Source organism: Xyrauchen texanus, chromosome 8, assembly GCF_025860055.1.
Source record: "Xyrauchen texanus isolate HMW12.3.18 chromosome 8, RBS_HiC_50CHRs, whole genome shotgun sequence".
In the NCBI taxonomy this organism is placed as follows: domain Eukaryota; kingdom Metazoa; phylum Chordata; class Actinopteri; order Cypriniformes; family Catostomidae; genus Xyrauchen; species Xyrauchen texanus.
Window position 1 is genome coordinate 19,565,566 of NC_068283.1, and position 222,508 is coordinate 19,788,073.

Below are 222,508 nucleotides of genomic sequence, written 5' to 3' on the forward strand. Positions count from 1 at the left end.
ACCCTGGAGGGGGGAACAAGGTGCTGGCCGCCAACCTGGGAACGGGCCAAGCCTGGCCGGGCCTCTTTTCTCTCTATGTTTCTCGCATAGAGCAACTAAGGCCGGGGCCCTTACACGCTTTGAGGGAAGGGGGTCTTAGCCCTTATTCAGGGCGGAGAAGACCCTGCGGAGGCCACGCCTACCCGAGAGGGGAGGCAAGTTTAAGTGGCAAAACCATCAGAGGCCTGCTTAGGGCCTATGTGGAAAAGTCGGTGCGGTGGTGGATCCAGCCTCATAGAGGGGGGAACATACAGCACGGCAACCGAGGCAGCCATGACTGCCTAAGGGAAACACGGAGTCAGCTCAGCCAGAGGGACAGAACCGTGGTGTTACACACAGGGGGAGTCCGAAGGAGTCCTTACCTGTGGAGCACCTATACCAGTACAGGGTAGCTTGCGGTACCCGCAGTGGCTTGGGTCAGCGAGTTCCTCCGCTGAACTGCGACCCACGAGGGCTAGGGAGGAATCGACCAGTGTCCCAAACCTGAGATCTCCTGGGAATGAAGGCGCACTCTTTCCCCTGGTTAGGGGAAGGGCGCTAGGTGCAAGCGATTCACCCGGTCAGATCGTGGGCGTGCCACCGAGTTCTACAGGCTCGGTACCTGAGAAAACACGGGACGATACTGACTCAACTCGGAGATTGTAGAATCTCGCAAAAGTGTTAGGTGATGCCCAGCCCGCTGCTCTACAAATGTCTGCTAGGGCAGTGCCCCTAGCCAGTACCCATGAGGACGCAACACTCCTGGTGGAGTGAGCTCGGACCCGCAAAGGGGGGGCATGGCCTGGGTGTGGGATTCAATTGGCATGTATTCAAATTGGATTCAAAATGCATGTACCCACATGCTCTTTGCACAGAGTGTTGCTGCTTGGTCTTTTGCAATATCTCCGTCAGAGAATCATGGTCACTGTGCACTATGGTTGCCAATGGTGACTGAAGCTTCATCTGAGGCATGAGCTGGGCTTTCATCAGGGGGTCCCACCATAGAAACAGAATAAGCTTCTGTGCATTGGGTACCAGTCCCAGTGCTGAGACTTGAGTCACATGGTACCAATATGACCAACCCCCCTTCCTGACCCTTACAATCCATATGATTGGGGGAAGGGAAGGAAGGAGGGAAGTAGAGAGAGAAAGAGGGAGGGTAGAGTTGGAAGTATTGGTCTGTAGAAACCCTTCTTCGTTTCGGTTGGTGGGACAGGCTCTATCGCATCCTTTAATAGAAGGGAGGCGATTTCTTCGCGCAGAGAGTGGGCATGTTGGCCGTGTACTGCGGAAAAATGTACGCCCATGAAGGGGGGCGGAGACCTGGCAAATTGAATTGCGTAACCGAGTCGAATGGTCCGGTGCAGTCAGCGTGATGGGTTGGGCAGTGCAAGCCACGCCTCTAAACTCCGTGCTAGGGGCACCAAGGGGACAGGTTTTTTGGACGTACCCGGCGGGGCTTCGCAGCGGTGCGGAACAGGTAACGCGGCGTCGGGAGGCAACGTGGTGTCCCGAGGCTCTGGTGCTGAGAATAAACTCAAAGCACTTACCTTGCTCCGCGCATCCGGCGGGGGGCGGGTTCGTGACTGCGGAGGAGTTCTGATGCTGGCGTCCTCTGGACTCGTCTGAACCGGCCGGCCGGGGAACAGTCGTGGCGCTGAAGGCGGGGACACCGCGTCCATGGAGAACGGCATTTGCGGGCCATGTGCCCCAGAGACAAAGGAAATAGCTCTTTTATTGAGAATTTGGGTACCGCAGCCCTTGTTAGGGGGTGCGGCAAATGAAAAAACAAAGGATTCTCCTCCCGGCCCTCCACCGGGGGACGGTGCGGTCTTACCACCTCCGGAGCTAACATCTTGGGCTCTGGGTGTGTTGTCTCAGGAGCGCCTGGGAGCCTTCCGGGTCCTCGAGGGGGTCCGTGAGACAGGGAGCGTGCGCTTCCTGCGGTTTGCTCGACGCTGGGGCTGAGAGCTGGGCCCGGGTTGAGGCGGAGCAGGAGCTTGCCTTCTGGCCACGGGAGGACGCCCTCGGCGAGCAGACGGGGCATGGGCTGTGGCGGCAGGCTTGCGGCGAGGCATGATGTGAGAGATGGCCTCCGTCTGCTTCTTCACCGTGGAGAACTGCTGGGCAAAGTCCTCGACGGTGTCGCCGAAGAGGCCGAACTGGGAGACAGGGGCGTTGAGGAAGCGAGTCTTGTCGGCTTCACGCATCTCGACCATGTTCAGCCACAGCTGACATTCCTGGACCACTAGCGTGGCCATCGCCTACCCGAGCGCTTGCGCTGTGACTTTCGTCGCTCTCAGGGCGAGGTCGGTCGCTGAGCGCAGTTCCTGCAGCGTGTCGGGATCAGGGCCACCCTCGTGCATGTCATGTAGTGCCTTGGCTTGGTGGACCTGCAGGAGAGCCATGGCATGCAGGGCGGAAGCGGCACGTCCGGTGGCGCTCTAGGCCTTCGCTGTCAGCGAGGAGGTTGCTCTACAGGTCTGGGAAGGGAGTACGGGGCGACCTCGCCAGGTGGTAGGGGTACCGGGGCATAGATGGATCGCAACCGCCCTATCCACCTGGGGAATCACCTCGTACCCATGGCGCGCTCCGCCGTCGAGGGTGGCGAGGGCGGACGAGCCTGTGGCGATGTGACGAGTGGAGAGGGGTGCTCTCCACGAAGACGTCAGCTCGTCATGCACTTCCGGGAAAAACGGGACGGGGGAGGCGAGGCTGTGAGCGGCGCCCAGACCCCAGGAACCAGTCGTCCAGCCGTGATGGTTGTGGGGAGGATGGAGGGTTCTAATCCAAGCCCACGCTGTTGGCTGCCCGGGAAAGCATGTCAGTCATCTGTGCGTCAGCCTCAGCCTGGGCGTGCAGGCCTGAAAGCGGCAGCCCAGGGGAGTCCTCAGCATTAGATAACACGCCCTCTGAGCTCATCTGCTTCCATCGCAAGAGGGTCGGCAGACTGGCTGTGAGGCGAGTCACCACTGCCTCGAGCACGGACGGGAATCAACGAGTGTGTCGGGGTGCGGGTGGTCCGAGGGGGCGTACCCGGCGGAGCTGCACCCGCTGCCATCCCCAAATCGCCTCCATCGCCAGCTGCATCGTCCTCAATCCCGTGGGAAGAAGGAGCGACACGGGGGGTGGCTGGAGTGGCTTGCTCATGGTTGTAAGCAAGCCGCGACCGCAACGTTGTCATGGTCATGTTCTATCAGTGAGAACATGAACCATCCACAAACGCAGCCTCGGTGTGATCGCTACCCAGACACACGAGACAGCGCTTGTGGCCGTCGGAAGCGGAGAGCACTCTACCGCATCCAGAAACAACACAGGGGCGGAAAGGCATCTTTATAAAGACGTGTCCTTAAAAGGACGTTCAACGCCGCTGTATTTGCTCTTTTAGAGGAAATTACTCTTTTAAATAAAATCACTCTTTTAGGGAAAAAACTCGTGAGAGTTTTTGAATCTGCACTGACGATGCGCCCAGGGGCAGGAATGCACAGCCGTGCAAACAGGAGAAAGCCGCTGTTGTGCGCCATAGAATCCAACAGCATGCAGCAGAGGGATAGCAGGAACTCGGTGTGTACACGCAGCAGTTGCAGACACAACCATCGGCTCCGAAGAAATTTTCTGAATGAACTCCCGTATTTGCGCCGCTTAAATACCCGTATGTCCGGGGGCGGGACATGCAAATACTGGTTGCCAACTCTCATTGGCCTTTTTTCATAGTCCAGAGGTGAATATCGGCGCTCAAGAGAGACCCCTAGTGTCGCTTCTCTGACACAACGTGTAGAGAGCGACAGAAGGGGAACTATTTTATTTGACTATAGTATGTCTAATTTGGTGTATTCCTGCTAAAAATCTGATTTCAGTAACCATACACTCTGCTTTGGATTACCACCCCTGGACAAATATACATCATATGCAATAACTTCATGGATTCAGTAAAGGTTACCTGAATTTTGCGTCAGAGGTATTTACCCGATTTATCTGAAAGTGTTTGCTGTTCAGCTGTATCTTGTTATGCACAGTGACACCAAAGAGAAACAAGGATGCTGATACACTTGGTTGAATTTGCTGTCTGAGCATTATGTCACTCTGTTATATGTATGCAATAGTCTTTCCCCTTAAGGGCAGCACTGTGTGAGAGAGCTAAGGACACCATGACTATGCAATTTTTGTTTTTTGTTTATGTGCGAGAATGGGCATTTGTGTGTGGATGTGAGCTATGTTTGAATACTAGCTTCAATTAAAATGCTAATTTCCTAAACAGTCCTTCTCTCGCATTAAGCGGGTTGCATGCTGTTTTTCCTGCTCTCCATTGGAGCACTGTCTAACACAGCCAGTTATATGTAGTTTTTAATTATGAAAAGTGAACCTGCCTGGGAAGAATTATGCCTTTTCCATTTATTAAGAATAGGCCTACTATGATGCAGGCAGTGACAGAGATTATTTTTTTTTAGACTTTAATGAGATTTTATCATTTGAAATTCTATCTATTGTGATATTTAGGCTCATAGCTCACTATGCACTTTATTATCTGAGATTGTATTTGATGTATCCATGGCAATAAACGTTCTTTATTCCAGAGTCCCGACAAATAACACAATAACCATTTGTGAAAGGCTGACATTTATAATAGGTCTCTCAAAATTAACAAATCATTGATTTATATCTCTGGGCCCTTTGGTTTTAGAGGCCCCTGGGTAGCAGCCCAATTGTCTCGGTGGTTAATCTGTCCCTGAATATGTGATTGGAGTCTTTGGTCAAGGCCGCCATGCCCTTTAGAAAACACAAATATTTTGATCGGCACAGTATGTGAAAAATGGAGGCACCATCAGAACACTCCAAAAATATTTCTTTAATATTACTTTATTTTTATAAAGGATTTTTTTTTTTTTGTAAATAAGCATATCTCTTGAATAACTTTTATGTTCATTTCATACTCAAAAACATCTTTAGGGGAAAAAAAAACAACAAAAACAGAGTGAATATTTGCACTAGGAGTAAATAGCACCTGCCACACAACATGGCTTTTTGCACTCTTGTTGCTTCAATGGCGTGGTGTTTAAAGACACTTTGTTTGTGCTTTTCGCATATGGATGACCAAGGTTCGATTTCCCCTTTTGCCCCAGTTTTTTCCATCCTGTTACCTATCTCCATTCTAAATATTTCCTTTAATAATACCAATAATACATTTAAATTATATAAAGTTTGATTTCTTGACAGTGATTTTCTCACTGTGAAGGTTGGTTGCTGAGAGAAAGGTTTGATCTGGGTAAATTTATGTTTTCACTATAGTAATTTTGTAGTAACCATGTGTAACTTACCATTAAAACTAACCATAGTTTTAATGCAATTTACCAAAGTGTTACTTCAGTAATAATGTGTTACTATTGTAACCATGTTTTACTACAAAATACCATGGTGATATTATGATTACTGTAGTAAAAGCATGGTTAAAAGCATGGGAATTCAGGGGTTAGGTTTAGGGAAAAGGGGTTGGTGTAGGGTGTATTTGGGAGTCTAAATAAACAAAATAAAACACTCTTTTTTTTAGTATTTTAGTATTACATTAGGGGTGAAAATATTATCTGCCACCATTTGCACATTTGCAAAGAAGATGCTTTTGATTGCTGTTTATACTTATTGAAAATAGCATGTATCACTATTTGCACTTCCAAACTTTTTTTGCACAAAATTCTCTGCTGTAAATATCTTATTTTTCTGATGTTAGCTCATATCGCGTTGTAAACCGGTTGCCATTTACAACGTGATATGTGTTTCCACCCTTCTTTATGAGGCAAAGACACGGACACTGTACAGACATACTCTTGGAGGGATTCCGTGTTCGTTGTCTCCAAAAAATACTTGATCTCTCTTGGGAGGATCGGACGCCCCACACAGAGATCCTTGCTAAAACTAACTCCCTCATTGTGGAAACAATGCTGACCAAGCATCATCTTCATTGACTTAGGCATGTCATCCGCAGAACATTGCTTACCACGGCAAGTCCTCTATGGTCAAATGGTGGGCAGAAGAGGCACTTTACGGACTGTACCAAAATCATTCTAAAATACTGTGGTATTGACCACACTCAGGTTGAGACTCTAGATCATGACAGGCCAGTCTGGCATGCCTCCTGTGCCAAAGGGTTTGAAGAACTGCATCACAACATTAAGCAGTTGTGGAACGAAAAACACGATCAGCGTCACCGGAGGGCAGCAGGCATTGCTTCAGCATCAGGGCTCTCCAGCTGCATTTGCAATAGAGTGTGTGGCACTAGGAACTTTACCCAAATCACTTCCTACTCCTTAGAAGCAAGCATCATCATTGGACATGATTGACAAGAGAGAGAGAGAGAGAGAGAGAGAGAGAGAGACACACACAGAGAGAGAGAGAGAGGGAGAGAGAGACTGTGTGTGTGTGTGTGTGTGTGTGTGTGTGTGTGTGTGTGAGCAGGTTGATGGCAGCGGCAGGCTAAATACATACAAATTGTGCCGTTGTGATTTAATGTCGTGAGTAGCGTAATTTTTCCTACTGTGTCCAATATTAAAATCAGTGCGATACATGGTTTGGGCATTGTTGATATGGCTTCGAGGAGATATGAAATTAAATTATTCTGTTCAGCTGTTATTACATTTGCACTTTATTCAATTTCGCCGGAGCACCACCTGAGTCTTCTCCTCCCATCTACCAGTGATACTTGATTCTACTACCTGCGCAGATATCAACAGTGTTGCCAACTATTTTTAATGGAAAGTAGCTAAAGCCTGCTCGAAATGTAGCTAATGGCGCTTTTCCACTACACAGTACCAGTTCGCCTCGGCTCAACTCGACTCGACTTTGTTTGGTTTTCCACTGTGTAAAAGTTGTACCTGTACCTGCTTTCGGGTACTTTTTTTCGTACCACCTCCGGCGAGGTTCTGAGCGGGCTGAGGCGATACTAAAATGTGACGTAAAAACAATGCCGACTGCTGATTGGTCAGAGAGAATCGTCACTATTCACTGCGTCATCATCGCGCGCGCCAGACGGAGTATCCAGAATAACTCCGCCATTTTTAAATAGTTTGCACAGATATAGCCTACAAAACTATTATTATGGCACAGCGGGAGCGCCATTTACAGATGGCACTCGATGATGCAGCACATGCCCAAGAACTCGAAGCGGCTTTAAGGAGATTGCTGCAATGTCGTCCTTCAACCAGGCCTTTCTGGGAACCCTGAGCCAGCTTGTCCAGGCACTGAACCGGCGGGATGCTGTTCCACCGCCCCTGGACTGAAACCCCTTTGTTTATTTTAATTAAATGTTTGCACTACATGTAACATATGTATATAGTTGGATGTGTGAATTTATATTAATATTATATTTTTTCTATTTGTATGCGTGTTTAAATAAAACCTTTTTGAAACTTATTACAAACAGTGTCTTTTTTTGATGGTTTGCTTTTTTACAAGGGTTTGAACAAGTATTTTCAGATTGTATACTGTGATAACCTTTAATGAAAAACAGCAGAGACAACATATTTAATGATAATGTATTTATTTAGCAAATAAATAACGCATCAGACCCTCTCGTACATCTCTGCCCTCCTCCTCAACACCCTGTGCCACTGCCACCACAGGCTCTGCTGCTGCAGGTGCATCGCAGTCATTGTCATAGTCCTCTCCGTGACTCTCACAAAGGTTATGCAAAGCACAGCAAGTAAGAATCATAGATTTCACAATTGTAACATCACAGTCATTTCTTTTCATGAGGCAACGCCACCTTCCCTTCAGTCTACCAAAAGCGTTTTCAACCACTATCCATGCTCGACATATTTTCTTGTTGTAGATCTGCTGTTCTACTGTCAGCCGTCCAGTGTCAGTGAATCGGTAGCTCGGTTGAAAGCCCAAACAGACGGTCTGCCGCGGCGACTTTGCAAAGCTAAACAGATCTGAAACACATAAACCATGCACATTTTAGTACGTAATACTGGTAGCTATAAAGTTGATTAAATACTTTGCATATAGTATAGTATTTACACATATGCAAACGTTAGCTATGTTAGCATAACTTAACCTCTTAGCGTCGGCTGTGAACAACCGGATTCGTCTCGTAGTCTGAACTCTGTAGTAATTCCCAAACTCTCCTGTTTTTTTCAGCAGTGTTTCGTTTTGCTGCCCTCAGCCTCTCATGAAACAACGTTTGTCTACTTGCTGTGAGAAACAGCCACATCCCGAGGATCAAAAACAGCATACACTCGATTTCCTCCATTGTCCTGTGTGTGTGGGTAGCGGATGTGTGTCGCGTATAAGATTACGTCACGGCAGTTTCCTGCGGTGTCGCTATGACGACCGGGTATTATTTGTGGCGGTACTCTCTGCAATGGAAAACGGAGCGAAAAGCGAGCCGAGTCGAGGCAAGCCGAGGCGAGGCAAGCCGAGGCGAGCTGGTACTGGTAATGGAAAAGCGCCATAAATGTCGCCAGATGACGTCATGCGTCATTAGCATATTAATGACGTCATCGCGTCGTATTTGCATTCTGCCTAATTTGTCGGTACTGTAGCCTACTTTAGTTTATAATAACGGTTATCTCCCCTAAACCGTGCTCATTCTGTTTTTATATAAGTATATAGCCGAAGGCAGCTGCTATGTGATCACTGATTGGTTCCTGCTAACACAGCGTGCACATGCGCAGCTCATTCATGTCTATGTCCGCTGGCGTGCAGTCAACGGAATGTGCTGCTGCTATCAGCCGCTCACTGAACAGAGCAGACGCAGTGGGGAAGTAAGACCTCACGCTTGCAGTACTGGCGATATTTGGAAAGTTGCTAAGGTTTGTCCAAAAAGTCGCTAGATTTGTCGCTAGTCGCTTTTTTGAAAAAATGTCGCTAAAGGGGTCTGAAAAGTCGCTAAAAATAGCGACAAAGTCGCTAAGTTGGCAACAATGGATATCAACAGCACTACTCTGTTATAGGTTGCCAGGTTGAGGTTACAAATTGGTTGAAATTTGAATGATTGTGTCGATTGTGTGAGTAGGATGCGTTTCATACAAGATCTGGCAACTGGACAACCGAGATCTGGGCCATACAAATTACGGGAGTTTCCCGGGAGAAAAAACAAAACGGGAGGGGGGGGCGGGAGATGGGTGTGAAATACGGGAGACTCCCGGGGAAAAACGGGAGTGTTGACAGGTATGCTAATAGTAGCTGATTCTGTGAGCTCATTGCAAACCAACTAAAAATAACAGCTGCTTTCGTGCTACTATATTGTAAAGAGTAGTAACATGTAATTGTTTCTTCATGTAGCTATTTCAACCTGATCTACCTGATTTGGTGTAATGTATTGTATTCAGGTTGATTCAGTGATGTAAAATAATATTTTTTTTTACTTAAATCAAACCAATTAATTTAGATGTTACCACATGTCACCCATGCATAAATCCACCACTGAATGGTAACATCAGACACCATTCACTTTCATTGCATCTTTTTTCTGTACAATAAAAGTGAATGGTAACAGAGGCTTAAATTCATCTCCTTTTGTGTTCCACAGAAGAAAGAATGTTATTCTGGATTGAAATAACATTAGGGTGATTAAAAGATGAAAGTATTTTGATTTTGGGTGGACTATCCCTTTAAACAGTATCCCTCTTTGTCCAACCTATCACATCCATCACCTCTTTTGCCCTGCCCCTTTCATCTCTTTCCCTCTAATCTTTCTCTTGTGGCCGTATTGTGATATTTTAGTTTTCGCCATCACGCTGGTTAGATTACATGGATTATGGATTATATTTGGAGCGAAATTCACACCAGCCTGTAGTTAGTGGGCAGATGGCTGTGGGTTTGATCTTAGCAAAGCAGATGTTTCTCTACTTACAACAATTTTCTCATCTGTTCATGTTTCCTTAGTGTCATATTAACCAAATAACTTCTAAACATTATTGACAGATTTATAATGCATACATTGTTATCGTAGTTTTAGTAAATTATAAGGGAGGTGATGGGGCAAATGATCTTGTGTGTAAATAGAGCATGGACTGGCTGGTTTTGAAGTGACTGGCATGCACTCCAGAGATATGTTTAACAGATTGAGTTCTTTCCTGATCTTAATTTATTTAACAGAGTAAGCTCACTTTAAAGTGATTCCTGAATAATTCTGAGTGAAGGTTGAAGAAGATATTAGGTTATTGCATGAAAATCCCAGGACATCAGCAGTTACAGAAATACTCAAACCAGCCCGTCTGGCACCAACAATCATCCATGTGATTATCATTATCATCGGCATGATTGTTGGTGTCAGATGGGCTGGTTTGAGTATTTCTGCAACTGCTGATCTCCTGGGATTTTCACACACAACTGTCTCTAGAATTTACTCTGAATGCTTCCAAAAACAAAAAACATCCAATGAGCGGCAGTTCTGTGGATAGAAACGCCTTGTTGATGAGAAAGGTCAAAAGAGAATGGCCAGACTGGTTCGAACTGACAAAGTCTACGGTAAATCTGATAACTGCTCTGTACAATTGTAGTGAGAAGAATATAATCTCAGAATGCTAATCTGAGATGTGGGTCAGAGCTGTTTTGGTGGCTCGAGGGGGACACAATATTAGGTAGGAGGTTTTAATGTTGTGGCTGATCGGTGTGTATATATATATATATATGTATATATATAGTATATATGCAGAAAAATATAATACTATACCAGTATTTATCTATTTATTAGCATGTCCCCTTTTTGGGACATTCCAATAAATAGATAAATACTGGTTTAGTATGATATTTTTCATTTTCTTTCTTCAGTTTAGTCATGTGTAAAACAGATTAGTCTTCCATTTAGCATAATGTTGCATGGCCCACAGATTGAATAGAGTGAACAGTGTAGATTTATGACAGGTTTGTAGCCACAGAAGACATGGAATCACAAACTCTGTGATCTTTCCCCACTTCTACTCCAGACATTAACATCCATGTGGACCCATCTATTCATACTGTGCAGCTTTATAGTTACAGTACAGTATTAGAACATAACACACACACACATCTTTCCTGATGGAGTGTATGAAATGATAATGGAGTATGCAGTAGCTCCAGGACTGTATTATGCGCACTGGGTGGATTTAATGAGACAAGCACATGGGAAAGACTCTGAGCAGCGCTGGAGCCACATACACGCTTGATTTAACAAATGTTTTGGTACAGTGAAAATTCTGATTTGAGAAAAAATGTGATTTTATCTCCATTTGTAAGCCATCAAGAAAAGATTTAGTTCACTATATTTTCCCTTCCAGTCATGAGAAACTGTCCAAGATGGGATGTTTGATTGAGAGAAAAAGCAGAGCTCAAAGGCAGGATGGTATGAGGTGCAAGTAGCATGAGAGAAACACATGTGGCTGTTTCTTGATCCTGACTAAGTCTTGGAATAGAATCTCTTCTTATCTTGTGGACTGCAGTGGTTATTAGGATAATTTGGTCTGGTTTGGTGGTAAGAGTGTGGACAATGGGTGCTGGAGGGTAGTAAGAGTAATCTGAGATAAACCTCTCTCACACATACATGAACACACATCATGGATAGAAGTTAACAGTTAATTCAAGTAAACTTGCAAAGGCATTGCCATAGGCTTGAAATAGTACAACAACAATAATAATCAAATGTAAAATGTGGCATGTAAATCTCAATTTGCATAAATGTAGTTATAACATTCATTCTAAGATTCAAATGATAATAATAATAATTAATTTTATTTTAATTGCACCTTTCATACATCAAGTGCTGCTCAAAGTGCATCACATGTAAGAAATTAAATATCACCGGAAGTGACTGCATTCAAATGCATAAAAATAATAAAATATTAAAAGAAATGTATTTTAAATGAAAATTATATTTTGCATTTTTATATTTTTGTTTTATAAAAATAATTGTAAAATGTGAAAGATTAAGTACACTTCATTTAGTTTTAATTTAATTTCTATTTTATTTGTATTATTTAGTTTAGCTTTTTATTATTTTCCACTGTTATTACTATTATAGTCCTCAAAACACATACAGACAAAATCAGTATATCATCACCTGCTATGTTTGAATTAAGTTAAAGAAACATACAAAAAAGGGTTTTGTAAAAGAGTATTGCTAAAGGCTCTCCCTGTTTCTTTCTGTTTCCCTAATGACAGCCACATGGGCAGAGGCATTGATTCAGCAGTATGGCCGAATGCCACGTTCTCTGTATTTCTGTACAGCACCAGTGGTGTGTTAATGTCAGTGCCCTGAGGATGGGGAAATTTAAGGAACTCTCTGATGGGCTACAGCTTTCCAGAGGTCTGCAGTTAAAAAAACATCTTCTGTGCTCCCAAATTTCAGTTCAGTACGGTTCAGTTTAATAAACAAGACAACATTTTTTACAAAAATAAAAGTCTGTTTTTTCTTTATTCTGTTTTGTCCTAATGGACTCTGTTGTTGGGTTTGTTATCTTGATCTATGTTAGCAAAGACCTGAGGTCGCTGTCAGATTGTTGTCGTGTCTCCTTGAGCAGATTTGTAAATGTGTCACCGGTTGGCCAATAACAATGAGCTAGCTTGAGCTGACTTCCTACTGTATATTTACTTTCCCAAAGGTGTTGTAGTGTCAGAAGAGGTGAGCATACTGTGAATGTATGAAAGCCCCCCAAAATTTTTTTACTAAGATATATAAATTGAAATTATTTATATCAGGAGAAAAAGGTACTGCGGACAGCAGTAAAAGGCACAAAAGAAGAAAAAAAGAGATCATCAAAAACTAGCAGGGGTACAATAAGATGAAGTATTTTCACAAAGTTTAATTGCATAAGTTATATATATATCTATATATATATATATATATATATATATATATATATATATATATATATATATATATATATGTAAATATATGTATATATATGTAAATTGATTTCCCTGCTAAGCGTGTATACTGTATATATATATATATATATATATATATATATATATATATATATATATATATATATATATATATATGTTTAGCAGGGAAATCAATTTACAGTACAGATTATGGTTACTCCATGAAACAGAAAATATGATTGGTTAGCAAATATCCAATTACGTCTGAAATGCAGGTTCTGATTGGTGGTTCAGCTTAGTCGGACTGTCTGACATGTTGCACTCCAGTAGCTCTGTGCACGTTTAGAGAGAATCTCGGTACACTTAATTAAAAAAAATAATAAAAATAATATATATATATATATATATATATATATATATATATATATATATATATATATATATACACAGACAGACAGACACACAATTCACTCAATGTTGCAGCAGCATCACGTTAGTAGACTGAATTACTCGTTGTTCTGGCAGCCATACATGTCATCACTTATTGTAGAAGGGCATACAGAGAATCCTAACTGCGTATGCTCTAGACTACACTACTGGCCTTCCCGCAAATCATGAAACATAGGCTACCAGAAAAAGTGAACTATTTGCAAATGTAAAAGGTTTTGAGAGCTATTTGTATTCATTGTTTCTTTAAATCAATACTGCTTTTGAGCATCTGTTTCCCTGCATCAGATTGATTGATCTGTCATAAACACAGCATGACCTGTAGAGCTCTTGACTGAAGCGCCTGCATGTTTAATATCCTGATTCTGCTGTTTGCATTGACTATAAATCCCAAACTGCAACCTCTGACCTCCACAGCTCCCATCTCCTTGCCAGTAACACCCAATGTTGTGTCACTCTTTCAGCCCTTTTTTTTGTTTGTTTGTTTCTTTAATGATCTTTTATTACTATTTTGCCACAGTATGAGTCAGGATACAGACTGGACTTTAACAAAAAAATACCAAAAGTACCATGGTATTTATTTACTATATATTTTTAAATATACCATGGTAATAGCATATGTTTTGGAAATATAGCACGGTAATACCGGGATTTTTTTTGGACATATTCCATAGTAATAACATATTTTTTGGACATACTATGGTAATACCAGTGGTGTAGTAGTGACTGAAGAGGAAACCGCCAGAGGGAGCTCCGCGCCCCTGTTGTCAAAACACAGATTTATACAACGTAACTGGTTGTTCTTCAGTGGAACACGCCGGTGGAGGAACGGGACGGGTTTGCATCGGGGCGAGGGAAGAGGGAGGGCACTGCGGACAGCCCAAACAACGATAAAGAGACGAATTGACTGAAGAAAACAAGATAGATGCAAGATAAATCGCTCGTATAATTTTTAATAGCCAACTTTTTAAAAACAACGTAGCTATTTACAACAGCTTCACCTCCACATCCATATCACCCTGCAAAACAAGTTAAGCTGCCCAATGAATGGAGTTGCATTTTGCCTTGTTGGAATACCACCGTATCCAGAAAACGACGTAAGTGTAAGACTTTTTCTCACTAAAGCCAACCGCTTAGTTTAAAAGATTGAGTATACGATGTTTTGCATATGTGTTTGTTAAATATTGTCGGAAGAATTGGTCAGAGAGCATGATTTGCTAAGAGGATTAAATAGCATGCATGGATGGCTACAATGTGTACAACCCAACATAACAGATGAAACTGCTATTCCTCTAGAAATTCATTTCAACCTCCAGCTTGGATTAATAATGGAATTTTAAACTTTACTAGTTTATAAAACTTGCCTTCACTTTTATAAACGACTGAAATTGTCAGAATTCAGCTGCACACGCTGTCAATCAATCACCCATAGGCTACGTCATTTATTCAAATATCTGAACATTTGAATTAAAAACAAAATCATGTGAAAAGGCGGTAAATGTGCAAATAGTTATAAACAAATAAAGTAATAATTTATTTCTGCCAAAATGGTTCAAACCTTATTTGGGGTAAATGCTGACAAAATGTATGCTTGCTTACTGTTAAATGTAAATCAAGATTATATCTAGCAGGCTATTATGTTTCCATCATAATATCACTTAATATGTCACATGTCATGATCTATTCTATTGTTATATTATACATGCACCGATCAGCCACAACATTAAAACCACCTGCCTAATATTGTGTAGGTCCCCCTCAAGCCACCAAAACAGCTCTGACCCGCATCTCAGATTAGCATTTAGAGATGATATTCTTTTCACCACAATTGTACAGAGCAGTTATATGAGTTACTGTAGACTTTGTCAGTTTAAACCAGTCTGGCCATTCTTTTTTGACCTCTCTCATCAACAAGGCGTTTCCATCCGCAGAACTGCCGCTCACTGGGTGTTTTTTGTTTTTGGCACCATTCTGAGTAAATTCTAGAGAATGTTGTGTGTGAAAATCACAGGAGATCAGCAGTTACAGAAATACTCAAACCAGCCCATCTGACACCAACAATCATCCATGTGATTATCAAATCAGCCAATCATATGGCAGCAGTGCATAAAATCAGGCAGACACGGGTCAGGACAGGAGCTTCAGTTAATGTTCACATCAACCATCAGAATGGAGAAAAAATATGCTCTCAGTGATTTGGACCGTGGCATGATTGTTGATGCCAGATGGGCTGGTTTGAGTATTTCTGCAACTGCTGATGGGATTTTCACACACAACTGTCTCTAGAATTTACTCTGAATGCTTCCAGAAACAAAAAACATCCAGTGAGCGGCAGTTCTGCTGATGGAAACGCCTTGTTGAGGAGAGAGGTCAAAAGAGAATGGCCAGACTGGTTCGAACTGACAAAGTCTACGGTAAATCTGATAACTGCTCTGTACAATTGTAGTGAGAAGAATATAATCTCAGAATGCTAATCTGAGATGCGGTTTGGCATTGTTTTGGAGGCACGAGGGGGACCTACACAATATTAGGCAGGTGGTTTTAATTTTGTGGTTGATCTGAGTTTCTGTCTGTCTGTCTGTCTGTCTGTCTGTCTATCTGTCTATCTATTGAGACAACCGATACATAATATATAACATAATATTACATTCGAAATTGAGATATAATTATTTGTAAGCAGGTTCCTTGGAGTTGCATGCTCTTTGAACTGCTGAATTTCTGACAGTTTTAAAATATGAAACTAATTTTCTATCTGGTGTTCCCACTTTTCTTTTTCCAAGAAGGCTAGGCCCCCTTCCTCTGTGTGTAAAATGAGTGTGAGATCTGTGGTCTGTTTTTATTTAGGAGGAGGATTGTTGGAACAAAGAGGAACCATATATTTGTGAACCACTATATAGTTGAGTGCATGTGTGTGTACTGTATATGTGTCATCCATGTGAATGGGTGCATACCAGCATATTGCATTTTGTCTGAATGATGAGTAAATAGCTAAAAAATATTTTCATGACTTAATTCTTAATGTCCAACCACAGCATATGCAGCAGCTACATAGAGAAAAGGAACACAGGAATAGATGGCTTTTGTGCATTATTAACAATAGATCATATTACATCAGTACACTTATTGTGGATTTGCCGCAGAGTTAAGTCAACTGAGTCAGCATGCCTGTTCATGTCTGTTGTATAACCTATGTCCTTATCTGAAGGTTGAATGGACCTGTATCTGTAACTGTATAGCAAAATGTATCACAGCATCTGACCACTTCTCCTTCTTTTTGCGCTATTATTTTAAAGCAAGGACTCTATCTTGCAGCTAGACAAACAGTATGTGTTAACAGATCTATTGGTTCCATAACAGCTCTATTCTGCATCCAAAATTAAAAATGTTTTAGTTTCATGCACCAGTATGGCAATGCTATAATATTCGACGCCCTCAGAACTCTGCAAAAAGCTCCACAGATTTTGGTTTCAGGTACCATTACCAATCTGTTAAACACATTTTTACCATGTTTAAATGCATTGAACGGAACTGAGAATTCTGCAAATTTCCCTCTCAAATCAATGTAGATATTGTCTGAGTCTAGATAGCCTTTATCTTATTGTTGCCAGTGTTAAGAAAATCGTCTTGTAGACTGGAGTTTTTTAATAAAGTAATAATGTAGAGACATGTGAGGAAGTGAGATTTGTGTGACTGCTTTGTTCCTTTAAATCTTACATGAGCCTAACTTAGGACATCTTTCACCATTCACATAGAAAGTGGGAGTAAAAAAGATACTTGAAAGCAAGAAAAGATTAAGGAAGGAAGATGAGAGAGAGTTATAAGATATTCAGTATATATATCTTCTGGCATAAAGAATTATATAGTGCAGTGTAGTTGACCTCCCCTAAGGGTGTGGTTGGTGTTTGTGTGTGAGAGCCAGAACGTGTTTGAAAGTGTGTTGTCAACAGTGGTACTCTTTGCCTCTTCCAGACATGCCTAATAGAACCCTGATTCAATTATCACAAAGTGGTTAGGCAAAGAGAGGGAATTGGGAGAGAGAGAGAGAGAGAGAGAGAGAGAGAGAGAGAGAGAGAGAGAGAGATAACATGAGAACACACTTCATTTCATTTAGAAAGACCAGCAGACTGCATTAGGTGTGTTCACAAACATCAGATCAGAGCATTGACTGATTAGAGCAGAAATTCACATGCTTATAGAGTTGTACATTCAGCAGTTTGGTGTTTTAGAGCTGCCCCTGTCATTCAAGCAAAACCAATGATATGCTACGAGGATTAAAGTGATTTATTTAGTTGTAAATCTCTACTCAAACATAAATTATTAATTCTGTTTTTCGTAATAAGCTGATGCAGGTTGACCTGGCAGAGGACTTGAGTGGAGAACAGCAAAGGGAAGTGTGAGATGGATAAAAGAAAAGTGTTTTTGATGTGTACTAGCCACTAGCACCACTGAACTGCATTGCAAAAATAAAGATTGTTTTCTAAACAGCTTTCTAAATACAGAGGTCCATTAACACTCAGATGCAACCAACATAGACAGACAGACAGATAGACAGATGGATAGATAGATAGATGACTATCTGACACTATCTGAAAAACTGACACAGAGGAGAGTGTTTTATATATGCTCTTTTCCCAGTCTCATACCAGTTCTGCATAGTACGGGAGTCCAAGAAATTGATCCAGGATGCTACAAACCCAAATTTAGAAAGGCTTCCTTTCTGAGCAGTCTGATGGTCTGAGCGGGCCAAGTACATACACACCCTCCACGACTGACAAAAGGCAAATAAAAATGCAGATAAAAGGCAGAGAAAATCAAATAAAAAAACTATTTGGATGGAATGATGTTTGGACGACAGTTCCTAACATAGGATGTCTGTCATTTAATGTACTGAATTGGACTGGGATATCCTTATGGTGTCTATATGTCCGAATAACATAAACAATATTGTATGACTGATTATCCAAGATGCACAAGGATAAAGAGGCATTTATTAAACATATACAAAATAAACAGTGCATTTATGAATGTGCAACATATATTTCTAAAATGCAAACGTTATGATTTTAAATCGGATGGGCGCGGTCTTGACTCCGCTTGCGGTCTCTGTTAATTGTGCGCATCTGGAGCTTATCAAGTATATAATTAAGATACGACATCATATACACTTTCCACTTCTTGAAATGTATGTTAATGTATCACACGATTCACACGTGATTCTCATGTGTTTTTTTGTTGCCTAAACCTGAGTGTGATGTTAAATTCCTGACCTGAATAGATGATTTCACGTCCGAGTCTGTCTATCCATCTTTTAAAGATGACCAAAAAGATTTCGCCCCAATTTGGAATGCCCAATTCCCAATGCGCTCTAAGTCCTCGTGGTGGCGTAGTGGCTCACCTCAATCGGGATTGCAGAGGACTAATCTCAGTTGCCTTCGTGTCTGAGACCATCAATCCACGCATCTTATCACGTGGCTTGATGAGTTTGTTACCGTGGAGACAAAGCGCATGTGGAGGCTTCACGTTATTCTTTGTAGCACCCGACGTACGATTCACCATGCACCTCACCGAGAGTGAGAACTGCATTATAGCAACAATGACAAGGTTACCACAGGTGACTCTATCCTCCCTAGCAACCGGGCCAATTTGGTTGCTTTGGAGACCTGGCTGGAGTCACTCATCACACCCTGGTTTCGAATTTGTGACTTCAGGGGTGGTAGTCAGCATCTTTACTCGCTGAGCTGCCCAGGCCCCCAAAGGTGAGCACATTTAAGTCCATATCAGCAATTAAGGAAATTATCTGGTTAAGACTTTATTCTGAAAAAAAATATATATATATATAATTTAATTGCTCCGTAAAGGTTTAAATGCTCCATAGGAAAATTCCTCCTTATGTAAAACGAAGAAACTGAAGCATGCTCCGTCTTATTTTTTCTTCTTCTTTAAACTGTGCTACCTCTGGTAAGGTGCTATATAATATAACATTATTATTATTATCATTAGTATTTTTTAACTAAATAATGGTGTCTTATCATACAAATTCCTGATAGATTTACAGGACTTTCACCTGTTTGTAGGCTATATTGATTTTATTTTCATTTCTTTTATTTTTTGAATTTGTATGTATTATTCACTGCAAAATGTGTGCTTGACATTTTGCTTGACATCTTCCTTCAGAATAATGTTGTTATACATGAACAGATGAATGAAAATTCAGTTTCATGCAGATATTAATTTTCCACAGTAAATGTAGCCTACAAATTCAGCTTCATCTGGCAAGGAAACGAAAAAAAACATTAATATAATATAATTTTTATAATAATTTTATAATAATAATAATAATTATTATTATTATAAGGCTATTATTTAGAAAAGGCATATACAAGGCATATTTTATTCATAGAAACTATAAATGTAAGAGTAAATCTTAAAATTAAAATAAACAAAAAATGGGCATTTCATTTCGGTTTACTCACTTCCGGTTTAAGCCCCGCCCACACATGACCCCTACCTGACAAATTAGGTTACACAAAGAATGCAATTTTAATGGGTTAGATCAAGTAGAAATATATCCATCATTGCAGGTTATTACACTTTTTTTCAGTGAATCCACAAAGTACGTCTGTGAAAAACTAGTCCTGTCCAAATAGGGCTCAAGAGACTATTTTGACATCTAGTCTGAATAATTTTGGGAACCGGTGTTCTCAATAGCACAATAGTAGCTTTCTAAGACACATGTTGATAAAGCTCTGAACTGCTGTTATTAAGCGCTGGATTAATTTTAAAATAGTGCCTCACCCATAAAAATATTGCTGACTCAACCTATTGAAATGCAGGTGTAAAAATATGTGAGCAGCAGTATGTGTGTATGTGAGTGCTGGGCCAGTAATGTTGGAGCTGAGTTTGAAGAATGATTGCTGTAGCCTTTAGATGTTGAGCCCCAGATGGGCATTGGCCTTCACCGCTACTCCCATTGGATGACAACATGCATAATGGCTGCTTATTGATCTCCATGCTCCCTCTCTCTCACACTCTCTCCATCCTTTCCTCTCTCTGTCTGTCTCTATTATCTAATGTTAACCTGATGAACCATTGCAGACATTCTTATTAGTCATTTCACTTTCTCTTTAGCCTGCAGTCACTCCAGTGACCTGTGTGATATGTGGTAATAGCCAAGACAGTAACAGTGACCCAGTGACCCTACCCACCCACTTTATCTCTACCAGATAGTCATGTGACTAACACAGTCGCCTTCAGCTTGCTCACTGGGGTTATAAATACAAATATTATTTTATTTCTTTACTCAATTTGCAATCATATTTAATCAAACTACACAATGATCACTATAAGGCTTTATTGATATTACAGTTTTATTTTTTGTTAATGCATGATTTTCTGTAAATCTCCTTTGAAATTATTTGTGCTGTGAAAAGCGCTATACAAATAAAAATGACTTGACTTGAAATCTGATATATCGGTCGACCTCTAGTCTCAATATCTGTTATAGCTTTGAAATTTTGGTTGAAACTGTGCAGGTATTTCTGTAATTTCATGCAATATTTCTTTGTCAGTCCAGAAAATTGTTTGCACGTTTGATTGGAATATTGGAGCAAGATCCAAAACTTTCCATTTTTGTCAGCAAAGAGTGGGCAGAGGGTAATTTTAGGGTGAGCGTGATCAGAATGCCTCAACTCCCACTGCAGGGACATTCCTCTGTGCCCTGCAGAAACAGAGAGAGAGAGAGTGGAAACCATTGCAGATTTAAAGGACTGACAGGGCAGTTGGGCAGGGCACAGGACTGTTGTGGTACATGAAGGGGAGTTGTAAGGAGGATCACACTATGACTCTCTCTTTCAAATGGAACACAGAGGCCACAACCACTAATGCATTTCAGCTTGTTGATGGTACACAGCTGGTGTGTGGGTGTGTGTGTATGAGAGAGAAGGAGGGGGTGAGAGAGGAAGGAAGAGAAGGAGAGGTAGACAGATCACACAGTATATTTAGCTATAGCCTATTGACCGTGATGTCATTTTCCACAGTGCATTGTAATGTCATAGTGAGAGTAAAGCTGGCTCTACACTAGCAGACTCAGAACAACTCGCTCTGGGTGGGGGGTGTCACACTTAGTGACTGTTTTCACAGATTTTGCCCTCCTAGTTGGTGAGCCTGTCACACTTTGCTAATGAGATGCTAATGTGCGCTCTGTCTCCCAATGCCTGGCCGGTGATTATGTTAATTAAGCTAACACCTGAATATCATTGGAAAATCGGCTAGTGAGATGCCACCTTAAGGTTTGTGTACACCAGTGTTTATTTGGAGTCTGTACCTGTACTCTCAGTATTCTGTTTGAGTGTGTGGAGCATTTGTGTTATGTTTACCTGTGTTCTAAAAATTCAAAAAAATTCAGAGGTGCTGCTAACTTGTTGCAAACTTGCCGCAAATAAACCACTCAATAATTTTCATATGAAAATGAGCTTTGCAGCAAACACTTCATTGTTGCCAAAGGTTTACTGAAGGTTCACCACTACCCGTGAAGAGCTGCAAACGTCTGGCAAACATTTGCGGCGTATAGCAAGCTCATTTGCACAAGAAAATAATGAGCTTGGCAAATTTGCTGCAAGTTTGCCAGAACTCTAGGTTTTTTGTAAGGGACTGGAATATTTTGCAATATTTAACTAATTTATGCAGACAAAAAGGGTCAAAAACACATACTTTAATAGAGTCTCAAACTGTACCCCACAAACACAAACTTGCCTCTTGCTTTCTCTCCGTCTGTGTTATGGGATGAGATTCCCCAGTTTTTCTCTGGGGAAGCGTGTCCAGGCAGGCTGCGATTGGAGCCTTGGACTTGCCTGACTGGAGCATCTGATGTAGATACAAGCTGATCGTAGGTTAAAAAAGCAGTGGCCGGAGGGCAGGGAGGACAGTTCTCCTAACTTATTTTTGTTATTCCCTAACTATACATGTTTATCCTCTCCTGTTCTATATTCTTCTTCAGTAATCCATTGGAATTCATTTTTTAATTCTGGAAAATTTCCAAAGAAGCCACATTCTGCACTTCAGTCAGGACCACTTTGATTATATGAAAACTAACTTGAATAGGCCTACTTTATTGATTGTACACAATTTAAGCATCTGTAGGTGGTGGCAGTATGGTTGGCAGAACTCTATGCATAGATGGAGCAGGGAGAGCAGTGAACAAAACCCATCGTAGAGCATTGTTTACCCACCACAATTTAGATGCTAGGCTCAACTTTGTTTATAATCAAACACCTGCAAGGCAAACTGTTGTTTTCACATCTAAGGCCCTGTTAACACCTAGGATGATGGCACTTTTCCACCTTATTTAGCAGCGAAAATCTAGCAGAATTTTTTATATTTGCAATTTTTTATTATTTAGTGTAAACTTATAACATTACACATTGTATTATATAACCCTGGAATTATTTTTAAAAACAAGTCATCGAAGATGCAGTGAAGTTTCTAATACAGCTGCAGAGAGAGTGACGGTAAATTTGTCATCTTCTCTCTTCTTTATGTTGTAATACATCATTCTCTATTTTTTCTTCATTTGGAAAATTGTGGATATGTAACAGTTGTGTTTTTCTTTTAATTTGGAGCAAATGTGTAAGCAAAAACTACATTTGGTGTGGTCTCCCATTCACTCATCATTATCAAAGTTTACCCTGCAATCGTTTACTACCGCATTCCAAAACCCTGAAGTGTGAAAAAGGTCCAATAAGATGCATTTTGGGCAATACGTTTGAAACGGGACAATGCTAAAGACAGGTGTAAAGTAAACAGCAATCAAAACCTTTTGAGATTTGCCCACTACAACCACATTTGGAGGTGGCTGAATGTTTTCAAAAATGCATGTGACCACATTGGGCTCGTAGTGTAAATGCTCATCCATTCAAATGCGTTCGAACAGCAGCAAAGCACCACCTAATCACCTGTCAATCAACCACTGCACTAATACAAGAGGTATAAACTTTGCCGGTTACGTGTGGATTCAAAAGGAAATTATCATCTGATCTAACATTTTTAAAAATTGCATTCTTACAGTATACAGTATATAATGTACATGCACAAGAACTTCACAGAACTACTGCAGTTTGTCTGATATCAACATGCATTACATAAATGAGAAGCAAACTCCTCTGAAGCTATTACAGGTACTATACTAAAATAAACGAGATTTCTGCTCTAAACATCATGTTTGTGCTTACATAGAATAAAACCAAGTTTTATTAAGGGAAACAGTGTGGAGTTTTCTTTTTTATTTTACTCTTTAGCAGATCAGAGAATCAGAGACCCTCCCCTCGAAATCCAATAGGGGAGGGAAATCTGACCCAAAAAGTTGTTTGTGTCGCTGTCCTTTTCTGCATATCACTGCCCCCTTCGGTATATCGCGGCACAGCTTTGTGGCCCATTCTGCATAATGCGGCGGCACATTTCAGCTTATCGTGGCCCATTCGGTCCTGTTTCGTGGCCGGCCCTTCAGGAAAAGTCCCGGATCTTCCGATGGCCAGTCTGCCCCTGACCATACATCTATCTGCTCTGTCAATCTCTTCTGCTACTTTCTTTCTCACACTCTTTCTCAAGATCTCTCTCTCTCTCCTTTGACTTACTGCCTTATTTGGTTATCTGTCTGCAGAAATCTATGAATACACATTTCTCTCTCTAGCTCTTTCACCTTCCAGTCTCTCTCTGAGCTGTTAGTGTAGGTCTGTCAGAGTGTAGCTGAGGGGTTATAGTATGGACATGTCTGCAGCCCCATTACTTAATGTCAGCTCAGATCTGTAGAGCATGATGCATCTTATGTGTTATAGTAAACAGTTGTAAACAGTAACTGGACCTTAAAGAGATAGTTCATTCAAAAATGAATCATTTACGTTCCCTCATGCTGTTCCAAACCCAAGATACTTTCTTTCTTTTGTGAAATGCAAAAGAAGATGTTAGGAAAAATTACAGTCTCAGACAAATGAGTAACTGACATATGGCTTCCAGCTAACTGTGAATTCCTGGTCAGTCATAAGAAAAAGAGAGAGGTGAGGAAGTGCTGCCCACATCTGTAATCAACATTTGCGTGACTCCACTTCACACAGCCAGCCTGGGTCTGCTAACATGAATCTCACATGGTAACATCAAGAGGCCAGGAGGACAAAGCAATCTATCCAAGCATTCATAAACACACACAGTAAACCAAATTTATCTGTAGATGAGTACCAGTATGCATATTTAAATCTTGAGTATTATTCAGTAAGGATAATGAGAAAAAAAAAAAACAGGTATCTGTATCGGTGAGTACCAAAACCAAAGTATGGGTACTCATACTCAAAAAAAATGGTATTGGGACATCCCTAATCTAAAATAAATTTAAGGGCGTTTTAGACATAACTAAGTGAATATGAATGCTGATTTCTCAGGAGACATTGATTCATATGTTGAAAAAAGTAAACAAAATGTACATGTATGAATTGTTATTCCATTTTCAATGGCTACGTCAGACTCTTTATGCAGATGCTTTAAAACAGTATATGTATTATCCATCCATTTCTTGTGGCTGCTTGTCCTCTGTACACTGACATTTTGTTTAAGATGGATTTACTTAGAATATATACGTAGCATTTTTGCATCACACTTTTTAAGCAGATTAAGGCCATTTTAAGTCAACTTAGCTGGAAAAAATAAATGCAACGGTTAGCACTGTCGCCTCACAGCAAGAAGGTCGTGGGTTCAAACCCTGGTTGCCCTGGCCTTTCTGTGTGGAGTTTGCATGTTCTCCCCGTGTCTGCGTGGGTTCTCTCCGGGTACTGCGGCTTCCTCCCACCATCCAAAAGACATGCAGGCTAGGTTAATTGGTGTCTCCAAAAAAAAATTGCCCTAGGTGTGGATGTGGATGTGGAGGTGAGTGTGAGTGTATGTCTGTCTATGTGTGGCCCTGCGATGGACTGGCGACCTGTCCAGGGTGTCCCCCGCCTTTCGCCCAATGTTAGCTGGGATAGGCTCCAGCCCCCCGTGACCCTGTACACAGGATAAGCGGTTGACGGATGGATGGATGGATGGATGGATATACACTGGTGACCAGAAGTTTGGAATAATGTCTCTGTGGAGCGGGACTGTCATGTGTCTGTCACTTGGGAGAGAGGAAGCGGTAAGGGCCCATCACCTGGTGATTGTTAACATTATACACCTGTCTCATTTCAGTGATGAAAGAGACAGGCTTTAAAAGGCAGCCGGAGTGACAGACCAGCTCTGAAAAGCCAATATTTTGTTGTGAAGCTGAAAAGCAATTGTATTAAAAGTTGACTCACATGGACTGTGAAACTGGCTCCCATGTCCTTCCTACACGAACCCCTCTACAGTCTCGTTCCCTTTGTCTCTGAGAACCAATGTTACATACGTAAACGAGTCGATGCGTTAGTCTCAACAGTGACGGTGAATGAATTCCACCGTGGCGGTTTATATATATGCCACATCTGTCATGTTGTCTGACCGAACCAGGACATGACAGCTCGGTATTTTTGACTGAAAAGCCTTTAAGGCTAGAAATACAGCTGATAGCTCTAGGTGATTGATGTGCCACACTTTCTTCGCCACTGTCCAGCTGCGAAGTCGGGCATCCATCGCACACTGCCCCCAACATATGTTGGAAGCATCCGCGGTCACCACTTTCCACCTGACAACTTGCCCCAGAGCAACACCTCGCTGGTAAAACATAAGAGCTGTCCATGGTGCTAAAGCAGCTATACAGCAGCGGGATATAGTGATGAGCATGCTCGCTTGGCGCAAAGCATGTTGTGGCACATAGCACTTCAGCCAGCACTGCATAGGTCTCATGTGTAAGATGCTGCCACCATAAATCCCAATGCTTTCTGAAATAGCTTCAGTGGAAGTGTTCTCCTTAGCTTGAACTGAGACAGACACTGTAGAATGGCCTGAATGTGCTCACATATGAGGTTCACGCACCCGCTCGTGGAGTCAAGGCAGACTCCCAGTAAATTGATTTGTTGGCTGGGGGAGAGCATGCTCTTCACCCAGTTCACATTGAGGCCCAAGATGTTTAGATGCTGAAGCAGTAAGTCTCTCTGCTGGCATAACTGAGCCTCTAATTGCGCCAGTATCCGCCAACCATCGAGGTAGTTCAAGGTGCGTACGCCACTTAGTCTCAGAGTGACAAGAACTGCATCGATGCACTTTGTGAATGTGCAAGGAGCCAAAGACAGTCCGAAGGGCAGGGCTTTGAACTGATACGCTGTTCCCTTAAACGTGAATCTAAAAAACATCCTGTTATGTTGTACAATTTGGATATGAAAATATGCATCCTTCAGCTCTATCAACGCAAACCAATCGTGTGGACGTATATGCGATAAGATCCGTTTCAGAGTAATAATTTTGAATGGCCGCTTTATGAGTGTACAATTTAAATGTCTCAGATCCAGTCCTCTGTCTTTCTTTGGAACAAGAAAATAACGGATGAAAAACCCATTTTGTGCTTGACAATTTGGCTCAATCTCTATTGCGTTTTTCATGATGAGCTTGTGTATTCCGGCGCATAACACTGGCGCGTCTTCGGGTGAAACTGTGGAAACAGGGTGGCCAGCATGCAAATTGGATCGTATAACCATGTTCGATTTTTTTGCACCCATTCTGAAATACCTGTTAGGGTTTGCCACGTATCCACGTAATGGTACAGAGGGCAGTTTTGTTTACTCACTGCATGATATGATGCAATGCTCACTATAGGGAAGTGGTTGCATGTAATGTGAGTGCTTTGAAGAGGAAAATGGCTCTTTTTTAAGGATGTGTGAGCATCTCGTACATTTGCAATGAGTGCTGTATACATTTTGCTCTTATTGCATTTATTTGAGTTCAAGACACAGAAACAACATTTAAACAATATTTTGAACAATATTCCTTTCCTGACAACCAGTAATGGGGAGTTGGGGAACAGTGTTTTGCGTCTCCAGTCGAGCCTTTTTTGAAGCAGACCCGGAGGGAACTGCAGGCTCTGCTATCCGTAACGCAAACAGTTAAGTGACACTTTTAGATATATAAATATATAAATTAATATATATTTATATTTATATCACACAATATACAATACACAGTATACAATTGCTTTGTAAGGATACACAAACCCTGCCGAATTGCTTTGGGGAACACGTTCACCAGCGAAGTGTCAAATGGCGAGGCAGTGTGACGTTTGCCGGAGCACTGCAGGTGTGCGGAAAGTCTTCCTGCAAAGATTCCGCCTGTTGACTCATGTATATCGACAGCGAAGGTAAAGGGCTTCTAGACAAGAAATGATCATTGTCTTGAAGGAAGAAATTGTGAGGAAATGGTGTTTGTGCACCTGTTTATATAGCAGAGAGTTTTGTGACAAAACAGGCAGGGCTCAAACCCCATAGCCAATATTAGAATATTGGAGTTATGGTACAGAGGTTTCAATTAGGTAGTATAAGAAGGTATTCCCCATATGCGTTGCTATGCAATGTCAAATGTACGGAGATGTATGGGTACTAAGGGTTTGAGTAAAAAGTCAATTGTCACAAACGTGTACCTTTTTTTCTAATAAAGGTTGAAGTGTTCAATATATTGTTTTTGGAAACCTATGCAGGAGCTGACTTAAAAAAAAAATTACCCTGAAAAATATTCACTTTTAAATATTTTAATATTTTAATATTCTTTCTTCGGCTCATCTTGACGCACAGAAATCCCCAAATACACTAGCAGTCAGACAGTGCTCACCCTTTCAGTCACAGCGCTTGTTCAAATAGGGAGCAGTGCTTTCCTGAGGTGATGACAGAAAAACAGCATCTGGAGTTATTCACACCAAGTAATGACAAACCTTGACATGAAATGTATTATAATGGGCTTGTGTGACCATTTTTACAGGCTTATTTAAATTCAGGTGTTAAAACATTGATAATGATCTTTAATCCTCGTTAATAAATGATACCCTTATGAAAACTACCCATGGATTTACTGTAGTAATATTGTATTAACCATGACTAGTAAACACGGCTGTAGTAAAAATATTTTTTATTTTTTTGGCAGTAACCAAGATTTTGATTCAATTGACCATGGTTTTACTACAGCATTGGAGTAGTATCCATATTGTAACTTGGTTTTAGTAATAGTAGCCATATAATTATATCTATGATTAATTTAGTGGTTTTATATGTTGCTTATTGTCACGAATCCCGCTCCCTCGCTCCGCCCCCTCGAGCTTCCTCGCTCGTTTTGCTCCCTCGGGCTACCACGCCGTTTTGCTCGCTCGAGCTTGCACGCTCGTTTTTGCTCCTACGAGCTCACACGCTCGTACACTATCTCCCCCCTCGGGCTCACATGCACGCTCCTATGGCCAGAACATTATGACCACCTGCACTCGTCTCAATCACCCCTTTATTCGTTACACCTGTACTAGTCCCATCACCTGTCATTCCTTTCACCTGCACCACTCGTTTGTTTCTCTATAAATATCACAGCACATTTGTCTCCCGCTTGTTGGTTATTGTATTTAGTTTCCCGTGTCTTTGCCCCCCGCTAGTCTCGTCTAGTTCTGAAACTCCTCTCGTTTACCCCTTAGCTTGCCAGCTCCCCTTGTTCCCCTGTCTTTTGCTCCCTCTAGTCCCGTCTCGCTGATTCTGATTACCCCGGCTTTGACCCTACGCTTTCCACGACCTCTCTCTTTGGATTTGCCCCTTTTATATTCTCCGATTCCCCGGCTTCGACCTCACGCTCCCCTTGACTACTCTTCACTGGATTTGCCCTTGTTTTGTACTGTTGCCTGCTTTTATTTAATAAAGCAGTTTTTCCCCGACATTGTGACTGTCTCAACTTGTGTTCGCTACACTTATACTAACATATTTTTAAAAGGTAAACAAAGCAGCATAATAATTTTCTGTTTAGGCCTATAAATATATAACAAATGTAATAATTTAAGTTACTAATTTTATCCAAATTATTCGCATTTGTTATTTATTTATTAGAGGTATCGATATTGGCGATAGTGGCGATACTGGCCTAAAAGTACTTGGTTTCGGATTGAAAAGATTATAAGTGGTATCGCCCATCCCTATCACGCAGACGCATATGGGAAAATGGCTTGCGGGAATTTGAAAATCAATGCACAGGTTCACACGCTTGCCAGCAACCCCATGGATGCACTTAGAAAATACTCGCGCATTGTCACTCGATGGATGATCATGCACTTTTGTAATACACGGAGCATGCACATAGCCTATACTTAAGAAAACTGGATTGACGCACATATATTAAATTAAGAAATGCCTGTGCATTCGTGAAGCTCGATGTATGCGCACACATTTCTAAAATATTCGCGCATATATGCAACTCGATGGATGTGCTACCTGTAAAACACTCAGGCTTACAGTACGTGTCAACACAGTGCATGCACATACCTTAAACTTAAGAGTAACTCGAACTTACTTGCAGAGTCGATGGATGTACACATGCATTTTTCGTGCATATGTGAAAAGTTGATGCACATTATTAAACGCATGCAAACCCGATGCACGGAAACACTCAAAAAATACATGCAAACTTACTGCACTTTTGTAATACTGAGACATGGTGAATGCCGTAGCAGAGGATGGAAGACCCGCTGCCTCCCCATCGAGGTTGGCTGCTGAGGGTTTACTGGCCAGTCGCTCTAAAGGGCCCTCAAGCTCCTGGGAGTAAGGGGACTGCACATTAAGAAAGCCATCAGGAACATCACGGATGCTGCTGAAAAGGCATCTAGATGGCTTTGGATCAAAAGGGGTGATCCGTGGATCACACATGCTACCTAGTCACAAGTCAGGGACTGATCACCCCTGGCTGGGTTGCCTGGGCGAGGGTGTATGATGTTGAAAGACCCGAAACACCTGATGACTCCAGGTTACATCGCTGATGATGTGTCTAGGTCGCACCTGCAAGGTGTATGTTAAATCAGACAGGCAAACTTGATATTCACACTTGTTCAAAAGACAAATTTCAATATTTTCCATAATTTATTTAAAACAGCTTACCTGAAAAAGATCCTGCCATCATCACCGAACTTTTTGTAATGGCATTTCGATCGTTTTTTTGTGTGTCATGTGGTTTGTAGTAAAATACAAAAAAATGTATGGAAGGTTTGCTTAATTTTAACTGACAGTTGACATATCTCATAGTTGTTCATTCATCGTTTGTACCACTCAGAGTTCATGAAATAACTTTTTTTGTGGTGCACACATTAATGCATTTTAAGTCAAACTAAAAATGTAGGCAGTTATTTGAGAAAAAAATATATTTATCTTAAAACGTTGTTGTTGTTAAGCCAACAAATAATGTAATTTAATAAAAAATAATAGTGTAGGGTTAAAAGGGAAGGCAGGGAAACACATTGGACAGGAGGCCAGTCCATCTCAGAGTCAAGTATGTATTATGAAAAGTGAAATACAAACAAAACTGACTTGACTTCCAAAATCGACCAGATAGTGGTATCTTAGTAGTCTTGATAACATTGAATGTATACTGTCTGAAAAGGAAGAATTTTCAGGTTTTCGGACACAAATTTATCTGTGAACAGTCACTGCAAAAACACGCATAGGATTGTGTTTTAGTGCTGCCATCTGTTGGTGGATACACTACAGTCACTACAACTCTGGGTTTGCTTCAGGATCTCTGGAGGTCAATGAGCTTTGCTTGGGATTAAAGCTAAAATTAACCAGTTTAAAGCAGAGTAAATTTTTTTTACACACACAAACCTACACTCACACACGTGCGTGCACACACACACACACACACACACACACACACACACAAAGAAGCCAGATTGCAGTCGGTCTAGACTGTTCTGCTATCTAATGCTCTTGGGACTAAATGGTGTCAGATCCATCATCTCCTGTCTCTGTGTCACCCTGTGGTCACTGAGGCCTCATATAAATGGCTGATGCTGAATATCACCAAAGTTTCTAAATACCAAACTATATTGTCTTTCCTTTTATTTTGTGGTGTTCAAAATTATTTTTATCTTTGCCCTTTTAAAGCGTCAACATTTTAGCGTCATTTATTAGCCCTATAATGACTTTTTCTTAATTTCTTATGGAACGCAAAGGAGGTATTTATAACAGAATGTCTAGGTTACTCTTTTCCATACACTGAAAGTAAATGGTGACCATGGCTAATATCAAGCAATATTTTCAGTGTATAATGTCTGACAATTCAGTTTGTCAACCACACTAAGCGATCATATGACATGTTGTATGGACTACTTTTGTAATGCTTTTATGGTACTTTTTGTCCTGCATTTAGGGCTCTTTTTTGGAGATTGACTTCCCTTGGTCCTTCTGCTAAACTTCTCCTTTGGTGTTCCACAAAATAAAAAGTGTCATATAAATACATTTTCATTCTATTTTTATTTTTGGGTGAACAATCTTTTAAAAGATATTCTCATTCATTCATAAATTAAGTCGTTGTATGTGAATGTGGATTGCTTCCTCTCATGTGTCCCGTGTGTCCAGCAGGGGACAGCCAACCTTTTCAAAGAAAAAGGAGTGTGCAGGAACGAATGCGCACGTGTGTGTTTGCAAAAATACAGGCTTAGAGTATTTGTCCCATCAGCATGTGTTGATAAGAATCAGTGAAGTGATTCAGCTGTGTTTTGTGTGTGAGGATGAGGGAGATTTACTCATACCAGTGTGTTCAGGTCAAATGTCTGCTGATCACATATCTCTCACAGCTTGAGTGTATTTAGACAATCATGCGCAATAGTTTTGTGAAGTGCCCAAGAGATTTAATGGAGTTCTCAGTATATGTTTCATCAGATGTTTCTCCCATAATTCCTTTTGAGAAATCAAAACAGATAATCCCAAAGGAAAGAAGAATAACTAATGAGAGCGTTTTAATATCTCAGTTATTTCTCCTAGACAACAATGAGTTTAAATAAATACTTTTTTCTCAAGTCACCTTTTCATGAGATCAGTTTCATAGCTTTAAACTCCTTGTGTATATCAATAACTTTCATTTGTGCCTTTTTAATTTTTCTAAGGAATTGTTAGAGAAAGGTCTGAGACATAGTTAAGTTACACTACTAAGATTCAGTAAGTCTCCTAAGCTTTGAAAGTGCAACTGCTGAGCAATACATATTTTTTATTGGGTATGTTAACATACATTAAGAGTAAAGAGCTATAATATTTATATGGATCGCATAGCTTATATAACGTTGTGTAACAAATATTTGCTTAAAAGTTTTAAAAAGGGCAAGTCTGAGCACAGTTTGAGACAGTTGAGATCTCTTCTGAAGCTCTGGTGACATGTCAGATTACTGGGGTCTTTTTCTTAGGAGATAAACTTAAAAAGCACGAAACTAATTCTCAGTTTATCGAGAGCGCAAAACGCAAGTGGCCATAAGTGGGAGTGTTTGTGCTATCTATGTGTGTATGCACGCAAACCGTGGGTGTATCGAATGTTACAGTAATAAAGTGGCACAAAGCACATTTTGATATTTTCGGAGAAATAGGTCATTGCGCTAAGACATTAGAGAAGCATGTCTAATCTTGCTGCAAAGTCTAAAATCAGTTTCTGCTTTTGCAGTTTGGAGATTCCACCAGCATATCAAAGAGCTATCAATCACTTTTTAATGCTAGCCATGACTTGTGTATCAGTAGATACATATGATTAATAATACTACTAATAATAACACATTTATTTTGTATAGCACCTTTCCAGAGCTCAAGGATGCTGTACAGAAATTAAACATAAAACATTTAACAAAGAAACAAATAACAAATAAGCATTACAAAACAATGAACAATGGGAGAGAATAAAGCTTATTTCAAGCAGGTGAGAGATGGGTGAGCATGATGAGGGCCAACAGTCCTATAGAGGCCAATAGAGAACCATACATCGTGGTATAGTCCAGAGCAGATGACAAAAGAGTAACAGAGCAGGGTGTGCTTTAAATACAGACTGTTTACCAAATTCTAATGAATGGTCTGTCTTAATTTATATCCATGTTGCTTGACATGAAGTGCAATATATAATAGTATGCTGACTGTGCAATAACCAGAGAAGAACCTCATTATTTGATTGCAGTTGACCCAGCCCATTAGCGCTTTGTGCTTGCGTTTCTCCTACCAACTTGCACCTAGAATAAAGGATGTTTCCTCTGGCGAGTGGTGATCGAAGGTGAGCGAGCATTTTCAATGAATTGCTATAGAAGTCAAGTGGCACACTCGCAAGGTGGATGGTGTGATTGACAACTGTGCGAAGCATGCAGTGGCTCAGAGTGTCCAAAAAGTTGACAAATCTTCAGCTTTATGCAAATGAGAATCCAAAAACACTGTGTGGCAGCTAATCACTGTAAATTGAAAGCCATGAAGTCTGTCATAAGGCTATTAACATATAAAGGTAATGCAGAGTTTCTGCTGGGTTCAAGTGCTTTAATCATAAACAGACTTCAAATAAGTCAAGTAATTTTTATTTGTATAGCGCTTTTAACAACACACAATTGTTTCTTTTTAACAACACACAATTGTTTCAAAGCAGCTTTACAAGTAATCATGCATTAACAAAAAAAAATATATATATAGATTTAAGCAGCAATTGTCATGGTTCAAGCCTTTAAAAACTTTCAAATTATGCAAAAAAGGTATGTATTTGTATATGTACTTTGTAAGTTGCTGAATTTGCAAACTGGTGTTAAATATGACTCTGATGTCTTGTGTTCAACAATTCTGAAACATGATAATTGTTATGTGGTCATTTAATTTTATTTTTTTACTTTTTAACTGCTATAAATCAACAAAGCACCCAATCTCCAAAACGGTTTTAGAAATTTGAATTTTTATTTTAGGAATTAGAAGCCTGTGGGTACACTTGGTCAAACACGCATGATAAATGCAACCCTTAAATAACAAAATTAATAACTAAAGTTCAACTTGATAATTATTGACCTAGGGAGTCCTAGATGCAGTTCACAATAGCAAGTATCATTGGATAATATACAATAATGTTACACACATTTATATAGCCATTTTGCTGAAATTTGATTGGCTGCTGGCAGCCATGTTTTTTCATATTGTCATATTGTAGAATATGTTAGCATTTGGCCCCTACAAGAAGCATACAAATCTTCAACTTCATTGATACAGTTGTGGAGTTATGAGCATTTTTTAGATGTAGCGCCGCCTATAGGTACTTTTTTCCGACCGCAATTTTGCATGCAGACTCAAAATGTGCTGTTGAATATGTGTATCAAGTTTTTTTGAATTATGCAAATTTGCGCAAATATTTTATTGACGGAAATTAAATCGGAGATATACGTTTTGTTCGTCTTGAGCCAAGGAATCCAATGAAGATACTTGAGTGCGACAAACGGTTTAGGAGTTATGGGCCAAAACTTAAACATGATCAGTATAGCAGTATAGCACCACCTTGAGAACGATCTGGGAGAAACCAGGCTCACTGTGGGGGCCAGTTCTGGGTAAACAGCATGAATATAATGCCAATATTACTTATTTATGTGCAGTGGAAGTCATGGTTTTAAATTTGTAAATTAAGGAAGCGTTAAGGTCCAGTGTTTTAAAAATAAAATAAAATATTTTTTTCATATCTTCAAAATATCAAATCTGCATGACCATGCACACTGGCTTTGCTCATATGACATATCACATAGCGCTGTGCTTAAGGCATAGAGAACTTGAGATCTTGTTTGTAAATGTTCTCCCTAGCAAGCCTTTGATGTATTTGTTTAGTTCATGTGTCTCTGAGGCGAGGATGAGGTTAACATTACGCTACAGGAATTCTTGATATGCATTTAATTACTATTACTATACATCTGTCATAATTACCCAAAACACACATCAAGCCTTTACTTCCAGTGTGTGAGTGTGTGTGTCTGGATTTATATTCCATTAAACTTTGTATGCATACTCTTTTATAATAATATAATAATAACACAAATTAATTATTGTTGTTTTTGTGTATGTCTTTGTGTTTATATATAAAATATGAGCCATATATGTGATTCAGAGTGACTGTACATAATCTTACATTTGAGTAATTAATAGTTTTAGTGTTTTAGTGTTCGCTTCCTTATAGGTTTTTGTGTGTGTTCACGAATTGTAGTGTGTACATGTTCTGGCTGTAGGTTTTCGTGCTGGTACATGTCTAACTGTTGAGCAGGTGAAACCTGTCTGTCCTCATTTGTAATGAATTTCAGGTATGTGTGTGTGTTTTTGTCTTACACACACAGAAGACTTGCGTGTTTGGTGAGATTTTCATCACGTGTGTGCAGGGTCCAAAACAAAAGTTTAGTCACTGATTCAGATTTGCATCAGTAAAAGTAAGAAAATCAAGTCACACTCATAGCACACTGGAGCATAAGCACAAAAATAGTTGTAAGCATCCTTGTCAGTTGTTGTACACATAAGAACATTTTCACGTCAGTTTCTGCCTTTATAAATACCGTTCCCTTTACAAAAAGCTTCACTATGATGCTGCACTTTTGCTAAGCGCTTTTGGGAACAATACTGCATTGAGACGTCAATGAACATTGACCGGAATTTATAGCCTCGGCTGGTAATGATCATTAGATGCACCTGTGGCCAAGCTATAAAATAGAGGTGTCACCAGCGTGTCGTCAGATATTTTTCATTCAGAGCATTCTGTGCTGTGTGTCTCTCAAACCTGCTAAAAAATGTCTTCCCTTTGTTAGGAGTTAGAGATTGTTAGGCAGTGCGCAGAACTTTCTTTCCTTTCTCTCTCTGCTCTGAAAAAGATTATATATATATATATATAGCCCGGAAGTCCTTTCCGGGCTTCCGGCACCAGTGTGAAGTGATCAATGGAAAGGAGGAGGCGAGAACATGTACGCGCGAGGTACAAGGAAACCTTATACCTTGCGCGTTCATGTGCCCTCGACGTCGTTATATTCGACTATCGTGGGTGCTGAGGCGTGAGGGTATTCATTGATGCCGCCGGTAGAAGAGACACTTGCGGGTTATCTCTCGTCGGGTTCGGCATCATCTTTGAAAAAACCTGCTCTCCCCTCTAAGCCATGCAGAACTACCTCCATGCTAGTGGGGAGGGCTTATCAAGCGGCAGGTCAGGCTGGTGCTGCGCTGCACACCATGGCTGTGTTACAGGCATACCAGGCTGACCTGCTAAAAGACCTGAGTGCGGGTGAAACTCTCGACGAAGAAGCTTTTTCAGAACTTCATAGAGTTACAGATTTGTCTCGTCCGTGCGACCAAGCAGTCAGCCAGTGCCATTGGCCGGTCTATGTCTGCTTTAGTCAGTACGGAGAGGCATTTATGGCTTAACCTTTCAGGCATCAGAGATAAAGACAGAGTTTTCTTACTCAATGCCCCGGTTTCGCCTTCTGGTCTCTTCGGAGATGCCATGAATACAGTTATCTCCAGATTCCAGGTGGCAAAAAGCCACGGGGAAGCCTTTTGGCAGTTTCTTCCTCGCCACACTCAGGGGGTAGGGCCGTCGGCCACCCAGTCTCGCCCCGATTCTGCTAGGAGGGAGGCTCAAAGAGCTCAAGAGCGTGGCAAGTCGTGCTCCCCCTCGTAGGGACTGGGGACAGGCTCGTCGCCCTCAGCAGCCTCCCAAGCAAGACCTCAGGGCTGTGATGTCTAAAAGAAAGAAACCCTGATGGTCTTGTACCCAACCTTGTGAGGGTAGTTCCCTTCAGGATGGGGTGCGTGTATCATCCACTTCGGCCCTCCTGATACCCTCACGAAACCTCTTCACTCCCGCCGCCTTTGGTGTTTCGGGTGATAGAGGCTTCCAACCAAGTGTTGGGTGCACCGTTGCTTCCTGCCTTAATCCAGGACACAGAACACTCAACACTTCCTGAGAACCTGGTAGCGTGGAAACGTCTGCCAGGTATTTCTATCTGGGTTCTAAAGACAGTAGAAAGAGGCTACAGAATTAAATTTGCTTGCCGCCCTCCACGTTTCAACGGCGTGGTTCCCACTACCATAAGACCGGAGCAGGCATGTCTACTGTGGTAAGAACTGCAAAATCTCTTGGTAAAAGGGGCCATAGAACATGTTCCCCTTCCAGAGAAAGAGTCAGGCTATTACAGCAGATACTTCCTGGTTCCCAAGAAGGGTGGGGGGTTGCGTCCGATTCTAGATGTTCGAGGCTCGAACCGCTCGGTCAGGATGTTCAAGTTCAAGATGCTAACTGTCAAGTCGGTCGTGTCTCAGATCCAACATCACAATTGGCCTGTCACGATCGATCTGATGGAGGCATATTTCGATATTGGAATTGTGCCACAGCACAGGAAGCTCCTGAGGTTCGCTTTCGGGGACGAAGCCTTCCAATATCGGGTTCTTCCATTCGGCCCAGCCCTATCACCCTGCACATTCACGAAATGCATGGATGCAGCACTGGCTCCTTTTTCGACTCCAGGGCATCCGCATTCTGAATTATCTAGACGACTGGCTGATACTAGCACAGTCTCAAGAACTGGCAGTTCAGCACAGAGATATCGGCTTGGCTCATCTAGGTTCTCTGGGTCTGAGACTCAACGTCAAAAAGAGCGTTCTTTCTCTGACCCAGGAAATTACCTATCTAGGGATTATATGGAACTCGATCACGATGCGGGCACAGTTGTCTCCCGCTCATGTCAGGTCCATCCAGAACTCCCTGAGCAATCTCAGGCTAGGTCAAGGTTGCACTGTTCGTCAGTATTAACGAATACTGGGTCTCATGGCATCTGCGTCCATGGTGATTCCTTTGGGCCTTCTCCATATAAGACAGTTTCAGCTGTGGCTAAAAGCCAGGGGATTTCATCCAAGGGCCAGTCCCCTAAGGCAAATAAGGGTTACACGCCGAGCGCTTCGTTCCCTTTCTATGTGGTTCAGACCCCGGTTTCTTACCTTGGGTCCAACTCTCGGTGTGTCATGTCGTCGCAGGATGCTAATGACAGACGCCTCTCTGATGGGTTGGGTTGTGGTCTTAAGTGGTCGCCCAGCCCAAGGGGAATGGGAGGGTCATCAGCTCGATTGGCACATCAACTGCCTCGAGCTGATGGCAGTATTTCTGGCCCTGAAATACTTCCTCCGACATCTGAGAGGCTGCCATTTCCTTGTGCGTGTGGACAACACAGCAGCAGTCTCCTACATAAACCATCAAGGATGTCTACGTTCTCACCACCTGAATTTGCTGGCACGTCGGATTCTCCTTTGGGCCAAGGGCAAGCTCCTGTCACTCAGGGCAGTTTATATCCCTGGACGCCTAAATGTGGGAGCAGATTTTCTGTCCAGACAAAACATACTGAGGGGCGAGAGGAAACTCCACCCCGAGGTAGTACAAGAAATTTGGGAGAGATTTTACAGAGCAGAAGTGGACCTCTTCGCCTCTCAAGAGACTGCGCAATGTCCCCTCTACTTCTCTCTGAGTCACCCAGCCCCCCTGGGTCTGGACGCTGATAGGCATACATGGCCCAGAATGTGTCTGTATGCGTTTCCCCAGTTTCTCTGCTCCCGGGAGTCTTGGCCAGAGTTCGCCAGCAAGGGTCTTGCCTCTTACTGATAGCGCCTCGCTGGCCGAACAGGATTTGGTTCTCAGAGATGATATCTCTCCTCGACGGCTCGCCTTGGGCGATTCCGGACAGGAGGGACCTTCTGTCTCAGGCTCGGGACGATATTTGGAAACCGAATTGTGGAAACTTCATGTTTGGCCCCTGAAGGGTACCAACTGAGGGACACAGGACTGTCGCCTGAGGTTATCGAGACCATTCTTAGTGCTAGGGCTCCCTCCACCAGAAGAATCTACACCAATAAATGGGGTGTCTTCGAAAAGTGGTGCAGTTTACATGGTGCAGATCCAGTTAATTGCCAAATTGTTTCAGTTCTGTACTTTCTGCAGGAAAAACTTTCAGCAGGCATATGCCCTGCTACTCTCAGGGTTTATGTGGCGGCCATTTCGGCTTGTCAAGCCTTGATGGACGGGGGTGCCTTTGGGGAGGCATCCTCTACTCGCTCGCTTCATTTGTGGAGCCAGGCGACTGAGGCCTCCTGTTAGGACCAGAACTCCCTTATGGGACTTAGCAATAGTCCTGGAGGGTCTGGTTTAGACTCCCTTTGAACCTCTAGAGTCAGCGTCTGACAGACTTCTGACTCTCAAGATGGTTTTTCTTATGGCGATTACCTCTCTTAAGAGGATCGGGGATCTACAGGCTCTGTCTATTTTGCCAGCCTGTTTAGAATTTGCCCCAGGTATGGCCAAAGCTATTCTGAATCCTCATCCTGACTACCTTCCTAAGGTGCCCTTTTCGACACTACATCCTGTCACTCTGGAAGCCTTCTGCTCCCTGCCGTTTTTAATGCCGGAGCAAGAAAGACTTCACGGACTCTGCCCAGTCCGTGCCCTTCAGACTTATGTCCACCGCACTAGCCAGTGGCATAAGTCAGGGCAATTATTTGTCTGCTATGGGGGCCGCAACAGGGGGGCGGCTGCTACCAAGCAGACTATGTCACACTGGGTGAGGGATGCTATTGCCCTGGCCTATGAGGCGCACGGTCAAGCTTCGGCAGTAGGTGTCAGGGCTCACTCCACCAGAGGGCCCACCTCCTCTAAAGCCTTGGCTAGAGGGGTCCCTCTGCAGCAGGTTTGTGATGCGGCAGGTTGGTCCTCTTCGCACACATTCATCAGATTTTATAGTTTGAATGTTCATGCTACTCCTGGCTCTTACGTCCTTGAGTCAACATCTCAAGCTCATGCCTAAACAAGTTTGTGACACGGCAGGCTGGTCCTCTCCGTGCACATTCATCAGTTTTTATGGCAGGCTCATGCCTGAACAAGTTCGTGATTCGGCAGGCTGGTCCTCTCCGCACACGTTCATCGAACTTTATGGGTTAGATATTTCTGCTACTCCGGACTCTTACGTCCTTGAGTCGACATCTCAAGCTCATGTCTGAACAATTTTGTGATGCGGCCGGCTGGTCCTCTCCACACACATTCATCAGATTTTATGGTTTAGATGTTTATGCTACTCCGGGCTCTTATGTCCTTGAGTCGACATCTCAAGCTCATGTCTGAGACCTCTCGCGTTTTTGTGAGCACACTTCACAAAAGGGGTCTGGACAGCCCCAGTAGTGCGGCTGGGGTATTGCGTTCCCAAAAGCGCTTAGCAAAAGCGCAGCATCATAGTGAAGCTATGGGTTACATGTGTAACCCTTGTTCCCTGAAAAAAGCGGAACGAGATGCTGCGCTTCTTTGCCACACTGGGACGTCCCAGGACTGCTCTTCATAAAAAGATATCTGACGACACGCTGGTGACACATCTATTTTATAGCCTGGCCACGGGTGCATCTAATGATCATCACCAGCCGAGGCTATACAGTGAGGAAAATAAGTATTTGAACACCCTGCTATTTTGCAAGTTCTCCCACTTAGAAATCATGGAGGGGTCTGAAATTGTCATCGTAGGTGCATGTCCACTGTGAGAGATATAATCTAAAAAAAAAAATCCAGCAATCACAATGTATGATTTTTTAACTATTTATTTGTATGATACAGCTGCAAATAAGTATTTGAACACCTGTCTATCAGCTAGAATTCTGACCCTCAAAGACCTTTTAGTCTGCCTTTAAAATGTCCACCTCCACTCCATTTATTATCCTAAATTAGATGCACCTGTTTGAGGTCGTTAGCTGCATAAAGACACCTGTCCACCCCATACAATCAGTAAGAATCCAACTACTAACATGGCCAAGACCAAAGAGCTGTCCAAAGACACTAGAGACAAAATTGTACACCTCCACAAGGCTGGAAAGGGCTATGGGGAAATTGCCAAGCAGCTTGGTGAAAAAAGGTCCACTGTTGGAGCAATCATTAGAAAATGGAAGAAGCTAAACATGACTGTCAATCTCCCTCGGACTGGGGCTCCATGCAAGATCTCACCTCGTGGGGTCTCAATGATCCTAAGAAAGGTGAGAAATCAGCCCAGAACTACACGGGAGGAGCTGGTCAATGACCTGAAAAGAGCTGGGACCACCGCTTCCAAGGTTACTGTTGGTAATACACTAAGACGTCATGGTTTGAAATCATGCATGGCACGGAAGTTTCCCCTGCTTAAACCAGCACATGTCAAGGCCCGTCTTAAGTTTGCCAATGACCATTTGGATGATCCAGAGGAGTCATGGGAGAAAGTCATGTGGTCAGATGAGACCAAAATAGAACTTTTTGGTCATAATTCCACTAACCGTGTTTGGAGGAAGAAGAATGATGAGTACCATCCCAAGAACACCATCCCTACTGTGAAGCATGGGGGTGGTAGCATCATGCTTTGGGGGTGTTTTTCTGCACATGGTACAGGGCGACTGCACTGTATTAAGGAGAGGATGACCGGGGCCATGTATTGTGAGATTTTGGGGAACAACCTCCTTCCCTCAGTTAGAGCATTGAAGATGGGTCGAGGCTGGGTCTTCCAACATGACAATGACCCGAAGCACACAGCCAGGATAACCAAGGAGTGGCTCTATAAGAAGCATATCAAGGTTCTGGCGTGGCCTAGCCAGTCTCCAGACCTAAACCCAATAGAGAATCTTTGGAGGGAGCTCAAACTCCGTGTTTCTCAGCGACAGCCCAGAAACCTGACTGATCTAGAGAAGATCTGTGTGGAGGAGTGGGCCAAAATCCCTCCTGCAGTGTGTGCAAACCTGGTGAAAAACTACAGGAAACGTTTGACCTCTGTAATTGCAAACAAAGGCTACTGTATCAAATATTAACATTGATTTTCTCAGGTGTTCAAATACTTATTTGCAGCTGTATCATACAAATAAATAGTTAAAATATCATACATTGTGATTTCTGGATTTTTTTTTTTTAGATTATGTCTCTCACAGTGGACATGCACCTACGATGACAATTTCAGACCCCTCCATGATTTCTAAGTGGGAGAACTTGCAAAATAGCAGGGTGTTCAAATACTTATTTTCCTCACTGTAAATTCCGGTCAATGTTCATTGACGTGTTACACACATATTCACAGCTGGTCTCAATGCAGGATTGTTCCCAAAAGCGCTTATCAAAAGCGCAGCATCTCGATCCGCTTTTTTCAGGGAACAAGGGTTACACATGTAATCCGAGACGATTTGTTCCACACTTCTGACGTAGGATAAAATCCATGGAATTTAGGATCAAATCTGATCAGGCTTACAATTGAAGTTACATACACCTTAGCCAAATACATTTAAACTCAGTTTTTCACAATTTCTAGAAGACATTCCCTGTCTTAGGTAAATTAGGATCACAACTTTATTTAAAAAATGTGAAATGTCAGAAAAATAGTAGAGAGAATTATTTATTTCAGCTTTTATTTCTTTCATCACATTCACAGTGGGTCAGAAGTTTACATACACTTTGTTAGTATTTGGTAGCATTACCGTTAAATTGTTTTACTTGGGTCAAATGTTTTGGGTAGCTTCTACAAGCTTCACAAAATAAGTTGCTGGAATGTTGGCCCATTCCTCCAGACAGAACTGGTGTATCTGAGTCAGGTTTGTAGGCCTCCTTGCTTGCACATGATTTTTCGGTTCTGTCTTTGTGATGGCAGCTCCTGTACCTTGACTTTGTTTTCCTTAAGCCATTTTGCCACAACTTTGGAGGTATGCTTGTGGTCATTGTCCATTTGGAAGACCCATTTGCGACCAAGCTTTAACTTTTAAAATTTTGACCAAACTTTCAAATCAGACTAGAGCACATTCTCTAAAAAGTAATATCTTTGTCCCCATGTGCACTTGCAAACTTTTTGGAGCATTGGCTTCTTCCTTGCTGAGCAGTCTTTTTTTAGGTTGTGTCGATATAAGACTGTGTGGATATAGATACTTGTCTACCTGTTTCATCCAGCATCTTCACAAGGTCCTTTACTGTTGTTTTGGAATTGATTTGCATGTTTCGCACCAAACTACGTTCATCTCTATAAGACAGAATGTGTCTTCTTCCTGAGCGGTATGATGGCTGTGTAGTCCCATGGTGTTTCTACTTGACTACTATTGTTTGTACAGATCAACGTGGTACCTTCAGGCATTTGGAAATTTCTCCCATGGATGAACCAGACTTGTGGAGGTCCACAATTGTTTTTTTCTGAGGTCTTGGCATCATGCATCATGGTGGGCCGCTATAGCGGCAACATATACCTTTAAGGTGGAGGGGGGCGGCCGTCCCTCCAGCTTTCCCTGTAGGAATGAGAGCACTTACCCGACTGTGCATCTCTGCGGGTCTTCAGATCAGTTAGAACACCAATTTGCGGGACATGCAAATTCTGTTCACCAATTTGGCATTGGCCCTTTGCATATTAAGAGGTATCCGAGGCTCCTGAAGGAAGCCCCTTGTGTCACTTCAATCAACACAACTTTGAGTGAGTGACAGAAGGGGAACTATAGATTGGTAACATTGTTTCATATACTCTCCATCGTGATTTTTACTTGCATTTGGCGCTTGGCATGTGTAAAGTTTGGACCCTGCGTGTGTGTGTTATTGTCAAAATGTGTAATTTGACCTGATAGATTTACAGTTTATTACTGTACATGTAAAAACTTTAATTTAGTCTGCATGTCTTCTGTTGATGTGGTGGTATGTGTGGGGTGTTATTTCTGTAAATGTATTACATTTAACGTATACAATTACATACCATATTACAAAGCTCTCTGGAATACTTTTGTCATGTACATTTGAATCTTGATAGGTCAAAAACAACATTCTGTGATCAAATATTTTTGTAAACAACTGATAAACTGTATATTTCACACTGTCCTAGGCAACCGATCTCATGCACTATGGTAGTTTTATGTCTCTTGTAGCACTCTGTGCTTGCTTTCTTTTCGCATAATAAAATAATATCAATATTTAATGTGCGTTTATTTACTTTTTGGTAAGTAGCCGTGTAATAAGTGGGGTTATGTACAGTCAACTGGTCTATATTGCATATAATAAACCCCTTCAGGATGAAATAAGAACGATTAGCATTGGGGAACTTATTACCCTGTGGTTATTTTGCAATAATGACCAGATGACTGTGCTTTATCCCTTACTGTATATATCAAAACTTTTATTTTGTGTCCATGTGTTGTGGGTACATGTGTGTGTTATTTTAATGCAGCTGTTTGAGCCTGGCCACTGAGAGCAGCTGCAGTGAGGTTTCTGGCACTCTGTGGTTTTGGCTACCATCCATATATATATATATACACTGGCGGCTAAAAGTTTGGAATAATGTACAGATTTTGCTCTTATGGAAAGAAATTGGAACTTTTATTCACCAAAGTGGTATTCAACTGATCACAATGTATAGTCATGACAGTAATAACGTGTGTAACACAGTTAAAGGATGGGCAAGGAGGAGGCGAGAACCGGCTTGTCAACATAAATAATAGTTTAATGATAAACTTAAAAGAAGACACAAACACATGACTGACATGTCCGCTAACGATCTCTCTCTCCCGCACGGCCCTCTGCAGTCAGCCTTTAAACCTCACGGAGGCATAATTAGCCTAATACGGGACCGGTTGTGTAGGATTACGACCCGGCCCTGCCCTCCGCCCTGCCACATTCCTCCCTCGTTCTCTCGGGAGGGCGCGCCTTCCGCGCTGTCTGCCGGCAGGTCATCCCCATCTACCTGGACGAGGGAGGGGACAAGGGGAGGGAAACAGAAATAATTAAAATGGGGGTACTTCCTGTAACAGTGTAGTACCCCCCAAAAAACTCAAATTTAAAAGAGGATAAAGGCCAACGCAGAGCGACAGTAAGAGAGAGAGGGAGGAGAGAGAGATGAAAAAAAAACCTCTTACTCGCCAGTTCTCCGATACACCGCATCTCGTTCCTCGGCCACTCCTCCACCCTCTATCGGACGACAGCCGCACCTCTCCGGGCGGATCAGAAGCAGTCCTCCAGCCCCTGGCGGACGGAACACCCCACCACATTCTCGGGGAACAGAAGGGGTCTCCCCCCGCCCCTGGCAGCGGTTCTCGCTCCAGGCGGTCGCCAGTGAGCCCCTCCCCGCTCGCGGTCGGCGGTCTTAAACCCCTGGCAGCGGCCCTGACCGCTCCAGGCGGTTGGCTAGGAGCCCCTTCTCCCCTCGCGGTCGCCGGCCATCGTCTTCTTTCAGGCGGCTGGGCTCCTCGTCCCCCGGCAGATGGCCGCGGCTGCTCCGTTGGGGTGGACGGTAGTGGCGAGAACTCTACTACGGCATATCCTTCCTCCTTCCCGGGCTTCGGCACCAGTGTAACACAGTTAAAGGATGGGCAAGGAGGAGGCGAGAACCGGCTTGTCAACATAAATAATAGTTTAATGATAAACTTAAAAGAAGACACAAACACATGACGGACATGTCCGCTAACGATCTCTCTCTCCCGCACGGCCCTCTGCAGTCAGCCTTTAAACCTCACAGAGGCATAATTAGCATAATACGGGACCGGGTGTGTAGGATCACGACCCGGCCCCGCCCTCCGCCCTGCCACAACGTGAAAGATTACTATTACAATTTGAAAAAAATATTCTTAAACTTAAACTACTTCAAAGAGTTCTCATTAAAAAAAAACTCCACGTGCAGCAATGACAGCTTTGTAGAATTCTAGCTGTCAGTTTGTCTCAGATGATACTCAGATTACATTTCACCCCACACTTTCTGTAGCACTTGCCATAGATGTGGCTGTCTTTTCAGGCATTTCTCACGAACCTTACAGTCTAGCTGATCCCACAAAAACTCAATGTGGTTAAGATCCATAACACTATTTTCCAAGTATCTGTTGTCCATTGTCTGTTTCTTTGCCCACTCTAACCTTTTCTTTTTGTTCTTCTGTTTCATTAGTGGCTTTTTCTTTGCATTTCTTCCCATAAGGCCTGAACCCCTGAGTCTACTTTTTACTGTTGTACATGAAACTGAAGTTGAGCAGGTAGAATTCAATGAAGCTATCAGCTGAGGACATGTGAGGCATCTATTTCTCAAACTAGAGACTCTGATGTACTTATCCTCTTGTTTAATTGTGCATGTGGCCTTCCACATCTCTTTCTGTCCTTGTTAGAGCTAGTTGTCATTTGTCTTTGAAGACTGTAGTGTACACCTTTGTATGAAATTAATTTTTTGCCAGTTTCAAGCATTTTATATCCTTCATTCCTCAAAACAATGATTGACTGACGAGTTTCTAGAGAAAGCTGTTTCTTTCTTTGCTATTTTTGACCTAATATTGAGCTTAAGGCATGTCAGTCTATTGCATACTGTGGCAACTCAAAAACAAACACAAAGACAATGTTAAGCTTAATTTAACAAACCAAATAGCTTTCAACTGTGTTTGATATAATGGCAAGTGATTTTATAGTACCAAATTATCAATTTAGCATGATTACTCAAGGATATGTATTGGAGTGATGCCTGCCGGAAATAGGGCCTGTTCAGATTTGATAAAAAATAACTTTTTTTTTAAAAGTGACGGTGCTGTTTTATATCAGTAATGTCCTGATTTTACTTTGTGATCAGCTGAATACCACTTTGGTGAATTAATGCACCAATTTCCTTCCGAAACAGCAAAATCTGTACATTGTTCCAAACTTGTGGATGCCAGTGTATATAAATTTTCTCTCTCGCTGTGCCCATTGCTCCATTTGTTTATTTAGTTAGAAATATGTACATGTGTTTTTGTTTTTTTAGTTTTCAGACTTTCAGAGTGAAAAGAGGCAGTGGATTAACTTTTTATTTTTTTTTTATTTTTTTTAATTTAACCTTTGTTTAACCAGGAAGTCCCTTGAGACTAAAGTCTCTTTTTCGAGGGAGACCTGGCCAAGACGGCACACCAGTTACAATTTAAGTACAAAATACAACATGGTCAACAAACAAACAAGCATCACACATAGAAAAGAACAGGTCACATATGGCAGTTACATTTTTTAGTTATATGGCATTTTAACATGGTCTTAAAATCATTTAATGGGACTAGATCAGTTAGATGTAGCAAATTTTGCAAGTTATTCCAAGACCATGGCGCAAAGTAAGAGAAGGCTTTTTCCCCAGCTCAGTAAAAACCCTTGGAACCTGGTAAGAAAGCCACCTCGTGGATCGGAGATGAAAACTGCTGGAATTTTTCATCAGGAGATTACATAGATATGCCGGCAATTTACCCAACATGGCCTTGTATAGGAAAATATGCAAATGAAATTGTCTACGTAGACTTAATGACGACCAGCCTACCAGTTCATACAGCGTACAATGATGAGTACGGAAACCAGAGTTAGTTAAAAAACGTAGAGCACTATGATACACAGAATCTAAAGCGTGGAGAGTATTAGAGGCAGTATGCATGTAGACAACATCACCATAGTCCAAAACAAAAAAGTAGCCTGCACGAGTTTTTTTCTAGCTAACAGATAAAACAAGCCTTATTCCTAAAGTAAAACCCCAGCCTTAGTTTCAGCTTTTTTACAAGCTTTTCAACATGAACTTTAAAAGAAAGTTTGTTGTCCAGCAAAAAACCTAAATACTTATATGATGAGACATTTTCGATTAAGTCCCCAGTTAGTGTATTAATATTTATATTATCTTAAAATTTAAAATTTAAAATTTAACATAACAAATCACAACTTACATAAGGTTGTGATTCACATCAAATGTCTTTAACATGCACTAAGAGATCACAATAACACAACTCTTCGTCAAGGAAGCCATGAGAGTGGGGACTCCTGGATCCATGACTCAGGAGACTCAAATACAGCGCCAAACACTCTCGTCACCAATCAGGTCACTCGTTTGCAGCTCCACCTGTGAATCATTACAGTGAGAGAGAAAAGAGAGAGAACACACCAAGGAAAACTACACCAATACACTGTTTTCCCCAACAACACAAAACAAATACACTCCCACGTAACACCTCCCCACCAAAAAGATGCTAACAGGAAGTTTGTATCTACTACACACTGCACAACAGCAATTATCTTACTCTTCAGCACCATAGATTCGGGACAACGCATCCGCAACAGTATTCTGCGAGCCCTTTTGATGTCGAATATCCAAATTAAACTCCTGAATTATCAATGCCCAACGCATTAAACGTTGATTCGAATTGGACATACGAGCCAAAAAAACAAGTGGGTTGTGGTCGGTATACACCACAATTGGAAATGAACTTCCACCTAAATACACCTCGAAATGTTGCAACGCTAATAGCAACGCAAGGGCCTCTTTTTCGATGGTACTATACCTGCATTGACATAACGTGAACTTTTTCGAGAAGTAACAAACTGGGTGATCAACAACCAACTCGCTCTCTTGGAGTAAAACTGCACCAGCCCCAGTAGCAGACGCATCCACTTCCAGCTTGAAAGAGCGCGTAAACTCTGGCGCTGCCAAAACAGGAGCATTACATAGCAAATCTTTAGCTGCACAAAAGCTTGCTCACAAGCAGGAGACCACACAAATACTCTAGCAGTGCTGAGGAGATCGGTTAATGGTGATACAACACTGGCAAAGTTACGACAGAACCCTCTGTAGTATCCTGCCATTCCCAAAAATCGACGTAGTTCTCTCTTATTCAGTGGTACTGGAAACTTCACAACTGATGCAATCTTCGCATCAACCGGGCATACTTGACCCTGACCCACTCTTTTCCCCAAGTAAACCACTGTTGCCTTGGCGAACTCACATTTGGCTAGGTTTACCGTCAGAGATGCATCACAAAAACGTGAAAACACTTCACGCAAAGAACTCAAATGGTCTTCCCAACTAGAAGAATATATTATAATATCGTCTAGATAGGCATCACACTTCTGTACTCCACTTAGTACAATACGCATTAAGCGCTGAAATGTGGACGGTGCGTTTCGCATTCCAAATGCCATAACAGAGTACTGCATAAAATCGTCAGGGGTCACAAACGCTGAAATCTCTGAGCCCCGAGGAGTAAGAGGAACCTGCCAATATCCCTTAAGAAGATCTAATTTCGTAACAAACTTTGCGGGACCAACACGATCGATACAGTCTTCCATACATGGAAGTGGGAAAGCGTCAGGTTTAGTTACTGCATTGACTTTTCGATAGTCAGTGCAGAACCGAACTGACGAATCAGCCTTGGGAACTAACAAACAAGGCGAACTCCACGCACTCAGACTGGGACTCGCAAAGTTATTCTGATGTAAATACTCGACCTCAGCTTTCATTAACTCACGCTTTTTCGGATTAAGCCGGAAAGGATGCTGTTTTATGGGCTGCGCATTTCCCACATCGATATCATGCTGAATTACTGTAGTCTGCGAAGGAATGTCACAAAAGAGTGAATAATGACTTTCAATTAACTCGACGATATCTTTCCTTTGATCCGGAGCTAGATAATTTAAGTGAGACTCCAACTCACTTAAAATTACGGAATTCGCCAAGCGACCACAAGGTACAGAAAAATCCTGTTCCACCTCATTTACTACAGACGATACGACGGCACTCGACTTGACAACAAGGGTAGATTCGTCTGTCACATAAGACTTTAACATGTTAACATGAACCATCCGCGACTTCCTCCGACGTTCAGGCGTGCAAATCAGATAATTCGTATCACTCAACTTTTTAATCACCTTATAGGGACCTGAAAATCTTGGTTGCAGAGCAGACCCTGGCACTGACATTAACAACAAAACAGATTCACCAGGCTGAAAAGTACGAGCGACACTTTTACGGTCGTAACGCTCCTTCATCTCAGTCTGTGTTTCATCCAAATTTTTCTTTGCCATCTCACAAGCCCTGCGAACACGTTCACGAATAGAACTAACATACTCGGATACAAGAACAAGCGGTGTTTTATCAATAACAAGTTGCTCGCGTAATAGCTTTAAAGGGCCCCGAACCGTATGTCCAAAAATGAGCTCCGCAGGACTAAACCCCAATGATTCTTGAACGGTTTCCCTTATCGCAAATAAAAGCAAAGGGAGATCATCAGCCCAGTCCTTACCGGCTTCTACACAGTGCGCCCGCATCATTGATTTGAGCGTCTGGTGAAATCTCTCTAGAGCTCCCTACGACTGCGGATGATACACACTCGACACTACGTGATTAACGGAAATTCCCTTTAACACTTGCTCAAACATTTTAGATTTAAAATTTGTTCCCTGATCAGTCTGGATCACACGAGGTAACCCAAACGTTGAACAAAATTTAATCAGCTCTTTTACAATGGTTTTCGCTTTGATATTACGCAATGGTATTGCCTCTGGAAAACGAGTCGTCGCACACATTAGTGTCAAAATATACTGATAACCCGCTTTCGATTTCGGAAGGGGGCCGACACAGTCTAGAATGAGTCGCTCAAATGGTTCTCCCATCATTGGAATCGGCTGCAAAGGAGCCGGACGAATTATTTGATTAGGTTTACCAGCGAGTTGACACACGTGACATGAACGACAATGCTTTGACACAGCAGATCTTAAACCAGGCCAATAAAAATATTTCGCCACTCGCATAAATGTTTTAGTACTGCCTAAATGACCAGACAATGGGTGGTCATGAGCAAGTTTAAGCACAGCTTTTCGATAACCAGAGGGTAATACAATCTGATAGTCTGGACTTAACCCAGCCTCTTTCGCATTACAAGACAGCCACTCACGCATTAAGACGCCTCGGTCCCAGAAATACTGTACTCCATCAACATTACCTCCTTTCACTTTATCCTCCACGGCCTCAACACAGCGCGTTAGAGAAGGGTCAGACTTCTGGGCTTTACCAAGTTGTTCTCTCCCCATCGTCAGGGAAGCTTCTTGATCAGGTTGCTCATCTGTGTTACCCACACTGGAATCCACAGATAACCTTAGCTCAGACAGAGAATCTGGAGAAACCATAAAAGTGTCAGATAGATCAATCACATCCTCATTTTTGCGTACTTGTGCACGAGTGACAGCACAAGCTGAAAATGTTGAAGGGAATCGACTGGCAAGCTCCCCATCACAAAGCGGATTCTTCGCTACAATTGGGTGAGAAAAAACTTTAGCACCGGCCAGGTCATTTCCCAAGATTAAACTTACGCCCTCTACAGGCAGTCTTGAGCGTACCCCCACTTTTACAGGACCTGAAACAAGATCACAGGTCAAAAACACAATATGAAGAGGAACTTTAACACAATTCAATTCGATTCCACGAACCAACACATCAGTCCCAGTGTACGTCACATCTGAAAATGGTAATGCACTTTCCAATATAAACGATTGAGCTGACCCCGTATCCCTCAAAATCGTGATTGAATTCACAGTACCATCCAGAGAAACTGACACACTACCTTTAAACACAAAGGGAGTAAATACAGAACTGTCTGAAAAATTCTCAGCACCAGACATTGACTCAAGAACAACATTAGCTACACTTTTAGGCTTTACAATCAACAATACGATGATTTGGGTCCAAGCAATAAAAGCAAACTCTTTTATTCTCAACACTCTTGCTCTCTTCCTTACCCTGGGCTGTAGAACGCACCATAGGTTTCATTGAGCGAGTGTACATCAAGGGTTTCTGCACACATGGAAACATCGAAGTACCAGGATTCGAACTAGCAACAGAAGAAAAAACAGTTTTATGTGTCAGGATATATTCATCCGCCAACACTGCAGCAGCTGAGAGGGACTTAACCTTTTGTTCATTTAAGTAAACCACTAAATTATCTGGAAAACAATTTTTAAAATCCTCCAACAGAATCAGATCTTGAAATTGCTCAAACGTAGTAGTTTTAGAAGCGGCGCACCACTTCTCTAACAGAACTCTCTTATCACGTGCAAACTGCACAAACGTTTGTTTAGCCGATTTATTATAGTTACTGAAACTTCTGCCTGTACGCTTCAGGCACAAGCTCAGTAAACTTCGCAAAACAGCAGCTTTCACCAAATCATAATCAAGCGACTCCTCGATGGGCAAAGCAGAACATACTTCTTGAGCTTTACCTACTAAACTACATTGTAAAATTAACCCCCACATATCTTTAGGCCAGTTTAGTTTAGCAGCAATGCGCTCAAATGCGATAAAATATGCATCGGCCTCTGACTCTCGAAAAGGAGGAACGAGCTTAATGTATCTACTTGGATCAAACAAGTTACCAGCAGCAGGCTGAACAGATGAAGGGACTGGAGTCACAACAGGTGAAACAGCATTAAACGCACGCTCCCTTTCCTTTTCCTCATGCACCAACTCTAGCTCACATAAATGTACCAAACGATTTTCATGTTCCTGTCGTTTTATTTGTAACTCCACTTCTTTTACTTTCAACAAGAGCAAAGGATCTGATTGAGATGTCAAATCAGTTTTAGCAGTATCTAAAATATCACTCTTCCCAATTTCGCTCTCCATATCAACAGAAAAAAAACCTTGTTCAACCAGTTTAGCATAAACTTCAGCTTTAACTACCTGTTTAGGTGCAGAGCTCAATACAGAAACCTCTAAAATTTCAGCTATCTGTAATAGATCTTTCTTTCGAAATGCATCAAACTGCTGTATAGTAGGTTTTGATATAAAAGATCTGACATCTAACTCCATTACTAATGATCGTTACTGCTTTACACTTTATATCAGCAAGACAAAAATAGGAGTACATTTTACCACGTGTTCATTACTCATACAGTTGACAAGCGGCCACTTCCACTTGTTAAATCAAAACATGAAACATTCGTTAAATCAATACAAAAAACTAGCGGACGAGCCCCCATTTGTTATTATACTTCCATTGTGTTTGCTAGCAGAGCCATTATTTGTCTCTTTCTCTAAGTGGACTTTTAGAGAGCAGGGAAATTTCTAGTGGTCGGTTTGACACTAACACTCTGTTGGACTTCATGGGCTTTAGAAAAACAGAACTTTTGGTCACTGTGGTTACAGTGTTGCTAGATTTGCCTCAGAAAGTGTTTCTTTTCATGTCGGAATTTGATTCTTTTCATATTTTGTTTTTAGAACTAACAGATTGGAAATATGATTATTGAAATTCAAAGATTAGATAGTAGTATTGGAGGGGAGACAGTGATAAGGGCTGATATGAGAGACTGCACGAGATGACAGTGATAAAGGAAGAGAAAGAGCTGGAGAGATACAGATGTCAAGAAGAAAACAACGCTTTAAAAGCTGGATAAATTGTGATATGAGAGTCTGAGAGATAGAGCGAAAAGCCAGAAAGCAGCAAGAAGATTAAAAAAGGAGTGATGAAAAAAAGATTATTGAATGAATAAGAGCAAGAGAGAGAGAGAAGGAGACAGCAAGTAAGAGAAAAGGGGGAGGTGCCGGCCCACTCATAGTGACACAGAGAGCTGGAGTTCGGAGTCTGTCTGGAGATGACAGAGGGGAATGAAAGAGAGAGAGAGAAAGAGGAGGTGAACAGTTTAGAAAGTGAAGGACAGAAGGAAAAAAGAGTGAAGCACAGCTAGAGGGGAAAACTGTTAGGACTAAAAATCCAGATTGAATACATTTTCCATCCTGCAACCGGTTTCCCTGGATATACATCTTGCCAGCAGTGCCACGTGCTCGCCACACACACTAGCACACACACACACTGCTAGACAGGGATTTGCTCCTGCATCCTGGAATCGATCTCATCTCTGGAGGTGCCACTGCAGTCGTAATGTTCTCGTTGCTCATGTGTGAACATGGATGGTCTGGAGTTCGCCGTTGTGATATGGAACTTATCAGTTTAACAGTGGAATCCATGAAGAAAGTCACCAGCATGGATTAAGGATATATGAGGAGATTTAGGCATGTTGCACAGAAGCATTGTCTGGAATTTTTCCGGTTTTTGGGAGAGAATGGACACATCTTCATCTTGACTTTTAGCATTGAACTCTTTATCTCTAGTGATCTGATTCTTAATTTTCCGAATTGAAATGTCTAAATGGATGGATCTTTTGTGATTCTGATGAGCAGTTTGCTTTGGCAAGTTTGCTTTTGTATGTGAGCTCTTACACACTCCCGTGCCTGTTTATGTGTGATGTGGTCAGGGAGTCAGTTGCCGTTGGTGATGCCCGCAGTGTGCCCTCGTCTAGGGGTTAAGGAATGGTGCTTTCAGGATGTGGTAGGGGTGGACTGCAGCTCACCAGAACCTCGTTGTATCTGGGTGGCTGTGCTCCATGGGGAAACACCACAAATAAAAGTTTCGATCCTCCAAACTGACACTTCTGAAATCACAAACAGCACTATCGGTGGGAAAGTCCTCCCGTTAACCTCACAGACCTGCAGGGTAAGATCTATCTATCTATCTATCTATCTATCTATCTATCTATCTATCTGTCTGTCTGTCTGTCTGTCTGTCTGTCTGTCTGTCTTTCCGTCCGTCCATCCGTCCGTCCGTCATGTTTTTTCTGTATACTCATCCTCTGTCAACTGATTATGTGAATGATATCGGACTGCTCTAAATATTGAAATCAACTTTGGAAAGATCTAATTTTGTGTTTTACTCACACTTCTTAGATATGACTCAAACCACATGGCTAGTGGTGGGGTGTCAAAAGCACTAACTAGAAAGTAAAGGCACTACATAAGGGATCATAAAGACCCTTTGGTGACTGTGAGTGTTTGTTGAAACTGACTGATTAGTGTGGTTTTGCTTCAAGCACATAGATTATAGGATATATTTAGGGAATGTCTAGATTTGTTGTGCATACAGTCTGAGTGTTGTTGATTTGTTCTGTCATACTGTATGTATACACTATAGATCCTCTTCGTAGTAGCAGCATATTTCATTTTTGACGGGAATAAAAACAAGGCTGTGAGGGATAGACTTACCTTCTTTTACATGACATGAACTGTATATAGGTACTAGATCACTTTTAATTTTCACAACTCATGTTCTCTGCCATTTTTGCTCTTCTGAAAGCTGTTTTTTCAATGTTTCATCAGCTGAACTATCAACACCATTTTAAACAAAAGTGCAACCACTGAAGAGACTTTAAATCTATTCCTCACAGACTTGTTTTATTTTCTGTCGAAAATTAAACATGGTATTACTCTAAATAATGTCTTTAAGATAATTTAAAGGCTTAATCTCTTAGAATGCAGGATAGAATATTCTTTTTTTTTTTGTACAGGCAGACAGCTGTTGGCCAGACATACACACATAAGACTACATCAGACGCTAACCCAAACCAAACTCAACCACTTTTAAATATGCTTGGTTGGATTGCCCCTCCAGTTGGGCCAACTATTCCATGTTTTCCTAAAAAGGCAAATTCTTCATCACCATGTTTGAAAACCATCAAAACCTATTCATAAATTAACCTGCCAATTCTTCCTCTTTGCAAAAAAACTGTAGTCTTCCAATGAAGGCGAGGAGACAAGATGTGTTAATTAATGTATTTAATTAAACAGCTTGAGTTCATTCACTCACTGTAACTAAGACTTTTAACTATATTTTCCTTATGGCTTATTAGGCTGAAACAAAAGGTTGCCAGCTGTTGTTCTTGTTGTAATAACTTTGTTAAAACACACTAGCATACTGTACTATATGCCTTCACTGCACTGGTACCAACACTGTGGTCCCTGCTCTGTTATTGGTTTTTGTTGTGTGGTCAGGTTTTCAAAATAGTGAGTAAACAAGTTGTCATTTAGCAGATGCTTTTATCCAAAGTAAATTGTCATACACATACATTCAGGGGTTAAGTAACTTGCTCAAGGGCACAATGTTATTAGCTCATGGATTTGGATTTGAACCTTCAACTTTTAGCTCATGGATTTGGACCTAAACATTTTCAGTTACCACCACACAGAAACACCAAAATGATCATTGTCTGGGGTTTAACTGACTCTATTGGTTTTAAACATTTTTATTATAGCACTTGACTTGTAAAGCGATACATTTGAACTTTTGCATTAAATAACCAACTTCATTTTCAAGCTTGTTCAAGTGCAATCAAGTTGCACATTACCTCAACTGATAGAATGTTGCACTTGCAACATGAAAAATTGGAGCACTAGTTCCAAAGAGTCAAAACATGAATTGAAATTGCTTAAGGAATTGCGATTTTCACGTCACATTTGTTTTAATGACACTATCAGGTTTAGGGTAGGGAGGTAGTTTTTGTTTATTTAATCAAATTGATACAGCATCAACTTTAAAAACTTGATCTGTTTGGGAAAACATTTAACTCGCATTTAGGTCCACAAAGTGAACATTTTACAGCAGAATTGCAATGATTGTGTAATTAACCATCCAATGATGACGGATAGGAATACATTCATTCAAATTCCCTGCAATTCAGTTTTTTCGTTATTCCTGGATTCTAACATTGTTGTAAAGGTGGAAAACCCTGTTTAACAGAGCACCAGCGGAATTGAAAGAGCTGAAAGACAGGTTTTAAAAACACACACACACACACACCCACACACACACACCCCCACCTCTGTTCAATCATTTGTTTTATGATGTGTATGTTGCAGTCATAGGGCAGGGTGTCAGGGATTAAACACTCAATATTAATTACGCTCAACTTTTCAGGCAGGATCACCCACTCAGCTGTTTAGAGAATATTGTATCTGGCAACTGTCTGTGAGTGTGTGTGGGTGAATAGCAGTATAGCCTGCCAAGATTAAGGACTGAAAACATACTCAACTACTCACAATATGGGGTATATTGAGGATAATTTGCAATGTATATTTATAGGTCAACATAAAGTCTACATTATATTTCAAGTTCCCTGATTTATGAGCAAATTGCCCTTAATCAACTCCAGAAATACTTCACCCCCAGAGAAAAGGGTGTCTGGTCTTTCTTAACCCATCATCAGCTGGTCATAAACTGTGGCCTAAACCAACAATGCTGGACTGAAGGAATGTAGGACATTGGTTTGTTTTTAGTCTGCTACACTTGCATGGTCTCAACAGGTAAAACTCTGTATCAGTCACATTGGATATTTACATTTATTCATTAAGAAGATACTTTTATTCAAAGAGGATTAAAAGTGAGGAAAAGACAAGCAAAGAATACATTTAGATCACAGGCTGGAAAAGTGTGAAATAGGATGCAATATACTTCCAAATCATACACACACACACACACACACACACACACACACACACACACACACTACAGTGGGATTCAATTACAATGTTGATATGAGTATTCAAAATGTTTAATAGGGGATATATGTATTATTGACCTTTAGATTTTCTCTCCACATGTGAAGGGATTACCATCGTGTTTTTGGACACGTCTTTTAGGATTTCACAACAAACATTTGATTGTAGCAGTCAACTCCCAACTCGTGTTCTCCTTCGCCATCCCATCATTCATTTTCACTATATGCCAGTTGACATAAGAATAAAGAGATGAGACACAAGCATGTAGTTAAGTCAAGCTTTACTGCAAACTTAACTCAATAATAGGGAGCGTGAAAACAGAAAGCAAATGTAACCTTTGCGCTGGATGTCGAATATTACCAAGTGCCGCTAGATTTTAAATTAGTATTTTTTTATCACATTCTTTCTTTTAATATCAGAAATTCCATCTTTCCTTCATGCCAATAGTGTTTAACACTGCTTAACACATGGTGAATTATTGCATTAATGGACAGCATTGGAGGTCTCAGTGATATCAAAGAGATTTCTTGCTTTTGTTTAATGCACATTGCCTTAGGTTTCTTGGGAGAATCATGTCTCCTATCAGTTTGATTAATGAAAGGTACAACCCAGTTCTGAAAAAGTTAGGACTAGGGGTTGACCAATATGTTTTTTTCAGGGCCTATAATGATTATTATCAATCAAGGAGACTGATAACCAATATTTGGGGCCGATACACATTTGTAGTAAAACATTTAATTAAAAAAAAATACAAAATCCAACACAAAATGTCCTTTAAATGCCAATGAACATGTGTTTAATGAAATACTGCAAAACAGAGCATATCAACATTATTTTTTCAAACATAGAGTAGAGTGAGCTCCTAGCAGCATTTTTTTTTTAACTGAAACTTTAAATATATAAAAATAATGAACTAAATAGCTCATAACAGAATGTTAGGAATTAACGTGATAACAGACACGAATCAACAACATTGCTTGTTGGCAGGCCGTTTAGTCAAGTGTAAAAAGAGCAACAGGAATTTATTCAGAACAGAGGTGAAAGATTTAATGCTGGCAAAGTTGAAATTACATTTGCTAAACCTCCTGACATTGGTTAGCTAGCTACCACTATCAATGCCATCATCAGCTATAACATGTAAAAACACCAGCTCATACTGCGGAGTACTCTCTCTGTTGCCCATCTACAGTATATTGCTGCTCACTGTATTTCTCCATTATGGTCTACTGTCATTGAAATAACCGCATCTGCAGCTCTACTATATGGTGCCTCATGTCACGGTCCGAGGGAGAGAGGCAACTCGTGCGGAGTGCAAAAACACATTAATTAATTCAGTATCTGCATTCTTTCCTTTGAAAACAGCTCGTCCTCTCAGTGATGCATATTTCTCTTGCTGCATTCCTCTTTCTCATCTCTCCCCCACGAATATGAAGTACAGTGTTGATTAGCCATTTACTTGTGACATATAACCAATCCAATAATTCTATGGGTGGGACATTGATTCAGACTACAAGCAATAAACTTTTACAGAGAGAAGGTGGCATCAGAGCCATTTTAAAATGTATCTGGAATCAGATCAGACAAAATAACAACTCTGATAATTAGTATAACTATGAATATCTGATCCAATAATCAGTGAAGCCCTAGTTAAGACAGTATGGAAAATGCTAATAAAAACAAAATGGAGTTATCTGTATATTGTATTATTCACCCTGTGCTATATTTAAATCACTATAACAACATTTTATGTATTGCCAACAGGGCAATACAGTAAAGCTGAAATACACAGTGGTATAGAGTAACATTGTGACTTACCTGTTCTCATTCCGAAAAAGCCTGACAATAGATGCCACAGTGCTCCGACTCAGAATTGGCTGGACCCTTTGTCCAGCCTCTCTAAAGAACAAGGCCATGATTGATGACATGGTCAATAAATGTTGCCCGAATTTCATTTGAAACTTGAGCTCTATTTTCTCCTCTTGCTGGGGCTCCTCCACCATGCATGCAAACTCCTCTTCCTCGGGCCCCTTTGCAATGGCCTCTTACTCTCCTTCTGTGCCTTTGGCCTCTTTGATCCATGCTTGCAAATAGCAACACAGAGGTGGCATCTTTTATAGACGGATGAGGACTGATTGCTGATTGATGAATTGTGGAAACGAGTTTCACTCTGGTGCATTAGAGATTCATAATTATGCAAGTACTTTCTATCAGCTGTGAATAGTTTTTTCCCTTTTGTTCAACACAGTTAATCCAATAGAGATTGGGGTCTTTCAATGAGATCTGTGGAAACTGTTTTGACAAATGTGTGAAACAAATGAAAAAGTGTTAAGACATTTGCAAGAGAAGTCTTCTGCTGTGCAAGAAGGTGATGATGAAGATCAAGTGGATCCCATTTTTATTAAGCATGTCTTAGCAAATGAGAACTGTAACGTAATATTATGTTTTTTGTTTTTTAAAGAATTGATAGCTAAGCAGTGGCAACAGTACTTTTTTGATGTTGTTCAAATTGTGCAGCCATGTAATTACAAAAAATATTTTTTAAAAACAGAATAATCATGATTAATAATCGTGATTAAAATTTTGGGCAAAATAATCGTGATTATCATTTTCACTATTATCGTGCATCCCTAGTTTTTGGAAAAAACAGCAGTTGTGTTCTCCTGGCCAAAGAGGAAAATGACGATCCAGGCTGTTATCAGCATCAGGTCCAAAAGCCCCTATTTGTCATGGGATGAGGGTGTGTCAGTGTCCACGGCATGGGTAACTGACATGTACAAATTTTGGAGCAACATTTACTGTCACAGCTACTGTGACATTAACAAATTGTGTCTTTGGCACCCAAATGTTTAATAAATGTTATTAAAAGAAGTGGTGATGTTATATAGTGGTAAAAACTTGACTGTCCCAACTTTTTTGGAGTGTGTTGCAATCATCTGATACAGTAGATAGATGGATGGATGGATGGATGGATGGATGGATGGATGGATGGATGGATGGATGGATAGATAGATGGATGGATGGATGGATGGATGGATAGATAGATAGATAGATAGATAGATAGATAGATAGATAGATAGATAGATAGATAGATAGATAGATAGATAGATAGATAGATAGATGATTTAAATAAACAGATATTACTGGACCATAGGGAGAAGACAAAATTATCTGTCTGTGTGTTTGTGTATACAGTTGTGTATGTTTGGGGGGTAATAGCAGGGTTTGGCATTCTCAGATCCGGGAGAAACCTTGTGGTTGAATCCTGCATTTTGGAGCCTTTTGGAGGCTCTCTCTCTTTCTAAAGCTAGCCTCTCCAACTGTGTCTGCACATGCCCTGACTTAAGGATAAACTTAATGGAATTCACACATGCCACAATACATTCATTCTTTCATTATGTTACTTCCACGCCTTTATTTTGTCTTTCACTTTTATTTGTCTGTCTAATCTGATGAGCAGGCCCATGCAGAATCAGAGTGCAGGGAACCGTGCAGAACACAAACAAATATTTTTAGAAGAATATTTCAGCTCTGTTGGTCCTCACAGTACAAATTTCAAAAAGCACACAAAGGCAGCATAAAAGTAATCCAATATGACACCAGTGGTTAATCCATATCTTTTGATAAGTTTGGGTAAGACAAAGATCAATATTTAAGTCATTTTTACTATCAGTCTCCACTTTCATTTTAACGTTCTATCTTTTATTTTTGGTGATTCACATTCTTCATGCATATTGCCATCTACTGGGCAGGGAGGAGAATTTATAGTAAAACAGATTTAAATATTGATCTGTTTCTCACCCACACCTATCATATCGCCTCTGAACCTATAGATTTGTTTTTTATGCTGCATTTTTGAGCTTCAAAATATTGGTACCAATTTGCTTACATTGTATGGACCTACAGAGCTGAAATATTCCTCTAAATATGTTCATTTGTGTTCAGCAGAAGAAAGTCATTAACATCTGGGATGGCATGAGGGTGAGTACACGATGAGAGAATTTAATTAAATTGAATCTTAACTAAAGAAGTTTACAGGTGTTTAAAGTAAATTTATTAAAAGTAAAACAGTAATTAAAATAAATGTGTAAATATGCATGATAAATGTAAAAAAAAAAAAAAACGATGCGATGATGCAATAATTATAATAAATAATAAATGCAATAATTTATTTTTGTTTCGTAAGCTCTGTATTTATTTAATTCAGAGAATATGCTTTCATATTGCTGACATGTTACACTTTTCCTCAAAGTATTTTCTGCTTATTTCTTTATTAAAACATTTTATATAAAATGAAAAGAAGAAAAAAATATTGAAAGTGCTTGTGTAGTGATAACTGGGCACAGATGTTGCTATGGTTTCTTTTCAAGTGAAGGGTGCAAGAGAGGAGCAGAATATCTCATCTGGCCATCGTAATAACAGTCACACTATACGGCTACGATGCAAATTTCAGACACCGACCAACTTTCGTTGGAGGCTGAAGATCATCGCAAAGGCTATTAATCGGTCGTCTGTGAATGTCACACTCAATGTTTTAAGATTGACGATTTTGCCCTGCAATGAGAGAAGTCCTTTAGGATTCCAGAAATTTGTCTCAGACGGCAGAAACGTGGCTAAAATCGTACAGTGTGCACCCGCCTTTAAGCATAGCGAAATGAAAACACCATGAGAGACAGAAATAGAGTGAGAATGAGAGGGGGGGTGAGATTGTGGTCTGTGTCAGGCCTGCTGGATTATAGAGTAGGAGTTCTGCTGGGTGCAGACAGACACGAGGAGTTACGGGAGGTGAAGAGGAGAGAACTGAGAAGTGCACGATTGCTTTTCTATAAAGTTAGTTGTCAAGACTTATTTATATAAATGGACTGAATAGCTGCCACAATCATCAGGGTTGACAGCTTTGCCCCTGGTTGCTTCGACAGCGTTTCCTTAAAAAGTAAGGAAAATGTAGACTCCTGGTGGGCCGGTTCTGACGAGTTTAGAGGACACCTCCATAGGACCTCCTCCTCAGTCACTTTCCTGCCCCAGCCGGGTACACGGAGGGAGATAAGTGCGTTGAGTTTTTTTTTATCAGCACAATTGTTTCGGGACACAATTGTTTCTGTCCAAACCAGATACTTCCTGTTATAATGAAAGCTACAGCACTAGTGAGGTGGTTGATTTTAGTTTAAAGGTCTTTTCTTGCAAAAATAGGGAAATCATGATATCTTATAGGGTTAACCCTACTATATGTAACCATGGTTAACCCTTTAAAGAGTAGGGTTAACCCGATAAGAGCTATGTTCACCCCGGCCCACAGGTGCCCCTGCCAGGTAAGGGGTTAAAGGTGACGTGTGTAATTTCTGCACCAATATCGGCACCAATGAAATTGCAAAAATAACTAGATATAGTACATTTTCTAACATAAATGTAATTGTTGCTTGCCTTGGCAATACTCACTGCTACAATTTCCCACCAAGAGCCTCACTACATTTTTCTAAGTCACAAGAGCTTATTCCCATGTCTTTATGCAATTCTGGTGCCAAAGATATAGCTGGGGGCCATCACCAATTGCCTTAATACTCTGCCCTGGGTCAAAAGAGCCAACTCTCATACCGCTACAATGTTCTTTTGCCAAAATATGGTGTTCTGGGTGGTTACTAAGGTGTTGATAGGTGTTGGCTAGGTTGACACTAAACTTGCTTTTTACTGCCCAAAGTTAAAAAAGAGGCCACCCTCTATGTCTCTACGATTTTCTCTTCTAGATATATTAAGGGCTTTTTCACCCTGTCAATGTTTTTTTTTTTTTTTTTGCCTGCCAGATGATTATCATATGCCTGATCACTAATTAAAGTCATAGCACACCTCTTCTTACTAAGCTGTTTGATTTGAATTGAAGTAGGTCCTCTTAGAAGCTCGCAACACCAGGAATATGGAATGGCTACTGCCTGTAATGTAAATGCTGTATTATGGTTATTTTCAACATCAACTGTTAATCTCATCAGATTTTATGTCTGATGGTGGTAGCAATGAAAAACATTTTTTTTTTTTTTGAAAAATAGGAGAACCATGAGGTTACACCATAACATGGATGAATCCATCAGAACATGTTTAACAAATTATTCAAAAATAAGTCAATTTTAGATTTAGTTTTATTTTCATAATTCTGCAAACTGTTTTGTCCCATTACTCAAGAATCTTGACTGGTCAATTTATGTGTTAAATATTTTTTTCATACTGCTCATTTTCATAGAGATTTCTGACATTTATTCTTTCTGTCTGATAGGAAACGTTCCCGTAAGTGGCTTGTAAGAATTCCGCAAAGAATGTTGGCACCACAATATGACATCATGGTTCCCAAATGAGAAGAAATGTTTCTCGTACCCTCCCATTTTCAGTTACTTTTCCTCACATACTCAATTCTTGTTTGCACAGGTGGCTCATGTTGACTGACAGATCCAGAGCAGTTGGGACAGTCATTTAGAACAACAAGGTGTTATTTCTAGCAATAATCTGCAAGGAGTGCTCACCAATCATCACATTTATTGTGACATGTTCATCAGACAGCTACACATACTTGCATTCCTTTTGAATGCATTTTCATTCTGCAGTTAAACCTGCAAGGCTTATTTCGGGAAAACTTGAAATATGAGTCTGTGCAGTGGATGCATCACTTTACAGTTGTGAGAGTTTATCCCACTGGAATAGTATCTTTGGACGAAACAACTAAATAAATGAATGAATATCTAAACATAATTCTTTATCATTGTTTCCTCCAGGCAAAGGGGCGGAGAGATGGGATCACTTCATCCAGTGAGAACACTTGTCCAGTGGTCAAAGGCAGGACTGATGGGTTGGGCGTGTCCTGGCAGGGCCCGCGTACACTGGTGCTCCACAAGAACTCTCAGGGCTTTGGTTTCACGCTACGCCATTTCATTGTTTACCCGCCAGAGTCAGCCCTGCACACCAGTCTCAAGGTAATGTCTGTCAACAAGCTCCAACAAAATCAACATCACAAAATGAAGGCAGAAATGTACTGTTGACTAACCACAGTCAAGAATAAGTCATTTAACCACTAAAAACCATCCAATAACATGAGAGCACAACACTGCTAAAAACTACTACTGTTTTTCAGTAAACATATCTAAACTTTCTTAACCTCCTGAGACCCAAGCACGAATGATATGCAAATTTTTTAATTCCCTTTTTGATTTGTAACTAGTAAACAGTAATAATAATAATAATAATTTGTGAAATTTTAAATAATACCAAGCTATAGAAAGTCATCTTTTTTTTCATCAAATTGTTTATTATGTTTCCAGGAGCATTGCTTATACATATTTTAAGACGTTACAGATATTACAGCTGATTTTCTGTAAAGCTGCTTTGGAACAATGTGTATTGGGAAAAGTACATACAAAAATTATAAAAACTATAATTCTCTCTCTTTGCACTGTCAAAAAAACAAAACAAGTGATAGCAGTGCTGAAGCGTTTTATCAATCAGAAATTAGCATTATTAATTCTGATTAAAAGTAATAGCCAGCATCATCCAATCACTGCCAACCATGTAAAAAGCAAAAAACTAAATTACAGTATAAATTATGAATTTAAGTACTAATTTACATTATCCCATGTCTGCCAACCATATTGAGTGGCACAAACATCATCTGCAGCCTGAAACTGAATTTTTGGAAGTTTGGAGTGAATGCACTTGGCTGCAAAGGAAATCTATAGGATGCTCAATTGCTCCCTTGCTCCCTATTTAGGGAATTACTTAAACTCCATTGTGTTGTTTGTCTGCACTGGTCTCAGAACAGTTTGAAATGCACCATATTTTTATCTTAACTCCATTTACAGCCTCTGAAAGAAACATTTTTCAGCTTTTGAATGAACCCATTGATTCTCAATGTGATAATGCACAGTGAATATAGGATTTCTAAGGTAAATAAGTCTCATTGTCCTCGTGGGAGGTCATTGTGTTTAGCATTGTGTCCCAATAATTACTGGAAATTTTAAAATGGCATCTTGACTAAAACTAGAGATGTTACTCTTTTGATAAAAAGAGATTGTAAAATCTTCAAACTAACCTAAGATGTAGTTGGCATTTCTCCCAAAGATAGACTTCAGTGAGATTGGTGGCATGTTGTTTTGTCACATGACTCTGTGCTTCAAAAGTTTAACCTTTTAATGACACTGTGCTGAACTGAGATAATTCGGTTTATATCAAATTAAATTATGTGTAGCATATAGCAAAGTTAAAACACAATGTACGTGCAGGAGGACGCAGGTTCACATAAGGTTAACCCTGTATGGTAGGTTGTAGCCATTTGGACACCATTTATTTTCTTTCACTTTCTCACTTTTCAGAAAAAGCTAAAATATAATGCACAGTAGGAATATTCCGGGTTCAATACAACTTTAGCTTAATCGACAGCATTTGTGGCATAATGCTGCTAACCACAAAAATATATTTATACTCATCTCTCGTTTTCTTTTAAAAAAAACAAAATTCAAGGTTACAGGGAGGCACTTACAATGGAAGTAAATGGGGACAATGTTTGGAGGGTTTAAAGGCAGAAATGTGAAGCTTGTAATTTTATAAAAGCACTTACATTAATACTTCTGTTAAAACTTCTGCAAAGTTGTTTAAATCATAATTTTTACAGTTCATTGTGTTAAAGAGTTGCCATATGGCAGTGTATCCTGTTCTGACTTTCTTGAAGGCCTCAGTTACCTCTGAACTTGAGAAAAGGCCAATGAGAATTTGGCAGACAGAATTTGCATGTCCCTACCTTGGACATACAGGCATAAATGGAGGGAATCATGCATCTGTTCATTCAGATTTCTTCTTCGGAGCCGAGCGGTTGTGCGATCAGCGAGCTGAGTTAACTACTGTTCCACTCACCTCTGTAGAGCATTGCTGTTGGATCTACAGCGCATATCAGAGGCTTTATCCTTCTCTGCACGGAAGTGCAGCTTTGCCCCTGGTTGCTTCGACAGCGTTTCCTTAAAAAGTAAGGAAAATGTAGACTCCTGGTGGGCCGGTTCTGACGAGTTTAGAGGACACCTCCATAGGACCTCCTCCTCAGTCACTTTCCTGCCCCAGCCGGGTACACGGAGGGAGATAAGTGCGTTGAGTTTTTTTTTATCAGCACAATTGTTTCGGGACGCAACTTTGCTCCCTGACATATTACCTGCTCCCCCCGCTGCAAGCCCCACCGAGTACATCATATGCGAATGTCCCCTCAGTTGCTTATGCTTCAGACCCGTTGCGCTGGCGGGCCGGGACCATCTGACTCGATGACATGATTTTGTTTGCCAGGCACTGTGATAGAGCCGTCCCTCCAGCCGAGATAAAGCCAGGGTTCTACAACCCTGGCTTCATCGTACCCAAGACAGGCGGTGCGTGGTGGCCAATCTTGGACCTGCGAGTTCTGAACCGGGCCTCACACAGACTCCCGTTCAAAAGTGCTCATGCGGAAACTTATTCTAATGTGTGTCCAGCATCTAGATTGGTTCGCAGCGGCAGATCTGAAGGATACATACCTTTACGTCTCACTTTGCCTCAGCACAGACCCTTCTTACGGCTCACGTCCGATGGCCCGATGTACTAGTACAAGGTCCTCCCCTTCGGCTCGTCCCTGTCCCCTCGTGTCTTCACGAAGGTCACAGAGGCCGCCCTTACCATGCTAATGGAAGTGGGCATCTGCGTACTCAACTTCCTCAATGACTGGCTGATTCTAGCTCACTCTCGAGATTCTCAGTGCACCCACAGGGACCAGGTGCTCAGGCACCTTAGCCATCTAGGACTTCATGTCAACGAGGAAAAGAGCAAGCTCTCCCCGGTTCAGAGCATCTCTTTTCTCAGCATGTTAGACTCAGTCTCAATGACAGCATGCCTCACAAACCAGCACAGGCAGCCGGTGCTGAACTGCCTAAGTTCGCTCAGACAAGGCACAGCGGTTCCATTGTGGCAGTTCCAGATGCTCCCTGGGGCATATGACATCCTCAGCAGTGGCTGCACCACTCAGGTTGATGTATATCAGACCGCTTCAGCACTGGCTTCAGACTCGAGTCCCGAGATGGGCATTGTGCCACGGCACATACTGTGCGTTCATCACCTCTTTCTGCCGCCAGATATCCAACCCTTAGACAGACCTTTTTCTTCAGACAGGAGTTCCCCTACAGCAGGTGTCCCGATGCATTCTGGTGACCACAGACGCCTCCAAACAGGGTTGGGGCGCCATGTGCAATGGGCATGCACCCGCCGGCTCCTGGATGAGGCCCCTGCTGGGCACATTAACTGCCTAGAATTGCTGTAAATTCTAGCCCTGCGGAGGTTTCTCCTGCTATTTCGGGGCAAGCACATCTTGATTAGCTCAGACAGCACCACCACGATATCGTCCATAAATCACCAATGCATTATTGCATTCTTGTCACATGTCGCAACTCGCCCGCCATCTCCTCCTATGAGCCAGCAGCGACTTATATATCGGGCAACCTCACCACGGCACCGGACGCGCTTTCGCGACAGGGCACACTCAGCGGAGAGTGGAGGCTTTGGGAGCAGTTCGGCAAAGCACAGGTAGACCTGTTTGCTTCCCAAGAGACCTCCCACTGCCCACTCTAGTACTCCCTAGTGGAGGCTCCCCTCGGGACAGACGCCCCAGGGGCTGCGCAAGTACGCATTTCTCCCAGTCTCCCAGAGCCTACTTGCATGGGTGCTGTGCAAGGTCAGGGAGGACGAGGAAGAAGTCACACTGGTGGCCCCCTATTGGCCCACACGGACTTGGTTCGAGCACACTCGACGAGAAGTGTGGCATCCTAGTGAGCTCTGGCCAACAGCACCTCCCTAGCAGACATTTGCAGAGCAGCGGGCTGTGCAACACCCAATACCTTTATGAGATTTTACAGTCGGTCTTGTCCCGTGTTCTCTCAGGTCCGAGCACATAGAAATCAGGAATGCAGAACGTCTGACAGGGTGTTCCGCTTGCACATAGTGCCTTTCCCCTCCACTGAGGTGATCATGTGTGCTCTTTTCGCACAGAGAGTCCACTAAACTCGCACTCCCTGGATGTTCTTCCTCCCTAGCCCTCTGGTCTGCGAATTCAGCGGAGGAATTCCCCGACCAGACCCACTACGGGTACTTAAATGACTCTGTACTGGAATAGGTGCTCAACAGGATGGGCCTTTGTGGACTAATCCCCCTGTGTGTATTTTCCACGGTACGGTCCCCCTACTGGCGGGGCCATGTCTCCCTTGGGCAGTCCCTGCTGCCCCCCGTTCGCCGTGTTTGTAGCAAATCCTCCCTCACAGCAGGTAGGATCTACCACCACGCCATTTCCACATGAAAACCCATGTGACGTATTTCGCCACTCTTTACCTCCCCCCAGCCTGGGCAGGTGGTGGTCTCCACGGGGTCTTTCCCCCCTGGAAGAATAGGAGTTGGAAAAGAATGCCTTCCCCAATGCGTGTGATAGCGTTAAAATGGCCCCAGCGCTTTAACTCTATGTGAGAAACATAGAGAGAGTGTCCTGCTCCCATGCTTGGCACGTCGCTTTGTTCCCCCCTCCGGGGATCTAAAAAGTTTATGACTATTTTTATGAGGCGTTGGGGAAGGGTATGTGCAGACTGACACAGTCTATTGCTTTGGCACGCAACTGCCTGCCCACACCTGCGTTAGCAGCTCACGTACAAGGTTCAGCGCATGGCGTGATTGAATAGGGACCCCTAGTGTCGCTTCATTCGACACAGCGTCGAGTGTGCGACAGACAGGGAACATCTAGGTTACTACAAAAAAATTCTAAAAAGTCATTAAAAAATATTTTAATTCTAAAAAATAGCTAAAAAAGCTATTTTATATCTGAAAATCAAATGGGAAAAAATATTACATCTTTATTTTTGTTTTAGTTTTAAGCAGCCTGGCTCAGTTTAGATTTAGCTGAAAACAAAACTTAATATTTAAGAGAAAGGTACTTCTTAAGGAAATTTAGGGATATTTAGAAAACAAGACAAAAATTTTCAAAGAAAATTTACTTTTGCTGTGAACAAACTGCCTCCTTAATAGAGTAGGCAGAATAAAATTTGTGAAACATGAACTTTCAGACATGAAATCACTAAACTGCTCATTTAGCCTGACAACTGCAGTACAATAAACATGCTATCTACTTTTGTAAATGTTTAAACTCCTTCAATGCTTTGAATCTTAAAAACTAAGACTACAAATGAAGGTTCTTCAATGGTTCTTTGCTGTGTCATAGGTTTAGAAAACCCACTTCAAATCAAGAGCCATTTAGTGTTAAATTAATATTTCAGTGTAAATACAACTATAACTCTTCCTGTGAGAGTTAAATGCATCTATGACATGCTGTCGATTACCATAGAAAAAAACCTCACATCTAGTTTGGAAAAACCAAAAATGTGTTGACAGTAATGCACAATGAAATTTGTTGGGACAAGCGCACAACAGTCGCCTCACAGACTTCCATTGTAAGTGCATTTTTTGTTTGTTTTTACAAGCAGGTTTCTTTACAGTTGGCTTTACAGAGATCAAAGAGTTCAGATCTCTGTATAGATTTCTGGTTCTTTAAAGCACCTGTACATTGACAGTTTTCTAAAGAACTGAAGTTTATCTATGGCATCAGGCTGTAAACCCCTTGTTATGTCTAACTGGAACCTTTATTTTAAGTGTATTAGCTGCACTAGCATAAGTTATAACAAGGACATGAAGCCACAGAAGGTCAGGGTGGGGGGCACAAACCAACTGATGGCCTCACATAATGATTCAGAGCTGTTTTACTTGGGCACTTTTCTCTAAAGAGAGAAAACAAACAAAAATAAAGTGCAAAAACAGAGAAAAACTGAGTGGAACTGGAAAAATACAGAATTTTGAATGCACATCATAGGTGTCTCACATTAGAGAGAGAAAGATGGATAGTGAGGTGGAGGGCATATACATTATAGATAAAGCCACAACATTGTGTGTGGTCTCATGAGATCTGTTTGTTAAGGTCAATATCTCTTCCATGTGTCCTTCTGTCGCTGGTGTCCTTGTAGTCTTAAATGCTTGAAAGTTTTTTCCAGTGCATATAAAAAGAGACTGGGCCATTGGTCTAGGATGCAAATAAGCAAAATTTGATATCATTGTTGTCTGATATTATTGTTTTAATACAGTATTGAAATATAAACTTGGCCAACAGTTGTGGAGATATCATTCTTTCCCCATTCAAGTAGATAGGAGCTACACTTACATGGCAAGATTGATGGCCAGTGAGTGGACTGACTTAATGGACATTCATATAAAGCTTCTTTATTTGTAAATTATCCAGTGGGCGAACCTCTGATTGGAGACAGCGCTTCCTTTCCGCTGTCCACCAAAGCAGACAAAGAGCTGCTCAGAATCTAAAGCTCTGCGTGCAATCCAAATAGATGCATAAAGCTCTCACCAGACACAGCAACGTCAAGGCTAGGTCTAGGTGCCTCTCAGGAACCTGATGATCAGATTGTGCTTCCCTAAAGACTTACTGTCCACTTTGTCATGGTGTGCTGCTATTGCGGCTACATACACCTTCAAGGTGATGCGAGGAACGTTAGGTCCAAGAATCAAGTCTGGGTGGGCCAGTAGGGTGCTACTAGGATGACCTGATCCTCATCATCCCAGGGGGTCTGTGCAAGTAGGCTCACTGGGGAAACGCATATTTGTGAGTCCAGGGGACCAGCTGTGTGCCAGCATGTCTATACCGAGGGGTACCAAAGCGGGCAGTGGGAGGATTCTGGGGAGGCAATCAGGTCTACCTGTGCCTGTCCGAATCGACTCCAAATCAGCTGGACCACCTGAGGGTGGAGTGGCTCGCAGTGACATGAGGTGCCGCTGACTCCAGAGGAGGAGATGGCAGGCGAGTTGTGACATATGACAGGAGTGTAAACCACCTTGACGGTTGATGTAAGCCACTGTCATCGTGTTGTCTGGCCTGGATCAAGGACCGGAACCTCCGCAGGGCAAGCAGTATTGCCAACAACTCGAGGCACTTGATGTGCCAACATAGCCGTGGGCCTGTCCAGGAGCTGGCGGCTGCATGCCTGTTGCATACAGTGCCCCAGCCCGTTTTGGAGGTGCCTGGAGACCTGTTCTTGGGGAACACCTGCCCCTGTAGAAAAGTGAGGTCAGTCCACAGGCTGAAGATGTGGCGACAGACCAGCATGATAGCAATGCAGTGTGTCCCGCAGTGCCATGCCCATCTCGGGACTCGAGTCCGGAGCCAGTTCTGAAGCAGTCTCATATGCACCAACCAGCCATATGCCCCAGGAGCCTCTGAAATAGTTTCAGTGGAACCGCTGTCTTCTGTCTGAACTCCTGCAAACAAGTCAGCACCCACTGAGCATGCTTGTTCGTGAGGTGTGCCGTCATCGAGACTGAGTCCAACTCCAGACCAAGAAAAGAGATGCTCTAAACCGGGAGGAGCTTGCTCTTTTCCCAGTTGACCCGAAGCCCTAGCCAGCTGAGGTACGAGAGCACCAGGTCCTTGTGTGCACAGAGTGAGCTAGGATTAGCCAGTCATCGAATGCCCACGAATGCCCACTTCCCTTAATGGGGCAAGAGCTGCCTCTGCAACCTTTGTGAAGACGTGAGGGGACAGGGACAGGCCAAAAGGGAGGATCTTGTTCTGGTATGCCTTGCCTTCCAACGCAAATCAGGGAATGGAGGTTATGACAGTAACCAAGACGTTGCTTGTTTTTGATGTCCACATGGTCACACAAGCTGACTGTGACTCTTCTTCTGTGTCATCCTACCAACTCAAAGTTAATGTGCAAATGTGCTTTTTTTTAACATACTTAAAGACATACTTACAGACAGATAGATCAGATAGATAGATAGATAGATAGATAGATAGATAGATAGATAGATAGATAGATAGATAGATAGATAGATAGATAGATAGATAGATAGATAGATAGATTCTGTTGCACAGCAATTCACAGAAAGTATCCATTGGACATGTATTGTGTTTTGCAAAGCGTTTTGATGCAAGGGTTGGATGGTGGTTGTTAATTATAAATCTTAAAGTGTTTAGATTGTGGTCACTCTGTCCAGCATTCCCTACACATCTGTTTGCCCCTCTGTCTCTCTTTTTCGGTATTTCTCTCTGGGACAGCAAAGCCTCAGTATTGTGTGAGTTTGTTAGGAATGAGCGCTGTCAGCGCAGACTAAACATTGGGCTACCCACTTTAAACTGCATGATCAGCAGTCTGGTTATTTTGTGTAGGTTGTGCATGTGTATTATCTAAATGGTGTATTTTGTTAATAAAGATGTACATTGAATATTTTAAAGAACATGTTATATACAGCACATACAGCAAACTCTTCCTCTACTGTTGGATGTGTGTTTTTGTATGTTTGTATGTGGGTGAAAGGGGCACATTCATTGCTATAATTGTTTAGGCTCCCAGTGCTGTCCTCCGGTGGTGGGAGTCAATGCTAGTATCACGGTGGCTCTAAAGTCCTGATAGAAATCAAGCCAATTAATTGAAAACCAGAAATAATGAAAATAATGCAATCGTGCAGTGATGTCATTTCCAGTTTTTGATATTAAACAAAATTTTTAAAGTCTAAGTTTGCAATATTCTTTGAATATTGCAGGAGAATACTAGCTTTTCTAGTATACATTAATTCAGTCAAGGGTCTGAGAACATTAGTAAAAATGCCTATATTTATCACAAGCATTTTAGGCATTTACTCATGTGCAGGATATTAATTATTGATACCTGTAATTACATTTTCATTAGTTAAAATGCCAATTCATGATATGAGCAATGAAATTGCTACTATTGAAAAAGCTTCTTTTTTTTCAGTATCTTGGTTTGCACTAGTAAAAACATAAATTCTTGATATCAGAAATGACATTATTACTCCATTGCAGAAATACCCATTCTTCATATCAAAATATAATTTACAAAAATAATAGTATTTAATATTCCAAATACACATATCATCTATGTATTTCTTCCCCCTAAACTTTTGATTTTTGAAATATCAATAATTATATTGTTACTACTTCAAATGTCCATTCCTGATGTAAACAACTGAATTAGTAAAATTCTAACTTTAGATAAGTGGCAATATTAATTTCAGATATCTATTATGTTAATGTAACTAGTAAGAAAGTCTTTAAAGATATCTTTAAATATTCTTAAATGTATTGATATTTGAAATCCATTGTAATTGCTTTTTGCTTTTTAACATTTGATACTATTGTTTTCATTACACATTATATTATTACATTACAGTTTTTAGTGAAATATTGAATTGATAAATTAACAGGGATTTCATAATTTCTAGTATTTGGTTTGTCTCTCTTTTTATTTAATGACATCATGCAATCGAGCTGGCATAGACTCAAGTTTGTGCAAAACCTGATGATCCATGTTATCAAGTATGATCTGATAATGTTCCAAAGAGCAACTTGTGTGCTTCAATGGTAGGAAGGAAATCTGACATTTTGTACAAAAGAGTTAACATGATCAGTGTCACAATTTTGCTTATTTGATCAGTGATTGTTACATGGTAACATTTCTTTGTTTTAAATATTTCAAAATCTTGATAGCTTCTGTTTATTTCCAGGTTCAAATTAGATTTTGAATCAAATATTTTTTAATGTTGTCTCAGACATTTGGACCCCATTTTATGGTTACTAAAGTACTACTGTCCTTGTAAATGACTATTAGAAATTTTTAATTCTAGGTCCTTGTAGTTCTTTTGCAGTGATCTAACTCTCCTCTTGTTGTTTTCTGTTAGGATGAGGAGAATGGGAATGAAGAGGGTGAGTACATTTTTATACATTTCTCATGACTTTATGTTTCTTCTGTCTGTTCATTTTACCTATATTTTCATCCACTGGTGTTTTTTTATCTCTCATTGTCTGAACTGAGATGAGTTAGTTGCAACACGATTTATTGTCATGTGTTTCAAGTTAATTATTAGTTGTGTGTCGCATGGCGCCCCCTACAGATTGAAATGTCCATTCTCAATAGTTGTGAACAGAAAATGTATTACTGAGCAGAAAATGTTCTCTCATTTAAAATATAAATATATGAAAAACCAGGTGCCAGTCACCATACATGCACAGGTGCAAGATACCCATTTGCATTCAAATCAGTCAGGCAGGATTAAATGAAAGAATGTGGTTGATATGATCCATGCAATTTGCAAGTTGTGTCATATATGAAAATGTTTGTTGAAGGTGAACTGTCTACCTTTTTTATTTTTTTTAGAATATTTTATCCCATCTGGGTTGGTAATGGGAGAGGGGGAGAGTGTTCAAAGAACCTACACATAGTTCATACACACACTATAGCTTCAGATCATGACTGAGATTGAAAACTGCTTGTGTGAAACAGTGATTACTGTTAGGACTGATCATGCTGATTATATAAAACAGTTATTGATGTTACAGCTAGCCCTACAGGTCTCAGATCAGTTACTCATTACTGCCTCAACCTGTTTGTTGACTGTTCTGTATGTCCTCATCTTATCATGCCATGCATATTGTTCTACCATCAGCACATGCAATACACATTCCACAGCACCAGTCTAAACATCTGCATGTGTGTTTTTCTGCCCAAAACTGTAGTTTTTTTTTCTTTTTTTTCTTTTACAAACTATGAAGTATTTTTCTGTGGTTATGAACAGTCTGTATGTTTCATACAGGGTTCCATCAGAGTCGCCTGGAGCCCATGGACACCATCTTCGTTAAGAATGTGAGGGAGAAAGGCCCCGCCCACCAGGCTGGTTTGTGTACAGGTAAACAAGACAAATTGGTTTGGAATAGAATAGTAGAGTAGGCTATTATTGCTTACTGCATACTGTATAAAAACAAATAGTATTTGAATTCATCAGTGTTCCCATGGTCATGGAAAACCTGGAAATATCAAGGATATATAAAGGAATTTGAGTATTGATAATGAATGACAGTTTAAAAAGTCATGAATATTTCTTTAGTGAATATGAATTTGTTTAATTATGTTCAGCTCTAAAGTTTCCATTTGCAAGAAATTGCCCTTTGCGAATACAATCACTATGAAATGATTTTTAATAATCCTTACCCAGTACTAAAACACATGAAAAAATAATGGAAATTCACAGTCAAAAGGTACACACGTTTATGTTTCATTCTGCTAGTGGTTTCAAGTTATAATTTCGGAAATAAAATGTGATATTTTGCATTACAGTACCCAGCTCTGTGTGCTCTGTTGCACAGTGTAATTTTTGCAAATGTGGCAGGTCACATGGGTGTTCTATGCATACAGATAAACAGCATATTGGGCACACATGCTGCGTACTGCAGAAATAGTAAGATTAGTATAGTAGTTTGCTGTTCTGAACATATGGTACACATACATAGCACAAGTGTACTGTATGTGTGTGCCCTGTAGATGATACTGACTGCATGATATCTTCATATAAAAGTGAGAGAGTGAGACACAGTAACATAGGGCCATATCCTGGTCAGAAATTGTTTGTTTGAGTTCATTTGGCGGTCTGTGAGGGAATTGTACGTGGAGACTGGTGTGTAAATATTGATCAAACCTGCTCTTCTTATATTGTAGCATTAAAAGACTCTATCACCATCATGTCTGTTTTAATGATAATAATGCTCCCAAATAGCAAGTTGTTGCTTGATTTCTAATGTTTAAGCAAAGTTTGTAAAAAGTGTAAATTGGTGCAGCTCCATAGTGCCAATTCCTTACAGCAGGGGTCGGCAACCTTGTTAACATGGAGTGACATTTTTTATTTTAGTTGTACAATTTGTAATCCGTACCAGATTACATTTCAGAAATAATCTACCAAGCACTGTTTACGTCGTACCACAATGTTTCCAATCATGATCCCAACACTTGTAAACATAGGAAATTAATGAAAAGCACACATTTTCAATAGTTGGGGCATTTTTGGCACACAATGTGGCAATTTTTCCTTTATGTGGCCCTATTACTTTTTGACTCTGGCCCATACATTATATACATTCATAAAATAATAATAATAATAATTTAAAATTGTTGAATAAATTGTAAAATTATTGAATACGTCTCTTGCCTCCTCTGGTTGAGTTGATCCAACAACCTAACCTTTATCTGAATCATTTACATTTACATTTATGCATTTGGCAGACGCTTTTATCCAAAGCGACTTACAGAGCACTTATTACAGGGACAATCCCCCTGGAGCAACCTGGAGTTAAGTGCCTTGCTCAAGGACACAATGGTGGTGGCTGTGAGGTTCGAATCAGTGTCCTTCTGATTACCAGATTACCAGTTATGTGCTTATACCACTACACCACCACCACTCCATAACAGATCATCCGTTTTTCATCTAAGAAATACAAAGTGAACACATGTATTGAGCCTACTTAATCTGTATTATGAAAATAGACTGTGCCTCACTCCATGTAACATATGTATGAATTCATGTTTTTACTGCTTTTATATTAGAGTGTAAACTTGAGCATGCTCTAAATGTTAGTGTACATAATGTTTGTGTGTTTGCAGGAGACAGGCTGGTTAAAGTTAATGGAGAGAGTGTGCTGGGTAAGACATACTCACAGGTTATTGAACTGATTCAGAACAGGTAAGTTCCTGAAGTCAAATACCATTATTAGTGACAACATAGAAGAATCCATTCACAAATACAATTTGTGACATATGTCTTACATAACAGAATGACCTCAGGCAATGTTTACTGTCCGGCTTAGCAATGTGTATGTGCATAGTGACCTTATAAAGGTCAGCTTTATGATTGACCCTAATTTAGAGGTTGTCGTTGAACTCAAATAAAATCACAACCCAAATAACTCAATGCCCAAATTTTGTGTGTGTGTGTGGGGGTGGGGGGGGGGGTCATATACTGTAGTATTTAAATCATATAAATGTTACATCTTCCTTTTGAATTTCTCCCATCTTGCTCTCTTTGCAGTGACAGTGTACTGGTGCTCTCAATAATGCCAAAGGATGAGGACGTGCTGCAGCTGGTAAGTGTGAATTTTATTTATTTACATTTTTTTTGCCACATCTTGCCACTTCTCTCACACACAAACATTTAACTTGCAATATACTATATGAGGACATACCATATACTTCTATTGTATTTATACAAAGCTGATATTAATGACTAAAATCTAACCTAAAAGAAAATGTTATATTATAAAAAAACTAATTCCCTTAAGGGAACATGGATGGGATGGGACGAAATGCATATAATGCATATAATACCTCTGCATATAATGAGAGACAAAAGAATGTCTACAGACAGAGACTTCATTGATAAGAGCATAGTCAGCCACTATAGCAGCAACATATATTTTAAGCGTAGCTGGGTAAAACCCGGCCTCAAAACGCTCTTGCAAAAAATTCAGCACTGTACCGACAGGGCAGTGAACTGGATTTACTCCTCATGCTGTACACCAAGAAGCAAAAATGCACCACTTGAACATATAAGGCTTCCTAGTTGATGGAGCTTGAGCATTCAGAATGGTATCAACCACAGTGGGGAATGATAACCCATCATTCAAAAGAGCACCCCATTTGGTGTGCCAAATTCTGCCCCATGCCCGAGACAACATGTCTGTTCTTGCTAGAATCTCCAAAGGCATTTCCTCACTGCAGGGGAAGCTGAACTGTATTCTGGCTGTCAGGTGTTTGAGGTGTGAGAAATGGGAATGACATGGATACATTTGTACGGTCTGGTTTCATTCACCGAATGGGGCTCAACCCTTGTTTCACTGCAAGTCTGACAGGCTCGCTTCTGGTGTCCTGCCGGCCGTTTAAAAGGGGCAAGTCCAACATCCAAATGACTACGTGGACATGCCTGTGATGGCGGGAATGAATGAGGAACCCAATCCTTCTGAGGGGGTGCAAAACTTGTGTCTGCTGCCTTATGTGGCTCTCTGGTAGGACATTGCATAGATACCAAACATGATCGCACCGGAGCTGCAGCAGGCTTTTCTCTCTCTCTGCGAGAAAGCATCTGCTGGAATATGGCAGCGAGAATAATAATGATCCTCGGTTCGACTTGAGTCATAGGTACAATATAGGCCAGACGAGATTGTGCACTGAAGAACATAAAATCTGAATTGATGCCAAGCCAAAAAATTGCCATGATTGTACAAGGACTTCAGGCCACGTGACACTCAAGGTGTGTCCCAATACAATTACAAAGCTTGATTTCCTACAAAAGAGAACCCCCCTACACACTCAGCGGCATGTATACAGATCCCACACATCTAAATAGACACAGAAACAGAAGACATTTCTAATGACATAATTCAGATTATTTTAAGAAGTTATTATAGAGCAATGTGTTACAAAATAGATTGCTACAGCTGCACTGACTTTGACACATCAGCTGTTAATGAAGTGGTCATAAGATTTACTGGCATACACACAAAAACACGGAAACATATGCATTCCTCCCTCAAATAACACACAACACACAAACATTCCCACACACATATTTTCTTTCATGCACAAATTACCCAATTGCCCACATGATCAGACATGCAACACATCTCATTTAAGGCAAAGAGAAGCCTTTACACATGTGTGTGTTGCATACATCGATACATTCTGTATACACACTTGAATTAATTATCTTACTAGAGCACTCAAACTGGTCACATTACCCATAAACCCTCCTAAGAGACCCCACTCTTTCTTACTCTGCAATCCATTCCCCAATTCCCCCTCTCCTTCTCAGTCTGTCGCTCCACGCACCCCTCCTTACACCCGCATCAACTACATTCCAGGGATGACATCATCAGTTATGTGGCCCATCCCACACTTCCACAGGGTGGTGAGACAACAAGATGGTGTGAGAGAGAGAGAGAGAGAGAGAGAGAGAGTGAGAGAGAGAGAGAGGTCAAGAGCAATGGGTTGGGTAGGGCTGAGCTCACCATAGACAAGAGATATCGAGAATAACAGAAAGAGAGAGGTATGACAACAAGACGTGAAATTGTCAGTGCGAAAACAAGGACATAAGAGGTACATTTTCGAGGTTAAAAGAATAATATAAAGAACAAGAATAAGAGAGATAGAAAGACACTCTGTATACATTGGGACTTAGGAATGCTGCTTTCGCTCTGTGAGTTTCCATTCTCTGTGTTCATATATTTTAATGTATTAGCAGACTGCATACACTGTGCTGAGTTAATTGATTTACTTGTTTTGTCTTGAGTCATACAGCTCTTCCTCAGTGAGCCATGTCTCTGTATTGTTAATACATTTTTAATGTAGCACTCATCCCGAGTTTGTGTCAGTGTGTTTTAAGGCAAGAGTTAATGAGGTTCTGGTGCTTTTGGTCAAGTTGACATCCTCTCTGGAGTCACACAGCAATCACTGCACAGGTCGTACAAGCTATTGAGGTTTGGAGTTGCAGTTGCCAAAGCACTGTCTTCAATAATGTTATTTGTGATTATTAGCATTTTACTTGTAGCATTAGGTTTTTAAGCCAGTAGTATAGGCAGGGTTTTCAGGTCATGGAAAACCTGAAAATATCAGGGAATTTTTAAATTGTGATTTTATGTCCTGGAAAAAGCGTGGACATTAATAAAATCATTAAAACAAATCATAATGTCATGAAAATTAATAAAATCTGAAAAGTATCACCAATAGTCTATATTTTCTAACATAAACACATTTTATAGTATGCTCAGCTCATATTAGAAGCTAAAATGTTTTACTATAATATTATGTATTTGCTAGAAATTGATTTTTGTGTGAACAAATTCTTATACAGGAAAACACAAATGACTGTAAAGATCATGTACATTCAAGTGTGTGGGAACCCTGTACAGGTGTTTGTGTCTGCGCTTGGGAAGTTGTGTAACCTAGTATTATACTGAAACTATCACATGATCAGGCTCTACAATCACTTTTTAACTAGTTTTGTACCACATTATGAAACACTTTTCTTTGTTTTGAACTTTGTCACTCTTTTGCAGGCATACTCCCATGATGCCTACCTTAGAGGGAACAATCCATACACAGGAAAGGCCTATAATCTTCCACCACCACCTCCTCTCCTCTACTCCCCACGTACAAAATCACAGTCTCCTGTAGGGTATTCCCCCTGCCCAGTCTCCTCACACATGGGCCAAAACCAGCTGGACAACTGGAGCTGCTGGCCCGGCTCCTTCTCTGGTCCCTCTCCGCAACTTGACAACCGGACAATCGCTTCCAGCCCTGTCTGGGCAAACAAAGGAAGGAACTGTGAACCAGTGGGTGTTGGTCACAGTAGCCCTGCACACCGAACTGAGGAGATCCAGTATGGAATGACCGATGGGGAAAAACAGCCAACCGGTCAAACTAGAGGACATTCTTACTCATCCTCTTCCTCCTCAGGAGGGATGATGAGCCCAATTCATCATGCACATTTGCCAAACCAAAATATGGGTACTGCCATGGGCCATGCTGGAGGACAAAAGGGGAGCCCACCATGGGCTAGCCTTTCTCAGCCAACATCAACACCCCCTTCCAGCCGCAGCGAACACACCCAACAAGCTCTTTCCAACTGGTACTACAGCCAAGTTCCAGGTCGTGAGCGAGAGCGGGAGCGATCTAGTTGTCACTCCATGTACCCACAACACAGGAGTTTCTCACAGGATCGTCTAGGTGAGCTTGGGAGGGCGAGATGTTCCCAACAAAAAGACTTCCCTCACAGCGTGTCACAAGACACATTGTTGCTTTTGCAGCAGCAGAGCACTGCAGCACATACTGACCCCCATTGGAGCCGTGGAGACGGGAGAGCTGAGCATGCATATGGACAGCACCCACCTGTAATGGCCTATGAGCGCAAATCCTCAGAAAACCTCCTCGAAAGCCAGTACTGGCGCTCAGGATATTCATTGGAAACTGTAGACCGAGCTGTGGGGGTACTCTCACCACGACTGGATAGATCCACAAAGGTCCATCATCCGCCAAACATGACTGAAGGCTATCCGAGGCGTGGTGGACATTTTGCCGCTACGCAAGTCCAACACATAGAATTACCCCACCAAAGTCATCACCACACACCCCAATACCATCAACAGACACCTGAAAACCTCAAACGTACAACACAACACATGCACCAACACACATCTCAGACATCACAACCTCAACAGGCAGCTCCACAGACAAGACATTTGCCCTCTTGCCAGACTCTAGATGAAAAGCTGATTGGCTACCGTAGCTACAGCCCCTCTTTTAATCGCAAGACTGGCCGCCTACTGCAGCAAGCCCAGTCATTTAGAGACCCCTCTTATACAGGTCCACACCTTAGCTGGACCCCTACACCCAAGACCAGTCCTCCAGAAGGACTTCCCCCCTCAGGGACTACACCCTCCCTGGCCCCACCAACCACCTCCACTACATCTGCCATTTCCACACCCCCTGAAGGACAAGACAGAGCTTATCGACCCACTAATCATGATAGAGCGGCTGGGGGAGACACAGTTGAAGTCATCTCTCAGACACAGGAAGTTGTTCTTAGGCAAAAGCCACCCACTGGCCGCAGGGGTGCGAACGCGCTCCGCCATCCACATTTCGCCATAGCCCTTGACTCCAGTGACCCTCTACTCTTTACCTATGACCCTACTGACCCCCCTGCCAAAGATGATTGTGCTGTTTCACATCGTTGCACGAATGGTAACCTACCACCACTGACCATAGACAATGACTCTCTTGCTTCAATTCCATTCATTGGTAAGTCCCTTCTCATTGGCCCTGGTATTGTCCCTTTCCTATCATGTTCTCTTTTTTCTCTATATTCTTGTATAATTTTTTTTCCATGTGACATTACTTTTTAGCCTAATATGCAGAGACAACTAGCCATTCATAAATTGATTCCTTTAAAAAGTGTAAACAGTGTGCCACTATTCAAAATGTTGCTCTGCTTGTTTGAGTGGCCCATCCAGCCCAAAACAGAAACATTGGCTCAACCAAGCGTGTGTGTTTAGGATATGACTATCAGTTTGCTTGGCAGTGTTTGGAAAACCTGTTTGAAAAGTCATTATTTTTACAATTCCAGTTGGTGACTATAGGGGCACAAACATTTTGCACTTCACCTTTAAGTGCAATCAAGAAACTTTCCATGTGCACATGATAAGATCATGTTCATTTGAGGCTTGCTGTTGAATATTTTAGACAAACATCTGTCTGGTTCTCCTTCTCTTTCTCTCTATTTCCATCGTTTGCTCACTCTCTCCATGGTTATTATTTTAACAGGAAAACTGATTAAGTATCCAGACACCATTAAAATAGCCTGATGGGAATGTTAGAGAATGACTAAACTTGTCATAATAACTCTCAACCCCACTGGTCTTACCCTTCATTTCCTCTGTCTGTTGAACCAGGATGAATGTCTATGCATTAGGTAACACTGGAATCTCCCACAGTTAGGCTGACAATATTAGTTGTCTATGACTGAATCAGATTTACTGGATTTAAATGAGTCTTAAATTAGTCTTTGCTCTCCTTCTTTTTCATCTCATCCGGTGCCTTGCCCATTCTGTCCTGTTTCTATTTTACTTGATCTGGAGCTAAAGGATTTGTTAGTTGTTGTGAGAAATTACTGTTTAACCCATGAGTTTGAGTGTGTTTTGGGCCGTGGAGAAGTTTTGACATGCCTTGACATTTGTGCTTTTTTCAGTTGCTTAAAAACATATTAATGGCTAATGTCTGATAACACTGTATTCAGCATAAACTGGGCTACAATAATATGTGAGCAACATGTACCGCACCGGAAAAAGGTTTTTATTTTTGAGAAAATAACGTTTATGCATGGTTTTTGAAAAAACAAAATTTTAAGTCATTGAAATAAGGCCATATATCACATAATAAATATTTGTCCACAAGATTTTTGAGAACTGGATCTTGTAGTTTTTGCTACAAAATTATGTGAAAACCATCCTAATCACTCATTCATACAAAACAATATAGTAATTTAACTTTTTTAAGACATTTTAGTGTTAGAAAGGTCATATGCGAGGAGGCGAGAATTATCATGAATATTGAAGTGATTCACACCTGAGGAGACAAAGACCCTCCCATGAGCCCATCAATGAGGAATGTGACAGAGAAAGAATGAATTTGAGGAGACTTAATGATCAAAATCAAGTTTTAAGTCAAAAGAAGTAATCTGACTATACATGTTCTTTACATAAAGACTTAGAAATGTTTTAGAAGAGGTCACTTCTGCTCACCAAGACTGCATTTATTTGATCCAAAATACAGTAAAAACAGTGATATTGTGAACTCTTTTACAATTTAAAAGAACAGTTTTCTATTTGAATATATTGTAAAATGCAATTTGTGATCAAAGCTGTATTTTTTGCATCATTACTGCAGTCTTCAGTGTCACATGATCCTTCAGAAATCATTATAATATGCAGATGTTTTTTTAATATGCTCATATTTACATCACATTCGACACATTTACACCTGAACACATATTTGCAAGCACAAGCTTTGTTGATGATAATGAGGCAAAATAAACACTATTTAAAATGTAATCTAAACATTCATATTATTTTTATATCATATTTATATCATACAGCATACAATTAAAATGCCTGCTTTAGCCGAAACAACATTTATATGTAACTAAAACTTGCCTATTAGGACATAATTCAAATATCAATACTCTGAATCCTGGCTGGCAAGTCTGGAAACAGTCCCACTAGTAAAATATGTACGTTTATATAAAATAGCATGTCAACTAATGTAAGTAAAACTAAATGACTTACTCATCTGAAATTGTATCCTCGGCTGGATCAAGTCACTCTTCAAAATACAAACGTTCATCGGAGTCCCGCTCTTCTTCTGAGTAAAATGTTAACTCTTCATCACTCTCCAGGAGTTTCCTCACTTGTGTATCATGCCATCTTCCAAATGCGCAGAAAAGTGAATGAATTTGATGTTTTAGAGGCCCAGTCGGGGACGATTACCATTTGCATTGATCGCTTCAGCACATTACCATATGAGTAGGGCCCTCTGCCCGTGGGTGTGATCACATTAGGGATAATTAGCTGAGCCAGGAGAAATTGTACATCGCTTCATACAGATTACATTGCATAAGGATATTTTGTTTTATTTAAAAGTAGATATATTAAGCTTTCTTTAGACATATGTTTCATGTTTGTGTGATAAGATTTTGCAGAGTTTTAGTAAATTTTTTTTACATGTTTCAGAAATATGCTCATGGAGACAGAGACGTCTGATAGCTCACCCTTTTTATTTTCTTTATTTTACAAATCACAAGGTTTTGTCCTTCTTGTGAAAAAAGTAGACCCTTTATAGTCTACGCCTTACATTTATCTGTGTGCCCCAAAATGATGGAGTATTTTAAGGTGTTTCCGCTGTAATGACGAAAAAAATCCAGCAGGACTCGCCAGCGCGTCCGTCGACCCCAGAGGGTTAATGTGATTTGTATTGATGAATTTATATAGAGACACTGGATGATTGAGATTTGTTTGTATGTGTGTTTGTGTGTGTGTTTGTAACCTAGCCTTACTTTGGGGGACAACATTGCTGAAAAATTTCCTCAGAAGTTAGCTAAATCTGACAAAATCTCTTCAAATGGATGTGCTCTTAGGGAAAAGTGGCTTATAAATATACTGTACGTATATACGGTATATTTTTAATTCAATAAATTTTCTTTTAAGGTTAGGTTCGGTTTAGATTAGGTTAAGTCTGTAATAATTATGATTAATGTAATTTTAAAAGAACAGAAGTCTATGGTGAGTCACTGTTTATAAGATGCACATTTGAAGTCAGAAGTATACATACACTTAGGCTGAAGTCATTAAAACTAACCACTCCACAGATTTAATATTAGCAAACTATAGTTTTGGCGTGTCTGCACGGCACAAGTAATTTTTCCAACAATTGTTTACAGTCTTTTACTTTTGATTGACTATATCACAATTCCAGTGGGTCAGAAGTTTACATACACTAAGTTAACTGTGCCTTTAAGCAGCTTGGAAAATTCAAGAAAATGATGTCAAGATTTAGAAAATTAGCCAATTAGCTTCTGATACGAGGTGTACTGAATTGGAGGTGTACCTGTCGATGGATTTTAAGGCCTACCTTCAAACTCTGTGCCTCTTTACTTGACATCATTGGAAAATTAAAGACCTCAGAAAAAACATTGTGGCCTAAGTGTATGACATTCATCTATACAAACAATAGTATGCAAGTATAAACACCATGGGACCATGCGGCCTTCATACCACTCAGGAAGGAGACACATTCTGTCTCCTAGAAATAAACGTAGTTTGATGCGAAAAGTGCAAATCAATCCCAGAACAACAGCAAAGGACCTTGTGAAGATGCTTGAGGAAACGGGTAGACAAGTATCTATGTATATCCACAGTAAAATGAGTCCTATATCGACATAACATGAAAGGCTGCTCAGCAAGCAACAAGCCAGTGCTCCAAAACCACCAGAAAAGCCAGACTACAGTTTGCAAGTGCACATTGGGACAAAGATCTTACTTTTTGGCTATAACGACCATCGTTATGTTTGGAGAAAAAGGGTGAGGCTTGCAAGTCGAAGAACACCATCCCAACCGTGAAGCATGGGGGTGGCAGCATCACATTGTGGTGGTACTTTGCTGCAGGAGGGACTGGTGCACTTCACAAAATAGATGACATCATGTGGAAGGAAAGTTATGTGGATATATTGAAGCAACATCTCAAGATATCAGACAGGAAGTTAAAGCTTGGTTGCAAATGTGTCTTCCAAAAGGACAATGACCCCAAGAAGTTGTGGCAAAATGGCTTAAGGACAACAAAGTCAAGGTATTGGAGTGGCCATCACAAAGCCCTGATCTCAGTCCAATTTGTGGGCAGAACTGAAAAAACATGTGCGAGCAAGGAGGCCTACAAACCTGACTCAGTTACATCAGTTCTGTCAGGAGGAATGGGTCAAAATTCTAGCAACTTATTGTGAGAAGCTTGTGGAAGGCTACCCAAAATGTTTGACCCAAGTTAAACAATTTAAAGGCAATGCTACCAAATACTAACAAAGTGTATGTAAATCTGACCCATGGGGAATGTAATGAAAGAAATAAAAACTTAAATAAATGATTCTCTCTACTATTATTCTGACATTTAACATTCTTAATAAAGTAGTGATCCTAACTGTCCTAATACAGGGAATGTTTTTTACAATTAAATGTCAGGAGTTTAAATGTATTTTGCCAAGATGTATGTAAACTTCTGAATTTAACTGTAAATGTTTGGAAAGTCCTACTGTGTGACATGGTATACTCCACCTAAAACTATTTGAACAGCATTTGCTAATTCTGTTATTATTATTATACATTCTGTTTTATGGCCTCATATTAAATGAGAGAGACTATACTGGATTTTTGTGATTTTAGAATTAATTTGTCACCCTGAAAAAAAATAGGTTGAAAAAAAAATTGGTGAAAAGTTACATGACCTAAAATATGCAACTTTACTTTTACTTTCATGCAAAATTTTACCCCAAATCTAGTTGCTGATAAATAAAAAGGATAATAGACATGCTATGTGTCAACAACTGTACCAGTGAAAGTGTGCATGCATTTGCGTGTTTGCTCTGGCCTCCAGCTCGTAGTGATCCTGTCTCTGCTTGCCCTTTATTACTAATCCAGAATGCAAGAATACGTCTAAAAACAAACTGTGACATACACATACGCCAAAGTTCTTCATGTTCCTTGTGATAGAACCAGGTTCTATACGGTTGGCTATGAATCTCTGTTTCCTCTAATTATGTGTTTATTGCACAGCTGGATCCAACTAGAGTGCTGTCCTTAAAATTTTCAGTTGGTCAGTTGGTTTCCTTTAATATTGTTATTAGGAGTTTATATTTGCAAAATTTTATGAAAAACTAAAATATAATTTCATAGCTATTTCTTTTTAGATTGCTCTCACTGTCAGACATTTTTTATTTAATTTGTTATGATCGTATAAACTGCTGTTAGTGCAGTCTTCATTCCTGAGGAGGGTTAAACCTTAAACCGCCATGCTTTGCATAAAACTGCCCCACCTATAGCATTCAGCACTCATGTACAGCATAGTGACAGATGCATGTTCCTGCTTATCCACAGCTGCACAGCACAACACAGAGTTAGACCCTTCAGTTTGCATATGTTTTTAATTTATCTCCATGCATTATGTGAATAAGAGCAGGATTGTAACTATATATTCAGGATTTGGGGGGCCAAATATAATAATTTAAAATGCAACCACTGAAAAACACATATTGGTCAACTAATCTGAATGATAATGGGAAAGGGGTGTGTTTGTGATGAACGGCCCTGGAATAGAGGTTGATGGATACAGAAAGGCATAAAAGATTTAAAATAAAATATACTGAAACTAACAAAAGCTCACAATCCACATTATACACAAACACAAGCTGGGCAATGTTAAAACATAATGATAAAAACACAACAGAGTGTCTCTCTCTCTTAGTGGATGTGTTTGTATTAAACTTTCTCTTATTGATTCAAGGTGAACAGAGTTGTATGTTTGTGTTATTGCATATTTTTAGTATGTAGAGATTACATGCAAATAAAATGATTACAACTAGCAAAGATAGAAGAGAGGCGATAAATACTGTATATATTGTGAATCAGTGGGATGCATTGCATGTAAGTATATCAATCAACAGCATCAAAGTAAATGTCTATTCGCACCAAGTCTCAATTCGGCCTGATTAAAAAGGTTTTACATTTGTAGATTTAAAGGGATAGTGCTCGCAAAAATTGAAATTCTCTCATTATTTACTTACCCTCATGATATCCTGGGTGTGTATGACTTTCTTCTTCACCAGAACACATTTGATGAAAAATAGAAAAATATCTTTGCTCAGTAGTTCCAAAAAATCAAGTCTTCTGAACTGACATGATCACTTTTGGTGCGAAAAATATAAATATTTAAGTACTTTTTTAATCTTGAAATCATGCTTCTGGTCAGAAGCTGTACTTGCATTGGCATTTGAAACATGTGAGAACTGAGGCTTGTGCATCACAGCCAGAAGAGCAGTGCTGTTTACAAGTGAGAAGGAGGAATGCTGTACAGTAGCTTGTTTGGTTTTGGTTTAGATCTGTATTGATCTTTTTCATTACTCACAATGGTGCATTTGTGTGCTATCCTAGATGTCTCAACCGAGTGGAGAATGTGAGATTACAACCTTATTCATGGCAATGCAAATACGTCACACGAGAGACTGGTTGGACTCCACCCTCTCGTGAAGCATTGGATTATAATTACAAAGTACTTTAATAATCATCTTTTTTCACACCAAAAGCGACCGTGACTTAAAAAAGCAATTTAGAAGACATTCATTTAATCGATGGAGTCATATCAAATACATTTATGCTAACCTTCTGTGATTTTTTTGAGCTACAAAAGAGAAATTGCCATTAACTTGCATTTTAAGGACCTACTTAGCTGAGATAGATCAAACTGCAGTGATCTGGGTTTTTTTTTTCAAAAAAGCAGATGCCAATCAATTTATTCAGGTGTCCAAAACTTTAGAAATTATGAAAATTTGGCATCGGAAAACAGCTTATAAATCATACTAAATTATGTTTTTTGAAAATGTAAAAATGCAGAATGTTTTCTGTGAGGGTTAGGTTTAGGGGTAGGGTTAGGTTTAGGGGATAGAATATAAAGTTTGTACAGTATAAAAACCATTATGTCTATGGAAAGTCCCCATAAAATATGGAAACACTACTGTGTGTGTGTGTGTGTGTGTGTGTGTGTGTGTGTGTGTGTGTGTGTGTGTGTGTGTGTGTGTGTTAGTTCATACTCAGGCTGCTGTAATGAGGGCCTTTGTTAAACCCACAGAGCAGCTATTTCTGCCAGTGGCTGGAAAACAGGCACAGTCCAGATTCCACATCCTAGATTGGGAATGTTTCCACCCCTTCTACCTTCCAGACAGAGAGCGATGATTGAGAATGCCTACACTGTACAAAAATGAAGTTGCATTTTGTCATGCTTATGGGGGTTTTTGAGTCACAGAAACTCTATTTAAATTACTTTATAAAAATACATGTTAGACCATGAATATTCCCTTAGACAGAGTTGTCTGAACAAACAATTTCGTTATTGAACAGTGTTGCTGATGTGTGAATTCCCAGCATGCATTGCAACACAAATAAATTATGTGGTTTGTGTTATAGGCTTGTTTTTTTCTGTTTGCTGACTTTATTTATGCTGTTTTTGTTTTATTTGTGTGGTGATGTTAGGAGCTCATCTTTTAACTTAATGAGTTTTGTAAATTGTCACTGTTATTTAAAGTAATTACAATTGTGACAAAATGAAAGTATTCTCATATTGTGAATTGTTAGTTGGCTGTACTAGAAATTAGTAGTTCTCAACAAGCATTTTTGCATTTATTGAACAAACATATTCACATTGACTAAACATAGCAATATCACTGTGAACAATTATTAAAACAGTCATTGAGAGTTGAATTTTAAGTGTGCTCAACAAATCTTTTTTACAGTGTATTCCTCCGCTCTGACTCCCTGGCCATCTCTATGACTTAGTATTGGAAAGTTATTTGTCTTTGAAGAAAGTTGAGAGAGATACAGTATACGTTCTCCTATCCCAGTTTAATGTGCGATAATTAAGCCATTTCACGAGATCGTTTGCCCATATAATCTTTAAGCTATTAAGGTTAAACTTATTTGGCTTGCTGTCCACAGAGGAGGGGCTCGATGAAGCAGCTTCAACTCGAGCTCTGAAATTTCCCCTCAGGACTATTAATAGGAGATTATTTAGGGGGGCAAGATGCCTAGGGTAAAGTTGGAGTTGGGGAGGTGGAGGGATGCTGGAAACAGCTGAGACAGAAGAGAGTTAAACAGCTGCTTATATACTCTGGCTGTTAATTGAAAGATTAGATGGACTCGCTCCATCCGAAATTACATTTAGGAGCTTCAATTATAGGATGATTTGCCCAAAAAGTGTTTGTTTCAGTGTCACTACTAGCTGACACAGGCTTAACTAATGGCGTTAGTTTAGGACAAGATCTGGTTGTCCAGCCAGAGTACACCATGATGAATGAGTGTGATGAGAACTGAAAATGAACATCCCATGCTGAAGGGAGTTGAAGCTTAAGTGGTGGCTATGACTTACAAAGATGGTTAATCACACTGTTAAATATGACAAGACGTATCAGAGATAAAAGAACTCACAGACAAATAGACATTAGAGAGTTTCAACAGGGGAACTAGACTTTGAAAACCATCTTGTTTACATTTAAAGTGATGGTATTGTGCTCATGACACCTAGTGGTATGGAATGGTATCGCTGCAGACTGTATGTTGGTTGACATCTCCTGAAATCATTGAGATGTCCATGTGCAGCCATCTTATGTTTATACATTTATAATCATACCTCTGCAGGTCAGGAAAGACCTAACATATAACCAAAACTTTAACTGCTCTGGCCAAAGAGGTAGTGAAAGCACATGTAGATCAGAGCATTGAAAACGAATAATTAATTTAAAGGGCAGTGCCACTCAACTCATGCCATGTGTGTGCGTGCGTGCATGTGTGTGTGCGTGTGTGTGTGTGTGTGTGTGTGTGTGTGTGTGTGTGTGTGTGTGTGTGTGTGAGTGGTTTTGGAAATAAAAAAATTGGAAGGTACCTAAAGGATCTTTTAAAGTATTAATTGAAACTGGTTTATTAACATGAAGATGTGTTTCTACAATAGTTGTTATCAGAGCATACCTGCAGTTACTGGCCACTTCCCACCCAATACACACATATAACATTGAGCTTTGAAGCACACACTTTTTCAAGAACTGAAACCATGCCTAAATACAAAAAGGACATGTACATCTCATTTCCACATTGAGCACATTTTACATGGAGGGCCACGATTCAGGTATAAGAGAGAATGCATTTTGATTATTCAGTCTTTGTTTTCTTTATATGTCACTGTCTTGCACTGTCATATGTACCATATAAATGTTTTTATTAGCCAATGATCATACTAACTGGATGCTGATATGCTTTTTGCTTCTTGCATCCTCTCTTGGTTCTGTATGTGTGTGTTAATAGATACAACTCTACATCTTACTATGTTGTGTTATGAGTTTGTGCATTTGATGATTGTGAAGAGTCTCGTGTGCAAATTCAGTTTATTTATTTTTGTCTTGTATTTACAAGTATTTGTGTCAGAGAACAGAGAAAGAGGCAACTCTTGTGTTTTTAAAGTATTATTATTATCTCAATAACTGTGCAACACCATATTGCTTTTCCTCTAATCTTTCCCTCCTTACTTTTCTTCCCTTATATTATTTTTATATTCCATTTCTCTCTTAATTCTATTACCAAATATAACTTTCTATCTCTTAAATTTGTCTTCCTTCCTTCCTTCCTTCCTTACTTGCTTCCTTCCCCTTTCTCCCCTCTTTTCTTCTCCTTTCCTCCATTCCACTCCTCCCACAGATGAACCGACCAGTCCAAGTGCAGATTTGCAGGCGTGTCATGTCCCCGCCTCCTCCATCGTGTCCAGTGGTGGTCTTAAGTCTGCCCCTGCAGTGGCCACAAGCCCCACCTCTCCAACCTTCACCTTTCCCTTCAAACACCTTTTCTCCCACGACTGCAGTGAGTGACCGGAGAAAGAGAAAACTGTTCTGTTAATACTAAATGGCCAATCACATTACTATCCTTCAAAATATTCACACAATCATGTGCAATAAGATACAAATATGACTGCCTGGAACTGTACCGACAAAAATTTCATACAATTTGAGGAACTGTTTAATAATTGTTCCTCTTCGAGACACAAACATTCAGAATCTGCATGTCAATGATGTAGAGCTTCCCCTACTGCATGCATACTCATACTGCAAAACTACATAAAAACTTCCCAGATGGAAAAGTATCTGTGTACTGCATGCGCACACTGCATATGTCCACTTGCTTGTTCGGTAATGTACTGCCTTGCAGCACCTTTGGACTTCACTGAAGACCTCAAAGTTCTATCTTAAAAATGTGATGTCCCTTCTGTGAAAAATTCACTTTCTTTCCCTCACCTTATTTTAGACTTCCATTTTCCTGTATCCTACTCAGCTCAATACTAACTGTCCTCCATCAGCCGTCTTTTTTCTCTTGCACAATGGTATATTGCCAGACTAATGGATGAATCGACTCTCTCACTCTCTCTTCATGAGCAGATGATGCCAAGTCTAATCGTCGTTCCTCTTATCTGTTGGCCATCACCACTGAACGCTCCAAGTCATGCGATGAGGGTCTTAATGCATATAGAGAAGAGGGGCGAGTCTTGTGAGTTTTGAGTCAAATATATTTTATAGATAGTATTTGGTGATATTTTGATTTCAGATGTGGGTTGATTCTGTGTTTGAACAAATTCTCATTGTGGTCTTTCAACAGGAGGCTTCCAAAAAGAGTCAAGAGTTTCTTTACTGAAGGGGTGAGTTTAATTTCCTGAATTATAGTAGAGACTGGCTCATACACTCTGCATGAACCAAATTTCCTCTTTTTTATGGTTAAAAAAGGAATGTAATCAGAATAGTATAGCTTTTATATTTTCTCTTTCATTATTCTTGGTCATTGTGTATTGATCCTTTCAATTCTATTTGTGTTAGAAGTGTATTTTTGAGTTGTGTAACTCTTCCCTGTGTCATGCTTGTAGTCTCTGGACAGTCTGGGTGCAGCTGAGGAGGCCCGCACTAAACGACACTCTACCTCTGAGCTGGGTAGCATCAGCTATTGTGACGTGAAAAGAGAAGGCTGGCTCCACTTTAAACAGATCCACACGGAGAAGGGCAAGGTAAGAGAAAGAGAGGGGTGAGGGTTAGCTTAAAATCCAGAAGAGGACTGACTCTTGTTGTTTCTTTGTAGTTGTTAGCAATGTTGCAATACAAGAGTGGGCTTGAACTTTATACTGATACTTATTGGCAGGATGCAGCATCATGCAAAAGTGTCTGTGTTACCAATGCCATTTTAGAAAACGTTTACAATACAACTATACTCAGAATATCTTTATTATTCTGAACTACCCCCACAAAAATAAATAAATAAATAAAATGGAACCAAATCATACGTTCGGTTCCTCCGCCAGTGCAGACATAATAATGTAATATAATATGCACATATTATATTTTGTGTTTCATTGTTTCCCAGGATTAAACAAATCAGTGTCACCTTTTTGTGATTTGCATGCCACTTTTGTGCCATCTTAGCAGTGAAATGTAGCATGTGATATTTTCACTGGTCAAGTGATCTCAATTCAATGGCACCTTCTAGGGGGGCCACCCTCATGTAAAATAAAACTGACTCAAGTCATCATATTAAAAACATTTTTCAAAAAATACTATACATTTCTGTTGGTAAAAAAACTTTAGTGCGCCTTCAAGGAGTTATTGTACCTGTTATAATTGAACTGTAAGTTGCTATGAATAAAATCGCAAACTAAATAACAATTAATTAGTTAATCTTTTGTTTATTATCTCTAATTAATTTTATTTAAATTTGTCTATTTGAAGACATTTTTTCTCTCTCTCTTTATCTTGAAGAAAGTGGGTAGTGCCATTTGGCCTTGGAGAAGAGTCTTCTCAGTGCTTCAGTCCCATTCACTCTTCCTTTACAAAGACAAGCGAGCGGCAGTGCTGGGAGGTGGGGCTGAGGACGAGCAGCCAATCAGTATCCGGGGTTGCCTTGTGGACATAGCGTACAGCGAAACGAAGCGCAAGAACGCGCTGAGGTTGACCACACAGGACTTCTGTGAATACCTTCTGCAGGCTGAGGACAGAGAGGACATGCTGGAGTGGATCAGAGTCATCGGAGAGAACAGCAAGACTGACAACGAGGTGAGAAAGAGTTGGATACATAAATAGAGAGCGTGAACGAAGGTCATATTGCATCATTAGTAACTGGAGTGTTTCAACAGAAAGTCTGTACCCATTAGGGGTGTAACAGTTAACATTTCTCACAGTTCAGCTTGTATCATGGTTAGGTATGGTTCGGTATTTGCAATGTTAAAGAATAAAGAAAAAAGAAAAAAATTATATATATATATATATATATATATATATATATATATATATATATGTATACACTGCCAAATCCAAAGGAAGAATACCCTACTATTTGGTAACAAACATTACAACAGGTTACAATACTATAGTAAAATCATGGTAACTTTATGGAAACTAATAATTTACTATTTTCAAAAAAAGTTTTTCAATAAAATAAAATGTTTATTATGCCCATATACTACAAAAACAAACAAATATGCAACAATTAACAGGTAACATTTTGCAGTATGGAATTGAGTAAACGTGTTTTTTAAATTTGTTCATGAAAATGTTTACTTCTGAAAAACTTAAACAAAAGACATTTCTAAATTCAATGGCAATTTAAACAATATGAAAAAAAAAAAAGCAATTAAAATAACAAAATGATAAAAAAATCTTATATATAACCACCCCAAAGCAAACATTAACTGTCTCCAATGGCCCCATTTGCCATCATGCACGTTTACGACAACAGGTGAAAAATGATGTAAAGATTTTGCTCTTATGGAAATAAATTGGTACTTTTATTCACCAAAGTGGCATTCAACTGATCACAATGTATAGTCAGGACATTAATAACATGAAAAATTACTATTACAATTTGAATTAAATTACTTCAAAGAGTTCTCATCAAAAATACCTCCACGTGCAGCAATGACAGCTTTGTAGGTTCTTGTCATTCTAGTTGTCAGTTTGTCCAGATACTCTGGTGACATTTCACCCCACACTTCCTGTAGAACTTGCCGTAGATGTGGCTGTCTTGTCGGGCACTTCTCACGCACCTTACAGTCTAGCTGATCCCACATAAACGCAATGGGTTTCAGATCCATAAACCTCTTTTACAATTAGTTGTCCAATGTCTGTGTTTCTTTGCCCACTCTCACCTTTTCTGTTTCAAAAGAAAAAAATAAAAAGTGGCTTTTTCTTTGCAATTCTTCCCACAAGGCCTGCACCCCTGATTCATCTCTTTACTGTTGTAAATGAAACTGGTGTTGAGCGGGTATAATTTAATGAAGCTGTCAGCTGAGGACATGTGAGGCATCTATTTCTCAAACTAGAGACTCTGATGTACTTATCCTCTTGTTTAGTTGTACATCTGGCCTTTCATATCTCTTTCTGTCCTTGTTAGAGTCAGTTGTCCTTTGTCTTTGAAGACTGTACTACACCTTTGTATGAAATCTTCAGTTTTGGGCTATTTCAAGCCAAAAAAGTTTTTGCCATTTTTGACCTAATATTGACCTTATGACATGCCAGCCTATTGTATACTGTGGCAACTCAAAAACAAACACAAAGACAATGTTTAGCTTCATTTGATGAACCAAATAGCTTTCAACTGTTTTGATATAATGGCAAGTCATTTTCTTGTAACAAATTATCAATTTAGCACGATAACTCAAGGATAAGGTGTTGGAGTGATGGCTGCTGTTTATGGGGCCCTTCTAGATTTCAAAAATGACTTTTTTCAAATAGCGATGGTGCTGTTTTTTACATCAGTAATGCCTGACTATATTTTGTGAATACCACTTTTGTGAATTAAAGTACCAATTTCCTTCCAAAACAGCTAAATCTGTACATTATTCCAAACTTTTGGCCACCAGTGTATATATATATATATATATATATATATATACACAGTTGCAATCAAAATTATTCAACGCCCCTGACTAGCCATACATTCTGGTGATGTGAATTAAAACACATCAACTGAAACCTCAGTAAACAGTCAAAGTAAGTTTTAAATCACATTTGAGTGATTTTGAGAACAGTGGAAAACAGAACTGTTTTAAAAACCCACATTTTAAAATGAAATATAACGAATTCTCTCCACAATTGTCATGTCAAAAATGTTCAACCCCACAAAATCAATAATTTTTGGAGCTTCCTTTACCCTTAATAACAGCAAATAAATGATTCTGTAAGTGTTCTCAGGCTTCGGACACCTCCCTGTTGGAATCTTTACACATTTCTCATGAGCAAAAGATTCCAGCTCAATGACATTCTTTGGTTTCTGTGCTGCCACTGTTTCCTTGAAATCCCAACAATGGTTTGCAAAGGGATTTTAATGATGGACTGAAAGGGCCATTTAGGGACATTCCATGACCTATCCCTGAACCAGATTTTGGACAACTTGGATGTATCTTTGGTGTTATTGTCTTTCTGGAAAGTCCAGTAATCACCAAGCTTCAATTTACACACTGAAGGCATCACGTTCCCTTCCGAGGGAACTCGCACTGCGTCGTTGAAAACGACTCTTTGGGGAACGCTCCTTAGCGTGCGCCTCTGAATTATGAATGAAACTATTCCAATCTTGATTGGTGTTGCGTCATGACGTAACATGTGACGGCATAACCGGATGCATAAAAGTGACGCCGGCACACAAACACATTAGCTTTCGCTCTTCAGCAAGCGCTCTATGTGTGTTGTTTGTCTGATTTAAAAATATTATGGCCACCCAACAGTTCATGAAGTGCGTGCACCCCTGCCCTCGTTTCATTACGGGTAGGGACACGCACGCTTTATGTGTGAATTGTTTGGGAGCGCAGCACGCACAGGCAGCTCTCGAGGGATCTGCCTGTGAAAGTTGTGAAGCACTACCCATGAGAGTGCTGCGCTCCCGGTTGGCGTGCTTTGATGATCACGGTCAGGCTCGCGTTCCCCACGGATCTGGTCCCGCGTCTGTTGAGGCAGCGGCGGTTGAGATCGTGGGGTTCGCAGCGGATCTTGCAGATGAGAATGAGACTGCTGCGGCACTTTCTCATTCTTCGTTTGAGGATCCCGAGCCTACTGTGAGTGGTGCAGAAGCCCGCGTCGCGGCTTCTTCTGCCCACGATCAGGTCCCAATGCTTGAGCTCTCTGCTTCCGAGGAAGTGGATATGCTCAGCATTGATGCGGACGACCGTGAGTCAAGCACGCCAGTTTTTGGCCAAGCTTATGAGGAGCTGATTGAGGTTGTGACGCGTGCCGTGCCCGTGGCCAGACTTGATATCAGCTGGCCACAAAATGAGCAGGAAACGCAAGTTGAAAGACAAATTAGACGAGCGTTTCCTGCGGCACAGATCACAACCTCAGCGCCGTGGTTTGCCGTTTTTCCCCGATCTCCAAAAAAAAAAAAAAAATAGAAATATATATCTCGAGATCGTGGGGTAAACCGCATTCGTCCCGTGTCTCCAGCCCCAGTGTGGTGATTACAGACGATGTTTTGGGGGCACGGGATATGGGCTAAAACCCCGGCGCTGCCTAGTAAGCCCTGCAGGGATACATCTGCTTTAATAAGTAGGGCTTACATGGCGGCAGGTCGGGCTGGTTCTTGCCTGCAATCAATGGCTATTGGCCGCTCTATGGCAGCTATGGTGGCCACAGAGAGGCATCTGTGGCTGAATTTATCGGGGATAAAGGAAAAGGTTAGATCTTTTCTGCTTGATGCTTCCCCCGTAAGGTAAGTCTAAATCGAGTAGGGCAAGCAGATCAGCCCCAGCCATCAGTCAGCTCCTCGCACCACAGAGTTCCCCCCCGCTGCAGAGCAACCGAGGTTGTTCTCGCAGCGGCGTCCTCAGGGAATCGGTGTCGGTTTTCCGCCATCTCTGACGCTTCGGGCCACATCAATTTCCAGCGAACGCACACCGTGCCGTTCGTGTCAAAAAAAATAAAAAGGATCCATTGTGGTCACAAGAACCGTATCGACTAAATCCTGCCGGTCTCTCGCTTCAGAAAGTCGAGAACAGTGCTCGAAAAACACCCGAGACCAGCCTCGAGAGGCTGGTTCCCTTAGTAGATTTTGTAGAGGCATGGAATCATCTTCCCAACATATCTGCATGGGTCCTGCATATAATAAAATCAGGGTACAGACTGCAGTTCGGGCATCGCCCCCCCCAAATTCTCTGGGGTGATGCAGACTACAGTGGTTCCGGAGCAGACTCAGGTGATGGAACAAGAAGTGCAATCTCTGCTGCTAAAGGAGGCCATAGAACGTGTTCCTCATGCAGACAGGGAGTCCGGATTTTACAGCCGGTACTTTATAGTTCCAAAAAAGGATGGGGGGTTGAGGCCGATTTTAGATCTCAGAGTTTTGAACCGGCCTTTGAGGAGGTTCAGGTTCAAAATGCTTACCATTCCTGCCATCGTGAGCCAGATCAGATCCGAGGACTGGTTTGTCACGATAGATCTAAAAGACGCCTATTTTCATGTATCCATCCTTCCATGTCACAGGAGGTTCCTGAGGCGAAGCTTACCAATATCGGGTTCTTCCGTTCGGCCTAGCACTCTCTCCCCGCACATTCACCAAATGTATGGATGCAGCTCCTGCTCCTCTGAGACTTCAGGGCATCCGCATACTGAATTATATCGACGATTGGCTCATTCTGATCCAGTCTCGAGAAATGGCGGGTCGGCGTGGAGATGTCGTCCTTGGCCACATTCAAAGTTTGGGGTTGAGACTCCACACAAAAAAGAGTGTGTTACAACCATCCCAGTGCACAACGTTTCTGGGTGTTGTGTGGAACTCGGTTACGATGCAGGCACGCATGTCTCCTGCACGTATCGAGTCCGTTCTGGCGATGGTGTCCGGGTTAAAGCTAGGCCAGGCCATCACTGTAAAGCAGTTTCTAAGACTGCTGGGCCTCATGGCAGCGGCATCCAACTTTATACCTTTGGGCCTTCTACACATGAGGCCCCTCCAGTGGTGGCTGAAAGCCAAGGGGTTTTTCCCGAAGGGAATCCATTTAGTAAAATCAGAGTAACGCGCAGATGCCTTCGTTCTCTGCTAATATGGAAGAAACCTTGGTTCCTGTCCCAAGGGCCAGTGTTGGGAGCGTCATGTCGCTGGGAAACCGTTTCGACAGACGCCTCCCTCACTGGCTGGGGCGCGGTCATGGACGGCCGCTTTGCCAGGGGTCTGTGGCAGGACCATCATCATTCTTGGCACATAAACAGTCTAGAGATGTTGGCTGTGTTCAGGGCTCTGAGGAGCTTCCTTCCAGACATCTAAGGTTACTATGTCCTAGTACGTTCGGACAATACATCAGTGGTAGCTTATCTGAACCGACAAGGGGGACTCAGATCGCGCCCTCTGTGCAGACTGGCACATCAGATAATTTCTTTGGTCCCAAGGGAAAATACTGTCTATCAGAGCATGTATGTTCCGGGGGTTCAGAATCAGGGAGCAGACATCCTGTCGAGGCAGGGGCTGAGGCCCGGGGAATGGAGACTTCATCCAGAGGTGGTGAAGTTGATATGGGACAAATTTGGACCATCGAAAGTGGATCTATTCGCGTCTCGAGAGACGTCTCACTGTCCATTTTGGTTCTCCCTCTCACATCCAGCCCCACTGGGGTTGGATGCCATGGTACAGGCCTGGCCGAGGCTTCGCCTGTACGCATTTCTCCCGATCGCTCTGCTCCCGGGAGTCCTGGAAAGGGTCCGCCAAGAGGGCATCAGTCTACTTCTGGTTGCCCCGATGTGGCTGGCCCGAGTATGGTTCTCAGACATAATCTCACTCCTGATAGCTCCGCCATGGCAGATTCCTCTGAGGAGGGATCTGTTGTCTCAGGCAGGGGGCACAGTTTTCCACCCTCGTCCAGAGCTGTGGAAACTGTGGGTCTGGCCCCTGAGGGGGTTCAGTACCTAAATGCTGGTCTATCAGCGGGGGTGGTTGAAACCATACTTAACTCTAGGGCTCCGTCTACTAGGAGATTATATGGCCTCAAGTGGAATGTGTTCTCCACTTGGTGTAGAGAACATGAAGTAGATCCAGTTATCTGCCCGGTGGCTTCAGTTCTGGAGTTTCTTCAAGATCGTTTCTCTGCGGGTCTCTCCCCTTCCACACTTAAGGTGTATGTGGCTGCCATTGCGGCTTTCCATGCACCATTGAGTGCTGGGCCTCTGGGGAGACACCAGCTGGTCATTCGTTTTCTCCGTGGTACATGGAGGATGAGACCGACAACCAGGTCCAGGGTTCCTGCCTGGGACCTGGCGGTGGTTCTCGAAGGGTTATCCCTGGCCCCCTTCGAACCCCTTCAGTCGGCCTCGCCCAAGGACCTGACGTTCAAGATGGCTTTTCTCTTAGCTATTACCTCTCTAAAGAAGGTGGGAGATCCTCAAGCCCTGGCAGTAACACCAGCTTGCTTGGAGTTTGCCCCTGGCGGAGTTAAAGCCATTCTGCACCCGAGACCTGGCTTTGTGCCTAAGGTGCCTTCTAACACGGCACGGTCTACGGTCCTGCAGGCATTCATCCTCCACCTCATGTGTCGGCAGAAGAGGAGAGGCTCCATTTGCTCTGCCCTGTCAGAGCTTTGAGCGTTTACCTCGAGAGGTCCTCTTCTTGGAGGAGGTCGGACCAACTGTTAGTGTGTTTTGGGTCACCTAAGAAGGGGCTCCCTGCTTCGAAACAAACCATTAGTAATTGGATTGTTCAGGCTATTATCTTGGCGTATAAGGTGCGCAATTTGCCTTCACCTTTGGCCATAAGGGCTCATTCAACTAGAGGCATGGCGTCCTCTAGGGCTCTCTTATGGGGAGTGGCCCTTCAGGAGATCTGTGAGGCATCCGGTTGGGCTACCCTGCACACTTTCATCAGGTTTTCTGCACCTCCCTAGTACGCCTGGCGCACGTGTGCTCTCGTCCTAGCTGAGTGCCTGAGTTCAGTTTCACTTTCGGTGCGTGGCCTAGTGGGCATTCGTTCCCCAAAGAGTCGTTTTCAACGGCGCAGTGCGAGTTCCCTCGGAAGGGAACGTCTCGGGTTATGACTATAACCCTTGTTCCCTGAGAAGGGAACGAGACACTGCGTCGTCCTGCCACACCCCTCAATGCCTAAGAGCGGCTTGCTTCATCGCTAGGCTAATGTGTTTGTGTGCCGGCGCCACTTTTATGCATCCGGTTATGCCGTCACATGTTACGTCATGACGCAACACCAATCAAGATTGGAATAGTTTCATTCATAATTCAGAGGCACACGCTAAGGAGCGTTCCCCAAAGAGTCGTTTTCAACGATGCAGTGTCTCGTTCCCTTCTCAGGGAACAAGGGTTATAGTCATAACCCGAGACGTTTTTCATGTCAAAATGGCCTGATACCTGAATCCATTATGTCAGTCACAAAGTCAGGATAGCCGTTTCCTGCAGCCACAAAACATCCCCATAAGACCCACCTCCATGCTTGACTGTGGGGATGGTGTCATTCTTGTCATCACCTTGTCATCTTATTCCAGACGTACTGATGACCCATGGGTCAAAAACTAATTTTCAGTTTAGTGTCATACCTCTATAAAACCTTCTTGTAGGACTCCACAGGTCTTTCCTAATTACTTACTGAATATTCAGTCAACTGAATATGTTGACACATTTCCATTGGAGAAGTTTTGCTTTCTTCCACACCCCAAGAAGGTTGCTGTTGTACCACATTTAAAAAATATATTAATGGTGCTGCCAACTTTGTCTAGTGGAAATTGAAGTGCCTTGGAAATGTACTTTTAGTCATGACCTTACTTGTGTAATGAAATAATCTCAATTAGATTTTGAGACAAATAATTTTTATTTGCATTTTTTGCATAGAAATACATTTTGGCTTACAACGCTAAACTTAATTTTGTAAAACTAAGTGCCATTGCAGATTGATGACTTATTTTTATTTTTTTTTAAACAATTACTTGTATATCCTTACATATTTAAGAAACAGCTACATGCAATAGGGGTTGATAATTATGATATGGCTGTATTTTTACAAAATCCTGCTATTTAGAAATATTATGTTATATATTCACACTATGACTTTGAATGTATCACTCAACTGATATAGATGTAAAGTTTAAAAAGTTTAGAAAAGCATTTGTAAATCCTTACTGTCTTGGGGGGATTTAATTATTTCAGTTGCAACTGTACATGCCTAAAGGGACTTCCTCATGACTCACGTCAATGTTGCTGAATACATTAAGCTCTATGGAGTGTTAGCATTACCTCTGTCAAACACTTAATGCGGTGCTCAAAGTTCGAGCAATTTCAACTTTCACCCTGTTGCCGCTGACCTTTCGAATTGTCAATCAACAAATACCAGACAATTCAGATGATGTATCATTATGCGGGCGATGTTAACAGCAAAATAAAAAAATAGTCTACTGCACTTTTCATGCACCGATCAAAGCATCTCTTGACACTGGCATTGAGCGGTGTATTTACATCCCGACGTGAGTCATGTGGCAGCCTCTTAATACAATTTCGTTTTTCAAAATTAAAAGTTTTTTTTTATTTATTTGTGTGCCTGTAGGAATTGGGTTTTTCACGACAGGCTCTCATCAGTAAGAAGCTTAATGACTACAGGAAGCAAAGGTGAGTTTGGAGAGCATTGTGACTTTGCACTGCTACAATGGGCACTTTTTAGTCTTTAAGCTGGGGGGGTGGGGGGGGGGGGTCCTTTTAGATTGCTGGGTGCATATTGAATGGTTGTCTCAGGGTTACAATGATCATCTTCTTCTTGGTTGCCTCCTGTAGTCCAACGGGTAATAAGATAGACTCCTCACCCAGGGTGCCTCGAATGACGTTTCTGCTTAGTAAACAAGACAACGGCATAGCACCTCCACCAAAACACGATGCCAAAGATGAGAGTAGCCCTCCTAAATCTCCATGGGGCATAAACATAATGAAGAAGGCCAAGAAGGCAAGTCCTAAAGCTTTTGGGGTACGGCTAGAAGACTGCCAGCCCGCTACCAATAACAAGGTGAGTCATTTATCGATGTGCGCTTTAAAGAGCTAGTTTACCCAAAAACGAAAATGATATCATCATTTACTCACCCTTATTACTTTCTACCTTGGAACACAAAACAAGATGTTTGGCAGAATGTTCATTCACGGTTCACTCTCATCGTGTGGAAATAAAAATGCAATTAAAGTTAATAGTGACTGAGGCTTTCACTCCCTGAACATTCTGCCTAAAATCTCCTTTCGTGTTCCAGAGAATCAAGTCATAGGTGTTACTGTAAGTACTGTGTGCTTAAACTGGTTGTTTGTTTGTGTGTAGTTTATCCCCCAGATTGTGGAGATCTGCTGCGGGTTGGTGGAACACATGGGGCTTGAGTATACAGGGATCTACAGAGTGCCAGGAAACAATGCTGTAGTGTCCAGTCTGCAGGAACAGCTCAATAAAGGAGTTGATATCAACACTGCTGAGGAGGTGTGATGTTTATTCACTCACACACGGTCTCTTTCTGACACACCATCATTGGTACATTTCCACTGGCTCTTTAAGACTGAGTCAACATACTGGTCATTTCCACTTCCCATGTTGAAGGGGATGCTTCCTCATACTGAGAACTCTATGACAGTCAGTTGTGTTCAACAAAATCTGTTCTGTGCCTCTAACTGCTTTCACTTTGTTCTCTCTTGTACAGAAATGGCAGGACCTGAATGTAGTCAGCAGCCTGCTGAAGTCCTTTTTTCGTAAACTTCCAGAACCCCTCTTCACAGATGGTGAGATTTCTCAATATATGTGCAAGCACTGTTTTATGTATGTACACAAATTACACTGTATAACATTTTCTCTGTCTTCTATTTTCCTTGCTCTTTAACTTAGACAAATACATTGACTTTATTGAGGCCAATCGCTTGGTGAATGCCAGTGATAGACTTATGACGATGAAGAAACTGGTATGCGTGTGTTTTTAATATGTTATTTCTACTACCACATTCTTCTGAATGTTTCTCTGCATACTGTTTTCTTCACATTGCATTGTTTTTTCTTTCTTTTCCCTGTCTCTCACTTTCTTGCTCTTCTATCAGATCTGTGATCTACCAGATCATTACTTCCACACTTTAAAGTTTCTAGTCGGACACCTAAAGACTGTGGCAGACCACTCTGACAAGAACAAGGTAATATAAGTAATATAAGATATTCTGATTAAGACTGCGTCAAATTTAAGGTAACAATGCACATTCTAATGCTTAAGCTGTGCATTCAAATTTTGGGTGTGTGCCAAACACTGACGATGACTGCAGATGGATTGCATTCTTGTGCTAAAAAAGGCTTGACACAGCACAACAAATACATTTTAACAGAAAGCAGGTGTCTCGAGACGTTAGTTTAAATGTTGAAATTTGTTTTAATTTGACATGGAATCTAAAAAATCACAGCACTTCTGCGCGAGTAGCTGAAAAAGCAACGAAATGCAGCAAAATTATCAAAGACGTCAAAGTCAAGCACATGTTTATATAGAAAAACAAATGGTAAACAAGATGGTTGCAAAAGCGTTCGTTGTGAACAGCCCCTTAGGTGTAGCTCTTTAGCCATTGCGCCTTGTTCTCTTGTTAGCGTTTCTCAGATTTGAGCCGTTTCATCAACGAGTTCAGCCGAAAAACACTACTATCTGGGAATATTGGTACCTTACAACAGTAATTAAAGAATACACTGTGGTATAGCTGTTATCATAAAGCTTGAGCCTGGGATAGTACTGAGGGAACAGTGCAACACCATGTCAACATAGAACTGTATATAAAAGTGTAAAGGAGGAGACGAGAACAGGCTTGACAATATAAATAATAGTTTCATGAAGAAATAAACCAAAAAGACACAAACAGACACATATGACGGACATGCCCATAAATGAACTCTCTCTGTCGCACCACTGTCTGCAGTCAGCCCTTATCCCTCTAAGAGGCTTGATTAGCCTGATAATGGACCGGGTGTGTAGAATCACGGCCCGGCCGCACCCTCCGCCCTGTCACAAAAAGCATTTGAGAATATAAACCGATTAAATAGTTTTATTGATTTGTTATTTTATGCACTAGTTGCATTATGCTTTAGTTCAAAATGGAATACAATTTTTAACAGCCAGGAGAGTTTTATAAGACGGTGCTGTATGTTTTATATGTATGCATTTTGCCAACTTGTGTACTAAAGAAACAACGTCAATTTAAAAATCAGCTGATTTCAAAATTCAAACTGAATTCGAATTTTGATAATGTTTTAGGTAAAAATTCTAATTGAGTTTCTCAGCCCAGTTGACAGCCCTAATTATCATATTTGTTTTTCTCATTATTTGACACCTTGGTAAATTATAAAGAATCAGCGAACACCAGAGTAGAGGTCAGCTATTCATGTATAAGTTTGTGTTTGCATTTGTTAGGTTGTCATTTCAGGTCACAAGGTCTCGTTTATGAAGCAGGTTCAGACTTCAACTTATTGCCAGTGCAGACCTCGACCAGAGAGATGATTGATGATTCCTTGTTTAGTCTATAGATAGACTAATCTAGTGCCATTACTATTAAGTAGTGTATGAGATAACATAAATCAATTTTAAAACAAATATTTGTAGGAGCTGTTTCATCTAATCCTGTAATTACGCAATAATATATAACAGCTGCTTGCCTCACTACCGAGACAATTCTTCTGGAATTCCTCCACCACTGCATCTCCTGATTTATTTCTATATATTCATTACTCGAATGCTCGAATTGAGTCTCAAGCTTGAGCCGTCTATTTTGGACAGCAAGTCAGATCTGTTTACCTTCATCATTCTCAAGGATTATATGAATACCAGGACTCATTTATTTGGCATATTCCATTAAAATAATGGATTCAAACTTGATCAATTAATGCTTTATAATAGTAAAAGATTCTTTTGATTTATGCTCAAAAACTTTGTTCCAGGCATCAGAATTTCACATGTGAAAACTGCCGAACAATTTGCTCATTTAAACTGTTGATATCACAGTGTACCAGGGCAGAGTTTACCTGTTTAAATAAGAGTCTGTGATACATGATTTATTTTGTGATTGTTTGTGTTTGTTCTGGTAAGGGGATAGGGTATTAATTTTATTTATTCAGGTCTTGAAAAGGGTCTTAAAATGTCTTAATGATTTTAAGTACTTAGAGTATTTCTGAGTACTTTGATTTTAAAACCCTGAGTACATATGTGCTGGGTTTCTCTTCAAAGTGTATAAAAGTCCTTGATTGGTGTTATCTCATAACCTATTTATCTCTGATTTTATTGTGTATTTGTTTGTATGCAGATGGAGCCACGTAATTTGGCGCTGGTGTTTGGCCCTACTCTTGTACGGACCTCAGAAGACAACATGACAGACATGGTTACCCACATGCCTGACCGCTACAAGATTGTGGAGACACTCATTCAACATGTGAGGCTCATCACACGTCACATACTTAACAGACATTCTCTTTACAGCTAGATTTAATTATGAATCTAAATCATCTCTCTCTTTCTGACTTTATACAGTATGTCTGGTTTTTTAGTGAAGAACATGAAAAGGATGAAAAGGTTAGTTCATTATCTATTCAGTTCACGAGTCCATGAGAGCTGAACGTTTTGGGGAAATTCCTTTTCCACAACCTATTTGAAGCCTTTGTATCATAACGACAGTTCTACGTTACAGTGCAGGACACTCCCATTCTGCGCTCCGAGGTAGTAAATCTCCTTGTGAGAGAGACAATGGGGTCATTCCCTGTACCAGAGAGAATGTCACAGCTGTTATTTTCTCATCAAAACGCAGAAAGACAGTGGCCTCCAGCCTATCTGCACCTGTGACATTTCTGACAGTTCTGTTCATAATGATCACATGCAAACATTTCTCTCTCGTATGTCGCACGCTCATAAACCATGCTATAGTGTACTAATTGCTATAGCGGTGCTATCACAATTAGGGTAAAATATAAAGCACATGCTATCATGTTATGTATATGAGTGGTGGGTGCTCACGAGCATGTCAGACTGGGTGCTAAAAATTATTGAACACAGGAATTTGATCTAATTCGCATGCAGACCTTGCTTCAACAATGTTTTGTCCTCGATGTTTCCGTCATGGAACATGCCTGTATTACATGAAGAAACTCACAATCTCCTCTCAAAAGATGTGATAGAGGTTGTTCCGAGCTGTAAAGTGTTTTACAGCTGCTACCCTTTCTTTCTGAAGCAAGACAGCGGGCTTCGGCGAATCCTAGATCTGAGACGCTTGAATTGCATGCTGGAAAAATGCCCATTCAAGATGTTAACTCAGAAACAGATCTTATCACACATCCACCCACTTTGCGTCAAGAGGATGCAAACTTTCATATCTGAATAGTACCACCCCACATGCTGTTCTTCAGATATGTGTTTGAAGGGATGGCTCTCCTCGCGATTGTCTCTAGCCCCGTGCATGTTCACGAAATGTGTTGATGCGGCGCTCGCCCCTTTGAAGATGAACGGCATGCGCATTCTATATTGCCTCGACGATTGGCTATTACTGGCCCAATCAGAGGCTCTGCTATGCAAGCACAGGGACATTACAGTATACTTCCCCATTTGAACCGACTGGGTATCAATGTCAACTGGGTGAAAGCACACTTTCCCTAAGCCAACAAATCTCTTTTTGGGGGTTCGACTCGACTCCTCAAGAACCTCAAGTGCTAGTGCATCCAGAAAGTCTTTTCATAACATGCTGGGTTTTATGGTGGCCATCATACTGTTAGGTCTTTTACACATGAGACCTCTCCAGTGCTGGCTCAAACACCATGTACCAAGTCACGCCTGGTGTCAGGGGAGCATGCACGTTGCCGTGACTCTCCGCTACCTGGCTACTCTATCACCATGGACAGCTCCAAAACTTTGTCAGCAGGGTGTGATGCCGGGTCAGGTTTTTAGATGAAAAGTGGTGACCACGAATGCATCCAACACAGGTTAGGGCGCACTATGCGATGGACGCCTGGCTTTCAGCACTTTGACAGGTGTGAAACGAGCATGTCACATTGCTTGGAAATGCTAGCCATGTTCTTAGAGGTGAAAGCTTTCCATTCTGACATAGTGAATCATCAGGTTTTGATTCGTTCAGACAATATGTCAGTGGTAGCATTCATAAATCGCCAGGTCAGCACTCGATTGCTACCAGTGTTGAGGCTGGCACAATGCCTCCTCGTGTGGAGTGCGCACCATCTCCTCTCCCTGCTCCCGACATATGTGGAGCAGACATGCTGTCACACCAGGCCCCGAAATGGCCCAACCAACCATGGTTTCAAGAAATGATGGAGATATTAGGCAGCCCTCCATGGGAAGTATCACTGAGGAGGGATCAGCTCTCTCAAGCGCAGGGCACGTTTTGGCATCCCCGGCCGGAGCTGTGGAATCTGCACGTATGTCCCTTAAACTGAGCGCAACGAATGAGCCAGAATTGGCTCAGTCTGTAATAAACACCATTTTGCAATCTAAACCAGCATATATGAGATGCATCAAGGCACTAAAATGGCGTGTGTTTGCGAATTGGTGCTCTTTACGTAGCAAAAATCCAGTGAATTGCCGAATCACGGAGATCCTTACATTCCTTCGAGAGCAGTTGGACGCAGGTCTTATTCCATCAATGCTTAAGGTTTATGTAGGGACCATTAATGCATTTCATGCCCCAGAGTCTGGCTCTTCTATAGGCAGACACAATCTAATCATAAAGTTCCTTAGGAAAGCATGGCGCATGAACCCCCTCACCCTGCTACAGTTCCAACATGGGACTTGAATCTGGTGCTGAGTGCTCACAAGCCCCCAGTTCGAACCTTTGGAATCTGTAGAGTTACGTGTGCTCTCTTTAAAGACGGCACTGCTGTTGGCTCTGGCCTGTGTCAAACAGGTTGGAAATATGTTGGTTGACAGTTCATGTCTGGAATTCGGTTCCAGGCTTTCAAAAGCCACCATCAAATCCCAAAAAGTCTATGTGCCTAAGGTGATTTCCACATCCTCAGGGCTCTCTTCCAAAACTCGCAGACATCACCTGAACAAACCGCGCCATGCAGCTTTCTCTTTTCTCTTCTTAACTGCCTAATTCAAATGAGGAGCCGTTAGCGCATTTATTATGCCTCGTGCAGGCATTACACCTGCATTTGGAGTTCACTCGCCAGTTTAGACTGTCAGATCAGTTCTTTGTTTGTTATGGAGGATGCGCAAAATGCATGTCCATCTCCAAACAAAGGCAATCTCACTGGATCGTTGATACGATCACCCTCGCTTATGAATCACAGGGTGTGAGATGCCATTTTGTCGTGAAAGCGCATTCAACTAGAGGCATGGCCTCCTCATGGGCATGGTGAAATGGTATATCCATATGCTTTGCAACAGGATGGTCTTCACAAAACACGTACACGATGTTTTATAACCAAGACGTAGTGTCTATCACTTCACGTGTCCTCTCTGTCTAGAGAGCTTACTATTCAAACACCCGGTTATATTTAATACAGTCGCCTGTGTAGGCCACTAGCCAATTTACTCCCAGTAAAATCAAAAGCACTTAAAAAAAATAAATAATAAAACCTCCCTCCCTACCTCTGGTATGAAGGAGTTATATTACACTGTGTGTTTTATATGACTCAGACATCCTCAGACTAAGACTAACTTCCCATCTGGTTTTCACCATGCCATCATCAATCATCATCAATTTTATTTATAAAGCGCAATTTAAAAACAAAACCAGTTCAATGTGTTTGCAATAACTTTTTAAATACAATAAAACCCACAATAAAAGATAATACTATAGACCCAAAGACATAAAATAATAAATAACAGAGAACATCACAAGTTATAGGCTAGAGAGAAAAGATGTGTATTTAACGTAGATTAAAATATGTAGTATTGGAACAGTTCTGATAGAAGTCAAAATTTAGGTGCGGCTATGGCGAGCACTCGATCACCCTCTTGATTTTAGCTTTGACTTTGGAACAGTTAAAAAACTCTGGTTGGCGGACCTAAGAGCTCTTCCTGTACTGTGTTCACACAAAAGGTCAGAGAGATACACAGGGGCTCGGCCATTTAAGGATTTAAATACAAGCAAGAGCACTTCTCAATTCTAGAATATAGGGAATTACAATAGTCCAGTCTAGAGGTGATGTATCGCTGTGGGGTTATTCATTTACATACACACTAAAGCTCTTTAGTGTGTATGTAAATGAATTACAATAGTCCAGTCTAGAGGTGATGTATCGCTGTGGGGTTATTCATTTACATACACACTAAAGCTCTTTAGTGTGTATGTAAATGAATTACAATAGTCCAGTCTAGAGGTGATGTATCGCTGTGGGGTTATTCATTTACATACACACTAAAGAGCTTTTATACTAAGTCACTTCTCTAAGTGTTTTAAACCCTGGTGCATCCAAGGGTATTGAGTTACGTAGTGTGGCGTGATGGGAGTAACCGGAATGTCTCCGGTTACTCTTGTAACCTCGGTTCCCTGAGATGAAGGGAACAAGACATTGCAAACTTAGCCGCCAGAACTCTACTTCTTCAGAGTTTTGAGGTACGAGTGATGCGCACTTGTCCTCAGAAAATTCAGAAGAAATGGTGTGTGAGCGCCAGCTTATATAGGGCAAATGCACACCTAAAAGGGCGGGGCTCAAACACCATTGCCATAAGATTTCCGTTATGATACAAAAGCTTCAACTAGGTTGTGGAAAAGGAATTTCCCCAAAGTGTTCAGCAATGTCTCGTTCCTTTCATCTCAGGGAACCGAGGTTACAAGAGTAACCAGAGATGTGTTCTTTGTGTTAAACATGTTATATAGAAAATTATTGATAAGAATTTTCTTAGTAAGTCTGGAATCAAAATTGGGAATCTATATTACTTCTGAGTCCACTTATGAGTGCAAATTTACTCCTAATAGTTGACGAAATAAATGTAAAAGATGCACACATTTAAAATGTACAGTCTTTGTTTTCTGGAAAATAAATTGATTCATCTTGTTCACAGGAGCATGTACAAATTCTCTCTCTAGGATGAGAATGCTCTTCCCCCCACTACCACCGGCAGCAGTTTAGCAATAGCAAGTAGCAATTCAGGGTTTGACAATGCATTTTAAACTAAAGGCGATTGGCGAATAAAAAAAAAATGTAATCCTTTGATATGCCCCATTTTCCTGTCTCAAAACGAAATATGCCAAATCAGGTGAGAATTATATTTATAAAATCATTTCATGGGGTTTGTAACAATCTTTTCTTGATGCTGAACAGATTAGCATTTAATATGCCTTTAATGTGAACATATATGAATCAACATTTCACGCCATTTCTAAATGTCACCCCTCAGACGCCAGTGGACACAGAGGATGTTCAGCCTGCCCCCAATATAGATCACCTCCTCTCTAACATTGGCAGGACAGGCTTGCTTGGGGAATCGTCAGGTGAGCTTTACTGTTCACAATCAGCAATGTCCAGTCATTTCAGGCTAAAAACAGCCAGTTGTAGTTAACAGTAGTCTCCTTTAGCTGATGAACTGCCAATGGAAACCAGTCATATTCCACCTCTAACATTAAGAAAACATACTTTCATCTGCATGTTTGGCTGGACAGGTCTGTTATTGAATATGCTGTACACATTGGAAATGTAACTGTGATGGATCACACATCCTCATCAAACGTTTCAAGTTTCCTGCATGTTGAATGCTCTACACTTCTTTGAGTTTTGTTTTCTTTTCACATTTTTTTAAATCTTCTTTATATTCACTTTCTACTGTCATTTCTGCATCCCTCTCTTAGCTGAGCCTGTGGAACAGCCACTGCGGTAGGATGGGTGTGTGTCTATGTACTGTATGTGTACAAGAGTGTGCATTTAATGCCAAGTGATTGAGGTGTGTGTTGTGTGTGTGTGTGTAACTTCATAAAAACAGTAGCTGCACTAGCCTGTGCCAAGTCCCAGTTTAGATAGCAAAGAAAGAGTGTGTATGTTTGTGTGTGGCAAATTGTGTCTTTTTCTTCACTCTCCCCATGACAACTATAGTATCTGCCCTTGTACCTTCTATGGCTTCCTTAATGGATTGATGTCATCAGTATGTGACATGATGTCATCACTGTTTGCTAAATCTTTAATACTGCTATTGTGGACCCTTTCGCTGCTTCTTTTAAGACCCTGTTCACATTGGAAAACTAGCTGACAATCAGCGCATGATCAGTGATCATACAAATGTCGTTTAAAGTGGATCTTGTGTGAACACTGTCTCACAATCACTGTTTATAGGTTTAATGCTTAATGATTGACACAGAGGCTGCATTATGTACTGGAAATCACAAAGTTTAAATGAATACAATATATATATATGGCAGCCAGTATCATGGATATTTGATCCACCTCTGTGCCTCTCATCAGTAAAGCATACTGTATATTTAACGTTGTACAGATATATTCATAATTTTCACTAACTTTCTCTCTTTACATTGTCTATCTCTCTCCCTATCTCTCCCTGTTCTTAATGGTGCAGACTCAACCAACAGTGATTCTGCAAAATCTAAGGTCAGTATTGACTAAATCCTGAATATTTTTTGTTTTTAAAAAACATTAAGATGCTGAAGGACTTACAGTATTTGGATGGAAATAAAAAATCTGTAAGCATTTTTGTGATTTGCAACCATGTTTATGCCTTAGTTTCATAGTGTTTTGCTACAAAGTTAATTGTCATACTTTAATTTGTCTATTTTTAATTGAATGGTCATGTTCCAGAAGTAAAAATCACATTAATTTATCTTCATAGGCACATAGATTATTAATGATAACATATAAACCTTTAAAGACGGACCTACCATAAGCTCTGAAGCTGTTAATCGATGGTACATGCCTCTGTTATAGCCATCAGTCTGTGTTATTTCAACTTCATTGTTAAAAAAATAATAACATTTAATGTTAAATAGTGCAAATCTACCAATCACATTGAAGCCAACAAAACCTGCCAATCAATGATGCACTGTGAATGGCATAAACAAGTCTACACTCTCCCTACTTGAATATTTGCATATATCTGAATATTTTGCAATCAACTTAAAATGTATTGTTTCTAAACTTATCAAAACATTTAAATTCATATTTTTATATTTGTACTTAATATTTTTTTCATTTGATTACGTCATTCACAATGTTTCGTGGGATTGAAGTCGGTGCCCTTATCAAAGACATTAAGTGCACAGTCTTAGAACTTTGTCTTTTTCCATGATCTTCAAATACTTTTTTTGCTTCAAATCACAATTTGTAATGTTGTGATTCACCTCGGACATGGTTGATTTGGTTCATGGCTTAGAACTCATGAAGGATTTCATGAAATCCCTATATAAGAAATGGATGATAAAAATACTTCTGGAACCAAGACAGCTGAAAAAGTTTTAAAAACTTTTGTCCACTTGACTTAATTGCTTTCACATTTCTCTTAGGAGTCATGGGGTTCAAAACGTGACTTTACTGCCAAAGATATCCTGACATTGTCCGTTATGTCGGCTGTGACATGGAAACGCAGAAAACGGCATAACGCCCGCCTCCTGGGCAGCAGCCCAGATGACGAATTTGAGCATGAGCCAGTTAAATATTGTCCCTTCGAAAAAGACGACTTGCAAGAGATGGGGCAAGTGGTATCCTTCTGTGCCCCACGAGCAGAGGAAGAGGAGGATGTTGAAGAGGAAGAGGAAGAGGAGGAGGGAGAAAGACAGACAGCACAAGAGCAGGAAGAGGAGGAAGTAGTTCCCAGCATATCCTCCACGGAGGAAGCACCACCAGTCATGCTGCTAGAAGAGGAAGAAGAGCACAGGTCAGAAGTGAAGGGACGCAGTTGGCGAGGAGACGATGCACGTTCCATTGTGTCAGGTTACTCGAGTCTGTCCACGCTGGGGCGGAGCTTAGTATCAGAGGGGCGGTGCGAAGATGCAGACGATGAGCACAGTGAACTGGTGAGTGAAACTGATAATGAAAGTGGCTTCGCCTCAAGCTCCCTCACCCAGGAGCGTCCGGAGAAAACAGACTGTTCCATCCTAAACTCGAAGACATCACCTGAACCAACCATGCCACGCAGTTTTCTCTATTCGCACTGCAAATCGACCTCTGCTACCACTGGCTCCACCCCTGCTCCACCTCCTTCCACGATCCACATTAATCCTTACCCAGAAGATACAACTTCTAATGGAGCAGTACACTCATCCACTCCCTCCAGCTCCACTTACTCATCGTCTGCTTCCCAGCGCCTCCACGGCCGCAACTCCTTTAACTCACACCGCCTCATACAGTGTGACACCCTCGCCCGACACCGGCTAAAGGGAGACAAAGCCAAAGTGACCTCTGTGGACCTCTCAGATCTTTACAGCTCCTCCATAATGGAAGGCGAGCAGCGACCCAATCTGACTAAAACACAGGGCTCCATCCCTGAGTCCTCTCCATCAGCTTCTTCAAGTTCCAAATCCTTCAAAGGGGTTAGTGTGAGAAATGAGTGTGCTCCAACATCTGCAGCTGTGTCTGGAAGTAAGAGCTGCTCTGTGTCTCCTAGGCAGGATTCCCTGGCAGATCAGGTACAGGCTCGATTGCTGGGCTCAGCCAATGACTTGCGCAGCATTGGCCTGAGGAAGCAGCTATCGCCAGAGACGCGCAGAAAGAGACGTGCGTGGAGGCGGCACACTGTGGTTGGCTCCCCCACAGATTGTTCTGACAAGAAAGTTGCCCTTGCTGCTGCTCACTCTACTAGCAACAAAATCCTCCCAACAATATCCCCCAAACCACTAGCTTCACCAACCCCTGCTGAAAGTCAAGACATTAGAGAGTCCCACCCCAAGAGCTCAGAGACAAAAGCCCTCACTGTACGTCAGGCCCCACCTACCTCTCGCTTCCGTGATTTCTTGTAACAATGACAAATGACTGTATGTACAGGCTAGTGAACCAAGAGAGCTGGATTTGGCCTTTGTTGTAGCTGTGTCTTCAAAATATGTTACACTTTCTGTCTTCAAAGTCCTAGTCCTGGAGAACCCCAGCAATGCACTTTTGCATGGATCCCATGGTGTTTTGCATGGTGTGTCAAATAAGGTTCTTCAGGACCAGGATTATATAAATAGTCTCACTCAGAATCTTTTCTCTGAATCTCAGCCAAAGGTCAAAGTCTAAAGATACCCCATTTCGATTTTGAAAAAATGTGTAGTTACTCACTTTGGCCTTTTCCATTTAATACAGTATCCAGCTGTATCAGGAAGTGGATCACATGTGCTCCATTGTCAGTGCTCAAATTTGTTTCATTGCCAATGGTCGTGGTCACTCATGTTGCCTTAAATCACCAACTCTTATTGAAATTGAGTGACTTACAGCCACTTTGTCACCACTTTAGTGCTGTCAGTGTGAATTCCCTGATAAGTTGGAGAATACAGAATACAAACTATGGTTACTCAAGACTAATTTAAGCATTGCTTGTTCAAAGTTATATTTACAATTATCTTATTCAAACCTAATGCTTTTCAATGTTGCCAAAGTTTTCTTAATTTTCTTTCTTCAGTGTTTTTCTTCTTCCTTTACTTGGCCAGTCACATGACATCATTTTGGTCTTTATGTTACTGCCAAGACACTTGCGACTCACATGTCATGGAGTGCTTTCGTTTTTATTTAGTTTTTTTGTTTTTTCAAATTTTTTAAATGTCTCAAACAAAGCAGACAAACTAATTCTCAAAACGTGATGGTACAGTATTGGTTAAACAGTGTTAGCAAACAGGATTAGTGTTGATACTGACAGTATAGCAGTTGTAACACAGGCCACTGACTTTGTGCATAAATCTACAAGAAACTTGAACGCTACATTAAATACCATAAGAGGCAATGTGGTATGTTCAACTTAACATATATTCATTTATAATGAGAAACAATTAATTGGTGAAATCACTTCATATGGGTGTGTATGTGTGTCTGAAATTGCCTGTGTAAAGAATAGAATCCTTTATTGTGGTCACACATTATACACACAGTTTTTTTGCATATATACAGTGAAATTTATTTGTTTTCACATATCCCAGCTAAGCTGGGGTCAGAGTGCAGTACAGTATGTGGTTGAGTATGTATGTGTCAAACTATTTTGTAACATTTGTACAAAGCCTTGCTTAAGTTAACCTTGTAAATACACATATATTATATTATCATTCCTTTTTTGCTTAATTTAGTTTTTATATGGTTTACAAAAGTGCACCTTTGTGCATGGTCATTTTCTTTCAAGATGCCACTTCAAATGTTTTTTCTTAATGTTTTTGTTTGTTTGTTTGATACACAGTATATATTGTACATATATTTTGTATGAATATAATATGTACTTTTATTTGGAAATCTAGGGGTGTAGCTCTTTTAACTCCACTCCCCTGTTAATGGCCTTTCTCTGTGACTTACAAATACTATGCAGAAATCTATACAACTCAATGCAAAGAAAAGAGATCTAACCTGCAAAGAGTGTCTGTCACAAGCTATAATAAATTCTTATTGCTGAGCTTATTTAATTCTGGTTTTGTGTTTTATTGTGTGAAAGTGATTCCTCTGCATAGTCATGTCAACATTTTTATATGCCAACAAATTACTGTTGTTCACATTTTGTGTCTCTGCTGCTAAGAAAGAGTTTAACTTAAAAAAAGAAAAATGGTATTTTGGGCCACCTTTTAAGTTCAATGAGCATAAAGAATATTTGATGAAATACATTTAATTTTAATTAGACATTTATACTCTGACAAGATCATCAAACCTTAAGCTTTGTGAAGCTGATTACATCTGAACATTTTCTTACCGTGATTCTCAATTATCTGTCCAAATGTTTCAATTATTCTCACATCTACTACAGTACATATAGTAAACAACACTGAATATATGCAATGCAGATCATGCACAGTACTTGTTTAAACTGTATTGATGTACTGATCTCAGACCATTTAATATCAGTCCGAATGCAGAGCGTGTGTGTGCATGAAAAATGATTTCAACTGATTTCTGGGAAGATAAGTGGTAAACGTGCCACGCCGGTCTCGCATTCCAGTGAGGGGTGGTGGGAGTATTTAAGCAGACGGGGGGGAGAGAGAGATGCATGAAGCTGTGTGGTAGTTGACATTTTGGTGTGAAGTATTTTCTTATTGTGTGCAACTGAACAGTGCAACAATAAATGTCTGTGTTTTGTCAAGCCGGTTTTTGCTCCATCGTATGAATTGTTAAAACATGCTTAGTAATGAACTTTTGGATTTGATGGCTTACTCATTATCTACAGTGGGTACGGAAAGTATTCAGACCCCCTTAAATTTTTCACTCTTTGTTATATTGCAGCCATTTGCTAAAATCATTTAAGTTAATTTTTTTTCCTCATTATTGTACACACAGCACCCCATATTGACAGAAAAACACAGAATTGTTGACATTTTTGCACATTTATTAAAAAAGAAAAACTGAAATATCACATGGTCCTAAGTATTCAGACCCTTTGTTCAGTATTTAGTAGAAGCACCCTTTTGATCTAATACAGCCATGAGTCTTTTTGGGAAAGATGCAACAAGTTTTTCACATCTGTATTTGGGTATCCTCTGCCATTCCTCCTTGCAGATCCTCTCCAGTTCTGTCAGGTTGGATGGTAAGCGTTGGTGGACAGCCATTTTCAGGTCTCTCCAGAGATGCTCAATTGGGTTTAAGTCAGGGCTCTGGCTGGGCCATTCAAGAACAGTCACGGAGTTGTTGTGAAGCCACTCCTTCGTTATTTTAGCGGTGTGCTTAGGGTCATTGTCTTGTTGGAAGGTGAACCTTCGGCCCAGTCTGAGGTCCAGAGCACTCTGGAGAAGGTTTTCGATCCAGGATATCCCTGTACTTGGCCGCATTCATCTTTCCCTCGATTGCAACCAGTCATCCTGTCCCTGCAGCTGAAAAACACCCCCACAGCATGATGCTGCCACCACCATGCTTCACTGTTGAGACTGTATTGGACAGGTGATGAGCAGTGCCTGGTTTTCTCCACACATACCGCTTAGAATTAAGGCCAAAAAGTTCTATCTTGGTCTCATCAGACCAGAGAATCTTATTTATCACATCTTGGAGTCCTTCAGGTGCTTTTTAGCAAACTCCATGCGAGCTTTCATGTGTCTTGCACTAAGGAGAGGCTTCCGTCGGGCCACTCTGCCATAAAGCCCCGACTGGTGGATGGCTGCAGTGATGGTTGACTTACTACAACTTTCTCCCATCTCCCGACTGCATCTCTGGAGCTCAGCCACAGTGATCTTTGGGTTCTTCTTTACCTCTCTCACCAAGGCTCTTCTCCCCCGATAGCTCAGTTTGGCCGGACGGCCAGCTCTAGGAAGGGTTCTGGTCCTCCCAAACGTCTTCCATTTAAGGATTATGGAGGCCACTGTGCTCTTATGAACCTTAAGGGCAGCAGAAATATTTTTGTAACCTTGGCCAGATCTGTGCCTTGCCACAATTCTGTCTCTGAGCTCTTCAGGCAGTTCCTTTGACCTCATGATTCTCATATGCTCTGACATGCACTGTGAGCTGTAAGGTCTTTTATAGACAGGTGTGTGGCTTTCCTAATCAAGTCCAATCAGTATAATCAAACACAGCTGGACTCAATTGAAGGTGTAGAACCATCTCAAGGATGATCAGAAGAAATGGACAGCACCTGAGTTAAATATATGAGTGTCACAGCAAAGGGTCTGAATACTTAGGACCATGTGATATTTCAGTTTTTCTTTTTTAATAAATGTGCAAAAAATGTCAACAATTCTGTGTTTTTCTGTCAATATTGGGTGCTGTGTGTACAATAATGAGGAAAAAATTAAGGGGGTCTGAATACTTTCCGTACCCACTGTATATAATCAGAAAAGGTTTTATTCATTTAAAAGCTATGATGTAGAACTTTTCATTCTAAAATTAAAATTAAAAAGACTAAAAAAGAAAAGAGAAAAATATGTTATAAAACATTTTTGACACTTCAAACAATAATACTTTGATTTACTAAGTTTAGATTCTTGATAATTAGTTTATTTTATCATAGTTAATTCAACTATTACACTTAGTGATTTATCCCCACCAAAAGGTGTTTACAAGAGAGGTCTTAGTTTATCTGGCTCTGTTTAAGCAGTTATCAGAATCAAATTAATTGTAATTTTAGTACAATAAATTGGTAAATCGTATTGGTTACATACGTAACCTCGGTTCACTGAGATGAAGGGAATGAGACATTGCGTAGCAATGCATTTTAGGAATACCTTCTTATATGACCTAGTTGAAACCTCTCTACAATAATGGCAATATTCTAATATTGGCTATGGTGTTTGCGCCCCACGTGTTTTGGCCACTATAAAAACAGCTGCACAAACAGAGTTTCTGACTGACAACAAGGAGCGCATCGCTCATACCTCAAGAACTCTGAGACTTGTAGTGCATTCGCAATGTATCTAGCATTCGCAATGTCTCGTTACCTTCGTCTCGGAACCGAGGTTATGTATGTAACCAAGACGTTCCCTTACAACTCAGTTCACTTGAAATTGAGTAGCAACCATATGAGGAACAGAATCCCATCACGGGGCACTACACAACATAACTTCACAGAGAGGAACATGACGCCGCAGTCTTGTGGGACGGCAACCAACATGAGTATGCCGCAGCCAATTGGGCAAGTCTTACACTTTGACTCATAAGCCAGGGCAATTGCATCAACAATCTAGTGAGAGAGCCTTTGCTTGGAGACAGACATGCCTTTTGTGCATCCTCCATAGCATATAAAGAGCTGATCAGACAGACTGAACTGGCAAGTATGCTCAACGTATGCATGTAGTGCCCACACAGGGCATAACAAATGCAGTGATTGTTCTTCAACAGAATTAAATGGAGGAAAGAAAGCCTGAAGGTGAACCACCTGCGCTTTGAAGGGCGTGGTTAGGATCTTAGGCACATATCCTTTCCTGGGTTTGACAGTGGCTCTTGAAAGACCAGGGCCAAACTCCAGACATGAATTGTCTGGAACTTTATGATTAAATCAGGCTTGCCTATAGAGGCACTGGCTTCATGTGTGTGATACAGAAATAGTTGCCACATCCACTTTGAGTATTGACGGGGTGAGTCCTGTGTCTAATCGCTCTTGAAGAAATATTAGAATATCATATATGGAGCAGTTTACTGTGTCTTTCCCATGTAAGAGACACCAATCTTTGAACACATCTCAAGGATGGTGCTCTAGCCTGTAAAATGGTGTTCATGACTGAACGCGTCAGTTTTGGCACATCTAGTGTGCCCTGTTCTGGGGCCACACATGTAGGTTCAACAGCTGGGGCTGTGGATGCCAGATTGTACTTTGCGCTTGAGAGAGGAGATCCCTCCTCAGCTTTATTTCCATGGCGAGCTGTACAGCATCTCCATAATTTCTGGCTAATTGTGGTAATCACTTTCTGCCTGACAACTTGCCCCAGTGCAACACCTTGCTGGTAAAACGCATGAGCTATCCATGTTGCTAAAGCAGCTATACAGTGGCAGGTTATAGTGATGCACATTCGCCCTTGGCAAATATATAATATTATCTATTATAAACACTACATGAATCTGATTCCAAAAAATAAAATGGAGACATGTTAACAGAATTTAAATGATGAAAAAGTTATTTTCAATACACTGATCACCATTTTAAATCATAATGTATGAAACAATTACATTAAAATCAGTTTATGAGTAGGGTCTAAATTTCCCTTAATGCAGACAGAGCATTATTGTTGTGCATAAAACAATGCTAAAATATCGAAGCTCCACAAATCACATAAATCAGCATAAAAGTAGTCAAATCCATGTGCCTCCAGTGATTTAATCCATGTCTTCAGAAGCGATATGATAGATGTGGTGAGAAACAGATCAATATTTAATTACTTTTTTACTATTAATTCTCCTCCCTGCTCAGTCAATCTCCACTTTAAATTTCATCTTGTTCTTTTTGTGTTTTTGGTGATTCACAATCTTCATGCATATCGCCAACTACTGGTCATGGATTAAACCACTGGAGTTGTATGTATTACTTTTATGCTGCTTTTATGTGCTTTTTGGAGTGTCAAAGTTTTGGCAACCCTTACATTGAATGGACCTACAGAGCTGAAATATTCTTCTAAAAGAATATTTCTAAGATTGTGACTGGTGGAATGTTCAACCTGAAGTATTGCTCTACAACTGTTGATCTTTATAAAGGCTAAGCATAATTATACATTATTTTATCATCTCTACTTTACTGGTAATTTATTATACCAATTAACACACTCTCTACATCAGGGGTAGATTAACAATTAATGTTGTTTGATTAATAGCCTTTATATGACATAGCCTACTAGAATGACATAGTCTACTAGACAATGCTCTACTCGGTTAAATTGAAATTCTAGTCCAACATTTGGATGCAAATACGCCTTTTGTCCCACTGTTTAAAATCACTTAAGACATAAACGACTGTGTTTCCATAATGCCGTTACATGCCTCATCAAGACGGGCATTGGCGGAATTAAAAAGTGTATTTGATCATTTTGGCACGAACAGCATTAGCGCTCAAACATCAACACCTGTCAATCAAACAGCATGCAGTGACAGATGTCAGGAAATAAAAAGTAAATCTTTTATATTTCATCTAGATCAACCAACCAGTGGTGCTCTTGCTATCTAGATTGATGTAATGAACACCCCTGTTCTAGATGTATAACATAGGCTAAATATAGAAAACTTCTAAAAAACAAAAAACAAAAAGAAAGTTTGATCAAGGACATCTCTCTTTTATCCAATAAACATGTAGATAACTTTATTGCCCAGCACTATTTATAACATTGCATTAATCTCTCACAGCAGATCAATAATCTCAGTGATAGAAATGTTAAATTACAGGCTACAATATAGACCCACAGAATCTAATAATCAGAAATATTAAATTTACCTTGATATGTTTCTTCAAATTAGAGGCTGGATTAATGCTGATATTTGGCATGAGCAAGTTAAACTCACATGACATGATCAAGCAATATGCCTTTTTCACTACAAAAATCCCTTCCAGGTGCAGCCTGTTATGTTCAGCTGTAAACTGTGCTTGAGGCATTCTCCACATCCATAACAGTTGGCGCCAGATCTGCAGCTGCCGTTCAAGTTTTTACTTATGATTTGATTGGATGAGAGTCACGAGACTCTCCCTAGCCAATCATGTTGATAGATAAATATAAAATCAGGACAGGGAATTAGCAAACATAGACGGTGATAAAGTAACGCAGTAAAAGTACAGTTACAGCACTTAAAATGTACTCAAGAAAAAGTTAAAGTATACAAATTTAAACTACTTAAAGTAAAATTTTGGGAACAAGTAGTTAATTACAGTAACATGAGTATTTGTAATTTGATACTTTACACCCCTGAGCATAGATGGCATTCAATTTATTGCAGAGATATAGATCACGATCAGTGTTTCTGGTTTCTGGTTCCAGCAGACCAAACTAAAGCAGCCTTATTGTGAGTTGAAGGATAAATTAGGTGTATGCCTTGCTAAATAGATGAGTCTTTAGTCTAGACTTAAACTGAGTGAGTGTGTCTGCATCTCAAACAGTGTTTGGGAGACTATTCCATAGTTTAGGAGCAAAATATGAAAAGGATCTACCTCCTTTTGGGGATTTTTATATTCTAGGAGCTATTAACAGGCCCGAATTTTGCAATGGTAATGAAAGTGATGGAATATAGCGTAGTAGAAGATCACTTAAGTACTGCGGAGATAGACCATTCAAAGCTTTGTATGTTGTAAACAGAATTTTAAAATTAATACGATATTTAATGTATCGATGATAAAATGGGGCTTATATGATCATACTTCTTGGTTCTCGTCAGCATTCTGGCTTGCTGAACATCCTCCCAGTAAAGCATTACAATAATCTAGTCTTGAGGACATGAAAGCATTAATTCGTTTTTTGACATCAGCAACAGAGAGCAATTTAATTTAGCAGTATTTCTTAGATGGAACAATGCTGTTCTACAAACATTGGTCATTTTATTTTCAAAGGATATATTGGTATTAAATATAACACCTTAGTTCTTTGCTGTTGAAGACGACGTAACAGTGCATCCATCGAGAGTCAAATTATATTTCAGCTGCTTATTTTTAGAGGTTTTTGGTCCAATAATTAGTACCCCTGTATTGTCGGAATTGAATTGAAGGAAATTTATGGCCATCCAATCTTTTATTTCATTGATACACTCTGCTAATTTGGAGAAATTTGTATGATAATATCTCCCAGGGGAAGCATATACAAGGAAAAATACAGAGGCCTTAAAACTGACCTAAACCATGCTAAAGCAACTTCACAAATGCCAACATAATTCTCAAGCCTATTCAAGAGAATGTCATTATCTAAGCACTAAGATCTAAAAGCACTAGAATTGAAATGCAGCCATGATCAGATGATAAGAGCAAGTCATTTGTAACTCTGATAAGTGCAGTCTCTGTACTGTGATGAGGCCTAAATCCTGCCTGAAATTGTTCATATATACTATTTCTCTGTAGAAATAAACATATTTGGGAGGGTAATAGATTCTCTTGTGTTTTTGACATAAACAGGATATTATTAAATATAATTACTCAGTTCTCCAGGATCATGTTGTGGCTTCTTAATAAGCAGTTTGATAATTGCCAATTTAAAATTTCTTGGGACATGTCCTAAGGATTGCGAGGAGTTAATAATATTAAGAAGAGGTTCTGAGATTACAGGGAATACCTCTTTTAAGAGCTTGGTTGGTATTAAATCTAACAAACATGTTGTGGCTTTTGATGTTTCAATAAGTTTTGTTAGCTCTTCATGACCTATGACAGCGAAGGACTGAAGTTGCATGTGAGGAAAATTATAAGACACTATTTTCCAAGGTACTGTGACAGATGATTGCATAAATCCATGCAATAATTCCATAATTTTATTTCTGATTATATACATTTTATCAGTAAAGAAACACTTGTTACTCTTGTGCTGCAACTGTCATGATCCCCTGTTGTCTGCCCTGTCATAAACTACACTTCCCATAATTCCCTTCCCTCATCACTGCCTATGCACTTCATTGTTCTCACCTGTGGTTAATTTAATCATGATTATCCTTGTGTATTTAAACCTAAGTTGTTTGGTCAGTCTTTGAATGTTCCAACGTAAATGTTTATATCTTGTACATTTACATTTATGCATTTGGCAGACGCTTTTATCCAAAGCAACTTACAGTGCACTTATTACAGGGACAATCCCCCCGGAGCAACCTGGAGTTAAGTGCCTTGCTCAAGGGCCCAACAGCAGCATCTTGGTGGTGCTGGGGCTTGAACCCCCAACCTTCTGGTTAGTAACCCTGAGCCTCAACCACTGAGCCACCATTGCCCCAATTGTAGAGCCCGTCATGTGTACACCATTGTAGAGCCCGTCATGTGTTCCTGCCTGAGCCGTCATGTGTTCCTGCCTGAGCCCGTCGTGGATGTTTTCCCTCGTGGATGTTTTGTTTGTTCCAGTCTTGTTTGTCTTGTTATTTTCAATAAACTGCATTTAGATCCCCACTCCTCATTTGCCTTCGTAACACCAATGGAATATCTGGTTCTGTTGAGGTTTTATTCCCAACCAATTTAGTGACAGTACAGAATAAACACCTAGGATTGTTGTGGTTATTTTCTATGAGTTTTCTAAAATATGCTGACCTGGCAGCTTTTAGTGCCAGTCTGTAGCTACAGACACTATCCTTCTATGCACCGCAAAATGCCTCTAATTTTGTATTCTTCCACTTGCGCTCCATTCTCCAAGCTTCTCTCTTGAGAGCTTGAGTGTAATCATTGTGCCATGGTGCAAGGCTTTTTTCTTTCATTTTCTTTAATCGAAGGGGGGCAACACTAGGAGGACTCAAGCACACGGTTAGGGCGGCATAATAAATGTGGCACAGGCAGTGTTAGTGAGTGTGACTGAATGCTGCTTTTAAAAGCAGAATATGTACCGGTTGCGGGATCGAGTTAAGCGCTGCGTTTTCAGACGCGTCAAGTGTTGCGATAGGCGTCACAGCAGCGCTGTGCCACATGCACTGGACGACAGATTTAAACTCATTCTTCAAGACTTCTGTTTATCGATTGTTTAACTCTCGGTTCAAGACGGCTATAAGAAGTGCTGCTTGGGGGCCGAAGGGATATTCAACATGTTAGGGAGTAAAAAGAAACCAGAGATCGTTCGGACTAAACCCAAAGCGTACGAGTCGAAGACCCATGATCCGCTTTGGAGGCTTGGTGAGATTGTTTTATAGTCACTTACAGTGGGAGCAAGACACAGTATGTTCTCTTAATGTTTCACTGATTTATGCTTTCTTGTACGTTGATTTCACAAAGAGAAAGTAATCAAATCGATTAACTTGGCGTCAACTCCGCAACTTCAGGAGTTACATTTTCATAAAGTTCACATGAAACAGTCAAGAGCAGTCACTTATTTTAGTCTACAGGTAAATGAAGCTCTTCAGTCTTTGACAGCTGCCAGAAGATAATTTTGCGTGACATACGACTGTTAAGAAAGATTTTCATTAAATGTAAACTTAATGTTGTGGCAATGTTGTAGAGCTAAAAACCACTGTGCTGTGGCATGCTAGTGTGCCATGGAAAATTATAAAATTGCACAAAATAAATAAATGCATAAACAATTTTTTATAATAATTTCAGGGATCCAGCTCCTCACCTTTCAGAGAAATTTGCTTTTTTTAAACCATAATCGGTAACTTTTGTGATTGTGAAGAGCAATTATTAATGGGCAGATGTGACTGATGTTTTTATGCTTTAAGGGTCTTTCACGTGACTCGAGTCAGCGCTGCAAAATACATTGAAGTCTATGAAGTGACGTCACACCAAAGTGTTTTTCACACACAAGTTTTTGCTTCACCAATAATGTCTTTGACGGTACTAAGCAACAAGAAATATAAAAAAAAATGTCCAGATTTGTGAAGAGATATCGAATGTCCCATAATTTATTTTGATTCAATATTAGCCTTATCGTTTACGAATATCAGTGAACCCAGTTATTAAACTAATTTAAATTCACCAAGAAAACACTTAGACCTAAACATAAACGAGTCCTTTTATTACTTTCTGGTATCAAAGCAACATCAAGCTTTTTTCTCTCAAAGTTTATTGTGAACACCTCCCGCTTTTTTTACGTGGCAAACTCGTCAATTCGCCTCTCTGTGAGGCTTTCTGCAACTCTTGTCATGTGGAGGACAATGCGGTGCTTGACGCTGAGTTCAGCCGAGAATTTGTCTGTCCGAGGCAAAGACACAAAATCTAATGACAATTGCCTCAGCATCAGTCTCCCTTGATGCGTTTGATTACGCACAGGCGAGTTTAAGTCAACGCGGACCAGGAGGAAGATCTGAGTTGTCGAATGAGTTCTGTTCAGTTCATTTTTTATGTGTTTTGATCATATTTGTTCATATTTGTTTTTTGTAATATTGCGTTGTTCATATGTCGTGTTTTTGTGACCTCCGCTGTCACTTCAAAGAAAAAAAACATTAATCTGCTTTGTGTGGTGTCTGTTGTTCATCTGTTCTCTTCATAAATAAATACATTCATAATCTGCTATATGCTTATTACTAAAATAAAAGCTATTAAATGTCTAATTATCATTAAAATATGAAAATTAAAGTGACGGGTGATAATAGATTATGACGGAACTGTTGCGACCCTGTCTGTCAAAATGACGGACTATGTGCGTGCCGTCGAATTTTTTAGTCGTAAAAAGTGTGCCGTGGCCGTTCACATTGGATGCATTGAATTCCACCTGCACTATATTTTAGTAGTAGTTGTTGGTCTATGTGTCAGATGGACGCATATGGGGCCATTCACTCCGACCTTGTTTTTGTGTCCATTTGCGCTCTATTTAAAGTTAAAATTAGCTCTGGAGACTCCTACTTTCCAATAATTCTTAAAAAAAATTAAGTAACTGAATTAAGTATTTTTTTTATCAACATAAAATCCAAAAGCCAAAATATTTAATATTAAAATTGTTACTTATTTTTCTAAACTTCACACAGATCATTTGTGTTATAAAATTTGAATGCATACATTTTGAGGCATATTTGAGTGTTTGCACTTGTCTTGTTTAGCTGTGCATGTCACAGTGCATGTGATGCAGTAGATGTATTCATTTAATGTATTTAATTGACTGCAAATGTATTGAATGTGTTTCTGGTGTATCTGGGATGCTCTGACATACTTTTATTTTTCATTATTATTAGTAGGCCTATATAGCCTATGCTTAGTCACATTACCATGCTCACAACCATTACATTACATACTCTCTTGATTGTTTTACCTCTCCATATCCTCCATTTTGCACCGTGACTCTGGCTTAGATCACCTCCACCTCCACCTATGCTATGATACATGTAATCAGTGTAATAGTGACATTTATTTTATGTGCCTATTTGATATTGAATCTGAATCAGATTTTTATGGTAACACAGGTCATGTTAGTATCAGATACCAAAAGCTGGAGAAGAGATAACAAATATCTGAAATAGATATTGCTTCCTAAGGATCAAAACTCATGAGACACATTCTGGATGCCGTTATATAATTGATACCTATAATGTTATCCTGGAACATCTGTAGACTAGTGCAGTATGGTAAATATGTAATGATGTACATGCAGCAGTCTGTTATTTATTAACAATGGTGCATGTTCATTAAATAAAAAAGTTTTTATTTCGTAGTACTGATATATTATTACAGCTTTTATTGACCTCCCAAGGACTTTCATGGGATCTTTTGTATCACACCCCTGCCTGTTTTAGCTCAAGGGTTTCTTTTTCATTAGCACATGGAGTGGCTGAATGTTGTCGCTGTATCAAGTCTAAGAGCTGCTGAGGACTCGTCTGCAATCACTGGCTTCTTACCATAACTTGAGCACTGTGACTGCAGTTATATGAGAGAGATCCTGGCTTAAACTGTTACGAGTGGGCTGTATTCTAAATGACAATTAAGTAAACGCTTAGATTCAGAGGTGCAAGTTATGGCAAAAATGTACAGAAAAAAAGCCTATACCTGCACAACTCAAAATATAGGCTCATTTATTTACCAATGTTTCGGCAGTCAGCCTTTCTCAAGGTATCAGTTGGCTATATGCCACCACAGTGTAAAAAATGAAATTGCATTTTATCATGCTTATGGGGGTTTTTGAGTCACAGAAACTCAAAATGTAAATTACTTTGCATCTATATAAAAACACATGTTAGACCAACAATAGTCCCCCAAACGTTGTCCTAACAAGTCAAACAGAGTTGTCTGAACAATTTCATGTTGAACAGTGTTGCTGATGTGTAAGTTCACAGCATGCATTGCAACATGAATAAATTATGTGGTTAGTGTTTTAGACTTGTTCCTTACTGTTTGCTGACTTTATTTATGCTTTTTGTTGTTGTTGTTTTTGGTATTGTTTGATGTTAGTTAATAATTGTGTGGTGATATTAGCAGCTCATCTTAATGAGGTTTGTTGATTGTCACCATTATTTAGGTTTGTGAATTAAGGATTGAGGTCTATTGTGTGTCTAAAAACAATTGTTCGTACCACCTTGCCTCGCAAGTTATCTCTCTTCAGAGTCAAAGATCGCTGGTAACTTCATATTAAAATACTTTAAATGGTGACAAAATTTAGTGAACAAACAAATTTACATTGACTAAACAAAGCAATGTTACTGAGGACAATTACTCAAACGTTGTTGAGAGAACCTAAAAATCTTACTGCATCATGTTGCGTTGAATTTTTAAGTTTGCTAAAAAAATTTTACAGTGCATGTTAGTTAACTAATACTGACCTGCCTCTTATTTTAATTATATTTCATTTGTTTTGGACCTTGGTGGTCTTATTTTATGTTTTTATTGCATGTTAACGGAACCTGCTCCATGACTACCATGGTACTGGACCAGTTTTTGATTATATACCACTTTTACTGTCACTATTCAACCCTTGATGCTGCACTTATCTGCTCCCAAGTGCAGGGGGGGATTTAGTCATTTTAGGGCCTAAGGCAAACACAGGCATGGGGCCCTTCACATCCCTTGTTCTCCCTCTTTGTCAATCCTTATCTATCTAAGAAAGACCTACTTGTAACTTCTCTTCACACATTAGTGATGTCTAGACATCTGGAATTGCATCTGTAAAAAACACAACAAAATATTCAGTTAAACAAATGCACCCACTGTAAAATATTATTTTCATAAATAATATGATCTCTGTACGATAATTTTTATTGTCCATTGTGAGAGGGTGGAGGGCGGGTCATGATTCCACACTCCCGGCCCCTAATCAGGCTAATCAAACCTCAGAGAGGGATAAGGGCTGACTGGAAGCTGGAGTGGGACAGAGAGAGAGATTTACAGACAGCTGTTCGACACCTTTGTGTGTTTGTCTTTATGTTTCAGCTTTATTTTAAACTATTATTTATATTGTCAACTGGTTTTCGCCTCCTCCTTTCCATTAATCCCTTTACGCTGGTGCTGAAACCCAGGAAGGAGGAGGGATGCCCCATAGTACTAAACTCCTCAATAGACTCCTCGCAAATACCATCCACCCCAACAGAGCAGCCATGGCCGTCCGCCGGAGGACGGAGGAGCCCGGCCGCCTGGATGCGGAGGAATGGCAGCTGACCACGAGTGGAGGAGGGGCTCCCAACCGACCACCTGGAGCAAGGGTTGGTTGGGGCGGGAGAGACCCCTACCGTTCACCAAAAACGCAGCGGGGCATTCCGTCCACCAGGGGCCAGAGGTCTGCATCCGATCCATCCAGGGAGGTCCAGCTGTCATCCGCTAGAGGATGGAGGAGTGGCCGAGGACTAAGATACGGTGTATCGGAGAACCGGCGAATAAGTGTTTTTTTTTTTTTTTGCTCTCCTCTCTCTCTTCCACACTCACTCCGTGTTGGCCTTTCCCTCTCTTTATTAATTTGGCACGATCGCCTTTATGGCGTGTAGGTGCAACACTTTTGTTTTTCTTTTCCCTCCCCTTGTCCCCTCCCTCATCCAGGTAGATGGGGATGACCTGCCGGCAGACTGTGCAGAAGGCACGCCCCTCCCCAGGGAAAGAGGGGGGTGGGTGTACGTCATGCCGGGGGTTAATCCCTTTACATCCATTTACATAGAAAACCTGTCAATGGTTGTCATCATTTACCTTGGTTTTCCAGCAGGTTTTCTGATAGAATCTCCTTACTGGACCTGCTTGCTGCTGCCCAAATTGGAGACGTTGTTTATGGTCTTTTGTCTTCTATCTGGTGTTACTAAAGTGAGAAAATAACACACAAGACAGTAAGAGGTCAACTATGGATACACAAAAATAATAAACATAATATACTGTTGAAAATGTTTACATTTTCTCTTTGTCTCTGTCCTTCTCTTCCTCTTCTCTTTCTCTTTGTCTTTGTCTCTGTCCTTCTCTTCCTCTCCCTTTTCTCTTTGTCTTTGTCTCTGTCTTTCTCTTCCTCTTCTCTTTCTCTTTGTCTCTGTCTTTCTCTTCCTCTCCCTTGAATGTTTTTTTTAAATTTATTTATGTTGGTTGAGTTTCCCTTGCTTTCTTTCCCTAATCAACTCAGCTTTAGTGGGTGAGGAACATATGAAAGGAATCTTGGGCTGTTGCTGTATTGTTGTAGAGTAATCAGAACAGTGATGTATCTCTTTCATGGATTCTCAGAAGTTGTGGTACATCACATGTGTAACGGTGGCAGCTCCCAGGAAACACAATTTAAATCAATAATTAAATAAATTGATCTAAATACAAATTTTCGGGTGCCAGACAGGAGTAAGCCTGTCAAAATACAAAATGATACCACAGATAAGCTCTAAAGGCCACCAGTTACATACACACAAAATAACTTAAATTTTTTCCTTTAATCTTTTAGCTCTCTGAACCAACATAACATAAAATAATAAGGCAAGAGAAAGAGGTTTCAAGTTATATTTTCACAACCAAAATCAGCATATTACATGTACCTTTTTATACCTTGACTCAAACACTTGAGGAAAGGGGGAAACAAAAAACAAACAAAATATATCAATAAATATAAATAGTGATATGGCTGTGGATCCGCTCTAATCCCGCATTTAAATAGGCAGATTCAAGAGTCCAGTTCTCATCGAATAACCATTTTTAAAATAAAATGAAAAGGGAAAATACTAACAATATTTAAGTCAAGAATTGTTCACTCTAATAGAAATGAAAAGGAAGAAAAATAATATACTCACACAACTTTGGATGAGGTGCATGAATGAATGCGTGGACGAAAGTGGCGACGGTGTTTGTGTGTGTGTGTGTGTGTGTGTGTGTATATACACACACACCCCCCATTACCTCACATCCGCTAATTAAGTTCCGATTTTATCCGAGGGGTGGCAACAACAAAAGCATGTTTGTTTTTTTCCAGCTTCGCCACATATTCCATGAGGCTATATTGTGTATGGCTGGGAGGCACAGTTTAGATGGCCATACTAAAATTTGACCTTGCGAGCTTTCTGCTCATCAAATCTTGCTTTCACTAATTCCATATCAAGTGAGTTTTTCAGTTTTGCTAAATCTTTTTGATTTCCTCCCACTTCCTCCTTTTTCAGCAATGCTGGGGTAGCTTTGCTTAATTTTTGCTCTGTTTGTACATGTCGCTGAATCATTTGTTTACACGAGTTGGGTACTGTCTTCCTTCACACTGAAACTGTCTAGTTGTTCTTCTCTGACGCACATCTGGCCAGCTCATCTCCACCTCGAACCTCTCTGCTGTCTCCCTGGGATCTTTTTTTGGCAGAGTTTAATCCATGATTTAGAAATTCCTGAAGGAATTCTGCCACTGCCCTGATTTCTTCCCTCATTGTTTCGACTGAAACTTTGGGGTTCTGCAGGATCTTACTCACTTTATTTGTCTGGAACAACACATTGTACCACACAAAGGTACTTACCACAAAAGGCCATTTCTGCATCTCCTGGTAAATGCTTCCAGCTGTTGAGACAACGTCTGTATCCCGTTTCTCTATGGTGTGCTCCTCTAGAGCAGTTAACGCCTTCATGATTTTAGGCAGCTGGTAGCGAACAGCTTCAACCCTAAACTCCCACCTGGTTGTTGACAATCCTTCAATGTAAAGTTCTTGACATGTTCTGTGAGAATGGTCCAAAGGTGAACTGAGGAGCTGAACAGAGTGTAAAGTCACTGTAACAGACCAAAGAAGCTGATAGATGTCACAGATGACTTGGCTGCATCACCAACAACTAGGTTCAGTGTGTGACTTACACAAGAAACACATATTGCTTTGCTGTTTAATTCCAGCACTCTCTTTTGGACCCCCTACTTTTTACCCTGCATGTTACTCCCATTATCATAAGACTGGCCTCGACAGTTAGAAAGATCCAAACCTAGTGTTTCTAGATGCCCTAAAAATGATTCGCACAATACTTTTCCTGTTGTGTCAAGTGCCTGAAGAAAACCAACAAAGTGCTCATGAATGGAGACATCTTTTGAGGTCTTACAATTAACAGTTCCTAGCACCACTGATATCTGCTCATTGTGACTGAGGTCTGGAGTGCAGTCCATGATTACTGCATAATATTTGGCTTTCTTCACTCACTTTACAATTGCATTAGTTGCAAATTTTGCCACAAGGGAAATTAGTTAATTTTGAATATGCTTGCTTAAATAAGCGTCACTTAGCTCTTTTGCCTGAATTCTCCACAAATGTTCTTGCATGGTTGGGTCAAACTGAGCCATTAGTTCTACTTGCTCAAGGAAATATCCATTGCCAGACGCTCTGTCAGATGGTTCACAATTGCAATAAGTCTTCTTAAAATCTCTTTCCAGCGGATTACTTCAAGAGCAGTTATCAGCTGTGTTTGTTTGTAGTTTCTGTGATAGATTGTGCCAGGTATCCATGTTTGTGATGTGTTCAGCAGACCTCTCATGCAGGGGCTGAAAGATTTTTCCAGTTATTGAACCCATCCCCACTTAGCTGAGTGCTCTTTTCTCGGTTTCCAAGCAGGTGGCAACAAAAGCACATAACACAGTCCATTTTTTTCACTGGACATGAGCCACAACCTGCTTTTCTTTTCTCCATTCTTCATTTGCATGTAATAGTTACTGCTTGTGAATCTGCGCGTCTCTTGATTTTTTGGAAACATTCTCTTCTTGATCTGAACTGTTCCTCAACTATTGAGCAGCACTTTTTGTCTGACAGCTTTGGCCAGAGTGCTGGGTCGTCTTCAAGTGTAACACATTGGTTAGGGTGACTGCTACTCACTAGTTGTTATTATCTGTATCGCCATCTTCACTATAGCCATAGTTATCATTGAGAGTGAATGCGACAGTTCCGTTACCATCACAAGTTGAAGGATCCTGTAAAGTTGTCTTGCATATAGCAGCAGCATCGCTTGAGCAACCTGGGCTGGCATTGCAGGCAGCAATGGGTAGCTCCTTTTTGCTAGTATTTGCAATGCTAACACTAGTGCTAGCACAAGCAGTGCTTCTTTATGCTCTTTAGTGTTAGCATCGTCAGCATGTGCCATGAAAATCGTTGTTGCCTTGTTCAGTTTTGCTAAATCTTTTTGATTTCCACCCGCTTCCTCCTTTTTTCATCACCGCTTGGGTAGCTTCGCTTCATGTTTGCTCTGTTTGTACATGTCGCCGAGCCATATGTTTTAACGAGTTGGGTACTGTCTTCCAGGTTTACATGGAGACAAGAAACACTGCATCGTCACAATCTCGTTAAAGAAAGAAGCAGATTTTATTACCGTCTATTCAATACAACATCACACAGCAACAAGTGAATGATTTACTTACTCTTTTTTTACTTTATAATTGCTGATGTTAGAACATTTTCAGACATTGGCACATAATTCTGCTGTACAGCCTGTGGTTGTGTTATAGTTTATAAGCCCAGATCACTCATTCTGGTATTATAACCTTCTAGTTATTTACACTGCGGTCAATGACAGTGGAACACATTCGCTGGAAATGGGCGGTGGGCATGTATACACATAGCATGTATAAATGCCAATCGGTCCACAATATGACTCTGTGCAGGCTCCAAAAAACAGAGGTGCCATGTGATGTGTAACCCAGAAGTTGATCGCAACACAAAGCAGAGAAGAAGAGCAACAACAACAAATGTGTGCATTTCATTCAGATGTGATCATCCCTATGCCCTATTTCCTTCGAAGATTTTACCATCCACTGTGAGAGCTTTGGAGGGCTGAAAGGTGTAACATTTATTCGAAACTCACCTTTTGAAGTCATTTTTATTGGACATGTTTAAGCGATTGTAGAGCATGACTATCATGATTGTTCTCCCTTTGATGTGTTCTCCTGATTAATCTGGTTTGTAATGCAGGGACACATGGCGAATGATAGACATTTTCATTTTTATATGGTTCAGCAGTCTATAAGCCATTTACACCTGTAACACATTGATGTCACTCTATTTATTATTATTTTGTCTTTATTCTGCACATTGAATAATCCTCGTATCTGTTTGACATAATGAAATTCATGTCATGTAAATTTATATCACCCAACACCCATATTTGCAGTTGTATTAAATGTCTTTCTTTAAAAACATGTATTAAATAAACTGCCACAAATGCAGAATGTAAAATTATAAAGTACATTATATACTGCATTTATTATTTTCAATTATCATTGAGTGGTTATAACAGCTTCTTTTAACTATTTCATGTGGATTCCATTCATAGAATGACATAGAAAGCCTTTGTAAATAAATATGCAGTCTGAAGCAATTGACAGGTACAGATGTAGAACTATTTAAGTATACAGACAACATGCCATCTAGCTAAAAATATACTGTAGACCAGGGCTACTCCACTTCGGAAAGGTCAGGGTCCGCAAAGCCGGATCCCTGTTCCCTCGAGGGCCACACTCTTAATTTTTATGATTATATATTTGTATATTAGGGCTGTCGATTTAACACGTTAATTCAGTGCGATTCATTTTATTAAAAATAATGTGTTAAAAAAATGTACGCAATTAATCGCAATGCCCTCGAATTGTAATAAGGAAGATTCCTGAGAAATGCAAGTTTGTAGTACCACCTGTTTACTCCAGAGGGCAGTAATTGAAATTTCAGCTGTTTGGCAACGCGCAGTTTATACAGTGAAGAAAACAACCAGGCAGCATAAAACAGACATTCATTGCGTTCTTGCATTCAAAACATTTGGTGGAGCGCAAATTCGAGCTAAGGGATCTCAAGGTGTGTTCTAAGTATTAAACTATATTTAACTTGACACAGTGACCTAAACATTTTATGTTTATGACGCAACGCACCTGAGATGCTACACAAGCATGTCTGATGCTTGTTGAAATTGACGGGTCTTTAAACAAGCCCTCATAATAAATCTCCAACTGATTGAAAGATTCACTTGCGAAATGGATTGCTGTGAACTGTGTGCCAATGATTGACTTATGTTCAATAATATGGTAGTAAACAATACATTGTTTCTAAAGCCGTTTTTTGTATTGTCTTATTAAAGATTAACTCTTCTGCCACAAGAATGTAATGCACTTTAATTATCTGAATATATAATATATATATATATATATATATATATATATATATATATATATATATATATATATGTATGTGTATATATATATACTTTTTGTAATATTTACAAATAACTATGTATAATTGTTTCCTCATTATATATTGAATTATTGTTATATGAGTGGCTTTCTCAGCAAATATATGTGTATATGCGATTAAATGTGATTAATCGCGATTAATTAATCGGGACATCATGTAATTAATTCGATAAAAAAATTTTACCGATTGACAGCCCTATATATAATCATTTATATATATATATATAAATGATTATAGGTTAAAATGTTTATAGGAAGAATGCTGGAATGTTAATGAGAGAGTTCACACAAAAATATAATTCTCTTATAATTTTCTCACCTTCATGTCATTCCTGATGTGTACAGTTGTGGCCAAAAATATTGGCACCCTTAGTAAACATGAACAAAGAAGGCTGTGGAAAAAAATAATCTGCATTGTTTAAACTTTTGATATTTTATTGAAAACATTTACAAATATCTAACCTTTAATTGAAGTAAAACAATTGGAAATATCTCATTATTAAATAAATATTTTAGAAAGTAAGAAAATAGCTAAAGCATTGAAAATGCCCATTTCCTCTATCAGGGCAATAATTAACATGTTCCAATCAACTGGAGATCTTAAGAATCAGTCTGGAAAATGACGTGTATCTATACTGTCTCCATGCATAGTGAGGAGGATTGTTCAAGTGGCCAAAGAATCTCCAAGGATCACAGCTGGAGAATTGCAGAAATTAGTTTGGTCTTGGGGTCAGGAAGTCTAAAACAAATTATAGACTATCAGACATCACCTACATCACCACAAGTTGTTTGGGAGGGTTTCAAGAAAAAAAAGTCTCTGCTCTCATCCAACAACAAACTAAAGTATCTTCAGTTTGCCAGACACTACTGGAACTTCAAATGCGACAAGTTTTATGGTCAGATGAAACAAAACAAAAAAACAGCTTTTTGGTAGCAAACACCAGTGCACACAGAAATTAAGTAGTACCCAATGCTCACGGTTAAAAGTGGTGTTGGATCTTTAATGTTGTGGGGCTGTTTTTCTGGCAGAGGTCCTGGACATCTTGTTCGGATACATGGCATCATGGATTATCATATACCAACAGATAAAAAATCTAAACCTGGCTGCCTCTACCAGAAAGCTTACAATGGGCCCTGGTTGGATCTTCCAGCAGGACAATGGTCCAAAACAAACCTCAAAATCAACACAAAAATGGTTAACTGACAACAAAATCAAGGTTCTGCCATGGCCATCCCAGTCTCCTGACATGAATCCCATAGAAAACATGTGGGGTGAACTGAAGAGGAGAGTCCACCAGCATGGACCTCTGAATTTGAAGGATCTGTAGAGATTCTGTATGGAGGAATGGTCTCAGATCCCTTGCCATGTGTTTTCCAACCTCATTAGGCATTATAGGAGAAGACGCCGAGCTGTTATATTGGCAAAGGTAGGTTGCAAAAAGTATTGAATAAAAGGGTGCCGCTAATTATGGCCAATGTGTTTTGGAAATAATTATGTATTTAATAATGAGATATTTCCCCTGTTTCAATTGTTTTACTTCAATTAAAGATGAGATTTTTGTGATTTTATTTTTTTTTAAATGCAAGATCAAAAGGATAAACAATGCAGATTTTTTTAGAGCCTTCTTTGCAATTATTTACAAAGGGTGCCAATATTTATGGCCACAACTGTATACATTTCTTCTGACCGCCGCTCTCATAACATCAGCAATGCTTGGATGAAATGTATTGTTTTATGTTATTTATTTATTTATTTATTTTAAACATTCTCTTGCAGTTAAATTCCCTCTCTAAAATTATTCAGCAATATAGAGAACTAGCGTAAATCCTCATGAAAATGGACACCTCACAATTCATTCAGATTTGATAGGCTGCTGATAAATATATTTCTGATGATGATATCAATACACGGGCGCAAAAGATCACTCGAGGACCACGTGTTGAGTAGCGCTGCTGTAGAAAACAATATATTTTCTTAATCGTCTATTTATTCACAACATCTCTCCTCAGTCTAAACGTAATTATTGCACTTATCACAGAGATTATAAGATAATGTCCTTAAAATTGAAGGCCCCAAGCAAAGCAACCGAAGTGGTGCTATTATAGCTAGAATAATACAGTAGAAAATTGCATTGTCTCCTGCCTTCAGACACAACCATAAGCATATATTTGATAATATTGATCGAGTAAGAATGTAAGAAATGCATGTGGCTGTAAATGTTTCCATGTTGATCTGCCTGTTGTGTTCAATTGCGCATGGTGTCACGTATACTTGGACAAAGAGATGAAGACTGTAGCCTGACTATGCAAAAACCTGCAGTAGCTTGATTATAACTGGCCATGTAAACATACATTTTTGCCATTTAATCCTGTTCCAAGCCAACTTTTGATGCCTTAGGGGAATAAATATCAAAACTTAGTCTCTTTCTGCCTCTCCTTCATTTTCCTCTATTTATGCCTACTTCATTCTCCTTCCCTCCCCTCCACTCTGACCTTTGTGCTTTCACCCATCTGCACAAACCCATAAGAAAGTCTTTATCAGGTTTTTACTTTCCCATTGCCTTGTTGAAGGGCTCTTTGTTGTAAACACTTTTAGATGTGTCTCAGAAGCTGTTGAGGAAATGTACTACCTCCTATGCCCCACTCTAAGTCCTTTCTCTGCTGTTGATCATCAACTTTTTGACATTATTTTGCTCTAGCTTACTGTTACTCATCTTCCAAGAGAACATTTTACTCTGCAAGATAAAAGATCTAAAAAATGTTTATGGTGAACTCCCTTTACTGTAAAGTATTATTGACAAGAGCAAATCTCCATGCTGTGAAAGAATGTTGGAGCTGTCATTGCGCTGTGAGAGGGATGCCTCTCATTGTTCAGATGCTTTTAAACCCTGTGAAAGCTCTGGCAGGGAGAATCAATCTGCATAGCACAGCAAGATTTAACTTGGCTTTAAAAGTTTGTAAAGAGCCCAGTGTGCATACTGACAATTTTGCAGTCTGTGCACTTAGTGAATAATCTGTTTTCAAGTTTGTGCAAGCCTATGAAGAAGGGAAAGCAATTTAGTCTGTGAAACAACAGCATCATTGTTCATTAAGGATGAAAAAAAAAAGCTCACTCTATCTGGCCTGCTCAACTTTTCCCCAATTTCATATTATATATTTTTTTCATTTCATACCATTGTTTTGCAGAATTCCATTGAAAATTACAGTTTTTTTTATGTTTTACTTGTAGTAATTACTGCTGACATCGACACTGAGCGTGCTGGGAAGCATTCGTTGCTAACATGTATGGCCTTGTGAATATGAGATTTATCTTGGGTCTGCACATTATGAGCAAATTATAGTAGATATTGGATTATTGAACACTTAGGATTTACTGCATGTAGCTGGTGTGTTGGACAGAGTGTCCGGAGCTCCATTATAAGAACAGAAAACTTTTTGAAGGGTTAAAAGAATGAGCATCTTTTTCTTTTTTTTCAAACAGTTTTTTTTTTTCAATTCGATTTCACGTTTCACAGAATCATTGACCCATTTCATCAGACTAAATACACAAAGCCCATTATAAAATACCACATTTCCAAAATCTTTCACACTGAAGGAAAAACGTTTGGTTACGTATGTAACCTCCGTTCCCCGAGGGAGGGAACGACACGTTGTGTCGGAGAAGCGACACTAGGGGTCTCACTTGAGCGCCGATATTCACCTCTGACCTATTGAAAAGGGCCAATGAGAGTTGGCAGTCAGTATCTGCATACCCCGCCCCCGCATACGGGTATTTAAGCGGGGCAAATACGGAAGTTTAGTCAGGATTTTTCTGAGGAGCCGGAAATGGTCCGGCCACAACAGTGGCTCGGTTCAGCGACATGGCGGAGGAAAGACACAACGTGTCGTTCCCTCCCTCGGGGAACGGAGGTTGCATACGTAACCAAACGTTCCCCTTCTGTCGCTCTCTCCACGTTGTGTCGGAGAAGCGACACTAGGGGGCCCATTCCAATCTTGCCATGCGCTGAAACATGTACGTGAACCGCCGATACAGAGGCGGGCAGGGATTTCATCCAGTGCCACGCATCGTCTGTACCTGGCTGCACGTACCCTTACCCAATGCCCCATAAGAACATCGGAATCCTTTTAGTTACCCTAGGAAGGGAACAAGGCGATGTTTGCCAACATGGGAACGGGCCAGCCTGGCTGGGCCTCTTTTCTCTCTATGTTTCTCGCATAGAGCAATCATGGCCGGGGCCCTTACACGCATATAGGGAAGGGGGTCTTACCCAGACCCTCGCGGAGACCACACCTGCCCTTTTTCTTGGGGAGGAAAAGTGGTAGACACGTCACACGGCCGTCTTAGGGCTCGTGTGGAAAGTATGGTGCGGTGGTAGATCCAGCCTCGAAAGGGGGGAGTTGCTACAGCACGGCGACCGGGGCAGCTGTAACTGCCTAAGGGAGACACGGGGGTCCGCTCGTAAGGGGACAGAACCATGGAATTACACACAGGGGGAGTCTGAGCAGGAGGCCTTACCTGTGGAGCACCTATACCAGTACAGGGTAGCCATCAGGGTACCCGCAGTGGCTTGGGTCGGCGAGTTCCTCCGCTGAACCGCGGACCCGGAGGGCTGGGGAGGAATCGACCAGGGTCCCGACTCGGAGTGGGGCGCCCTGGGAAGAAGGCGCACTACTTTACCTTGAAGTCAGGAAAAGGGCGCTGGGCACAAGCAATCCACCCGGCCGGTCGGTCTTCGTGTTACTGAGTGCTACGGGCTCGGACCTGACAAAACAGGAGACGCAACCGGCTCGACGCGGAGGTTATAAAACCTCACAAAGGTGTTGGGTGTTGCCCAACCTGCGGCTCTACAGATGTCTGCTAGGGAGGTGCCCTTGGCCAGTGCCCATGAGGACGCAACACCCCTCGTTGAGTGAGCTCGGACCCACAAGGGTAGGGGCACGGCTTGGGTGTGATAAGCCAGTGTGATGGCGTCGACAACCCAGTGGGCAAGCCTCTGTTTGGAGATGGCATTCCCTTTCTGCCGTCCCCCAAATCAGACAAAGAGCTGCTCAGAGCGTCTGGTGCTCTGTGTGCGGTCCAGGTAAATGCGCAGGGTGCGCACTGGACATAGCAACGAAAGGGCTGGGTCAGCCTCCTCCCGGGGCAGCGCTTGCAGGTTCGCTACCTGATCTCGGAAGGGTGTGGTAGGAACCTTGGGCACATAGCCCGGTCGCGGTCTTAGGATCACAGACGTATCTGCTGGACCGAACCCCAGGCAAGTGTCGCTGACAGAGAACGCTTGCAGGTCCCCGACCGCGACAGCGAGAAGGACGGTCAGCAACTCCAGGCAATTGATGTGCCAACGCAGCGGGGCCCCTTTCCAATGGCCCGCTGCTGTGTGCCCGCTGCACACGGCACCCCACCCAGACCGGGAGGCGTTGGTTGTGACCAGAACGCGTCGGGACACCTGCTGCAGTGGCACTCCTGCCCGTAAAAAAGCAGAGGTCTGTCCAGGGTCGGACTGTTTTGAGGCAGGCGGGGGTGATCCTTACCCGATGCGTGCCGTGGTGCCATGCTTGTCTTGGGACTCGAGTCTGGAGCCAGTGCTGGAGTGGTCTCATATGCATCAACCCCAGCGGCGTGACCGCCGTGGAGGACGCCATATGCCCCAGGAGCCTCTGGAAATGTTTTAGAGGGACCACTGTGCCTGGCTTGAAGGAAGCGAGGCAGTCCAGCACCGACTGAGCACGCTCGCTCGTGAGACGTGCTGTCATTGAGACTGAGTCTAACTCCAACCCGAGAAAAGAGATGCTCTGAACCGGAGTGAGCTTGCTCTTTTCCCAGTTGACCTGAAGCCCCAAACGGCTGAGGTGCCGGAGCACCTGGTCTCTGTGTGTGCATAGTAACTCTCGAGAGTGTGCTAGGATGAGCCAGTCATCGAGGTAGTTGAGAATGCGGATGCCGGCTACTCGTAGCGGGGCAAGGGCCGCCTCTGCGACCTTCGTGAAGACGCGAGGGGACAGAGACAGGCTGAAGGGGAGGACTTTGTACTGAAACGCCTGGCCGTCGAACGCGAACCGTAAGAAGGGTCGCTGTCATGGCAGAATTGAGACGTGGAAGTTCGTGTCCTTCAGGTCTATCACTGCGAACCAATCTAGATCAGAATATTTCTCTGCGTGAGCATTTTGAACGGGAGTTTTAACAAGGCCCGATTGAAAACTCGCAGGTCCAGGATTGGTCGTAAGCCGCCGCCTTTCTTGGGTACAATGAAGTAAGGGCTGTAGAAACCCTTCCTCATTTCGGTTGGAGGGACGGGCTCTACCGCGCCCTTGGCTAAGAGGGTCGCGATTTCCGTGCGCAGGGAAGTGGCATGCTCGCCGTGTACTGCGGAAAAGCGGATGCCCCTGAAGGGGGGCGGGAGCCGGGCAAACTGAATTGCGTAACCGCTGCCCCCTGGAACCAGTCATCCAATCGTGAAGGCTGTGGGGAGGATGGAGGGTTCCAATCCAGCCCCACGCTCACGGCGGCCCGGGAAAGCATGTCGGTCATCTGAACGTCGGCCTCAGCCTGGGCCTGCTGGCCCGAAGGCGGCAGTCCAGGGGAGTCCTTGGCACCAGACACCGCACTCTCCGATGCAGCGGCGAGCTCATCTGCTTCGGGCTCGGGAGGATAGACGGCCAGGCCGTGAGGCGAGCCGCTATCGCCGCGAGCTTGGACGGGGACCAGGGAGCGTGTCGGGGAACGGGAGGTTCGCGGGGGGCTACCCGGCGAAACCGCACCCGCTGCCGCCCCCAAATCGCCCCAGCACCAACCGCATCGTCCTCAATCCCATGGGAAGAAGGAGCAATGCGGGGTGCAGCTGGGGTGGCTTGCTTTCTGTTGAAAGCAAGCCGCGACAGCAACGTGGTCATGGTCATGTTCTTGCAGTGAGAACATGAACCATCCACAAACGCCGCCTCGGTGTGATCGCGGCCCAAACACACGAGACAGCGCCTGTGGCCGTCTGAAGCAGAGAGGCTTCTACCGCATCCAGGAACAACACAGGGGCGGAAGGGCATCTTGAGAAAGACGTGTCCTGAAAAGGACATTCAACGCCGCTGTGTTTGCTCTTTTAGAGAAATTTGCTCTTTCAGGGAAATTTACTCTTTTAATACACAGTGTGTGTGTGTGTGTGTGTGTGTCTGCTGTCGAGGCTCAGGGGCAACAATGCACGCCGTGCAAAGTAGGAGAAAAGCCGCTGTTGTGCGCCGTCAAATCCAACAGCATGCAGATCGTCAGAGGAAACAGGAACGTTTTAGTGGTGTGTAACTCGCAGCAAACTGCAGACAGACCATCGGCTACGAAGAAATTTTCTGACTAATCTTCTGTATTTGCCCCGCTTAAATACCCGTGATCGTGGGGCGGGTATGCAAATACTGACTGCCAACTCTCATTGGCCCTTTTCAATAGGTCAGAGGTGAATATCGGCGCTCAAGAGAGACCCCTAGTGTCGCTTCTCCGACACAACGTGGAGAGAGCGACAGAAGGGGAACTCACTATTTGCTGAAAAACTATACTCACAGCAGTCAAACAAAATTTTTCAGTCAGAATCACAATCAGAAAAACATTTATTTTTCACACAGGAAGCATCAGTTTATACACTGTGCTGCAAAAGATAACACTTTCTCATCAAAATGAATTTTATTCAGATTGCATAGTCGGATCAAAAAACATAGTCGGACAATTCAGAAACAGACATTTTATATCTAAATGTACTGGATTTACTGCATACTCAATTCTTAATGCTTTTAGTGTCTTTGCCTTTTGAAAGAAAAAGTAGCCAAAAAATTGTGATATATCATTATTGACCACCACCATATTGACAATTTCAGCTTCTTGATTTGGGTTGAACAGTCAATATCTTCAAATATTTGATGGTCTTCTCTCAATTCTGTAGAGGTTGAAAAAGCTGGGTTCTCTGTCGATTCAGTTCACTCGACATTGCGGTGAAACACTTTGGGGAATTCCTTCTCCGACAACCTAGTTGAAGCCCTTGTATCATAGCGCCAATTTTATGATTGACACTGGTGTTTGAGCCTTGCCCCTTTAGGCGCTCATTTTCCCTATATAAGCGGGCGCTCAATCACCATTTCTTCAGAATTGTCTTTCTTCAAGATAGTCTCGCCTTGACTACGACAATCATCTTGTCTGAACAGCCCTCTCATCGCCATCAAAGGACACCTTCCAACAGATGGGATTTCCCTGCAGATGCATCATGACGTTCTTTGCCTGACTCAGTGCCTGCTGCGAAAGATTCAAACCAGGTGAGGAGTACAAAGACAAGTGTGTCTTGCCTACAGTCAAGCATGGTTGTGGGAGTGTCATGGTCTGGGGCTGCATGAGTGCTGCCGGCACTGGGGAGCTACAGTTCATTGAGGGAACCATGAATGCCAACATGTACTGTGACATACTGAAACAGAGCATGATCCCCTCCCTTCGGAGACTGGGCCGCAGGGTAGTATTCCAGCAAGATAACGACCCCAAACACACCTCCAAGTCGACCACTGCCTTGCTAAAGAAGCTGAGGGGGAGGTGATGGACTGGCCAAGCATGTCTCCAAACCTAAACCCTATTGAGCATCTGTGGGGCATCCTCAAATGGAAGGTGGAGCAAAAGTTCTCTAACATCCACCAGCTCTGTGATGTCGTCATGGAGGAGTGTAAGAGGACTCCAGTGGCAACCTGTGAAGCTCTGGTGAACTCCATGCCCAAGAGGGTTAAAGCAGTGCTGGAAAATAATGGTGGCCACACAAAATATTGACACTTTGGGCCCAATTTGGACATTTTCACTTATGGTTCCAGAAGTTTAGACATTAATGTCTGTGTGTTGAGTTATTTTGAGGGGACAGCAAATTTACACTGTTATACAAGCTGTACACTCACTACAATACATTGTAGCAAAGTGTCATTTCTTCAGTGTTGTCACATTAAAAGATATAATCAAATATTTACAAAATTGTGAGGGGTGTACTCACTTTTGTGAGATATTTGTAGCGTGTGCACAGGTCAGGTTTGGGGAATGTACAATTAATATTACTGATCGAAATCAATGATTAATCGTACGGGTGACCCGGACACCACTACATATTAAAAACGCCTTAAACCTTAAAAGGAAGGCTTATATAGTCCAAGATTCTGCTTCAAAAATATATAGATAATTAAACACAACGAATTATATTTAATTAGGAATATATATTCTATGCAGACAGGCTATATTAATTTTAATAACCCGTAATGGAATTGACCCGTAGGCTACACGAACCAGTCAGTTCGATCCACTGAACCACTTTATTCGGTACTTTGATCAATTCTCCAGAGGGGTTATTCCTAGTTATAAGCTCACTCATCAAAAGCACGTTAACTTACTTTGATAATATCAGCTCAGTAGCTTAAAATCGCACATTAAAGAGGCTTTGCTTTGTAACCAACACACACAGACAATTAGCATATAATTGAGTTTAATACAAGGCACTATGATATATCAGTGCAATTGACAAACATACATATAACACAGAATAAGTATAAAATAAACGAAGTAAATGCAGTAAGGGAAAGTGAAGAATTATTGGAGGTATGGCAAACTTATTACAACAATTAACCCTTTAAGAGCCAGCAACTGGAATTACACACTTTAACGCGTTGGAATTTCAGGTGAAATCATACTTGCACACTAGACCTTTTGTGTTGCTTGAGCGAGACTGCGTGTCCTCGTGGCGTTCTTGAGACAGAGGACTTCGGTGCGGTGTTTCCAAATATGCCACACATATGATTTCGGTTAACCATAGTATGCAACGTCTGAAACATTAACCCATTAGAGTTTGCAAGAAACATAGATCAAGCAACATTTAAGGGAAATTGTGAGATGGCACATTAGATACATGTCAATATTTTTATCACGTGGATTACATATATATATATATATATATATATATCGAATATATAGGATTAAAAGTGTTCATTTCTCCTTCCCAGTACGAATTTAGTGGTGAGAGTCTGCACTCTCTAACATTCCTTTGGGTAGGAGAATGCTTCCTTTGTCAAAGCTCATTTGCATGTTTATGACAGTAAGAGATTTTGGGCTGAATGACTCAAACGATAGTAAAACATCGCGTAATATCATTCTACAGAGATCTTATATTCGAATTCAGCTCGGACAAATCGTAAGGTTTAATTTGATACCAAGAAAGGTATATTTGGTACCTTTAAAAGTGGGTTTAACATTCTTACACTCAGGCTATTAAATATAAAGCCTCCTATTAAATATAATGAGTTCTCCTACACTACTAAACAATTCTACTAATTTTGATCTACACCAAAATACATAGCACACAGGGATTACAACATATTTCATTAAAACTAAGCCCTTTTAGGCTTTATAAGAAAGACACACATTTTTACGTTCAAAAGTCCCCCCTTCCTTTCCACACGATAAGCACGTGGTGAGCATGTGGATGTCACATGCGGTTCTCCGTCAATAGTTCTTTGTCCTCTTTATCAACAGTTCACCGTACTAACAAGACCATTTCCGTGATTTTACAGAGGCTCTTTTGTCTCCAAAATAGCCGAGTCCATGATTCTCCATTCATTGATTCCTCCAGACGCTACATATTGTATATATAGCAATGTCAAACGAAAAGCATCCGCCATCGCATGCACGCTGTCTGGCTGCTCTAGTACCTCGGACAGCTCCAACCTTTTAAGGCTTGGACCGGTCTTCTGGCAAAAGGTGGTTCAGGTTGAGGCACACTGTGCAGCAGGTGACCAACCTTCGGCACCTAGCACTTCAGTCATCTGGAAATACTATCATAAGATTGCCGTTATAACACAAGGGCTTCAACTAGGTAGTCGGAGAAAGAATTCCCCAAAGCGTTTCACCGCAATGTCTCGTTCCTTTCATCTCAGGGGACCGAGGTTACATGTATAACCAGAGACGTTTCCCATACATAGGAAACAAGTATTGTGCAAATATAAAATACTGTAAGAAATACCTGTAACAAACAACTTACCGGTTCTCGGTCGAAATGATCTAATTATAGTTACAGTATAATAGATGTGGCAGCACTCTATGTCCAGCTTCTGTAAGATTCATACCATTATTGATGACACTATCTTTTACAGTAGCTTTTATCTCGTTTGATATATTTCTGTGTCTTTGTCTTCATCTACCTCTTCATGCTCTTGATTGTTCCATGTTGTTGAAGTTTCAATGAGCACTTGTTTGACTTTTATATATTTGAGACAGTGACGTATTCAATATTGGTTGATTGTGTTCACATCTCATTGAGTTTTGTTTGTTTGACTCCCTTGGTTTAGATTTGAAGGAGGCAAATTCACAATGACAATAGTGCTGGACTGCTGAGTGTTGTGTTAAGAGTTTTGCAAATATTGTGCATGAGAGCCGCAAATTGTGCAGAAGCAGGAAATAAGTGTTAACTGTTTGGCAGAATGGGCACATTAGCAAGAGAATCAGATGAATTGGTGAATTAATTTATTCACATTGTGTATCCAATTGAAAAAAACTGTAATTTTGTTTGTGTTTCTCATAGGTGTGTTGGACGATGAAGATGTACGTTTGATGTTGCAGGGCTCAAAGATGGTGAAGGTCCGATCTCAGCGTTGGAGGAAGAACAGGAGCCTGAAACTACTTGAAGATTGCGTGACTGTGTTGTGTGAGTCAAGCAAGACTTCCCGCAAGGGCCAAAGACAGAAGACCTGTGAGTGTATTTGAGTTGCAACCAAAATTAAACATCAAAATGCAGCTTTCAGCACAATAGCCATGAATTCAGACATTGCAGGATGAGTAAGTGGGTTTGATGAGTAAATTTGGTGGGAATTCACTAAGATTGAATTGTGCCAGCTGATTGTTTATTTGCATGTGCTGTTTACATTGTTTTAACACCTGATTCACTAATGTAATTGTGCAAATAGCAACAGCTCAAACACCACCAATAAGTTAGTTCTGAACTCAATTTGCAAAGCACAGTTACATTAGTCTAACTGACTAGCCGAAGTGCTAGGTTGTGGAGGATGCATTAGACTATCATCGTCTGTCACATTTGCCAGTTTTATATACAGTATTTGTCAGATATGTTGGTTCATCTATCATCATGGCCGTAACTACAATTGAGGACATCGAGGTCATGTCCTCTGTATTTTTTTCTTGAAGTGTCGTTTCATTGTGAAGTGAAAATAGCCGATGAGACAATTATCCTTGCATCAACGGACCGTCACGTGGCACGTACTTGCAGATACCGCTGTCATGTCAAAACGAAAGTAGTCGGCTGTAGCGGAGTGTTTCCTAAACCAATTAAAGAACGCAGCGCAGTGTCTCGCACAGCTCACATAAACTTCAATACCCGCAAATCCATTGTTCAAAATAAACTTGACACCATGTTAATTTCTGCCTGGGATTTTCATTCAAATGACCGAAAATGAAAAGGCTGCAACAAACTAAATTATCGTTTGGAAAGCCAGCAGAAGATGAGCAGACAAAGAGAAGAAGGGAAGGTGAGAAAGTTAATGGTTATGCAGCAAATAGCCTACAATATGAGATGCAATAGGGCTACCAATGAGATTCAAACCTATATCCTACTGAAATGCTGAAATCCAGTGTTGCAGCTAGCTAATCGGCACTGACAATTAAGCTAAATATTATATGGATAATTATTGTGTTGTGAAGTGATGGATATTATCCTTTTAATAAGCATGGCCCAAACATAACCTATTGTTGAATGATATTATGGTCAGTTATTGCCAGTATTATAATAATAATAATAATAATAATAATAATAATAATAATAATAATAATAATAATAATAAAAACAAGTCTAAATAACTGACCAATAACTTATTCAACAGTGGAGACAGGAGAGAGAAGTCAAGCAGTTGAGGAGAAAGAGTTAGAAGGAGAAAAGATGGAAATAATAGGTGAAGGGCCCTCCCAAGACAGTCAAGATGTGACACTCACTGTGTCAGAAGGTTCAAGCATTGCAGCCAATGACCCTGCAATATATAAATGCAGAAGCCACTACTCTAGATGAGGAGAGGCAGAGCATCCTTCAAACAAATGGAGCAGGGACCAGTATATATATATATATATATATATATACACTCACCTAAAGGATTATTAGGAACACCTGTTCAATTTCTCATTAATGCAATTATCTAATCAACCAATCACATGGCAGTTGCTTCAATGCATTTAGGGGTGTGGTCTTGGTCAAGACAATCTCCTGAACTCCAAACTGAATGTCAGAATGGGAAAGAAAGGTGATTTAAGTAATTTTGAGCGTGGCATGGTTGTTGGTGCCAGACGGGCCGGTCTGAGTATTTCACAATCTGCTCAGTTACTGGGATTTTCACGCACAACCATTTCTAGGGTTTACAAAGAATGGTGTGAAAAGGGAAAAACATCCAGTATCGCGGCAGTCCTGTGGGCTGAAAATGCCTTGTTGATGCTAGAGGTCAGAGGAGAATGGGCCGAATGATTCAAGCTGATAGAAGAGCAACTTTGCCTGAAATAACCACTCGTTACAACCGAGGTATGCAGCAAAGCATTTGTGAAGCCACAACAGGCACAACCTTGAGGCGGATGGGCTACAACAGCAGAAGACCCCACTGGGTACCACTCATCTCCACTACAAATAGGAAAAAGAGGCTACAATTTGCAAGAGCTCACCAAAATTGGACAGTTGAAGACTGGAAAAATGTTGCCTGGTCTGTCTCGATTTCTGTTGAGACATTCAGATGGTAGAGTCAGAATTTGGCGTAAACAGAATGAGAACATGGATCCATCATGCCTTGTTACCACTGTGCAGGCTGGTGGTGGTGGTGTAATGGTGTGGGGGATGTTTTCTTGGCACACTTTAGGCCCCTTAGTGCCAATTGGGCATCGTTTAAATGCCACGGCCTACCTGAGCATTGTTTCTGACCATGTCCATCCCTTTATGGCCACCATGTACCCATCCTCTGATGGCTACTTCCAGCAGGATAATGCACCATGTCACAAAGCTCGAATCATTTCAAATTGGTTTCTTGAACATGACAATGAGTTCACTGTAATAAAATGGCCCCCACAGTCACCAGATCTCAACCCAATAGAGCATCTTTGGGATGTGGTGGAACGGGATCTTCGTGCCCTGGATGTGCATCCCACAAATCTCCATCAACTGCAAGATGCTATCCTATCAATATGGGCCAACATTTCTAAAGAATGCTTTCAGCACCTTGTTGAATCAATGCCATGTAGAATTAAGGCAGTTCTGAAGGAGAAAGGGGGTCAAACACAGTATTAGTATGGTGTTCCTAATAATCCTTTAGGTGTATATGCTCAAAGGCAATTTGGGAAAAGGCTGTTGAGGTATAGTGTGGAGTGGGAAAATAAATACCCCTGGCTATTTTGTGTGTGTATACTGTTCAACAGTCAGAAAGGGTCAAACACCACATTCCAGAGGGATGGATTTAGGGACTGGAAAAACACTAAAGGTATTATTTATTATTTTATGTATTGTATGTATGCATTGCAGTACAGGTGTTGTATCAACTAACAGTTGAGTAAACTGAACTGATAATGGAAATAATTTTCTATCATTTATAGTTAGTGGTGAGAACCCACGTCCATTTCAGAGGATGCATACACTACAAATGGATCTCCACCGTTTCAGAGGATGCACAAGAAGCCACAACTACCAATAGGTTATATAGTTCAACAGTTCACACCCAGATACAGGAAAACACACACACACACACACACACACACACACACACACACACACACGGTGCACATGTTGTTATTGAAAATAAATATGTCTCAAGTGTTTTTTTGTATTTTTGTATGAAGATAAATTTGGTGCAAATCAAATGAGCACCTGTGACAGTGTTATTTGTAGTTGTAGAGATTAGCCGCACATGTGTATCAGTGAATTTTAAGTCACAGAGAAATTTATTTTAAGAGTTGCATGCTTGTAGATTTTTTCTCTCTCCCACAAACACAACAGTTACACCTTCTCAAATTCTTCATTGCAGGAGCACAAATCCTTTTCTACGAATCACAAATGAAGAAACTCGTACGCTCACATTTTTGCTAGTTGTTGCAGTAAATATGGTGCAAAACACATTCACACACCCGCATCAAAAAAAGAAGTCATGGACAGATTTTGCTCATCTGCAAATCAGTATGTGAATTCATCCAACAAGAGTTGCACACTTGTAGAATATTTTCTTACAAATATTGTTTTTTTCTTTGATATTTTTCTCGCACAAACACAAGTACAAAACTACAACTGCTTGAATCTGCTGCTACGAGTCTCAAACACTGTTTTTCGCACACTCTCTCTTCTGCACCAGATGTCTGTGTAAAATATGGAGCAAAAGTGAGTTGTGCATCTGTAGAGACAGTAGGCGGGCACTGTTCAGAGATCAGAGAATTTTGGCCAATCAGAAGAGCTAGTTTGGGCGCCTCTCCATTGGCGGAACATGACGCCCGAACAGGAGAAAAAAAAATAACTTCCATTATCAAATTCCCGAGCTGGCAATGGCAAATACCAATAAAGTTATGTTTTTTCTTTCTTTTTCTGAAATCACTCACCGTTATACATTTGTTTATAGTTTATATATGCACGCTGGTCACTGCGGTCAAGCCAGCCGCGATTAAAATCCATATAACAGAAAGATGTGCTTTCTGACTCCTGTTGAGTGCAGAGTCTTACTACAGTTGAGTCTTACTACATTGACGAAAATGTGTTTATTAAGTGTCTGTGACGTGCTGGTGTTTATTAATATGTTTGATTTAGCCTATGTGAAATCTGACTGGTTAAGACTCTTGGATAGAGCAGGTAAATATTTTATAACCAAAGTTTAATGAATTAAATTACATTACATTTACATGTTACATATACTAAATGTGACTTTTCTGCCAAGGATCTCTCATTGTCATTCATATGTACCTTGTAATAAACTTTGAATTGTAAATCCTGTAAAGTGCCGTGTTTGAGAAAATTAAAGGCAACATCACCCCAAAATTATTAATGTTGTTGAACTGAATACAAAGCAATAGTCACAAAATAATTACTACAAAATTAACATCAACACTGAAATAAGAGCGTGCGTTTTATCTGTCAATCAGATGCACATGAACGTTGCATTCGTTACTATAGCAACAATGCATCAAATAAATAAAGATCATCATGCCATGGAAAGCAGGAGAGCTTTGTTATAAAATGTTCGGTGTTAAAAATATAAATCAAATTCATGTTAAAAATTCATGTTTTCTTCTTTAAATACTCTGATGGTATTGATGTAAAAAACAACAACAACCCCCTTAGTAACAAATGGACTGTTTGAACCATGAGCAAGTGAAGTTCAGTGAAATAATATCCATAATATCTCAGCCTCCCCCTTTTTTAATATTTTTATTTCATTTTTTTTTTTTTTTTAAATAAAGAAAATCTCAAATACATAACGCCATAGCTTAAAGAAAATATTGACCTGTCTAAACTAATTTCATCAAACAGGCTCTTGCACCCTGTAAAATACCCTAATTTGGAATGTACCTTATTTGAGTTTAGTCTACACTGCGCTCCTGGGAAGGGTGCCAAAGTTGCAGTTACTTTGAAGTTATGTTATTGTTTTTGTGATTATTTCAGTAAGAATAGTTGAAAATGGCCATGTTCATGTTTTGATGCAATATATAAATATATTATCGAGTTTTCCTTTCCTTGTTTTTATTTTTGTTTTTTATTGTCCAGAAAGCTTGTAACCAGTGATGGTCCTCATGCTTCTGCAGAACTCCCAGGTGTCATTCTGCCGCAGCCTCTGCTCCAGCTTACTCCTATAATAATTTATAATTACTATTAATAATATTGCATTTTATTTATAGGTGCCTTCAAAGACTCTCAAGAACACCTTAAGCACAGTATTGATTGATAATGAGAATACTGCAATACAACCTAATGCAATTTAAACAAGAGTTTTATAAACAGTCAATTACAGAAAGATGGTGTGATAAGTATTATGTAACCTGTGTTATGACATGTCACAGTAGATACAAATGCAAATATGTAATTTTTAACTAATAAGACAAAAAGCTAATATGAGAAGCTAATTTTATTAGGTGTGTGTATCAGTGTGCATCAGGTGCTGACGCCACAGTAGACACTGTTGTGTATTCAGATGGATTGTGCATGAGTACAACAGCATGCTGAAAGTGCGGTTGTACTTTAAGATGCACGTAGCTGTTATCTGAAATAAGAAAAGCAAATAATTTATAAATGTGTGATCATTTGAAAACAAGGACATGACATTGTTTTGATATTTCTTTGTGTTATGAAATCTCTTTCCTTATCTCTATGATCTGTCACTTGTGTCTGGGTTTTCATTTAGATAGATCATTTTAAAGTTTAAGTTAATCTCAATGCTATATAAAACATAATATGTAAGAAGACATTCTGTGTATGATGTCAAGAGTGTATTTCCCTGTAATTTTGTCCAATACTACATTAAATGAGTTCACATTTCATATGTTAATAAGCATGAAAACTTTTTACGAGTGTTTGAATATGAGGATCTGATCCACGTGCCTTGACAAAATAAGATTTTTGGGGTGATTTTGCTTTTAATTTTATTAATAACAAACCTATAAAGGAAAGCTTTTTATGATGTGTTTGAACATGAGGAAGTGATGCAAGTGCTAGGATGAATTTTTGAGTTGATTTTGCCTTTACATTTTTCAAAAACTGTACAGTTAAATTACTTGAAAATGGATACAGTAACAGTCAGGGTAACTCTAACCTATAATCCTTTAAAAATGTGAGCAAACCTATAAAGGAAAGCTTTTTAAGTGTTTGAATATGAGGAAATTATCCAAGTGCTTGGATGCACTTTGAATTTTGGGGTGATGTTGCCTTTAATTTTCTCAAACTAGCTCTTCTGATTGGCCAAAATTCTCTGATCTCTGAACAGTGCCCGCCTACTGTCTCTACAGATGCACAACTAACTTTTGCTCCATATTTTACACAGACATCTGGTGCAGAAGAGAGAGTGTGCAAAAAACAGTGTTTGAGACTCGTAGCAGCAGATTCAAGCAGTTGTAGTTTTGTACTTGTGTTTGTGCAAGAAAAATATCAAAGAAAAAAACAATATTTGTGAGAAAATATTCTACAAGTGTGCAACTCTTGTTGGATGAATTCACATACTGATTTGCAGATGAGCCAAATCTGTCCATGACTTCACATTTTTTGATGCGGGTGTGTGAATGTGTTTTGCACCATATTTACTGCAACAACTGTAGCAAAAATGTGAGCATACAAGTTTCTTAATTTGTGATTCGTAGAAAAGGATTTGTGCTCCTGCAATGAAGAATTTGAGAAGGTGTAACTGTTGTGTTTGTGGGAGAGAAAAAAATCGACAAGCTTGCAACTCTTAAAATAAATTTCTCTGTGACTTCAAAGTCACTGATACACATGTGCGGCTAATCTCTACAACTACAAATAACACTGTCACAGGTGCTCATTTGATTTGCACCAATTTACCTTCATATTTTTGACCTCAGTATTTAAAAAATCCTGGTTACAGCCTTGGTTATCATTTAACTTCAGAAGAAGTTTCATGTAAATTCTGCATGATACATTTTACTGGAAGTGAGGAGCTAGCCGTTATTATAGTGTGATACGTCAGATTTTCAACTTTCAGGAGTATACTAGTTTTGAACCGATTGTTCATTATTTGTCCCTGGAAAACAAAAAGAATAAAATTTAAAAGCGAGCTCATTAACAACATGAACAACTCTTCTTGAATATCAGGAGAAGACAGGAAGCTTTAAGACATGGTGTGATCTACCAGAGAGAGGGTCATGTGAATGAAAGTCTGTATTAGTTATAAAACTAATCAGATCGTTTATTAATCGTTTTTCTGTGCAATCCTCTGACATGTTCGAGGCATTCCCACTACAACTGCTTTGTGATACTCTTTTAGTACAGACAATTGCCGGCACATGCGGCGATGATGCGCACAGACAAGGACCGCATTCATGGGTCGAGGAAATCTGGGCCACACTCGGTCAGGCCACGCTGTCTGTGCTGATGGCGAAATTTGCATCACGCATACTGTGTGCGGAGGGTTCAGCAATGCGGACAACCAAAGTATACTCAGGCCTTAAGAAATCAGAGACAAACCTTAGAGAAAGAAAAACAATGATCGGAATCTTTTTAAAAACACAAACACTCTTGTTCTTCTTTCAACACATAGGCTCTGAACTCTCTGCAAACTTACTTGTTTGAATTTTGTATGCAAATGTCAAACAAAGCCAGATCATTTAAATGGAAAATTAGATTTCCATTTCAATTAGATATTATCTATTAGATATTATCTATTCTAACTCCAGCTTTCCCTTCTTAATAGGAACTGTTTAGAGTTGCATTTTAATGGTAGTCTGAAGATCAGGATAAGATCAAGATCTGAGGATAAAATGTCATTTAACCTATGCTGTAATCATAACTTAAACACCATAGCTTTATGGAGAGACATTGTGTGTCATGTGCCGATTAATTGTCCCAATCTTCTACTTTCACCTCACTCTTCAGGTGATTGGTAATCTCTTTTAATCACACAAATTCAACCTTTGATCCCAACATAATGAAAACATACCACAGATTCTGCTTTGACGAGAGACATTAGGGATATGTGCTGTTCTATCAGCCCTAATCTTCCTCTAGCTTCTCAAATGATTGTTAATCCTTTTTTAATCACACTTATGCTCTTTAAATGGAATGATAATCCTCTGCGAAGGTGAAGAGAATCAGACTTCCTGCTGTAATCCTATTCTTGAAGCTTCACTGGAGCATCAAAACATTATTTCTCTCATTACACTTTGCTCTGTATCACAAAACACACATGCAACATTTTCACACAGAAATAATCATTCCTCAATTAGTTTGCTCTTACATTCTATATTTAGGCAGACACGTGCAGATGGGGTGGCTCTAGGGGCTCAAGCCACTTCCTTTTTGCTGAAAGCTGGAAAACCTAAATTCAACAACTTTCTTTAAGGTTAATAATGGTATTTCTGCCTCAATGTTTATAATTGTGCTCATCTAAATAAGCAAATTGTTGTCCTTTTCTTCCCCAATTGCGACATATTATGCATATTAGTATTATATTAGTATAGAATATTTGGAGAATAGAACTTAGGGAGGTAAGCGATACTGTACTGTGCTTTTACTCGTGATTATAATTTGCATTATTTTCGGCTTCCCTGTTCCTCGATGGTAGAACGACATTCCCAAATCCATCCACAAAACATACTCCTCTGTCTTCAAAAAATGGTTAAGGATACATCTTTTCCATAAGCACTTGACCATACACTCATAATATAATTTATATATTACTACTTTTACTGTCACTACCACATTTGTAATGTCAGTTTTTTCACATTAATGTCAAAATGACAATTAAAAAATAATATTTTTCTGGAGTGCCAAACCCTACATTCTGTGGATATTATTATTGGATATTATTATTATTTCTGGATTGTGCATTTAAATTCACAGTTTTGACCAAGTCTTTGGTTTCACTACTTTTTCTATGGAGCTGTAGATCTAATGACCCTTAGATAAAATTAACTATTATTTTTTATTCTTCCAGTCAAAATTTGTGTTGCAATAAATCTATGACAGTTGTAAATAATCCATGACTAGATGTGTGTTTAATGATTTTAAATGCACAACATGGAGGTGAAGACGAAGTATATAATATATTAGTATACTTGTCATAACTAGACTGGACTACTGTAACACTCTCATTGCAGGCCTTCCTGCATGTGCAATTAGACCTCTGCAAATGATCCAGAATGCAGCAGCATGTCTGGTCTTTAATGAACCTAAGAGAGTTACACCACTCTTTGTCTCTCTCCACTGGCTGCCGGTTCATGCACGTACTAAATTCAAGGCTCTGATGCTGGCATACAGAACAGTCACTGGGTCTGCTCCAGCATACCCAAAATAATTTATACAGAACTACACTCCCGCCAGAAGCCTGCGGTCAGCTAAGGAACGTCGCCTTGTCGTATCAAAACAAATAGGCACCAAAACACTTTCCCGGACTTTCAGTGTCATCATACCACGGTGGTGAAATGACCTTCCCAACTCAATCCGGGAAGCTAACTCAATCTCTATCTTCAAAAAAACGGCTAAAAACACATCTTTTCCAAGAGCACTTAACCAGTCACAAAAAAAAAAAAAAATAATAATAATTATTTACATTTCTTGTTGCACTTAAATCTGTTGTGTATACTATTCTGATGATAGTGAAACTTTGTAGTATGGCACTTTTCGTACCACTGTCTCCTTAAGATGATTCGCTTATGTTTTCCTCTTTTGTAAGTCACTTTGGATAAAAGTGTCTGACAAATGAATAAATGTAAATGTAAATGTAAATACTGCATATATTAGTCTTGCTGCACTCTAATTAGTATTTTTCTGATGCAATTGAAACTTTTTGAATGCAGCACATTTCGTACTACTGACCTTATAATTATGTTGTATTCTTCCTCTTTGTAACTCACTTTGGATAGAAGTGTCTACCAAATAAATAAATGTAAATGCAAAACTTAACAGTGAAGCTGCAAAGCCTTACAGTTCAAGCAGCAGAACATGAGGGATATTTTTCCAGAATAATAGACACTGAAAAATTATGTAAGACTATGGAGTAAAGGAAAAGTTCATTACATAAAAAATGGAATACACCGACCTTTAGTAACTTGATCGTCATTGAAATAGCAGTACATTTCTTATTTGTAGGAAAGCTTGTATATCCAAAGCCTCAACCTCCAAAGGCTATAAAGATTGTGGTTTGTTGTGTGGCCACATTGTGAAATTCTTTTGCCACTCTTTTGCACAGGTCATGTATTACACCTGCCAAATAAATCCTCTCACACACACAGAGTCAGGAAGTGTCACACACAGCAATTACATTTTGACCTTGCAATGACTTGACTTTTTTTTTCTCTGAGTGGCTTGGAAACAATCCTAGTTGTTTCCAGACTGTTTATGGTACCACTAACTAATCGAGTGTCACAGCCTTTTTCGAAGGATATAGCCAAGACTTACTGTTTAGATTAATGTTTTAGTGAAATGTATCATTTCTGTGTAATGTTCTGTGCACTATTTTGTTTTATTTATTTTTTTGTTTTGTTTGACCATGCATCAGAAAATGCAATTCAAACAGTTTTTAAAGAACAGATGATGTAATGATAATAACAGTAGAGCTCCAACTATACATTTTTTGTGTGATTTCTCCCTTCTCTCAGTCTCTGTGACAGAGGTGGAGTGTGTGCGTGAGGGATGTCAGTCAGAGTGTCTGCGACGAATGGCAGGTTTGGTTCCAGAGACACACTGCTTCACTGTGGTATTCCGCGGGGCTAGGAAGAGCCTGGATCTGTGCTGTCCCACACAGGAGGAAGCAGAGCACTGGGTCAGAGGCATCCGTACGCTCAAAGACCGCATCTCCAACATGAGCCAGAAAGAAAAGCTTGACCAATATCCTTATGGCCTACTGCAGCTATGCCTGCACAAAGGGTGCAACCACTTGTACAGATTCTTCTAAACTGCATGGAGACCCATGTTCCCTGTATATTAGTGCCATTTATAGCAACTGATACACAACAATTAGGCAATGTAAATCCAAATGCAAACAGCCTCTCCCTTACTGCGCATGATACAGTAGCTCAGAATAGCAAAGCAGAGAGAGAGAGAGTTGACTTAATATAGACCACATATGGATGCAGATATCTACAGTACAAACCACTCCACTGCACTAGTGAACCACAGAATCACTGCTGTTGTATCTCTCTTCATTTAATTTTCTCTTCCCTCCCACATCTTTTTCACTCTGTTTTCCTCTATTTACCTCTTTCTTATCTTTTTGCTTTTAACTTGTAAACCATTTGCTTTCCTTTCTCATCTTTAAGATATATTTTCTTTTTAATGATATTGTTTATACAGTTGCTGTCTATTTTAGAGTGCATGCACATTCTAATTTGAATTTTAAATGCACATATGGTAACACCTTTATTAAGTAGCTAGCTGTCCTTTGACATAGTAGGTACCCATGCTTTCAACGAAATGAGGTCTTATTGAGAATAACTGGATAAACAAAAAAATAGAGGTCTGCAGAGACATTAAATTGAAACCTGAACCAGGCCTGCAAACAAGACCCAACCTGGCCTGCCTAACAATTAAATTACAGTATTGTAATATACTGTGAATTGTGAATGTGTGGATGGCGGTTTGCATATTTTCCCTAATTGTACACACTTGGATTCGAGGCTATCTGAGATGTGCAGATCAAAACCAAGATGGAAAGATGAGCTATGATGAGGTGAAACACCTGCTACAGCTGATCAACATTGACCTGAATGAACAGTATGCACGTACCCTCTTTAAGGTTTGTGTGTGTGTGAGACAGTGTTATTTTACTGTTATATACATACTGTATATCTGCAGCAGACTGATCACACTGGGAATTCAGCAACAGTAGGTCTGTGCTTAACAAAACAAGAATCACTGCCCCCAGGGGCCAAAGCTAGAAGTGTTGTTGAACTTATGGGCATGTATGAGCTCCAGTTTCTTGGTGAAATGTCCACAGAGTGGCACCAAAAGCAAGCTGCATTAATAAATGTGAATGATGTAATACAGCCAACAGTTCTTTCAAAAGATAATACAACTGTGTCCATACTCCAAAGGGTTCAGAAAATACAACCATTTAAGTTCAAGTATATCATTTTCATGGTTTGTGCTCAAAAAGGGGGTGCAACAGGTTAAGTCAAATAACATCAAAGCGAAAATAGCACTTCATGATGACTCCTACTCTGCAGGTGAATATCTCTGATCACAGGTAAAGTTCAGTTAACCTCAAATATGAGATTCATCCATGCAGAAGAACGGTGGCAAAAAATCTTATTAAATCAAAGCTGCATTTAGATCCTGCTCTCTTGACTCCTCGCCTGCCTCGTTAAAGAAAGACTGACCCAAAAATGTATCTATCAACTGAATATTTGTAACTGTCTTGGGCCGACCTTCCGCTTGTGGATTAGTGTGCTCGCTTTTGGGGTATTGCGAGCCGACTGAACTATAGTGATTCACACTTAAAATGAATTTTTTGGATCAGTTTGAATTACCACCGCAATATAGACTTACCAGAGATTGGAAAACTCACTTGGAGGGAATGTATCAACATTAATCTGGAGAGTTTTTTTCCCTTCATGTAAGGATAAATCCAGTGCTCCTACCCTGCCAGTTCTCCTACTCTGTCATTTCTGTCCATGTTCACGATCACTGCCCGTGCTCATGACCACGGAGGTCATTCCCCTATCACTGCCAGTACCCACGACCATGGAGGCCGTTTCCCAGTTGCTGCCAGTGCTCCTAACTATAGTGATTCAACCCTCAGAGTTTTCCACAGCTCTGCTCTCAGCATCTTCCACGGCTCTGTCCACTCTCCCAGAGATGACTCCTCCAGCGGTTCTGTACACTGTCACAGAGACTCCTTCCCTGCTGGTTCCATCCAGCTTGAACTCTCTGGTTCTGTCCAGTTCCCTGGCCCTTCCTCCTTCGCTGGTTCCGTCCAGCATGGCTTATCTGGTTCTGTACAGTTTCCTGGCTCCTCCTTATCTTCCTGCTCAGCTGGCTCTCCACAGCCCTCGGGCTACACTGGCGCAACCGCAGTCTCCTGGCCAGCCAGATCCACCGTGGTCTTTGGAGTTGTGGTGTCAGCACAAGGGTTCCGACCCTCCGTCTCTACCTCGACCCTTAGAGCCCATGACTCCACCTAGACCCATCAACCCATTGGCTCCACCGTGGTCTGTCATCCCATCGTCTACACCAGGGTCCCTTGTCCCTCCGACTCCGCCTTGGTCTGTCAAACCCCTGGTTCCACCACGGAATTCTGGTCCCTTGGCTGCGCCTGGGCTCTCCACCCCTTCGGTTCCACCAGGGTCTTCCATCCTTCCAGCTCCACCTCAGCTCTCTGATCCCTCCAGCTCCAACTCAGCCCTCTGATCCTTCTGCTCCACCTTTGTCCTCCATGCCTGGAGCGTTGCCCTGGTTTGACATTCTTCCAGCTCTACCTTGGTCTCCAGTCTCCCTGACTTCGCCTTGGTTTTCCGTCTCCCGGGCTCCACCCTGGAGTGCTCCGCCAAAAGTTCCGCCATGGGTCACCTTCCCTGCGGCTCTGTCAGAGCATTCCATTCTCCAAGTCCAGTTACCCCAAGTCTCCTGTTCCACCTTGGTATCCAACTCTGCCAGCTACACCCAAGTCTCCTGCTCGGCATGCTCCACCCTGGTCAATTCCTCCAGCACCTCCCTGGTCTTCTGTTTTACTTTGTTCCACTGCTCCCCTTGCCCCTTATGCCACCATGAACCCACCACACACACACACCCCATGGACTTTTATTTTACATATTTTGCCAGTAAATTGATGTACAGTTTTATGTTTATTTTCAAATTGATTTGAATTTAGAGATCAACAATGGTGCTTACAGGTTTTGATTCTCAAAATCACATTCTTGATCTCTCTCTCTTCTCTGTAGAAGTGTGATCGGTCATGTGATGGGCGACTGGATCACGTGGAGATTGAGGAGTTTTGCCGTGAGCTCATGCGCAGGCCGGAGCTGGATGCAGTGTTCAGGCATTACTCCAGTAACGGCTGTGTGCTCACCACCATTGAGCTGCAGGATTTTCTTGGTGACCAGGGGGAGAATGCATCGCTGGCTCAAGTGCAGACTCTTATCCACACCTATGAGCTCAATGACTGGGGTACACTACCATCCTCTCAGCTTATTACAATCATTAATGCTTATTAAGTGTTTATTACATGTTAATAAACATGCTGTAGTTTAAATATTGAGAAAGCTCCATGTGATCTGAATATAGATTCTTGTAATCTTTATACTGTAACATCATCAGTTGTGGAACATCGGTTTTTCCCCATTTTAATAGCCTTACACTTCATGTCTAATAGTAATAACAACTTTTTTAATACAAGAAGTCACATGCAACATAAACTTAATGATTTTTCTTCAGCTTAATATAACCTTAGATAATGAAAGAAGACAAGAAAAAGAAGGAAAAATTAGAGAAACTCTGAATTTTTTATATAAAAATACTATATATTTTTTTACACATAATAAATAAATAAAATAAATACATTATTAAATGAATTATATTAATGTAGTTAATATATTAGTATATTATTGACACATTAGTATTTATTGATTAGTGATAATTATTATATGTATGATTATTATTGTTGTTATTATTATTATATTTATTGTTATTTATTATTATATTTATTATTACTATATTTGTTATTATTAATACTACACATGGACATGAAAATTGGTTACTTGCTCCTAATTGTTCAAACATGAAACTGAAGTTATTAATATGAGTTATGGCCAAAGGCTATTACAGTAGAAACAAAAGGAGCACATTCACCAGAGCCATAGCCTAGTGTTATATAGCATGTGCTCGTCCAATTTAAGCCTTAGTGCTTATGAAGGTGACATGAGTTTGAATCTCACGTTATTCATTTGTTGTTGTTTTACTTGTACACTGATAATGATGTACATTGGAAACGTTTTGTTCCTGCACTGAGCACTTTTTTGGCCTCTTAATAAATATCCTGAAAGATTTTTTGATGGACACTGTGTGCTAGCTTTTGCTCTCCTTTAATTTGTTGTTCAAGCCTTAATTTTCATTCTACTTTTACTGTCCAAAAATAAAATAAAGTTAAAGAAGGAGCCCACTTGAAACTAGCTCTGTCACCTGTTTCTAGAATAGAGGATAATAATGTAGTAATACCAAAGTTAAACAGTAAAATGTTTCTAAAGTTTATTCTAAATAAGTTCTCTATTGAACCTTGTTTATCTGTGTTAGCTTTTGAGAAATATTTTGTTCTTGTGTCCTTCAGCCCAGAAGAATTTATTCATGACCCAGAACGGTTTTACTATGTACATGCTTTCCAAAGAGAATGACATATTCAACCCTGATCATGCACACGTGTATCAGGACATGAGCAGACCACTGGCTCATTACTACATCTCTTCCTCTCATAATACCTACCTCACTAAAGATCAGGTTACCAGTGCCAGCAGCACAGAGCCTTATATCAGGTACAGCACCTACAAACACAAACTACAAACATGTTTCTGATTTTAAACTGGGTCAAAACGTCCAGCACAACAGAGTTTTACAGTTTGTCATGTACAGCTTGTACACATATACAAAAGAAGACAATATTGCACCCAAAAATGAAATTTCTGCCATCATTTAATCACCCGCATGCTGTTCCAAACCTGTATGGCACACCTGTCCATGGAACACAAAAGGGGATGTTAGGTAGAATAGCAGACTCAGTCAGCATTCACTTTCATTGCATATTTTATTTTCCATACAATGAAAGTTAATGGTGAGGCTGTTTGACTCTAACATTCTTCTTAACATCTTTTATATTACAAGGAAGAAAGAAAGCATACGTGTTTTGAACAACATAAGGGTTAGCAAATGATGACAGAATTAAAATTTTTAGGTGAAAAATTCACATAACCCTACTATGTTTAGATCTATCATTCCTTCTCTTTGTTCACGTGCTTGTGTTTCAATGTGTGTTGTTTGTGTGTTTAGAGCTCTGAATCAGGGCTGTCGCTGTGTTGAGCTGGACTGCTGGGATGGTGATAAAGGAGAACCCATGATCTACCATGGACACACTCTCACCTCTAAAGTGCTCTTTAAAGAAGTCATTGAGACCATTGCCCAGTATGCCTTCAAGGTGCAGAAATGTGAAGCGTAACAACAACCTATATAGAAAAAATTTAATATTATGAATAAAAATGGATTAGCATACTGTACCAAAGATTTACTTTGATTTTACTTTGTTGCATCATGGTACACTGTAAAAAGTGGTAACCTGCAATTGTTACCTTAAGGAGCTATTTTACCTGATTAAAATGAGTTGTGTTGGTGTAACCTAGTATTTTCAGTTTGATTCAGTGATGTTAAAGAATATTTTTGACTTGAAAATCCAGTTAATTTTGAAGTTACAACATGAAGAATATTTTTTAGTGTGTAATTGTACTTCAGCATGCTGTGATGGTATTAGATTGTAATGCCATGGTACTTTGATAGGATTCTGAATGATAGCTTGTTCATGTATCTTGGTGTTTACAACTTCAAAGAACTATTGTATTACCATGGTAAATGGCCAAAAATGTAAATGTTTCTCCCTCTCTGCAGGCATCCCCATGTCCTCTGATCTTGTCTCTGGAGAATCATTGCTCAGTGGAGCAACAGGCCGTGATGGCCCAGCACCTTTGCTCCATTCTGTGCAGAAAGCTCCTGAGACGGCCGCTCAATGATCTACCACTCGAACAACTGCCCTCACCTGAGGTCATGTGCTTAAATCTTCCTGTTGTTTTATCCACATTTCTGTATATATATATATATATATATATATATATATATATATATATATATATATATATATATACTGTATGTATGTATATTGTTTTTTGTTATTATTATTATTGTCTGTTCTTATTTAAATGTTAAGCACAAACTGTAGATATTATTGTATATCTCTTGCATTAATTTCTCAATTAGATACATACAAATCCATGTATTTCTATGTGCCTTTATGGCTCTGTTTGAAATAGCATAATACCATACCAGTCATACTCTTCAAGTTTGGAAAACACAGATGACGTACTATATTTGACTAAAGTATTCAAACGAGCATGTTATGCTGGGTACTACATTATATAATGCAAGGCACTTGTCCTTTAATTTCCAGTGAAACTGAAGTAATATTAGTAATGTCATGTCATTTTACCCCCTTTTTTTAAACAAAACTGGATTCAAGTGCAAAATAACGTCTAGGTTACGTATGTAACCTCCGTTCCCCGATGGAGGGAACGAGATGTTGTGTCAGAGAAGCGACACTAGGGGTCTCTCTTGAGCGCCGATATCCACCTCTGATCTATGAAAAAAGGCCAATGAGAAGTTGGCAGCCAGTATTTGCATATCCCGCCCCCGGACATATGGGTATTTAAGCGGCGCAAATATGGGAGTTCATTCAGGATTTTTCTGAGAAGCCGGAAATGGTCTGGCCACAACAGTGGCTCGTGGCTGAGCCATGTACGTGAACTGCTGATAAAGGAGCGAGCAGGTATTCTTCTTCAGGGCGAGGTTGGTCGCTGAGCACAGTTCCTGCAGCGTGTCGGGATCAGGGCCACCCCCGTGCATGTTTTGCAGTGCCTTAACTTGGTGGACCTGCAGGAGAGCCATGGCATGCAGGGCGGAAGCGGCGCGTCCGGTGGAGCTGTAGGCCTTCGCGTCAGCGAGGATGTTGCTCTACAGGTCCGGGAAGGGAGTACAGGGTGGCCCCGCCAGGTGGTAGGGCTTCCGGGGCATAGATGGAGCGCAACTGCCCTATCCACCTGGGGAAATCGCCGTGTACCCATGGCACGCTCCGCCGTCGAGGGTGGCGAGGGCGGATGAGCAGGTGGCGGTGTGACGAGTGGAGAAGGGTGCTCTCCACGAAGACGTCAGCTCATCATGCAGGCTGTAAGCGGCGCCCAGACCCCAGGAACCAGTCATCCAGCCGTGATGGCTGTGGGGAGGATGGACGGTTCCAATCCAAGCCCACGCTGTTGGCTGCATGTCGGCCATCTGTGCGTCGACCTCAGCCTGGGCATGCAGGCCCGAAAGCGGCAGCCCAGGGGAGTCCTCAGCGTCAGATACCATGCCCTCCGATGCCGCGGCAAGCTCATCTGCTTTGAACGCTGGAGGGTAGGCGGACTGGCTATAAGGCGAGTCGCCGTTGCCTCGAGCACGGACGGGAGTCAACGAGCGTGCTGGGGTGCGGGTGGTCCGAGGGGGCGTACCCGGCGGAGCTGCACCCGCTGCCATCCCCAAATCGCTTCCATCGCCAACCGCATTGTCCTAAATCCCGTGGGAAGAAGGAGCAACGCGGGGGGCGGCTGGAGTGGCTTGCTTACGGTTGTAAGCAAGCCGCGACCGCAACGTTGTCATGGTCATGTTCTCGCAGTGAGAACATGAACCATCCACAAACGCAGCCTCGGTGTGATCGCTACCCAGACACACGAGACAACGCCTGTGGCCGTCTGAAGCGGTGAGCACTCTACCGCATCCAGAAACAACACAGGGGCGGAAAGACATCTTTATAAAGACGTGTCCTTAAAAGGACGTTCAACGCCGCTGTGTTTTGCTCTTTTAGAGGAAATTACTCTTTTAAATAAAATCACTCTTTTATGAAAAAAACTTGTGAGAGTTCTTTTAATCTGTGCTGTCGAAGCACCCAGGGGCAGGAATGCACAGCTGTGCAAACAGGAGAAAGCCGCTGTTGTGCACCGTAAGGTCCAACAGCATGCAGCAGAGGAATTACAGGAACTCGGTGTGTAACACGCAGCAATTGCAGACACGACCATCGGCTCCGAAGAAATTTTCTGAATGAACTCCCGTATTTGCGCCACTTAAATACCTGTATGTCCGGGGGCGGGATATGCAAATACTGGCTGCCAACTTCTCATTGGCCTTTTTTCATAGATCAGAGGTGGATATCGGCGCTCAAGAGAGACCCCTAGTGTCGCTTCTCTGACACAACGTGGAGAGAGCGACAGAAGGGGAACCATGTTTATTTCTGATTGCTTACTTAATAAATGAAAAGGAATAGTTGAATAATTTAAAGGAATAGTTCATCCAAAAATGAAAAATCATTAGGCCCTTTCACACCTACAGTTCTGGTAATTTTGCCTAAGTAAGTTTCTAGATGAGAACTCTTAAGAGGAACGGGACTCCCATGGAGACTTTACCCATGTTGCAGTACTGACCATAGATATACAGTATGTACGGTATCGACCATATTTCTTGTGACGTTATATACACTCGCGATTCCTTAGCAATAACAACAACCACAAAATCAACAACACCAATGGAGGATGCCAGTATTTGAATTACAGTTTTGTTAGGGCTGTTTTATACGAACATTTAATAGTTTAAACAACAGCGGTTTTGGATGAACGGAACTCTTTGAACAGTTTTAAAAGCACCTTATTTCATCCAACCTTCATCCATCCTGTTACATCCTCCAAAGGCAGTAATTTCCAGTTTTCAGATGCAGCCTGTGTCTTCAGGTCACAGTTTAAACTGGGCTAGTGAGCCGTGTGTTTGGTGATCCATGCTGCAGCCAGAGTGAGTGATGAGACGAGATGGTGAATTACTGTGCTGAAATACTCATTGACTTAAAGACGTCTTGATGCAAGTTAATAACGCAATGCTTCTATCTTGTAAACTAGATTTCATGATGGTTTAGTGTATGATAAAGTTCAATTACCCACTCTACTTAATCTGTTTTTCACCCACGCCCAGGGGTTAAATTCGGTTTTCAGAGTTGGGTGAACTCTAAAATTGGGTAATGTCGCAGCTGCCCGAAATTTCCAGCTACCTGAAACATTTTTTATATTTCCTGTATGAAGAATATTCCTTCTCACTCTGTGCTGTTTTCAAGACTCTTCTTAATGACACAATTCATCCAAATGATTTTAAGAGTTTTGTAGTCCACTCCAGCTTCTGACATTTGATAATTATTGTTGTTTACTTATTGCTTGCTTACTGACACAATTTTCTCAAACTTCTATCTCCCAAGTCTCAACAAAGTGTTTGTGGTATTGGTGAACAGTTCTATCGCTCATATTTCATTTTTTCATACTGTAGGAGTTGATGGGGCGGATCCTGCTGAAAGGGAAGAAGATGAATGGTCAGCTGGGGAAGACTGACAGCTTCACTAGTTTCACAGTAAGCTCAGATTCAGAAGAGTCAGCGGCTGGAGGGGGTGGTAACAAGGGCTCGACCAAAAAGGATCCTGGAAAGGTGAATGCATTCATAATTTAGTGTAAAGACCATTAGTGTAAATTATTTCATAATTTAAATGTAATAAAGCAAAGTTCATTACAAATCATATTATCAGCATACCATCAGTAGATTATATCATCAAGAATTTAAGTGAAAATCTGAAGAAGAAAAATCTTAAAACATTTGGTATGTCCCCTTTTTGCTTTAAATATAGCATACAATCTTAATTTTATGTAATATTTGTTAATAATTTCTAAAACTTTCTATTTACTGGGTTTAAATAAAAAAAAAAAAGGTCTCCGACTTTTGGATCACACTGTTTTAGCACAGCATTTGGCATATTTGATAATTTTTTGGCATATTTTTCTAGTATTTTATGGTTACATCTCTATATACGTATTGTAGGCTACATTATTTACATACTGTACATACTGTATCTGATTTTTAATTGTACACAGGGAAGAAATGTGTGTATACTGATGAAAATGCCTAAATTGTTTCTCTAAAAAATCTACCTGTATGTATGTATGCATTTATGTGTATAAATTCCCTCCCCAGCTTGCGAGTTCTAAACTTAGTCCAGAGCTTTCAGATCTGGTGGTGTACTGTGAGAGCGTGCCATTTAGTAGTTTTGACACAGCCAGTCAGAGACCACCCAGTGCAATGTCCTCTTTTTCTGAGAATGATGCACTCAAACTCATCAAAGACTCAGGTGAGATGAACAGAACAAACTTTGCAATCTAACACTGTATATTTACTGGTGCCTTGTCATGTTCTGTATGCTTTAGGTCTGTAGATATGCTACCACAATATGTCAAGAGTATGTGTGTTTTTGTTTGCTATTTGCCGGCTTTGGTATTTCCTGTGTGTGGGTTTTTGTCAAAAAGAGTGTTGGAAATGCTACTCATAATTTAAAGGAGTAAAAGTGCAGTTCAGCTGTCATTTTGAAAAAAAATAGTTAGTCTGAATCTATCTTTTCCCCGAAGAAGCGACACTAGGGGTCTCTCACGCATCTCTGAACTTGAGAAAAGGCCAATGAGAAATTGGCAGACAGAATTTGCATGTCCCGCCCCCCGACATACGGGTACAAAGGGAGGGAAAGGCATCTGTCCATTCAGAAATTTTCTTCGGAGCCTACCGGTTGTGTAATCAGCGAGCTGCTATTCACAAGGGTGTTCACTTCATCTCTATGAGCAAATGCTGTTGGATCTACTGCGCATATCAGCGGCTTTCTCCTTCTCTGCACAGCACTTGGGCACTTCGACAGCGCTTTTAAGAGAGAATGTTTTCCTAAAATAATTTATTTCTCTATAAGGGCAATACACAGCTGGGGTTGAACGTCCTTTTCAGGACGCGTCTTTTTAAAGATATTTTTCCACCCCTGTGTAGTTCCTGGATGCGGTTGAATTTCTCTCCACTTCTGACAGTCATAAGAGCTGCCTCGTGTGCCTGGGCTGCGATCACACTCAGGCAGCGTTTTATGAATGGTTCATGTTCTCAGTGCGAGAACATAGCCATAGTCCACCAGGCCAAGGCACTTGAAGATCTGCACTTGGGTAGTCCTGTTCCTGATGTGCTTTAGGAACTGCGCTCAATGACCAATCGAGCCCCCGCGGGGCCACAAAGGTCACAGCGCCGGCACTCGGACGGGCGATGGCCACCCTGTGGTCCAGTAGCATCATCTATGGCTGGACCTGGTCGAGATACGGGAGGTAGACAAAGCACGCTTTCTCAAATGCCCCCATCTCCCAGCTCAGTGTATTCGGAGGCACCGTTGACGACTTTGCCCAGCAGTCCTCGGCCCAGCGGTGAAGAAACAGACGGAGGACAAATCATGCCCCGCCGCCGTACCAACGCGGGCCTTGCTCCGTCTGCTCACCGAGGGCGTCCCCCTGCGGCTTCCAAACGTCAGGCAGCTCCGCTTCAACCTGGGCCCAGCTCTCAGCCCCAGCGTCGAGCACCCCGCAGGAGGCGCACACCCACATCTCCCGAATGTCAGTGATAATTTTGTATGTGTTAGTGTTAATTGAAATCACAAATAGGGGGGCACCGGACGATCTATGCTCTCCCGTCTTCCCCTCTGACGCCAGGCCTGTTGTCACTGAAACAGCTTCTCTATTTTGAAAACAGCTAAACTACTGTTGAAATCTCTGCTTTTAGTTACTGCTTAGTAGTATTACATATGAGAAGACAAAAGTATTCTTTCTCATTGTGGTTGCATATCTGTGTCAGTGCATGTATTTGATTATGCATGTGCAAATGTTTTTGTCCTCTGTAGGAAAGCTATTTGTTCAACACAACAGTAGGCAGCTGAGCAGGATTTATCCATCAGGCCAGAGGCTACAGTCCTCCAACTACGACCCACATGACATGTGGAACGCCGGTTGCCAGATGGGTAAGCTCACTGACCATTCTGTCAGACAGCTTGATAGTTGTAGTTGCATACCTATAAGTATTGCATTTAATGCTTATAGCATTTTTTTGAGTTACCAGATATGTAATAATTAAATAATAAAGCAAATAGTCATTCTTTTGATTCTGAAGCCATTTCATTTTGCTTAATTCTTCTCTCTATTTTCCAGTGGCTATGAACTTCCAGACACCAGGACAGCAGATGGATCTGAACCAGGGACGTTTTCTGACCAATGGGCGCTGTGGATATGTGCTCAAACCTGACTTCCTGTGTCAGCCTAAGTCTAACTTTGACCCTGAGAACACAGGTGGAGGGCCAGGACATACACCTACACAACTTACAGTGCGGGTTAGCAACACCTCCACTATCTGTGCATTGGCCAATCAAGGATCTTATGACCCCAGTGCAAAAATATTTAACCCGGTAGCTGTGAAAGCACGGGGCTGTCTACACCAAGGTCTAAACCCGTTTGCATTAAATAATTAAGTAACAAGCTTAATAAGATTTTCCAAGAATCGTTGCGGTATAGTACCAAAAATACACTGAACAAAAAATTATAAATATTGATCAATTTCTCCTGTGCCTTGCAAATACGTTTTACTCTACACAAGGTTAATTTTGTTTCTCCCATAGGTGATCTCAGCCCAGCAACTTCCCAAGATAAACACTGACAAGCCCAACTCCATTGTGGACCCGCAGGTCTGGGTGGAGATCCATGGAGTTTCCATTGATAAGGCTCGTGCCAAAACCCAGCGCATTGACAACAATGGTAAGGCCATTGAATTGCATTGCACTGTGCATTGTGATTGGACCGTGATTACAGTCTCTACTGTAATATTAGGTATGATCTATTGGTTGTGTAATCAGTTTTAATCCACTGAACATTCATAGTGGAACTGAGTGTGTTTAATACATTGTAGTATACTATTGTATAATTTGTTAGATCTGCAAAAATAATAAAGTGTGATAGAAACATTAGAAGTGGTTGTTCTAGAGGTATTCACATTGTTTACAATGTTCTGTTAACTTAATCATAGTGTTGCAGCTGAAACCCCTGCATATTCACATTTTTCACATTATTGGTATTGTCACGAGAAAACTGGGGTGTCTGGTTACCCTACCTATTTTGCCACATTAATATTGTCCTTGACATGCTTCATTCAACAAGTTACACTGTATTTTATTCAAAATGCTTCTGACTTGATTCAAATGAACAGCTTTTTTTTTTTATCAAGTTTGGATCATGACTGTGTGTGTGTGTGTGTGTGTGTGTGTGTCCACCTGCAGGTTTTAACCCACGCTGGGATTGCACTCTTAGCTTTCAGTTACAGGTGCCTGAACTGGCCTTGGTGCGTTTTATGGTGGAAGATCACGATCACACTAGCAAGAATGATTTTATAGGCCAGTTTACACTGCCCTTCACCAGCCTACGAACAGGTAAATGTGCGTGTGTGTGTGTGTGTGTGTGTGTGTGTGTGTGTGTGTGTGTGTGTGTGTGTGTGTGTGCGAGTTTGGTTTATACTTACAGAAAGATGATTGTATACAGTATATATACTGTATGCTTTCCTGTTGAAGATATCGGTGTCTTAGTTTATTTTACAACAGCTGTATGAATGTATACTGTTAATTGTATAACGTGTATATCCCCCACTAAATGCTGTTCAATGAAGAATAACATACATTTTTCTGGGCAAAATAATGGAAATATCGAGCAATGTTTTTTTGTCCATGACATTAAATAACAGGACCAAGCTTTGCCTTAAAAACAGCTTCAGTCCTTCTTGGAACGCAATCTATCTGTCTGTCTCTCTATCGTTCTAGTCTTTCTTTCTCTTTCTTTGTCTCTTTCTTAAATATAAAAATCACAGACCAACCTAATGACTTGCCTTTGCAGCTGCATTTGTACCAATTTGAAGTTCAACACCTCTTTATGTGATATTGTTTTTATAATTTGTTTTAAATTGCAGATATGTTACATGTTTTTATGATCCTCCAGGTTATCGTCATGTTCACCTGCTTAAAGCAGATGGATCAAGTCTGTCTCCTGCGACTCTCTTCATCCATGTCAAGATGATACAACGAGGACTTCATATTAAAACAGTTTCTGAGTGTATGGGCAAGACCTGATTCAACATGATTCTTGGGATGCTAATTTCTGAAACTACCCTCCCAAAGGAAAAACCTCAGTATTGTTTTTAATGTCTTTTTCCATAGAGACATAGATTTCAATGCCTCTGTGAGCCTTGATATCAGAAATTTTAACACGTTTTATGATAATTTTATGTTTTAATTAACTAAACAAAAACTTTATTCTGGATATGCTGGACACGATTTCAAATGTACAATTTCCGTGTTATAAAAATTAACTGTCTATGACTAGAGTATGTTTGTCTTAGAATTTGAATTTTGTAATATTGTAGGTGGATTTAACGCGATCAACTGTGATAACAGGGTAAAAATATGATGTGGAGAAAGAATATATCGAAAGCATGACAAGTACTGTATGTGGAAGGTATCATGAGGGTAATGACTACGTTTTTGTATTCAACGATGTTTGTAATTGATGTAGACACATAAGCATTTCAATAGATTATTGCACAGATAGAAGTGGAGGTGTTGCTAACCCTGGGTGTTCTCAGGGTCAAAGTTAGACTTATAGAGACTTAAAGAGTAATATATCTCAATATTTTATCTTTTTGTAATTTATCTTTTTTTGCATTAATGATTTAACACAATATCTGTGATAGAGCAGATTTTATCATTAAAGCTAAAAGCACGCATTGCACATGTGCAGTGTCCTAAGCTGTCCAAATGTGGCAAATTATACAACTTTTAGACAGCTTGTGCTGCTGTGTAGTCAACTGCAGCCCTTTTCCACTAGATACACCTGTAACATTTTAACATGTAGAAAATCACCTTGATTTCAGTTAAAGTGACACTTGTAAAGGTTTTGTATTTTGTTTTTGCTGCCTGTTGTAGTCTATGGCAATTAATGTGTAACATGTTATCAACTGCTTCTTTGCAGATTTTCTATTCTCTTTGTAGAAAGAAGAAAGTTCTCTTACATCTTCTATGTTAATGTCTTACTCGTTATTCAGGACGGTGTTATTCATGTGTGTGATTGATTTTAAGGATTGTAAATGGAAACAATACATGTTTTTCTTTTTCAAGAGTGTGTTTTGAAATAATTAATTATTAATCATATTAATTGAACTACATGTAGTATTAACATTTATTTGATCAAAACCAGACATTCATTGCAATTCTGCATCCTCAGAACTGCCCAACTACATTTCCTCACAGATCATGCCAAATAATTTTAATTTTTATTTAATTTTTTTTACAATAATTTATGCCTACATTTTACAAATTTGTCTAAAATTATACCTAATGTCACGCCACCCTGAGGGAGGGAATGAGACATTGTGTCGAATGAAGTGACACAAGGGGTCTTCCTTGGGAGCCTCGCGTACCTCTGAACTTGAGAAATGGCAAATGAGAAATTGGCAGACAGAATTTGCATGTCCCGTACGTGGACATACGGGTATAAAGGGAAGCGGGCGTGTGTTTGTCAGTAAGGTTTTTGAACTGAGGAGCCAAGAATAAGTTACGGCCATTTACAGTGGTAGATCCAGTGTCGTGGCAGAAGGGACACAAAGTCTCGTTCTGTCCCTCAGGGAACAGAGGTTACAACCTTAACCGTGATGTTCCCCTTCTGTCACTCACTTGACGTTGTGTCGAATGAAGTGACACAAGGGGTCCCATTCAACAGCGACATGCACTAGAACGTGTTACGTGAACTGCTGACACAGGTGCAAGCAGGTTGCTGCATGCTAGAAGCAACTGTATCGGCTGCACGTAACCCTCCCCAATGTCTCTCGCATAGATTGTAAATCTTAATGCTATGAAATGCGTCGGGGAAGGCGGTATTTCCCGATCCTATTCTTTCAGAGGGAAAGACCCTGCGGAGGTCACATCCTGCCCAAACTAGGGGGAGGTGACATGTGGCTAATACGCCACGTGGGTTGTCAAGCCACACATGGGAGCGGTGTGGTGGTAGGTACTACCTGATGAGGGAGGAGCTCTACAAACATGGCGACCGGGGGCAGTGGGACTGCCCAAGGGAGACGCGGGCCCGCTGACAGGGGGACCATACCGCGGAAAATACATCACAGGGAGTTGCCTGAAGAGGGAATTAAGCCTGTGGAGCCCTACCCCAGTACAGAACACTTGTGGCTCGTAGTGGGTCTGGTCGCAAATTCCTCCGCTGAATTTGGCTGGATGACCCAGGAAGTGGGGAAATCGCTCTTTTATTAACAATGTGGGAAAACAAGGATTTTCCTGCCAGCTCTCCACCATGGAATGGAGTGGTCTTGGTACCAGCTCCGGAGAGAACGTCTGACTCCCTGGGTCTTCCATCCCAGGAGTACTTAGGAGCCTTCCGGGTCCTAGAGGAAGTCCTGGAGATGGGGGGCATGCACCACCTGCGAGGTGCTCGATGCTGGGGCTGAGAGCTGGGCCCGGGTTGAGGCAGAGCTGCCTGTTGCTTGGATGCAGGGGGACGCCCTCGGGCATTATGTGCGAGATTGCTTCCATTTGCCTCCTTACCACTGAAGACTACTTGGTGAAGTCGTCGATGGTGTTGCCGAAGAGGCCAAGCTGGGAGAGGGGGGCGTTGAGAAAGCGTGCCTTGTCAACGTTGCGCATCTCGACCACGTTCAGCCATAGGTGAAAAGCGAGGTCGGTGGCAGTTCCTGTGGCACGTCAGGATCAGGACTGCCCAAGTGCAGATATTTAAGTGCCTTGGCTTGGTGGACTTGCAGGAGAGCCATGGCATGCAGGGCAGAGGCGGCCTGTCCAGTGGCACTGTAGGGCTTTCGAAGTCAGTGACGACATCATCCTACAGGCCTTGAAGGAGAGTACTGGACGATCCCGCCAGGTGGCGGCGTTCTCGGGGCACAGGTGTAACGCAACCGCCTTATCCACTTGGGGGGACCTCCTTGTACCTACTTGCCCCACCGTCAAGGGTAGCGAAAGCGGATGAGCTATGAGTGGCGCCCTGATCCGAGGAACCGATCGACTAGCCATGACCGCAACGTTGCCATGGCTATGTTCTCGCACTGAGAAATATGAACCATTCATAAAATGCTACCTGCTACTGTGATCGCAGCCCAGGCACGCGAGGCAGCTCTTATGACCGTCAGAAGCGGAGAGAAATCGACCCATACTGAAACGAACGTTCAACGCCTGCTTTGTATTACTCCTTACCACTGAAGACTACTTGGTGAAGTCGTCGATTGTGTTGCTGAAGAGGCCAAGTTGGGAGAGGGGGGCGTTGAGAAAGCGTGCCTTGTCAACGTTGCGCATCTCGACCACGTTCAGCCATAGGTGAAAAGCGAGGTCGGTGGCAGTTCCTGTGGCACGTCAGGATCAGGACTGCCCAAGTGCAGATATTTAAGTGCCTTGGCTTGGTGGACTTGCAGGAGAGCCATGGCATGCAGGGCAGAGGCGGCCTGTCCAGTGGCGCTGTAGGGCTTTCGAAGTCAGTGACGACATCATCCTACAGGCCTTGAAGGAGAGTACTGGACGATCCCGCCAGGTGGCGGCGTTCTCGGGGCACAGGTGTAACGCAACCGCCTTATCCACTTGGGGGGACCTCCTTGTACCTACTTGCCCCACCGTCAAGGGTAGCGAAAGCGGATGAGCTATGAGTGGCGCCCTGATCCGAGGAACCGATCGACTAGCCATGACCGCAACGTTGCCATGGCTATGTTCTCGCACTGAGAACATGAACCATTCATAAAATGCTACCTGCTACTGTGATCGCAGCCCAGGCACGCGAGGCAGCTCTTATGACCGTCAGAAGCAGAGAGAAATCGACCCATACTGAAACGAATGTTCAACGCCTGCTTTGTATTGCTCTTTTGTGAGTGAAAATAAGCTCTTTTAGAGAAATAAAACTCTCTTAGGAGGGAGAATACTCATTTAGACAGAAGCACTGTCGAAGCGTCCAAGGGCGTGGACTGCACAGCGTGAAGAGAGAGAGAACGCTGATGGAAATGCGCCGTAGATCCAACAGCAGTGCTCTGCCAACAGAGGTGAGTGGAACAGTAGTGAGACTCAGCTTGCTGCTGCACAACTGCTCGGCTCCGAAGAAAAAATCTGACTGACAGACACGACCGCTTTCATTCGACACAGTGTCGAGTGAGTGACAGAAGGGGAACTATTGTGCCCTTTAATTACTTTTGCATGAATGCATGTGTGTGAGACAGACACACAGTCCTGGACACGTTGACTCTTCTGCCACAGCAAAAGTGGATAAATGACCAAGTCTTTTGGTAATAACATGCACATGACTAATCAAGGTACCCTTAAGGGGTGCTTTTTTGTACCTCTAGTTAAAATGTATAACTTGTTTTTGGTTACATAACTGTAGCCTAAGGACCTATTGTGAAAATGTGTGTGTGTGTATATATATATATATATATATATAAGGTTTGACTGCTCTGATTAAAGAGTTTCAAAGTGGTTTGTCTAATAAAGTATTTAAGGGGCCGTTCACACCGAATGCATTTTTTGTGTCAATCTGTGCTCTTTTCCTATTGTTTTTCTATGTAAACGTGCCGGACGGACGTCTTTGACTCAATTTGTTATTCAGGGTCTCTTTCAGTGTCTCTGTTTCTAGAGGGTAACACCCCGGCAACCTGTCTTGCATGAGTCTCATTTGCTGTTAACAAGGTTTGGTTTAGGTTTAGAGGTAGGGTCAAGGTTAGTTTTAGGGGTAGGTGTAGGGTTTACGTAGGACAAATAAAAACAGTGTTTGAACGTCGCATGCGACTCTTGCGAGACTTTAGGTAACCCAAGCAGCATCTCGCGCAGGAGCGTCATGTTCTTTAGACTTCATGTCAGGTAGAAAAAAAAGAGTCAACTTTTATAAGCGTGTCTCGAGACTATGCGATGCGTGTTTTTTGTAGTGCTCAGTCTGATGGCCAATTAGAATTTGATTTCTAATAGAACTTTTGTTAAAATTGCTTTGTAGAAGACTCCCATTCGTGAGTGAATATCCTCTTTATGACATTATATCAGTGGTTGCATAGTAATTTAGGAATCTGAGAAGGCAGACTAACAAATTACAACCAGATATTCAACATTATACTGCAAACATGTGGTCAACAAATCAAAAACAGCGAAATTCATAACATGTCTAACAATACTGGTTTTGAACAGTGTTGAAAACTGTCAGGGATAAACTAAGAATGAACTACACAGAGCATCAGGCTTTGCGTCAGTGCACCAATAGTTTTGCAGGGTTTGAGAGCGCAAGGCGAAATCCTCACTTCCTGGTTAAAGATGGCGGATGAGAATGAGACAGCACCGAAGCTGGAGAAAGAAACCGAGGTAGAAGATGACCACGGACATTGCAGCAATTGTGAAAATGAAGAGCATCACTCTGATGACGGGTGAGCGTGCATGCATTTTTTGTTAGGTTGTAAGTGTAAAATACTCGTTTTCTAAGCTCTGAAAGGCAAGGCCCTTGTTCGGCTAGGTTTAGGCACGCTAACAGCATAGGAAACCTCCCACTGGCGTCTCGCTATTGGCTCTTTGGGTTGATTGACGGACAGATCTCTAAAATTATTTGTTCAGACGGCGTCAATCAATCAAGAGGGCGGATCCATATGGCTAGTTCTCTGAGATCATGGGCATCAGTGTGAAGTGTCTAACCATAATGCTGGCTAGATTACAATGAATAAACCACATGATTTAAAGTCGCCGTTGCAAATGGTGTTAAATAAATCCTCATATGTAACATGTATTTTTACACAAGCACCAAAACTAATAAATATCGCTTTCAAAGCTGGTCATGCAGGCCTTTATGATTATGACCACTGGCTTTTTAGTTGCATGGATCTCCTGTAACTGACATTTAGCTTGACTGCTGGCAACCGGAGAATCAGTTAACGTTTTCGCCACCCTGCTGCTGGCATCCCGTTTTCCTCACGGTTTATTTCGGTCAGGTAAGTTCCTGGACGGTGCCTGGGTTTCGCTGTCAGTGCGGAGAGCTTGACTGTTACATCAAAGCCAAACCCTTTCCCCCAATAACCAGCATTTTATCCATGTTCCTCGGTGTCATGTGTAGGGACCGTTTTGGTCAATTTAGTCAGGAGAGAGCTAATAATCAATTTAATATGTTCTAACGAAGTGATGGAAGTGTGCCGAGGAGCACGTAGGCTACCATTACCATTAATACACCGCCGCTCCTTTCTGGATTCGCTTCATTTCTATGCCAATAAAATCATGTCAATAGCACCGAAATAGGCAGACCGATAGATACTGACAGTCAGACAGATAGTTAGACAGACAACAACTTTATTTCACTACAGTTACAATTTAAATAATTGGTAATTAGAATAAGGTTACTTTCTAAAAGTATTTTGATTACTGAAGAGATTACTTTGCATTTTATTTTCATTTGTTTCATTTAATATTTAGTCCTTTCAGATGGAAAACATTTATACATGCGATCCAAAGTGTGTATTTGAACAGCTGTGAAACACGTTCTTATGATGTGTTTCATACGAGCAGACAGAAGTTTTAAGTAAGTTTGGAGCAGAAGAAATAGAAATAAATCTTGTGTAAATTGTCAGCTTTACGCTAAGATAAAATGCTATTTCTAGCCATTTTACATGCATGTTACCAGGCACGATCATATTTTTGATTTTTTATCAAGAAAATTCATGTTGGATCATAATTTCTTTTTTTCTAGTAAGACCTTTGATATTAGGGCAAAAATTATATTCTTGATCATTATTTTTGTATTGTTTTTCCTGTAAAAATATAAAAAAATCCTTAAAACAAGATCAGTTTGATTGATATTATTTTAGAAGCAACACTGCATAAGATATTTAGGTTTTTCAGAGAGTGTATTTTTAACATGTGTATTTTGTCTTACTGTACTGGCAGAGTTTTTATAGTCAAAACAAGTGAAAAAATCTACCAGTGATGAAGTAATCCAAAGTATTTAGAATACGTTACTGACTTTGAGTAATCTAACGCAATACGCAACAAATTACATTTTACAGCATGTGTTCTGTAATCTTTAGTGGAATAAAAGTAACCCTTCCAACCTTGTAGATAGATAGATAGATAGCATGATAGAAAAGAGGGTGATAGAAGAGAATTAAAAAAATTATAGTGACAGGTAGAAAATAAAGAGTGATAGAAAAGTGTGTGATAGTGACAGATAGAAAGAGAGAGAGATAGATGGATAGAAAAGAGTGTTAGAAGAGAAAATGTGAAAGGTAGAAAAGAAAGAGAGTGAGTGATGGAAGAGAAAAAAATGATAGTGATGGCTAGGGCTGAAACTTATGATTATTTTGATAATCGATTAATCTAATGATTATTAAACGATTATTCAGCTTGTGGCCCGACTTAAAAGGTTGGAACTTGCTAACTAACAATAAAGAGGACAAAATCATCTTTTAAATATACATCTAAAAGACATTCACTGAATTAATCTGAAAGAAAATACTTTTTATTAAGTTTAATTCAGTAAAGAAATTCACTGCAAAAAATCCTATTATTGTCAAGTTTTTCTCTTGTTTTCCATTTTAAAATTGTCTAAAAATGTAAATACATTTACTTGAGAAGCAAAGTGTAAGATATTTAGACATGCTTTAAGAGGATGTATCTTAAATATACAGCAAGTGTATTTTGTATACAAGTGTATTTTTTCACTTGGTTATACTTCTGCGAGTGTAGTAAAGACAAAATATACTTATATTCAAGATTTATTCTCTAAAAGCAAGTCTAAATATCTTATATGCTGCTTCTCAGGTGAATGCATCTTTTTTAAAGGATTTTTAGATATTTTAAAATATTTGTATTTTTAATATTATATTCAATATTCTCAGATAACAATTTTTACTTCTGCAGTATAGCTGCTAAAGAAAATGTACGTTGATTTAAAGGAATTTTAGATATTTATATTGGAAAACAAGCCAAAACAAAACAAAAAAATCTAAAACCTATTTTGTTGCAGTGTATAATGGGGCGAAGACTTCCTCTCTCACCTTTCTGTTCTCTTCAATCCATCTTACTAAAAAACAAATTATCTCTTATTAATAAAGCTGGGTGTTGCAAATTTTCTTCACGATAAGAAATGCACAGGGACGTATATTATGATTCAATAAGTTGTGAGCCATCACGTTATAATCTAACTGTATTAAGCGTGAGCGCTTGAGGGATGAGCTTCCCCGTGACAAGCAAATCATTGAAGAGGCACTGACTGCACATAGAAATGCCAGTTTCGGAGTTTGTAGTTAATTAATGTCGACTAATCGTTTGAGTAAAAAGAAAGAATGATAGAAAAGTGTGTGATAGTGATAGATGTTATCATCACAGTCACATTAAAAAATGCAGGTTATGGCTCGGGACCCATGATGGAAGACTGTGAAAGGAACAGTGGTGTGCTCCTTCCCTCTATAGTTCTATGGTCGTCTCCTTGGGCAAGAGAGAACACCCCTCAAGCCCTTTTTTCTTGGGCCTGGATACCGACAATACCTCAGAAAATAGATATGCTCTTGTGCCGAGTAATGATGACTGGCCAAAATTCATCATCATTGAAGCTGCTGCTCCAGATTCTCCAATCATCAAGCTTTCCCCTTTTGTTATATAAAAAGGTATTGCGGGAACAGTAAAATAAGTGAAATAACTACTATCTGGACAGATTCTTGTGGAATTCAGTAAAAAGGGCAATGCTGAAAATCTACTGCATGCCAGCATGTTTGCAGGAGTCAAATAAAGACATCTCCTCATCCAACTTTGAACTACAGTGAAGGAGAAATCCAAACTAGAGAGTTGGATGATGTGGATGAAGAAGAAATAACGCATGAGCTCAAGACCCAAGCAGTAATGAACGTCAATAGAATAATAATCAAGAGAGAAGAGCGAACGTTTAAAACTGGTACATACATCCTCACCTTTAATAAACTGCTAATCCCAGATAAACTTAGAATTGGATACTTAAGTGTTCCAGTGGACTTATTTGTATCCAACGCTCTGCAGTTTTTCAACTGTCAAAAGTATGGCCATGGATCTAATGGGTGCAATGACAAACATAACTGTTGTAAATGTGGGAAGGTAGGCCATGTCAAAGGGAGCTGTGAAAAAACATCAAAATATTGTAATTGCTCAGGTGACCATTCAGTTGCATCAAAACAATGTCCCATGTGGATCAAAGAAAAGGAAATACAGAAGATCAGGTGTACTAATAGAATAAGTTACCTCAAAGCAAAGAAAATCGTGGATGTTATCCCTGTTTTTACACTGAATAAAACCTTTGCCGCTGTTGCAAAAAAAGCTGTGAGAACAATAGACTGCCAGACAGATTTCACCTGGATGAATAAAGACAATTTATTGTTAATATAAAGTAATATTTCCTCAAAGATGAAGAACACAGGAATTCAGAGCAAAACTCTTCTAAATGCATTCACTCATCAGAGCTCAATAACAGGAAACCAAAAGGCAAATAAAAACAATGGTAAGGCAAGTTCTTCACAATCAAACATATCCCAAGACGAAACCTCAAAGACAAAACAAACAAAAGATGTGGAAATGAAAGAGAGTGAATACCATAGTAGAAGTCCATCCCCTAAAGGCTGAACCAAGAAAACTGTCCCTATTCTTCCTAATAGGTAATGGAAAATTCTATCATCCAATGGAACTGTCATGGTATCAGGGCAAATTTTAACGAGCTGCAGCATCTAACTGCAGTTATTAACCCTCTATCCATATGTCTTCAAGAAAAACAGTTACCACCAGACGGTACTCTTTTAAACATTTGATTAATTTTAACACTTTCGGTCTCAATGAAAGCGGCAACCATTTTAATAAGTAAAGATGTGATCCATAGTCATATAAATATTAATAGTGACCTACAGGCAACAGCAGTATACCTGACTTTGCAGAAAACCATTGTCAGTTGTCTCTATCTACATTCCTCCTAATTTTAACTTGACACACATGTACCTAGATCACCTTATCGCTCAGCTCCCATCTCCTTTTATTCTCATGGGAGATTTTAATAGTTATAACACTTTGTGGGGCAGTAATCACTGTAACACAAAAGGAAAGACAATTTTATAGATAACCACACCTTGTGTCTTTTAAATAATGGACCCCATAAACTACCACCCTATAACTTTAACCTATTGTTTATGCAAAACAATGGAGAGATATGGTCAGTGATCACCTGGCCTGGATACTGGAATGTAAACATCACAAAAGTAACTCCAAATGGGGTTTCAGGAAAGGTCGAGGCACTACAGATCACCTTATTTGTCTTGAAATCTATATTCGTGACGCCTTTACAAAAAAAGAACATTGTAGCTGTCTTCTTTGATTTAGAGAAAGCCTATGACACGACATGGAAACATGGCATTTTAAAGGATCTGTACCAAATTATTTTTTGAGGTCGACTACCAATCTTCATTGAAAGTTTTTGGTCAAACAGACTTTTTAGAGTTAAAATAGCAAACACCTTGTCTAACCTATTTAAAAAAGGACTTGGAGTACCTCAAGGAAGTATCCTATAAGTAACCCTCTTCATTATTAAAATAAATAGCATTGCAAAAGTATTTGGCTCTGATGTCCTCTGTAGTTTATATGTAGATGATATCTGCATTTGCTACAAGAGTAAGTACATGAATACAAAATGCACTCCTGGTCAACACAGATCGGTTTCAGGTTCTCAAAAACAAAACAAACAAAAACTGTCTGTATGCATTTCTGTAGGCTTAGTTTGCTACACAATGAACCAGAGCTGTTTATGGATTGAGTCCCCATTAAAGTTTTAAAGGTTTTATGCAAAACTATATGGGGAGCAGACAGCTCAACTCTCATGAACTTGTACTAAACCATGGTATGCTCAAAGCTGGACTATGGAAGTATAATTTATGGATCAGCTAGGAAGTCATACAAATTAATTTTGGACACTGTACACCACCAAGGTATTCGACTAGATTTGGAAGCCTACAGAACATCACCAATCTGAAGTCTCTATGCAGAAGCCAATTACATTTACGTTTACATTTATGCATTTGGCAGACGCTTTTATCCAAAGCGACTTACAGTGCACTTATTACAGGGACAATCACCCCGGAGCAACCTGGAGTTAAGTGCCTTGCTCAAGGACACAATGGTGGTGGCTGTGGGGATTGAACCAGCGACCTTCTGTGACCTACCAGTTTAACATTTATGTGCTTTAGACCACTACACCACCACCACTCCAATTAACCATCCTTGGAAATCAGATGCCTAAGGTTGGCCTTACAATATTCAACCAAACTTAAAACAAATAAAGAAAACCCAGCCTATTCAGCAGTTTTCCCACTACAGCATTCAACAATATATGAAAAAAAAAAAAATTTGTTTAATTTGGCCTATGCATAAAAATCCATCTGGAGAATCTGAAAGTGGATCTAAACAGTTTGGAACAGACACATTTCTGCAAAATTCCTCCATTTGCTACAAGAGCAAGTACATGAATACTATCGAGCTAAAAATCCAATTGAAAATAAACAAAATGCACTCCTGGTCAACACAGAACGGTTTCAAGTTCTCACAAACAAAAACCATCTGTATGCATTTCTGTCGGCTCCTTTCACTACACAATTAACCAGAGCTGTTTATGGATGGAGTCCCCATTAAAGTTGGTAAAGAGAACAGGTTGCTTGGTATCACCTGCCATTTAAAAAAAAAAAAAGCCTAAAATCCATCTGGATTTAACAAGGAACCAAAAATCCAAAATGCATCTGAACGATTTCCATCAACAATTTTTGGACATAAGAGTAGTATACCCACAACATATACCAATATACACAGATAGCTCTAAATCTGGAAAAACGTGGCAGAAGTTTTGCAACAAACCAGGGTATCCGCATCCCTGAACAAAGTTCAGTTTTCACTGCAGAGGCAAACACTCTACTACTGGCACTGAAGTTTATTGAGACTGCTCCACAAAATGTTTTTAATAATAACTGATTCAAAATCATGTCTTGAAGCATTGGAAGCTACTAAAATTGATCACTCAACAATCATGAAGATTTTAATCAAACTGTCATCTCTTGATGCAAAGAGTTTTAATATTATTTTCTGCTGGGTACCTGGCCACTCAAGAATCTCTGGTATTGAACAAGCAGACAGAGCTGCCAGAGAAGCACTATCTACTGAACCAGTAAAATGCCCTATACCGTCCACAGATCTGCAACCAACTCTGAATGTATCAAAAACAAACGGCAGTTTTAGTGGGATCAGTGTTTAAACAACAAATTACGGGAAATAAATCTTGTTGTTGGAACAAGATATGTGTTCCCTTTTAATAATCGCTGGGGTGAAGTCATTTATATACTATGCCAGATAGGACATACAAGACTCACACACCAGTTTTTACTATCAGGAGAAAATTCACCAAAGTGCTCATCTTGCAAAAACCCACTATCCATTAAACTTCTACACATCAGGTAAACCTGTATTATTCAGTTGATACTTTTGAAAAGGTTTTTAATCAAGTGAATACAAATTTGTTTTAAGGTTTTTAGGAAAAATGAATCTTAAACACCTTATTTAACTCTATTTTTAAATAACTAAACCTGGCTCCTGCCATGAATATAGCCATATAAGCTGGCATGGCATAAAAAATTAAAGAAACAAATAAACAAACATTAAAAAAGAAAAGTAATTTGATGGTAACTAAACACCTTATAACAGTGGAAGTGAACAGAACTGAAATAAAATATCCACTATGGTGCTGTGAACTCCTTATTTACTATTTTTTGGTGAAGACCTGAATCAATACATTAATGAATTAATGTCAAGATAGTAGCTTTAATTTACCTTGTAGCAAATGTAGGTGTCTAAATGTAATATTATACCTGGTCATTTGGGAATGAGGAATGGCACAGTTTAATCCATAGCATGCCCTTTTAAAGATATTTTTTTATAAAGAAAGAGAAAACTTGGCATGTGTCCTCTCTGGGAACCTCGTGTCACTATTACAAGGTTTACATTTTGTTGGCCATTTCTGTAGAAGTCCACTTTAAACTACTCAAACACACATTTCTCCCATATACACTCATTGGAAAAATGCAAGCGATGCTGGCGCAAGGCAACAGTTGCTGAGACAGGATCGGTCAGTAACGCTTTTAAGGTGGTGCTTTGCGAAGGGTCAATTAAAAATTGGCTTACAGATTCCAAGGGCTTTGCCATTTGTAATGAATATTAATCACCATCAAGTTGCTTTAGTCTATACCAGGCATCAAAGCACAATGAAGTCATGCACACAGCACTCAAATCTTCTACACAATGGTCCGTTATGTTATGTTATGAGGAAGTCTCACAGTGCAGATTTGTGTCGGTTTAAGCAATATGAAGCTTAATTGTGTTGTGTACAGTGCAAAACAGCATTTTGAACTGTATATTTGCTTCATTCCTCTAACAGGAATAGTTGGCTGTCAAAGCCATTATCGTGGGGGGCTTGTTTGTCTGTCAGTATTTGTGTTATGGTATGGCCTACGTCCCCTCAAACACACAAAAACACGCTTTTTTCTGCAGGTCATGTGATAGACCATCTGTGCCCCATTAACAAATGTAGCTCAGTGCTCTTACCTCTCCCCCCCGGCGTGGACACTAATAGGATTATCTGTGCAGCTCCCGTAAGTAATCTGGGCTGTAGTCGTCCCATTCCAGCTAGCCCTATGTTCGTGTATTAAGCTGTAGTTACTCCTCTGGGAGTAAATAAAGTTTCTTGTCCTGGCCTGTTAATGAATTGGAAGAAAGTCTTAAATTGTGTTTGTGCATAATCCAAGAAGAGTCTTTTTGTTAAATTCAGTTAAATTAAAATGCAGTATTCTTTGTTAAACTTCACTGAAACAAAATGTGTTATGAAAAGCACTGGAACTGAATTTAATTTTGTCCTCTTATGTTAAAATAGGCTTAGTTAACTGATACATTGGAGGGAAAAGAAAGTGAACCATTTCTCTTTTGTCTTGTTTCCAAATTCTGAGATAATTTTTGTTTATATGTTAGCTGAATTACAGCATGTAATTATTGCACTGATTGTACACTAGTCAGAGGTTCTCAACGTTAAAATAACGCTGCATCCATTTAGCATTTAGCTTGTTTCCATTTCACTTGTATGGCACACAGTTACTGCTGAGTGGACATTGCCTAACTGTATAGCTGTCTGTGTCAACTGAGTTAATTTGACCCACAGGGAGAAAGGAGACACAGGTGCCAAGAAGAAAAAGAAGCAGAAGAAAAGGAATAAGGACAAGTCTGGAGGCAAAGATGCTGCACAGGATCCACTGGCCAAAGTGAGTGTTTGTCTAAAGCAGGGCTGGATATAGGGGGGTGCTGAGGCGGGCTTTGCCCCCCAAATTATCCCCATGCCCCCCCTCTTCCAAGTGCAAATTAAGCAAAGGATTGAATTGTATCGTCACTGCGCTAACCCTAATGATCTGGACTGGAACATTTTCATTTCTCTTTCTCAGGTAAACTCCCTCCCTGCAGATAAGTTACAGGAGATTCAGAAGGCTATCGAGCTGTTCTCAGTGGGACAGGGTCCAGCTAAAACTATGGAGGAGGCCACACGTCGCAGTTACCAGTTCTGGGACACTCAGCCTGTTCCTAAACTTGGTATTGATCTTTTACACTATTATTTTCTGCCATCACTTGTATTTAGTTACATCCAAAAGTGTTTCTTATGGCTTTTTAACTCTTTCCCCGCCAGCGTTTTTAAAAAAAAGTTGCCAGCCACCGCCAGGGTTTTTGACGATTTTCGCTAAATTTTAATGGCCCGCAGAATATTTTCTTCCATGAATATATGAAGATGCTATATATCAAAATAAAGATCTGGGCCTCTGCTTTTAGGCAAAAAAAACGATTTTATTTTATCTTCATTTGTTCTTTTTTATTGCGACTTGAACAGAGGTAGGTTTTGTCAAAAACAACATTTCAGACAAAAAGCTGAGAAAAAGGCATGTTTATGTCTGATATTTTGAGCTTCTCAATACTCCACTTCTTCATGTTTGAGACGATCGCAGTCTGTTTCTTTGATCAAAGAGTTGCGTACTCTTTCAAAACATGCACAGGGGTCTCCTTACCGTATAACACCTAAAACACGGAAACACGGAAAATTCCGTGTTTGGCGGGGAAGCGTTTTTTCATAAAACACGGAAAATTCTGTGTTTGGCGGGGAAAGAGTTAATGACCTTGTAATGGTAAACCACAATACATTTAGTATTTTATTTTTGCATTGTGTTTAATTTGGACTGATTCAAGGCAGAGACCTGTGATATATGGCCTGAGAAGTGTTTCTTTGAGGAAGTTCTTTCACTTCGGAGTGTTTGAACTGTTGGTTTTGGATACTGTTTGTAGGGAAAAGGCACTATGCTTTTACTAGTCCACTTGATCTCAGATCTGTGCAAAGCACCTTGCCTTCACATATTGAACAACAGTAAGAGTAATTCCGCATTAGTTGGGTTTCCATCCACATAATTTTATGTGCATTTTGGGATGTCGCATAAAAACTGCTTGATGGAAAGAAACACTAACATGCTAATAAAATCTCCAAAATGTGCATTAAAAAAAAAAGAAGAAAAAAAAACATACGCTCACTGGAGGTGGCAAAAACTATGGTGGAAGCCACTGATATATACAGTATATAGAACTGGATCGCTGATGCAACCGTAAACTGCCAGTAGGAGGTGAAGCCACCAGAAGTGTTCGAGCGGTCATCTTGGTATGCCCAAAATGCCATGAAGCATCAATGACTAACAGGCAAAAACACCCCCGTTTTACTGTTTCAAACCTCTGGATACAACAGTCTCTTTTCGTCCTCAAGTGATAATTACACTACCAGTCAAAAGTTTAGGGTCACTTACTCATTCTTTATTATTATTTTTCACATTTAAGGATAATACTAAAGTCATCAAAACTATGGAATAATAGAAATGGAAATAAAGGAATTGTGTTGTGACTTACAAAACAAATAAATCAAAACTATGTTATATTTTAGAATCTTTAAAGTAGTCACCCTTTGCATAGAATTTTCAGAAAATTATTTTCTTGAGGTATCATCCTGGGATGGTTTTTAAACTGTATTGAAGGAGTTCCCATCTCTATGCTGGGCACTTATTAGCTTCTTTTCTTATTATCATCCATTTCAAAAATGTTTTGTTTTGTAATTACTTAAATTAATATGTTTGCACACATATATTTTTGTCTACAAAAATAATTTCAAACATTTAAGCATTCGCCTTCAAATCAAAAGGTTTTTACGATCATGAGAAACATTTCAGTGAAGTGACCCCAAACTTTTGAATGTCAGTGTATGTTTAATGTTTAATTTGCTCGTAATGGATAATATTTGTTACGAGGGAGAAGAGATACACAGATCTCAATGTCAGAGCATCCACCTGCCAGTGTTCAATCAGTGCAACACAACGGAAGCGGAAAAACTATCCACAAGTTGTAATGTAATATCTGTTTGTTTTGGGCTGACAACAAGTCCTTTTGAAATTTTTTTGCTACCGCTCCGGAAGGAGACGTATTCTGTCTCCTAGAGATGAACGTGGTTTGGTGTGAAAAGTGCAAATCAATAACAGAACAACAGCAAAGGACCTTGTGAAGATGCTGGAGGAAACTGGTAGACAAGTATCTATAACCACACAATCTTATATCGACACAACCTAAAACCTTGCTGCTCAGCAAGGAAGAAGCCAATGCTCTAAAACCACCATAAAAAAGCCAGACTACAGTTTGCAAGTGCACATGGGGACAAAGATATTACTTTTTGGAGAATTGTCCTCTGGTCTAATGAGCATTTTGAGTGCTTCAATACAAGACGAGGGTCCTCTTCAATAGTATCACTGTCCGACTCTTTTGTGCTTTAATATGGGACATAAAGTAAGTCGCTTTGGATAAAAGCATCTGCTAAATGACTAAATGTAAAGCCTTCAGTTCTGAATGTTTCACTGCAGTGCCCGCTCTAAAATATGGACAATAGTCATTCTGTATTGGATGTCATCATTTCCCAAATATGGGATGTCCTGCTAAAACAGGGACATTTGTAAACCCTAGCAGCAACTAACACTGCATATGCCACCTCTCCACATTTTTAAGCTGTTGTTTGTGGCGGATGTGGTAATATTTGGATACTGCCCTTCTGGAAAACATAGACAATTGCAAAACATGCATTGCTAAACTTTTACACATGGTGAACATATGCGAGTTTGCATCATTACTATGACAACTAATGTGGACGTGCCAGCAACAGCGGCTGCAGTCTGAACAGAAAAAGAAACTGATCTGTCCACATATAATGTGAACAAATCTTTTGACATGGGTTTCCCTAATGCTAGGAGCTCTTTTCTATGACTATTTAAAATTATTCACTTTTATTCTAATCATTCTTATGTCTGGCATCACATGAAGCCATTTTTTTATGCTAAATTTAACATAATCAGTGTCTGTAGTGTAGACTTCACTCTTTTTAGTGGCGACACAAATAAAACTGGAAAGATTTTTGTTTAGTTGTGTGAAAATTTGTGTCTCCTGTCTTATCTGTCTTTCATTTGTATAGGAGAGACGGTGACATCACATGGCTTCATTGAGCCAGATAAAGATCACATACGAGATGAGCCCTACAGCCTCCCACAGGGCTTCACCTGGGACGCTCTGGATCTGGGAAACGCTTCAGTGGTACGACACGTAAATCTCTAAATATCTCCCTTTCTAGTTGACGCAAATTTAAACCTGCGCTTCAGGAAATAACCTAGTGTCTAAGTTACTTTCTTTCTCTCTGAAGTTGAAAGAGTTGTACACTCTACTGAATGAGAACTATGTTGAGGATGATGACAACATGTTTCGTTTTGATTACTCACCTGAATTTCTGCTCTGGTAAGGAAATGCAACCAAGAATTTTTATTTTATTCACTATAATTTATTTTCTGGAAACAAATATTTTTTTCTCTTGAGCTTTAAAAGGCATGATCAAAAACTATTTAATCTTGTCCTTTTGCTCTGTAGTTAATAAATTATCTTTACTTAAGAACTATTTAAAGGATGATGTTTTCCTGCAAAGGTAAACAAATGGAATGGATGTGGAAATGTCTACTTCCATAAAGTAAAGCATCTATTTTCTCCTCCTATCTCCATCCTTCACTCTTTTCTTCTTCCAGGGCTCTGCGTCCTCCAGGTTGGTTGCCTCAATGGCATTGTGGAGTGAGAGTGAACAATAATCAAAAGCTAGTTGGTTTCATCAGTGCAATTCCAGCCAACATACGCATCTATGACATGTAAGCAGTCTAAAACCTATCTACATACAGTTGAAGTCAGAAGTCATTCAAGCAAATTTTTTTAACCACTCCACAGATTTAATATTTGCAAACTTGTTTTGGCAAGTTGTTTAGGACATCTACTTTGTGCATGACACAAGTAGATTTTCCAACAATTGTTTACAGACAGATTGCTTTACTTTTAATTGACTATATCACAATTCCAGTAGGTCAGATGTTTACATACAGTGGATATAAAAAGTCTACACACCCCTGTTAAAATGCCAGGTTTTTGTGATGTAAAAAACGAGACAAAGATAAATCATGTCAGAACTTTTTCCACCTTTAATGTGACCTATAATGTGAACAATTTAATTGAAAAACAAACTGAAGTCTTTGAGGGGGAAAAATAAAAAAACTCACAATAACCTGGTTGCATAAGTGTGCACACCCTCTAACTACTTTGTTGAAGCACCTTTTGATTTTATTACAGCACTCAGTCTTTTTGGGTAGGAGTCTATTAGCATGGCTCATCTTGACGTGGCAATATTTGCCCACTCTTCTTTGCAAAAACGCTCCAAATCTGTCAGATTGCGAGGACATCTCCTGTGCACAGCCCTCTTCAGATCACCCCACAGATGTTCAATTGGATTCAGGTCTGGGCTCTGGCTGGGCCATTCCAAAATTTTAATCTTCTTCTGGTGAAGCCATACTTTTGTAGATTTGGATGTGTGCTTTGGTTCGTTGTCGTGCTGAAGAAAACAGCCCCAAAGCATGATGCTGCCACCACCATGCTTCGCCGTGGGTATGGTGTTCTTTGGGTGATGTGCAGTGTTGTTTTTGCGCGAAACATACCTTTTGGAATTATGGCCAAAAAGTTCAACCTTGGTTTCATCAGACCAATACACATTTTCCAAAGGTGCTTTTGGGAGACTTGATGTTTGTTTTTGCTAACTTCAGCCAGGCTTGGATGTTTACTTTGTAAGAAAAGGCTTCCGTCTTGCCATCCTACCCCTTAGCCCATTCATATGAAGAATACGGGAGATTGTTGTCACATGTAGCACACATACAATACTTGCCAGAAATTCCTGCAGTTCCTTTAATGTTGCTGTAGGCCTCTTGGAAGCCTCCCTGACCAGTTTTCTTCTAGTCTTTTCATCAATTTTGGAGGGACGTCCAGTTCTTGGTAATGTCTCTGTTGTGCCATATTTTCTCCACTTGATGATGACCGTCTTCACTGTGTTCCATGGTATATCTAATGCTTTCCAAAAAATGTTGTACCCTTCTCCTGACAGATATCTTTCAACAATGAGATCCCTCTGATGCTTTGGAAGCTCTCTGCGGACCATGGCTTTTGCTCTGAGATGCAACTAAGAAAATGTCAGGAAAATCCTACTAGAACAGCTGAACTTTATTTGTGATTAATCACTTTATGAGTGATGAGTCACTTTAAATGATGGCAGGTGTTTAATGACTTCTATTTAACATGAGTTTGAATGTGATTGGTTAATTCTGAACACAGCCACATCCCAAGTTATAAGAGGGTGTGCACACTTATTCAACCAGGTTATTGTAAGGTTTTAATTTTAATTTTTCTCCCACAAAGATTTCAGTTTGTTTTTCAATTGAATTGTTCACATTATAGGTCACATTAAAAGTGGAAAAAGGTCTGACATGATTTATCTTTGTCTCATTCTTTTACCTATCACAAAAACCTAGCATTTTAACAGGGGTGTGTAAACTTTTTATATCCACTGTACATTAAGTTAACTGTGCCTTTAAGCAGCTAGGAAAATTCCAGAAAATTATGTCAGACCTTTAGACAATTAGTCAATTAGCTTCTGATAGGAGGTGTACTGAATTGGAGGTGTACCTGTTGATGTAAATTAAGACCTACCTTCAAACTCAGTGCCTCTTTGCTTATCATCATGGAAAATCAAATGAAATCTGCCAACAGCTCAGAAAAATATTGTGGACCTCCACAAGTCTGGTTTATCCTTGGGAGCAATTTCCAAACGGCTGAAGGTACCACGGTCATCTGTACAAACAATAGTACGCAAGTATAAACATCATGGGACCATGCAGCTATCATACCACTCAGGAAGGAGACGCATTCTGTCTCCTAGAGATGATCGTATTTTGGTGTGAAAAGTGCAAATCAATACCAGAACAACAGCAAAGTACCTTGTGAAGATGCTGGAGGAAATTGGTAGACAAGTATCTATATCCACACCGTCCTTATATCGACACAACCTAAAAAAATTCTGCTCTGCAAGGATGAAGCCAATGCTCTAAAACCACCATAAAAAAGCCAGACTACAGTTTGCAAGTGCACATGACAAAGATATTACTTTTTGGAGAAATGTCCTCTGGTCTAATGAAACAGAAATTGAACCGTTTGGCATAATAACAATTGTTATGTTTGGAGGAAAAAGGGTGAGGCATGCAAGTCAAAGAACACCATCCCAACTAAGCATGGGGGTGGCAGCATCATGTTGTGGTGGTGCTTTGCTGCAGGAGGGACTGGTGCACTTCACAAAATAGATGACATCATGAGGAAGGAAAATTATGTGGATATATTGAAGCAAAATCTCAAGACATCAGACAGGAAGTTAAATCTTGGTCGCAAATGTGTCTTCCAAATGGATAATGGCCCCAAGCAAACCTCCAAAGTTGTGGCAAAATGGCTTAAGGACAACAATGTCAAGGTATTGGAGTGGCCATCACAATGCCCTGACCTCAATCTGATAGAAAATTTGTGGGTAGAACCGAAAAAGCATGTGCGAGCAAGGAGGCCTACAAACCTGACTCAGTTACACCAGTTCGGTTTGGAGGAATGGGCCAAAATTCCAGCAAATTACTGTGAGAAGCTTGTGGAAGGCCCCCCAAAACGTTTGACCCAAGTTAAACCAGTTAAAGGCAATGCTACCAAATTCTAATAAAGTGTATGTAAACTTCTGACCCACTGGGAATGTGATGAATGAAATAAAAGCTAAAATAAATAATTCTCGCTACCATTATTCTGACATTTTACATTCTTAAAAGAAAGTAGTGATCCTAACTGACCTAAGCATGCAAGGAATTGTGAAAAACTTAAATAGTTAGTTAAAATGTATTTGGCTAATGTGAATGCAAACTTATGACTTCAAATATATAGGTTTAAATGATTCATATAATTTGTGCCAAAATCACAATCTGAATCCAGAAAGATTAGAGGGCAACTGCTAGTGCATCAGCACAAATTAATCACCTATTTGTGTTGCCTAAATAAACAAATACACTTTAGATGCATCATCTATCCATTTAATATTTTGGTTATATTATGCAGACCAACACCAAGTACATGCATGTGAAATTGACCTCTCAAACTTCTGCTGCTCTTTCATCTTCCCAGAGAGAAGAAGATGGTGGAGATTAACTTCTTGTGCGTGCATAAGAAACTTCGCTCGAAGCGTGTGGCTCCGGTACTTATCAGGGAGATCACCAGACGGGTGAACCTGGAGGGAATCTTTCAGGCTGTGTACACTGCAGGCGTGGTACTGCCCAAACCTGTGGGCACCTGCAGGTAAGACACTGGTTTCCTCTCACACAAGATGTGTGGTGTCTGTGTACAAAGAGAATCTACACCCAGAGTCAAGTTAGATGAGCTAATGGTGTACATGTGTACCATTAGGAAGCAAATGTTGCTAGATAATAACTGTTACCTATGAGAAAAAAAAGCTTCCACCAGAGGGCGCTTGGTAATTTCAAATCTCAGGATATTTTTTGGAGACATTTGTAAACTTGTAGTGTGTAGTCTTTTAAATAAAATAAATGCATTGACCCTGCAGTTTCTGTAAAAATGGCTTATTTAGGTATCTCAAATTACTGTTATATCAGAGTCACTGATATGGGGGACAGTAATGATTATCATGAAGCAATGCTATTTATGTGCTACTGTAAAGGTATATATTTCAGTATCAGAATGAATTAATCAAAATAATCAGCATTTGTGACCACAAAAAAATATTTCTTATGTAAAATATAATTTTCTTAAAAAAAAAAAAGCAAACATGGAGATTACAGTGAGGCACTTATAGTGGATGAATCCACTATAATGTGGTTAAATGCAGAAATATGAAGCTTTTAATTTTATAAAATATCTTACATTAATTCTCTTGTTGTGTAATTTGAACTGTAAAGTAGTTTCAATAATTTGTACAGTTGTTTTAGGGTGTTAGAGTTTAAAGTGTTATGTTGTCATGGCAACAAATTTGTAAAATTGGATATAACTTTCACAAAAAAGGTCAGTAAGTGATTTTATCACACTAAAATCATGTTGAAACACATATTGTTTACATCTTGTGGCTATACTTTTGAAACGGTGAGTATTTTAGCATTTATGGATTGGCCCCCCATTCACTTCCATTGTAAATGCCTCACTGTAACCCAGATTTTTGCTTTTTTAAAAGAAAAGGAGGGACGTTTAAATAATTGTTTTTGGTAATCAACATTGTTCTCACAAATGCAGTAAATTGAGCTTCACTTATATTGAACCCAGAATATTCCTTTAATAGACATTGAAGTAAAATATGTATGCCTTTCACCCAAACAATTAGAGACAACTTCCTGGCTGCCCTGCCTAGTTTCAGTTCCTTCTTTTGTGTTAATTGCCATCCGACTTGATGTTTCTGTCTTAGGTACTGGCACAGGTCACTGAACCCTCGAAAGCTGATTGAGGTGAAGTTTTCTCACCTGAGTCGAAACATGACTATGCAACGCACCATGAAGCTCTACCGACTCCCAGAGGTGTGTGCCAGCCTGCCTTTCTGGACCTCTATTATCTTCTTACAATTGCTCTAAAACATCTTATGTTCATTTTTTTTAGTTCTTCTGGATATGTCTCTGACTTATATAATATCTCATCTCTGTTCTTCTGTAGGCTCCTAAGACTCCAGGTCTGAGGCAGATGACTGTGAAAGATATCCCAGCGGTTCACCGTCTACTGAAAGAATATCTCGGTCAGTTCAACCTGGTCCCTGTTATGAGCCCAGGAGAAGTTCAACACTGGCTGCTGCCCCAGGAGAACATCATTGACACTTTTGTGGTGGAGGTAAACAAAATTACCTTCTTAAAAATTAAGAAGGCAGCATATGCATTGGGTAGCTTAGTGGTGAAGACGCTGGCTATCATCCCCTGGAGTTCGCTAGTTCGAATCCCAGGGCGTGCTGAGTGACTCCAGCCAGGTCTCCCAAGCAACCAAATTGGCCCAGTTGCTAGGGAGGGTAGAGTCACACGGGGTAAGATGCAAGGGTTGATGGTCTCAGACGTGGAGGCAACTGAGATTCGTCCTCCACCACCCAGATTGAGGTCACTACGCGACCACAAGGACTTTAAAGCGCATTGGGAATTGGGCATTCCAAATTTGGTGAAAAGGGGGGAAAACAAACAACAGTGCTCATCGTAAAGCTATAATACTTGAGTGGGGTGAAGATATCATGTTTCTATTTAATGCAATCATGTGATTGATGAACTAGTTTGTAAAACATTTGAAAGAATTTTATATTTAAATGGTTTATATAATACATTGCAATAAAAATAGCTAAATGTTTAAATATTAAATAGTAATACATATTTTAATGTAAATATTTACGCATGTATATATTTGATCTATTATACTCTTTTGAAATGATAAAAGTGTAAATTTTTTAAAGGTTGTTTTGCTGTTTTTCAGATTATACTCAATTCGTTTTTTTGTTTTGTTTTTTGGCACTGATAGGCAACAAGGCACCTTCATAGGCTACAATTCTTCCAACTATTCCAGTTCACCTTGTAGGGTACATTGATAATGATGCCCAATTTGAGACAATAACAGTCTTGTGCTATTTTCTAAATGGATTCATAATAAGTTGGATTTTTGGTTGATATACAGTAATTGTGTTGACTTGAATGTGCTTTAGAGTCCTGAGGGGAAGGTGACTGATTTACTGAGTTTCTACACGCTGCCGTCCACTATCATGAACCATCCTGTGCACCACAGTCTGAAAGCAGCATACTCTTTTTATAACGTACACACCACCACCACCCTGCTGGACCTGATGGGAGATGCTCTCATCCTCGCCAAGACGGTCAGTCATTGAAACGGTTTAGCTGTTTGCATAATGATGAACAATGTATTTCAGTTTACTCACATAATCTATGATTAGTTGTTAGTGATAAAAACAAGCCTTGTGCATTTGCGCTGAAATCTAGCAACCTGTTACATTCATTTGCACCAATGGACAAAATAGTTTGTATAGAACAATTAGAGAAAAGATTCGAAAAAACGATGTGGAAAGGACAGGTGCTTCGAAAGTATGTGTTGGATGGCCTCTTTATAGCATTAAAGACCAGCATATTTATTGAAGCTTTTCTTGTCTCATTTCCCCCTTTAGAAAGGATTTGATGTCTTTAATGCACTGGACCTAATGGAGAATAAGACATTTTTGGAGAAGCTCAAGTTTGGCATTGGAGATGGAAACCTGCAGTATTACCTCTACAATTGGAAATGTCCCAGCATGGGCTCAGAAAAGGTACAGATTTTTAGGTTACAAATTAGTTTACAAAATTCTTTATGAAGGCATAAAGTATCACTTAGTACTGACATTAGTAAATTCATGCAGTAGGTGACCACAGTGCTTCACAATCTGCTTATTGTTAAATTGGGGATCTTTGTCTCCCAAAGCAGTTGGGATTGACAGATTATAGTTTTTTGATGAAAATACTGATTATTATTTCAATGATAACGTATAACCGATTTGTAATCATTTTATTTCTGCCTTTAGAAACAATAACCAAATCATTCATCAATTTCCTCTGTGGATGAACCTTTACAAGACTAAAATTGTGCATTAGAATTCATTTAAACTTTATTGGCCATATAAACCTGTCCAAGGCTCTTCACTTAAGATAATTAAAAGGGATAGTTCACCCAAAAAAGGAAAATTAATTATTTACTCACCTTCATGCCATCCCAGATTTGTATGACTTTCTTTATTCTGCTGAACTCAAATTAATATTTTTAGAAGAATATCTCAGCTCTGTAGGTTCTTACAATGCAAGTGAATGTTGGCCAGAATTTTGAACCTTCAAAAAGCACATAAAGGCAGCATAAAAGTAATCCATATGACTTCAGTGGTTAAATCCATATATTCTGAAGTGAAATGGTGTGGGTGAGAAACAGATCAATATCAAGTCATTTTTACTATAAATCTCAACTTTTATTTTCATTTCTACATTCTTCATTTGTTTTTGTTTTTACGTTCTTCCTGCATATCTCCACCTTGTGGGCAGGGAGGATAATTTATAGTAAACAAGCACTTAAATGTTGATCTGTTTCTCATCCACATCTATCATATCGCTTCTGAAGACATGGATTAAACCATTTGAGCCGTATTCATACCTTTAATGCTACCTTTATGTGCCTTTTTGGAGCTTCAACGTTCTGGTCACCATTCACTTGCATTGTATGGACCTACACAGCTGAGATTTTCTTCTAAAAATCTGACATGAGGGTGAGTAAATGATGACAGAATTTATTTTTGAGGGGGCAAATTCTAACTTAATCAGTAAATCTAATATTGAAGAACCAATATCCGATGGAAAAGTGTAAATATCTGTTAAAAATTCTGGTCTAAATAATGGTCCAATATGTTATGCAGTTACCAAAGATCAGTTTACAGTTCACTGAATGTATCTAATAATTGTATATTTTCGCAGTTTGATTCTTCACAGATGATGGAGAGCTGTAATGCTTAAGTAATTGTGTTCTCTTCCAGGTGGGTTTGGTACTGCAGTGACCCATTTCCGCCATCCGTAACCTCTATCTCACATGACAGCGAGGCCAAGTTATGACATCACACTCTGACCACCTGACAGATGCTACCAATGGACTTCCTGCTTGAGGAAGATGAATTCACCGGCCATTTTTTACATTTAAACTATGACCTATTGGACCTGCACTACTGCTGCCAAGCTGAGAGAGGATGTTTTCTTTTCTTTCCTCTCTCATTTCTCTCTTTCCCTCAGTCTTTTTCTTATTCTCTCTCTGCGCATGGACTTAAAGCCATTGTATTACCATCAAGAGAGATGAGGAATCGTGATCTGTTATGATTATTAATAATTGTGAGCGAGCGCGTGCACACACACTCATATATAACTACCAGACATACTCCCAGAACCTTAATTCATAAGTGTGGCGTTACTCACATTCTTAAATTCAACTTTTTCAGTATAACATGAGTTTACCCTCCATGTCCAGTGGGAGGCACTTTTGCGAAAAAATAGGATGAAATTATTCATTCTCCTCAGTGTTTTAGAAATGATCGAGAGAGAGAAACAATCAAGGACACATGAAAATTCCAATGGCAAAAATCAAATGAGATAATAAAAATCCAAAGTTGACATGAAAAAGGGCTGTCTCATCTTAACCTCTTTTTAATGCATATGGAAACAGTGTCTCCTTTTGACAAACTTTGACCAACTAAAGGGTGTGGTACACAGTGAGGGAGAGCTTTTTTGTCTTGGTTTTGCTTTGTCAATACTTTTAATTTTTCCTCTCTAACCAGTTAATTGCTTATTGGTTTCTAACTGCCTGTGATCTGTTTTACTGTAATGCCAACAGACAAGCACCTATGTACATAAACAAGGAAATATAAACGATAAACCGTATGAAATCTACAACTGACAGTGATTGAATCTACATTGTACACCTGGCAGATTGGAGGTGTTTGGAGGTCTTCATAAATGAGCAATACTAATGTTGTTTTGGAGGAGATGGTTTTGATCAGGGAGGGTGGGTGTTGTGAACTTAAAGGGTTAGTTAATTGCAAAAAATGTGTAATTAATTGCTCACCTTCATGACATTCCAACCGCAAATGACTGACTGACTTCCATGGAACAAAAAAGGAGAAATTCTGAAGAATGTTAAGAGTGCTCTTTCCCATAAAATGAAAATGAATGGTGATTAAGGCTAACATTTTGCCTAACACCTGCTTTTGTGTTCCACAGAAAAAGTCACATTGGTTTGGAACAACATGAGTGTGTGAAAATAAAGACAGAATTTTCATTTTTGGCTGAACTACCTCTTTAAATGTGGTGTTAAGAATGAAAAGTTGTGTTTTGGAGGATAGATTATGCCTGCTCATAAAAGTTTATAGCTCTAGAAATATTGGCAAATATCTTTCTAGTATTAGAAAGCATATAACCTAACTCTTATTTATGAGATGATGTAATATGTCCAATAAGTTGATGTCACAACAGTGCTTTGGAATCATTGTAGGTTGCAGATGAACATACTGAAGTGTTAGTTTTATGAGTAACTGGCAGTATCTACTCAAAGTTGTGGTTTTTTTAAACGCATTGGGGTAAAGAAAAGGGGTAATTTAATGCGTAAATGCAATGGAAGCGACTGAAAATGGGTCTTTCTGTTTTTATGATGAATTGAAAGATATCACAGTTTTTTTTTTTGTGTGTGCTAAATAAAAAGCAGCAGCTGCTTTGACAGTTCAGGGTTTGGTTTGTTTTTGAGAGTTTGTGGCCTGTGGGATTTCACATTCTCATGGTGGAACTGAGCAAACACTACCCACAGTTAGGACAGAAATGTCTGCACATACAGATAAATGTTAAAAATACATTCTCTGAAAAACCTAAATATCTTTTTATCGTGCCTGGTAATGTGCATGTAAAATGGCTAGAAATACCTTTTTAGCTTGGCGTAAAGCTGACAAATTACACAAGGTTTATTTCCATTTCTTTTGCTCCAAACTTACATCTCTGTCTGCACATACGAATGTAATGTAACACATAAAGTGTTTTACTGCTGTTCAAATGCAGTTTGTAAGTTAAATATGTGGAAGATTTGTGAGGTCGAAGAAGTCGCAAAGGATTACTTTCTTCTCCTCTGTGGCCTCAGTGCAGGATGTTGTTGAAGTGCTGCCGACTCTGAGGGGTTCATACTTGGTGCCTGTATTTCCAACTTCATCTGGATCTGGGTGGCGACCTTTGCGGACCGTGGTTTCGAGGTGGCGGCATGAAGGCCGTGGTGCTAACCTAAACAATCTGTATTCCCTGGGTAGCGGTAGGTCGGGAAATAAATATGTGACTTCTCATCTTTCGTCTGACTATATCTCAGAGACAATGGCTTAGATCAATGCAAGATCACTCTCTAACAAATCCTTTATACTGAATGATCTTTTTCTCTCTCAGAAATTAGATTTTTTATTTGTAACAGAGACTTGGCTCAGCAACGGCGACATGGCTCCTCTTTCAGAACTTTGACCTCCCAACTGTAGTTATTTAAGCTCACCTAGGGCTGTCGGTAGGGGTGGGGGCCTTGCAGTTATTTTTCAAAACAAGTTCAAATGCAGACTTCTGTCCACTGAGGCGTTTTTTACATTTGAAGCTCAGTTGATTATGTTGAACTCTTTTAAATCTGTGTTATGTGCCCTCATTTACAGACCACCGTCATATAACAAAGATTTTATAAATGAGTTCTCTGATTTTTATTATAACTGGTTATCTTATTCCTTGCTCAGATAACATTTTAATTTTGGGGGATTTTAATATTCACGTGTGTTGTCCTTCGAGACCACTGGTCAAAGAGTTTGTTAATTTATTAGATTCTTTTGGTTTATTTCAGAGTGTTGCTGGCCCTACTCATATATGTGGTCATACCCTTGATTTGGTTTTATCTCTTGGTTTTTCTATCAGCAATGTGCAAATTGCTGACACTGTGTTTTCAGACCACAAGACTTATTTTTAACCCTCATTTTTCATGCAGTGATCAAGCTAATGATGGCCCTGTTGCTGTCGCATCTCGTTTTATCACTCCCTCTACTGCTAGTAGTTTTTCAGCTGCTTTTAATGTTTCTCCACTGAAATCACTGCTTGAGTCTTTTTTTTCTGATATGGGGCCTGAAGAATTGGTCTCCAAGTTCAACTTGTCATGTTCTGGCATCTTAAACATTGTGACTCCATTAAAAATTAGGAAGAAAAAAAGTCAAGGCTCAGCCCTGGTTGAATAGTGATACCCGTGCTCTTAGGCAGGAGTGCAGGAAGGCTGAGCGAAAGTGGCTTAAAGATAAATTACAAGTGTCCTTTGAAATTTCAAAGAGCAGTTAAATTATCCAGATCAAACTATTTTTCTAATATCATTTCAAAGAAATGGTCTAAATACAGTGCCCTCCACAATTATTGGCACCCCTGTTTAAGATGTGGTCGAGGACTTCTAAAAATTCTCCTTTTTAAACAACATAGAACCCAAATGCAAAAAAAGAGAAAAATCCAACCTTTTATTTAAGTACATTACTTTGGTGGTGTAAAAAAAAAAATCACACATTTAGAAAAAAAAAAAACTTGAAATCATGTGTCCCACAATTATTGGCACCCCTGATGTTAATACTTTGTACAACCCCCTTTTGCCAACAAGACAGCACTTAATCTCCTCCTATAACATTTCACAAGATTGGAGAACACAGAGAGAGGGATCTTTGACCATTCTTCTTTGCACAATCTTTCTAGATCATCCAGTGTCCTGGGTCCTCTCTTATGCACTCTCCTCTTTAGCTCGCCCCACAGGTTTTCGATTGGGTTGAGGTCTGGGGACTGAGATGGCCATGGAGGACCTTGAGTCTATGACTGCTGAAACATTTTTGTGTAGATTTTGCCACATGTTTTGGATCATTATCCTGCTGAAAGACCCAATGACGACCCATCTTCAGCTTTCTGGCAGAGGCCATCAGGTTTGTATTTAAAATGTCCTGGTAGTTCAAAGTATTCATAATGCCATGCACCCTAACAAGGTTCCCAGGGCCTTTGGAAGAGAAACAGGCCCACAGCATCACAGATCCTCCACCATACTTCACGGTGGGCACGGAGGTGCTTTTCGGCATACTCATCTTTTGTTTTACGCCAGACCCACTTAGGGTGTTTGTTGCCAAAAAGCTCAATCTTAGTCTCATCTGACCAAAGCACACGATCCCAGTTGAAGTCCCAGTGCCGCTTAGCAAACTCCAGATGTTTACGTTTGTGAGTGTTAGTGAGAAAAGGCTTTTTCCTTGCATGCCTCCCAAACAGCTTGTTGGCATGTAGAGAGCGTCTGATGGTTGTTTTGGAGACTTTGTGACCCCAAGATGCCACTCTTTGATGCAATTCTGTGACAGTGAGCTTAGGACTTTTTTTTTACTTCTCTTACCATCCTCCTCACTGTGCGTTGTGGCAAGATAAACTTGGGACCTCTTCCAGCCTTGTTTGTCACTGTTCCAGTTGTTTTAAACTTCTTAATGATTCCTCTGACTGTAGATACGGGCAAGTTAAGGCGAGTGGCTATTTTCTTGTAGCCATTGCCTGACTTATGAAGGTCGACACACATCTGCCTTACTTGAATGGTGTGTTCTCTTGTCTTTGCCATGTTGACAAATGGGTAAGAGAATAAGGCCTCTGTGTCACGTCATATTTATACCCCAGGGAAACAGGAAGTCATGAATTACTAATTAAAAGTTTCTAGATACCCTGATCAACTTTAGCAACTACAGAAAAATATATTACAAAAAAAATCAATTAAATTTTTCAGCGGAATTGTTAGGGGTGCCAATAATTGTGGGACACGTGATTTCAAGTTTTTTTTTTCTAAATGTGTGATTTAGTTTTTTACCACCAACGTAATGTACTTAAATAAAGGTTGGATTTTTCTCTTTTTTTGCATTTGGGTTCTATGTTGTTCAAAAAAAAAAAGGAGAATTTTTTAGAAGTCCTCTACCACATCTTAAACAGGGGTGCCAATAATTGTGGAGGGCACTGTAATTTCTAAAAAAATGGCCCCCTTCGGTGGACACGTGAGCATTTTTTTTTTTTTAACTGTTAAAATTGCTGGTATACGCTCCCGGATCTTACCTGTTAGTAATGATCCTGCTACCTATACCGTTCCACAAAATCTGTTGACCTGTTTTGTACCGGTGTCCCTGTCTCAACTCAAACATATAATTGCACATATGAAGCCTACGGGTTCTACTTGTGATGTTATTCCATCTGCTTTGTTTAAGGAGGTGGTGGAATCAATTGGTCCAAGCGTGTTATTGATTGTTAACAGTAGCCTGTCCACTGGTATTGTTCCCAGCTGCTTCAAGCATGCTGTTATTCAGCCTCTTCTTAAGAAATCAAACCTTGATCCATCTGATATGAACAGCTTTCGACCTATGTCAAAAATATTAGAGATGACTGTGCTTGCACAATTAAATGATTTTTTAGCTATCAATAATTTGCTCAGTAAATTTCAGTCAGGCTTCTGAGCTGGTCATAGCACAGAGTCAGCTCTGTTGAAAGTTTTAAATTATATTTTTTTAGGTGTGGATTCTGGTAGTCCTGTTAGTCTTCTGCTGCTGGATCTTAGTGCCGCTTTTGATACGGTCAATCATGCCATACTTATCGATCGCCTAAGAGACCAGGTTGGTATTTAGGGGTTAGCCTTGGATTGGGTCTCTTCATATCTGAAGGGTAGAACAATTTCAGTCTGCTTAGAGAACGTCTCGGGTTATGACTATAACCCTTGTTCCCTGAGAAGGGAACGAGACACTGCGTCGTTGAAAACGACTCTTTGGGGAACGCTCCTTAGCGTGCGCCTCTGAAGTATGAATGAAACTATTCCAATCTTGATTGGTGTTAGCGCCATGACGTAACATGTGACGGCATAACCGATGCATAAAAGTGACGCCGCACACATACACATTAGCCTAGCGATGAAGCAAGCCGCTCTCAGGCCTTGAGGGGCGTGGCAGGACGACGCAGTGTCTCGCTCCCTCTCAGGGAACAAGGGTTATAGTCATAACCCGAGACGCTCCTTCCGAGGGAACTCGCGACTGCGCCGCTGAAAACCACTCTTTGGGGAACGAATGCCCACTAGGCCACGCGACCAAAAAAGGCCTGCCCTAGGGTGAAACTGAACTCAGGCACTCAGCTAGGACGAGAGCACACGTGCGCCAGGCGTACTAGGGAGGTGCAGACTGTAAAACCTGATGAAAGTGTGCGGGGTAGCCCAACCGGCTGCCTCACAGATCTCCTGGAGGGGTACTCCCGATAAGAGAGCCCTAGAGGACGCCATGCCTCTAGTTGAATGAGCCCTCACGGCCAAAGGTGAAGGCAAATTAGCGACCTTGTAGGCCGAGATAATAGCCTGAACAATCCAATTACTAATGGTTTGTTTCGAGGCAGGGAGCCCCTTCTTAGGTGACCCAAAACACACTAACAGTTGGTCCGACCTCCTCCAAGAAGAGGACCTCTCGAGGTAACGCCAAAGCTCTGACAGGGCAGAGCAAATGGAGCCTCTCTTCTTCTGCCGACACATGAGGTGGAGGATGAAAAGCCTGCAGGATCGAGACCGTGCCGTGTTAGACGGCACCTTAGGCACATAGCCAGGTCTCGGTGTAAAATGGCTTTAACTCCGCCAGGGGCAAACTCCAAGCAAGCTGGCGCCACTGCCAGGGCTTGAAGATCACCCACCCTCTTTAGAGAGGTAATAGCTAAGAGAAAAGCCATCTTGAACGCCAGGTCCTTGGGCTAAGCCGACTGAAGGGGTTCGAAGGGGGCCAGGGATAACCCTTCGAGAACCACCGCCAGGTCCCAGGCAGGAACCCTGGACCTGGTTGTCGGTCTCATCCTCCATGTACCACGGAGAAAACGAATGACCAGCTGGTGCCTCCCCAGAGGCCCATCACTCAGTGGTGCATGGAACGCAAATGGCAGCCACGCACACCTTGAGTGTGGAAGGGAGAGACCCAGAGAGAAACGATCTTGAAGAAACTCCAGAACTGAAGCCACCGGGCAGTTAACTGGATCTACTTCATGTTCTCTACACCAAGTGGAGAACACATTCCACTTGAGGCCATATAATCTCCTAGTAGACGGAGCCCTAGAGCTAAGTATGGTTTCAACCACCCCGCTGATAGACCAGCATTTAGGTACTGAACCCCTCAGGGGCCAGACCCACAGTTTCCACAGCTCTGGACGAGGGTGGAAGACTGTGCCCCTCGCCTGAGACAACAGATCCCTCCTCAGAGGAATCTGCCATGGCGGAGCTATCAGGAGTGAAATTATGTCTGAGAACCATACTGGCCGGCCACATGGGGGCAACCAGAAGTAGACTGATGCCCTCTTGGCGACCCTTTCCAGGACTCCCGGAGCAGAGCGATCGGGGAAATGCGCACAGGCTGAAGCCTCGCCAAGCCTGTACCATGGCGCCCAACCCCAGTGGGGCTGGATGTGAGAGGGAGAACCAAAGTGGACAGTGGGACGCCTCTCGAGACGCTAACAGATCCACTTCTGATGGTCCAAATTTGTCCCATATCAACTTCACCACCTCTGGATGAAGTCTCCATTCCCCGGGCCTCAGCCCCTGCCTCGACAGGATGTCTGCTCCCTGATTCTGAACCCCGGAATATACATTGCTCTGATAGACAGTATTTTCCCTTGGGACCAAAGAATTATCTGATGCGCCAGTCTGCACAGAGGGCGCGATCTGAGTCCTCCTTGTCGGTTCAGATAAGCTACCACTGATGTATTGTCCGAACGTACTAGGACATGGTAACCCTTGATGTCTGGAAGGAAGCTCCTCAGAGCCCTGAACACAGCCAACATCTCTAGACAGTTTATGTGCCAAGAATGATGATGGTCCTGCCACAGACCCCTGGCAAAGCTGCCGCCCATGACCAGCGCCTCAGCCAGTGAGGGAGGCGCCTGTCGAAACGGTTTTCCGGCCACATGACGCCCCAACACTGGCCCTTGGGACAGGAACCAAGGTTTCTTCCATATTAGCAGAGAACTAAGGCACCTGCGCAGTTACTCTGATTATACTGAAATGGATTCCCGCTGGGGAAAACCCTTGGCTTTCAGCCACCACTGGAGGGGCCTCATGTGTAGAAGGCCCAACGGTACAATGTTGGATGCCGCTGCCATGAGGCCCAGCAGTCTTTGAAATTGCTTTACAGTGATGGCCTGGCCTAGCTTTAACCCGACACCATCGCCATAAGGGACTCGACACGCGCAGGAGACATGCGTGCCTGCATCGTAACAGAGTTCCACACAACGCCCAGAAACGTTGTGCACTGGGATGGTTGTAACACACTCTTTTTGTGTTGAGTCTCAACCCCAAACTTCGAATGTGGCCAAGAACGACATCTCGATGCCGAATCGCCATTTCTCGAGACTGGGCCAGAATGAGCCAGTCGTCGATATAATTCAGTATACGGATGCCCTGAAGTCTCAGTGGAGCAAGAGCTGCATCCATACATTTGGTGAATGTGCGGGAGATAGTGCTAGGCCGAACGGAAGAACCCGATATTGGTAAGCTTCGCCCCAAAGCTAACCTCAGGAACCTCCTGTGACATGGAAGGATGGATACATGAAAATAGGCATCTTTTAGATCTATCGTGACAAACCAGTCCTCGGATCTGATCTGACTCACGATGACAGGAATAGTAAGCATTTTGAACCTGAACCTCCTCAGAGACCGGTTCAAAACTCTGAGATCTAAAATCGGCCTCAACCCCCATCCTTTTTGGAACTATAAAGTACCGGCTGTAAAGACCGGACTCCCTGTCTGAATGATGAACACGCTCTATGGCCTCCTTCAGCAGCAGAGATTGCACTTCTTGTTCCATCACCTGAGCCTGCTCCGAACCACTGTAGTCTGCACCACCCCAGAGAATTTGGGGGCGGTGCCCGAACTGCAGTCTGTACCCTGAATTTATTATATGCAGGACCCATGCAGATATGTTGGGAAGATGATTCCATGCCTCTACAAAATCTACTAGGGAACCAGCCTCTCGAGGCTGGTCTCGGTAAGCTGAGCACTGTTCTCGACTTCCTGAAGCGGGATACCGCAGGATTTGGTCGATACAGTGCTTGTGACCACAATTGATGTGTGTTTTTATTTTTTGACGCTAACGGCACGGTGTGCTAGCTGGAGATTGGTGTGGCCCAAGCGCCAGAGACGGCGGAAACCAACACCGATTTCCTGAGGACTCCGCTACGAGAACAACCTCGGTTGCTCTGCAGCTGGGGCAGCCCTCCGAGGTTCTAACACCCCGGTTAGGACCTTTTCCCAAGCCCTCCTAGCCTTAAGGACGCCCCTCAGGTCGGCCCCTGGCTGGAGGGCTTGCTGGGAGCCGCTTCCTCTGTTGCCAAGCTCCTGGAGGAGGGGCTCTAGAGGAAACGCCTCCTTTGCTCAGCTGCGCGAGGAGCTGACTGAAGGCTGGGGCTGATGTGTTTGCCCCACCCTACTTGACTTAGACTTGGATTTACGGGGAGAAACTGCTTGAACGCCGCAGATTGTTTCCTCGCCTCTTGAAACCTGTCGACGACCGATGTAACGGCGTCGCTGAACAGGCCAGAGGGCGTAGAGCGGGCATCAAGCAAAAAAGCTCTGTCTTTTCTTTTATTCCCGATAAATTTAGCCACAGATGCCTCTCCGTGGTCACCATAGCTGCCATAGAGCCGCCAATAGCTGGCCGCCTCTTTAGTTGCCCGGAGAGACAGATCTGCGGCTCTGCGCAACTCCGCGATATCTTCGGAGTTGGCCCTCCCCTCGCCTAAGTCTTTCAGGAGATCGGCCTGGCACGCCTGCAAAATCGCCATTGAGTGCAGGCACGAACCAGCCCGACCTGCCGCCATGTAAGCCCTGCTTATTAATGCAGATGTATCTCTGCAGGGCTTACTAGGCAGCTCGGGTTTTAAGGGAAGATGCCGACTCAGGAGAGAGGTAACCGCCAAAGCCTCCTCCACACCAGGCATCTTCCCATAGCCCATATCCCGTGCCCCTAAAACGCCGCTGTAATCGACCACACTGGGGGTGGAGACACGGGATCTAATGTGGTTTATCCCATCGATCTCGAGATCTCTTTGTGGAGATCGGGAAAACGGCAAACCCCGGCGCTGGGGTTGTGACGCGTGCTGCAGGAAACGCCGCCTAATTTGCTTCCGACGCGTGCTCCTGCTCATTTTGTGGCCAGCTAATGTTAAGTCTGGCCACAGCACGCGTCACAACCTGAATCAGCTCCTCAAAAGCCTGGCCGAAAACCGGCGTGCTTGGCTGCTCACGGTCGTCCGCGATCAATGCTGAGCATTTCCACTTCCTCGAAGCAGAGAGCTCGAAGCATTGGGACCTGATCGTGGGCAGAAGAAGCCGCGACGCGGGCTTCTGCACCACTCACAGTAGGCTCGGATCCTCAAATGAAGAATGAGAAAGTGCCGCAGCAGTCTCATTCTCATCTGCAAGATCCGCTGCGTAACCCCACGATCTCAATCGCCGCTGCCTCAACAGACGCTGGACCAGAACCGTGGGGAACGCGAGCCTGACCGTGCTCATCAAAGCACGCCAACCGGAGCGCAGCACTCTCATGGGTAGTGCTTCACAACTTACACAGGCAGATCCCTCGAGAGCTGCCCATGCGTGCTAGGCGCCCCAAACAGTTCACACACAAATCGTGCGTGTCCCTACCCGTAATAAAACGAGGGCAGGGGTGCACGCACTCTTGAACTGCTTGGTGGCCATAATTCTTTTAAATAGGACAAACAACACCAAATAAGACAAACAATATACATAGAGCGCTTGCTGAAGAGCTTAAAGCTAATGTGTATGTGTGCCGGCGCCACTTTTATGCATCCGTTATGCCGTCACATGTTACGCCATGACGCAACACCAATCAAGATTGGAATAGTTTCATTCATACTTCAGAGGCGCACGCTAAGGAGCGTTCCCCAAAGAGTCGTTTTCAACGACGCAGTGCGAGTTCCCTCGGAAGGGAACTGTTCTTCATCAGTTGTTACTTTAACATGTGGGGTCCCTCAGGGCTCCAATTTGGGACCCGTTTTATTCTCGCTCTACATGCTTCCATTAGGAAAGATCTTTGATAAGAATGTCATACACTACCATCTGTATGCTGATGACTCTCAACTTTACTTTCCTATTAAACATGGGAAGCACCCTTCTTTTGAGTCTCTGCATAAATGCATGGCCGATGTGAAGTGTTGGTTGGCAAACAACTTTCTCCAATTAAATGAGGATAAGTCAGAGTTTATTGTTTTTGGTCAAAGGGGATGTGAGGTAAATTTAAAAAGAAATTTGTCACTGCTTCCAGGGAAAAAACTTCCCCATGTAAAAAACCTGTGTGTTATATTTGACTCTGAGCTCAGGTTTGATTGACAAATAAAGGCTGTTGTTAAAAAAAAAAATTCCATCATAGATCTATAACAAAGTTGAAGTACATCCTTTCTTTTGATGATTTGGAGAAGGTTGTCTTAAGCTGTATTTATGTGATTTTATTTTTTGTAACTCCATGTACAGCACTTTGGTACCGATAAATAAAATTTTGTTGAGTAGAGTACCTAATCCTGTTGCATGTAGTCCATTACTCCCTAACCCTGCTTATGGACGTGTGCCATTATAATGTTTGACAACCACCAAACCACATTCCAAATACATTTTGTCTTGATTTTTTTTATCTAATATATGTAGTTCAAAGGTATTCAGACATTCTTAAATCTAGCTTTAGAGTCCAAATACATTTTGGGATGGCAGTATATTGAAAATGAACATTTATACACTCACCTAAAGGATTATTAGGAACACCATACTAATACTGTGTTTGACCCCCTTTCGCCTTCAGAACTGCTTTAATTCTACGTGGCATTGATTCAACAAGGTGCTGAAAGCATTCTTTAGAAATGTTGGCCCATATTGACAGGATTGCATCTTGCAGTTGATGGAGATTTGTGGGATGCACATCCAGGGCACGAAGCACCCGTTCCACCACATCCCAAAGATGCTCTATTGGGTTGAGATCTGGTGACTGTGGGGACCATTTTAGTACAGTGAACTCATTGTCATGTTCAAGAAACCAATTTGAAATGATTCGAGCTTTGTGACATGGTGCATTATCCTGCTGGAAGAAGCCATCAGAGGATGGGTACATGGTGGCCATAAAGGGATGGACATGGTCAGAAACAATGCTCAGGTAGGCCGTGGCATTTAAACGATGCCCAATTGGCACTAAGGGGCCTAAAGTGTGCCAAGAAAACATCCCCCACACCATTACACCACCAGCCTGCACAGTGGTAACAAGGCATGATGGATCCATGTTCTCATTCTGTTTATGCCAAATTCTGACTCTACCATCTGAATGTCTCAACAGAAATCGAGACTCATCAGACCAGGCAACATTTTTCCAGTCTTCAACTGTCCAATTTTGGTGAGCTCTTGCAAATTGTAGCCTCTTTTTCCTATTTGTAGTGGAGATGAGTGGTATCCGGTGGGGTCTTCTGCTGTTGTAGCCCATTCGCCTCAAGGTTGTGCGTGTTGTGGCTTCACAAATGCTTTGCTGCATACCTCGGTTGTGACGAGTGGTTATTTCAGGCAAAGCTGCTCTTCTATCAGCTTGAATCAGTCGGCCCATTCTCCTCTGACCTCTAGCATCAACAAGGCATTTTCGCCCCCACAGGACTGCCGCATACTGGATGTTTTTCCCTTTTCACACCATTCTTTGTAAACCCTAGAAATGGTTGTGCTTGAAAATCGCAGTAACTGAGCAGATTGTGAAATACTCAGACCGGCCCGTCTGGCACCAACAACCATGCCACGCTCAAAATTGCTTAAATCACCTTTCTTTCCCATTCTGACATTCAGTTTGGAGTTCAGGAGATTGTCTTGACCAGGACCACACCCCTAAATGAATTGAAGCAACTGCCATGTGATTGGTTGATTAGATTATTGCATTAATGAGATGTTGCTGTTACATCTGCGAGAGAGAGTTCAGATGTTAATTCTCATGAGAGCCTTTTGTTTTCTCGAGGAGTAGCCCAGACTCACTGGCACCCGCCTTACAGTGCCCATACAATGTGGACATGTTATCATAATTTTTTTTTTTATATATATTTTTTTTCATTTGGTGATTTACCAGAATCTTGCAACAAGTTGCTCTTTCTGGCTGAAGCTTTTAGACTGTACATTTGCAATAGCATTTTGTGGTTACTGGATGTCAAACTGTCTGTGGTTGCTTTGACAACCTTTAGCACTTCTCTCACTTCTCAACTTTGACAGCTTTATTTGTGAACTATGAACAGGGAAATTACCATACTTCACTCAAGATCAGTTGTTCCATTCAACAGAGAGGCACACATTTTGGTTGTGCTTTATAACAATGTTTAGTTCACCAATAGCATAGATGTTTAATTTATAGTGAAGAAAGACTAAACTGTGAACACAATTATACAAATGCCCAGTCTAATTTTAATCATGAGCCAAAACTTACACTATGTGTGGCTATTCTATTATATTCTATTTTGTCCTGTTCAATTCCATTCTATTCCTGATAGCCTGTTCTTTTAGATCAAGATCGAATTATAAAAAGAATTCCTTAGATTCATCTCAGTAATGAGGTAAAATCACCAAACATGATGTGAAAAAAAGTTAAGATTCATATACCAAGGTTTCACAGACAACATTTTTGGAAACAATACCCCCATCAATAACTAAGTGACAGGAAATGATGATGGGAAAGATCACTTTACTTAGCAGAACCTATCAAATACTCAGTCCAATCAGAATACATCACCAGATCATCATTTCAGTCCTCATGTCTGCATTTGCAAAAGATGGGTGAAAATATTTATTCCAATACTATTCAAAGATCTAAGGCAAGATCATCAAGTAAAGCTGGAAGTAAGTGTTTAATTTTTCCTCCCAAATTTACTATCTGTAATGGTGTTAAATTGCATTGAATTGTGTGAACAGTTACATTATTTGTATTCATTTGTATTATTTTATTTAGATAAAAACTGTTTCAGCGATGAGAGAAAAGGAATTTGTATCGTGGTTCTCCTCTCCCTGTCTCTTCTAGCTAATATAGTAGTGGGATACCTGTGTGAGTATCCAATACACATGCAAATTAAAGATGCTTTTGTATTATTTACAGAATACTTGTATTTTCAGTCTCCCTTGATGTTACATTACACAATATATATAAATATGAAATAAAGCAGTTTGATACAGTGGAGAACATAATTACTTGTCACAGGGGAAAACAGTCATAAAGGACAAAACAATTTCACATTTTCTCTAGCAGTGGTTCATTATGTTTGTTTTAAATACCTACTTTAAAAGCCTCTTGAAGTATAATGCTTTTTGTGAAGTCACTGTAATGAACCGTACCTTTTTTCCATGGGCAAAAATGTTGGAAATTATCAAACGCGTTTGTAGCCAAGACAAGGTACGGGCCAATACATTGTCTTTCAAAAATAAATTTGCCCTGTGAAAAATTCACTGAAAATATTTAGAACATGTCCTGGTCTGTATATGTAACAGGATCTCATGCCCAATATTTGTGGTAGAATTGTGATATAGTTATATTTACATTTATTTATTTAGCAGACGCTTTTATCCAAAGCAACTTACAAAAGAGGAAAACATAAGCGAATCATCTTAAGGAGACAGTGCCATATTACAAAGTTTCACTAGCATCAGAATAGTATTCAAAACAGATTTAAGTGCAACAAGAATTATTAATATATATATATATTTTTTTTAGTAGTGACTGGTTAAGTGCTCTTGGAAAAGATGTGTTTTAGACGTTTTTTGAAGATAGAGAGTGAGTCAGCTTCACGGATGGAGTTGGGAAGGTCATTCCACCACCGTGGTATGATGAAACTGAAAGTCCGGGAAAGTGTTTTGGAGCCTATTTGTTTTGGTACGACAAGGCGACGTTCCTTAGCTGACCGCAGGCTTCTGGCGGGAGTGTAGTTCTGCATAAATTATTTTGGGTATGCTGGAGCAGACCCAGTGACTGTTCTATATGCCAGCATCAGAGCCTTGAATTTAGTATGTGCATGAACCGGCAGCCAGTGGAGAGAGACAGAGTGGTGTAACATGCTATTTTTGGTTCATTAAAGACCAGACGTGCTGCTGCATTCTGGATAATTTGCAGATAATTCTAATTGCATATGCAGGGAGGCCTGCAATGATAGCATTACAGTGGTCCAGTCTATTTTGACAAGTGACTGAACAAGCAGTTGTGTGGCATGTACAGAGAGGAAAGGTCTTATCTTCCTGATATTGTTGTGTAAATCTACATGATCTTGCAGTCTTTGAGATGTGGTCTGTGAAATTTAGCTTGTTATCGATGGTTACCCCTGGATTTCTGACCATTTTGGAAGGCGATACTATAGTTGTACCCAGCTGCACAGGGATGTTGTGTTCAACAGCAGGGTTGGCTGGAAAGATAAGGAGTTCGGTCTTGGCTGGGTTAAGTTGCAGGTAGTGTTCCTTCATCCAGGCCGAGATGTCAGCGATTCGAGCAGTCACTGTGGTGTACAAGCTGGAAAAGGAAAGTAGAGTTGTGTGTCATCAGCGTAGCAGTGGTAAGAGAAACCTTGTGACTGAATGATGGGTCCCAGTGATGTGTATATGGAGAAGAGAAGTGGCCCAAGCACTGATCCCTGAGGTACCCCAGTAAGTAACTGATGTGGCTTGGATACCTCACCTCTCTAGGTTACTTCGAAGGACCTACCTGAGAGATAGTAGTTAAACCAGCCAAGCACAGTTCCAGTGATTTCCAGAGTAGAGAGGGTGGAGAGTAGGATCTGATGGTTGACTGTGTCAAAGGCTGCAGAAAGGTCCAGAAGAATCCAAATGGATGATCTGGATTCAGCTTTCGCCTGTCTCAGCGACTCAGTGACAGACAGCAGGGCAGTCTCAGTGGAGTGACCACTTTTGAAGCCTGACTGATTGTCATCCAGCAGCTTGTTCTAGATCTGCTAGATCAAAAAACAAGACGAGAACGGCACACTGCTATAAATGCTCCTATATAATTTTAAGAGAAAAGATAAAAACAATGGAAATGCTATTTTTGTATTTTATATTAAATTATACGGGACCATTTATAGCAGTGTGCCATTCTCTTGTTTTTTTCCATTTTGTCCATTTTTGATTGTGCACCTGCCTCAGTGATTGGATGTGCACGTTTCTACTCTTAAGATTTGTGATATATGCAATATATGCATAAACTTATAGTATAAATAAAATGGGCACTGTAATGTGTGATCTTTGATTTATAGTACATATTTATAATACTTGCATTATATTTTCACAGATTGCAGCAATTACACAGATTGGCTGGTAGGCTGTGAACCAGTAACAAACTGTTCAGATTCAGGTGGATTATTTCTACATACACTCCATTTACATGATAGCAAATAATTATTATAAAATTATTTATAATTTTTTAGTGTTTATTTGTTTCAATACTAGATGTTGAACACAATGCAAAAATCAAATGGATCCTTCCCAATTATATGGAAAACCGGACACCAGCACATCACTGTCCAGGAAAAAGCAAGTCATATTATTGTCTCATGTCATTACACATGCTCATAAAAAGGAAAATGTACTGTATACATTGAAAATACTGTAGGTAATATAAAATATCTTAAATATTTGAATATACCCAGATTTGAAGAATCATTAAACAAAGAGAATATGAAGTAAATACTGTAAGTTTGTAAAGTTATGTGACACAAACATATTATGTTGTGTACTCACTGCCTCTATCCATCAGCTCACAAGATGCAGAATATAGTTACATTTAACATTTAAATTATTGTTTGAGCCCATGAGACTCTTTATAGGTAAATATAATTTCTTTAAAATGTCCAAAACTGGTCAACCCAAACCAAACCAAATGTAATCTACTCTGAGAATAAATACTCATTCAAATGTTCATGTAAGATTTCTCTGAGAAGTGGATCCAGCACAAGGGCAGATTCTATGTTTTCTCGTCTGAGAAAAAGAACTGGACCAACAGCAGAGAACGCTGTCAGGATCTGGGTGGAGACCTGGTCATCATCAACAGCAAAGAAGAGCAGGTAGATACAGAGATATTATCATGAAGTCATTACAATAGTCACCCCTTTCTTTCTTTCTTTCATCACACTCTCATGCCACTGAAAAGTGCTTGAAATAGAATCCAGTGAATCCAGATTGTTTACTAGTTAATGACTTTACTGCTATGTTATATAAAAAAATATGCAGATAATATTTGAGTCAAAATGTGCAATGGCAGAGCTTGTTGTCATTGTGTACTCGTTGAATGACAAAAGTATCAGTAATCTGCAGAGTAAATGTTGTCTCTATCCTGTAGGAGTTTCTTGCAAGGCAAATACTTGGTACAAAAACATTATATTGGATTGGTCTGACTGATAGCCATGAAGAGGGGACATGGTTGTGGGTGGACAATAACCGCTTAAAGGATGATCTTAAGTTGGTATCATTTAAAAATTCTGTTGTGATGTATCTATCTGATCTCCTTAAAATTGCCACTGCAAATACCTAATATGCAACTATAAGCATATTGTGTGTGTATATAGATGATATTTAAATGTAGCTTCGTAGCCATCAAAGTTGTTTTTCACTTTTTTTTTCCTTTTCTGACAGATTCTGGACTAAAAATTCCCCAGATGACTACAAAGCTAGTGAAGATTGTGTTGTATTAAATGGCAATATAAATGAAGCACAATGGGGGGACATTTCTTGCTTGCGAAAAGAGTCAAGTATTTGTGAGATTTTGTGTTTTTAATAAATATTGGGAATGATTACTGATTATTTTGACTGATTACATTTAGTGCACTGATTTAAGTACAGGACAATGAAATACTGAAATGATCAACATCTCAATAAGGCAGTCTTTGTTATTTTTCTTATTGCATGGTGATAAAAGCTCTTCATATCGATTATTCGTTTTTATTTTAATTATATTAAATAATGGTATTGTTTTATAAAAATTATATTCTTTGCAGGAAGGAAATCTATGCTAGGAAGAAACCCTAACATTTGCAAATAAATTGAACTTGCATCTAAATAGGCTACTGAGGGGCAATTCACTTAAAATGAACTGTGATAGTGTTGTTTGTTTGCACACACTGTTTTTGTTGTTTTAGCACCCAATTAACTAAAGGAATTGTGCAATACAGAGGTGCAAACATGGCCAAAAATATATGTTAGTGCAACTTCCACAACACTGTTGGTTCTCCATTTTGAGTGCTAGGTTATGGAAGATGCAGCCATAACAGCTACCAAAATCTGCCATATAATGAGACTGTACAAAATTGCTCCACCTCTGAAATCCAGACACCTGAATCAGCCCTTTAATACTGAAAGTCCACATCTGGATATATACCCGATTATAACGTTTGTCTCATAAGTTGATCAACATTTGTTGTCATGATCAAAACAAATTTACACAAACTTTCCTACAAAATAACCTCATAATTTACATACCAGATGTGTATGACTTACTGTGGCAGGGCGGAGGGTGGGGCCGGGTCGTGATCCTACACACCCTGTCCCGTATTAGGCTAATTAAGCCTCCGAGAGATAAAGGTCGACTGCAGAGGATCGTGCGGCAGAAAGAGATCGTTTACGGACATATCCGCCATTTGTGTGTTTGTGTCTTCTTTTAAGTTTATCATTAAACCATTATTTACACTCACCTAAAGGATTATTAGGAACACCTGTTCAATTTCTCATTAATGCAATTATCTAATCAACCAATCACATGGCAGTTGCTTCAATGCATATAGGGGTGTGGTCCTGGTCAAGACAATCTCCTGAACTCCAAACTGAATGTCAGAATGGGAAAGAAAGGTGATTTAAGCAATTTTGAGCGTGGCATGGTTGTTGGTGCCAGAAGGGCCGGTCTGAGTATTTCACAATCTGCTCAGTTACTGGGATTTTCACGCACAACCATTTCTAGGGTTTACAAAGAATGGTGTGAAAAGGGAAAAACATCCAGTATGTGGCAGTCCTGTGGGCGAAAATGCCTTGTTGATGCTAGAGGTCAGAGGAGAATGGGCCGACTCATTCAAGCTGATAGAAGAGCAACTTTGCCTGAAATAACCACTCGTTACAACCGAGGTATGCAGCAAAGCATTTGTGAAGCCACAACACGCACAACCTTGAGGCGGATGGGCTACAACAGCAGAAGACCCCACCGGGTACCACTCATCTCCACTACAAATAGGAAAAAGAGGCTAAAATTTGCAAGAGCTCACCAAAATTGGACAGTTGAAGACTGGAAAAATGTTGCCTGGTCTGATGAGTCTCGATTTCTATTGAGACATTCAGATGGTAGAGTCAGAATTTGGCGTAAACAGAATGAGAACATGGATCCATCATGCCTTGTTACCACTGTGCAGGCTGGTGGTGGTGTGTAATGGTGTGGGGGATGTTTTCTTGGCACACACTAGGCCCCTTAGTGCCAATTGGGCATCGTTTAAATGCCACGGCCTACCTGAGCATTGTTTCTGACCATGTCCATTCCTTTATGGCCACCATGTACCCATCCTCTGATGGCTAATTCCAGCAGGATAATGCACCATGTCACAAAGCTCGAATCATTTCAATTTGGTTTCTTGAACATGACAATGAGTTCACTGTACTAAAATGGCCCCCACAGTCACCAGATCTCAACCCAATAGAGCATATTTGGGATGTGGTGGAACGGGAGCTTCGTGCCCTGGATGTGCATCCCACAAATCTCCATCAACTGCAAGATGCTATCCTATCAATATGGGCCAACATTTCTAAAGAATGCTTTCAGCACCTTAGAATTAAGGCAGTTCTGAAGGCGAAAGGGGGTCAAACACAGTATTAGTATGGTGTTCCTAATAATCCTTTAGGTGAGTGTATATCGTCAAGCCGGTTCTCGCCTCCTCCTTTCCATTGAATACCTTTACACTTACTTTCTTCTGCTGGATGCAAACAAATATTTTTGAATATGAATACTGTATGTCACCTCTGTTAGTCCATTGCATTCATAGGCTGAATACAAGTGAATATTGACCAGAAATTTGCTGTGACATGTCAGTAAAAAGTTCTTCAAAAGTTTTTAAAGGTCTTAATCTCCTTTCATCTTTTTTCTAGAAGTGCAAATAAACTATTGTCATAGTTAATATGAGGTTGTGGAACCAACAAGTATAATAATAATATAATATACTTATATCATGTGTGTGTGTTTGTCTTTTGTTTAAGTTAATCATTAAAATATTGTGTGTCTATTCAAATGAACGATATAAACATTGGTACTAAGACTATTTATAGACAGGCCACTTCTATTCAAATGAACGATATAAACATTGGTACTAAGACTATTTAGTATAGACGGGCCACTTCTATTCAAATGAACGATATAAACATTGGTACTAAGACTATTTAGAATAGACGGGCCACTTCTATTCAAATTAATTAGATAAACATTGGTACTGAGACTATTTAGTATAGACGGGCCACTTCTATTCAAATGAACGATATAAACATTGGTACTAAGACTATTTAGAATAGACGGGCCACTTCTATTCAAATTAATTAGATAAACATTGGTACTAAGACTATTTAGTATAGACGGGCCACTTCTATTCAAATGAACGATATAAACATTGGTACTAAGACTATTTAGTATAGACGGGCCACTTCTATTGAAATTAATTAGATAAACATTGGTACTGAGACTATTTAATATAGATGGGCCATTTCTATTCAAATGAACGATATAAACATTGGTACTAAGACTATTTAGTATAGACGGGCCACTTCTATTCAAATGAACGATATAAACATTGGTACTAAGACTATTTAGTATAGACGGGCCACTTCTATTGAAATTAATTAGATAAACATTGGTACTGAGACTATTTAGTATAGACGGGCCACTTCTATTCAAATGAACGATATAAACATTGGTACTAAGACTATTTAGTATAGACGGGCCACTTCTATTCAAATTAATTAGATAAACATTGGTACTGAAACTATTTACTATAGATGGGCCACTTCTATTGAAAAGAACAAGATAAACATTGGTACTGAGACCATTTAGTATTGACGGGCATCTTCTATTCAAATGAATAGGAGAAACTGGATCACCGAGCAGTCAACGGATGTAGAAAGGAAGATGTTTAAAAAAACATCTGATATTTATTTTGAGGTAATTATGAAAAGGCACATTTTATTCATGTGGTGAAACCCTGAGTAAAATTCATGATATTTTTGACAAAACAATTCATAATATTTATAAAAAATTTCCTTTGAAAACTTTTTGTAAAATAATGAATAAATGATTTTTACTCTCTTGTATTCAAGGAGCAAAGAAAGTAGTATCATACTTTTTATTTAATGGTTACACCACATGACAATTTAACTTTTTTTTTTTTTTTAGAAAATGCTATACATTTTTTTCAAAAATGTATGAAACCAAATTGGACAAAGAATACATTTCTGAGAATATGACATAAGTGTTTTAAATGGATTTTTAAAAGGTTTCTCCTTTTAATTTTGGGGGTAATTTGTCAATGACTTGACTACACAAAAATAACAAATCAACGGAGGAAATTCTTGCACACACAACACTAAATATCCAGATCAGATCAAGTGAAAATCTGTTTTAGGCAACCACATGCGAATATCACGGAAACGGAGTGTTCATATAATCGGGGTGTGTGTGCGCGTATCTCTGTATGTGTTTGTGTGTGTGTTTTGGGAAGACTGCAACTGCGCGAGGACTAGTCAGAAAATTTGCTAGCTTTTCTCCTTTAGATAAATATATTTATATATTTTAAAATATCACAAAAATTAAAATAATATAATTATGAAATCTATATAGTTGTCTGTTACAGTTACAAGGCTGTTAAGTGACAAATAGTTAGCCTCATTTAACACCACAATTAATAAGTAGTAGTAACACATACCTGAAGCAGTTAGCAGAATACATCTTACTGTTGAAGTGCTGATGTCGGCTGAGGCTGTTTAACTACTTTTTTTACATTCCCATTTCAATATTCTAATAAATCTTCTCATCAAGACAAGTGCACACCTATTTGTCTCTAAAGCATTGATGTAATTACATCCAAAATTTCAAATCTCATTGGCTGGATTGTATGTAACTTCTTATCAACAATTGGCCAGTTTACATGTCAATCAGTACTTCTTGTCTGATTGGGTGGTTCTTGTTAAGAGTGAATGAAGGCACTGTTTGATGCATAGCGAGCGCTACATAGCTAACTGGTTAAGTACACATACAAGAAATCGGTAAAGAACGTATATAAACCGTCTTAAACTCATATATTTATCAGGTCTAAATGGTCTACACTTATATAGCGCCTTTTTAACAGCGCTTTACACTGTGACTCATTAACCCATTCAAACACACATTCACACACCAATGACAGCAGAGCTGCCATACAAGGCGCTAGCCTGCCATTGGAAGCAATGACACTTTTACATGTGGAGTCATGTGGGCCAGGAATCAAACCACCAACCCTGCGATTAGTGGATAATCCACTCTACCACCTGAGCCACAGCCACCCCAATAAGCCAGGTTTCAGTCAAACAGAATGCATGCAAACTATGATCTGTTATAATTTAATTTACAATGAGTGCATTGGTAGAAAGAGATCTAATGTTTAGTTGCCCTATCTTTATATTATGTTTATCTTTAATTATTTGTTTTCTTCAAGTTTGACCTTAATCAAAATTTTTCTTAATGATTTAGTGTGTGTTTGGTAGTTCAGGGAACAGACACAGAGTCTATATGATATCTAGGTGATACAGTCTCTATGTGTTGTAGTTTATGTGACCTGTGTGACGTCTCAAGGCAGCTACCAGATGTTCGGTTTAACCAGTTTTTCTGCTTCCTGGCCTGGGACCCAGTTAGTCAAATATCATTATTAAGACTATGATCCAAATTACTAGAGTGGAGAGCCACACCTTCCCTGGAGGGATGGAGTCCGTCTCTCTTTAGCAGGTCAGGTCTACCCCAAAAAATCTTCCAATTGTCTATAAATCCTTTTCTATTCTATTCTATTCTATTCTATTCTATTCTATTCTATTCTATTCTATTCTCCAGACACCACTCAGACATCCAGCCATTCAGTGATACTAATCTACTATAAACCTCATCACGACGAGCAGGGAGTGAGCTAGAGCATATTACAGTGTCTGACATGGTGAAGCCGGACATCGTTAGTGCCGACATGAATAACAATTTTAGTAAATCTACATTTAGCATTATCCAGCACTTCTAAATTTGATTTGATGTCAGACGCTCTGGCACACGAAATGCATTTAGCAATAGTCTCTATTTCCACGTTCCTTACAATAGAATCACCAATAACAAGGGCTCTTTCAACATGGTTCTCAGTGGGTGCATCACTGATTGGGGAGAATTGATTGGAAACCCTAACAGGAACGGGAGAGTGGTGTCGCTTTGCTGAGCGAGCATGCAGCAGATACGTCACCCAAACATCCTGCTGCAGGGGCTCTACAGCCAGAACCAAAGTGTGTGTGTTGCTCTCTGTACTGCCCGCATCCAAAACAGCATCTACTGGCTTCTCTTTCTCACTGACCTCCACTAGCATTTGGACGCATGTCTCTAACTCTTTAACCTTCTCCGTCAGCCTGACAAATTCCTTACATTTACCACATGTGAATCCCTCACTACTGATGGAAGAGGCTATTGTAAACATGTGACTTGCAATGCATGAAGAAATAACGTGAGCGTATGCCATGACTTACCGCAATTGTTTATTGTTGTTGGTTGTTCCTGAGAGGTGAGTGTTTGAGATCGATGTAAATCCCTCATGCAGTTTTTTGTTGTTGGTTGTTCTTGATAAGCGGTGCTTTGAGATCAATGCAATAATCTATGTAACACAGAGGAGAAAAACGTGTGTGCACTCTCAAATGCATGCAGTTTAATCACGCAAAAAATAGAAAGCTGATGCACGTGGAAAATGCACGCAGTTGAGTCACGATAAGAGTATAATGCGGGGGAACCCCGATGCGTACTGAAAAATGGCAGATGTTAAGGATTAAAGGCTGAAAACAGATATATAAGCGATACTAAAAAAGCTAGCAAGCTACAAACCAGACTCGAGCTGGGCAGCAGCAGCAACAGGTCAAATACACATAGATGAAACAGTAGAAAAGCGGAAAAACAAGAAACAAGCAGGAAAATTATAAACGCGACATACAGTATGAGCATAAGAATAAGCAATGCTAAGCAGGCTTATTATGTAAAGACGCAAAAGATTAATATGTAAAATTAGT

At 40.6% G+C, this 222,508-nt stretch overlaps 4 protein-coding genes across 6 annotated transcripts; all 4 read left to right on the plus strand.

The window, feature by feature from the left end:
• Positions 1-14,148: 14,148 nt before the first annotated feature.
• Positions 14,149-116,522, plus strand: LOC127647532 (rho GTPase-activating protein 23-like). Of its 3 annotated transcripts, none has more exons than XM_052131807.1 (23): positions 14,149-14,363; positions 64,030-64,227; positions 74,045-74,069; positions 74,957-75,049; positions 76,795-76,873; positions 77,219-77,273; positions 80,241-81,981; positions 91,734-91,892; positions 92,465-92,573; positions 92,682-92,721; positions 92,944-93,081; positions 93,827-94,120; positions 102,579-102,640; positions 102,803-103,028; positions 103,329-103,481; positions 103,699-103,777; positions 103,881-103,954; positions 104,087-104,176; positions 106,316-106,441; positions 106,540-106,581; positions 111,358-111,451; positions 112,525-112,556; positions 113,465-116,522. In XM_052131807.1, the coding sequence occupies exons 1-23, from the start codon at positions 14,310-14,312 to the stop codon at positions 114,914-114,916; spliced, it is 5,415 nt and encodes a 1,804-aa protein (XP_051987767.1). In that variant the 5' UTR covers positions 14,149-14,309; the 3' UTR covers positions 114,917-116,522. The 3 variants fall into 3 exon arrangements, with proteins under 3 accessions (XP_051987767.1, XP_051987765.1, XP_051987766.1); XM_052131805.1 differs by lacking the exon at positions 14,149-14,363 and adding an exon at positions 53,649-54,443; XM_052131806.1 differs by lacking the exons at positions 14,149-14,363; positions 91,734-91,892 and adding an exon at positions 53,649-54,443.
• Positions 116,523-124,973: 8,451 nt separating this feature from the next.
• Positions 124,974-176,572, plus strand: LOC127648085 (1-phosphatidylinositol 4,5-bisphosphate phosphodiesterase delta-3-A-like). Its single transcript, XM_052132690.1, has 15 exons — positions 124,974-125,298; positions 147,238-147,405; positions 157,992-158,220; positions 158,998-159,127; positions 161,271-161,496; positions 162,653-162,854; positions 163,366-163,510; positions 163,975-164,127; positions 167,473-167,628; positions 168,169-168,322; positions 169,889-170,005; positions 170,193-170,371; positions 170,657-170,792; positions 171,311-171,460; positions 172,020-176,572. Exons 1-15 carry the CDS (start codon positions 125,211-125,213, stop codon positions 172,148-172,150), a joined length of 2,364 nt encoding a protein of 787 aa, XP_051988650.1. The 5' UTR covers positions 124,974-125,210; the 3' UTR covers positions 172,151-176,572.
• Positions 176,573-177,372: 800 nt separating this feature from the next.
• LOC127648089 (glycylpeptide N-tetradecanoyltransferase 1-like) lies at positions 177,373-198,786 on the plus strand. The gene is made up of 12 exons (XM_052132696.1): positions 177,373-177,483; positions 186,294-186,393; positions 186,571-186,715; positions 189,663-189,781; positions 189,888-189,979; positions 190,261-190,377; positions 193,751-193,921; positions 195,036-195,144; positions 195,278-195,448; positions 196,296-196,463; positions 196,770-196,907; positions 198,153-198,786. The coding sequence occupies exons 1-12, from the start codon at positions 177,374-177,376 to the stop codon at positions 198,171-198,173; spliced, it is 1,461 nt and encodes a 486-aa protein (XP_051988656.1). The 5' UTR covers position 177,373; the 3' UTR covers positions 198,174-198,786.
• A 16,238-nt stretch (positions 198,787-215,024) lies between these two features.
• Positions 215,025-215,999, plus strand: LOC127648111 (C-type lectin domain family 4 member E-like). The gene is made up of 4 exons (XM_052132716.1): positions 215,025-215,040; positions 215,141-215,277; positions 215,553-215,671; positions 215,846-215,999. The coding sequence occupies exons 1-4, from the start codon at positions 215,025-215,027 to the stop codon at positions 215,985-215,987; spliced, it is 414 nt and encodes a 137-aa protein (XP_051988676.1). The 3' UTR covers positions 215,988-215,999.
• The last annotated feature ends 6,509 nt before the right edge of the window (positions 216,000-222,508 follow it).

Excerpts from the sequence above, each read along its gene's own strand:
- LOC127648089 (XM_052132696.1), top strand. The coding sequence starts at position 177,374 with ATGGCGGATGAGAATGAGACAGCACCGAAGCTGGAGAAAGAAACCGAG. Across the intron at positions 190,378-193,750 it reads AACATACGCATCTATGACAT|AGAGAAGAAGATGGTGGAGA; the intron begins GTAAGCAGTCTA and ends TCATCTTCCCAG. Across the intron at positions 195,449-196,295 it reads TTGACACTTTTGTGGTGGAG|AGTCCTGAGGGGAAGGTGAC; the intron begins GTAAACAAAATT and ends AATGTGCTTTAG.
- LOC127648111 (XM_052132716.1), top strand. Across the intron at positions 215,278-215,552 it reads TCAACAGCAAAGAAGAGCAG|GAGTTTCTTGCAAGGCAAAT; the intron begins GTAGATACAGAG and ends TCTATCCTGTAG. Across the intron at positions 215,672-215,845 it reads CGCTTAAAGGATGATCTTAA|ATTCTGGACTAAAAATTCCC; the intron begins GTTGGTATCATT and ends CTTTTCTGACAG.
- LOC127647532 (XM_052131805.1), top strand. The coding sequence starts at position 54,195 with ATGTGGTCAGGGAGTCAGTTGCCGTTGGTGATGCCCGCAGTGTGCCCT. Across the intron at positions 54,444-64,029 it reads TAACCTCACAGACCTGCAGG|GCAAAGGGGCGGAGAGATGG; the intron begins GTAAGATCTATC and ends TGTTTCCTCCAG. Across the intron at positions 111,452-112,524 it reads CTTGCTTGGGGAATCGTCAG|ACTCAACCAACAGTGATTCT; the intron begins GTGAGCTTTACT and ends TTAATGGTGCAG.
- LOC127648085 (XM_052132690.1), top strand. The coding sequence starts at position 125,211 with ATGTTAGGGAGTAAAAAGAAACCAGAGATCGTTCGGACTAAACCCAAA. Across the intron at positions 161,497-162,652 it reads CTATGAGCTCAATGACTGGG|CCCAGAAGAATTTATTCATG; the intron begins GTACACTACCAT and ends TGTGTCCTTCAG. Across the intron at positions 164,128-167,472 it reads AACAACTGCCCTCACCTGAG|GAGTTGATGGGGCGGATCCT; the intron begins GTCATGTGCTTA and ends TTCATACTGTAG.